This window comes from Eleutherodactylus coqui, chromosome 11 (genome assembly GCF_035609145.1).
Source record: "Eleutherodactylus coqui strain aEleCoq1 chromosome 11, aEleCoq1.hap1, whole genome shotgun sequence".
Classification (NCBI taxonomy): domain Eukaryota; kingdom Metazoa; phylum Chordata; class Amphibia; order Anura; family Eleutherodactylidae; genus Eleutherodactylus; species Eleutherodactylus coqui.
Genome location: NC_089847.1, coordinates 112,087,819 through 112,327,571, shown reverse-complemented (window position 1 = coordinate 112,327,571; position 239,753 = coordinate 112,087,819). Strand labels below are relative to the sequence as shown.

General features: G+C 45.3%; 3 protein-coding genes across 4 annotated transcripts; 1 reads left to right on the top strand and 2 right to left on the bottom strand.

Moving 5' to 3' along the window:
• Nucleotides 1-48,104: 48,104 nt before the first annotated feature.
• CSTF3 (cleavage stimulation factor subunit 3) lies at nt 48,105-119,894 on the top strand. Of its 2 annotated transcripts, XM_066583257.1 has the most exons (21): nt 48,105-48,237; nt 66,363-66,464; nt 66,586-66,681; nt 103,387-103,419; nt 104,160-104,257; nt 107,364-107,430; nt 107,510-107,544; nt 108,310-108,436; nt 108,532-108,609; nt 110,085-110,247; nt 110,538-110,647; nt 111,613-111,729; nt 112,290-112,364; nt 112,537-112,680; nt 113,291-113,393; nt 114,219-114,288; nt 115,057-115,252; nt 115,866-116,019; nt 117,230-117,324; nt 118,285-118,345; nt 118,901-119,894. In XM_066583257.1, the coding sequence occupies exons 1-21, from the start codon at nt 48,205-48,207 to the stop codon at nt 119,101-119,103; spliced, it is 2,160 nt and encodes a 719-aa protein (XP_066439354.1). In that variant the 5' UTR covers nt 48,105-48,204; the 3' UTR covers nt 119,104-119,894. The 2 variants fall into 2 exon arrangements, with proteins under 2 accessions (XP_066439354.1, XP_066439355.1); XM_066583258.1 differs by lacking the exons at nt 48,105-48,237; nt 66,363-66,464 and having other exon boundaries at nt 66,466-66,681; nt 104,160-104,261; nt 107,368-107,430.
• Nucleotides 119,895-125,775: 5,881 nt separating this feature from the next.
• TCP11L1 (t-complex 11 like 1) lies at nt 125,776-169,416 on the bottom strand. The gene is made up of 10 exons (XM_066583256.1): nt 169,215-169,416; nt 159,369-159,535; nt 158,564-158,696; nt 155,200-155,320; nt 152,816-153,036; nt 138,928-139,064; nt 136,418-136,581; nt 135,922-136,103; nt 133,101-133,273; nt 125,776-131,782 (listed from the first exon to the last, which is right to left on the bottom strand). Exons 2-10 carry the CDS (start codon nt 159,529-159,531, stop codon nt 131,568-131,570), a joined length of 1,509 nt encoding a protein of 502 aa, XP_066439353.1. The 5' UTR covers nt 159,532-159,535; nt 169,215-169,416; the 3' UTR covers nt 125,776-131,567.
• Nucleotides 169,417-180,338: 10,922 nt separating this feature from the next.
• DEPDC7 (DEP domain containing 7) lies at nt 180,339-202,681 on the bottom strand. The gene is made up of 9 exons (XM_066583255.1): nt 202,606-202,681; nt 195,131-195,542; nt 191,799-191,926; nt 189,517-189,703; nt 189,079-189,296; nt 184,613-184,755; nt 183,593-183,718; nt 181,761-181,839; nt 180,339-180,796 (listed from the first exon to the last, which is right to left on the bottom strand). The coding sequence occupies exons 1-9, from the start codon at nt 202,676-202,678 to the stop codon at nt 180,582-180,584; spliced, it is 1,581 nt and encodes a 526-aa protein (XP_066439352.1). The 5' UTR covers nt 202,679-202,681; the 3' UTR covers nt 180,339-180,581.
• Between the last annotated feature and the right edge of the window lie 37,072 nt (nt 202,682-239,753).

Here is a 239,753-nt window from a genome sequence, read left to right as displayed (position 1 = left end):
AAGAAAACAACAATGTATTCTTCTAGAATTCTTTTTCAGACCGGCTCACACACTTCTATTGTCACAGCGTATTATGCACGGTTTAGTGCGCTTAATACTCTGTACCAATCTGCTATAGGCTGCCATTTTGCCGCTTACGTGAATTACACGAAATACGCATGCAATAAAGATCACAGCATGTTCTATCTTGGCGCATCCTACGGGCATACACGCCAAGATAGGGCATGCCGATTTAAGAAATGACACAATAATCACAGTGACCCTCAGGTCGGCCCGGTGGAGACAACAGAACTTGCTGCGGTCCTTCTGACCAGCCCACCGATGTCTTGACATGAGAGCCACCGGACCTAAAGATCCAGAGGAAGATGAACACCCACCCCCACCCACTTACCCACGGAGAGTTCTACCTCAGGGGGGCAAAAATTCCTGATGTGGCGATCGGCCGTCACCCTGGATCCAATCTGTCCTGCTGCATATTGCTGTATGGGTGGAATCATAGGCTCAGGAGAGACGATGATGTAAAGAAATATACAACCTGTTCCGAAGAGCTTACAATCTAATATACAATACATGTTCTACTACTAAGGCAGGGCTCACACAAGCGTGTCGGTATTGCGTATTCTACACAAGTGTTTTGCTTGCAATCTCCCATAGGCGGCCATGTTACCGCTCACACGCAATGCGCAAAATGCGCAAGACAGTACATGGCAATGGGGGGCATGCAGCTGTGCACGTATATCTTGCAGCCGTTACGCTGCGAGATATGCTTATGTGAGCCCAGTCTTAGGTTGCCCGTATAATTTTGCTTATTATTTTTATTGCTTTTAACCCCTTAGTGACCAAGCCTGTTTGCACCTTAAAGGGGTTGTCCCGCGGCAGCAAGTGGGGTTATACACTTCTGTATGGCCATATTAATGCACTTTGTAATATACATCGTGCATTAAATATGAGCCATAAAGAAGTTATTCACTTACCTGTTCCGTTGCTAGCGTCCTCGTCTCCATGGTGCTGTCTAATCTTCAGCGTCTAATCGCCCGATTAGACGCGCTTGCGCAGTCCGGTCTTCTCCCTTCTGAATGGGGCCGCTCGTGCCGGAGAGCGGCTCCTCGTAGCTCCGCCCCGTCACGTGTGCCGATTCCAGCCAATGAGGAGGCTGGAATCGGCAATGGACCGCACAGAAGACCTGCGGTCCACCGAGGGTGAAGATCCCGGCGGCCATCTTTACAAGGTAAGTCAGAAGTCGCCGGAGCGCGGGGATTCGGGTAAGTACTGGACGGTTTGTTTTTTTTATGCCTGCATCGGGTTTGTCTCGCGCCGAACGGGGGGGCTATTGAAAAAAAAAAAAACCGGTTCGGCGCGGGACAACCCCTTTAATGACCAGGCAAAATTTTAGAAATCTGACACATGCCACTGTAACATAGAATAACTCCGTAAAGGTTTTGCATATCCAATTGATTCTGACATTGTTTTTTCCCCACAGATTGTACTTCATTCAAGTAGTAAAAAATAGACTGATAGAATTTGTGTATATTTATTAAAAGCGCCAAAAATTGGGAACATTTTGAAAAAAATTATCATTTTTTCAACTGCAATATTTCAAATATGTGCGAACATGCTGTACAAATTTTTGATGAGATATATATTTTCATCTGTTTACTTTATTCTGGAAGCACATTGGAAAAAAATGGGTTTTTTTAACCATTTAGGAGACGTACAAATTTAACATTGATTTTTTGAGGAACATTTTCTTTTCTTACACCAAGCTAAGATTGCAAAGACTCATAGGTGTCAGAATGATAGATACCCCCACAAATGACCCCATTTGAAAAAAATACACATCTGTATGTATTCACTGATAGGTGTCAGAAGTATTTTGACCCCACAGTTTCTTTTCAGGAATTAATGCAGAAAAAAAAATAGTTTTGTAAATATGTAATTTTAAAGACAGGATTTTTCTCTATAGTGCGCATGAAAATGAGAATTTACACCCCAAAATGGATACCCCTGTTTGTCCTGTGTTCAGAAACATACCCATTGTGGCCCTAATCTTCTGTCTGTATGCACAACAGGGCCCAAACTGAAAGGAGCAGCCGGTGGCTTTCAGAACAGACATTTTGCTTGAAGGTGATTTAGGCCCCATTGCCCAATTGTAGAGCCCTTGAGCTGCCAAAACTATATAGAACCCCGACAAATGACCCCATTTTAAAAACGAGACCTTTCACCCCAAAATCGATACCCCTGTTTGTCCTGTGTTCAGAGACATACCTATTGTGGCCCTAATCTTATGTCCGTACGCACAGCGGGGCCCAAAACGAAAGAAGCATTACACTTCATCACAGTTGCTCCAGTTAAGCTTACAGTGTTCCCAGTGGTTTCCCATTTAGTGTGTAATGATGACATGTATTTCCTCTGACCGTGTGCAGAACCTTACATTTATCAGGGTTACATCTCATTTGCCAGTTTTCTGCCCAACTTATCCAGATCCTCCTGCAACCACATTCTGTCCTCTCTTGTGTTCATTTCTTTACATAGCTTTGTGTTATCTAATAATAATAATCTTTCTTTGTATAGCGCCAACATATTCCGCAGCGCTTACATGGACGGGGGAATACAGAAAGACAAAAGTACAAACATTACAGAACCACGGTTACATAGTAATCAGTTGATGGAAACAATAGGGGTGAGGGTCCTGCTCCAACGAGCTTACATACTACAAGTAATGGGATGATACAGAAGGTAAAGGGCTGGAGATGTGCAGGTATGGCGAGGTGGAGAGTGAGGGGTGATATACACATAGACAATGGTCAGACATTTGGCCGTGTGATGGCAGAATCGGTATGACTGCAGGGGCAGTTGATGGTGGCTGGCAAGGATTGCAGTCAGTAGGTCGGGGAGCATGTTATCAGGCGGTGTACAGAGGGGTTTGTTTAGGGAATGCGGTATGCCTCCCTGAAGAGGTGCATTTTTAGAGCATGCTCTGTGAGTCCTGGATTGCCCGGGTAGCCTTTGGTAGTCTGTTCCAGAGGACCGGTGCTGCTCTGGAGAAGTCTTGGAGGCGGGAATGAGAAGTTCGAATTAGAGGGGCGCGCAGTCTGGTTTCGTTAGTAGAGTGAAGAGCCCGGGCTGGTTGATGGATTGAGATGAGGGAGGCGATGTAGGGGGGCGCTGCACTGTGGAGGGCTTTGTGGATGAAGTTAGTGAGTTTAAATTGAATTCTAAATTTGACGGGCAGCCAGTGCAGTGAGTGGCACAGGGCAGAGGCGTCCGAGTAGCGGCTGGACAGGAAGATGAGCCTGGCTGCTGCATTCAGGATGGATTGGAGAGGGTAGAGTCTGGTGCAGGGGAGGCCGATCAGCAACCAGTTGCAATAATCAAGGCGGAAGTGGATGAGGGGAACAGTAAGCATTTTTAGCGTGTCTGCAGTGAGAAAAGAGCAGATTCTTGTCATGTTCTTGAGGTGCAGCTGACATGTTTGGGCCAGAGATTGGATGTAGGGGATAAAGGAGAGATCAGAGACAAATATGACCCCAAGGCAGCGGGCATGTTGTCTAGGAGTTATGGTGGCGCCACACACTGAGATGGAGATGTCAGGAGGAGGTCGGTTAGTAGAGGGCGGAAATACCAGCAGGTCAGTTTTAGAGAGGTTTAGTTTTAGGTAGAGAGAGGACATGGTGTTAGAGACAGCGGACAGACAGTCGGTGATCTTATGGAGGAAAGGTGCAGAGATGTCATGGGAAGAGGTGTATAGCTGGGTGTTGTCAGTAGAGAGGTGGTATTGGAGGCCAAAACTCCTGATGGTCTGTCCAATAGGGGTTGTGTAGATGGAGTAAAGTAGTGGGCCAAGGGCCGAGCCCTGGGGGACTCCAACAGCGAGGGGAAGAGGAGGGGAGGTGGAACCAGCAAAGGAGGCGCTGAATGAGCGGTCAGATAGGTAGGAGGAAAACCAGGAGAGAGTTGTGTCCTTTAGGCCGATGGAGCGAAGCATACTGAGGAGGAGTTTGTGGTCAACAGTGTTGGATGCTGCGGAGAGGTCGAGGACGATGAGTAGGGAGTAATCGCCCCTCGAATTGGCTGTCAGGAGGTCGTTTGATACACTTGTAAGGGCAGTTTCTGTCGAGTGTTGGGGTCGGAAGCCAGACTGTAGGGGGTCTAGGAGAGAGTGCTCTGATAGATAGCTTACAACATGGGAGTAAACTAGTAGTTTGGAGATGAAGAAGAGATTTGAGATGGGTCTGTAGTTGGCAGCATCAGTCGCATCAAGAGTCGGCAGTCGGGATATGATGGCTTGTTTGAAAGAAGAGGGAAAGATGACAGAGGGAGGTTGAATATAGTGGTAAGATGGGAGATGACCACTGGGGAGAGGGATCGGATGAGGTGTGAGGGGAGAGGGTCGCTAGCGCAGGTGGTGGGGCGAGCAGAGGAAAGCAATTTGGAGACTTCTTCCTCTGTCATTGGTCTGAGTACAGACAGTCAGCAGGAGCTAGATGCCATGCTGACAAGACTAGGGTCAGGGCTAGTCTGGGACTTGGAAGTTATTTCCTGACGGATGTCATCAATTTTCTTTTTGAAGTAGGCAGCCAACTCAACAGCACCGAGATCCATCACCGAGGGCTGCGGTTTAGGGCTGAGAAGGGAGTGAAAAGTATCGAAGAGCCGTTTAGGGTTGTGTGATAGTGAGGAGACAAGAGAGGTGAAGTAGACTTGTTTGGCATGGTGGAGGGCGAGGTTGTAGGTTCTGAGCATGAATTTGTAGTGGAGAAAGTCAGTGGACATTTGCGACTTCCTCCACAGCCGTTCAGCACTTCTAGAGCACCGCCGGATGAAATGTGTTTGAGGCATGAGCCAGGGTTGCCGCATTTTACATCGGGTAGCTTGGGTCATGGGGGACGCCGCTTCATCCAGGGCATGTTTGAGAGCAGTGTTGTAGTGAGTGGCAGCCAGGTCGGGGCAGGAGAGGAGAGAGATAGGGGACAGAGAGGACTGTAGGGACTCAGCAAAGTCCTGGGTGTGAATTGCCTTAAGGTTCCTGTAGGTACTGTAGGTAGGTGGGTCTGGAGAGATGTTAGGGAGCGTGACAGAGAAAGAGAGGAGGTTATGATCTGAGAGTGGAATAGGGGAGTTAATGAAGTTGGAAGCAGAGCAGAGACGGAGGAAGACCAGATCCAGAGTGTTTCCATCCCTGTGAGTGGGAGAGGCTGTGAGTTGAGAGAGACCAAGGGAGGAGGTGAGCGAAAGAAGCTGAGAGGCAGATGGGGAGTTGGGGTCATTAGTGGGGATGTTAAAATCACCTAAGATGAGGGTTGGAATTTCGCAGGATAGGAAGTGGGGGAGCCAGGCAGCAAAGTGGTCCAAAAACAGGCGAGGAGCACCTGGGGGGCGGTAGATAACTGCTACTCGCATGGACAGCAGACGGAAAAGCCGTAGCGTATGTACCTCAAATGATGGAAAAGTGAGTGAGGGTAGAGGGGGGATGACCTGGTAGGTACATTTCGCAAATTGTACTGTACAATCCTTCTACCAGGTCATGAATAAATATATTAAAAAGAATAGTGCTCATTACTGCCCCCTGTGGTACTCCACTAGTAACGGTGATGCATTCAGAGTATGTACCATTTATAACCACCCTCTGACCAGTTAGTTACCTACTTACACACATTCTCGCCCAAACCAAACATTCAGATTTTATATACCAACCTTTTATGCGGCACAGAACCAAACGCTTTGGTAAAGTCCAGATACACAAGATTCAGTGACTGTCTCCGCTCCAGTCTAGAACTTACCTCCTCATAGTTATCAGTATTCTTAATTATTATTATTTCATTATTATTGCTGTACAAAATTGATAAATATGATACAGATAGATGTAGAAGGATGATAGATAGATAAATAGATATGAGAAAGATAGATAGATAGATATGAGGGTGATAGAAATTATATAGAGGATAGATAGATGTGAGAGAGATAGATATGAGATCGATAGATAGATAGATAGATAGATAGATAGATAGATAGATAGATAGATAGATAGATAGATAGATATGAGATAGGTAGATAAATAGATATGAGAAAGATAGATATGAGGGTGATAGATATGAGATAGATAGATAGCTAGATATGAGATAGATAGATAGATAGATAGATAGATAGATAGATAGATAGATATGAGATAGATAGATAGATATGAGGGTGATAGAAATGATATAGATAGATGATAGATAGGTAGATGTGAGAGAGATAGATATGAGATAGATAGATAGATAGATAGATAGATATGAGATAGATAGATAAATAGATATGAGATAGATAGATAAATAGATATGAGAAAGATAGATGATAGATAGATAGATAGATAGATAGATAGATAGATAGATAGATAGATAGATAGATAGATAGATAGATATGAGAAAGATAGATGATAGATAGATAGATAGATAGATAGATAGATAGATAGATAGATAGATAGATAGATAGATAGATAGATAGATATGAGGGTGATAGATAGAATCTGCATAAAAACGTGAATATCCTTTTAAATACTTTGCATTACCTATTCTGTGCTGATCATGAGATGCAGCCTGTACTATAACCCAGAGCTGTATTCACAATTCATCCATAATTAATTATGAACAAAGAGCTTCTGATCATTTTGCATCATAAACTCTATTTTTAACTGTTGCTCAGACTTCTGCATGCGTTCTGTAGTCCCAGCTCTGAGAATGGGGCTGCAGGAATGGATGTGAAGTTCTTACGGAAACCTCACCTGCCTTCTGTCTTGTCCGGAATATATGACATTACTCTGCCTGTCACATTTTAATGTTTACATCCAGTTCTACATATCGGCAGTCATTCCAGTGGTCGGATGAAGACGAGGTCCTCAGATCTAAAAGAAACAAAACTTTCCTGCAATAAGAATCTGCACTTCAAGAGCTCATGCCCACGGCCATGACGGAGTCTGCCACGGTGCCCCCCCACCCCCATACTTACCACTCCAGATCCCCCGTACGCGTCCCACGTGGTGGGCCGGCTCGCATGTGCAGTAGCAGTACATGTGGGCAGTGTCAGATGATGCGGCCGGCGTTGGGCGGGGCCACGTATTCACGCAATACTCCTACTGTGCTACAATGACTACAATGGACTACTTCTACTTGACAGCAATGACTAGAATGACTACTTCTACTTGAAGAACATGCCGCGGTTTTAGAACATGCCACAGTTTATTTCCCACTGCGGAATTCTGCGGTGGAATTCCGCAGCGTGAACATTGAGCTATTAGGTTCAATAGAACCTAATAGGTGCGGGGCAACGCCGCAGATTTCCGCCACGTATAACGTGGCAGAAATCCGGCCGTGGGCATTAGCCCTCAGGCCTCTTTCACAGGACCATATGTGTTTTTACACTCGGCTGACCGTGGTTAAAAATCACATAAATGAAAAATAGCCAATCTTTATGAGCGTTTTTTCGTTCATTCACACGGATGGCGTAATGGTGAAAAAATACGCTTCGGCGCAAAAATGCCTCAGGTGGCAGAAATCCTCGGAATAACTTCAACTGGTTAAATAGTGCCAGCTGTCTTCTTTTCCCAGTGTTGGACGCAGCTAAACTCCCTCTCCCTCCCTTTTTTTCAGCTCCCATAAAAGCCTATGGGAGCCTTCAGCGTATCTTGGCAAAAGATAGGGCAAGATCTTTTGACTCTGAATATAAAATTGGTTGCCGTTTTCGGTTGCCAATGTACTTTTTCTTCCAAATGTGATTTTTTTTTTTTTTTTTTTTACGCGACCAAAAATCAATACATTGGAATCCAATGCTTCAGACGGTCGCAGTTTTTTTACACGGCTAAATAGCTATGTATATACGATCGTGTGAATAAGGCCTAAAGCTGGCGTTACGTGAGTAGAAGCGTACTTGCACGCTGCTAAGCGCTGCGTTTTTCTGGAATGAACTATACTTTTTTACGCACACATCGGCGTATTTTATTGTACTTTTTCAGCTTGCAAGACTTTCATTTGCGCGCGGCAAACAGATGCAGCTATTGAAATGGCTAATTATTCTTAATGAGTTTCAGAAGTATTCTTTTTCCAGCGGAATTACGTAGTGTTTCTCGCATCTCTTGACGTATTGCTCGTGGGTGTGCGCTCCCCCCATTGACTTCTATGGGGGCCTTTGGTGCACCAATACGCAGAAAAATAGAACGCGTTCTTTTTTATTTTATTTAACCGAAATATGCACACAAAATGCAGAGATGTGAACAAACAAACATTTTTTGTGAGCAAATACACCCGTGTGAAGCCGGCGTAAGCAGGGGCATAACTAAAGGCTCAGGGGCTCTGATGCAAAATGTGATCCGGGGCCCCCCTTCTATCTGTATCTGTACCTGTACTCATACCTAAACCATGCTGCACAGAGACATAACTTGAAGCTTCCGGGCCCCAATGCAAAACCTGTAACAGGGCCCCCAACTATAATGCTTTATTCATAGTACTGGGCTCCCTATATGGGGAAGAGAGGCCTTATGGGCCCCCTAAGGCTCCGGGGCCCGGGTGCAACCGCATCCAGTGCATCCTGTATAGTTACGCCCCTGCCCAGTACTATGAATAAAGCATTATAGTTGGGGGCCCATTCCAGGTTTTGCATCGGGCCCAGAAGCTTCAAGTTACGCCTCTGGGCGTAAGGGTTAAGTTAGTGCAGAACGGGCACAGAGCTGCGGATCAGTACTGAAATTCCTAAGCTGCGGTCTAATAAAATTCCTTTATATCAGAACACAATGATGCTAAATTCTTGCTAATTAGTCATGCAACAAAAATGAGTTCGATGTTGGTTTAATAGGAATTCCTTCAGCTCAGGCATTGTTAAGGTCTCGACCCAGAAGTAGGTGGCCAAGTTCCATTTATTTTAATGTATTCCTTACTTTTAGGACAAGCAGGATCCAGGGGTGAATGTATAGAGGGGGACAGACGTTACAGTCTGGTGCCTGAAGTGGAATACAATTTGCATCTAAACTTCCCACAAACTTTAGATACTTGTTGGTCAAACAGATTTCGGCAATATTTCAAGAGATTGCTGTGATTGGCTCAGGATCGCGGCCTCAGCCAATCACAGCTGGCACTTGATGAGCCAATCGCAGCCATTCAATGAATGACATCATTGAATGGCTGTGATTGGCTCATCAAGTGCCGGCTGTGATTGGCTGAGGCCGCGGCCCTGAGACAATCACAGCAATCTCTTGCTGAAGGCGGGGTATTCAACCCACGTTACCAGGAAGAGAATGCACTGCTAGCGCTGAGGACTACACGGAAGATTGCTGAAGCACCTGGAGAGCAGTGAGAGGGACAGGAACAGCACCCGCAAGGTATTTTTTTATGTAGTGTAGCTAGGGCTTATTTTCAGGAAGGGCTTATATTTTAAGCACCACCCCCATGGTCCCGAAAATCAGGCCAACGCTTATTAAGTTCTTGTCTTGCTTGCCTCTGCAGTAGGAAATGATTGCCTGCTGGGAGTGAGCAAGATGCTGGTGATATTTGAGATTTACTAATATTGGATCGCTATCAGAGCGGTGGACCAGTTTGTTCCCTGGTGCAATGTGCATTATATTCTTGAAAAGGGTGCACGCCTTGTTGAACAATGTCAAATAGGCTTAAAGTGGTTCCTAACTTCTAGCTGTTTTCAGACAGCTCCGTACATTACGCAGTGGCCCAGGTTGGTACTGCAGGCTGAATCCTATTGAAGTGAATGGGAGTCAGCCTGCAGTACCAACCCAAGCCACTACGCAATGTGGCCACCCCACACAATAACGACAAACACCTTCTTTGGATAAAGTGGCCACAGCAGCCAATTTTATTAACAAACAAAATATAATACATTACTAAATAGTCCACAAACAAAAGGAGGGGGAGTCCTTGGAGCCACAAAAATCTGGTGCTAAACCTATCAACCAACCACGAACAATACCCCCCCGCTGGACCGACAGGCTTTGGGGCACCACCAACCGCCCTTGGGGTGGCTACCACTACTGTGACTTACGGCCGGAAGTGGTTTACTGCCCTCCCCCCTCCACTAGCTGAGTCACCGCACCAGACACCAGACAAATTAACACAAAGAAGGGAGTCTTAGCAGGTGAGACCCTGCCCACCCAAATCCCCCCCATACAATTTCCAACAACTGCAATGACCCCCCACAGCTGCCACGACCATAAAAACCTCTCACCTAACTCAACCACATTGGGCGGGACTCTTCGTCTTCTTCTCCACGATGGCGCTCACCCACCACCCCCTCCTTAAAATCCCCCCCACCTCTTTCCTTTTTCATCACTCACTACTCTGCACCTCCCTCCTTCTAGCATTTTCCAAACTTTTCTTTCCCCATTAACCCCTTGCTTACTCTCCCCCCGGCTGTCTAGCCCCTTCCGCTTAAAGGGGCCCTGCAGCCTCTTTGCTCCAGCCCTATCCTTGCTTTTAAATATTTTTGCACCAAAAAACTGTCATAAGTACACGTAAACTTGCATTCCATCAATGCTTAAAGGGGTTGTCCCGCGAAAGCAAGTGGGGTTAAGCACTTCTGTATGGCCATATTAATGCACTTTGTAATATACATCGTGCATTAAATATGAGCCATACAGAAGTTATTCACTTACCTGTTCCGTTGCTGGCGTCCCCGTCTCCATGGCTCCGTCTAATTTCAGCGTCTAATCGCCCGATTAGACGCTTGCGCAGTCCGGTCTTCTCCCTGGTGAATGGGGCCGCTCGTGCCGGAGAGCTGGTCCTCGTAGCTCCGCCCCGTCACGTGTGCCGATTCCAGCCAATCAGGAGGCTGGAATCGGTAATGGACCGCACAGAGCCCACGGTGCACCATGGGAGATGACCCGCGGTGCATCGTGGGTGAAGATCCCGGCGGCCATCTTGCTAAGGTAAGGAAGAAGTCGCCGCAGCGCGGGGATTCGGGTAAGTACTAAACGTTTTTTTTTAACCCATCCCTTGTGTTTGTCTCGCGCCGAACGGGGGGCCTATTGAAAAAAAAAAAAAACCCGTTTCGGCGCGGGACAACCCCTTTAACACATCCCCATATAACCCGTGTTTATATAGTAACCAAAAAAATATTATTGGGGCCCAACGAAAAGTCCGCTGTTGTTTGGATAGCCACTTTTCAGATGGCAGGCCTTAGGACAAACATGATTAGTGTCATGCTCTATGTGTATAATTACATAACACAATGACTAGGGCATGCATTGTTTCCAACAGACTTCAGTGGATGAGGATGGCCCTCCAGAGCTGAGAGAATGATGATAGTAGACCCTCCATTTACCCCTACATTACTTCAAGTTTAATTTGAACATATGTAATATCCACCCTACAACATATTGCCTGGAAAACAACCCTCGTCGGCTTACTGCATTTACAATGAGTTGACACTTAATTAGGGACACCCAGCGCGACGGACCTCCTCACAATTCAGAACTGCAGCAGTTCGTCATGGTGTCCATCCGCAGGTATTGGAAGAGCCGGGGTATGCGAAAAAAAAGGTAATCGCTCAGTTAAAAAGCAACTAGAATCGTGAAGTCTAAGCTGGTTGCCCGCTGGGCAAGCAAGAGTCGTTAGATTCTCGTTCTGTCTAAAAGAGCCATAAGGAACGATGAGTTGTGCATCTGGATACATTAGTTGGAACACCGCTGTTGTGTTTGGCTACGATTTGCTTCACTGTGCAACTCCTTTTCTTTAGGCCTCTTTCTCACGGGCTTTGCGATTTTTGGTCTCCCACATCACGGGCGAAAATCACGTGAGCAAGAGAAAGCCGCAACCAAGTCGGTGGCTAAATCTCCCACTTTCTCGCCCATTCAGATTACAGCCCGGGATTCTGTTGGCCAGGGGTAAAGACTTTCCCCCTCACTCCCCCTTTGCCGACTGATCATGGCAATAGAAGCTCCCATAGATGCCTATAGGAGCTGCCAGCAAAGGGAGAGGGAGAGACTTTAGCAGCGCTTGCCATGCTAATTTCCTTCCCCTCTTTCTCCAACCTATGGGAGCTGCCGGGAGGGGGAAGGACTTTAGCAATGCGAGTCGCTGGTAAAGTCCCTCCTGCCTCACCCACCCCTTTTCTGATGGAGGTTTTCATGGCCGGCCAATATTCGCTTCCATCTGGGGCGTAGTAGCTCGTGAACGGGCGCACAAATCTAGCGTTTGTGCGCGCATTCACATGCCAAGGGGTCCGATGCATATGCACCGAGCTCACCATGCCGTCGCCCATTTCCCCTCCCTCCCCATCGCAGGCTCAGCTCTCGTCTCCTCCCTGCTCGTTCTTTGCAATGGGAGGGGGTGGGGTGGAGCTAAGCGGCAGCCCACCCCGCCTCCTCTCATTGATGGCTATGGACAAGGGGCGGAGAGAGGGCAGTGGCTTAGCTCCACCCCTTGTCCATAACCATCAATGGGAGGAGGTGGAACAGGCTGCCGCTTAGCTCCGCCTTTTAAATCAGGGCAGGGTTGTTTTGCGTGCGTAGGTCGATTTACTCTGCATGCGCAAAAAGTACAATCCTATGCGCTAATATGCATGTAAATCAAAGTCACTCACTGTGCAAATACTTTGCGTTGAAGCGTGCGCAATATAGTTGTCTAAAACCGCCATAATTCGCTCGTGCAGACAGGCAGTTACATCGTTGACTCGTTGAAGAGAGAAGTCGTTCAGTCATTCATATTTGCTGTATAAGTAAATGCGAATGACCAAACGAGCGCTATTTCAACTGAACGATAAGTGAACGAGTCAACGATGATTTTTATGTCGGCATAAAATGAACAACGGACGAAAAATGAACAATTACCGTCGGTCGGTGGCTGCGTTTAGACTGAACAATTATCGTTCACTTTCGCTCGTTTGACCAATTTTTTTAAACAATAATCGTTCCGTCTAAAAGAGCCTTAAGGGCAAAAACACGTGGGCATATGCGCAACTACGCTTGCCGCTATGGAGTGTAGTTGCACATGAACCAGTTTTTTGGGAGAGCCATTCAAACCCTGCGCCATGGCACAGGAGTTTAAAAAAACCTGCGGGAGGATAAGTCCTGCCAAATCTTTCCAACACGTAGTATTAGCTTTGTGTTTGAAAGATAGGGCAAGTCCTATGTCCTCTCGCCCGTGGTAATAACGGGCAAGAATGCTGCTAATCAAAACAAAACCATTGAAATTAATGGTTTTGTGCCGTCCCATCCTGCGGCCGTGATTATCAATTTTTCACAGACGAGTGCGATATCGCGCACGCCAACATGCGATTTCCCCACAGATGTGAGGCGTTTTTAACTCAAAACCGCCTCGCCTCACTTCGGGGAAGTAGCGATCCTCCGCCGCAGCTGACAGCCACGGCGGAGGATCGTGGAGTTTCTCCCATTGTTACCAATAAAGAAACCTCGCAACGCACCGCGTACGCCTAGGAAGTGGTGCGATGCTGCCCCCAGCCCCGTTGAAAACAATGGGTGATGCGAGGGCACACTGAAAGACAGGATGTGTCGCAATCTGTTTCCCGTGATGTCAGAAAAAATATTGCTCATGTGCAGGACTCCATTCAAAACAATGGGGTTCATATTTGTGTGTCTCGCAATGCACAAATCTCGCGCAATTTTCTCAGCCGCGTGAATACTGCCAAAGGGCTCTTTCCCACGAGCGTATATCAGCCCACCGTTTTCACGGCCAGCCAATATACACTATGATCTGATGCATTGGATTCCAATGCATCAGAACACATGGCTGTATTCCCGCGATGTAAAAATGCCCGGTCAGGCCAATATAGAGCGGGCGTTTTTACGTTGGGCTCAAAAGATAGTCCTGGAACTACCTTTCGGGACGGAATATGGGAGCCAATGACAGCAGCCGGAGAAGGGAGGTGGGGGGAAGTTTAGCAGCATGACTGCTACTCCCCCCCCCCCCCCCCTTCTCTCCTCCTCTCTGGCTGATTGCAATGGGGGGGAAGGCGGCGGAGCCGAGCGCCGCCCCGTCCTGCCTCCTCCCATTGCTGGCTGCGGACAAGGGGGAGAGCTTAGTGCAAACAGCCAGAGGGGAGGAGAGAGAAGGGAGGGAAGGGGAAGGGGCAAAGGTGGCCTCGGCGTATATACACCGAGGCCCATGCCATCTGAACGGGCGCACAAACGTTAGATTTGTGCGCCCGTTCACGCGTTTTTACTGCTCAGATCGTAGCATATATCAGCCGGCCGTGAAAACGGCGGCCAATATACGCTCCTGTGAAAGAGCCCTAAGTGTGAAATAATACAGATACACAACACAGCCATGCATTTCGTTCCATATTGGGGTAGCGACTTGTGGAATAAAAAAACCTTGACTTATATGAGTCCCCAAGTCCTGACGGGTCGGAGACGTGCGCTGCCTCGGCATTCCTGGAACTGGTCAGAGATTAGGAAAAAATAAATAGATGACCTCTTGTGCAAATCAGATATCTCAGACTAAGCCTTGACCCGCGCTATCCAAAAGCAGAACCCAAGGAATGAAGATTACATAATGGAATTCCCGTCTTCGAGCAGGTGCGATCTCTTCTTGTTAAGAGCGGTCGTGGGCGGCATTCTTCCTTAATTCCGTAAACATTTCTTAATGCCAAATTGTAGGCAAAATACTGCAGGTGATAATTAGTAAAGCAACACAGAGGCGGCGAACGAATTCTATGTAAAATGTCAAGATAATTTTCTTCTGTTATATTTAGTCGCATCTTGTTGGTACTTCCAGAACACAACATCATTAACACTTTTAGCAACAGCAATAACATAAAATTAGGTACAAAAGTTCAAAAAATATTCCTCGTAAATAGAGCCTTTCTAAAAGATTAGTAGTATTTAGTGACTTGTAAGATATTGTTGTGTTAGTCTTTTCCCCAGTGCCGTATGTGCCATATGTGTGCCGAGCTCCGCGCTACTCCGAGCCCCGCGCACATTTCAAGACACAGTTGAATATATAAGAAAAAGTGGTTCAGGGACTTCATAAATATCTCATTTCGCCTGAAGGCTATATTTTCAATGGATTTACACCAGAAAACTGCTCTCAGCAAGTTTGTGATGGTGGGTGGAGGGAGTCTGCCTGTGGATACAGAGATACTGGGAAGCAAGTGGAGGTAGGAGCCTCCCTGCAAACTGTATGAGGCTACATGTAGACCCAAGTCTAAGCAGTCCAAGTAGAGAGGTCTTATAGGTTATAGCAAGAATATACTCCTGCATCAGAGACAAGATGGACAGTTAATCAGAAAGGAGAGTTACCACTGTCACCTATGAGTCGTGACTGCATAGAACCCATATAGGAGCGCCCCTACCACGAGGCAATCTGAGCCTGCTGCCTCAGGCGGCAGTCTGCGGGACTTCAGAAGGGCGTCGCTAGGGTTGCCACTCAACTGGTTGGTCACCGGGCTGGCTGTTAATTAAAATCAGTATATATTTGTTATTACCCATATTGATGGCCTGTAAAAAATGCACGCTGGTAGGGTTTGCAACCCGACAAGCATTTAACTCACTCCATCTGCAGCTCCCGGTCTCTGTAATCAGTCTATGACCGCTCTCCTCCACCCCTCACCCCGATGTCTGCCTTCCCGTAAATAGATACCATCTTGTACACAGTCAGTGGTCACAGACTAATTACAGCAGCGGTGGCAGCTGGACCAAAGCTACAGACAAAGTGAGTAATATGCTTGATGGTGTCAAGCTGCTGCCCGGCTGGAGTTCAAATACTGGGGACACTATTATTACTGGGGCCACTAAGGGGGGCACTATTACTACTGGGGCCACTATGGGGGTCACTAATACTATTGGGACCACTATGCAGGTCACTATTACTACTGATGGCCCTAATGAGTTCACTATTACTACTGGAGCCATTAAGAGGGTCACTAAACTACCGGGGCCTCTAAAAGGAACACTTACTATTGAGACCCCTACTAGAGGTGCTATTATTCTGTAACTTCAGACAAGGCTCAATGGTTCAAATATGTGTTGGGTGCTTTCAATGCCTGTAAACACTACACTGTTATACTACAGTATTTCAGTAAAGTTTATTGTCTTCGGTTGCCTGTGGGCCGCGTCTGTGACATTTATTTGTGACTCATCTACATGTGCGTTATGCTTGGCTTACATGTGAATAAAGGTTAAAGTCTTATACAAGCAATTCCTGCTGCTCCCTGACCTGTACTCCGTCAGCCCGTAGACTTTGAATGGAGTGGCAGTGCTCATGCATGACCACCGCTCCATTCAAACTCATGCAAAATGGAGGCTCAAGACCTTCCCTCTAGTTATCATTTAAGTTCCCAGCAGTAGAGCCCCCAGCGATCATGCATTTATCATCTATCCTGTGGATAGGTGCTAAATGTTAGTGGAATAATTGTCACAGGTTGAGGTATGGTGATGCCAGGTTTTGGATACAATGCAGCAGATGGAGTAACCAAAATGCAAGGTATTTACTGTATTAGAAAACACAGAAATAAAGGCAAGCAGTTGGAAAGGAACGAGTAAGCAATTGAATTGTACCTGCAATTATCTATGCTGCTAACTCGAATGTGGGAATACCTTCTGAGCAATATCAACAACACGACATTAACATGAAAATAGTAAAAAAAAATACATGAAAAATCCACACCAAGGGGAGCTGGTAACTTGTGAAGAATATCTCGCCTTTATTGATCACCTCTGTTTATCAAGATTCTGCATGGAATCGAAACGCATACTTCTTAGTTTTATCCTGTTTTGCATGGCACGTTATTAATGAAGGCAAGATATTCGTCATGAGTTACCAGCTCCCCTTGGTGTGGATTTTTCATGTTTGAAGTACCGCTGTGACTGGGCGGTGCGGCTGGAAGGAGAGGAGTATTGCCGATACAGAAGGAGTTCTAAAGCTGAAAAGTAAGGTGAGCCAAATTCTTTTTTCTCTCATAAAAAAATTCAGACTACCGAACTCACAGTTCCTTTTGTGTCCAAGGCTCATGTACCTAAATCTATTTTCCCCCTTGCAAAATATTTCAGTCCGTAAGCGGGGCTCAAGCAACAGAACACTGTCTCCCACAGTCCAATCTTCCAGACACAATCGATGACTGTTGTAGCGGGCATGCTAATTGTTCGCTAACTTTTCTCTTTTTGTGTGCATACATATTGTCCCTATCAGAGGCCAGCCTCACTTACGGTTTGTTGTGCAGGAGTTGCAGCTTCTAACAACCTGACCTCTTCTGCAGCATTATCTGGGATCAGAAGTGCTACTCTCTGCGCCTCTCTCCGTCTCCTTGCTATTGCTGATTGGCCCTCTCCAGCTAAGGGTTGTTGCAATCCTCCTCTCTCCGGGTCCCACACACCACAGGCAGCTTCTCAGTCTTCAGCCCTGTGTCATTCTGCGCAGCTAAATTGTCTCTTTTATATCAAAGCATTAATCAACCAATCAGTGTCCAATGAGCATGCTCAGTTCTGTTGCGCCAAATTTTGCCACACGTGGCAATTTTGATGCAATTTTTGGCGCATCTCTCCAGCTCATTTCTATGACAACATTAAACCCTTGGGGTGAGTCCCTTACATAATGACCCTTTTTAACTTCCATAGATGCTCTAATAGGGCTCTATAAAACTTAAAGTGCGTGTCCGGTTGTAAACTATTGATGGCCTAACCTCAGTACAAGTCATCAGTAGTGTATTGGCAGGAGTCCTTTGCCTGGAATCCCCTGCTGATCAGCTGTTTAGCAGGTCAGTGTGCTTATGTACTGAGCTGATTTCTGCAGGAAGCAGACAGCTCCGTTCTTCCGATACTAGTCAGACATGGTATTGCAGGTAAAGTTCCTATTGTTTTCATGGGAATTTGGCCTGCAATACCAAGCTTGGCTGCTACAGTAAGAACGGAGCTGTCTACTTCCTGCAGAATTCTGTTCAGTTCATGACTGCACGAGCCCAGAGAACAGCTGATCGACAGGGGACCATTGCAATGAACTCCCGCCAATCTCCTATTGATGACCTATATGGAGGATTGGCCATCAAAAGTTTACAACCGCAAACACCCTTTAATATGTCCTGTGCATGAACCATAAATCACATTACAAACATTCATATACCTCATTATACCCCTTACCTTCATCATTTTTATGGGGGAAAGCTAGGTGATTGTTAAGACCAAGCAGATTATACACAGTATTGCAATATGTAGTAGGCGGGTGGTGGATAGGGTATACATTGAGGAGATCAAAATATGTATCCTTGGTTTGTGCTCTTTGCTGGTGACCATCACATTCATCATTTATGCTATTCAAGCCTCCAGGGTTTATGCAGTTGTCTTCAGGTTGACAATTTTGACACTTTATGAAGACAGCCAGACAGATGCAGATACATGAACAGCAGGGCTGGATGGAGATATATGAATATATTCTAGTATTCACATATCAGGATGTTAGATTTCCATCTACAACACCATACAATACAGTATAGGAGCTCCTACGGAGCTTGTTGAGTTGAGACTATGAGGTGGCCTTCTCTAGTTGCCATGGATATAGCAAAAGGACTGAGATTGGCATAGTGTTCCGATTATATCTATATATTCACGTAACTTATATAGTCAACCCACACACTGCGTCCTGTGCCAATTTTGCCTCTTTTATTGGAAAGCCAATGGTAATATCCCTGCTGTTAAGATGGCAACTGATACTGCCATAAGAAAAATGTGATAGAAGAAGACATTCTGTCAGATTCGTTTATTAAAAATAATTCTATTATTTGTACATTTTGAAACTTCAGTCTCCTTCAAAAAAAACTTTTTATTTGAAGCAACAAGTTTGTCCAAAAGTTTTTCCCACTGCTCAAAGCATTTTCTTAAATCGTCATTATTGATGTCTTTTAGTACTTGTGCCTTTTTTTTAGTTTCATCTCTTAAATTCCAGCAAAACATTTTACTTTGAGGAATCTTTTAACTTGAGGAAATGTTTTAAAAAGTCACATGGGGCGAGATCGGGTGAATACGGAGGGTCAGACAAGGGTGTCATGTCATATTTCATCAATAATGGCCTAATTAGTGTACCATAGATCATTGAGAGTGCGCACAGAGCCTCCGGCTTTTAGCCTTTTACCAAACTGAAGCGCATGCATGCAGACCATAAAAGAGACAGCCAGAGCAAGAAACACGGAACAAAGCTCTGCACAGCATCCATCCTAACACCAAGGTAAGTTAAGAGACCCAGGTAAATTGGGAGATCCAGGTAAGTTAGGGGACCCAGGTAAATTAAGAGACCCAGAAAAGTTAGGAGACCCAGGTAAATTGGGAGACCCAGTTAGGTTGGGAGACCCAGGTAAATTGGGAGACCCAGTTAGGTTGGGAAACCCAGGCAAGTTGGGAGACCCAGGTAAGTAAGTTAGGAGATGTAATGGTATAAATGATCTAGCAAGAGGGGCTCGTATTTATATATGCAGACCGGTGGTAATTGGCTAGCTGGAGAACTCCACACCATCAGCCAGCCAAATCAACCCCACCTGCAGCAATATGCTCCAGGAAACCCACAGTACTACAGGTCCTAGGAGTACAATGTAACCGTATGCCACAGAGAGTATCCAATGTCATTAGGGCCAAAGGAGCCCCACTAAGTATTAACATATGGTTAAAAAATACTACTTTTGATTCTTGTTCAGGTGTCCAATAACTTTTTGTAGCATAGTGTAATTCTTGGAATCAGTAGGTATCATATCTGGTATATCATGAATGGGAGTCACTTGCGGTCAGTGTGCCGGCTGAACAGGCATGAGCTCCGCACCGTGACACAGACATTGCACACTCTACATTGACTGCTGCTTTGCTTGCACATATGTCTAATCCTCTTTTAGGCTTATTACTCGAATTAGTTCCTACAACCTCCATTCATGCTCAGATTGTGTGCTTGTTAATTCACTGTGAAGACGGTAGGGATTTACTTTTATATCCTTGACTTGTTAGATATGGAATTCAACGACAGCCTTATATCCAGGCCATATTCTCCACGCTGAGCTCTAGAGATAGGTTCTTCATGTCCTACAGGCCACTGTTCTATAGGTTTAGGATAAACGATTTTTACAATGTATACCTACCTGTATTTGCCAAGTTAATGAGTGTCGCAGCAAATTAAAGTTGTTTTCCAGGCCCAAATGTTATTTCTCCATTGGCCTTGCCCTCAGAATCTGTGACATATAATAGTAACATAGTAACTGTTGGCTTACAGCAGTGAGGTCCTGTGTTCAAATCCGGCCAAGGACAACATCTGTATGGAGCTTGTGTCTTTCTTATGTTTGCGCAGGTTTTCTCTCACACTCCAAAAACATACTGATAGGGAATACTATAAGGAAATTTATGGCAGCTTTAGACACGACGATTCTCACTCAAAAGTCGCTCAAAAGACATCTTTTAAGCGATAATCGTTGTGTGCATTTACAGGGCAAGGCAATCAGTAGTTTGATTGACAGTTTTGAGCAATCACCTTGCGCTCTGAGCGGGAATACAGAAGACAGCTGGGGCGCTGTCTTCTGTATACTCCTGCTGTATTCATGGAGCACACTGCTGTTATACAGCTGAGCGCTCCGAGCAGGGTATGCAGAAAACAAGCGGGGCCGCTTTGTCTTCTGCATCCAGCTGTTCTCTTCTCGGAGCACTCAACTGGTATGCTGTTAGCTGAGTGCTCCGAGCGCGGAATGCAGAAGACAACTGGAGCACTGTCTGCTGTATACTCCTGCTGTATTCACGGAGCACACAGCTGTTATACAGCTGAGCGCTCCGAGCAGGGTATGCAGAAAACAAGCGGGGGCCGCTTTGTCTTCTGCATCCAGCTCTTCTCTTCTCGGAGCGCTCAGCTGGTATACAACTGAGCGCTCCGAGAGGGGTATGCAGAAGACAAGTTGGGCCGCTTGTCTTCTGCATCCAGCTCTTCTCTTCTCGGAGCGCTCAGCTGGTATACAACTGAGCGCTCCGAGAGGGGTATGCAGAAGACAAGTTGGGCCGCTTGTCTTCTGCATCCAGCTGTTCTCTTCTTGGAGCGCTCAGCTGTTAGCTGAGCTCTCCAAGCGGGGTATGCAGAAAACAGCTGGAGCGCTGTGCTCTTCATACCCCGGCTGTGTTCACGGAACGGCATACCAGCTGAAACAATAGTATCAGCAATATCCCGCTGTGAACTCCTGATAAGGCTGATTCAAAGAGAACGATCAGCGGCTCATTAACGAAAACTGAACAATGTCAGTGCTGTTAGACCCAACGATTATCGCTCAAAAGACGGCTTTGAGTGATTTTTAAGCGAGATTTGTTGTGTCTAAACCAGCCGTTAGATTGTGAGCCCCAACAACGACAGTGCCCAATTGTGATGGCAATCTCTGTGCAGGGCTGAGGAATATACAGTATATCTGCTATATAAAGTGAGCGAAAGAAATAAATTTAGGATACATCACACAGATGTATTACGGTATATTCACATGGTGTAAATTTGATATGAAATCTGTACCAGTAAAGTGTACTTTTCATTTCAATGGCAATTAATAATAATAATAATAATAATAAACTTTATTTGTATAGCGCCAACATATTCCACAGCGCTTACATAGACAGGGGATACAGAAAGACAAAAGTACAAACATTACAGAACCACGGTTACAAAGTAATCAATTGATGGAAACAATAGGGGTGCGGGTCCTGCTCCAACGAGCTTACATACTACAAGTAATGGGGTGATACAGAAGGTAAAGGGGCTGGAGATGTGCACGGTATGGCGAAGTGGAGAGTGAGGGGTGATATACACATAGACAATAGTCAGACATTTAGCCGTGTGACAGCAGAAACAGTATGACTGCAGGAGCGGTTTATGATGGCTAGCAGGGATTGCAGTCAGTAGGTCAGGGAGCATGTTATCAGGCGGAGTACAGAGGGGTTTGTTTAGGGAATGCGGTATGCCTCCCTGAAGAGCTGCGTTTTTAGAGCATGCCTGAAGTTCTGCGAGTCCTGAATTGCTCGGGTAGCCTTTGGTAGTGCGTTCCAGAGGACCGGTGCTGCTCTGGAGAAGTCTTGGAGGCGGGAATGAGAAGTTCGAATTAAAGGGGCGCTCAATCTGGTTTCGTTAGCAGAGCGGAGAGCCCGGGCTGGTTGATGGATTGAGATGAGGGAGGCGATATAGGGGGACGCTGCACTGTGGAGGGCTTTGTGGATGAAGGTGGCGAGTTTAAATTGAATTCTGTATTTAGTGGGCAGCCAGTGCAGTGACCAGCACAGGGCAGAGGCGTCAAAGTAGCGGCTGGACAGGAAGATGAGCCTGGCTGACGCATTCAGGATGGATTGGAGAGGGTAGAGTCTGGTGCAGGGGAGGCCGATCAGCAACGAGTTGCAATAATCGATCCGGGAGTGGATGAGGGCAACAGTAAGCGTTTTTAGCGTGTCCACAGTGAGAAAAGAGCGGATTCTTGTGATGTTCTTGAGGTGCAGCTGACATGTTTGGGCCAGAGATTGGATGTAGGGGGTAAAAGAGAGATCACAATCAAATATGAATTCAGGCTATAGTCTATATGGTACGGATTTCAAATCCACACAAGGAAATAAAGAGGTGCCATTCTGCACCTGGATTTGCCCAATATGTGGCTAATATATTTAGAAGTGGAATCTACTCAGAAAATTCTGTCATTATTATCGTTTACTGTTTAATAGTATGTTGCTTTGCTTGAATGCTTCTGTCTCTTTAAGAGGGGGCGGGAATAAGAGAGGGTTCAACGCTGCCGTGAAGCTAATGCAGCTTACATGACACAGCGACAAGCCACGATTTCAGCTCATCCACCAGCTGAAGTTTGTAAAACACATGCAGCTCGTGCGAAAGCTACGAGCGAACATGTCTCCTCAGTGAGCAGCTAAGGTTCGTAAATCACATGCAGCTCATATGGGAAAGCAATGTAGCAGAGCTGTGTGTGTGACGTGCATGTAGAAGAGCTGTGTGGCATATTGTGCCACCAGAAACACTGGTACTATAATTTCCTAATAATAACTAGTAGTTCCCCTATTGAGATGCTTGCATCTGGCTGAAGTGCTTAAGAACCTGAAATGATAGACCCATAGCCAGGTATCAAAACCCCGTGGTGTATGGACTGATTGGCTGACAGGGCGGTGTTTCCCCTAGCCAACCAATCAGCCAAAATGAAAGTATATTTATTCTGGACCCACCTCTACCTGGGCGCTGGTTATTCTCCTTCCTGAGGCGTTTGATCAGGCAACAGACTCCTGTCAGCTAAATACTTGTGGCTATTTATTCTGTGTGTGACTTATTCATGTCTACCTTGTACAGTTATATACACTGCTCTTTTCATCTGCATTATACATCTTCCCTATCTTCCATCTAGGAACAGAGTAGGTCACCCCTGTCGGGGAGATCACCCTACTTCTACGCAGGATCTGCAAACCAAAGTTGGCTAGGGATAGTGTTCCCATTCCTGTATTTCTGTTACTGTCATTTGTCCTATTTTGTATTCCCCACGATCTGGTGATAGAATACATGTCTGTATTAGTCCATTGCGGATATTTAATACGTCTTGGTCTGTAGGTGACATTTAGCCCCCTCAAGCACCAAAGCCCTTGGGTCACTGCCACCCCTGTACTGCCTATAGCTACAACCATGCCTATAAATCCTCATCACCTTCTTATCTTTGGCTCATCCACTCTGTTAGGGGCAGGGTGCTTGCTACACATATCAGGAACTTCTTGGCCCATGTTAGGTGCCTTCTGCATGTGACACAGGTCAATGATATCATATACCGCTTGTGTATGGCATGAGAAATAAGATATAAATATACATCACCATCATCATGACATGACTAAGAGTTGTATTCAATACACTTATATATCTATTCTCTTTATTATTTTATGCTAAAATTGTGGAGGGAACCCCTGAATGTTGACTTAGGGGCAGAAAGTAGGCTTGAACCGGCAGTATGGCAATTGTGGCATTTGCAAAAAAAGGGTTGGTGTGCCTGAGGGCATTTACCAAGTGAGGATCTAGTCTTTCTAGAAGAAGTAAGAACTATTATGATGATTCCAGTTCTACGGGGGTTACAATATATTCAATCAGCTTATTGCAGACTGGCAGGACCGGGTGAACTTTAAGTCCTACAACAGCTGGGAAGCAATAGGTTAACTGAGCCTAAAGATTGCCATTTCACTAGTCCTGAACAAAGTCAGCAAAATGGTCTAGAACAATGCAGTTTTTGTTTTAGTAAGCTGTACAGCTGAGATTCTTCTGACATGTTATATATGTGATCATATTATGGACAGACGTCTACGGGCTCCTACTGTAAGTCCATGTGACTGCCGAATTTATACAGAGATAGAGATATTTGTCCTATGAATTCTCTAGGAGTCTGGAAGAATAAGAAAATGTGAAATCTTTCAAAGCACATCATAGAGTCACTACACAACAGTATACGAACTGTATAATATAGAACTGTAGGGACTCAACATGGCAACATACAGGGTCCATATATATGGCATTGCCTTATAAATGTTCTTTTATGGACTAAAGTAAAAGAGTTCTCATCACCATCGAATTTAATATAATAGCTACCACAGCGATCAACTTATTGCCACATGTCCAGCTCCTGAGGGTGGTATTACGCCTGAGTCGGATATCAAAACACCTTATCCAGATCAGATGCAAGAGTTGTCCAAAAGAATGGATATACACTCTTGTAATAACTCAGAGAACGAAAGAACCGATTAAGCAACTAAACTACTGGGAAAAATCTCACCCTAGTGTACTAATACAAGAAAACATGCCTAAAGTGGGCAATTGCCCTGATAAGGGCAGCCCCACGTCCGGAACCTGGGGGTTGCCTAAACTGTCCCTAGATGGATAAGGGTAAGACTATGACAGGTGTTAGTAGCAATAGTCCAACTAGCTTAGGAAACAGATGCAACATAGGAATCATAAAAAGGAGAATCAGGGACTTTTCATAATGAAAGACACCAACGAGAAGAGGACTGGACCAGAATTCAACCAACAGAGGAATAACCAGCGCTTTCTGAGAGGAGGGGCCAGAAAATATATGCTACAATAAAGGCTGATTGGCTGGCTGGGAAAACAACCTCTCTCGACCAATCAAACCCCACAACAGTAGAGCAATGCTAACACATCGGTGCAAAGCACCGAAAAACAGAGCACATGCGCCAACGCCTTGGTCACATGGAACGAGCTGATGTTGTAACATCAGCCCAGAATTGATTCCATGTCATGGCCATTATGCTGTGACAGTGTTGCAGTTGATGCGCCGTGACAGGTTGCTTTACAAAAGACAACTATGAATAGTTGCCCAAGATATTCGCTACAGCAAAATTTTAGTGTGTTTTTGAACGGAATGATTGTTGTTCAGTTTTGGTCGCTGAGAAAGAGAGAGAGAGACAGAGAAAGAAAAAATAAAGAGACAGAAAGTGAGAAAGTTAGAAAGGAGAGAAAGAAAGAAAGAAAGAGAAAGAGAGAAAGAGAGAAAGAAAGAAAGAAAGAAAGAAAGAGAAAGAGAGAAAGAGAGAAAGAAAGAAAGAAAGAGAGAAAGAAAGAAAGAAAGAGAGAAAGAAAGAAAGAAAGAAATGAAAAAGAAAAGAAAGAAAGAGAAAGATAGGAAAGAAAGAACGAAAGAGAAAGATAGGAAAGAAAGTAAGGAAAGAAAAAAAGAAATAGAAAGAAAGAAAGGAAAGAAAGTAAGGAAAGAAAGAAAGAAAAGAAAGTAAGGAAAGAAAGAAAGAAAGAAAGAAAGTAAGGAAAGAAAGAAGGAAAGAAAGAAAGAAAGTAAGGAAAGGAAGGAAGGAAAGAAAGAAAGAAAGAAAGAAAGAAAGGAAAGGAAGGAAGGAAAGAAAGAAAGAAAGGAAGGAAAGAAAGAAAGAAAGAAAAAGAAAGGAGAGATGTAAAGGAGAGAAAACAGGAAATAAAGAAAAAGAAAAGAAAGATATAAAAAAGAGAAAACAAGAAAGAAAGAAAGGAGAGATATAAAGAAGAGAAAACAAGAAAGAGAGGAGAGATATAAAGGAGAGAAAGAAAGAAAAAGAAAGGAGAGATATAAAGGAGAGAAACAAAGAAAAAAAGAGATATAAGGGAAAGAAAGAGAAAGAAAGGAAGGAGAGAGAGAAAGAAAGAAAAGGAGCAAAAAAAGAAAGAGAGCGATAGAAAGAAAAAAGAAAAGAAAGAACCTCCAGCCAAGTTGTTTGCTAGCTGTTGAAGGACAGATGATTGTTTATACCAGGCAAATATTAATCAACCAGTGATCAGTGAGCTAAAACGAACTGACTGGTAAACAAATTCTTGCTCGTCACCCTGTTGGGGTCCATGTTTACAGAAACTATTTCTTACATTCGCTAATTGGAGTGACTATTCAGATATAGTAGTCCCGTGTAAAACCACCCAAGGCTGTAAGCTGCACATTTCTCCAGGATCATCCATTCTAAGAGAGATGTGGTGTTACATGTAAAATATGGACAGATAGAGAGACAATGCTTGTTATTTGCTCTCGGGTCTGGCCCACAGAGGGTCTAAGCTTTTCTTTACCTGGAACAAAGATTGCCCCTTATCTACATACCCTGGCCAGGAGTAGAGACTTGTTGGTACTCTCTTGGAATCAAGTACTGATTGTACATGCCTTGCCAAGCTGCCTCCTCCCTTAGATATGCCCCTGAAGACTATGTGCCCCTTTGGTTCACCATGCACATAAGATATATGCCAGTCTTAAAATTATCTTAAAATTAGACTATTTTCTGCAAAACAAAGTGATCTGCCATGTTGGAATTTGACAGTTGTTGGCTGAAACTAGACGTGAAAGGCCCGAAAGGTCAATCATAATCTTAGGTGTATAGCCAGCTCAACCCCTTTAATACAGAATAAATGCATTGGAGTAGAAGTACAGGAATCTTATCCCTTAGTAAATGTTCGACGTATTCTGGCTCTGAAGGTCTTTGACTCCTAAAGGACTCATCCAGAGACAATTTATTTTTCAAAACCTGCTCAGCCAACATGAAAGGAGCCATACTCCCTTCCCCAACGGACACAGCTCCTCTGTTGCTCGACCACCTACCCCTACTGGTCTCCACTTCTGCAGAGTAATGACATCCCAACACCAGAACATGTGACCACTATACCTAGTCACCGACTGAAGTGAGATGTTGATTGGCTGTGGTGGTCACATGGCCCTTGTGTTGGTTATGTCATTGCTGGTTCCCTGTGGCGGTGGGGGAGGTTAGTATGACTTTTCTTATGCTGCTAAAGCAAGCTGAGCAGGTTTTAAAAAAAAAAAAGATAATGTTATATCCAAGCTAGACGCTATCCAGATTGGATATAAGTTATCGTACTAAAAAGACGGATATATACACAATATGTTAATAATGAAACTTAAAAGTAGGGAAATAGGAAATCTGACCCTAACCTACTGATGCGAGAAGACCCCACCTATACTAGGGGCACCTGCCCTGATGAGGGCGACCCCATGTCAGGAACCTTAGACAACCCCGACTCTCCCTAATTGGAAACAAGGATAATGGTAGCTGCAATAAATGATGTACGGAGTTCATGATACATAAGCAAGCAATGATTCAGATGTAAAAGCAATGCAAAAGAATAGCAGTAGTCAGTAGATACATGTTACAATACCCCAGATAGCATGAACACCAAGATTTATCAATAGACTTATCTGAACTCTGAAACAAGATGGGAGCCACTAACTTGACCAGAATCACCATCAAACAAGAAGTATAACCAGTGTCCTCATCGAAGAGGAGCTGGAATAAATGTCTACAGACAAGCACTGACTGGCCAACTAGGACACATACCTTCCATCTGACCAATAACAATAATCTTTATTTGCATAGCGCCAACATATTCTGCAGCGCTTACAAAGACAGGGGGAACACAGAAAGACAAAAGTACAAAAATTACAGAACCACGGTTACATAGTAATCAGTTGATGAAAACAATAGGGGTGAGGGTCCTGCTCCAACGAGCTTACATACTACAAGTAATGGGGTGATACAGAAGGTAAAAGGCTGGAGATGTGCACGGTATGGTGAGGTGGAGAGTGAGGGATGCTATACACATACAATGGTCAGACATTTAGCTGTGTGATGGCAGAATTGGTATGACTGCAAGGGGCAGTTGATGGTGGCTGGCAAGGATTGCAGTCAGTAGGTCAGGGAGCATGTTATCAGGCGGAGTACAGTGGGGTTTGTTTAGGGAATGCGTTATGCCTCCCTGAAGAGGTGCGTTTTAAGATCACGCCTGAAGTTCTGTGAGTCCTGGATTGCCCGGGTAGCCTTTGGTAGTGCGTTCCAGAGGACCGGTGCTGCTCTGGAGAAGTCTTGGAGGCGGGAATGAGAAGTTCGAATTAGAGGGGCACGCAGTCTAGTTTCGTTAGCAGAGCAGAGAGGCCGGGGCTGGGTGGTGGAATGAGATAAGGGAGGCGATATAGGGTGGCGCTGCACTGTGAAGGGCTTTGTGGATAAAGGTAGTGAATTTAAATTGAATTCTGTATTTAACGGGCAGCCAGTGCAGTGACTGGCACAGGGCAGAGGCGTCCGAGTAGCGGCTGGACAGGAAGAAGAGCCTGGCTGCCACATTCAGGATGGATTGGAGAGGGTAGAGTCTGGTGCAGGGGAGGCCGATCAGCAACGAGTTGTAATAACCAAGCCGAGAGTGGATGAGGGCAACAGTAAGCGTTTTTAGTGTGTCTACAGTGAGAAAAGAGCAGATTCTTGGGATGTTCTTGAGGTGCAGCTGACATGTTCGGGCCAGAGATTGGATGTAGGGGGTAAAGGTGAGATCGGAGTAAAATATGGCCCCAAGGCAGCGGGCGTGCTGTCTGAGTTATGGTGGCACCACACACTGAGATGGAGATGTCAGGAGGAGGTCGGTTAGTGGAGGGTGGAAATACCAGGAGGTCAGTTTTAGAGAGGTTTAGTTTTAGGTAGAGAGAGGACATAGTGTTAGAGGCAGCGGACAGACAGTCAGTGATGCTTTGGAGGAAAGGTGCAGAGATGTCACCAATCCATCCACATATCAGCAGAGACGTCCAGCATCAGAATGACACTGACCATATACCGGCGTGTGAATCACGTAGGTCAGGGCTGACACCGTTGAAACAGCTAGTGCTAATGTTATGGTGCGGCAGTGAACTGGTTTCACTCCATATGAGGTATTACGTAATTTAATCGGAAGTCACATATAACATTTATGTTCGTACTTATTTTGTCCTTGAAGCGACAGTCCTAACTTTAACCCATCTAGTAGAAGCTGGGTCCTTTCACCAGGAACATCCAACATCGTAGGTGTTTCTTTCACTAATGTCTGCACTGCTTTGGCACCTTCTCTCAAACCTTCATCTTACTTTAGGTGGTCTGCTGCGACATTATACCATACCTATACATATCAGGGAAACCCTCGGTGAACCAAGGCACTTTGAACTTTCTCGTAACTAAACATCTTCATAGTAGTGCCCCACACTCATAACTGTACTCCATACTATATCCTCAAAGGTTTGCGGCATGGCAACATCATGGCCTCATGCACCGTAGGTGTCAGAGTACATCACCAATTTAGGAGCTCCACATCACTGCGGTCTGTCAATGCAAAACAACATCTTCAGTACACTTTTGCCTCAAATACTCTTATATGCATATAATGCGGCTACTCATGCCTTGTTCTCCCATTACAGTATAACATATATCTTAACATGTCATCGCTTTGCATATAGTGCCTTGCATAACATTTCCTATTCTACTACTAAACATCACACTGCATAGTCACAATTTCCAACAGTTGCATTTGTTGTTGACCTATCTTACAACTTAGTTGCATCTAGTTCCAGGGCACGGTCATCAAATCTAAGTCTATGGCGCTGTCTGCTTCAGCAGGGACCGAGTCCCCTGCAGAAAGGAAAACGCCCTCTTCTTCCACATGGCATGATGTCATTTTAGGCCTCCAGCTCATCAAGATCCTATCAGTGGACTTTTTTGGCCCCGTAGTTATCAGGACCCTTTCGATGGACTTCTTTGGCCCACTAGTCATCAGGGCCCTTTTCTCCTGCACTGCTCCCCCAGCATGAGGACAATGCCCATGCTGCTCCCGAGTTTAGTGGTAGCTTCCATATCACTTGTATGGCCTCTCTGCAGAACTTTCCACTGCTCTGCACTACTATAACTGCATCTACTGCTCCCACACACACTCTACAGGTTGCCATACACTGCTGCTCCCTATATCCTCTTGTGATGCAGCTGTAATAATGTATACGGCCAAGATAACTGCCATTATATCACCTATGAGCGGAAGTTGGTCCACAGAGGCAGTGCTAGTGAGTCAAAAGACCATTCTACGGATGGAGCCAAAAATTATTTTCTCTCCACAGCAACAAAATCACAGTAAATAATCATGTGACCTCTATCCCTGATCATGCAGAAGTCTACCCATGTATCGATAGGCACATCCAAAGGGGTTTAGCCCCTCATGTTCCCACTTGACGTTGTGATGTCACCCCGTTCCCCATCTGACATGGCCATGCAAGAAGAGTCTCAAATTGGAGAAAACCCATTTATTGGCGCAATTAATGGCAATTATTATTTTATTCCGGAACCTAATAATCCCCATATTATTAAGGAACTACTTCTTTCCTGAATACTTCAATAACCTTTGTAGCTAAATAAAGTACAAGCTTTACCAATCCTTCTAAACTGTTCCTCCAGCAACAATTTGCACCATGGGGTAACCAATTGTACGTAGAGATTTTATATTTTTCGTCAACAGCCTTCACCCAGGACTCCAAATTATTTGTGCATTGCCTACATAAAGCAAACATAGAAAGAGATTAGAAAAATAGATTAAGTGTTTCTTAAGACACAGTCTGCCTGGGATGGTCATCTAAAGACTTAAAGTAACATAATCCCAGCAGCAACTGCCAGGCCCAGCTGGAAGAGTCAAACAAGGCTTGAATTCAGCATAAAACCTAACAGGTGCAAACCAGGGGTACGTTGTATTTGCAGATACCATATTACAGGACAGACAAGTCCACACGACCTGTCATATTTCACTGCTGTCACTGGAAAGAAAATAAAACTGAGTCTTCAAAACTCCCCTATCAATACCACTTATATGACGTTATATGGATCTACATATAGATATTAGCCCTCGTTTACACTTGCGCTGTTATTTCCATTGCATGGATAAGTCATAGGAGCTGAGCAACAAGAATAACGGAAATGCAGGACTCGGCACTTCACTGACACAAAAACGGACCCCATTGACTGAAATCATTGCGATTCTCCACTCGCGGCGGGCAATTCGGGGCATGCTGCGAATTGCCCTGATTCTCCGCGGTCAACCTATCTATTAGATAGGGCTGACCGGCGGAGATTCATCAGCGGCTCCTGCTCCCGGGTGGCGTCTCCCGTGGCGGAGCTTCGGCGCAGGATACCGCATCGCCCGTGGACAGTCGGCCTAAATGGGAGGCTATAGGCGTACCGCTAGAGGTCGTTGAGGTTGCAATGGCGACCAGGCCCCTGCGCTGAGAGGGCCCAGAAGCGAGCAATTACTAGGGGCTCCAAGCCTCTGATGGTGAACCTATGGCATGCATGCTAGAGGGGGCACTCAGAGCCCTCGCTGTTGGCACGCGCACCGATGGCTGCTCACCACGATAGTGATTCCCGCCCAGGGTGATGCAGCTCCCCGGACGGTAATCACTCAGCAGCAATGTTAGCGGTGCTGATCCTGGACACACACTCTAACGTCAGTGTGTGCACCCAGGATCCTCCTCTCCTGACCTCTTCTCCTTAGTTCCGCAGCAAAGGAGAAGGTAGGAAGCGTTCCGAGCGCACACACTGATGTCAGTGTGCACCTGGGATCAGCGCTGAGAAGAGGAGAAGCAGCACTGACTACAAGTTGAAGGTAAGTATATGGGTTGGGGGGCTATTACTACTGGGGCTACTGAGGAGGTTAATATTACTACTGGGGCTACTGAGGGGGTTTATATTGCTACTGGAGCTACTGTGGGGTTAATATTACTACTGGGGCTACTGAGAGGGTTAGTATTACTACAAGGGGTACTAGGAGGTTAAAATTACTACTGTGGCTACTGTTGGGTTAATATTGCTACTGTGGGGGTTAATATTACTACTGGGGCTACTAAGGGGGTTAATATTACTACTGAGGCTACTAAGGGGGTTAATATTACTACTGGGGCTACTGAGTTGGTTATTATTACTACTGGGGCTACTGAGGGGGTTAATATTACTACTGCGGCTACTGTTGGGTTTTTATTGCTACTGAGGGGGTTAATATTACTACTGCGGCTACTGAGGGGGTTAATATTATTACTGAGGAGATTATTATTACTACTGGGGCTACTGAGGTGGGTTAATGATTCATGTAAATTTGCTTTGCAGTTGTGGGCAGCACGGTTTAGGTATGGGTACCGGTACAGGGGGTGGGGGTGGGATGACCTTTTGCACTCTGGCCCCTGAGCCTTTAGTTATGCCCCTGAATGTAACCATGTTACTACTACTGAGGATGCTGGAGTTGCCATAATAATGAGGAGTCAGGTAGAACAGCAATTATGTGGCTAAGAAGGGGGCAGATGTGGCTGGATGGCAGGAGGTGCCATGCTACCTTATCCAAGCTACTTAGATACAGACATAGGTCAACTAACTGAATTTTGTCCCAAGTGAAGGCAAGTCTAGCTACGACTTGGACACCTGAGATTATGTATGTAATAGATATAAAAGAGAAGTCATGTGTGGAAAAGCTAGTGAATGGTGATGGCAAGTTCACCTTAAAGGGGTTGGCCCATGAACAATATTTTTCACCTATTCCCAGGATAAAGAACACTACAAAATAGATGATAAATGAATGATCGCTGGGGATCTGACCACTGGAGCCCCAAACAATCACTAGAACGGGAGTACTGCGTCTCCTGTGTAAATGAAGAAGTAGTACACAACTTACCAGGGACCCCCATTCTCATGCTAGGGTCTGGACCGTAAAGGGGTGTTCCGGGCAACTACTATTAATTACCTAAAAAGGGGTGCAGGGCTGGGGAGGGCACAAAATAACAAACTAAAGAACAGTGGCGTAAGTAAAGGCTCATGGGCCCGGGTGCAAAAGTTTATCTTGGGCCCCCCCCAACTTCTCTTAACCCCTTAAACGCAGAGGCGTAACTTGAAGCTCCTGGGCCCCAAAGCAAAACCTGTAACAGGGCCCCCAACTATAATGCTTTATTCATAGTACTGAGCTCCCTATATGAAGAAGAGAGTCCATATGGCTCGCTAAGGCTCTTGGGCCCAAGTGCAACCGCATCCCCTGCATCCCCTATAGTTAGACCAGTGCTAAAGAATACTTACCAGTCAGATATTCCCGGGGTCCATCATAGCTGCTCTGGTGCCCACCAGTCTGGAACCATGAAGTTGTTGCAGCGGTCATGTACACATGACCATTCAGCCAAACACAAGCTTCCGTTGTGATACTGACATGAGCGTCATATGACCAGCGGTGCCACAAATATCGCGCTTGTAAAATTGCGGTACTTAAAGTAAGTGAATTTTTCTGTCTAAAATTTTCATTTTTCTGTTCCATCATGGAACAGAGAAAATGATAATGACAGCGTCCTGGATCTGTCAAATGATGGGCACCAGCAGTATCCAACAGAATCCAATGGCTTTAACAGGTTCTATCAGGCTTACATTATTCTACTGGAAAACAAATTGTGCAGCATGCTGCACTGTATTTTTCTCGCATTCAGGCTAAAGCCCCATTTACACGCAACCATTATTGCTCAAAATTTGCTCAAAAGCCATTGTTTGAGCAATAATCGGTGTGTAAATCCTCCCATCTTTCACTCTTTGGCTGAACAATGATTTTTAGGTGAGCATAAAATCCATTACTCAGCCGGAAAGCTGATAGCAGAGACTGCTCCTAGGGGAGCAGTGATTACATTGTATTCAGTTTGCAGCCCCACGGCAGAACAAAGGAACTATATGCAGAGAACAGACCACCTGCTGTTCTCACCATACAGCTTCGGAGGCCAATTTACATGCAAATTAAGGTAATAACTTACTAATATTAAGGCCTATTAGCAGCTTATGAAAAATGGTTACTTAAACTGTCATTCTCCCGATCTTTTGAACAAATTTTGAGCGATCATCTTTGCGTGTAAATGTAACAAACTCTCAGAAAGATCACATGACTAAAAACGTTATCCAACTTCTTTGACCTTTATGTCATTCAACCATAGTTGCTGTATAGCCTCAGGCTTTTGATGGACAGAGATCTGAATAGAGCCTAAACCTGGGGTATGACTACTGCCTTAGAGCCATAGCTGCTTCTATGAGGCCTGTGTCTCAGAAAGTTCCAGGCTACCAGACCCCCTTGAGAATGTGCTTAATAAGTGGGGGAATGTTATAAAATAATACGCTCGCCTCTTCTACTCCATCCGTTGCTCCTCTTCAGTTCTTCCTCACTTCTGGATAGTGTGATCAAATACTAAACAGCACACGACTGCTGGAACCAATCATTGGTCTCAGTATCTGAGGCCAGGAATTGGCCGCAACGATTATGTGACTTGGCATGTGACCGCACTACCCAGACTTGAAGAAGGATGGCACCGAAGTGAAGTAACATTGGGAGTGAAAGAGTATATTGCTGTTTTTTATTTTACAGCATAAGGTGGATCATTGTTACTGATGGGGCATAAAGGGAGCATTATTACTGATGGGGGCATAAAGGGAAGTATCATTTTGTGATGGGGGAATAAAAGGGAGCATTAAAGGAGATGTCCCGAGGCAGCAAGTGGGTCTATACACTTCTGTATGGCCATAATAATGCACTTTGTAATGTACATTGTGCATTAATTATGAGCCATACAGAAGTTATAAAAAGTTTTATACTTACCTGCTCCGTTGCTAGCGTCCTCGTCTCCATGGAGCCGACTAATTTTTGGCCTCCGATGGCCAAATTAGCCGCGCTTGCGCAGTCCGGGTCTTCTGCAGTCTTCTATGGGGCTCCGTGTAGCTCCGTGTAGCTCCGCCCCGTCACGTGCCGATTCCAGCCAATCAGGAGGCTGGAATCGGCAGTGGACCGCACAGAAGAGCTGCGGTCCACGGAGGAAGAGGCCATCTTCAGCGGTGAGTAGAGAAGTCACCGGAGCGCGGGGATTAAGGTAAGCGCTCCGGTGAGCTTTCTTTACCTCCCTGCATCGGGGTTGTCTCGCGCCGAACGGGGGGGGGGTTGAAAAAAAAAAAAACCCGTTTCGGCGCGGGACAACCCCTTTAATACTGATGGGGGATAAGGAAGAGCATTATTACTGATGGAGGCATAAAAAAGGAGTATTATGACTGAGTGGGGGGGAAAAGGAGGCACTTTTACTGTATAGTGGACTCTAGAAGCAGCACTTCCTCTATAGGGCCTAGTTATATCTGTGGCAGAATGGATGCAGAGATTGTGTAGATGTGTAAAAGGCACAGGGTGGATGCTGGAAAAGCAAGAAGCCAAAGATGATTGTGTGTCAACTTCTGCAGAGACAAACTGTAGCTGGCAGAAGTCATCAAGGCTGTCTGGGTCTGATGAAGAAGAAAAGGGAAAGTTAACTCCCGTCATAGGGAATGTCACCTATGAATATAATGGCAGTGTAATCACTTATGCAGTCTCCATAGTGCTTGTGTAGAGCTGGTATCTACCGCTATACGTTTTTTTACATTAACAGTATGTGGTATTATTCCATCGATATGTGGTGGTAAATTGTGATCATGGTGATGTGTTTCCAAGGAGGGGCTAGAGGAATCCCAACTGAACTTAAAACCCCATTCACATATCATGGCCGCAGATCTAATAGTGAAAGCACCACATCACCTATATTGCATGTGTCAATCGTATGTCCCAATCTTAGCATGAATGGGCCCTTAAAACAACACATGACCGCAGAATCTAGCTACACATAGGAGCGGTATGCGTAAAACAGTAGGATCTCTATTATCAAGACTATCTGCAAAATTGCTTCTGTTGAATTCTCCATTGAAGTTCATAGGACTTATGAAGTGCCAGGCCCAACATCCGTCATCTACAATGGAGAGAACCACATGCATCATCTCCTCTCAGTGCTGATTGGGTGGGGCGGGGGGAGTGACCCCCATTCTCCCAATAGGTGGGAGTCCTGGAAGTGGAACTTACTTTGAGTTATCATGGCATATACTTAGGATATACCTGATGGGAATATCCTTGCGGCCCTTGGTAGTGGTTCAGCATGGCAATGTGGCCCCTGATGTAGAGGGTGATTTTGCTGTAATTGTATGCCTATCAGCTACGGTTTAGATTTTCTTCCTGTTCAGACAGCTCGCCACCATCACTTGGCACATTCTTCCCGGTCAGATTCTCATACCTCAGGCTAAATATAACTGGCGCTCGCATGCACACCTAAAGCCAAAACTCTTCTCAAGGTCAAGGGTATTGCTCCGACCAATGGCCAAATCTCAGTTCCTGTATAATCCACTTTATCGTTGCACTTCAGCATTTTATAGACTTCATACAGCACCGACCACAACGATGCCAAGACCTCAAATCATTCTAAGAGGGGGATCCGGCCAAAATATTCTCTGATGCGTCAGTAAATGGGATCAGCGGAGGCCTGTGAGCCTGGAACCTGACCACTGCTCCGATGAGGGGGCTGGGGCATTTTATGAAGCGTCTGAACCCCCTGAGAAGCTGCTGTGATTTCTGTCAATGACAATATTGTCTAAAGGTCTTTATAGAAGGACCAATTAGTATTTTTAAAAAAGCGAAATAAGTCTAAACGAACATAAGTCATCGTTCACTTATCATTCAGTTTAAATAGCGCAGAGAATAGAACACATTGATGTGAATGGGTTGATACACCCATTTTCTGATTTTGGATGTACACCAAAACATATGAACTGGATCTATTTTCCTGCACATTTGCGCACTTGTGGTCCCCATAGAAGTCTATGGGAGAAGCACAAATATTCTCTCCATAGGATAGGAGATAACTTGCTGATCGGTGGGAGTCACACAGATGAGAGAGGGTAACTAATAATTCTGGTACAACCCCTCTTAACACATAGGGCGCCAGCCTCTCCCCGCCTGCAGAGAGTGGCAGTTCTCTTCCTAGACAACATGGTGGCACTGCCCACATGACTCGGAGCTCCGCTTGTACAGCATCTTCGAAGTATGTTTATTCTGAAACACTGCAGCATTTCAGAACAAGGCCTCATTCACACGAGCGTTTTTGCGCGGCTATTAAGTCGCGATAAAATGTCGGCCGAAAATCCCGACCGTGTGAAGCATTGGATTCCAACGCATTCAATCACATGGGCGATTTTCGAGCGTGTGAAAAAAATCGCACCGTCAAAGCGTGAAATCAGGGACCTTTTTCAGTCGCCGATTTTTCACACAGATTTTGACCTGTCTTTTGCTGAAAAACATTGGAAGCTCCTATAGACTTCTATTGGAGCTACAAAAAAGGGGAAGGGGAAGGAGTTTACCTGCAGCCGGCGCTCAATGACAGCTAGTTCTACTTCAGCATTAGAAGTCATTTCTGCTGACTAACGGAATTTCGCATGCAGCGTATTTTTCACGCAATACCGCCGTGTGAACGAACGAGAAAGTGCTATTTAATCTCAGGACTCAATCACTGCTATCCTTCCCCATGGGATTTTCGCCCACAATGCGGCTTGCATAAATGAGGCCTAAAACGGACAGAAGCGCACTGTACATACCCCTCCTGGGTTCAGGCTACCAGTAGTTCGGGCAGCGTGAATCTGATGTCAGGGTCCTTTTAAAGGACTAAACAACTGACAACCTGTCCTCAGGATAAGTCATCAATAGTTGATCCGTGGGGGTCCGCCGCTCAATATTCCCACTGATTAGCTGATGGAAGATGCTGGATTCCAATGCATTCATTCACATGGGCGATTTTCGAGCGCGTGAAAAAAAATCGCACCGTCAAAGCCGATTTTTCACACAGATTTTGACCTGTCTTTTGCCGAAAAACACTGGAAGCTCCCATAGACTTCTATTGGAGCTAAAAAAAAGGGGGGGAAGGGGAAGGAGTTTACCTGCAGCCGGCGCTCAAAGACAGCTAGTTCTACTTCAGCATTAGGAGTCATTCCGAGGATTTCTGCCGACTAACGGCAACCTGTCCTCAAGATAAATCATCAATAGTTGCATGCGCAAAAAAGTTCGCACCGTTGCTCCCAGCCATTAAAATGGCCAAATTCTTTAATGAGTGCCAGATATGTTATTTCCCTGCGCAAATGTGCAGGAAAATAAAGCATGCTGTTTGGTTTTTTTGCGCAATACAATTGGGCACGCAAAAAACATGCTAGTGAGCGAACCCATTGAAATCAATGGATTTTGTTTCCTGCATATCGCGCACGCAAATATACTTGTGTGAAGGGGCCCTTAGGGCAGCTTCACACGGGTGTATGTGACTTTGCGTATTGCGCATGCATTTTCACCCCACCATAGACTTCTATGGGGACCTTTGGTACACAAATGCGCCAGAAAATACAGCACATTCTATATTTTCTGTGCATGCACAAAAATCAGGATATGTGTACGAACCTATTGGCATCAATTGGTTCTATTTTCTGCATAATACGCCTGTGTGAAGCCGTCCTACAGTGCAGTAAACGCACCAGGAGATTTTATAGGTATACCCCTATATGTGCTAAGAACATTTGCATCAAGAGCACCACCTAGTGGCAACTGTTACAAATAGCACATTTTAGAACCCACAGCTGAGTGCTTATAATACTATATTGTGATTGGTTAGCAAATGTCAGATCAACCAATAAGAATTTGTTCAATCCGCGAATCAGATAAATTGCCATTGTGTGTGTGGCCTAACCACAAAGGTGAGCGGACGCGGATAACAAGAGCTCTGTGGTAGAACTCTAATCTCTGCACTACCCTGCGCTCCATGCACACTGGATACCTTTTCCCCTCTTTGTTTTGCTCCCCCCTGTCATTGGGGAGCAGCTGGAGCGGTTTTTCAGGTCACTGCCCCACCACGTTCTCTCGCGTGTGAAGCTGGATTCCTGGGGCAGGAACACATCGTGACCGGTAGCACCACTGGTAGTCACCATGCCCACCTCCTGCCTGGGGCACTGCCCCCACCCCACCAGCGCCCTCCGGAATGGCACCAGAGGACTAGATCACCAACACTGATATCGCAGGGAAGAGCTATGGATCTCTGTGGGGCCTGGCCGGAGGGAGTTCTCTGCCCGCTGTGCCTACGATGGAACCCGGCTCTCCTGCAGGCTCCCACATTCCTCCTGTAATTAACTCTTCTGTTGCGGCCATTGTCTGCATACTTTATCATTGAACTATATCTCCAGGAGTTAATACAGCTGTAGTGCTATACTTGAAGAATTGCTATGCCATCTCCTGATCATTGTAGCCTTTGGTGAATATCGCCCTACTGCTCGCTAACAAGTGGGCCCAGTTACAATTGCTATGGGGTCCAGTCTCTGATGGGGGCGATAACATTGTGTCCTCATGTATACACAACAGACTACAAGGAAGAGACTAAAGACTGGACAAGAAGAGCAACTGAGTACAGGTGACACAACAGGGGGTCTAATATAAAGTATGGGAAACTATCTAAAAAGGTGTTGTTCACAGGGTGCAACACGTAGCCATTGTGGCTCCCGATCCATAGACCATTATAGTCTCCAGAATGGCCCCCCCGAGACTAAAAAGTGGTTCATAAAGCATTGTTGTGTATTGTGGTACGCAGCCCTCCCCGCAGTTCATTACACATTTTCCCCCGCGGCTATCTCTGGTTTGGTAAGATAATCACGGCTGTATAAAGGCCCATTTACACACAAAGATAATCTTTCAAACGACTGAAAGATTAAAAGATGGCCGTTTACACTTTATCGTCTTCATTTGCATGTAAATGAGCCTCCAGGAGCTTTTTGTAGAGTCTAGCCTGTGATTAATTACACACCTAGCTGCGCACACAGCTGCATTGTTCTCTTCGCAGCTGCTGGCAAATTACAATGTTATCTGCCAGCTTCCGTGGAGATAACAGCCGCCATCTTCGAGACCCTTTTTTCAAACTTCTGCGCTCTGGCATGGAGTCTGAACTGCCGGCGAGAAGAAATCCCAGTCGTTCAGGTGCAAGTGTGCTCAATACTGCCGAGCATAGTTGCGCCTATGTTTTCATCCTTAAGGACGGCATCGATGTGTGCAGAATAGGATTTACATGCTTCTATATCCCACACTGAAGAATTATGTGGTTATGGGATAACAGGACAGCAGACAGAAGCGGGACGAGAGGCACGGTCATTGCAACAAGTTAAAAGACGCTTTCCAGCAGTCCCAGGGCTTACACATATTCAGTGTAAATGCCCTGACTGAATGGCGTGCAAGAATGGCGTACAAGAATTCACTCGCTTCTCGTTGGCTAAGTTTCTCCATGCAGAAAACTGAACGACGGATCGGCGTGTGAAACGGCGGTCGGTCACTGTATTTTTCATACCCGCTTCCTGCCTCCCACAGCTGAAGTCCACATGGAAGACGAAAAGCTGACTCTTTTTAGAGTCCTGAGGGCGTTCTCTCAGATAGAAGATCACAGAGCGCGGACTTCAACAGCGCGCAAATCTCGCACGATTTTCTTGGCCGTGTGAAAGCGGCTTCAGGCAGGTGGCAGGTTCCCTTTAAAGGTGAATTCTGAAAAATAAAAAGGGCAAGTGTACAGCACGGTGCAAAAGCTTTAGGTAGGTGTGAAAAAAATACTGTAAAGTAAAGGCCCATTTACACAAAGACAATCTTTCAAATGATTGAAAGATTGATTGTTTTAGAGATCATTTTGCATAAAGTGTTAATGGACACTAATTTCCATTAACACTTTATCACCTTCATATAAAAGGGCCTCCGGAAACTGTTTGCAGAGCACAACATGTGGGCTGGACTCTGCACACAGCTCCATTGTTCTCGCACCAGCTGTTGGCAGAATACAATGTAATCTCTGACTCTCGTGGAGAACACAGCGTGCCATCCCTGTTCCCTCTCTCTGACTAAATGATGGATTTTAAGCTCACCTTAAAATCATTGTTCAGCAGAAAAGTGAACGATGGCTGCGTTTACATGCAACGATGATCGCTCATTTGCAGTCGTTTGACCGACTTTTGAGCGATAATGATTGTGTGTAAATGGGCCTTTAGAGTGCTTTCAATAATAGAAGGGTTAATAGTTTATTTGCCAAATAACAAAATGCAAAGTGACTGAACTAAAGAGAAATGTAAATCACATCAATATTTGGTGCGACCGCCCTTTACCTTCACAACAGCATCAGTTCTTCTAGGTACACTTGCACGCAGTTTTGGAAGGAACTCGGCTCATCAGTTGGAGGACCCCCTGCAAACAGAAGAACGGGGATTTCATGTTGGCCCCAAAGGAATCGAGCAGCAGTCAAGCATGTGCGCTGCCAGTTCATTCATGTGGGACAAACAGAGTACAGGTCTTGGGGGAAAAAAACACAGCAAAGCAAAAGTATCCAAGTTCCATTATGTGAGAGCGCCCCCTGCTGGCTATTCACAGACACACATCAGAACCCAGTTGGTCTCATCTATCACTATGAGCGTGAGTTCACATGTAGCAGATTTGGTGCAGAAATCTCTGTGGCTGAAGATCTGCGCCATTCATCTAAGTGGAAAGCAGACTGATTTCTGCAAGCTTCATATAGTCACAGAGATGTCTGCCACAAATCTGCGGCCTGTGAATATACCCGGAGGTTACTGACAGTTTACATAGGACTGCAGGAGAAAACCCTGATGTGAACCCGGCCTAAGTCTGTACAAACCCTTTATAGGGGTTTTCCATGAAAATACTATTGATGACCTATCCTCAGAATAGGTCATCAATAGTATATCGGCTGGGGTCCGCCGCTCAAGATCTTGGTTGATCAGCTGATTGAGGGCCTGCTGAAAGTGCCCGTGTAAACTGGGGTCAGAGCGGAAGCTGCTGCTCCAACCACTGTAGTGACCAGAGCTTGTCATTGCAGGCTGGGGTCCCATTGATTTCAATGAGCGCTGCAGTTACAGGCATCGGCCACTACACAGGGGTCGGAGCAGTGGCTTCCACTCCAACCCCAGTGTATACCAGCACTGTTAGTGGGCACCCGATCAGCCGGGGTCCTGAGCAGTGAACCCTAGCCGATCAACTAATGATGACCTGTCCTGAGAATACATTATCAATAGTATTTTTTGTATAAAAACCCCTTTAATAATCTGCAATATATTATTTGTATATGAGGCCAGCAAGGACGCTCTGCTGTGTGCATGTAGAATTGCAGTCGATGTCTGTAAGAAAGCTGGGTGACTATCACAGTGAGAACTGCAATGGCAGCCATATTGCCACCAAGCTTTCTAATGTACCGAATGGCACCTGTATTGTGTTGTGTGGCAAAATTACCGAAACTTCACAAAGCATTTTTGCCCACAAGACTTGTATAAGTAAAACACATGGTTGCTTGCCTGTAAAAGCCATGTGCCAAGATAACCGCTGCACGCTAGTGGATCAAAGTGGCATGTGAGAACGCATCCTTATATTTTCCTTTAGAGAAGTGCTCATTAAAGAGTCACTGCACTTTTTAAAACTTTTGACCTGTCAGCGCGACATGGCAAAAGTTTTGATCATTGAAGGTCCTGGTGCTGAGACCTTCGGTGATTGCTAAAATGCAGGGGTTGCAGCGCTCACCCAAGCCCTATGCCTCTTCGGCTGTCTTCGTTGCTTGGCAGCTCTTCTCGAAAGCTGAAGTGGGATGTGCAGCGTCCCATAGGGAGACCCCAGACACCTGACATACGTGGGGAGCTGGGAGGGTAGAGTGCTGGCCTGTCACGGTGGCACTTACCATGTTCCATCCCGGAGGGACACACGCGGCCAAGGCCAGAGTGGCGCTGGCCCCTTCCCCGGGCACCCCTGGGAGAGGGATGGCCAATAGTAGGGCACACAGGGAATGAAGTTGTCACGGGTGACGCCATCGTTCCTGCACACACACTGGTATGAACCTCAGCCGAGAAGAAATGCAGCCACAAACAGTTCTTAAGTACCACGGGGGTACTTAAGTCTCTGGGAATGGTCAAAGCCCGGAATAAACTTTACTTAAAATTAATGCAAAAATAATACAAGGCAGTTCAATTGTAAATTTCACAGTGCAGGTATACAGAAGAAAACTTCAGCGATTAGTACCTCCACACAGCTCTCATAGACTGAAAGACGCATGTACGTGTAAACAGAGATTATTGGAATGGTAGTACCTCCACCCAGACTTGAAAACTCTTGGGCGTGTAAAGATAAGAGTACCTCTGCACTGGCCTTGCATAAACAAAGAATGACCCTCACTGAGACTGGAGGGACTCTCTACATCCCTCACTAAAGCTCCCTTACCAATAATTTGACCACACACCATTTGCTGGCTTTTAAAACGTGGGTAGGTCACAGCTTTATTAAAACGTTGTATAACAATTTGTCCACCATATCTAAATATTTCAACCACCAACTGTCTTTTCCATGCTTCTCAAATAACAAAATTGACTTCTTAAAACTTGACACTGTAGAACAAAAAACGAGGCGTGAGAAAGCCCCATGAATGGGCTTGAAAAGCCAACTTCCACTCCATTGCTAGCATGGTAAGTCCCAAAAATTACCCGCCAAAATCCAGCTGTGACAACTTCCTTTTCCACACAATAGCTCCAGTCCCTAGAAGCTTTGTGAGTTACTTTGCTGCTTTCTATGCTCTCTCTTTTTCTCATTGGGCTCACTCCATTAGCAGTCATCCAGACTGGGAAAACCTCTCCTTCTCCTCCATGCTTCAACATATAAGGCCTAAAGGCGTCCCCATGTGCCCGGACCTCCTGAGCAGAACCTCCTGAAGACATGGACTCCTCTTCCCGCTCTCACACACTCCCTTTTATAAAGTCTCTCATACCACATGACAAGCCAACTTCCACTCTATTGCTAGCATGGAAAGTCCCAAAAAATTACCCGCCAAAATCCAGCTGTGACAACTTCCTTTTTCACACAATGGCTCCAGTCCCCCCCACCCTCTAGAAGCTTCATGAGTGACAAGGTCTTTCTCTACTCCGCTGTCTCCTCGGCTGTGGGCCTGCTCCTCGGACGCTCCACATTCCACATATAAACATACTGTAAGTCAGCTTGAGGTATGCTGCCACGTGCCGAGTAGCCTCATAGTAATAGTGTCCTCTATATCAGCCTCAGTAGTAATAGTGACCCCCACAGTGGCTTCAGTAGTAATCGTGTCCCCTATATTGGCCTCTGTAGTAATAGTGACCCCCACAGAGGCCTCAGTAGTAATGGTGACCCCCACAGTAGCCTCAGTACTAATAGTGACCCCACAATAGCCTCAGTACTAATAGTGACCCCCTAGTGGCCTCAGTAGTAATAGTGACCCCCACAGAAGCCTCAGTAATAATAGTGATCCCCACAGTGGCCTTAGTAATAATAGTGACCCCCACAGTGGCCTCAGTAGTAATCGTGATGCCCACAGTGGCCTCAGTAGTAATAGTGATGCCCACAGTGGCCTCAGTAGTAATCGTGATGCCCACAGTGGCCTCAGTAGTAATAGTGTCTACTGCCTTACAAGGGTTGTCCTATCTAGACCTCCCCTTCTTTAAATGAGGACTCGCTGGGGGCTGAAGAGAAAGTTGCCATCCGGACAGTAATTACCTCCCAAGACTGGTGCCAATAATTGTTCTTTAACAGCAATATTAGCTGCTGGTAGACAATAATTAACCACCAGTCAGGCATTGGGACAAAAAGCCCCGTCACACCACTAACTCGTTGAGACTCAGTCCTGAATGTCCAGCCAGGGTATAACATTTTTACAAGCAAGCTCTTCTTTGGCTGACACTGTGAGAAGTTTCGGATAACCTGACCAGCCCCACAGTGTGAGTTTGATAAGGGGCTGCTTGTTAAAATGTTGTTACTCAGTAAAAGGGTGGGGGGGGGAGCTATTACTAAACGGGACTGCATTGGGGGCACTATTAATTACTGGGACTAGAGGGGACACACTTACTAAATGGAGCACAGAGGGGGCACTTATTTAGTGGAGGCATGATTACTACGGGGAGATACTGAAAAGAGAGAGTTACGGCAGGATGTGAAGAGTCTGCAGAAATGAGTTGTGGTTGGAAGACCTCTTCATAGTGGTCCAGACCTGGATAGACATGAAAAACGAATATGGATATCACCAATCAGACAAGATTTTACCTGTGATCACTGGAGATAACTGCACTGTAATCACTATCACTGTGTAGCACTGGTATCTGACTATGGCCGAATGCACACGGCAGCTCCGGATTCCGCTTGTAGGATCCCACACGGAATCTGGCCCTGACCACAGTGAGTGACCCTGCAAACCTGTCATCTTCTTCGCTGGGGTCCGCGTGAGCCTCTCTACTTCCGGCTTTTCTGTACTGCGAATGGTCCACACAACTCGCCGTAGGACATGCGCACTGCAGATTTGTTTTTCAAACTCCTGCTCTTTCTGCGGAATCTGTGGCCTGTCTGCAATCTCGCAGGTCGGACGGTTTCCATAGACTTCATTTTAGGAACCGTGTCCGTGATGGAACCGCAGGAAAATGGAGCATGGTGCGATTTTTCATCCGCGAGAGGAAACCGCAGTTGGTTTCTGCTCATGAGCATAAAGAATCAGTTTTCCATATCATGCTATGCAGGGTTATTGCTGCGGAATCCGGAGGCGGATGCCCGCTCTACATTCCGCTGCAAAAATCCACCCGTGTGCGTGAGGTCTAATACCGTATATAGTGACCGCATTATACCGTATAAAGGTATACTAGAGCTGAGGCACTGTATTTAAGCTACTATGTTATACATTTTTCCATACATATAACATATATATTTTTTTACATGGAGAGTGTTTTTGGCTGGCGCCTCACTATGGGGCCATCACCAGCTGGCACACAATACAGGAGCCATTGACGTGGCCCCAGTAGTAATAGTGACCCTCATTGTAGCCTCAGTAGTGATAATGACCCTCATAGTGACTCCAGTAATATGTTTCACCTATATTGGTGGTCCCAGTAGTAATAGTGCCCCCCCATAGTGACTCCAATAGTATTAGTGTCCTCTATATTGGCCCCAGTAATAATAAGTGGCCCCCACAGTAGTCCCAGTAGATATAGCAACCTCCCTATTGGCCTCTGGCCGGGCTACATCAGTACAGGCATTCTACTCACCCAGCCTGCATCCCCAATCCGACAGTATCCGTGACCGCTGACCTCTCTCATTGGTATCTACGATGCGAATAGCATGCCGCTAGAGATGAGCGAGCATACTCGCTAATGCAAACTACTCGAGCGAGTAGTGCCTTATGCGAGTACCTGCCCGCTTGTCTCTAAAGATTCGGGTGCCGGCGAGGAAGAGGGGTGAGTTGCGAGAGTGAGCATGGGGGAGCGGGGGGAGAGAGTGAGAGAGAGATCTCCCCCCCCCCCCCGTTCCTTTCCGCCCCCCGCTGGCACCAGAGTCTTTAGAGACGAGGGGGCAGGTACTCGCATAAGGCACTACTCGCTCGAGTAGTTTGCATTAGCGAGTATGCTCGCTCATCTCTACATGCCGCATACAGCCGCCGGGGGTAGAGATCAGCGGTCACAGACTGTGCACTGCCTCCGAGGCCAGACCGCCGCTGCAGGCTGGGTCAGTGGAATGCCTGTTAGGTTGCTGCACGGCCGGCGAGCCACATAAAATGAGGTGGTGTGCCAGATTTGGGCTGTGGGCCTTGTGCTTCACACGCGTGCGTTACAATATACCGCCATACTATTAGAACGATAATTGCCAGTCGTTAGTGAAGAGTGAAATCTGCTGCGGATCTGTGTCAAAATCCGCATGAAAATCCACACTACACTGCGCAGATTTTGGGGCGGATCCACGCCAAATTCCGCCACGTGTGAATGCCTTGTTCACAAGGCAGAATTCCGCCAAGGATTAGGGTGCGGTTCCACACTTAGTGGGAAAACTCAGTTTTGCCGCGGATTAAACGGTCAGATCTATGTTCGAAAAATCAGACATGAACTTGACCGCTCCATGACCGCGCAGCGTGGCTTCATATGGCGTTTTTGTGGGCGTCTTTTTTCCACGCATTTTTCAATCCTCCAATCAGATTTTGACTTAAAGCCAAAAGGAAAATCTAAAACGTACTATGCGCAAAACTCCGTCCAAATACGTTCGTGTCAATCCGGCCTTAGGCCGACTTCACATGGACGTAAACGTGTGCATTTTTGCTGAGTATTTGCGTGATGGACGTTACGTTTTTGCGTATCTGTGCGTATTTCACTGCATTTATTGTGTGCACAGGCCCTGCATAATTGCAATGTGTTTTTTTTTTTGCGCAATTACGACTTCTTTCTCGCATTTCTTAGTGTATTCTCGCACATTGACTTCTAAGGAGGCATTTGGTGCGCAGATGCGCAGGAAAACAGAGCAGCCTGCGTTTTTTTTGTGTGCCCGAAATGTGCCGTAAAAAAAAATTTAAATAGGTTCTACTCTCTAGGTATCACGTGCGCAAATACGCCTGCGTAAAGGTTTTTTTTTTTAAACAATACATAAAACGACATAAACGTGCTACTTCCATAATAGTACTGACGGGCAAAATTAAAGATAACGTGTCGCTTTTACTGCGCCGTGAATACCGCAAAAACAAAAACCCACCCAAAAATGGTGCAATCACATTTTTTTTCCCCATTTTGCCCCAAATTTTTTTAAAGTTTTCCAATACGCTAAATGGTACCATTGAAAAATACAACTCGTCACGCAAATTTAAAAACAAGCCTCGTGTATGTTATGCTACCAGAAAAACTAAAGAAATAGGATATTTTTTTTTTAAGTAAAAAAAAAAACAATGAAAACAAAAACAAAAATAAGGCTGCAGCGGAGGGAGTTAAGAGCTGCACCGTGACGAGACCGGATATACAGAAATACACGCGCAACCGCTTATAGCGCCTCCAGTCCTCCTAAGCTGCACTATCTCCTATTTCCGCGAGGTGGCGCTGTGACAAAACGACTGCACCCAAGCGCTGAGCGCAGCGCTGCACAGCAGTTTCTTTTTTTTATTTTCTCCAGTCGCCATTTTGTCCGCCGTCCTGTGAGCTGCGCGGGCTGTGAGGGCAGGACGGAGCGGGCTGCGGGTAGAGATAACAGGACGGGCCCGGGTACGGCTGCCGGCGGAGACATGATGGCAAGCGGGGAAGGCCCTTCAGACCAGGTGAGTCCCGGGGAGGCCGTGTGGCGCAGGGCGGACTAGGCCTCAGTGAGGGGGTGGGATGGGTCTCCTCACGTGTGGGGGGCAGAATGGCGGCTGCAGCAGCTGGAGCGCAGTGACTTAGGCCTCATGTTTGGTTTTAGGGGCTTCAACTAACATGAAAGGGGTTTTACCTCAGAAAACAGACTGTGCCCCGCCAGGCCCAACAATGGCGGCTGAACGCGTCCGTGACTGAGGTGTCCCGCTGCGCCATTTATATCAATGGTAGCGCTCGTATGTACGGGGGCTTCACATCAAGCAGCACGTTTTATCATGGCGCGTTTTATGCCTGAGTCCATGGCGGGTTTGGTTCCACAGGCGGGGGTCCGCAGCAAAATCGGACCCTGCTCGCGGCCGAGGGCCCTGCATGCCTGTGCGGTTAGGCGTCCGCACGGACCTCTGTACTTCCGGGTTTTCCGTACTGTGGATGGCCCGCACTGCTCGCCGTTGGACATGCGCAGTTCAGATTTTTTTTTTCATCCGCCTTCCCACGGAATCCGCGGCCCGTCCTCAACTGAATTGCAGACTGGTTGCAGATCGGATGGCGTCCGTTGACTTCAATGGAGGCCGTCCTTGCGGGATCCGCAGTCAAATGGGGCATGCTGCAATTTATTTTCTTTCCGCGCATATTTCATTAGCGGTCGCCCATATTTCCCCGCGGGTGGCTGGATACGCGGATCTCCAGCACGGGTGCAACAAATCATATCCGCCCGTGGGCGTTGGGCCTAAGGAAGGGCATGTTTACACGTAAGCGGAAAATAACGCAGTACCGCAAAAGACTAGTCAAAATCAGCACCGCCGGCCGCATCCCCCGACCAGCGGCGCCATAGAAACCGCCGGGCGAGGGGGAGCGCCGAGACTTTGGAGGCGAGGGGGGAGCGCCGAGACTTTGGAGGCGAGGGGGGAGCGCCGAGACTTTGGAGGCGAGGGGGGAGCGCCGAGACTTTGGAGGCGAGGGGGGAGCGCCGAGACTTTGGAGGCGAGGGGGGAGCGCCGAGACTTTGGAGGCGAGGGGGGAGCGCCGAGACTTTGGAGGCGAGGGGGGAGCGCCGAGACTTTGGAGGCGAGGGGGGAGCGCCGAGACTTTGGAGGCGAGGGGGGAGCGCCGAGACTTTGGAGGCGAGGGGGGAGCGCCGAGACTTTGGAGGCGAGGGGGGAGCGCCGAGACTTTGGAGGCGAGGGGGGAGCGCCGAGACTTTGGAGGCGAGGGGGGAGCGCCGAGACTTTGGAGGCGAGGGGGGAGCGCCGAGACTTTGGAGGCGAGGGGGGAGCGCCGAGACTTTGGAGGCGAGGGGGGAGCGCCGAGACTTTGGAGGCGAGGGGGGAGCGCCGAGACTTTGGAGGCGAGGGGGGAGCGCCGAGACTTTGGAGGCGAGGGGGGAGCGCCGAGACTTTGGAGGCGAGGGGGGAGCGCCGAGACTTTGGAGGCGAGGGGGGAGCGCCGAGACTTTGGAGGCGAGGGGGGAGCGCCGAGACTTTGGAGGCGAGGGGGGAGCGCCGAGACTTTGGAGGCGAGGGGGGAGCGCCGAGACTTTGGAGGCGAGGGGGGAGCGCCGAGACTTTGGAGGCGAGGGGGGAGCGCCGAGACTTTGGAGGCGAGGGGGGAGCGCCGAGACTTTGGAGGCGAGGGGGGAGCGCCGAGACTTTGGAGGCGAGGGGGGAGCGCCGAGACTTTGGAGGCGAGGGGGGAGCGCCGAGACTTTGGAGGCGAGGGGGGAGCGCCGAGACTTTGGAGGCGAGGGGGGAGCGCCGAGACTTTGGAGGCGAGGGGGGAGCGCCGAGACTTTGGAGGCGAGGGGGGAGCGCCGAGACTTTGGAGGCGAGGGGGGAGCGCCGAGACTTTGGAGGCGAGGGGGGAGCGCCGAGACTTTGGAGGCGAGGGGGGAGCGCCGAGACTTTGGAGGCGAGGGGGGAGCGCCGAGACTTTGGAGGCGAGGGGGGAGCGCCGAGACTGTGGAGGCGAGGGGGGAGCGCCGAGACTGTGGAGGCGAGGGGGGAGCGCCGAGACTGTGGAGGCGAGGGGGGAGCGCCGAGACTGTGGAGGCGAGGGGGGAGCGCCGAGACTGTGGAGGCGAGGGGGGAGCGCCGAGACTGTGGAGGCGAGGGGGGAGCGCCGAGACTGTGGAGGCGAGGGGGGAGCGCCGAGACTGTGGAGGCGAGGGGGGAGCGCCGAGACTGTGGAGGCGAGGGGGGAGCGCCGAGACTGTGGAGGCGAGGGGGGAGCGCCGAGACTGTGGAGGCGAGGGGGGAGCGCCGAGACTGTGGAGGCGAGGGGGGAGCGCCGAGACTGTGGAGGCGAGGGGGGAGCGCCGAGACTGTGGAGGCGAGGGGGGAGCGCCGAGACTGTGGAGGCGAGGGGGGAGCGCCGAGACTGTGGAGGCGAGGGGGGAGCGCCGAGACTGTGGAGGCGAGGGGGGAGCGCCGAGACTGTGGAGGCGAGGGGGGAGCGCCGAGACTGTGGAGGCGAGGGGGGAGCGCCGAGACTGTGGAGGCGAGGGGGGAGCGCCGAGACTGTGGGGGCGAGGGGGGAGCGCCGAGACTGTGGGGGCGAGGGGGGAGCGCCGAGACTGTGGGGGCGAGGGGGGAGCGCCGAGACTGTGGGGGCGAGGGGGGAGCGCCGAGACTGTGGGGGCGAGGGGGGAGCGCCGAGACTGTGGAGGCGAGGGGGGAGCGCCGAGACTTTTACATCTGTTAGGGCTCGGTTTAGGATTTCCGTCTGCTCTGTTTTTGGAGGAGAAACTGAATTTTTTTTTTCCCCCGCATTGATTTCAATGGGGTTTTAAAAAAATACAGAAAAGCTTCCAGTCCGTTAGGTCTCCTTTTTTTTTTTTTTTTTTTTAAGGAAAAACAATTGAATATTTCGGTCAGCACCATTGAAATCAATGGAGCGGTAGCCACAGTGACAACGGACCGCCGCTCCTTGGATCGGGGGTGAGACTCCCACTAATCAGAAGCTTGTGGGATGTCCCCTTTAAAAGGCATCGCCAGGACTTTACTGTTGACCCATCCTGCAGAGAGGTCATCCATACTTGTGGGGTCCATCACTCAGGATCCCTTCCGATCAGCCGTACCCCAGGCCCTTGCACAGTGCTAGAAGCAGATGGCGCTGGCAAGGTTGCAGCAGCGCGTTCACTGGGAGCATACTGAGCAGCTGCAATATGGACAGAAGAGCCTGAGTGGTGGACCCAACCAGTCAGCTGGATCATCAATAGTAAATATTCCAGACCATCCCTTTAAAAAGGAACCCGTCATTACCCGTAATAGTTTAGGTGATGTGGAATCCAGGGAGCCCCTCTTCATAATCGCCCAGTGCTCCGTTCCTGCGGTGCCCCCTGGCGCTTCCCATAGAGATGAATGGGAGAGAAGGCACATGCTTCTGAAAGGAGTCAAGCTTGCTGTGCTTTCGCTGACCTTGCCTCGGGGACGCTACAGGAAGGGGGTACTGTGAGTATGAAGAGGGGCTCCCTGGACTCTGCCTAAACTGTAAGCACCAGCGTTTTAGTTTATAGTGCTTATACACTGTCAAAAAAATGTAAGCAGCTAAAAAGTTGGGGATTTGCTGCAAAACTCGTCATGCGGTTACATCTGAGGCAGATATACGTAAATGGAGTTGTGGCGTGAATAGTTGAACGGTTGTGCACCTGAGGTCCTAAAAGTGCTCCACCACCCTCAATGACCTACAAACCTCTGTGCCGGTCGCTAGCTTTATCGCCAACATAACATGTATGATGGCAGCTTCCACAGCCTACGAGTTAGAACAATCCAGAGGCTGTTACAGCAAACGGGGAGCGATATGCTGCGGGATACCATACGGAAACTGTATGCCTCCATGCCCGCCCGTATCACATCTTGTATCCAAGCTACAGGCAGGCCAACAGGGTACTAGAGCCTCTATGCCAACTCGTATCACATCTTGTATCCAAGCTAGAGGCGGTACAACAGGGTACTAGAGCCTCCATGCCCGCCCGTATCACATCTTGTATCCAAGCTAGAGGCGGTACAACAGGGTACTAGAGCCTCCATGCCCACCTGTATCACATCTTGTATCCAAGCTAGAGGCGGTACAAAAGGGTACTAGAGCCTCCATGCCCGCCTGTAACACATCTTGTATCCAAGCTAGAGGCGGTACAACAGGGTACTAGAGCCTCCATTCAAGGGGTCAGTTTTCGGCAAAAAATTGTCCTTTTTGCATTGATCTTAGAATCACTTCTATCAATGTTACAATCACAGAGAAAGTTTGATTTGTTGACAATGTTATTGATGACGGGTTCACTTTAAAGAGTTTTTGTACTTTGTAGCGCTTGTGCTCCGTCAGCTATACCTATGTAAGCTCTGTAAGGGGCAGTGTTCAGCTGCCAGGGGGAGGCGAAAATGTCTGGCGGTGCATGAGCGCTATATACTGGAAGAGCAGGTCCTCTGTAAGGGCTTTCTACGCGGCCCATAAGCATTCATAAGACCTTTGGTCTAGCATTATCACTGTGTACGGCTCCCCAGGTCTTCGTTCTTCCATCTGTTATGAGACAGGAGAATGAAAGTGTGTGAATGCTGTTAAAATAACGGGAACTGGTGGCATCTAAAGGAATTCTTCGTCCGGTTTTGACTATTTTACTGGAAGCACGCTGTGCTGTTTTGTGGCATTTTAGGCCCTGTGTTGGGAACCATTTAGTAGAAATCTGAAGAACCTAAACAGGGCAGCGATCAGTTGGCAGACGGGCAAATATTTGCCGACTGATTTGCATCTTTTATACGAAACTGAAAATCCTCATTGTTGGCGTTACAGGTCTCTGTAAGCCGGGGCTGTGCGAACTGTACGGGCCCAAACCATTGTAGTTATAGAGGTAGTCCTATCAGGCATGTATGGCATAACCCGTCGCCACAACGGGCATCATTGTGACCACCCGTGATGGGGATTACGGAAATGGCAAAACTAGCTGTTCTACACGGTTTCTGTAAGGCCTGGCTCACATGATCGAATTTTTGTATTGCGAATTCGCGATCGCCGTCTGCACGGATGATCCGCGGTAAAACGTATGCATCTTTCGTTTGTTTGTTTTCACACTGACATATACAAATTGCGTATTCTGCGAGTGGAGGAGAAATCGCACCATACTCTATTTTGTTTCAGAGACTGCGCTGACTGCCTCCATTGTTATCCATGGGGGTGTCCGGCTCGCAGCCCCTTAGCATTGCGTATGGGCTACAGGTACAGTGTTGGCGTGGGAAATGACTAACAACCAAAAAAACCTGGACTGCGCTAGTTGGGTGTTTCTGTAACCTCGGCCACTGGAGGCTGCAGCTTACAGGCTGTACCCAGCTCACCCGTGTTTGACTGGGATGGGAATACCCATGTGGGTGCGTTCACACACAGCGGATTTGGTGTGAATTTTCCACATATATGCTAATAAGGAAGATGGAATAAGACCTGCAGTGCCCCCTATTGGATGGTGATGCAGAGGTTTTGTTCAATCTTCCTTATTTGCATAAATTACCCAGAGGAATGTGCATGGCCTTATAAGACTCAATCACCTCTCAGGTATTTTCTCACAACCCTTCTGGGTACCCTCCTTGGGGAGAGGCAATGGCATCCCTCAACCCACTCACCCCCTAGGTGTCTCCACACACTTTTTGGGTGCTCTCCTTAAGGAGAGACGACACCCCTCTTGACCCTTTTCCACATATATACGCCGACCATCCGTAATATAATTCTACGTTTTGGGGTCTTTTTACATGGGATGACCTATTGGGCACAGATCGTCCCAGCGCTCCTACACAAAAAGGATCATCACTAGTGAATGGAGGCGGAGCGGCCACGGATCATTCTGTCTCGCCTGCCTCTATTTACAGCAAACAAGCCTTCATTCAGTTTTGTGCATGCACAAACTGAATGGCGAATGAATTCTTATGTCATTCATTTGGGGCATGCATTTACACTGGACGATAATCGTATAGATGCTCACTGGCTGCGTGGGTCTGAGCGGTTTATAATCCTGTCCTTTAAAGTGTAAGCAGCGCATATGAGACGTCAAGAGATCTCATCCACCGGCGGAGAAAAGCCTCAGTGTAAACTGACATATGATGTCAACTTATAATATTTCAATTAAGGGCTAATTCCCACGGACGGATATCTGCCACGTTCCCCGCAGCGGAATAACGCAGCCAATAGGTTCTTTTGAACCTAATGGCTCAGTCCTCGCATGGGAATGCTGCTGCGGGTTTATACAGCGGGGGGAAAAACGCGGCATGTTCTATTTTATGCGTTTTTCCGCGGCGGGAGGTCTCCAGTAATATAGTATTAATGGAGACCACGGAAAAACACACATTTTTCCATGATCACCAGCAGCGACTTTTGTTTACCCCGCTGGATTCCCTGCTCCGTCCGTGGGCAGGAGGCCTATGCAGCTTGTATCGTCACGTAAAAGGCCCTATAAATTAGTGCTGACTGGTATATCATGGATTGGCACCTGATTGGATATAACCGTGCTAAGCGCCCCCTTACTTGGGCAGATTATTAAAGACAATTTAAGAGTAGTTTCTTGTGACAGTTCTAAGAACAATGGTAAAACCCGCTGTGCTGTTCCCGTCGGAGTGCGGTGGTGGGTATTGCCCGCTCCCAGCAGTTCACGGATGTGGCTTGATGTTTGCTTGTCCTGTAGGCAAGTTATTACAGATATTGCTGTGTGTACAGCGGACGGCTCACGGCAACGAATGGGTATAATGATGGTACTTTTGTATTGATGTAGTATAGGTGGTAGCCTACGTGGATGCTTGAATGTTGTAGTATGCGCCATCATAAGATCTCACTGCGGGGTCATTTGGCAGCTTTTTGACTGTTTCTATTTTTCGGCAAAAATGTGATGGTAAATCTGGCCATGAACATCAGATAAGGTGGCCGAACTAATAGTTTACAGAGACCAAGCTGCAGCGGCCTCAGAGTATAATAGTCAACATACAGCGATCTTTTTGGGACATTGTAGCTTGTAACCAGACTTAAACCACTCTCACACATGCGCTTGGACCGCGGTTACCACGCCATTTTGAATGCCGCGGTACAATGCAGACCTGCACTGGAACGCTGCGATTTTCGAGTGCTACCTGTTCGGTTTTTTCGGACCTCATCACCCATCATAATGCGTTAAAATCCGCTGTTGAACACAGTGTTCGAAAATGGCAGTAAAATCGCAGCGTTTTGCCGCCGCTGTGTGCGAGAGTGGCCTAACATACAGTGTTAGTCTGGATATGCGGCATGTGTGCCTTGCTGGAAATTCCAACCATTCAGGAGGGGCATTTCGTGGGTTAAACCGGTCTTACTGAAGTACAGGCACTGATTGGATGTTTAGTAGCAACTGTTTACTATACACACAGTACTCTGTGCCAGGAGGAGCAGGTGAGGGCGGCTCCGTGTTATGTTTCTGGTACACTGTGTACCGTACGGCCCTGAAGAAGCTCCTGTCCTTTGTTCCAGCAGCTCTCTGACTTTTATATGTGAAGACTTGCTTTATTTGTAGTAGTGATCTGTCTGACGTATTTTAAAGGGATTGTCCAATCCCAGCGAGTTATTCCCCCCCCCCCCCCCCCCCCCCGTTCACCGTATAGGGTATAACGTCCTGATTTGTGGTGGTCCAACTGCTGGGTCCTCCAACGACCCCCAGCAACCACTGGCGAGGTATTGAAGTTTTAACAATGATGGCTGCACATACTTGTCACTACGCCATTCACTTCCATTCAGTGGGACCAACAGCAGCCCTTGACGTCTGGTATACGGGTTGCTACAGCCTGTGACGCTGGACACAACCAGAGGAGGTATTAACTGGTTTATCTTTTACCATTGGGGACCTGGCTTTAACCAAAAATGACTTGAACAATGTGGTTTGATAATTTTGTTTGAAAAATATTACACAGTAATGAGGCTCTGCTCGCACTGTCAGAACCCTCTGTCACCAGTACGGTCAGAATAGCGCTGTTGAGCTGTTTTTCCCATCCCTTTAAGCACATTAGCATCACAGGTCTGTTACACATGTGGTATCGGTCACGGTTTCCATTATGAACTGAAACCACGATGCAGGTGTGAACGTGGCCTTAATTAGACTTTCAGTTCAGTTATTAACAACCTAAACTGATTTGAAAGCATTGTCTCATTTTCTATCATACAGGTGTCTAGTTAAGTCATTCGGAAATGTTCTCTTATGATCAGTTCCACATAATATATAGCAAGTGAGCCCACTGATTTGAAGGCGTTGCCGGTTACTGGACGGTTCCTTTTCAATAGGAACCTGTGTTAAAATTATAAGCTTAAGCATACTTGCCCCCTTTGCAGCTGCCGGGATCCAGCACTGGAGCCCACTGCAGTCCCGGTGATTGCCGTTACAGATGATGTAACGTGAAATCGGGTGACAGCTACTACGGCACCAGCACTCATTCTCCTGGCTTTGGTGCTCACATCCTGAGCTCCATGATGCCAGTAGTTAAGGAACGTGACGCTGCAGCTTCTCATTGGCTACAGTGGTCCTCTGATTTCCTGTGACATCTATCACGGCAATCACTGGGACTGCAGCGCTGGATCAGGGAGGCCGCAAAAGATTAAGTATATATCGGTTTATAACTTTAATACTCAGGGTCCTATTGAAAAGGGGTTGTACAGTAACCGGACGATACCTTTACAGCTGTCAGTGAATGGAATCAGCTAGGTTCTCTGATCTTTTGGAGGAAAAAGAGAATTATAAAGTGCTTGACACAAAGATTGGTTGACATTTGGCAGATGAAGGTATCCGTAAATGGGAAACTAGCAGAATTGTTCCTGCGTGTAAAGATGTGAACAGTAGTCGGCTGCAGCCCTTGTCGGATCAGTTCTGGTACGGTCTATATAAGAATACATCTTGGATACACTCATTTATTCCCCGTAAGCCTGTGCTAACCATAGGTGAGGAGCAGGACGAAAAGTGAGATATCTGGTTTCCAAATTGCGGTGCTGCCGAGCTCTGCAAATGTGGTTTTCTCCATATGCAACTGGGGTGCAAGGCCTCTCCCACACACAGATGTGGCAGAGCGCCGTGATACTCCTTTTGTTTTCGTCCGCAGCTCCCTGTTGCCGACAGCGTGTTAGCGCACCCCATCATTGTGATGGGTGATGAGGTGCGCTAAACGGCCAAAGATAGAGCAAACAGCACTTGAAAATTGCGGCGCTGGAAAGCAACGTCCAGCTTCATGATCGGATGCATGTCTTCGAGGCCCCATTGATTTCAATGGGACTGTTATACCGCGGGGTTCAAAATGCTTTTAATCGTGGTCAAAAGCGCCTATGTAAGAAGTACCTTTTTACGCGGTATGACTGTTGGACGCACAAGTGCCTGACAGCCGTCCCAACGAATATCACGCTGGTCCTTTCACATCAGCAATAGTCGTTCCGTGAATGGCGGTGAAGCGCACTGGGAATGTTTCCGGCCGCCGCCTCCATTTACAGTTCACAGATTGAACGCCGTCTGTGTGCGCTCAGCGACGCGTCGCCTTTATAGGGACTAATTAGTGATTCCATGCTCAGCGCCCGTCACTGCATGCGTGTATTTGGGACAACTATTGCTGTTTCCAGTAATTATTTGGATAATAACCCCATATAAAGGTACCAAATATCGCTGACTCTGGGCCTGGTTTTCTTTTCTTTCGTTTGGTCCAAACCCCCCACCGCCGAGTGACTGTCGTTGCCAGCTTCCTCTGGGGGGAGATGTTGTGCATTCCAAGGAAGTTGGAGATGTCAGTCATTAGATGGGAGACGGATCAGTCACAGCATGGGAACCTTCCATACGGCTAGAACGGGGATTTTGAGACCCAGGTAGCGATGTGATTAGAATAATAAGGTCTTGTTACACTTGTCTCCCCGTCTCTCATCTATGGCTAACATAGGTTTATGAAGGAATGTGAGCGCGATGTCCGTTAGCGGTTCTAGTATTGCTCTCCGGTATCATTATGGTGTTGTGAATGTCCGTTGGCCGTCAGGGCTTGTTCACGCCTTCATTAGGGCTCAGCAAGGGATTTTTCTCTTCTGTTTTTGGAGAAGAGAAACTGAATTAAAACTGAAATAAACGTTTCAATGTCTTTCCTCTTTGATTTCAACGTTTTTCTTTTTACTCCTTTCTCTTAGGTTTCCTTTATTTTTTTTTGTTTAAACAGAGCAAATGATAGTCTGCAGAGCTAGTTGTTCTTTTTAGAAGAAAATTGCAAGCTTTAGTTTTTTTTTTTTAACCCCATGAAAAGTAATGAAGGGGGAAAAGCCCATTTCAGTTTCAATTCTATTTTTCTGCTCCAAAAATAAGACAGCCCCAGCGCAGATGTGAACAAGCCCGGACCACAAGATATACTTCTCCCCGGCTAACAGGGTTTTCAGGGTGAGGAAAAATATAGTTCCTTCTGTCTGCCCATGTTGTTTAGGACACTGGATGTGTTGCTTGTCAAAAGCGCTTTCACTTAAGGCCCTTTTACATGGGTCGCTACGAACAACTGTGAATAGAGGTAGGTGGGCTGGAACGATCCCCGACACCACTTCACCTCCATTCATTCAGTGATGCTCATTCCGGTATAACGGCAGAGTAACGATTATTGCTGGGACGAACTGTTGGGCAGCTTTTGCCCCAACAGTCCTGTGTAAAAGCACCTTTATCCTGGGTTCCCATGGGACGGTTTCACCGTGGAAATCGTGTGGTTTTGCCGCAGTGAAAAAACGCAAGGTTTTACGTGGGATAAGCTTTGTTGTATGCTTTTCTGTTGCGGCCGGCTCTCCCATAGTGAAGGGGGAAAAAAAGAATTGACATGCTGCGTCCGAGGAATCTGCACAGCAGCGCCGGCTTTGCTGCAACGTATTGTCCGCACCATGTGGACAAGCTTTTTGACACATCTCGTCCACATGGCTGGCCAACCCCGGGATTAGCAGCCGTAGGGGGATATGCCACAGCGAAATTCCGCGGCAAATCCAGCCTGTGTGAACCCAGCCTTACTGTCTGTTGTGCAGTGAGCTGAAATGTAGTGACTAATGAGCGACTTCTTGCTTAGTGTAAACAGGCAGACAGTGATCTATGAACTGCCTGTTCACGGTGAATGGAGGCTGACGGCTGGAAGAGAGATCCGGTCCATTCACTAAATGATTGCTGCTCTTGTTAAAGCACCAGTGTAATAGTCATCTCGTTCAAATTACCCTTAGGCTATGTCCACACGGGAAGGATTTGCCTCAGATTTTCCGTGTGGGCTCTTATGGAAAATCCACAGCATTTACAGTAGCAGCAAAGTGGAGAAAAATCCCTGCAAAAATTGACTCGCAGAGCAGATTTTGCAGCACGTCAATTATAGGACTACATTTTCAGTGCAGTACCCACCCTTTCAAGTGAAGGGGGAGCATTCCACACACACATCTGCACTAAATGCTGCATTTTATTATGTAGATTTCCCACAGCAAACCCGTCCTGTGTGGACATAGCCTTACAGATGTATTAGGCACAAACAGAACGTCTCTAGACCCTGAACTGCAAGATTGACTGGTTTTGAGTTGATTGCATGTGTTGTCCCCGGCCGAGTATCCAAGAGCCTCTGGCGGTGAAGTTTGTTTGCTATTTGAAACTTTTCTGAGGAACCGGTGACGTTTCCATGAGGCCTATCCTCACAGTTGGCATGAAGGCGTCCTCGTAGCCGGGCAAACAGCATCCAGTGATTTGTTTGGGGGAATTTGTGTGTTTTTTCTAAGAAAAATTACATCATGTCCTATTTTGGTTTGTGTCACTGAAATGACCCATTAAACTCTATGGCGGTGCACAAAAACACAGCAAATGCACAGCTGCATTCATATTTACTGTTTTTACACAACTGGTGGGGCTGCAGGTCCACGATTATCTGGCAGAAAGGACGACAATGGAAAGAACACTTAAAGGGGTTGTCCCGCGCCGAAACGGGTTTTTTTTTTTTTCAACCCCCCCCCCGTTCGGCGCGAGACAACCCCGATGCAGGGAGGTAAAGAAAGCTCACCGGAGCGCTTACCTGAATCCCCGCGCTCCGGTGACTTCTCTACTCACCGCTGAAGATGGCCTCTTCCTCCGTGGACCGCAGCTCTTCTGTGCGGTCCACTGCCGATTCCAGCCTCCTGATTGGCTGGAATCGGCACGTGACGGGGCGGAGCTACACGGAGCTACACGGAGCCCCATAGAAGACTGCAGAAGACCTGGACTGCGCAAGCGCGGCTAATTTGGCCATCGGAGGGCGAAAATTAGTCGGCACCATGGAGACGAGGACGCCAGCAACGGAACAGGTAAGTATAAAACTTTTTATAACTTCTGCATGGCTCATAATTAATGCACAATGTACATTACAAAGTGCATTATTATGGCCATGCAGAAGTGTACAGACCCACTTGCTGCCTCGGGACAACCCCTTTAAATGCCTGGAAATACCTTTTAGGTGGCGTCATAAATGCAAGAATAAGATAAAAGGAATGGATGAGGCTGCTTTCACGCCTGTGTTGGGTCAGTTCATGGTTTCCGTCTGTTCCGTTTTTTGGAGAAGAGAAACTGAAATAAAACTGGTCTGGCCAACCCTCCTCCCTTCATTTCAATGGGGGTTTTATAGAAAAATGCCACTGCATGCTGCGCTAAAAAAGAAACCTAACTAAAAAGCCGACAACAAGCAAGCCTTTTCATCTGCTTTTTTTTTTTTAAACCCTGTTTAAATCGATGGGAGAAGACTGATTTGTTTTTCCATTTTATTTCCGTTCCGTTTCTCTTCTCCCACAAACGGAGCAGAGAGATGTAAGCCCTGAACTGACCCGAATGCCGCTGTGAAAGCAGACTAAATGCCCATTCACAGGGGATGATCGGTCATTCCTGCGCTCTTGCGGGAATTTGAAGGATAATTGTCCTGTGTAAATGTGTGCCTCAATTAACGAGAATTGTTCAGTCCACGTTGTTGCATGTAGTAGACTGAATGACACGCCGTTCAAAAGTGAGTGACTACTGTTTACACTGACTGTCTGCTTACTGTGAATGGAGGGGTGTGTGGGGAGAACGCTTTCTGATTTGCTTCCATGCCGCCTGCACTGTGAGTGATGCCAGCAATGCTCGCTCCTCTGTAACAGCGTCACTGGGATGAGCTGTCGGGCATCGCTTGCCTGACCACTCGTCCCGTGTAAAAGGGCATTACACTTGTCATTTCAAGTGCTGTAGGAGCCTAAACATCGGTCATGGTAAGCTTTGTTTGCGTAGGTCTCCATAGTTACATGGGACTGCTACATACAGGGGCTGAATTGGCATTGTGCGTACAGTAGACAGGGATGGGTTCTTGTGCTGATTGGCTGATTTCACACATGTAAGCGACTAGGAAGCAGAGATTTGTTTACCATAGACCCTGTTGGAGAAGTTGAGTATACAGGCTTACTAAATGCTGGACACACCCTGAGTGTACCTGTATGGGGATATGTACAGTAAACCTTTGGATCTGATGGCCGCCAGCTCTCCCGCAAGTTTGAGATACGGCTCCGTATTGGTGGTTAGAGATACTTGTCATGCATGATACAATTTGATTGGGTTTTGTTCCTTTTTGTTTTAGGTTTTTGGTGAATGGGTGACACTATTGTTTGTTTGTGTATGTATACTAAATGGGGTCATTTGTATGCTTGAAAAAGGCTTAAGTCCATTTAGACGGGATAACTATGCCAGACACTCATCCCTGTGGGTCCTTGCTCCCGTGCTTTTGCTAGTATCACTGGCTTGCTCACAGAGCAGCCAGCAGGGAGGCCGGGCAGCTGCAGGTGACTTCTCTTCTCACTCTCCCTTGCCCCTCTCCATTGACCTAACATAGCGGCCGTTCAGTACTGAACAACCGCTATCTACACTGAGCGATCTGTTTATCATCCATTGTTTATGCAGCATAAATGATGAACAATGAGAGTAGAGTGTAAATAGCGGCCATGAACGACTGCTATGTTAAGTCAACAGAGAGGGGCGGGGGAGCGAGAGGAGAGAAATCTCCTGCAGCCGCCCTGCCTCCCTGCTGGCCGCTCTGTAAGCGAGCCAGCGATACTCCTGTGCAAAAGCATGGGAGCGAGGACACAGATGGACGAGTGTCGGGCATCGTTTGCTCGATATTTGTCCCGTTTAAATGGGCCTTTATTTGAGCTGAAAAGTTGCACTTTATACGGTGTTATGGGACTATTAGGGAATCCTAGAGATGCTGATGTGTGTCCTCTTGTGGATTACTACTTTATAATACTGGAATGCAGCAGATCGTCCAGTAGTAATCAAGAAGTGGGCCCATTGGTGCCATTTCCAGCTTTACTAGTGTTTTCTGTTCATATTTTTTACTGACTAGTATGGATGCCATAACACTAATGATTTGCATTGAGGTATTCAGACTTGTTTTTAAGCCTGTAAAAAAAAAAAAGTGCATTGTTCTATTTTGATCTGTGTTGCGGACTGAAATCTGCCATTAAAGTCTATGGGATCACGTAAAAATGCAGCAAATATGCAGTTGCATGCGTATTCCTTGCACTTTTACACATGTTGCTGGATGACTGTTTAAAAAGTAGTGACCTGTATTGGGCCTTTCATTATTTTGTGCCGGTGAGTGTGAATGCAACACCCGTGTAACAAAATACGCAGACGCTCTGTGAAAACGGTGCTATTTTCCAGCTCCCCGTTCAATGTAAACAGCAGTTGTTCAGTTCTGACTGTCTGCTTCCAGTGAATGGAGGGGGAGCGCTCTCCAGCCGGCCGCACTGTGAGCGATCAGCAATACTCGCTCCTGTGTAACAGCCCAGGAGTGAGTATACGCAGGAAGGAAGGAGTGTCGGCCATTGTTTAGCCAACACTTGTTCCATCTATATGGTTCTTAAAGCTTCGCTCACATCAGTGTCAGAAACTCCATTGCAGATTTCTGCTAAAATTCAGGATGCAATAGTTCTACATGTACTGAAAAATGCTGGAGTCCATGACTGCAACTGGCCAGAATCCATTGGTGTTTGGTCCTGCATGTCCAGACTCCAGCACTTCTGGTTTTACCATTACTCGGCTCCTAGAATGGAGCCGACTGTCGGAATGCCTGTGTGAACAAACCCTCCGCTAAACATTCTCTTGTCTTGTTCCTATAGTGCCTGTGCATCTCCATGGTAACAGCAGGCTTTTCTGCCTGTAGTAGACGAAGTGTGCTAGACACTGGAGAGATCTGTTGCTGCTTTGTATGGCTGGCACCGTTTGATGCTTTTATATGGAGATGCCAGTAGCACATTTGTGTAGATACTGCTGAGTTCATGTAATTAGGATAAAAATGGAGGTAACAAGTTCTTCTTAGGTTTACATGTAGCGGAAATGTTACAGAATTTCCACAACAAAAAATTCTGTGGCAGATTCCGCAGCATTTCTGCATCCAAAACGGAGTCAAAATTGGTACCATTGCAGCGCTTCCTTCACCCGGTGTCCGGTAGCCTCTAGTGAGCGCAGTGCCGCTGGTCAGGGGATGCAGAAGAGGCTGTTGGGTGCCCAGTGCAGGAAGCACCGAAAGTGCAAAGACTTGGGGGAGGTGTGAGTGAGCGTGGTGTCTTCTGAAATTGGCACCGATGGCGCGGATTTTGATGCAGTCTCTTTTGCGGAAATGCTGCAGATTTTGATGCAGGATTTTTTTGCTATGGAAAATCTGCATTTCCGCTATGTACAAACCGCTCCTTAAATGCAACCTGTCGTGTGATTGTGCATGCCGTGTAATCTGCGAGCAGCATGCTTAGGCTGGGTTCACACTGGGTGGATTTGCCGCGGAGATTCCATCCTGAATTTCGCCGCAGCAAATCCGCTTGCAGCCGCTAATCCCTGGATTAGCCAGCCATGTAGACGAGACTTGTCAGAAATCTCGTCCACACGGGACGGCGAATTCGCCGCAGCAAAGTCGATAGAAGCTGGTGCTGTGGCGTGGATTCGCCAGCCGCAGCATGTTCATTTTTTTTTTTCTTCCGCTGCGGCTGCGCTCTCCTCTATGGGAGCGCCGACCACAGCGGAAAAGCGTGCGGCCCGGCCGCTTCAAAACACGCTACTCAGTGCCGCAGGTTTTGAAGCAGCAGATTCCCGGCGGAAATCTCAGTTTTTCGCTGCGGCCAAACTGCGAGATCTCCACCCGGAATCGCCCCAGCGTGAACCTAGTCTTATAGAGCAGGAGGAGCTGAGAAGATTGATAAATAGTTTGTGCAAAACGATTTAGTATACTTTGTAATTTATAGAATTAACAGGATTGTCCAAGACATTAGACATTTTCTTTGGGGACCTATCCTCGGGATACCTCCTCAAGATTGGTGCTGCTTAGACGATCAGATGATTTCCTGCACCGCTGTCAATATGGACCATGCAGGAAACAGATTGTGCTGCAGTGGCCCAGGTCGGTGTAGTGCAGGCACAGCTTCTATTGAATTCAATGGGAGCCACACTTATAGTACAGATGGTACAATCTGCTTCCCACTCTGTCTATACTGGCAGCCATACATATCAGGAGTGACTAGTTGGCCTCTGTTCAGATTTCTGGTCTGTTCCATTATGGAACAGAAGAACTAAGATAAATTGGTGTTCCAGAAGGGTTAAAATTAAAGGAAACCTGAGGCATCTGAAAGAACGCTATGACTATTATGCTTTCCGTTATTTTAGATGGTGCCCATGGCAGAAACTGTAGAATTTGGAAACCTGAATGGAGCTTAATTCTGTATTTTTGGTTTTTTAATGGTCAGTGTATAATATCTGTTTATATCCCCCCTTTTAATTTCATACAGTTCTTCGTAAGAGGCTTATTCTTTACAAAAGCTTGCTGGATAGTTGGTTGTACTTTTCCAGACCCTGAGGTTTAGAGTTTTTCTTGGACCCTTTTCTTTTTAAAGGGCTAAAAATTATTTTAAAAAATTGAATGCCCTCCTATTCCAGCGGCTCCACTTCCAGCACTGAAGCCCCAGTGCCCACTGCGCGGAACACGGAAAAAGCGGTGGGCGGTTGCATGCCGTTGTGCACATGACCGCTCAGCCACTCACAGGCTTCAACGGCCATAGATGAATCACTGCTAAAGCTGGCGCCAGTGCCTGAGCCGTCATGTGCACAATAAATGGCTCGTGCTGTGCCCCTTTCCCCCATTTCTTCCCCATTTTGTGTGGCAGGCACCAAGACTGTAATTCTGAATGTGGAGCCACTAGGATAGGCGAGTATTTAATTTATATTTTAAACCCTTATAACTTCACCCCCCCAAGTCCTAGAAAAGCCCTAAAATAGTTTTAGACAAACTCAATCCGCAGAAGTAAATACACAAAACTTAATACTAGTGTCCTTATCAATACATTTAAGGCCCTTTTAAATGGCCCGATTTATCAGGCATACATATATCTATATTACACTCAAGTTCGGCACTAACAACCAATCAGGTTCAGTCAGGGAACCCAAACAACCAATGAGGTTGAATCAGAAAACCCAAACCAATCAGCTTGCTGAAATTGTGAATCAGAACCAATGAGGTTGCTGGAATTGCTCCATAGTGCCAAACTTGAGTGTAATATAGATACATGCGGCATGCATGAATGTTCGTTGTCCTGATCATTGGGCCTTGTAAAAGGGAAAGTGATTAGCTGACTAATGAGCTGATGATTTTCAGGAATCCTAAATCGCTTGCTGGTCAGCTGTATATCTTCCTGTGTGAATGGGGAGATGTACAGCTGGTATATGGGAACAAATGATTGTACTAATGATCTTACCATAGCAACTAATTTAGGCCTGTTTAATAAAATCTAGTTTACTCAGCGCTCATCACATTGGGCTAATGGTCAGCCTGTGTAAAAGAACCTTTAGGCTGGGGCTACTTGGAGGGTAACTTCTCAATTTGCTTTTTAGTGTTAGTGTGATGTATGCCTATACAGTGACATATAGACTTCTATTGGAGTATATACCTCCAATAGCCGTCTCAAATGTAATGTGATCCGAGCCTTAAACTTGATTGTTTTGACACAATATACGATTCTGTTTAATATACAGCAAATTAAAGTTTATGTAAAGCTCTAAAGTGTGTAATTTTCTTTTCTCTTTTGTTTCTTGTTTGTTGATTGTTTTATAAAGGCTGCTGAATATGTACCTGAAAAGGTGAAGAAAGCGGAAAAGAAGTTGGAAGACAACCAGTATGACCTCGACGCCTGGAGCATTCTCATTCGCGAGGCACAGGTTTAGTGATATAGGATTACATTACGTTCTCTCTCAGCCCCAATAAGTGGCTATATGCATTTAATTTTTTTTTCCCTCTATACATCCGTAATGTTGTAAACGCTATCTATTCAAATTCTAGAATCAGCCTATAGACAAAGCACGGAAGACATATGAACGGCTTGTGGCCCAGTTCCCAAGTTCTGGCAGATTCTGGAAACTTTACATTGAAGCAGAGGTTAATATTTTAACATTTTTCTCCTTTTTTTTTATGGGTATTTCTAAGCTTTATTTATGGCCAGTAGGACTAATGGTGGGGGCAGTATAGGGAGGACCATTAACTCAGGTTTATATAGATCTCTTTAGCCATGTAAACTAGGGGTAAAGTGATAACTGCTGAGATTGCACAAGTGTTACTGCACTGATGATTGTTGCACAGCGATACTGCAACAACATTAAAACATTTTAATGGTATGGAGTGCTTTAGACTTTTATTTATTTGTCGTGTCAATTTATTGCCTCCTGTGTCATTTATTTAGATCTTATCACGTTTTTTCCAGTGACAATGGCAAACTATATTGAATGGTATCTGCAAATCCATAGCCTATTCTTTTATAATAAAATGTATCTGTAATGTTTCCTGTGGGTGATTTAGCATATATTATAATGTAATGAACATATATAATGCATGAAAGTGTTTAATGTGTTGTGAATAACCCAATATTCAACTTACAGGATTCAGTTGTATGAATGTTAATCTCACTTGAGTTATTTCTTGCATATCCAAACATATTTGCCTATTAACATGTTGGGTACCGTAGAGTTGATAACCAAACTTTCCTGATGCAAAAACCGATTCATAAGTGAGTGTTATATCCTTGATTTCAACCATTAAAGCGTACTTACATTTGGTCGTTACTGTAGTGCCTCGTATTACGTTTTTCATTACAGGTTGCATTAATAATCTTGAGTCAATTCCGCACAAACTTAAGTTTTAAGTCTGTTTTTAAAATTTCGTGTCTGGATCAGATTGCTTAACACTTAATATATTTTTATTTTATAGATCACAGGCTTCATACTACCTTCTGTAAATGTAATTACACTACTCATGAGTTTTTTATTTCAATGGTCAAATGTATTGCATTTTAACATAAAAGACGACAGGATTAATGATTTATTCTGCTGTTGGCCAAAATGGTGTTCTTGTAAATCCCAGATATTCTGCAGTTCATTCTGAACATTCTGTATGAGCTCCTGGCTATTCAGCTATCAAGACCTGAATGGAGAAATGTCCTATCCATTAGCTTAATTTATTTAGAATGTTGGTAATAGCAGTACTATATTGGTGTGATGCAAATATTATAAAAATCATAATTTTGTAAAGTAATTTATTGGAACTAGATCATTAGTCATTTAGTGGTCTGCTTTATATAACCGTTGCTTATGCACATGGGTCTATTGTAGGAATATGTCGTACTAGAGAATCAATGCAAAGTGCATGTGTCATTGATGCTTTACACGAACAGTCCATTTGTTCAGCATTCATTTCCTTTGGTGTGAACAGCGGAGTCAAGTATAGGAGGAATTTTAAAGGGTCCCTTATTTCTTTGGGGGGTCAAGTCGGGGCAGAATTTTCATATGGACCTTCTGCACTTCAATTTTGTTGCATTTATAGTAGCAGCGAAGTGGATGAGATTTTGAAGATCTCAACCAAATGCTGCGAAAATAATCTGCACAAAACCCATGATGAAATTGCCATGCCTTGTGTATTTTCCGCTGCAAAATTCACCTCTTCTCAATGAGGGGTTGAATTCCGCACAGGAATACGCAATAAAACCTGCTTCAAGATTCGAACCAGGTGGTGCGGGGTTTGAGGCCGGCTTTCTTTTCGCTGCAAATCGGCTCCTGTGTGGACCCAGCCTAAGGAAATGAGGAATAATGCACATACACATTAGATGAACTTAACTGGCTGATAGCAGGACTAATAAACTATATGTGAGACTCCTTTCACTGTAGTGTTATGGGTTCTGTGTTCCTGCTCTGCTATGGGAGCAGGAAAGCAAAATCCACTGGCTGAATGGATTCATCTTCTGATGGAACAGAGTGGATCTTGTTGACTATAATGGGGGGCCTTTCAGTTCCAATCTGGCAATTACCCGGACAAAATAGTGCAGCATGCTGAACTAGCGTTCCACCAACAGCTATCTAAGATGTGTGTGGCCACCGGAACTGACAGGTTTATTGCCTACTGTCTTGATGATTACTAGTACCATGCAGCTGCTTATCTCTGTTCAGATAGATAACCTGCACATATATTAGCAGTGGCATTATAGAGCAAACAAACCATTTTCAATGTCATCTTACTAATGGACATATTTTTGTTAGTTTTGTTCGAATAACCTTCACAGCTTTAGGCCGCCTGCACACGGGCAGATTTGCATTGTGGAATCTGCAGCGGGGGTCCGTCTCCGGGTTTCACAGCAAATACCGCCCATAGCACAGTATGGAAAAGTGATTCTTCCCTCACACGTGGTTTCCGCTCGCGGAGAAAAAAAACCACAGCATGCTCCATTTTTGCGCAGATGACTTTCATTGAAGTCAATGGAAGCTGTCCGATCCGTGGTCCTTCCACAATTGTCATCGCAGAAAGGTCACAAAATCGCAGGAGTTTAAAAAAACAAAACTGTACTGCGCATGTCTGACAACAACCCATGCGGACCATCTGCAGTACAGCTAAAGAAAAAAAAGACAGCAGGTATGCGCGGACGCAGCTGCTACCAGGGCCGGAATCTGTATGCAGAATCTGACTCGCCCCTGCGTATAGGCGGCCTAACAGTGTTCTCCCAACTCTAGCTATTAATGACTTATCCTTAGGGCAGGTCATAAATAGCAGATTGGTAGGGGAGGTACCTTGCTTGGGACCCTCGGTGATCAGTTGTGGTGTCTGCTTCCAGCAGAAAAACAGCTATGCACATTGCATTCAGGCCCTGGCTGGTATTGCAAGCTGTGAGCTATTGAAATTAATGTGATCGGGTATGCATTACCAGATGGGACCACAGTGCAATGTACAGAGCTGTCTGTTTCCTGCAGGAAAACTAGTCCATACACTGGCCTGGGGAACAGACCTCCAATCTGCTATTAATGACCCATCCTGAAGGTAAGTTGTCAGTAGCTAGAAGTGGGAGAACTCCTTTAAGGCAGTTTTCTGTGGCTTTCAAGAAGTTGATACGGGCAAGGGATGAACCTTTTAAAACGGGGAAAAAAGTCCTCCTGACTATACTTCAGTACCATGTCTGTAAAAGGGTTACTTTTATGTAAATAAACAGTATTCACCTGTTAAACGTCCCGCTCAGCAAGTATAGCCACCCTTGTTCTCTCACTTCTGTCCTGGAAACTCCTGTAGCAATCAGATGAATGTTAAACGGCATGTGACTGCGGTGGGGAAACATTGATGCTGTGCTGGACTGGTGGGACTAATATATATATATATATATATATATATATATATATTATAATTTTTTTTTTATTTTTTTTTTTTTTAATCTGCTGCTCTGAACCCTCTTTTTCGTTCCATGCAGCCACCAATCTGCCGCTGTTCACATGCATCACTTCCACTGTAAACACAACAGTCTTGCCTTCTTGACTACAATTTTCAGCATGCATATAGCTTGTTCAATAGCCAGAAGTGTAGCTCCGCTCACAGGTCCCACAACTTATTAGCATCAACCGTCCTCTCACTCAGAGTGCCAGAGAGAGACTGCTGATCCAAACAGTCAGACCCTTCCTGCACTCTGAACACCGTGCTTGCACTCCTGTCCTCCCATCATGCACTGCTTACAGGATGTTGGAGGCTACGGCCAGGGGAGAAATTGGCAAATGCGGACAAGATGTCAGAGGAGGTGGAGATATTTTTCAGGCAGAGGGTTACAATGACATAGATGGAAAATGAAGAAAGTATCTAGACCGGGTACAGAGAGCCTATTACAAAATGGTTTGTGGTGATGTACATTAGATTTTAAAATGTTAGTCATTGTCCAGATTACCCCTTTAAGCAGGTGAATATTGCTTAGCTCTCCTGGCCCATTCCTTGGGTGCTGGCTTTCCCCATTAAAAGGGGGGTTTATAGCACATTTTGACTGGCTCACAGTACCAATGTTTGGACTTTTGGCGTTTGCTTCCATAACGCTTCCAAAACTGGGCAAACAAAAAGCCTAAGGACCAATTTTCCAAAGCTGTAATTGCAGTCAGTGTGCTGTGTATATTCCACAGCTTACCACCCCATTATAGTCTGTGGCTAGACACTGATTAGATTGTCTGTGTGAAAGCGCTGCATGTCCTATTCTCCATAGATTCCCGGACGAGGATAGGACATGCAGTGTGTCGTATTATGCAGATCGGACAGCTGTCGGATACAGGTTGTGCAATTTTCAATACGGCCATTTAAATCCCTTATACAGGTTAGATCTTCTTGTATTGATCATTTTGCAGCTCAGGAACAACACGGACTTAGAATTGTAAGGCCGCCTTAACACACGGTAAATGCTGTGGAAATTTCGCAGCTGATTTTGCTGTGGAAATTCGGCATCATTTGCAGTACACTCCATGTGGAGGAGATTTAAAGAGAAAAAAGCAACTCAGTATGCAATGGAGAAATTCCATGACAATCTCATTCTCTGCATGCCTATTCAGTGGGCTTCAACCCTTGAAATACAGGGGTTATAATCTGCAGACTAATCACACAATGGGCGCCTGCACACGAGCGGAAATTCCGCGGCGGGATTTCCCGCGGAATTTCCGCCCCTGGAAGCTGCCATAGGATTGCGTTAACAAACGTAATCCAATGCAGACAGCCGCGCGAAATCTCGCGCGGCAAAGAAGTCGCGACATGCTCTATTTCTGTGTGTGGCACAGAAACGTCACTCACAAGCCGCCGCCCCCACTCTGTGCCGGCAGCCGGCACATGAAAGAGCCGGGGCCGCGGGAGAGGTGAGTGCCCGCGCTGCTCTCTGCAGACGGTCGGGTCCCGCTGCGAGAATTCTCGCAACCGGATCCGACACGGCCGTCTGCAGGCGGCCTATGTTTGTGTTTATTTTGGCCATTGTGGATTTGCAGAAATCCCCAGTAGATACTGTGTGAAGGTAGCCTAGCTTCTTACCCATAATCCACTCTGCAGAACATTTGCTATGTTTTCATACAGGGAAATATTCAAAGTGGCACTGACTATAGATATACATGAATTAATGGCTGACTACGGAGATGCTAATCTAGTTCAGTTTATGGACTACAAAACGTGCTGGAAAATATTTCTGTAGTTAATGCAGACAACTGAGTGAATTACTATGCAGAGCGTACATGGTATGTGGGGGGGGGGGGGTTGTGTTTTTACTTCTACTTCAGCATTTTGGAAGGTAATATAGCAATAAAATGTCCGTATGCCTCCTCATCTTTGTATGTAGGTGATGTCTTCTATCTGTACTGGAATAAACTTTTCTGTCTTGATTTATATCTGCTATTTACCCTTCTGACACAATTGATACATTTCTATCGTTATTGCACTCTGATATCTATGTATAACTTTTAATGAATAGGTAATTAAACACATCCGGCTCCCTTCATTCTGTTCAGTAAACTGTTTCTACGGATGTCTTTCCACTTAGTAGCTGTCTGTCTTTGTGATACAAGCTGATTTCACATCTCTTCCATTCAAGTGTTATGATATGCTCTGTGGCCAAAAGTATGTGGACCCTCTAATTTGTTGTTTTGGCCATTTCAAAAGCCGCAATCTACTTATAGGTGTACAAGATGTACATCCAGTCAGCCTCCACAGATAAGCATGAGTAGTGGAATGAGTTGCACTTGGAGGGATTAGTGACTTTCACCATGGCCCAGTCTGCTGTATGATAAATAAAAACCTAAAAACTTATATTTAGTAATGCTGCCTCTATAAAAGTCCGATCTATCAAAGCAGGACATTGGTCCCCCACAGTCAAGGTCATCAGAGAAAAAAAAATACTATTTTTTTATTTTTTTTTTGGTCACCCTGACTTCAAGAAAAAAAAAGGGATCAAAAAGTCATGTGTACTCTAAAATGGTACCAATAAAAACTGCAAGGCGTCCTGCAAAAAAGGGCCCTCGCACAACTGTCAACAAAAATAGTCATGACTTTCAGAAGCTGGCGGCATAAAATTTTTCTTTTTAAAAAGTACATAAAACTATATGAATTTAGTTTCGTAATAAGCATACTGACCCACAGAATAGTTGACAGTCTTGCTGCATTGTCTACGCTGTAGAAGCAAAACGCTCACCCCCCACCCTCCCAAAAAAAAAAAACACAAAAAAACTAAAGATGACAGAATTGTCTCCCCCTCCCCCCTCCCATTTCACTCCACTTAGAATTTTTTTAAATGTGTTTCAGTACATTATATGGTATATTACATTTGAAAAATACAACTTGTCCCGCAAAAGAACAAGTCCTCTGACGGCTGCTGATGGATAATTGAGAGTTGACTAAGAATGACTAAAAATTAAGAAGAAAAAAATAAGTCCTGTCCTTAAGGGGTGAAAAGCCCATAAACCATCTTTTGGATGACGTCAAACACTGTAGGCCAGGGCTTAGTGGGAAGCCCCTGTGCCCAAACGCTCCTGCTCTGTAACGCAAGCTGCCATGCAAAATTCTGTAAAGCAGAGACAGCACCATAGTGGGGACACCTTAATGTAACTCCCATGATTCTGCTGTGACACGATCACACGAACATATGAATGTGATGATTGGGGGTCCACACACTTTTGGCCATGTAGTTCGGTTGTGTGTGTATATTCATATAATTGTATAGGTGTTTTTTTATTTCACATTCTATCTTGTGTAAAATGTCCTTTGTTCGGGTGCAGAAGTGTCTCATTAACACAAAGGGAGAGTAGTGCATTTTCTTTAAGCTTAATTTCTGGATCCTTCTGGAAGGCATGTAATCGGTATGAGGTAACTAATGAAAATTGAGCAGTTTTTTTTGCCTTTTGGGTTAAGGTTTTCTTTATGGTCAACATGCAGTGTGGTAAGACTCATTAGGCATTGTATAGTTCTGCAGTTGAACCAGTCTAGAAACCTGCAATATAATCCACATTACATGCTAATTTCACACGAATCAACTGAAAATACCCAGTTTCTCTATAATCCGCTAGTCTTTCCACCCACTCAAAATCTTGGTATACACTAACTGTAGTGTGACATGTCCTCTATGGGAAGAGGGGAATCGGTGGCTGTCGGATGTCTCTGGCAGTAACTTATCGCGGCAGGAACAAAGTATCGGACACCTTGTACTACAATACACCCGGTTCTTGTGCCGTTGGGACACTCCTATGCACATTAGATAGAAATTCCATTCCACTGAAATTGTTGGGTTTGAACGACTCCTCTAATGTTTATGGGCTTCTCCCGTGATTGGGATTTGTTGAAACCCCATTTGCCCACATTGTTTTATACCGCAGAATTTTGTTGCAAATTGCACAACAAATGTGAACCCAGACTGGAATCAGATGCTGTGTGTTTTTTGTTTTTTTTTTGTAATCTTGTAACCAAATCTGGGAGTGAAATCGTAGGTATCCACTCTTGCAGGTGTGAATACAGCCTAAAGGCCCTTTTACATGCAAAGATAATCGCTAGAGATGAGCGAGCATGCTCGGATAAAGCAGTTACTTAAGCGAGCATCACTTTTCTCGAGTAACTGCTTTATGCGAGTGTGCTTGCTTATCTCTAATAATTGCTCAAACTGCCAAAAGATTGAATGAAACTCAAGCGAGCTGCCAACATTTTTGAATAACAAATTGCTGTAACCATTTGTGTTGTCCTCCAAGTTGTTTGCTCAGCTGGGCATGTGTTTCGGCGATTGTTGCATAAACACTTCACCCAGCTGAGCAAACATCAGGCTGGCACATTGCTCTTCTCACTGCTGAGTAAACATTGCATTCATTGAATATACAAAGCAAAACCAAGCCATTGCTTAGCCCCTGGAATCGCCAAACAAACTGCTTTCAGACTAAAAGAATTTCCAGCGACCAAACGATGGCTTTTATGCCAGCCTAAATAACTTGGCTAACGATAACTGAATGAATAGTGTACCACTGCCCGTGTTTTCATGTAACTAATATCGCTCATTTTCGGCTGTTTGAACGAATTTTGAGCAATAATCGTTGCATGTAAAAGGGCCTTTAGCCTAGGCTCACATGTATAGGAGCCTCCAACATAGATCTGGTCAAGCTAGAGACAATGACAGAAATCCAATGGATCCCATTGGAGTTTGTCAGTTGCCATTGGTGAGTCATATGATGACTCTGCCAGTGCTTCTGTTATAATTCTGTTCCTATAATGGAACAGACCAGCATAGATAACAGATGCAGGTGTGAAAATGGCCTTATTCAGGCATATGCATCTATATTGGAACATGTATGAAATAGACTTGTGTAGCGTTCTACACTGTCCTATCTTTTTACTTGCTTCCATGACCTACTCTTCTAGAAGTGATTCCACTTGGGGGTCCCTATTCTCTTGCTTAACTGAAGACTGAACTACGACTTCTTATTAGCATGGATCTGCTTTACCTATACATACAACTTAAGAACATGCAGTAACAGTAATTTTGTGCCCAAGCTACGGAAATACCCAGTACCTTGTCCAAACCGGGCTGTAGTTGACTGTTACCCAGTATCTTCAGACACGGTATCTGCCTGTTTGACAAGTGATATGTTGTACTGGAGGGGTGGGGGAGAAACACTCTCAATACTGCAAAAGATGGCTGGGGGTGGCAGTTATAAGTGGCGTAGTAAGATATTTATTACATGGCTGTATAGAAAGTCAAATGAAGAATTTCATCCTCTGGACAAATAACGTTTATCAATAGTTATACCTCTGAAGGGCAGCTGTAAAGGCAATGTGTCAGCACAAAATCACCTGTTCTATAAATCAAGTTTTTACGCTTAACATTTAAAATTTAGCAATCAGAGATGGAAAATTTCTTTGAGGCCTCATGTCCACAGGCGGGGCGGAATCCAACCCTGGCCGAGGACCCTGCTTACCCGTCCAGGTCTTCTTTTTTTCTCCACTGTAGATGTGTGCGGAAGCGCCGGCCAGCGCGTTGCCGCGCATGCTCAGTGGAGTTTTGGGGTTTTTTAAACTCCTGCTTTCCCGCTCAATCCGCAGCCTGGACTGTTTCCATTGATTTCAATGGAAGCCGTCCGTGTGGGATCCACACTGAAATGGATCATGCTGCGATTTCTTTTCAGCACCAAACAGTCTGCAAATTAAGTCTGCATGCTCTATTTAATTTGCGGACGCCCAGGTTTCCCTATGGACGGCTTGATTTGCGGATCTTCCGCAAATCAAACCTGCCTGTGGACATTGAGCCTAAGGGATTGTCCAGTTTACTATTGATGGACCATCCTCAGGATAGATCATCAATAGTAGATTGACGGGGGTTTGTCCTTCAGCAATTCTGCTAATTAGGTATTTTCTGGGCCAGCAAGCTTGTGTACTCAGCTGATTTCTGCAGGTAGCAAGACAGCTCTGTTCCCGCTGCAGTGGCCAGGCCTAGTATTACAGGCAGAGTTTCCTTTGAAAAGAATGGGATCTTGACTTGCAATACTGAACCTAGCCACTTCAGTAAGAACGGAAATGTAAGCAAGCTTCCTGCAAAATTCAGCACACAAGCGTGCGGGCCTGGCAAACAGCTGATTGTCTGGGTTCCAGAGTAATGGACTACCACCAATTCTTTATAGGCCATCACTAGCTAAATCTTCAATCCTGAATATTTGAGCTATGGAGTTTAACAAATGGCTTGATTAGGCACAGGGGAAGCTTCTTATTACTTCAGAAAAACAGATAGGAACCCCTATATGTAAAAGGGGGCACATTTCGTCTGAGTAAGGGACCTTCTACACGAATGAGTATTAAAAAAAAATTGACCCCCTCAGTGTAAACAGGGCAATGATTAAACGAACAGCAATTTGTTCGCTTCTCATTTGTCCGTGTAAGGAGTCTAACCAGTATTAAAGGGAATATCTTAGGGTTTCTTCCCAGCATTTTCATAAGGTATGGGGAAATGCTGGGAAGATCCTGCTTTTTGTGTTCAGTTAAGCTTTAATTCTTTTGATATATTGTAATTCAGATATTTGGATAAATCTTGTATGTAGTTGTATATTACATGAAACCTCTTCACCCCTCACCGGTCATCCTGACAAATATAGAAGGATCTTCTCTCCCCCAAGAAGGCGAACGCACCATATTCTTCACCTAGGAAAGCTTACAAACTGGAGAACTTGGAAGGCCAGCTTCACAAAGACTGGTGAGGATCATCTGCACTAAATCCATTGAAAGCGAATGCCTACTGTATAAAGGTTTTTATTGAGGCTTGGATACTATAGTACAGGTCGAGGAGGATACTGGTCATATTGACTCTTTACCTTTCCATGGGAAGATCAGCAACGCTTTAACAGTTATACTGACAATTTCCAAAAGTGTAAATGCAACAACCCGGTGTCTATAGTCCCCTTTCTGAAAACACAAGGGAATGTATGGGACACGTCTGTAAGGACTCGATTCAAGATGCCGCTGGAAAAGTGAGGCCCATTTGGAATTCTGAAGACAGTGTATCGCATCTTGAAATTAAGCATACTTAAGGAGGGACACTTAAGACACTAATGTAAAGAGTCCAAGGAAAAACTGATTTGTTATAAATGCTACCTTAGCAAGAAGGCTTGTAAGAAGTCACGTTTTATGGTGTTGTCACAGCTAAATACAGCCAAAACATTCCTTTTATGACTGTACCCAAAAACTAGAGGAATGCCTGAAAAGTGAGTATGCAATGACTATTCCCGATCAAAACTTCCATCAACCTCTCAAACGGAATTAAAGCGCACTCTCAGTATGGTCTGTAATTATGTACAGAATTGTTATGGAACTTCAAGAGTGGAGAGACAGTTTTTGCTGTGTTGTAATCTTGCCTTTTTTTTTTTTTTTCTTTAATGTAAGCAAAACTCTTATGTCTTATCTTAGGAATACCGGCAACGAGGTAAGTTTTTACATCCCGGAAGTAGTGTTTGTACACTTTTTTTATGCATTGGGCTTAGCAGCAGCTAGTCTACTTACAGTTCAGTATGTGGTTTTGAAAAATTTTAATTTTAAAGCATCTGAAAAGTTCATTTAACCCCTTCAGTGGCAGGCCCTGAAATTTTCCGGGGCTAGCACCACTGCCTATAGTGATATAGCCTGGAAGATTTCCGGGCCATGTTTCACTATGGAAGATGTGGCATTGTGTTCTATGCACACACACCACCTCCACAGTCCCACAGAGAATCAGACTTTAAAAAAAAAAAAAAAAAAGGAGCAGGAAACCCACCTGCTGGCAACTTCCTGCTTCTTTTTTTGAACTCCTGCATTGTTTATGCGTTGTCACGGAGACAATCGGCTTGTCAGAAGCCGGACGATGGTCCCTGTGGCAGGGAGAGACGGTGATCGTCTGTCAGATGATAGCTGGGCACCAGCTGTTACAACGGAGAAAATGTCCAATCTCCACTGTTTAACCCTTTACATGCCACGGTCTGTGCAACCGCAGCATGTAATGGGCTGTCTCCATCGGACCCCCCGCAATGTGATCATGGGGAACTGATGGGTCTTTGTGGCACCTGGAGGCTTGAATATAGACTCTGGGTCTGCCAGCTAAATTAGGCTATGACGCTGCTACGTCTCAACATAGCAGAGTATTAGAAGAATTTTTAAAAAGTATTATGCAAGTGCCCTAGAAAGAAAAAATGTAAAAAAAATAATAAACACCAAAACCCTGCCTATCTTCTCCTTTTAGTTTGCAAAAAAATTAAAATCAAAATTACACGTGGAATCTCTGCGTTCGTAATGACCCAGAAAAGGAAGTACATTATTTAATCTGCAGGGTGCACAGCACGGGGAAAAAAAGTTAAACGTTGTAATAGCTAATTTAGCCTATCTCACCATACAAAAAACGGAATAAAGTGATCAAAATGTTGCACGGATCAACAAATGGTACTAATAAAGTACAACTTACTGCAAAATAAAAACCCTTACGCAGCTCCGTTGATTGAAAGCAGCGATAAAAATTATTTTTTTTAAAGACCCCCTAGCATTTAAAAGAATTTTTTGTGTGAAAAAGTAGCGAAAAAGAAAAAACTATTACAATTTGGTATTGGCAGAATTGTACTGGTTTGTAGAATGACTTTAATATATTATACTGCTCAGAGAATGCAGCGAAAAATAAAAAGCATGCCAGAATTCAAGATTTCTTAATCTTGCCCCTAGAAAAAAATGGAATAAAAGTAATGAAAATTTTACAAATTCCCAAAAATTAGATAAATGAAAACTGGAGTTCATCCCACAAGAAACACGGCCTTCTAGAGCTCTGGCAATGGAAAAATAAAATGAATACGGCTCTTGGAATGTGGCGACACAAAAGAAAACCTTTTAAGAAAAATAATGTTTTAAATGTACAAAAATAGCAAAACATAAAAAAATTGTATAAACTTTATCGCCGGAATCGTATTGACTCAGAGAATGTTATCACATTATTTATTCTGAACGCTGTAAAAATGAAATCTAAAAAAACAAATGGCAGAATTTCTTTTTCCCCCCCAATCTCCCTACAAATTTTTTACAAAGTTATGCAATACATTATATGTACCCAAAAAATGATGCCATCAAAAAGTATAACTTGTCCCGCAAAAAAGAAGCCCTCATATGGGTGTGTCAATGCAAAAATTGAAAAGTTATGGCTCTTGGAACGCGACTGGAAAATTAGTTGACATTAAATGATTGGCCCATTTAAAAAACCTGCCCTAGTAGGTTTACATACATATTTGAAACCAAACGTAGGGGAGTTGGAGAGCAGACACCGCTAAAATAAAGCAAATATGCATTGACTATATGTATGGATAGTCTTGCATGTGGCGTCAAACATCGTCTAGTGATATATCAGAAAGCGAATCACAAAACTGGCAAAGGCACCTACAAAACATTTGCCCGATTCAGCTGATGCACCCAGCCTAGCTCAGAAGATGCGAGGGAGCGTAGGCCGCCCCCTCCCTCCCATGTCCAGCCCTCCTCTTCTCTCATCAGCACAACCGGGTGATGGGTCATCGCCCCCTGGCTGAATAAACTAGTGTTAACAAAAAAACAATCCTTTCTTCAGCTGCCTGGGGCTCAGCCGCGTCCTCTTTGCACTGTCACCGACTCTGCATTAAAGTTCATTTCAGCAGGTGGGGATTTTAATTCTCCGCCTGCTGAAAGAGCTGCTTCTAAATGGCTGAGGCGCTCAGCCAATCACAGGCAGCCCTCGCTGAATGAATGACAGGCAAGAGCTGTCTGTGATTGGCTGAGTGTCTCAGCCAATCAGAAGCAGCTCTTTAAGCAGGCGGGGATTTTAATTCCCCGGCTGATGAAAGAACTTCATTGCAGATTCGAGGACAGTGCAGACAGGACGCGGCTGAGTCCCAGCAGCTGAAGAAAGGTGAGTTTTTGTTTTTTTTTTCTTTTTTTACACTATTTTGCCTTGTTTTTCAAGGAAGGGCTTATGTTTAAAGCCCTTCCCTGAATAACAATTAAGGGGAGCTGGCAGCTGAATCCTCTAGCGCAGCTGTCATCCGTGACGGCTGCGGTAGGGAATTCTTTATTCCCCGCGCAGATAAAGAAAACATCTGCTGCATGTGGCAGATGTATTCTTCATCCCCACAGGGGCCACGCAGCAGTGGACAGGATGTAATATATGTTATATTTATTTATTTTTACACTAAAATGGTGGTTTTTCAGGGAAGAGCTTATATTTAAAGCTCTTCCCTGAAAAACAAGTGGTATCGGCTGCAGCTCCATTGAAGGCAATGCGCGCACCTGCATACACTTGTGCGTACAGCGGTGCGCACATATGTACGCCCAAACACGCTCGTGTGAAGCAACCCTAACACTCTACTCAGATTATGTATTTCAAGATCATTTACATAGAAATGTAGGCCCTGATGGAGTGCAATGTTTTTTTTTTCTTTAATTACCTCTGGCTGAAACACTGGTAACAAATACCATGTGACGAGCACTCTTGGCATCCATTACCATGTTTATAGTTGTTAAACACATGAACCCACAGTTTCATCTCTATTAAATTGTGGTAAATACAATGGTCACATGGGCAGGTCATCCAAGAAGCTTTAAAGTTCATTTGAGTTTTAAATATATTTCTTTGCAATTATAACTCTTTGGAATTACCTGGATTTCAGCGTTAATTACTACTTTGAGCTGATCTTTAAATTACAATTGTAGGCAAATGCAATCTAACGAAACACACGGTTGTACTGATCATGCTTCTTTATTGAACACTGAGATAATATCCACAATGGAGGGGGAAAAAGGTAAACAATGTCCTAAATTTAATGACCTGTACCCCACTCCCCCCAACCTCCCCCTTTAGCTGTAACCTCCATCATATGTTTTCCGGCTGCAAATAAGATTTGCATAAGGTTGAGGAATTTGGAGTGTTCTTCCCTATCAATGGCTCAATTAATCACTATTTCTAGGATGCCTTCCATGCACAATTCTTTTGTAGGTCATACCACAGTATTTTGATGTGATTGAAGGGATTTTTCACCTCTTAAAAATTGATTTGGCCAACAATTGCTGATTAGTGGGGGCCCCTGCTTTGGACCCTGGGCGATCAGCTATTGGCTTCATGGGGTTCATAGATGGTACAGCAAGCTGCTCTGTACAGGGTGACAGTGGGCCCGGTGAACTGCTGCTATCCTGTGGATAGGTAATTGATAGAGATGAGCGAACGTACTCGGATAAGCACTACTCGTCCGAGTAATGTGCCTTATCCGAGTACCGCTGTACTCGTGCTGAAAGATTCGGGGCGCTCCGCTGCTGACAGGTGAGTCGGAGCGGGGAGCAGGGCAGAGCGGGCGGGAGAGGAGAGAAAGATCTCCCCTCCGTTCCTCCCCGCTCTCCCCTGCAGCTCCCCGCTCCGCAGCGCGTCCCGAATCTTTCAGCACGAGTACAGCGGTACTCGGATAAGGCACATTACTCGGACGAGTAGTGCTTATCCGAGTACGTTCGCTCATCTCTAGTAATTGATTAAGAGCTTAAAAACCCCTTCAAGGTTGGGGCACTGGCTGTTCCAAAACACACGCTTCTTTGTTTCAAACCTTTTTAGTTGATTGTAATCCTTGGCGTTCAGCCCTGAGATTGCAAAGTAGCCCCAAACCATGATGCTTCCTCCACCAAGCTTCACAGTTGGGATGAGGTGTTGTTCTTTTTCCACCAAACATTGTGCATTTATGCTAAAAAGTTTATTTTTTTTGTCTCTATCCATCTTTGTGTCTAAACTGATGTTGTTTCCTCAGGCAAACGATAATTGTTCTGTGCAAAAGCACCGTTAGATAACAGATATTTATTAATGCAGAAATTCAGGTAATTCCAAAGCGATTTACTTATCTTGTAACTGTACCTAAATTAAGGCCCATTTACACGCAACGATTATCATTCAAAATTCATCCAAACGATGGCATATGAGCGATAATTGTTGTGTGGAAACGCTGCCATCGTTCACCCTTTGGCTGAGCAATGATTTTAAAGGCTAATTTACACGGGACCAACGCCAGGCAAACTCGTCCCCACACATACTCGCTCCCGTGCGGCTGTACAGGAGTGAGTATCGCTGGCTCGCTCACGGGATGGCTGTAGGAGATTACGCTCCTCTCTCTCTCCCCTGCCCCTCTTCATTTACTAAACACAGCGGCCGTTCAGTAATGAACGGCTATTTACACTGAAGATCATCGTTCAGGTTCATCACTGATCATTTATGCAGCTTTAAATCCTGAACGATCAGTGTAAACAGCAGCTGTTTAATACCGAACGGCTGCTGTGTTAAGTGAATGGAGAAGGGTGGGGGAGAGCAAGGAGTGAAATCTCCAGCTGCCCCGCCCCCTGCTGGCCACTTTGTGAGCAAGCCAGCGATACTCCTGTGCAACAGCATGGGAACAAGTACACACAGACGAGTGTCGGGCATCATTTTCCTGACATTCCTCCCATGTAAATGGTCCCCTAGGTGAGCTTAAAATCCATTTAGCTGGAGAGGGAGCCAACAGGGACCAAAGGCTGTGTCCTGCACAAGAGTCTGAGATTGCATTGTATTCTGCCGGCAGCCCATGCGAGAACAATGCAGCTATGTGCAGAGCCTAGCCCACATGCTGTGCTCTGCAAACGGCTCCCAGAGGCCTTTTTACACACAAATGAAGTTGATAAAGTGTTAATGGACATTATTGTCCATTAAACTTTTATGCAAAATGATTGCTAAAACTCAATCTTTCAATCGTTTGAAAGATCCTTTTCGTGTAAATGGGCCTCTAGTTTTTGATCAGTCTGGTTAACTGTGATAACTTCCAATATAAAGATAAGGCTCCTTTAACTTTCACATAAGTGTAGCTTTCCAATACCTTGTTTTTCAGCCCCATGCTCCTTTAAGATTGTGCTGACTGCATGTTTTCATCCACTGACAGCAAAACTCTTGCAAAAGGCAAGTTATTATACAAAGCCTAGTAAGAAAAGATGAGCACCCCTTCTGTCAATGAGGAACTAACTGCTTGTTGTGGGAGCTGAAGCACATGGCTGCTGCAGGAAAAATAGGACTATGGCATGAAACATAGAAAACTAACAGCAGAAGCACACAGTCCATTAGTCTGCCTTCTGATTTTTTTTTTTACCTTTTTATAGGATAGGTATGTCCCCGACCGGTTTACATTCATTTACCGTTATTTTCGTACCCCGTTTGTTCCAGGCATTGCTGATTTTTCACCCAACTAATTTGAGAGACGATCGCCGTGTTCTTGTGTTTAGTTTCTTAACATCCTTTCCTTCTGAACAGTATATACCGTTCAGGGCTTCATTCACGCCGGCGAGCGCGATGCTGGGCCGAGAATATATTTCAGAGTCTGGTTTTAATTTAGTAAAAAAATAACAAAAATCTATTCATTAACCCCTCAAGCACCAGGCTGTTATGTACCTTAAGGGCTTATTCACACGAGCGTATATTAGCCGGCGGTTTCACGGCCGGCCGATATACGCTACCATCTGATGCATTGGATTCCAATGCTGCCGTATTTCACCGTAAATACACTTTGAAGTTTGGCTCTGAACGGAGCTCCGAATTATGGAGTTAGGCAGAGCCAACCCCACTCCGCCCACCGCATGAAGACTGACAGTTCAATTCCTATGCACAAAAGGGGAGAGGCCGCATGGCCCGCCTCCGTGACTCGGGCTCAGGTCCAAGTCAAACTTCAAAGAGTATTGTGTTTCAGTATAAAACGCCCATGGGGGGGGAGCTCATCGTGGAATCCCTATGAAATGCCAATCTGCCATTTTTGTGTATGTTTCTTAAGATATTATATCATGCCCGATGATGAGACCTACTGTCGGTAGTCTCAAAAGCTTGCGCTATTAACAGTTCTTTTTGGTAGCCATTAAAAGTTATCACATTTACAAGATTATGGCAGATCTTGCTATATGAATTATTTCTATTAGCTGAGCCTGCAGTGTTTCTTGTGCCTGATTCACAAAGCTGTATTCTGGTCAGTATTTGTGAGCCAAAATCAGGAGTGAAACCTACAAACTATCACTATAATGAAACACTTTTGCATCTTTAGTTTTTTGGACCCTCTTAGACTTCTTTCACTGCTGCGGAAATCCTGCAGCATCTACAGGGTAGATCATCAAGAGTTGATCTGCAAGGTCCGCCGCTCGGGATCTCCGCTGATCAGCTGATAGAGGTATGGACTGAAGTGGCCACCGTGCTCAACCAATCATCGCTGTCACTTCAGCCAGCTGATCATCCGGGATCTTGAGCAGTGGACCCTCGATGAACGCTAATTGACCTATCCTGAGAAGAGGTCTGTAATAGTTTTAGTCCTGGAAAACACCTTTTAAATTGTCATACTGTGTTGCCATATAGCAGAGGCAGTGGCAATTCATTGGAATGTCCATTTTTTATTTTTCGTTTATTAACCCTTTTTCAGTCCACTGTCTGACCTCTAAGGACATTATGATCTAAGGCTGCACAGCTCAGATATTTGAAGACGTCCGTCTGGGTTCTCTTAATGTATATTGCCAGCCTCTCTGCTGTCGGAGCCTATCCAACGTGTCTCCTCATGCAGTACTGGCTTTAGCCAGCAGATAGCGCCGTTGTAGAACAGTAGAAAAAGAGTAAGCCCCCTATGAAAACCAGGATACAAATTGGATTGGAAAGGGTTAAAAGTTGGGACTCCATCTGTCAGTAATGAAGCTAACCCATTAGGTAACTATGCTTTCATTGTATTAATACATATGGAGTCGGTACAGGGAGAATGGACATTAGACACCATTAGTTTACAAATTGTAAAACCAGCTTTAGTTTATCTAGCCTCACGCTGTAACCTACACCAGTGTTTCTCCTCTCTATTAAGATGTCCAATAAGAGAATACATGTAATAAATGATGCCCTGTTTTAGATCATTTATGCAATCTTAAAGAATTTCTCAGTAGGCCTGCTAAGGATACCGAAGTTGAGAAACGTGACAGAAAATTTAACAGTTCATATTTTGACTTAATTTTTTTAAATTAATGTCTTTATAGCCAATAAAGCTATTCCTGCGCTCTAAATCCCTACATATACTTAGAAGGTTTCGCCAAGGGTGGAACCACCTAATGCGGCGGAGTCAGAACTCACAGCCCTGTTCCAACACTGATTCACATGGCATGGCAGTTCTTTTGCTCGTGACGTCATCTCAGGGGCTGGCTGTTTGGCCAGACCCATTTGCTGTCACATTATGGGGGCGGGCTTAGTTATTGAAATGAGCTGCACAGCCAGCCCCTGTGCGCTGACATCACGGGTGGAGGAGGATGCATACCACATGACCCTGTGTTGGAACCAAGCTTCATGTGGAGGTCCAGACTTGTTTTTCAGAACTTTTAATATGGTCTAAGGACCGGGAATGGGATCAAATAGGAAGCTATGCAGTACTCGACAATTAGATGTCCAGCACAGCCACTCTGGTCTCCACTAGTCCCGGAAGTTCCTGCAACAGTCATTCTGTTCACTATTCATGTAGACAGTGGTGATGCATTGTGCAACACCTGACCGCTGAAGCCAGTAATTGTATACGGTCATCACTTGAATGATGAAGGGCGTGTGAACGTTGCAGGAGGTTTGGGGTCCAGAGTGGCGGGACAGTTAAGTACTGCAAAGTTTGTTTCATCCAGTTCCCTACCATTGAAGGGTTTTTCTGGGAACATACTATCGATGACCTTTCCTCAAGATAGGTCATTAGTAGTGATCAACAGAGGAATCTGAAGCACAATAGAAGGCATCACTCCAAGGCTGATGGCCAGCTCCGCTGTACTTGACAGTGGGCCAGAGGATCAGATGGTCGTCAGAGATCCGAAGCGGAGGACCCCCGCTGATGAACTACTGATGACTTAGCCTGAGGATCTAGAAATAGGAAAACCCTTTGTGATAAAATTCTAGTTTCTTGCAGCCACCAGCAGGGGGAGCTTAAATACCTACTGCATACTGGTATTTTCTTTTTGTTCCTGGAAGTTGAGAATATTATCATTTAACTCTGTATTCAGTGCCTTTGCACCTCTAACAGAAAAACAGCTCCAACCAATATAAAGAATCGGTACCGAATGTTCAACCTATAAACCTAATGGACATTCATATTTATATGTATTTCTGGTGATTTTAAAACCATGCAATGATTTGTAGCTAATCTGCACTATAGGTACAGAACATGGGTGCTATTTAGACGGGTTGGCACAAGTTATGCCTGAGAAACCTGGGCGCAACTCGCATTGGACAGCAGACGAACACCTAACCATGTGCTGTCCAATGTGCATGGACGGTGCACATTGCAAGTCCTTTTCTCCAGATATGAATGAGAATAAGACATTCATTGATTTCTTTTTTTTTTTTTTTCTTCCCACATTTGTGTCTGTAGCCTAATAGACTAATGGGGTCCGTCTGCTGTTTGTGAAATACACGGGCAGGGGGAAAAAAATTATATATAATTAATTACACTGTCCTGCATACTGTATAAACCTATGCAGAACAGCATCTGACATCGAAGCACTGTTCTGCATAGTGTAACACATATGTTGTACACATTGTATGCAATTATAGGATGCCCCTGTATGGCACTGTATTACAGAGATGGATATCTATCAGAGAAATTAAAAATTGATAGTCTTACATGTATATAGTATGTAATATCTACGTACATATATTTACAGGATTATGATAAATGATCTTCCTGCTATGAAACACTCATAACTCGTTTAATTTTCAAAAAATTGCTAATAAAATCATCTTGACGGGTCATTATTGTGTGTTTCTATTGAATAATTCCTAGGAACAATGAGCTTTCCTACCCAAAATAATAAGAGCCGGGGAGTGTGCGGGTGGCAAGAAGATTGAAAAGTGTTAAAGCGACCCTTTGGTTTTGGGATAGACTTCTAGCCCGGGGCCAGAGAGGGTGGGTAGTATATTACCTGAACCTGCAACTTGGACGGACAGCAGAGAACAGCAGTTGCAGGTAATACGCCCCTGCCACAGAGACAGAATTTTGCCCTGAAACTAGAGGGTTGCTTTTAAAGGGTTTTCCAGGCAAATTATTTTAACCCCTTAAATGGCAGGTTTAGTAAATGAGTCAACCATGCAATTAAAATCCCGGTAGATTTCAGATGACTGCTCAGTGCTCTGCACGTTTCAGCACTAGAGCTGTCCACGGAAATCTTCCGTGGTTTAACTGCATGGTCAGTGCAGCAAGCCCCAGAGATTTTCTAGGCGTGCCACTGAAGGGGGTTAATGACCTATCCTCGAGATATGCGATCAACAGTTGAACGCCAGGGACCTGCTACTCGGGATTCCCGGCGATCAGCTGATCTGGCTCCCTGTGTCAGCCAGTGCAGTGGGCTGCTTGTCATAGGAAACGGAGGCAGGAGCATCATAAAGGACTTCACTGCTGTTGAAATCAATGAAAGTTGAAGCCTCCTACTATACTTCTGGCTACGATTGCATTGACATCGGGACGGGTGATCAGCTGATCACTACGGATACTGAGTGGGAGGTCCCCATCGACTAACGTCTGATGAACTATTTGTCCAGGAAGCTCCTTTTAAAGGTTATGTGAATGTAAAATGTAGTTACAGCAAATAATTGTTAAAAACATGAGGTTTTGCTTGAGAAAAAAACAAAACGTAATTTCAGAATATCACTTTAGTTATGTCTTGGGAGATCATAGATGCCGCTTTCTTCTGTGCTAGTTGTGGCCTCCTGAGTAATGTGCTCTGTATGTCCCACCAACAGGGGCTGCCAGGTCTTCAGTACCTTCAACTGTTTAACCTATAGAGTAGGTGAAGTATTTTTATTCTACGGTAAATACTTCAAAAACCCCTCAAAATAATGTCTGAATGGCAGCAACTTCTGTCTGTCTGGAGTTGTTACAGGGATTGTTACATTTATCTGTTGGCTCAACCAAAACAGAACTTTTCAATTGGAATCCTTTGAATTCTGGGTCTAAATTCTCGGTAACCAGTAGACCCCGGACAAGTCCTAAACACGTCACAATGCCTTAGGTCGGCCGTGCCCTAGAGATTTTGTGAAAAGATCATAGATTAAAACGATAAATTGATGCTTTGGGCTTATTCCTTGATTTGTCATCTGAGCTTCATTTGATGTGGTGCAAATACCCATTTGGTACATGCAACTTTACGAATGTTACCAACTGCATCTGACAGCGATACAAGAAGTTATGGGCTGCTCACCAAGAGGTCCGGGGGTATAGTCAGTGGTGTGTAGCTTATAACCCAAGAGAACTGAAAATAGTAATACGCAGGAGCGTAACTATAGGGGATGCGGTTGCACCCGGGCCCAGGAGCCTTAGGGGCCCATAAGGCCTCTCTTCTCCATATAGGGAGCCCAGTACTATGAGTAAAGCATTATAGTTGGGGGCCCTGTTACAGGTTTTGCATTGGGGCCCAGGAGCTTCCAGTTACGCCTCTGGTAATACGTTACCAGTTCTGGAGAGCAGAAACGTGGAATCACAAGGATAACAAAGTCACTTTAATAACCACAGATGGTAGTGATATGAAGAGCAGATGTAATTGGATTTAGACAATCAGCGTAACACCAGGGGAGTTTCTAAACAGTTTGACAGTTGTTTTTGGTGCATAAAAGTCATATTTTGATGTATGCTGTATTTGTGGATGAAGTATGACTTTTAACCTTCTCCCTCCACTGTTGAAGTGTTGGAGCTGTATGAGATTTGGGGGTGGGATGGCGCCACCATCGGTCCAACAAATTTGTTATTTATGTCAGAGGTTGGGGTAAATTATAGTGCAAATCTAGATCTGCTTATAGCCGGTGTCTATTTGAGTTTTACGGTGCCCCACTGAGCCCCACGACCGGCTGTAGCGGTCCATGATGTTCTGTATACAGACTTACTGCGGAATGGAGCAAACTAGCTAGTATGACCGTATAACTGGTGCAAAGAAGATACGTTGTTCCTCCGAACGAATGAGCGACATTTCAACTTGGTAGTCTTTATCAAGCAGGAGGAATAAAGTATCTTTTTTTTGCACCATTTACGCTGTCGCACTATTTCTTTAGTTTCTTGCATTTGGTGGAGCTTTGATTTTCGGCTCCAGCCTGTTACTGCATTTTTTTATCTGCCTCGTTGGGAACAGCATCCAGGCTGTGCTGCCGGCGTATGGTTTTCTTGTACTGCAGAATGGGAGATGTGATGTTAGAGCTGTGGGGTCCGGGACGGGTGATTATAGGCTTAGAAACCCCTTTAATCACGGTTGGGGTTTATTAAAGCCAGCATATGAAGGAGAATGCACCCAGATGTCTTCACTTGGCTCATTTGTGCACAAAAAGAAAGATCTTGGTCAGCTACGAGCAGGAATAGATTTCTGATATATTAATTATGCCAGTTTAGGTGTAAATTTACAGGATGGTAGACGGATCCTTCAACCAAAGGACCAGATCTACCAGTTTGTCTCCAGTGTGTTCCGTTTTAGATCTGTGTTTAGCGGATCATTCTCTAATGCTCAAGTTTATTTAAAACCGATCTGATAAATGGACAGCAAACCTTTCAGTTCAGCGCCACCACCTAATGACTATAAAGTAACAGGGGGTCGGTGGGTAGAGGTTCTTTCTAGTCATTTTTATTCTTTTACTGGAAAGAAAGCTGCCCAGTCTGTGGGGTTTTTTTTCACACAAACTGTAATCAAATGGATCAGAGTGTAACTGAATTTTTTGAAATTCCACTGAAATCAGTTTTGCTTCTCTGATGGTAAAGCAGGTCGAGGGGAAAAAAAAATGCTAACTCCAATGAGCCCTTTTTATGTCTTCCAGAAGTAGAAAGCCTGATTAGTTATAATGTCCCACCTTATAAATGCCTACTTCTATAATGTGTAGGTTAGGAAGAAGCAAGAACAGATAAAAGGATCAACACTAGAGATGAGCGAGCGTACTCGCTAAGGGCAAATACTTGAGCGAGTATTGTCTTTTTCGAGTACCTGCCCGCTCGTCTCAAAAGATTCTGGTGCTAGCGGGGGTGAGCGGTGAGTTGTGGGAGTGAGCGCGGGGGGGGGGGGGGGGGGGGGGAGGAGAGATCCCGCTCGTTCCTCCCCGCTCCCTGTCCTTTGAGACGAGCGTGCAGGTACTCGCAAAAGGCAATACTCGCTCGAGTATTTGCCCATAGCGAGTATGCTCGCTCATCTCTAATCAACACATAACAGTATATGTGCAAAATTTGTGCATCTCACATCACACACATCTCGCACAATTTTCTCGGCTGTGTGAAAGCAGCTTAAAGTTGGTTTTAGGCAGAACAATAATTATTTAAACAAGCAAAAGTAACGGATGTTCCATTTTACACAAGCATAAAAATCATCGTTTGCTCGTTCACTTATCGCTTTAAACGGCGCTCGTTCGGTTTTTCACATTGAAGTGAATGAGGGGCACTGATCGATTGCTGTTTAAACTGAATGATACGATAACGAGTCAGTGATGGTTTTTATGCCTGCATAAAAAGAATGAATGAAAAGCGAACAGTGTTCATTCATCACTGGCTCACATTCAGACTGTTTATGACTGTCGTTCACTTTCGCTCATTTGAATGATTTTTTTTGAACAATCGTTTATCCTAAAGCGCCTAAAGATCCGATGAGCTATTTATCGCCGATCAGCTATTTATCGCTGATCAGTCTTTCCCTGCATGTGTTCATACTGCACATTTATCGTACAGACTACTCAGTCTAATGAGCCATTTGCAGGATCGTGCCACGTAAAAGGGACTTTTTTATATTATGAGCATGTATATTTTTGCAGTGAGTTTGTGCCATGAATCTCCTTACATTAATTCGTACATTTTTAACTTGATGAACAGATCTAAGTGTCAACGTGTTGTGTGTATATTACAGATGAGCGAGCACCCAAATGCTCGGGTCCTCATTATTCGAGTCGAGCTTTTCGTAAAATTCGAGGGCTCTATTCGAGTAACGAACCCCATTGGCTACAAATGGCATAAACAGAACCACTAGCGGCACTCACCAGAGTTCCAACAAGGCAGGACTTGAAAATATGCGCACCACGGGCCATGATCCGGATCAAGACCCCAAAATAGACAGTTCAAATAAGTAGAGTCCATGGCAGCATGGATGGATGCAGGTAAAAAATAACTTTTATTCCCCCATTGTATAAAAGCTGCAACGTTTTGATCTTAGAAAAGACATGCTTGACTAAGATCTTTTTCTAAGATCAAAACGTTGCAGCTTTTATACAATGGGGGAATAGAAGTTATTTTTTACTTGCATCCATCCATGCTGCCATAGACTCTACTTATTTGACCCCCATTGGCTTCAATGGGAGACTCAGGCATTTTTGTATGGGAGCAGCCGGTTGCCGGGCTTTTTTCTTTTTTCCTGGTTCGTTTTCTCCCTCTCTCTGCCCCCTCTGCCAAGCCAGCCACAAACTACCATTGACGTATGCAGTGGCGGAGAGGGGCCAAAACTGGGGCGGGGTCAAACACTGCGTGATGCCTGCTCAAGTAGCGAGCACCATCGAGTATGCTAATACTTGAACGAGCATCAAGCTCGGAAGAGTTATGTTCGCTCAACTCTAGTGTGTGTGTGTATGTATGTATGTATGTGTGTGTGTGTGTGTGTGTGTGTGTGTGTGTGTGTGTGTGTGTGTGTGTGTGTATATGTATATATATGTGTATATATATATATATATAATCATTTAGTGTTCTTTATTTTATGTATTTTTACATAAGAATTTACTTGTGATTGCTATTAGAAATACCTTTTCACACTGCAGTTTCTTTGAGAAGCTTGTGCTGATTTCTTTAGCTAAACATTTAATTAAACTAACTTTTACAATAAATTCTGCTGTTTTCTTTATCATATTTCATTGCGTACAAATTCGTTCAATATACTTTGCTGTAGATAATTCCTTAAAAATCTGACAGTGGCTCCCCCTTTGGTAGACTCCATGCATTGCACCCCCTCCCCTGCAGCAACTGGAAACCTGTTTCTCATCTGCATTTCTACTTGGTGGATGGTGGGGTCTCAGCAGCTGATTAGTAGGGTAGTATACTTTTTGAGAAGGAAGTTGTACAATTGACACAACTCCGCCCACCTCGTGTAAATTAACTGTGTAATGGCAAGGTCCCTGATTAATGCTCATGGCCCCTTTTTGATGGCATCAACTAGATGTACTATGACAAGTCGCTGTAATCAGTGGCAGCAAAAGTTTGCAAGTCAATTTCAGACCTTTTAAACAAACAAGCCTTGCAACAATGACTGGGAATTGTAAGCCAAATCCGGAATAACCATACACAGAAAGCCGTTTCGAGTTTTTTTTTGTCCCTAATCAGTGTGCAGTAGGATCCTGGCTTGGCTAGTGAGATGCCTATAGACGTGGGTCACAATGGGTGTCGTTTCTCCTTAAGGTGAGCTCCTAGATAGTGTGTGCAGAGGCCTATAAGGCCATCCATGCTCCTCTGGGAAATATGCAAATAGGTTACAATTCCCAGTCATTGTTATGTGACTTGTTTAAAAAGCCTGACATTGACTTGCTGGACTGCTGCCTTCCAATAGGTGGCGCTGCAGAGGTACTGTTCAATCTTTCCATTTGCATATTTCCCAGAGGAGCATGGATGGCCTTGCAAGTCTCCTCACACACCTTCCAGGCGATCTCCTTAAGGAGAAGTAATACCCTTCCTGACACAATTGGGAGGCATGTAGAGGTACGGAAATGGCTCCATGCACTTCTTAGCGTTCCCATCTATGGCTCCATACTAAATACAGCTGTAATATGAGTCCTTAAGTAGGGTGTGAGACCTTAATGGTGAAGCCACATGGTCCAGTGCTACACATGGCTGAAACCCTGCCCACTGCCAGTAGCCAATGGCTGCACCTTTTTTACTGCAAAATCACATGACCATTGGCTCGTCAGGGTGGGCATGATTTGATTGGGTGAGGCTAACCATACCATGTGACTTCACCCTAATCCTTTTATTCTGGGAAGGTGGGAGACCTAATATTGCTACGTTTTAGAGAGGTTTCTGATTATTATTTACGACCCATGGTAAGGATAGGTCATCAATCTAAAATCTGTAGATGACTGACTACTAACAACCCCATTAATTGACCCGTTTAAAGATGCTACAGTGCTTGGGAGAGCATGGTCTTCCTTGGCCTATGATATCACATTCATTGGTCACATGGCCTTTGTACTGCTTTGTGCCTCTCAAAAGTGAATGCGATTGAACTGCAGTACCAGATACAGCCACTATCAAATGAACAGTACTGTCCCTAGCCTTTTCAAACAGCTGATTGGCAATTGTGCCAGGAGTCAAACCCCCAGCGATCTGATATTGATGGCCTGTCCTAAGGATAAGGTCATCCATTCATACATCCCATTTTTACGGAATAACTGCTTTTTAGTGACTGATGGTATTCAATATTTACAGCAAACAGCTGTGGGCAGCGTGTAGTTCTACATTTGTAAAGTGTTGCGAGCCAAAACTTTCCCTAGTAACATTGTTACAGGTACACCAGAGAGTAACTGCTCGCCTGGGTGACAACATTGTAGACGAGGGGTTTTTTTTTCTTTTTTTGGTTTTTTAAGATCCCTTTTGTGTCAGTATTTTTTACAATTTTTATAAATGTAGTTATTTATAAATGCATATAACTTACGGGCCCTATTGATAAGGGTCACACCATAGCAGAACTTATGTCTTGATAGACTTGTAAGCTTTGACATAGTAACAGACCATTAACTATCATAAGGCCCATTTAGACACGATTATCGCTCAGATGTCTTTTGAGTGATAATCGTTGTGTGTAGCTGCACTGACATCCTGCAGTTTTCGTTAAGCCGTCGCTCATCGCTGTCTTTCAGTGTACTGAAAGATGACGATGAGCCTTATCAGGGACTCGCAGCGGGATACTAGTGTTTCAGCTGTATCCCGCTCCCTGATAGGCTGGGCTGGATAGGCGGTCCAGCTCTGTTCTCCATACCCCGCTCTGCTGTATAACAGCCAGGGGCTCCATGCAGAGAACAACTAGATGCAGAAGACAAGCGGGGCCACCCTCCTCAGAGCGCTTGGCTGTATGACAGCTCGGAGCGGGGAACAGTTGGATGCAGAAGACAAGTGCCTCCCCCCCCCCCCCCCCCCCTCTTCTGCATTCTCCGGAGCGCAAGGTGATCGCCCAACGTTTGAGTGATCATCTTGCACTGTAAATGACACCGATGATCGCTCAAAATACATCTTTCGAGTGATAATCGTTGTCTAAATGGGCCTTTACAGAACCTCACCTCCACAAGAGTAATACACTGCAGTACTACCATATGCTATTCCTTCAGCACACGGAGAAAGCCAGCATAAAAAGGATGTGATTTTTGGCTATCAGTCACTGCCTCTTAGCCTATAGTGGATAAAAGAGACCTACAAGAAGACATTTCCAAAAGACTATTGAAAATTAAACATGTCGTCTCAGATGCAAAATAATTGTTTAAAGTTACAGGCCTGAAACCTGAGGCTGCACTACTGAGAAATCCTAAAGGGTCCCATTATAAGTGCCCTGATTCATGTAGTAGCAAGTGTGTGTGTGTGTGTGTGTGTGTGTGTGTGTGTGTGTGTGTGTGTGGACATCGATGGAGGTGGGGAAGGAGTAGCTGCCTACTTTTAAAAGATACGTGTGGGAAGATAGACATCATAAAAGGAAAAGGCACATTTTTAGGGTTCTTTTACACAGAGCGTCTTATCGTTCGCTCGTGCAGCCTGTTTATACAGGCAGCTAAATCATTCAGTCATTCACATTCCCCGTTTTGGTGAATGACTAAACCAGGGGTGTCCAACTCCTTTTTATGTCAGCCCTATGGTGGCCTTCAAAGGGCTGATTGAAATGGTAAAACTGCACAGTAATGATGACCCTCATAGTGGCCACAGTAGTAATGGGGTCCCCCATAGTAGTAATCACCTCTTCACCCTCCCACTGGCTAGCCAGCATCCCTACAGGCATTCCACTCACCCAGCCTGAACGATGAGAGTGAACATTCGCAGGATCCAACTATTTTTTTTTAAAACAATAATCGTTCCGTGTAAAAGGGCCTCCAGTTTGTTGATGTGAAAACCGGTGGTGTTACCTCTTCTAATGACTTATTCAAACACTCATTGGCGTTGTCCAAGCTCCTTCATGCTCTGATGCACGCAGTTAACAGGCTTTGAGTCCAAAACTGCATGGAAGGTAAGTAAGATGTTTGACGTTTTACTTTATTTGAAGATGTAGTGTGTAGAATCAAAAAGAATAGTAAGAGTTCTCCTCAGCGCTCATAAACATGGTATCACATACACATACCATAACGTTGTCACTACTTCCTGTCTTTATCCCCTAAAGGCCTTGTCTGACATTTATTTTCCTCTGCCATATAGTCATATACTTGCCTCTCCGAGGTCCCCGCAAAGCATCTCCTTTCTCCGGTCTGTGTTTATAAGCTGCAGCAGCCTGTGTATGGGACCACACAGGCTGCTGCAGCCAGTCACAAACTTCAGCGCTGCTACAGGCTGTAAACATAACGTTACAGATGAGAAGCGAGGTGCAGGGACCTGGGAGAGGTGAGCAGATGACTGTTGACGATTTTATGGCAGGGAGAACATGTTTATAAGAAAATTATTAGTCTTGACAACCGCTTTAAGAACACATTCATTTTTTTCCTCCATAACTTTTATTTTTCCCCATTGATGAGGCTGGTTTCCCTGTTTTGTTTTTTTTTGAGCTGCTTTTTTCCCCCATGCATTTTGGGGTGTATATATGACTTTTTAGTAAATATTTTCTTTGAGGTGACTAAAAGTTCTGATTTATTGTGTATTTTTTTCCTGATGACATTCATTGTGGATCAATAAGTTGTTTTAATAGTTAAGTCTTTTAAAATGCTGTGATACGAGATTTTATTTTTTTTTGTTCATTTTGATTTTTTTTAACAAAGATTTTTCTTATCAGAAAAAAAAAAGGGGGAAAAAATTAGTTCTTTTCCCCTTTCGTCCAGGTGTAAACGCTGCCATCGACTGAACGATAATTTGGTCACTTATCGTTCATTGTTGAGTTGCTGCACACCTAAAAGCTGAATGACAGTGGGTCCATGTAAACAGGCAAGTCGTTCATTTCTTAATGACTGCCAATTCGCTGCGATGGAACGATCTCCGGCGCTCCACCTCCATTCACTGAGCGATCGGCTCTCCTGTGTAAAAGCTCAGCGATTAGTGCTGGGATGACTGTCAGGTATTGAACTTGTGATTGCTTGTACAGTACACTGCAATACTGTCACAGGCAGGGCTTAATAGGGGGCATCATTGGCAGGCTGTGGGCCTTCAGAGGGCTCAGACGATTGTGGCAGTGACATGGCATCACTAGGGCGAATCCTTCAGAGTACAGATAGAGCGCTCTCACTCGGTCATGCAATTTTAACCCCTTAGTGACAGCCCTATCGTAAAACTACGTCCTGCTGTTGCAGGACGTGTATGGAGGGAGGTAGCGGCGCTATCTCCCTCCATACAGCGCGGGCATTAGCTGTTTATTACAGCTGACACCTGCGGGCAATAGCTGCGTTCGGCCGATCGTGGCTATTAACCCTTTAAATGCCGCTGTCAATTCTGACAGCGGCATTTAAATCCCCCGAAGGCTGTTCGGGGGTCCTGCACGGACCCCCGCGGTGAGATCGGGGGAGCCGTGCAGGTGTCATGGCAGCCAAGGGCCTAATGAATGGCCCCAGGGCTGCCTTAGCAGACTGCCTATCAAGCCATCCACACAGGGTGGCTTGAAAGACTGCCTGTAAAAAAGCAGTATGACGTAATGCTATAGCATTACGTCATACTGCAGGAGCGATCAAAGCATCGCATGTTAAAGTCCCCCAGGGGGACTTCAAAGTAATGTAAAAAAAATAATCAATAAAGTTTTTTTAATTGTTTAAAAAAAAAATTCTAAAAGTTTAAATCACCCCCCTTTTGCCATATCCATTATTAAAAAATCTAAATCATAAAATAAAAATATGTATTTGATATCGCCGTGTCCGTAAAAGTCCGAACTATCAAAGTAGTGCATTATTTTTCCTGCACGGTGAACGTCGTCGGAAAAAAAAAAAAAAACGCCAGAAATACACTTTTTTAGTTACCCTGTCTCCCAGAAAAAACGCAATAAAAAGCGATCAAAAAGTCGTATGTATTCCAAATTGATACTATCGGAAACTACAGGACGTCCCGCAAAAAATGAGCCCTTACTCAACTAAGTCGACGAAAAAATAAAAAAGGTATTGCGCGCAAAAATGACTGCAGAAAATAATTGAAAAAAATTAAATATCTTTAAAAAAAAAAAAAGTACTACAGCAAAAAAAAATACTATACAAGTTTGGTATCGTAGTAATCGTACCGACCCATAGAATAAAAATATCAGGTCATTTTTGTTGCAATTTGTGTGCTGTAGAAACAGGACGCACCGAAAGATGGTGGAATGTGGTTTTTTTTTCCATTTCTCTCCGCCTAGACTTTTTAAAAAGTTTTTCAGTAAATTATATGGTACAATAAATAGTGCCATTGAAAAATACAACTCGTCCCGCAAAAAACAACAAGCCCTCATACAGCGACGTCGATGGATAAATTAAGGCGCTACGATTTTTTAAAAGGGAGTAGGAAAAAACAAAAATGGAAAAAAGCAAAAAAGCTCCGTCACTAAGGGGTTAAATGTCGGCATCTGACCACGACATCTAATGGGTTAAGGGCCCGCACCCGCTAAAAAGCTCCGTCACTAAGGGGTTAAATGTCGGCATCTGACCACGACATCTAATGGGTTAAGGGCCCGCACCCGCTGTGGAGGGAGGGGGCTTGTTTTTTCGTATTTCACTTCATAAGTCTGCAGCCAAAGAAGGGATATGATGGCCGATAAATTTTGCTCACTTGCCATGGTTGACCTTTTTTATAACTATTACAGTACATGGCTAGAAAGCTGTCAATCAGGGTGGGTGGGAACTTGTGTATAGAGATGTAAATCACCATCGGAGGGTCAGGGCATGCATATGCACCATGGGTGCTTTTGTGGTCCCAGCAAAATTGGTGGGTTTGGTCAACTTTTACCTAATGCGTGTGGATAGTTTTAGTGCTTGAGTTGTCTGCAACACTTCACAGGGAATAAAGGCCCCTTTACACACAACAATTATTGCTCCAAATTCGTTCAAACTGCCGAAAGTGAGCAATAATCACGTGTAAACGCGAGCAGTCATGCACTATTCGTTCACATGTCGTTGGCCACTGGTTTTAGCCCGCATAAAAACCATTGTGAAGCTGCTCAAAATTGGTTCGATTTGAATGGAATTCGTTCAGTCTTTTGAGCGACTTGCTGACCTGAATGTACTCATTGTGTTTGCCATACATATATAATGAGTACATTGTTTACTCATGGCAGGAGAAGAGTATGGAATCTGCTGCCCAGATAATCCCTCACTTAAACACGTACCTGAGCAAACAACTTCTACTTTACTTTTAGCTAGTGAGGAAATGGAGATGATTCAAAGCCGTTATCTGTACGCGGAATTTTTTTGTAAAATGACGACAGTTCGCTCAGCCGCGTGGCCGTTTTAGCGATAATCGCTGCTTGTAAAATGGCCTTCATGAAGTGTTATGCAATGCCCATTGCGATCATTGAATTGTCTGTTATACAGGGCAGGTCAAGCAGATTGGGACACACTTTTTGTGGCTGCTCTCCCCTCTGGCCTAGGGATGAGGATCTGGAATAGCGGGGCTCATCGTTATGGAAGAAAACTTTAATTAGAGGGGAAAAAAATGTTACGTAGTTGTATAGCTGTATGTTATATAAAATAGGGTGGTTTCACATCTGCATCCGAGGTCCGTCACAGATCTGGTTTCAAATACTGGGCAGCTCGGTGGAAAGCAGGCGGACACCATTATAGTCAGTGGGGTCTGCCCGGCGCTGTTTGGCTCTATGTAGAGACGTCCCAGTCGGCCGCGGGGATTCCCCTTTACTGCTATCCAAATGGGGCAGAATTCCCAGCGCAGTATGAAAACAGCCTTAGTTGGCTCTTTAGAGGGCAGATGCCTCACAACCCCATTCGGTAGGCTCTGTGGCATATGAATCGGAGCGGAGAGCTGTGACCTATCAGTGGATCCCACCCATCTAGCTTTTACTTGGATGGTCAACAGAATTCTGCCCATTACTTCTTACATCCAGATTAAACAACAAAACCTAGAAGAAAGTTTTACATTGGATCAGTATAAAGCCTTGTTTAAACTGAATGATTATCGTTCAGAAAATCGTTAAAACTTAAACTCAACTGTAATCATTAGACGCGAGCCAACGACGAACTAGAATCGGGCGGTTCTCAATCGCCGGGAGTTTCAGCCGGCATAAAAACCAGTGCCGGCTCGTCCGCTTGTCAGACCGTGTAATCACTGGTCCACGTTCCTATGAGAAACGGTGAACGAAAACTGCACGACTCTCAAAGAGTCGTGCGGTGTAAACACCCTGCCCAAGAGCGAATGAGAGATGCTGACGTCCCCGGCTCGTTCGCTTGGGTAAATGAGAACGGTGAGATTCTCGTTCTGTCTAAAAGGGCCATATCTCAGTGGTCATCAGAAATAAACCCCTAACCTTGTATGAAGAAACTTGCCTCCAAAAGTCAAATGTACAGAAAAACGTGTTCATTCCAAGCTTACATGTTTTGGGGCTATAAACATAGGGGGGCGGTAAATATCCCCGAAATGCTTGGAATAAACCTCTGTCGATTTGCTTTTTGGAGAGGAGTTCCTTCATGCGGGGTTATCTAATAGATCTTCTGCCCCCACTTGTGTTAGTCAGTATATATTTTATTTTCGATGTCCGCCGGTTTTTACTTCTACTGCTTGAGCGTTATTTTTTTCCTACTTTTTATTCTTTACTCTGGATCTGCTACGGACATTTGGGATCTGTATTTAGAGATTGCTGCACATCGGTTACTGGATCGGCCGGTCTTCGGGTCGTGCCCTTCCCAGTGCGATTCCTTGTAGGTTTTAAGGTGTTAGTGGGTCATATTGCAGGTATTCTTCCATATATAAGTTACATTAGTAACCGCCATCTTCCTGAGACACGAGCTGGGGGTGTTTTTTTTACTACTTTGCATACTTCCCATGGGTACGGGCCGTGTAACACTACTATATTCCTCCTGCAGCAGACCCCATGCAAATAGTGGAGTCTAGGATAAAACTGGCAGTGACACAAAATACTGATGATTACTTTGGGGTCAGACCAGAAGGAGAACTGCGCTCCCCCGGTGTTACTACTTGTCCTCCTGCCCTTTTGCAAATGTCAGCTAATAAGCGAACTGTTAATAGAAGCTTTCAGCCTGGAATCAAGGCCCAATATACAAGCTGTAGCTTCAGCAGCAGCACACAACTACTTGTAAATCTTGGAAGCCATAAAGATGGCACAACGTGGCATCGGCAGGGTGCCATTGGTATGGCGCTGGTCTTCCTTAGCTGCAACACTTCTGCGGTAGGAAAGCTCTAGAGGTGCAGCATGCCATGGCTTTCACTTTAGAGTCATAAGGAATTCGACAGAAAGAGCCTCCATATGTTATTGGAGGTACAAGCACCAGCCAGGGGGCGCCCTTTTATTGCTCTGTGCAAAATGGAGCCATAATATAATGCACAGGCATCTGCTGACCATTACAGGCAATCCATGAAAAGATGGAGTCCAATCCAGGGTCACTCCTTTACCGAGGGCTGGGTAAATGTGCACCATTTGCGAGCAAGTTAAGGAGCTATAACCCGTGGCTCAGTCAGGCTGGTTTCACAACGGCGTTGGAACCTCCGTCGCAGATTCTGCTAAAAATACCTGAAGAAAAAGTACGGCATGCAGCGCTTTTTCTTCCTTCCCAAAGCCGGGCAGCTGAGCGAAAACTGAACGGACCCCATTATAGTTAATGGGTGCCATTCGGTTCCATCCTGAATGGAGCCGTAAAGTGGGACCCTGAGCGCAGGTGTGAAACTATCCTCAGGTACTCCTCTACAAGGTGGTGAGGGAGGGTACGCCGCCTCTGGGTTTGGCCTGGGAGGGTGGTGATGGCGCCAACCACTACCTCTGCTCCAGACACAATATGTTGTCATTTGGCTTTTCAAGAAACTGATATAACTCATACACCGTTGACTAGTAAAGACGAAAAAAAAACTGAACGCTTAATGCAAACCCTCTGGTTTTGGGTCAAAATTCCAAGGTGGTGGTAGTTGATTTTTCAGCTATCTTTTGGTTTCGCCGGTTTGGGGCCCTGTTTTCAGTTGGCTAAAATGCCCGCTTCCATTTTTAGACTACATAGTCGTCCTGAATGCATTGGTAGCGCTATACCTGCTCTGTGATTGGCCAGCACTGCTCATTTGATCGACATTAGCCAATCACAAACCAGTATAGTTAGAAAATGGCGGCCATCTTGGCCACCTAAAAACTGCACCCGGAAGCAACCAATAGATGATCGACACGATTAACTACAGATAATAAACCCCCGGGACAGAATTTTAACCTGAAACTAGAGGGTTGCTTTACCACAAGAGTAAAGGTGGGAAGTTGTGTAATCATATATACTGCTCCCCAACTGTAAATGATAAGAATATTAGCAGCCACTGAGAGTTTATGTGCCTATAAAAGTTTGAGAAAGTTCAGACCACTTAGATGACTTACAATATTCTATATCATTTATAGTGGGGGATGAATTGCTCGTCATAGTGTACACCTCAGCTGCTGCAGACCCTCTTTTTGGAGAGAGAACCTGCCCTATTCACGATTAATTGATTTTTGACTCAATCATCTTCATTGTTCAGCAGCTGAGATATAAAACTGTATAATACGCACTGCAGCTGCTTAAGCGCCTCTTCTTAAGGAAAGAGGGAGTCCTAGATGTCCGTTAATGCGAGGTTGGCGCAGGCAAAGTAACTTTGAACAAAGGCGATCTGTGACGGACTGCTGGGGAGGAGGAAACTGCTTTACATTGACTTGTCTCACATGTCTATTGCCTATGTTTATGTTGTTATGAAGTGAATGCTTTCCGGGTAAATCCTAATATATCACGCTTGACATGGCAATCCTTGTGATATGACACACCTAGGCAGCTTGACACGGGCAACTATTAAAAGTCTTTGCACTCTGTGTTGTTTTTATGATCTCTTCCTAGATAAAGGCTATCGGTTTAAGCTCCTTCTTTTTCACATTACTGCTGGACTCTTCCACCCTGCTGCCTATATTGGAATGGGCTGTAGCGTAATAACACAAAGCAGTGATCTAACATATCACATAATTGCTTAAAAGGATTGTCCAGTTGTAAACCATCGGTGGCCTTTTGTTCAGACATATTATCTATAGTAGATCGAAGGAGGGCGCACAGAGCTGATTACTGTAGGAAGCAGACAGCTCCGCTCCCACTGCAGTGTCCAGGCTTCGTATTACAGGCCAAGTTTCCATTGAAATGAATGGGACCTTGGCCTGCAATACCAGGCTAGGCCACTGAGGTTGGCATGGAGATGTCTGCTTCCTGCAGAAATCAGCTCAGTGCATGAGTGCACTGGCCCTGCAAAGAGTTGGTAAGCAGAGGTCCCAATCTACCATTAATGGCCTATCTTTAAGGTGCTTTTATATGGAACGACTCCCGAAGGTCCAGCGGGAGTCTGAATAAGCATCGTCCATTGTAAATGCATGCAGCAACTGAACGACAAGTCGTTTGCTTCTCGTTCATCGGTCAGTTTTTGCATGCAGAAATCTGAACGATGTATCGTTGTATGTAAGCAGGCAGTCCATTTATGAATGATTGCCTGCTTACTGTGAATGTGGGTGGGCTGGAATGATCCCCGCTCTGCTTCTATCCAGTGAACGATGATCACCCCCTTGTAAAACCACGTCCATCGCTGGGTCACCCTGTTGGGCAGCTGTTGCCCGACAGATCGTCCCATGTAAAAGCACCCTAACTCTGGGCCATCAATAGTTAACAACTGAACAATCCCTTTAAGTGTTTATCTGGGAACCAAGCAAGGACAAACAAATCTTCAGAATGAATTCTGTGAATACAATGTACTATGAAGCCTAGACCTTAGAACAATAGTAGAGGGAGAGAGGAGCCAGGCCAACAATCAGCGAGTGCAGTAACACCGGTCCGGGGAGTAATCACTGGTGATTATGGAGAAGCTACAAATTGTAGCCTGTGACATTTGGGCCTTCAATGACTGGGTTATATTTTAGGAGATTAATCACAGGTCCTCGTTAGATGCAGGATAGAAGAACATGCCGTTCTATCTGTTTAACATATTTCTTATGTGCCTACAGGTCAAAGCTAAAAATTATGACAAGGTAGAGAAGGTGAGTGCCGTCTGCTGTTCCTTGGCTTGGCAATCCAGTTCTATCCATTAGCCTTATAAATATACGACTGCCTGTGTTATAGTCATACATGTACAGTATATACACGTTAGGAGGATGCAATAGATTCATCAACTGACTACCACCTGAACATCCCCAAGAAAATGACTTGGAAATCATCAGTCTTCAGTAAGCTTTAGGGTTCACCCTTGTGTTAAGGCGGCCTTAACGCCTTCAGCAACTGTCGGACAAATGACCCTTCACCCGGCAACTGTCCCCCCACAATACGCATAAACATTCAGCTCGGCCAAACGTTGGTGTGTTTAGGGTGTTAAGCCACAGCTAGACAGCTCTCACACTGACTTATCTCCCTGAGAACAAAAGTATCAAGTGATGAAATGCACCGTCCCCTTATTCCATATGTATCGCTGACATCTTGTAGGCCTGCGAGCCCAAGACAGTTTGTGAAATACTGAAGCAATACATTGTATCCATTTGCCTCAGTAAACTATGAGATTTGCAAAAGGAAACTTGCCACCCCGCATCCTTCTTTCCTGGGACGTCATCTGTCGAGGGAAGCTTGAGCCACCCCCAGACACATTACATCTGGCCCTACCGTTACCGGCGGCTTTCAGACAACTAATCTCTGACGTATATATTGGAAGTCTTTATGGTATTTTAATGGAAGTGTGAAACTGGTCTGTATAACTTGTGTTCATTTCTCCAAACTTCTTTATCTGCAGTTATTTCAGAGATGTCTGATGAAAGTCTTACATATAGATCTGTGGAAATGTTACGTGTCCTACGTGCGGGAGACAAAAGGGAAACTTCCAAGCTACAAGTAGGTATCCAAGGCATCATTACGGTCCTTGTACGTTTGCTATATAGGACCTTGGGTCGTCTAAGGATGTATGACCCTGTCGGAGCATTACAAACATTTCATGAGACCATAGCTATAAGTTGGAGGTCTTGGGCCTGATGCAAAGTCTATAACCATTCCCTAACTATCACATACCATTGAGTTTATGTTGCATTGGGCCTGCTTGGACTCACCCTTGCACTTCCCATAGTTATGCCACTGCTCCACTTGTAGGTCCAGTATCTCTAGTTTCACTGACCACTAAGCAACAATTAAAGTTGCTTTTCTGAAACCACAGGGCTGGAGATGGAAGCTCACAATGATCTATATTTACCCTCATCCTGACACCCAGCCCTCATGATTGGTGAAATTAAAGACCTTGCTGTTGGTGCTGCAGGCTATACGGCCTACAGCTATAATCACATTGCAGCATACGGTTTTACTAGCTATATATATATATATATATACACACAGTTGACAGGGTTTGGTTTAGGTCAGCTTTTAATTACACAGAACATCCAGTGATTATCTTGACGATTATCATCCATAGGGTTCTCTACATTATAATGATATGAATGATTGTACAGGATATGATACAAAGGATCAGTCCCACTCATACCCAGGGTCTCTGCGGCTATTCAAGTGAATGTGGCTGAGCTGCAAAACTACACACAGACCACGGACAAGAGTGGGGAAAAAAGGGTCAAGTTTAATCATCCTGGACGTAATCTACATCATGGGGTATTTTAGAAGGAGTTTTAAAAAAAAATGTCTGCATTTGAAGACACCTACAGATTAATTTCCTGCTAACATCCACTTTCTCAAAGTGCAGTGGATGCAGAAAGGCATAAATTATACCCAAAATCTATGTCAATTCCTAGCTTTGGAAAGGCCGGTCTTAGTAACTTACCCCCTTAGTGCTTCTGTGAAATTCCAATTGGTATTAGGGCTTATGCACACAGTTATATTGTATGGAGTCGTAATACGGCGCCCATACAGCTATATGGGGGCTTACTACATATAAAATCAGTCATTGTCTGTTGGATTCTGTATGAACATGAAAAAAAAAATCGTCACTTTCTCCAATGGACTCTGTGTGTATGGAGAATACCTGTTTACGTGCGGCACCACAGACTGTATGGCAGCACCACACTTAGGGCTTTTACCCACTAGCGGTTTTTTTTTTTCTTACGCTGCGAGAGCGAGTGAAAGTACTCTCCTCGCAGCGCAAGAAAAACGCTGCTATATCGCAAAATGCTTTCAATGCGGCCGGCAGTAGCGCCAGCTCCATTGAAAGCACAGGGAGTATATTGCGGACTTCTGCCTCAGCTGTGGACCGCGGGGATGAAGGAATCCTCTGCCACAGCTGTGGCAGAAGTCCAGGATGCTATCCCATTGCTTTCAATGGGGACCGTGCTGCTGCCGCCGGCCCCGTTGAAAGCAGTGGGTTGTAGGCAACCCCCACAGCATGATTTTCGGGGAAGGGCTTGAAATATAAGCCCTTCCCTGAACATCATACCTAGCTGATGGAAAAAATAAATAAATTATGTACTCGCCTCTCAGGCGCCTCCTCCGGCTGGCATCCCTGCACTGCTGTCAAGCTGTTTTCAGCAGGTGGGGATTTGAAAATCCCCACCTCCTGAAAGGGCTGTGCTGATTGGCTGAGTGCTCAGCCAATTACAGGCAGCGCTTAGCCTTTCATCAATGAATGATGAGATGCTTTCCTATCGCTGCCATCTGGAATACAACATAAAAATGTAAAAGAAGGGGAAGATTTACTAAGCTAAATATGCCAAAAGTCTGTGCCCAAAACCTTGTTCTCCATGCCTCGCACCAGATGTATTATCTGTTACACACATTTGCACATCACTAGTTAGTGTCTAGAAAAGGGAGGAGCGTCTTACAGGAGTCTTAAAATGTTGGCACAGAATACTGGCCTAAAGTAGGCTAATCAAAGGTGGTATAAGGAAAAGTGTCTAACTTGTCTAGCAAAATGCACCAAAGATGCCACCCAGCGTGCATCACTGTGATGAAGGTGGCGCATCCTCTGCCTAGGGTAGTTTTAAGATGTCTAAATGTACAGCAGTAATAAAATCTGCCCCAAAATATATTTAACCACCTGTATGTAATGTTGGAAGTAGATCCTATATACAGGGGCAACTGGATTGCTAGAGAAGACTAGTTAAAGGAGTTACCATTTGCAAACTATGGAAGACCTAGCCTAAGGCTACATGCACATGGCACATCCGGATTCCGGCCCTGACCGCATCTGGCGACCCTGCCTACCTGTCATTCTCCTGCTGCTCTGTACTGTGGATGGTTCGGACAGCTCGCCGTCGGACATGTGCAATAAAGATTTTTTTTTTAAACTCCTACTTGACCCGTAGAATCCGCAGCCCAACCGCAATGTGGATTGCGGGCGGGCCGCAAGTTGGACGGCTTCCATTGACCTCAATGGAAACCGTTTGTGCGAGAACCGCAGGAAAATGGAGCATGCTGCGACTGGAGCATGGAGACTGCAATTGATTTCCACTCGTGTGCATGAAAAATCATTTTTCCATAGCATGCTTTGGAGGGTATGTCCTGCGTAACACAGAGGCGCCCCAGATTCCGGAGCAAAAATCCACCTGTGTGCATGGGATCTAGGATAGGCCATCAATAGATGATCAGTGGGGATCTGTTGCTTAGGGTCCCTGCCAATCAGTTGCTCTCTGAGCCGATGTGATTGTGCTCTAAGTGGATTTCTGCAGGAAGCGGACGGCTTCATTCCCATTACAGGAGCCAGGCTTAGTATTGCAGGCCAAGTTCTGATCCATTTCAATATATTCAGCTGAGTGGCCCATAGCACAACTGATTAGTAGGAGTCCCAGGAAATGGATCCCCAACTATCTACTATTGATGGCCTATCCTGTGGATAGCCATCAGCAGTTTAGAACTGAGCAAGCCCTTTAAATATGTTGGCTCCTTCTCTGTGTGAAGGCATTCAGTGCTTTTGCAGGGCATAAACCGACTCGTGATGCATTAAACCTTATTGCTAAATTGCTGCAGCAAAAAAAAAAAAAATTTTCTTACTTTTCTTGTCTTTCAGAGAGAAAATGGCCCAGGCGTATGACTTTGCTCTTGATAAAATTGGCATGGAAATAATGTCCTACCAGGTAATTACTCTTCATAATCCAAAGACACTAATTGTGTGGAGCCTAATGACGGTCGGACTGACTCTGTCTTTATTTGCAGATCTGGGTTGACTACATCAATTTCCTGAAAGGAGTGTAAGTCTATGTTCAAGTCATTTCTAATATTCTAACTGAGAAGGCTTTATAGATATTGTATCTCGTCAGCCGTTCCAAAATAGGGTTCCCACTTAGATTACAGCACCCTACACATCAGGACTTGTGCAGCCCTTCATCATGTCTCCATATTAGCAGTTTTTAGTATTACAGGCCATAAAGGTCTAACCCGGCCAAAGATGTTTATTTTAATGCAGTGATGTTCAATGTAGATTATAACTACGTATAGATAACACGTAATCCACCATTCACAATATGTGATGGTCACAGCTCGCCTCCTCCCCTTCCTGCACAATGACCTCCGCACAAGTCACAGCGCTGTCCCACAACACCCTGCCATAGCAGTGAATGAGTCTACTTCTGTCTATTGTGTCTGCAGCAAAGCATCTCTCAAGTCATGATAACTGCTACTCAGGCAAGATGGCTACATCCATAGTCATGTACGGGGAAAAGAATACAAAAAATGTATAATCAGAAAATAAAAAATAATTTATATATATATATATATCCATATCCTTTGAAATGAACCTCCACTATGTCTTCCTGGTGCCAATATTTGCAATACCAGATCAGTGGAGGAATCAGGCAGGATTCAGGATTGAGCAGCAGTTCTCCATTCTGTCATCTTTCGTACTGATTTGGGCCCACATGCAGTGAAGGATTAGCAGCTCCATAGGATCGAGTCTCGGGTCACACTACATTATACGTCTGAATGCACCATGATGTCTGTGATTTCTTGACAATTAGGGAAGCCGTGGGATCCTACGCAGAAAATCAGAGGATCACCGCCGTCCGCAGGGTTTACCAGAGGGGTTGTGTCAATCCCATGATTAACATCGAGCAGCTGTGGAGAGATTACAACAAGTATGAAGAGGTAAAGTCTGCAGCAGGGATTGTGCATCATTACAAGTGGCGTCCAAGAGGTTTTGGCTCCCGACAAGTTTAACTCGCTGTTGTCTTTATCTGCAGGGTATTAATGTTCACCTAGCTAAGAAAATGATAGAAGATCGGAGTAGAGATTATATGAATGCCAGGAGGGTGGCAAAGGTAAGAGCCAGTCTCTAAACTACTGGCAGTGGGTGTTTGTCTAAACTTGGCCTTTTGCTTGAAACAGTTGAATTAGGCTAGTTTCACAGATCCAAGCGTGATATCAGGCCGTGATACTTGGCTGGATATCGCTCTGGGAACGTGCGATATCCCTGTGGATACACTTCAGTACAGTTTTCAATGGGAAACCCTACTTCGCATGTTGTGCTTTGTGTTTTCCTGCACCATTGAAAACAATAGGCGAGGGGTTCCGAGGTAATGCCCAAAGATAGGACATGCTGCAAATCCCCCCCCCCCCCTTCTTGCGCTAATCTCTTGCAACGCACCAATCTCACACAATTTTCTTGCCCAAGTGAAAGCGACCTATGGCATCATGTTCACTGGCGGATGTGATTTACGGAATCAGAAGATCCGCAAATCAAGCTGCCCATAGGCATACATGGGCGTCCACAAGAGCATTAAAGCATCCGGATTTGTTTTGCGGACTTTTCAGTCCGGAAAACAAATTGCAGCTGTGAAGTCAATGGAAGCTGTCCGACCCGCGGCCCGTCATACTGCACGTGGCGTATCGGCTGGCGCTTCCGCACACATCCGCAGTGAAAAAGAAAGATCCCTACAGGACGCTAGAGACCCACGCAAGTCTCGCACCGGTAAATGTGTGTCCTCGGCCACGGACAGGGTGGGATTCTGCTGCGGGCTCCCACATGCAAAATTCGACCTGCCCATGGACATGAGGCCTTGGGCTTGCTTTAAACAGGGTGACTGTCAGAGTGATGGCTGTTCAGTGAATGTAGGTGAAGCACGCTTGGAATCTCTTCCAGCTGCCCACCTCCATTCATTGGGAACAGGCAGTCGTTCAAAGATGTCCGACTGCCTTTTAATACTGAGCGTGAACTCAATTGTTAGTTGCTTCATTTCAGAGAGCTGAAATGAAGCGATTAGCGACTACTCAGTGATTTCTCGCTCCGTACCCTGTCAGGTGCCGTGCTTACATGGACGACTATTGCTGAAAGTCCTTCATTTGGGCACTTTTTCGGCCAATAGTTGTCCTGTGTAAAACAGCCCTTAAAGGAATTGTCCGGGATTAGAAGAAAAAGTATTTTTTTTCCCAGAACAGCGCCATTCTTGTCTGGGATGTGTCTGCCATTGTAGTTCATAACCACTTCAGTGAATAAGCATATACTGCAATACTAGACACAGCCTATGGTTAAGAGTGGTGCTATGTCTAGAGAAAGCAGATATTTTTTTCTAATTCTGAACACGCCTTTAACGTGTACCTGTAGTTTCTGAAAACGATAGCGTATGCGTCCGTACAGCACTCTGCTTGCATCTCGTAGCAGAGCCAATGTCCTCAGCCCCTTCATCTCAGTGAAACTTAGGATGTCACTAGAAGATTTCTGTAACAAACACACATTTTAACCCGAAGTGCAGCTTGTATTTTTTACATTTCCTCTGTTCTTGCTGTCTGTTCTCAGGAATATGAAACGGTAATGAAAGGATTGGATCGCAATGCTCCCTCCGTGCCGCCCCAGAACACCCCGCAGGAGGCGCAACAGGTGGAGATGTGGAAGAAGTATATTCAGTGGGAGAAAAGTAATCCGCTTCGAACTGAAGACCAGACCCTGATAACAAAAAGAGGTGCAGTCTTATGAGCAACCAGCTTTCAGATATTATTGTCATCCGGCCTTACAGAAAAATACTCCTATTGGATTAATTGCCAAAGATTTTAAATACTTATGTTTTTTGCATTCCTTTTGATCAATATTGGGGGTAATAGGCTGAACTGGATGGACATATGTCTTTTTTAGGCCTTACATACTATGTTGGTAGATGCAATTGAAATGCAAGCAAAGCACTTTACACATTTGTACATTCATACTGTATTATAACATCTCACCCCTGCTAACAATCAAAGTATTCTCCTTCAGTCATGTTTGCCTATGAACAGTGCCTGCTGGTTCTGGGACATCATCCGGACATCTGGTACGAGGCTGCCCAGTACCTGGAACAATCCAGCAAGTTACTTGCTGAGAAAGGGGTAAGTCTAGTTAATAAATGCAAATGCTGCAATTAGTAAATTTTAGGTTTTTATGTAACCTATATAAATAATCTTCACTTTGCTCCCCCTAGTGGTAGAGCGTAGCTGCAGAAACTTACATTTTGAATGCAATAAATCAAAACTCCACATCTTTCAATGTATTAATGTCAGAAAGCTGACATTATTAGATTGATAAATCTTGCCCGACCTTTCCTTGTTGGAGAGTTACTCGAAGCCTCTGTGCATCTGAGCCGTTCATCGGAGGTACATATCACGCAGATTTCTCAACTTACATCTCAAACGGAAGGCTCCGATTTACACTGCTTTTGGAAAGTCTTCAGACCCTTTTACTTCTTTTTTTACATTTGGTTATGTTGTGACCATGTACAAATTAAAAAAAAAGCTAACTTTTCCACATCATTCTGCAGTCAGTACTAGAGATGAGATCTCTCTCTCTTCCCTGCAACCCACCACTTACCCCCGCCGCCCCCCGAATCTTTTCGGGCGAGTAGGCAGTTACTTGAAAAGACCGATGCTCGCTCGCATAATTTCCTTAACAGAGCATTCTCGCTCATCTCTATTCAGTACCCCATAATGTAAAAAACGTGAAAGAGTCTGAATGCATTGAATGTCACTGTTTCGGCATATAGTGGCATGTTGCCCATTTATTCCAGTTGTGAAAAACTTGTATTCCATGGCATATGTTTTATTGTGGCTGCCCACTGTATAGGAAAGTGCAGTGATAGAGATCAAAAGGGCACTTTGGCAACTGCCAAGTCATTGAAACCTTAAGGATACCTTTAACTTAGATGCTGGGAGCTTTGCCTGGTATACGGGTCACAAGTAGGGCCCATCTGCTCTTTAGGTATACTAGTCACTTGCATTGATGTAACTTATATGACTCGCTGGTTTTTATTAGCCTCACATTGATTAGCATGATATTTATATGCTCCTTCTCATTACAGGATATGAATAATGCAAAGTTATTCAGTGATGAAGCTGCCAATATTTATGAACGTGCAATTAGTACTCTGCTGAAGAAGAACATGCTGCTGTATTTTGCCTACGCCGACTATGAAGAGGTTGGTGACAGCACACAATTGCAGTCAATATGCTTATTAGAAGCTTTATCACCCATCTGATTCTCACCCACAAAATTCACAAACTATTGGCCCTTTTACACGGGACAATTATCACTCAGATCCCCACGCTCCTGCAGGAAATCTGAACGATAGTCGTCCCGTGTAAACGTATGCAGCGACCGAACGAGAACTGTTCAGTTTCTGCATGCCTAAAACTGATTTTGCTGTTAGGCAGTCGTTCACATTTGAACGACTGTCTGTTTACCGTAAATGGAGGCGGGCGGGGAAAGAATGCTCCCCCGTTCGCTCCGCCTCCATTCCGTTAGCGCTGTGAGCAATGCCAACGATACACGCTTCTATGTAACAGCACAGCAGTGAGCATCACTGGGACGAGCTGACCGGCATCGTTTGCACAACAGCTCGTCCCGTGTAGAAGGACCATTACACATTAACCCATAGAGGTTGTTTAATCAAGACACATGTTAGGAACACAACTAGTTAAGGTTTCAAACAGAAGAAAGTTTAGTAATGCAAAACTAATGTGAATGTTCTCATTGCAGAGTCGCATGAAATATGAAAAGACACACAGTATATATAACCGACTCCTTGCCATAGAGGATATTGACCCTACACTGGTAAGCTTCAGTCTCACATATTTCATTATGATCGATGAAGATTATTGACTCCTAATGCATTACTATTTTTTTTCATTAATTGTCCAGATTGTACCAGTAACTTATGATTTTCTTAATTTATGTTTATTAGGAATAATAATTCGGTCTGGTTGTGTCTTATTCATTCCCCCAGGTTTATATCCAGTACATGAAATTTGCTAGAAGAGCCGAAGGCATTAAAGCTGGAAGAATGATTTTCAAAAAAGCCAGAGAAGATATTCGGACCCGTCACCATGTATATGTCACAGCTGCCTTAATGGAGTATTACTGTAGCAAGGTAAGGAGTCAACAGGTCTTATACGTATATGAGTAGGGCTAAGTTCAGAGCTCAGTATCGGCACTCATTGGGAGTGGGCGCTAAGAAAGCTTCTAGCGTATGTGCTAAAGATGTCCATTGGTACATGTCTTTGCCCCCAGAGTATTCTATAGGTGTCCTTTTGGCACACGCTGGTCTGTTATGTTTCAGTTTTTTTTCACTGAAGTTTGCGTTCCAATGCAGAGGAGCATAATAAAAAAAAAAATAAAGTATACTATATGGTATACTTTTTTTTTTTTTTTTTTTTCAATGGCTGACTTATACTTCCAATGTAACCGAAACACAAGAAGTCAACAGGGCCTAACGGATTATATACATAAAGCCCTCCACCAAAACACTCCAATGCGGGTAAATAAATGCTGCAATTTCCCTGCGTATAACATTCTCAGGACCTCCCATCAGTAAATCCCCTGTGATTAGCTTTGGAAACCAGGAATTTGAGTTGGTGGCCCAAAGGGGAAATCCACTCAGATATCGTTATGTAGTTTTCTCATTTCCACAGGTTAACACATTTATGTAACCCCATATATTCTCATTTTGTTTTTAACAGTATTTTCTGTTTTTCTTCTAGGACACATCAGTGGCCTTCAAGATATTTGAGTTAGGTTTGAAGAAGTATGGAGACATTCCAGAATACGTTCTTGCTTATATTGATTATTTATCTCACCTAAACGGTAAGTTTTAGACGTGCAGAACCTGCAATACATTTATGTCGTCTCAGTGAGAAGAACAAACAATAGAACAGATCACACAGTTGGGCCCAATGTCCACGGGCGGATTTGATTTGCAAAATCTGCGCGGGACACCCATGCAGAAGATCCACAGAGAAGCATGGGCATCTGAATGTGAATTTACACATGCAGATTTCTTTTCTGGATTCTGCATGCAGAAAACAAATAGCAGCATGCTCGATTTTAGTGCGGGTTCGACACGGACTGTTTCCATTGAAGTTAATGGAAGTCGCCCGAATCGTGGCCCGTCTGCAATGTTGAACTCCGTGGGAAAGCAGGAGCTTAAAAAGAAAAAACACCGTACTGTGCATGTGTGCCAGCCGGCGCTTCTGCACACATCCGCAGTACAGATAATACAAGACCCAGACAGGTGCGCAAGGTCGTCGGGCATGGGCAGATTCCGCTGCGGGCTCCCGCATGCGTAATACGACCCGCCCATGGATATGAGGCCTTAATTGTAAAAGAAATTTATTTAGGAAATCTCCCTACAACAGCGACGAGGGATAAACCTCCTATCTCTGTCCATTTTTATCACCTGATGGGCTAAAGTGCTGGGCAAACATTGCAAGCAGTCACCCCCAAAAATTACTGTTGTTCACTGCATAGCAACAATGCAGCTTTCACAAATGGCATTCACTACTGTGCAAAGAAAACCACAGTGGGAAAATGCATCAAACATCTCTGTGGATATGGCCTAGTCTGTATTACAGCATTACTTTGTTATTAATTTGCATGTAATTTTCTTTTTCACTTTATTTGCATCTACAGAGGACAACAACACTAGAGTATTATTTGAACGGGTTTTAACCTCAGGGAGCCTGCCGCCAGAGAAATCAGGGTACGTCTACTAATTACTGATTCAGCTGGACTATAATAATACGAGGACTGATGATCGGGATCGCACACAAGATGTAGAAAAACATTCGATTTATTCTGCTGGCTTAATGAAACTTGATTGAACTGATCATTGTGAACACGCAGTGGAAGCATTCTTGTTGATTTGGCTGTACATACAGTAATGACTAAATTAGTCCAGATTTAGCTATTTGAGAGTTGGTTCCAGCTGACACGTCTGTTGCAAACATCGTATGATGACCACACACAGAAGCCAGTCCTCTAAATACATCAGCATTGTGAGCAGCAGTAATCCAATCAGCACTCCTATAATCGTAGCCATTAAAGGAGTTCTTCAGTACTGCATGTATGTCTCCAGTAAATGCTCAGGTCCTTCTGGCATATGTCTGCTGCCTAGGAAATAGCACAGTGATTCCAAGTGTCACTTTGGGCCTGATTTATCATGACAGGCCTTTTATACTGCCCCCTTCCTACTAAGCCACACCCACATTTAAAAAAAAGAGGCAAGTGTGTCGTAAAAATGTAACGAGTTGCCATTTTTATGTGGGCAGAAAAGCATGTTGCAACATTAGTGACTTTTGATCGCCAGAAAACTAGCGTAAGTGCCTTGATAAATCAGGGTCTGTATGTTCCCGATGTGAGTGTACGGGCACACCTGCCTGGAACACACCCCATAAAGGCCCTGCAGAGCCCGCTACTAAAGAACGTCTTGAAGTGTTTCTCTGTACATTCTTGCTTGTTCTCCTTTTAGTGAAATCTGGGCCAGATTCCTAGCGTTTGAAAGTAATATTGGTGATTTAGCAAGTATTCTGAAAGTAGAAAAGCGAAGATACACTGCCTTCAAAGAAGAGTATGAGGGGAAAGAGACCGCCCTGCTGGTGGATCGCTACAAGTTCATGGACCTCTACCCCTGCTCTTCAAGTGAACTTAAAGCTTTAGGATATAAAGTAAGTCTCACAGGCTCCTTAGACTCTGATCTGTCCCCTTTTAGGAATCTGTCCCTTCTTTTTTCTTAGTTTGTACTTTCTTCCTTCTTCATCCCCTCTCTTAGTTTTACAGATATTCAATGTCCTCTTCTCAGTGTCCGCCTATATTTAACCTTTTTCTTTTTTTTCCCCACCTGTATTTTTCTTGCACAACCTTGCCTTAAATAGTAACTACACTTTTAAGAAACTTATGACCTGTCATAGAGACGTGTCAAAAGTTTTGATCGGGGGGGATCCGAGTGCCGAGACCCCAACTGATTGCTGAAATGAAGTGGCAAAAGCGCTCGCCCAAGCGCTTTGATCTATACTGGTCGGCTCTTCTTGACAACTGAAGACAGACACAGAGAAGTGTATGGGAACGATTTCAGCTGCTGAGAAGAGCTGACAAGTGACGGATCACAACCGAAGGTGCACAGCGCCCTTGTGTGTGATTCCACCCCTTCATTTCAGCGATCAACGGGGGTCTCATCAACTAGACCACCACTGATACAAACTTTTCACACATTGCTATGACATATCTGAAGTTTCTTACAAGTACAACTACACTTTAACCTCTTAAATGTAAATTTTACAGGATGTCTCACGTGCTAAATTAGCTGCATTGATGCCAGACCCCGTGGTAGCTCCTTCTATAGCTCCATCTCTTAAGGATGAAATTGACAGAAAGCCTGAGTACCCCAAACCCGACACCAGCCAAATGATCCCTTTCCAACCTAGACACCTTGCCCGTAAGTTCTCTTTAATGTTCTCTCCCAGGAATGCAATACAGACAAAATCTCATTGACTATTAGCACCAGACCTTTCATATTATTACCGTGTTTCCCTGAAAATAAGACAGTCTTATATTATTTTTTTGTCCCAAAAGAGGCACAATGTCTTATTTTCAGGGAGTGGGGCTTATACTCACCTGGTCCGCGGCGTCCCGATGCCTCACGATGGTCTCCGGCCAGCTGCAGTGTCCTCCGCTCTGACATCTCAGCTTCTTTCTGGTGGCGGGGATTTGAATACCCCGCCTCCAGCAAAGTGAGTGCTGTGATTGGATCGAGCACCAGCCAATCACAGCGATTCAGTGATATTATTCACTGAGTGGCTGTGAATGATCGAGCATCGGCTGTGATTGGCTGGCACTCGATCCAATCACAGCGCTCGCTTTGTTGGAGGCGGGGTATTTAAAGCCCCGTCACCAGAAAGAAGCTAAGATGTCAGAGCGGAGGGCACTGCAGCTTGCCGCAGCGCCGTCAGACACCGTCGCGAGGCATCGGGACGCCGTGGACCAAGTGAGTATTGATTTTATTTATTTATTTTTTTATGCAGGTTAACCAGGGCTTATTTTCAGGGATGGGGGGGTCTTATTTTTCAAGCCTTTCCGAAAACCGGTGTAGATCTCATTATCGTAGAAACACGGTCGTGATTTTGGTGATCCTACATTTAATAATCCATAATCTCAGTTAAGGTCCTATATTCACTGATAAATATGATGCTCGCTTTGTGGGGTAACACAACAAAATCTGGAGAGTAACAGATACTAGAAGGTAAAAAGAGAAATACGGGATGGATTTGTATGAAGAGATAAAACCAATGCCCAAGTAGAGAGCACCTCCAGTCATCTGCCACAATCTTCATAACTGGGAGTCTTTACTTTCGATGTTATTAGTTAGTGCACATTTACTACGTTTTTGGGAAATAACCGTACATACATGCCCGTTTTTAAGATGCTGAATTAGCGGAGCAAGACCTAATCAAGCTCCCCACAAAAGATCACTTCTGCTGATAGTGCAGAAGCATTGTGCATCCGAGGACTGTGGGGCAATGGCAGTAAATCTAGACTGTCCTGCCGAATCCAGCAGACTTGGGAAGCATGACGTCTGTATAGACTGACATAACTCTTCCGGTAAAGGTGCAGTTTCCAATGACAGATGTGTGTTGTGTTTTCTTCAGCTCCTGGACTTCATCCAGTACCTGGAGGAGTGTTCCCAGTGCCTCCCGCCGCTGTGCTTTTAATGAAGCTGCTCCCTCCGCCATTGTGCTACCAGGTATGTGAAGGTCGGCTTTATGTCTCCTCTGTTGTATTAGAACTAATGTGGAATGCCCACCCAATCATCATTTACTTTCTGACAGCGACAAGTTAAGTCTACTAGCCATAACCTAATATCACAAGTAGAGAGAACCTCTCAGCAGTGTCATTAACAGAAAAGGGGGTTGGACCAGGATCATAAGTGGGGGTCTCAGCACTCTGAGAACAGGGGTCCTGTGCCCCCTCCTCCTCACTGTAGTCTTTACTGCACCCCAGCTTTGAGAAGGAGACTGAATGGAGCGCTGGTCATGTGAGCGCACTAATGCTCCATTTACTTTCAGTGGGCGCTCAGGTATTTCCATTGAAATAAATAGAGCGCCGACTATGGGAGGGAAAGCGACCCCACAGTTATATGCAGAGGGGGACACGGGACCTCCGTTCTCAAGATCGGTGGGGGTCTCAGCGGTGAGACTTCCACCAATTGGCAAGTTTTCCTGTGGATAGGGGATAACTTCTAATTCTGGTACCGCTGTGTTTAGGCCTCATGTCCATGGGGAAAATCAGGCCCGCATAGATTTCTCTAATTGTCTTTTTTTTTCATGCGGGAGATCAATTGAGATATGAGCTCCCGCACGCATGATCCGCACTAAAATGGAGCATGTCGCATTTATTTTCACACGCGTGAAATCCGTAAATCACCTAAAATACCATCCGCAGCTATTTAACTGCAGATGGTCAATGCTTTCCTGTGGGATGCGATTTGCCAAATATAGTTTCCCCGTGGACATGAGGCCTTCAGCTTTTTGTAGTTAGTTATCAACAACTTGATGACATCACATATGGTCATTAGAGCGTCCACCGAGGTAGTCCCCTAGATGGCAGGTCGCTTAGGTGCACACACGTACATTTATGACCACAAAGCCACAGATGGATTTATTTCCTCCTGGTACAATACTAAGCACAGCTTTCATCCTGACAGGGTCCCTTTGTGCAGGTCGATGAACTCATGGAAATCTTTCGCCGCTGTAAGATCCCAGACAGTAAGTATATATGTATATATTTGTCCTTCTGAAAGTTATAATTCATGTAAAGACAGACAAGGCTTATTTCAATTCAGACTGGGCTGACTTCTGAAACTTCTGGAAACAGCTGAAATCCCTGGGGGGAGTTACAGCTGGTCATACACTTCCCCTGTAGCAGCCCTGATGGGGCATGTGGAAAGGGGGTTTTGATGTGATTGCCTGAGGATGGTCTGGTATAAGTGGGAGAGCTGCAGTTTATTTCCACTGCCATAGAAATTCAGCATTAAATCGCATTCATTGAAATCTGTAAAGAAACCCTTTACAGTTTACTGCACCACCATGAGGCTGGATTCAGACGACCGTATATCGGCTCGGTTTTCACGCCGAGCCGATATACGTCGTCCTCATCTGCGGGGGGGGGGAGAGAGGGGCAGAGAGAGACGACGTATATCGGCTCGGCGTGAAAACCCAGCCAATATACGTTCGTCTGAATCCAGCCTAAGGACCATGTAACCTTCATTGCAGAATCTTTGTCCCGCACCAACTCTGATCCCACTTTGTCTCCCTATGTAGCTGTGGAAGAGGCTGTGCGAGTGATCACCGGAGGTCAGGCTGAACTCTTAATGGAAGGCAATGGCACAGTTGAAGCCAACACCCTAATAAATAAATCCGTTAAAAGACCCAACGAAGATTCCGACGATGATGAAGAGAAGGGAGCGGTTGTGCCCCCGGTCCATGACATCTACAGGGCTCGGCAGCAGAAGAGGATTCGGTGAAGCGGTAGCCACCAATACGAGATAGACATTTTATCAACCAATGTGTTCTTTCTGCCTCAAACCTTCTGCTTTAAAGACAACTTTATTTTGTTACGAGCGTCTTGAAAGTGAGATTGCATCAGCGGCCGTATGAGAAAAAAAAACTAGAAAACCAGTAAACGGTATGTTCCTCTGGAAGGACACAGTCGAGAAATGTACATACTCCTTGGTTTAACTCATCTGTGTTTTATGTACAATTGGGGGCGGCACTGGAAAGCTTCTGATTGTGACCCTTTTTTCTTTTTTTAACGTCTTCTTAACTATTGAGACCATTGTCGTTGGTTTTCTCTGCTATCCCTTGGCTCATTCATTTTACTAGCGACACAATACCAAGTACTAGGATTTTTAATTTAATTTGCAGCCGAGTGGATTCCCACTCTTGTACACCAGAGGGCGCTGCTGCCTTTTGCCTTGTCGTGTTTTTTTCTTTTTTTTTTAAATGAATCCGCTGCTATTTTAAAAGAACACTGTAAGCTGGAAAGCAAAGTACCGCCATGATAAAACACTTTATTCTACAGTCGTACCCTCTGTGAACGGCACAGTTTAATCTGTCCAGTGCTAGTATTGTCTGTGTTGCACTTCAAAAGACTTGAAGGAAAAAAAAACCTCTAGAACAGAAAAAAAAGCTTAAAAGTGCAAAATCCACTTTTTTTCCTTTTTTCTAATTCTTTATTAGCCGCCATCTACTGCTGACAGGTCGTCTGTTTTGTACACGGTCCTCCTTTTTTCATACAATAAATATTTAATACATACTCCATGTGAGACTTGTTTTCTTCCGCAGGGGGTCGTGTCTGGTTAATTACAGTTTTTTGGGATGTGATCATTTTATTTTAAATTTTTTTTCCATTCAGAATTGTTTTGCAAAAATAAAATAAAATTAACCCAACTTTTTCCGTTGTTTTGGTTTTAAACTAGTGCAGTACGTTTGCTGATCCCTGTAGGAGCATCTGGTATGGATTCATCAAGGGCAACAGGTGAAAGGGCCTCCAAAAACCCTTTTAGGCAAGATCCACGAGGCAGGTGCAGCAAAGCAAAGTGAAAGCGGCGGAGAGCCCCAGCACCTTCTTTAATGACACGCATCATGTGTAGAGATGAGCGAGTATACTCACTAAGGCACATTCCTCGAGCGAGTAGTGCCTTAGCCGAGTATCTCCCCACTCGTCTCTAAAGATTGGGGGCGCCGGCGCGGGTGACAGGTGAGTTGCGGGGTGGAGAGAGGGAGAGAGAGATCTCCCCTCCGTTCCTCCCCACTGGCCCCCGAATCTTTAGAGACGAGCGCGGAGATACTCGGCTAAGGCACTACTCGCTCGAGTAATGTGCCTTAGCGAGTATACTCGCTCATCTCTAATCATGTGGCGACCATATATCTGGCACTACCGCTCAGCCCAGTTTTATTGAATGGCCAGAACTGCAGAACCAGGCACAGCCATTCATTAGTGGGCTTCTCTTGGTTTAGTAGTGCAGTAAAGTGGTCACTGCTCTCTAGGGAGCGCCGCTGCACCTTCTGCTAATCACAAAAACCCTGTATTAGGTGAAATCACGTTTGAATGTAGTCATACATAGGAAGGATTTTTTTTCCCTCACAGGTAAAACAGAATTGCTGCATGTTCTATTTTTTTGCGTCCCTACAAACACATCGCCCATTGTTTTCAATGGGACAGTCAAACACATTGCACGCCGTGTGAGGTTTCCCATTGAAATCAATGTGAAACACTTGCCGATCCTCCGACACTCATGAAACAAGCACCGGGGGATCGGAATTTCAGAGCAGTAAGGTGAGGCGTTTTTGCATGAAAAATGCCTCACATCTATGGGTAAAACGCACGCAGACAAGCGACCCGATATTGCGCTCGCCTATGTGACGGTAGCCACTGGCGTAACTATAGGGGATACGGTTGCACTTGGACCCAGGAGCCTTAGGGGGTGCATAAGGTCTCTCCTCTGCATATAGAAGGCCCAGTAACCAGCATTCTATTTGGGAACCCTGTTACAGGATTTGCATTGGGGCCCGGGAGCTTCAAGTTACGCCTCTGTGTTTAAGGGGTGAAGAGAAGTTGGGGGGCCCCAAGATAAACTTTTGCATCCAGGCCCATGAGCCTTTAACTACGCCCCTGACAGTAGCCTTAGCTTGGTCTCACTATAGGAACTCGCCAATCTATCATAGACCTCACATATAACTACCAGACCCTCCCTTCATGGTTCTATGGAACTAAACTTGATGACCTTTTAAGAAAAAGCTGAAAACCTTCTTTATTTTTCCCAGACAAAAAGTCTCCAACGGAACCTAAAGTTCTACCTACCTAGTCCATGTCATGCTATGGTAGGTACTGCCGCACATCTGCTGGTGCAGTTCCATAGCGGTAGCTATCCATGAGCTGCTGGGGAACATTTATACACTGAATGATCACTGCATTAGGAACAACAGGTGCGTTACATCTTGTAATGAGTAATGCGGTAACATATGATGGCCACATCACGATCGGCGCTCGGATAATGTGCTGGTCACTCCTCTGCGTGGCAGAAGGCAACGTTTGGTAGTTATGGGTAAATGTGACTTTGACGTATAGGCCGATTGTTGGTGCAGTATTAATGAAAGTTGTACTTGATGATGTTGAGGTTGTTCCCGAACCACAGTATCGAGTATCATGGACTGACATCCGACAGAATATCACACAGTGGCATGCCACATGTGCTTGACCCTGGAGGCAAGCATCGGGGTGGCACATCTGGTGTATGAGTAACAACCTACCACAGTCGACCAACTGACCCAGCAGTACAGTGATGGGGATGTTGGACAGACTTCCACAATAACTATGAGGCCAGAGTACCCGGTGTTGACTGGGGTTCAATAGCTGAAGACCAACAAGGGTGCCTTTGAAGACGCCAAGTTATCGCCAAAAACATCTCACATGGGCCCAAGAAAGACATCCGTTTGACCTTCAACACATGGCATAAGGTTGTCTAGAGTGACTACTCCAATTTCCTGCTGAGCCATATGGATGGTCAGGTCTGCAACAGGCGTAAACGGCATGAAGCCACATCTTATGGGTGCAACGTTGAGGTTTAACTCTTTCCAATCCAATTTGTATCCTGGTTTTCCTAGGGGGCTTGCTCTTTTTCTGCAGTTATACAACGGCGCTATATGCTGGCTAAAGCCAGTACTGCATGAGGTGACACGTTGGATAGGCTCCGACAGCAGAGAGGCTGGCAATATACAGTAAGAGAACTACGACGGGCATCTTCAAACAACGGAGCTGTACAGCCTTAAATCATAATGTCTATAGACGTCAGTGGATTGAAAAGGGTTAATAGGCCGCTGGTGGTGGTATCAAGGTATGGGAAGTATTTTCCCGGCATGGCTTAGGACTGATGGTCATCGTACAACAATCCTTGAAGGATGAATGCTACAGAGACCTGAAAGCTGACCATCTGCACCCATATCTTCAGGAAGTCTTCCCCAAACACACCATCTTTTAACAAGGCAACACTCTGTGTCATCAAGCTAGGATGACTAGGGAGTGGTTGGAGGAACACGACAATGAATTCTCCGCATGGTCTGGGCCCTCAAACTCACTGGACTGTAACCCCATTGTACATATTTGGGATATGCTGAAAAGGGCTGGGGGGATCCATTCCCACTTATATGCATCACCTGCTGCAGCAGACATGGGTTGCGTTGAGTTGAGTATAGAAGGTTATTACCACCTGGTGGAATCTGTTCCCTGATGTCTAAAAGCCACAATTGCTCAAAAAGGTGAATCAACCCGTTATTGAGTAGGCATTCCTCATGCAGTGATTGTTCAGTGTATGCAAAGCCTTGCCGGTCCCTGATGTGCAAACATTTTTGAAGGATTACCTATCTGGACTGCAACCCTTTGGGCAAGGTAGCAGTTAAAGTGGCACCATGTTGCACCCACAACACCTGTCATGTCACGTCTTCGTTACTCTGACCTATAGTGACACTGCCCAGTGTTTCGCTGTGTAGTAACTATGTATTACTAGTAGTTTGGGGGGAAATGAAGCCTATGATTGATTTTCTGCTATTTCCAGTGATAGCAGTGTTAATTGTTTACTTTGCATTTTTCCAAATTTCTGCCATAATATAGATAACGGGTCTAGAAAAAATTAAGAGCCGCTTCATTGGCCGGTACATAATCCATGCAATAGTTGCAGCATTTGATTGCTTCCACTAAGGCTAACATGGTAAGTGTCCACCTAGCACACATTCCTGACACGGGTTCTACAATGGTAGGCAGTAATAACAGCATGTAGTTACTGAGATGTTGATGACCTTTATCAGTTAAAGGGGTTGTCCGAGTTTCCCATGCAGTAAAACAAGTAAGAGGCATATAATTCCCCCCCGGCTATGTCCCACGCTGCTGTTGCAGATCTCTGACATCATGTTTACAGGCTGCTGCAGCCTGTTTACCGGACGTCACAGCTGCTGCAGCCAATAACAGCAAAGCGTTCGATCGCTGATCTCCGTTACTGCTGAAGCGCCTGAGATGTCCTGTAAAATAAAAGTGCAGCCTATAAACAAACGCGGGCTCGGAAGCTGGGAGAGGTGACTATATGCCTGTTAGTTACTTTACTGCACGGGAAAGGTATTCTAGGGAAAAGCTAGAACTCAGCCAACCCCTTTAAGAAAGAATGCCTAACAGTAATGGACATTTACAAGATTACACAGGGAGAAAATAGGGCTCTTGAGCAAAAGTGGTGCCCGCAAGCTTCCAGGATCACTCCGACACAGGCCGCTCTCATACTAGTGTTTGCCAGTACTTACTGTGTGCCGTATCTCTCACTCCGGGAACATGCAGCAGTGCACTGTGTGCCAACAAAGCCGCATACACTATCCTGGCATGTAATACGAGACAAGATGGAGCATGTCATTTCTGTGTGTGTAACGTTAGTTATCGCATATTACCCACGCATATTCTCCCAGCTTCTTTTTCCTCAAATCGTCATGTGATCTAATTTCTGACCAGCTCAGAGTTACTTGGGGTTATGGATTCATTTTCTAGTCAAGTTCTCAGTGTCTGCGATGCTGTTACATACTGAACCTGTGACAGGAGATTCTGTATCCCTCTCAACACTGCTGCTGTCACACAGTTGTAATAGAGGAGATCTCCAGCGTGTGATAGGCAATCAGCTGAGGGGGGGCAGGCAAGAAAAAAGTGTTTTGGACAGAGTGACCCTTTAACCCATTCCTGGGCAAGAGTGGTGCTGGTTTAGGAAGTTTTGTAATAATGTGATTGGGGTGCTGCAGCTCCATCCTGATCCTGTAGGGGGGGGGGTTAATATTTACACCAGGCACCCAACAGTTATGCTGTATTCACATCTGTGCTGAGAGCCCCATTCAACGCAGGTCCAGTATGAAGTTTCAGAAGGAATGGCGCACTATTATGGCATCTAACATTTCTGCTGGGAGTCTTCTGCTGGGAGTCTGGGAGATGCTGGTGGTGTGACCCCGGCGTAATGTGATGTCAGAGAACATAAGGCTTCTTACTCCGCACCTTTTACCACAGCGTTGTGAACACCGCATTAGTCGCAGTATAACGCTCTCATTGAAATCAATGGGGCCTTGGTGTTAGAGCGCGGTGCTGGACGACGCTTTCCAGCGCTACGATTTTCGAGCGGAGTCTGTTCTATACTTCTCTGTTTTTGGACAGTGCTACTTTTTTCCCCAGTATGTTGAGCCGGATCAGTGATACAACCGCTGACCTGAGGATCCACCGTCGATGTGAAATGAGCGAGATTTGTGTGTTGCGATACACAAATCTTGTACAAATATGAAACCCGTTTTTTTGGAACGGGTTCATTTACATTTGCAATGTTTTCCTGTGTAGTGCCGCGTTGCGATGCTATGCAAAACACAAATCGCAGCATGTTCTTTCTTTTAGCAATATCGCCCATTGAAATCAATGGGAGAAGTTTGCAAAACAGACTGCAGGGCTGAAAGAATCCCCCATAGAGAGGAGCAGAGCTACAGGGGATCTCCTAGAGATCTCCCCATATTTGGGGAGAGAGACGGCAAAGCTAGAGGGCTTCCCCGAAAGTGGGGGTGTGTCTAGAGGGGGTTCTCATAGTGATTCAGCTCTAGCCCTGCTCTCAGGGGAGCCCTCTAGCCCCGCTCCTGCTCTCAGGGGAGCCCTCTAGCCCCGCTCCTGCTCTCAGGGGAGCCCTCTAGCCCCTCACCTCTTTTTCCAAATATGGGGAGATCGCTAAGAGATTTCCTGTAGCTCCGCCTCCCTCATCACTATGGGGAATCCCTTCAGCCCCGCAGGGATGTGAAGCTGTTTCCATGTAAAAACACCTCGCATCCAGGGGTTTTCAGAAGGATTGCGAGGGTGATATTGGGCCATGAATCACAGCGCGATAAGGCTCCTGCACATCAGCGAGAGCGATAAGACGTACGCATTCCTTCTGAAAATTTGTGTCAGAAAAACCTTCCTGTTATTTCCAGTAACAACCTGCAGAATTGTGAGTGCAGCTCTGGACTACAATCCTGGCCGTCCTTGGAGATCAGCACAAAGAGAAGTGATGGAGCGTATGTATAAAAATGATCAAATAGTGATATAGATCATTTATAACCACCGGTGTAAATACAGCATGGATGAAAGACGACCATCACACTGCGAGACACAACATATGATATCTTTATACTCAAAAGGAAGGCAAACGTTACACAAATGACCAAACTGAAGCTTTAGCCGATTTTGGACATATTCGAAGACCCGACTCGCTGGAAAAGACTGATAAACATTTAGGGAGGGGAGAGACGAGACAATTAATGATGGAGGTCAACAACCAAAATCATAAGCCGCTGTGAAGCCCCAAACCAAAGCAGAACATTCTGGAAAACAACATTCATTTGGTCAACAAGTTTGGCAATTCTTCCAGGATTCTTGAACATCAGAAAAGAGGAAAAAAATCTTGAGTTTCCCCAGATGATTACGGAGAGTCGCTAATACAGAGCCCAGATACACTCGGCCTGGCGGGGAGCAGCAGCGGCACTGCTGTATGCAGGCGACAGCACCGAGATCAGGGAGGTCACTCGCTATATATTACAATGAGCACCCTGTGAGAAGAGTGCGAAGCACGTAGGACATCCCTCTGGTTTGCTTTTCCCTAGTGCACCCACTGACTTGACTTACAGTCCATAGGGGGGAAAAAAAAGACATGTTTGTATAGTCCCATGGACTGTAATGGGTCCCTGCAGGGTCTGTTGGGGCCATTTAGACCATTTTTGAGTGTGTAAACTTAGTTTTTCCATAAGGCCTCTCATGGCGACAGGCGGGTCGGATTACGCATGTAGGAGCCCCCAGTGCAACCCGACCCTGCCTGTGGCCGAGGACCCTTGTCTGGGTCTTCTTTTTTCTGTACTGCGGCAGTGCCGCCCGTGGACATTGGGCCTGAAGCATGCGTTTCATTGGACCATAAAACACGATTGTAAACAAAATTGCAAGACGCACAAAACTCGCCCTAGACTCCATTGTTTGCGATGGTCCATTTCCATGGGTGATTCTTCTATCACAGCAATGCTGAGATGTGCAAGTCTTACATGAGCATAGAACATGCAGCTGTGTAGTCTCCCGCCCATCGGACAGAACACGGATGTAGTGTCCGTGTTCAGTGCGATGCAAGTCGCATCCAACAATCTCGGACATGACTCGCTACTGGCTGCATAAATACGGCCCTTGTGTGGAAGTAATTGATCCCCTTTGTCTCTTCTACACGGGCCGACAGTTTTTCAAATGACTGCATGAGCGCTGACATCACTGCTAAGGTCGTCGGCGCTCGCGCAGAGCGTTTACACAGAAAGACTTGCCCCAGGAGCGCTGGCTTCTCGCTCAGCCCTTCACCTCCTATGTGAAGCACGGAACGGGGAGTGTTTACACGGTACAAGAAGCCAGTGAGCAAACAAGGGTTTTTATAAAGCAAACCGCAAACGACAAGTGAGCGATTTATTTCATATTCACACTGAACAATTAACGCTCAAATTCGTTAGTTTGAACGATTTTTGGGCAATCATAACGTGGAAATGGGCCATAACTTCAGATAACTTGTTTTTGTACAGGTGATAACATCGTGCGAGATTTGCGAGACGCACAAATATGAACCCCTGAATGGGGTGATACACATGAGTGATGTTTTCCCGCATGGCACTGCGATGCTATGCGTAAAATACATCGCAGCATGTTCTATCTTCCAGGGATATGGTCCTTTTTTTTTTTTTTTTTAAACATGGGTCAAGGCAGCAGCGGCGGCCCTATTGCCAGCAATGGGAGAACTCCACAATAATCTGTAACAGCAGCGGCAGGGGATTCCTTTATCCGTGTGGGGAATCCCTTCAGAGGATTGCGGATTTCTCCCATTGCTTTCAATTAGACCAGCGCTGCAGCCGCCCCATTGAAAGTAATGGGATAAGGAGATTCCCCGCAGTGATGCAAGGCCGTTTTCACATGAAACCGCCTCACATCCAAAAGGCTTTCGCATTGTGGAAAGTGCGATATCGGACCCCGATTCACCCTCACCCATGATATTGCCCTCGCCCATGTGAAACAATCCTAAATATTCTCTTCTTCAAACCTAATCTTGATGCTCTAACTTCCTGCTGAACTCGTGCATACAACACACAGCTACCAATCTGAACAATCAAAACTGCAGTGTAAGGGTCCATTTAGACGAGACGAATGTCGGACAAACTATGCCCGACACATGTCCCTGTGCGTCCTCGCTCCCGTGCTCCTACACAGGAGCTAGTACTGCTGGCTCGCTCACAGAGCAGCCAGGCTTCAGATTTCTCTCCTCACGCTTTCCCGCCCCTCTCCATTGACATAACATGGTGGCCGTTCAGTACTGAATGGCCGCTATTTACACTGAGCGATCAGCAGCATAAACGATAGACAATAAGCTGATCGCTCAGTGTAAATAGCAGCTGTTCAGTACTGAACAGCTGCTATGTTATGTCAATGGAGAGGGGCGGGGGAGCACGAGGAGAGAAATCTCCTGCAGCCTCCCCGCTGACAGCCAACGATACTAGCTCCTGTGCAGGTGCTAGTATGTGCGGGGACGAGTGTCGGGCATAGTTTGCCCAACATTCGTCCCGTCTAAAAGGGCCTTAAAGCATGAGGGCTAGAACAAGCACTCTGAGCCTCTAATAACAACCTTCTCATTAGACAATACAGCCAAGCTGCAGTCACTGATTACTTTAACAGACTAGGGCTTAGAGGAAAACAAAACAAAACACCGAGGAAAATGCATATGTATTATCCATATATGTGTACTGTTTAAAGGGGTTACCTACGGTAAGAAAAACATGGCTGCTTTCTTCCAAACAGTGCCACCCTTGTCCGTGAGTTGTGTCTGGTATTGCAGCTCAGCAGCCATTTACTTCAATGAAGATGAGCTGTAATACCACACCCAACCCTATTGCCAAGGGTGGCGCTATGTTTGGAAGAAAGCAGCCATGGTTTTCTAACCCTGGAAACCTCTTTAAGCCCTAGTTAAAAAGCGTCTATAGGTAAAGGCTTACACAGTATCCTCACTCCAGATGGCCAATGTGTGACACTAAGGTTGCGGTCACATGAATGTAGTGTAAACAACAATGACATTAGTAGTAAAGTAACAAAAAGTAAGTCCCAAGATAACTCCTCCAGGCTCCCAGCAGCAAGATTACTAACCTCCAGCCCGCAGCGATCTAAAAATGAACACAACGCAAAACGTAATGTTCCTTATAAAAGTCATTGGCTGCGATTATAAAACAGTCCGTCACGCTGCAGCAATGAATGTCTTGTCTTTGGAATTGTACGCAAGAGTCTCAAAAGACACCAATAAAATGACTGTAATGGATGTCAAACAGGCCGATATTTCCAACTTTTTGCAAGTTCAGCTATTTGTCTATATAAAGAATATCCATTGTTACAAAAATCCCCGCTCTCCCCTAAGCCAGTAGATGCAGCGCAGCCGGAATGGCCGTGCAGAACCTGCAGGTTTTGGGTCTTATTCCTCCTCTGTGCCTGCTGAGGAGGTAGACCAACTATCTCAGACCACACCGGGAACAATCAACTGTATCCCATCTACATGCAGGGTGAGAAACTGCAACGGCATTCCCCTCCCACCCCCATTTTCTATTCAATAACCCCGCTGATCGGCTATCGATGACTTATCCTAGGGATAGATAGGTCGTCAATAGTATTTGCCTAGAAACCCCCTTTAACTGTTTTACACTAGATAGAACTGGGGAGGATGTTAAAAATGTAACTAAACGAATTCTACATGCAGATTTGCCATGAATCTTCCCCGATGGAATTCTTTATAAATGGACCTTCTGCAGATTTGGCACCGCAGGTCAATTATGGCTGCAGCTATTTTTTCCCCACATACATCTGAATTTAGGAAAATCTCCTCCACTACGCTGCTAATGTGAATGGTGCAGATGTTTTGCAGTGTTTTTGCCCCCTGTGAACGCACCCAGATGGAGAAACTGGCAGCAGGAGAACTTTGTGATATCGTTTTATAGATTCACCTTCATTTCAATTAAAACCTGCTAAAGAATGGATAAGTTGGGTGAAGTTTAGGGCATTGTAAGTGGAAGATGCAAGTCACTTCATAAAACTAATTAAATCTTGTAGATTACATGGGGAAAAATCTAAAATATTCAAGAAAACCTTCCCAATCTTTGGAGGATCCTCCATACAAGTTGGGTTGGCTTTACACGACACTTTCCTCTTCGTTGAGGCTTTTGGTCCCGAAGTTCTGGTTAAATAGCTGACAATTGTATTCAAATGGAACCATTCTCTTCCGTGGGGCAAACAGAGTCCAAAAGTGCAAACTTTGATCTGTCTGACCAGGTTTCTTTCTTTTTTGGAAGACCGGATCGTCTATTCAACTATTCTGTTTTATTCCGAACTCCAAAAATGATGGTCACCAGGTCAAACGGAGACTAATATTTGCACCTTTGGCCTCAGTTTGCCTCATTAAAGTGAATGGCTTCGTTCTGGGATCTGTTGGATTACTCTTTACAGCGCTTTACAAGTCGGAGGAAATATACACAAAATAAGTCATAAGATACAGTAATAAAGCGGCGAGCGTCTCAAACAATACGGGTGAGGGTTCTGCTCACAAGAGCTTACAGACTAAGGAGCTATACCTGTAGGGTACTGTACATATATGCATAAAGCTGTGTGGATTCCATCACCAGCCAAGTTTGTGTATAAACAGATAAGAGGTGTGTGGGAAGAAGGGGCACACGTTTCGAAGGGGGAGAGTAAAAGCAGGGTAGATGGAGAAGAGTTAGATTAGGGAATATGGTAGGCCTCCCTAAAAAGATGTGATTGTAGGGCTCACTTATGGCTGTGGGCGTTAGGAATTAACCAGATATTCTGGGGGTAGCGCGTTCCAGAGAACTGGTGCAGCTCGGGTAATATTGGAGATGGAATGGGAGGACCAGATTAGAGAGGAATTTAGTCTAAGGTCATTAGCAGACTAGAGCAGAAGGCATGGGTAGGGTGGTAGATGAGGTGATGAGGGAGGAGATATAGGGCGGTGCAGCATCGTGGAGAGACTTCTGGATGAGATTGAGGAGTTTAAATTGAATTCTATATTCGACGGGCAACCAATGTAGTGACTGGCACAGAGTGAAGGCATCAGTGTAGTGGCTTGACAAGTTAGCAAGCCAAGCTGCTGCATTCAAGATGGATTGGTGAGAGAATGGATATGGATTGGGGGAAGACCAAGCCGTAGCAAGTTGCAGTAATCAAGCTGAAAGTGGATAAAGGCAACAATATGAGTTTTTAAGGTCTCCGCAGTCAGGAAACGGTGGATTCGGGGGATGTTTTTAAGGTGCAGATGACATGAGTGATCAAGTGACTGAATACCTAAAAAATGATACTCCCCATATTCACACAAAACCCAGAGACAGCAAGACTCACATTGGATTAAGACTGTATGGAGCCAACCTTATACTTGCAGTGATTCCCAAATCTTCTGCGACTCTGAGGAGAAGCCGTAATAACTATAAAATGTACCTATATATTTGTACCTAATATCCAGTCTAAAGTGAATAATACCGCCTCTTATGGGGTTACTACTGCATAGCAAACAGTGGCTGGAAGCTTCGAGGAGCATGCAAAAATACCAAAACCATAGGAAACAAAAAGCCCCAGCAACCTGCCAATGTACACCCCAGTCCCCGGTTTGGTGCAGTTGTCGCCCCCCAGTGTTCTAGACACGGCTGCCAGTGATATATTATGTACGCGGGGAGGATGACAGATGAGCTTTTGCCTTCTGGGAACCTCTTGGGGGAGAGATGAATAAGTCACCGAGAGCCGACCGCATCCTGTCCATTGAAAGCATTTTAATGGAGAGCAGGGATGACGGCGCTTTGATGGTTCTTCCCAATCGATACATGGATTCCTGCACCTTCAAGGCTGCGCCTCTTGTTTCTTTAGTATCGTGCTCAGGATTGAGTCATAGTACGGACTAAACACCATCTTGTTGTAGTTGACCAGACGCGCAAACTTCACCCCAATCTCCTCCAGCTCCTTCTGGATTTGGCTCAGCCCTCCGGGTAGTGCGGGGACGGATCGCTGGTTAGCTGCAGACAGGTAGCTCAAAAGAAACGTTTGGATCCGGGAGTCTGTGGAAGGGTTGAGATCGTTAATGAAGATGCAATTGTGTCGCGTGTTAACAATGTCCCAAGATGCTCATCTTACAGACGGTGTCCGAGTTTACTGAAATGTAACAGGTGTACCAAAATGTCTGATAACTACAAGCGCTCTGTAACCAGACTCCCCAGGGAATATACATATTTTATGAAGGACGTCACCAACACAGAAGGCTAGTGGGAACATCCGTACTTTTTAAAAGGTTAGGTAAACTTTTACAAAAACATTTCTTTACCGCTTCAATGCAACTAGAATTTAAAAAAAAAATAAATAAATAAATAAATAAATAAATAAATAAAAAAAGATCGCAAATCGCCTTGACCAAAAACCACACTATCCTACCAAAAGTCATTGGACACCTGAATCAAGAATCAAAAGTAGCATTTATTTACACGTCATTAGTGGTTCTTTGGTCCGAATGACATTAGATATTCTCTGTGGCATACTTTCTACTAACATCTGATACACTTCAGCTGGTATTTCCCTCAATTCATCCTGCAAATGTCTGGCAAAAAAAAAAAAGACCCACTAAGTATTTACATATGGAAATAAATACCATTTTTAATTCTTGCTGAAAGGTTCAATTCCTTTTGGTAGGATAGTGTATTCTACAGTTGTGTCTGCGGCTCGTATGACATAAGTACAGACTATGGACAAACCATGTGTGTAGGCTCATGCTGCAGTCTTGTGTTACTCCCATCTAACCTCTCCTCTAACTATCCTGCAGACATTAGAAGAAGGGACTGCATAGAATTATCTGACTGCAGGATCAGACTACACGTGGTTTGTATGTAGTCTGTAACCATGGAGAGACACAAGTCATCACATGAGCTTTGCACAGTTTTCGCAAAATGACTTCCTATTTTTATATTTCAGATGCGTTGGATCTGTGTCATCTCCGATTACGGCTGTTGTCGGCGGGTGTCAGCTGTCAAAGTCCACTCCACCCACAGACACCCGACGTATGCCATAGCAGTACGGCGCATGTCGGGAAGATGTTCAATGATGACCTGCAATCCCAGACATAGCCCAAAGGCCAGAGTGGAAATGCTTCCAGCGGAAAAAAAGAAGCAGACCCCTTTTTTGTTATTTCATGAGGCTTCTTGAAGAAAAGGGTCCCGGAAGATCCCACCTAGCGCATCTCTTTGTATACACTAAATATATTGAATTACTATCCCCACCGACTTGTCCTCATTGCTTACAGGTAGTGTCAGGCCCTGAAGCACATTAACATGATAAATTAGGTTTCTCCTTCACGGAGATCAATGATAAAAGTAAACATACAGTTACCTATCAATCGGTAAATCTGGTTGGATGGAGTCGCCGCCGTCCGGATCTGCCCTTTAAGAGATTCCTCCCGCTCTGTGGAGAAGGGGGTGGCGCCGTGCTGACTGAGGTAACTGCTCAATTCTACACATATCTTCTCGCCGACTGTAGCCAGGGCCTCCTCCGTACTGACAGAGCTAAAGGACAGAAGAAGGGATACAAGTGCAAATGGCGAGCGCAATCGTTACCGAATGGTTAGGATGGATTTCCATATACAGTAAATATATGAGAGGTTCTTCTCGTACAAGCTAATAACTATGTATAAGGCCCCCTGCACACGGGTGGAAATTCCTCTAACATGGCTGAAAGCCGCGCTGGAGGACTGCTACTTCACAGAAGTGATGGGAGGAGTTTTTGCCAGAAAAACGCATCGCATCAACCTGAAGACGCACACTGGCGAGCGCAACATCGGCCGGAGATCGCACCCGCACATGTGTAGGTACCTAAAGCAGAGTCAATGAACCAATCTTGAGTGAGGAGTAACAGCGATGGAATATGTTTGTGGATCGCCGTTAGCCCGTACAGTAAGTAATTTAGTCATAAGCAGGTTTATGAAAGGTCTCCTTGCCAACAAATGTAGAGGTCCAAGTCTCTTAAAGTGACCCTCTTGTTTCAGGACAAAACTCCGTCCCGGTACCAGAGGGTGGCGGCGTATCTTACTTATTCTTGAGGTTCACTTCCTGGCTTCTCTGTTCCACTGTTTGGTGCTTCACTTTCGGAAAGCCAGAAGGGCTGTCTACATGCATTTTCTAACTATCTAACACATGCTGTGAACTGTTCTGTGATTGGCCATCGCTGATCATGTGAGCAGCACAGGTCAATCAGAGCAGCTACAATGCACTGGTAGTCCTAATGCCAACAATGCACTATGGATGCTCTGGTAGTCTATAAATGGCCTTGGCCATACTGAAGACTGAACCAGCAGAATGAAGAGCCAGAGAGAGAGAAGATAAACAATTGGCAACATAACCCTCCAGTCCTGGGTCAGAATTTTGTCCCCAAACCAGAGGCTCACATTAAATTGGTATACCGAGTATTTACTATCCTTAGGATAGGTGATCAATAGTTGATCAGCAGGGATCTGCAGCTTACGATCCCCAATGATCAGTTGATCCCGCTGTCAGTGTAATATAAAGGCATCACTCCCATTGCTTCAAATAAGCTTCACAGAAATCATAGTCTGAACCGTCAGTCCACTATCAGGGCTGACGGGCACTCCATTTATTATTTTCTTTTCCATTGAGGATCGTCTCTGGCTCTATTTTGGGCTTTTATATTAGGAATTTTTTGTTCTGTTACTTATATTAGGAACCTTTATTTTTTGCTACTTGTACCTAGGGGGCTTGATGCTTTGACCTTACTTGGTCTAACATCTTTAGCTAGTGTTCCCTTGCCTACAAGTCTGCACTCTTTTTAGGCTGCAGTACAAGGTTGTAGACATGCTGGGGACTTTTGTGATCCCGTGGTCACTTTTCTTATTTTTCATGATTGGGGTACTATGGGTGCATTCTATCTGAATATACATTCAGTTCTGTTGGGCTCCTGAAGTATTAGGAGTAGCCTATGGAAATGCGTCAAGCCGTTAACATTTCTTCGATGGTATATGAACCATATGAACTTTTTTTTGCGACTCTCCTAATCTACTAGGTTGCAATTATCATACTTACAGTCTTCCTGATGTAGTGCACTGTGCGTCTTTAATTACAATCCTAACGACTTTATTAAGGCCTAGTGCTTGCTGTATTATCGGCTTTTACTAAGGTCATGCACTGAACCCTAGTTAAGTCTTTTACTTTGCTGTAGACGCCTGCTCTCAGCTGGCTGTCTCCAATATTTGGGTATCACCTTCCATGCAGGTGCAATTACCCTCTCGGAGAAGCCTGTTCTGACTGGGTGCCTCATCTTCTATTTTTTGGGTTTGCACTCTCATGACCTAGAAGCACCCCTATACTATTGTGCAGTTGCAATTTGTCTCTTGCTCTGCATTTGGGGTCACCCCCTAGTCTGGTGGGGATATCTACTTATCCTTGTAATATTATCTAGCTGGGACTTCCCTATACCTGAGTTTTGTGATCAATCTGACCGGGGTGCTCAGCTCTAGATTTGTGTTGGTGTTATTAAGTTTTAGTGAGTTGTCCCATTTCTGTGAAGGGCTTTATATTTTTGCTCTTGGACCCCTCTGCCTCAGGGACTGCTGTATTTGTCGTTGATTTAAATGAGAGCTAAGCCTTCTATTACACCTCCTCCTCTGACCAGAAAACCCCTGTAAACCCTGTTATTGTGTTACAAGTGGAAGGCAAAGTGTCTTAAGTGGTCATCAATGGTGTCCCCCCAATGGTCAAATACCCAAACTAGGAGCAGACTCAAGGCCCGTTTACACTTAACAATTATCGCTCAAAATTTGTCCACACGACCGAATTTGAGCGATAATCGTTACATGTAAACGCAGGGATCGTGCACTTTTCTTTTGAACGATGATTTTAAGGTCAACTTAAAATCCATGGTTCAGCTACTGGAGATAAAGCAGTTTACTTTATCTGTAAATAGACCGCAGGTTGTTCTCTTCACGGGAGCCGACAGTTAACATTGTATTCGCCGGTACTCTCGAGAACAAGGCAGCTGTGCATCAGTCACACGCTGGGCTCTGCAAACAGCTCCTGTAGGCCGTTTTACATGCAAAGGAAGATAATAAAGTGTTAATGGCCATGAGTGCAAATTGGCCTTTATACCATAAATGATCTGCTCTTAGCCTCTTTATAGTTGCCTAGACAATGGGTTTACTTACGGAGATCCCACCCCCTCTAGCAGAAGTCGAATGATACTCTTCATTCTGTCCATAAAAGCAGTATTACTGGTGACGCTGGGAGAAGTCGAATTCTGTATGATCAGGAGCAAAGTCCCTAATAATGTGATCTGCGTCACCTCCAGCTTCATCTCCTGAAAGCGGATCTGGTCCATCACCACAGTCTGGAGGAAGCAAACAAAGGAGAAAAGGAGACAACTATCAATAACGAACACTAAAGTGTGGGAGATCTTATTATTCTCACCAGAATCACTGTTGGCATCAGTGGGGTTCAATCACAGGTACCCCCAACAATGCCAAGAATGAAAGGGCTGTGTTAATGTCAATATGGAGGAGATATCATCCAGCTAGGACATAAACCTCGGAACCCTTGTAAGATCTACTGGTAGGATATGATCGGGGGGAGGCGGACTACTACATCTCGCACTGCTGCCAAGAGAGCGTCCTCACAAAGGACTAAAGGATTAACAACTCATACCTCTGGGAAAGCTTTGCTTTCATGGTCCCATGTAAGAAGTCTGATGTAGGCATGATTTAATACAGAGATGGGGCACAGAGAGCCGGAAGAAGCCGCTGCAGAGTCCTTAGCCGTAAGATCAGCCGCCGATTCCTGAAGCCAACTGGTGACCGACTCTAAAGAGTCTTAACGAGATGGACAGAAGAACAGAAGACACGTATGAAAACCATCATGGAGAATAGTCTGGATATAAGAACACTGCATAGGATATGCTGGATGCAAACCACCTGTACTAAAGTAATCTCATCCCTTCGTCACACTCCGGACTCTGCTGCAACAAACTTTTTTGCGTGGGTGCGTAATATTCCACTGTCAGAGGGGTTGTCCGAAAATGGTATAAAATAGCCGCGGTCAGTGCAGCCGGTGGAAACCAGTCCTTGATGGGAGAAATATACAAACCAAAGGGGAAGAGGCTTAATGGTACACTGACAGGAGCGTCAAGAGGGTGGGGCCTAAGGCTATACTATTCGGAACAGCGTAGCATTAAGGCCCATTCACATGTATTTATTACTGGCTGACTATGGAAAGCACATAGAATACCCCAATTTTATTCAAAGACTTTTTTTTTTTTAACAAGCAGACCCCCCAAAAAAACTGCTCCGTATGCACATACCAAAATTAACCATTAACCCTTTCCAATCCACTGCCTGACGTCTGAAGACATTATGATTTAGGGCTGGACAGCTCCAATGTTGGAAGACGTCCGTTGGGGTTCTCTTACTGTCTATTGCCAGCCTCTCTGCTGTCGGAGCCTATTAAACCTGTCACCTCATGCAGTACTGGCTTTAGCCAGCAGATAGCGCCGTTGTACAATGGCAGAAAGAGAGTAAGCCCCCTAGGAAAACCAGGATACAAATTGGATTGGAAAGGGTTAAAAGTCTATGGGTACGTAAAAAAACTGCAGCAAACACACTAGCATCTGCGTTCATTGAAAATTGGTCCATTTTTCACAGACCAACACTGCACATGCCCGTGTGAACGAGCCCTTCAGCTGCCCCGTTGCCCACCAGGCAGCACATGAATTCTCCCATCCCTAGGAAGAGTTTCCACTGGCAGCAGGCGCTTCATGCCCTTCCTGGACAACCTCTTTATAGAGAACTAGTCATTTCTCCCGACAGTCAGCTCTAGCAAATACTTGTGTTCTTCATAAAATAGCAATTTTGGAGCATCTTTCTTCACAACCCTGCATTCTGCCGTTCCCTGTTATTCCTCCTGGAAATCTATGAATAAACTGATAACTGAGTGTTACCATTCCCCTTGCCAAAGGGTGTGTCCCTATACAGTATAATACTGTCAGGATTGATTGGACAGTGCAAGAGCATGTATTGACACACCTCCAACTGGTACACACTCAGTTGTCAATTTATTCATACATTTCCAGGAGGAATAACAGAGGAATTGCACATCAAAAAGATGCTCCAGCATTGGTATTTATTTACTTTATCAGACATGATAAGGGAGGTCATGGCCTTCTTTAAAAGGAGCTGTCACATGGAACCTCCTTCGCAAATGAAGCTGATTGCGAGGGGCCGCGCATTAAAGACCCCCCCCCCCCAGTGCCATCGCTGGAGGAAGCTTCGGGCAGACATGTAGTAGTATGTGGAGAGCATGCAAATTATTTAGTATTACATAGTCCGGCTGGGCCCACCATAGCAGAGATCTTCTAACAAGGGACACCCCTCAGTGATATCCAAGTTGGCCAATAGGGTAGTTCAGCTGTAAAAGGAATCTAGTGCTTTATACCGAATAATATGCAACTCATCATGCGAGTTACAACTGGGGACCTTAAACCAATTTCAGATCTACCTAACCATCCACTTTGAGAGGCTGTACAAGATTTGGAGAAACATGGCTGATTCCTTCTAAACGCAGCGCCACACCTGTCCACAGGTTGTGGATGATATTGCAGTTCAGTCTTAATCACGTCAAAGGAGCAGAATTGCAATAAAAGACAACCCATGTACAGGTTCGGGACAGTTTTCTACTCCTAGGCAAAAATACATCAGAAAGCTTTGTTTTCGGGAAATTTAAGACCCAAGTTATCCACAGACATGAATGCAGGGAGTTGACAAAAACATGGAACCACTATACGAAATACATGGGATTTTAATCAATAGCACTGAGCTGCCCTTTTGACCTCTGCTTAACTGAGAGCTTTCCTGCCAAATTTGTGTTTACTTCACCTCTTGCCCTGCTCCAGGTGGTTTTGGGAGCCAGCTGGTAACAGCAGATGAGTGTCTTAAACCCCTGACCCATGGAGCCTTGTTGCTCATCACATGTTCACTTCCGCCCGGCAGCATCTGTCATATTACCTCCACTTATAATCGGTCTCTACGTATCTTATTGAAATATGATTTATAATCCCAATTTAAGGCCTGCATTTCATACAGTGTTTTCATATTTTTGTCCACCCCCTGTCAAAGTACGAGTGATTTGCTAGCAGATAGAACATCACACGAGGATCGCCGTACTTGGTTGCTTGTCAAAGAAGTCCTGGAATTTCTTCCTCTCGTACTCCACAGACTGCTGCATTAAATGTGGCCGGATGCTGCTGATGGCGAAGTTGGCCATATCCAATTTCATCAGATCCAGGACAGCAAAGATAGCCCTGTGGAAGAAGAATGACGACAGCGGATGAATGGGACGGAATGAGAAACGGCAGAGAGCAGAGCCATGAGGAAGGGCACATCCCGTCCTGGTAGACTCGGCACAACCATGGCAATTACGACACGGACGGACATTTAAATAGGCAACACCTAATAGTAATGTCTAGCTGGTACAAGCCCTTTTCGCTGCCCATGCTCATAATATAGCCCATGCTGGGCTGGTTGTGCATGCTATTTCAATGCCTCCTATCATCCAAGAAATTAATAGATTAGACATGTTCAAATGCATTCTGTCTGACCTTAGCTTCGCTCTGATAGAACGTTGCCGACAGCTGGACGGTCTCCATACATAGAGGGTTGGAGGATCTGGTTGGGGTCATCAGGATCCACCAACAAAAAGGTTATATAGCAACGTCTAATGGCCATCAGTAAATAGAGATGAGCTAGGAGGGGTATTTGCAAAGCATTTAATATCTACCATATGGTAGTGAGTGCTATGCCTTCACTGAAGCCGAGGGAGCTTCCTTGCTACCATGTAGACTTGTACATAGGACCATCCACGAAAGTGAAATGGTAACACCCTTCCCTCAAATCATTTATCTGCCCAACCTTAGTTCCCCATCGCTCTTGTGCTTTACCAGAAGAGCTATAGTCGTACTGTTGATGGAAGTGGAGCGGGCTGGAGGTCTCTTCCGGCCACTCGCCTCTATTCACAGAAGACAGATTGAGGGACTCCTGTTTACACGGGCTGACAGTCGCTTAGTTTTTGGACAAGCAGCTCCAACAAATGAGCGACTTGTGCCCAGTCGTCGGCTGTGTGTACATGGGGCGATTATTGCCCAAATTAGCCCTTTCTAGCGATAACTTGGGGCAATAATTGTCCCGTGTAAAGGCAGCTTAACAGTGAAGTCCTCAAGTTGCCCGTCAGCCCTGACCATTTACACAGGACGAGCCATCGGGTAAACGATGCCCTGCAGCTCGGAAGAGTGATGCTCGCTCCTGCACCATTACACAGGAGCGAGTATCCCTGGCATCGCTCACAGCGCTACCAGAATGGAGGCATTGCGGGAAGCGTTCTCCCCCCACCCGCCTCCATTCACAGTAAGCGGACAGCCATTAAGTTACACAGAACGGCTTGTCGTTCAGTTTTCTGCAAGGTGCCAAGCTCATGTGCCATCTCTGTGTGGGGGAAGGGAGCAATTTTCCTAGGAGTGTCCAGGGATATTGTAAATTCTTATGTAACACTGGGAAGTTAATCCATCCAGCTCTTTTGGCAGCATATATGAGCATTAGGACAACCGAAGAAAGAAATCTTTTATTTGCCGTACCTATACAAATCGCCTCCAAATCACGTTCTGCTTCCAAACTAAAAAGTTTTTCAAAAGTTTTTTTTAATTTGCGGCGGTCACTGCGTACTCCTTGTGTCCTCCTCTGATCCTGACTGTGAAGATTGTTCTCCGGCCCTGGCCGCTGCTCTCTATTTCAATGCCAAAGATTTGACATTAAACAGAAAAAAAAATCCTTTAATCTAGGGTGATTTATGAGCGTTTTGTCCTGCGAGTAAAGCCTGCCTGAATGTATACAGACGAGTCTCCATTATACCGGCTCTACAGTAAATCTAGGCTCAGTCGCACTCAGCGGTGACTGCCAGAGTGAAGGCAGGGCACCAACTTCTGTATACAGCGCTGCGAACACCTGACATGGCTGTCAAAACAACGCGAGTCGCTGACACGTAAAAGCAGCACCTATCACTGAGCACTTAGATGGGGCACCAGGTCTACCACGCTGGTCGAGGGGAAGAAAATAAATAATATACTAAATGGGCCTTTTAGGATCTTGAATGATCAGTTCCTTAAAGGGGTCATCTGATCCGGGCATCACTTTTCCATTTGCCCTGCTCGGTTCCAACTTCTATGTCAGGGCAGAGAGGCGCTCACTTGAATGGTTGCTTGTAATACCATATTTCCCCTCTAGTGGCTGCTGCAGGGTAACCAAAGGTGCTTTTACACAGAACGATGTCATTCGTGATGTCACCGTTTGCTCGTTCGCAGTTTAAACACAAAGATAGGAGGTTGCTCCATGGAAGCTCATGCAAAAAGACAACCTCCTTAATGTAATTAAAGGGGTTTTCCAAGTTATTTTACATAGTTTTGGACTCCCTATGCTCAAAACTCTAGAAAATCAGTCTAGTTATCCCAGCGTTGGACGGACGTTTCAGCGGTCTGATGCCGCGGCATCAGCCTGGTGACATCCCGTAAACCTGTCACGTGGGTTTCTAATATAGAATCCCCAGGAAGGTTTACGAAATGTCATCAGTGACGTCCCCATTAGGCCTTCCATTGGCTGTGGTGATCATGTGGGTGAACAACCATTGTGACGCTGCACCGCTTGTCAGCAGGAGACTGGAGGACTGGGAAAGCGTGTGTAGGGAGCATTAGGAGGAGAAGGCGAGTACTGAGCTTTTTTTTTTATGTACTCCGCATTTCCCCACTGCCACAAATTTATTCAGAAAACTCAATTCTATTGAAAATGTAAAAATATTGGTGTTACTGCAGTTTAACGCTGCAGAGTAAGAATACTATAAAAAATAGAATAAGTGTAAGAGTTTATTTCTATCAGTTAACAAAATGTAAAGTAAATGAACAAAAGCAAAAGCTAAACCAAATCAATATTTGGTGCGACCACTATTTGTCCTCGAAAGACAAGGAATACCTACACAAAGTCAGAAATTTTGTAGGATTATAGTCCGGTGTATGAACTAATTATACCAAACAGGTGATAATGATCATTTTCAGATGTGCAAGAGGCTCAAAACTGGGCGAGTAACAGCCAACTCTGCTAAAAAGGTGAGGTTGTGGAAGACAGTTTCATGTCACAGGCCATACACCATGGCAAGACTAAGCACAGCAACAAGACACGAGGTAGTGTCTCCAGGCAAAGATTTCGAAGCAGACTGGCTGTTCAAGATGTGATGTTCAAACGTTTTTAAAGAGGTGCAAAGAAATGGCCAGCGTTAACTGTAGATGCAAAGGTCGGCCGAGAAAACTTAGTTCAGCCATCAGCTCAGAACTGGCAGAAACCAGTGGGACCTAGGTACACCCATCTACTGTTCCGAGACATCAGGCCAGAAGTGGTCTTCAAGGAAGAATTGGGCTAAAAAGCCATTCCTTCAATGTAGAAACAAGGCCAAGCAACTCAACCATGCACGAGACATAGGAACTGGGGTGCAGAATAAAAAAAAAAAAAAAAAAAAAAAAAAAAAAAAAAAAAAAAAATCACAAACAGAGGCTCTACATTGACGAGTCAAAATTTGAAATATTTGGCTGTAACAGGAGGCAGTTTGTTCGCTGAAGGCCTGGAGAGCGATACAATAATAAGTGTTTGCAGGCAGCAGTGAAACATGGTGGAGAGCTGTACAATAATGAGTGTCTGTAGGCAGCAGTGAAGCATGGAGGAGAGCGGCACAATAATGAGTGTCTGTAAGTAACAGTGAAGAATGGTGGAGAGCGGTACAATAATGTGTCTGTTGGCAGCAGTGAAGAATGGTGGAGAGCGGTACAACAATAAGTGTCTGTAAGTAACAGTGAAGAATGGTGGAGAGCGGTACAATAATGTGTCTGTAGGCAGCAGTGAAGCATAATGGAGATTGGTACACTAATGAGTGTCTGCAGGCAGCAGTGAAGCAGGGTGGAGAGCGGTACAACAATGAGTGTCTGTAAGTAACAGTGAAGAATGGTGGAGAGCGGTACAATAATGTGTCTGTAGGCAGCAGTGAAGCATAATGGAGATTGGTACACTAATGAGTGTCTGCAGGCAGCAGTGAAGCAGGGTGGAGAGCGGTACAACAATGAGTGTCTGTAAGTAACAGTCAAGCATGGTGGAAAGCGGTACAATAATAAGTGTCTGCAGACAGCAGTGAAGCATGGTGGAGAGCGGTGCAATAATGAGTGTCTGCAGGCAGCAGTGAAGCATGGTGGAAAGCGGTACAATAATAAGTGTCTGCAGACAGCAGTGAAGCATGGTGGAGAGCGGTGCAATAATGAGTGTCTGCAGGCAGCAGTGAAGTATGGTGAAGGTTTCTTGCAAGTCTGAGCCTGCATTTCAGCAAATGAAGGTGGGGATGTAGTCAGGATTAAGGTTGTCCTCAACGCAGAGAAATATAGGACAATGTCCCCCAACATCCAGCCAACGCCATTAACAACTATCTTCAGTGTAAAGAAGAACAAGGAGTCCTGGAAGTGATGATATGGCCCCACAGAGCTCTGAGCTCAACAGCATCGAGTCTGTCTGGGATTACATGAAGAGATAGAAGGATTTGAATAAGCCGACATCTAGAAGATCCGTGCTCAGTTCTCCAAGATGTCTGGAACAATCTTCCTGCTGAGTTTAACACCCTTTAACCCTTTAACACCATGTACAGTTACATTCTGCAGCTTTGGAGTTTGTATGGAGGGAGATCACGGGGCGATCTCGCTCCATGCATCGTAGGTGTCGGCTGCTTCTTACAGCCGGCAACAGCTCTGATAAGCCGCACTGCTCATCGGAGCTGCTAACCCTTCAAATGCAGTCTTCAATTCTGACAGCGGCATTTAATTGCCTAGACCAATGTTCGGCAACCTGCACTGCCCCCCGCGATAAGATCGCGGCTTGCTGTGCGATTGCCATGGCAGACAGGGGCCTTCTGAAAGGCCCCAGGGCTGTCAAAGCAGAATACCTATCAAAGGGCGTTTAATGGGGACAGATTCCTCTTAACATTTGGACCCCTTTAGCAGGTAACCAGTTTTTGTCTCACACTACTTAATAGGTAAAACGATGGGCAATAACTGAAGAGTGGCATCACTGTGCGGGTATCGCAAGGTCCTACTGTGGTGACAGTCCATTACGATTTGGAGAATTTCATTGGCAATATCATTGCTGCCACTAGCTCTGGGCACCAAGGCCGTGATCAAGTAGGGTTAGTTTCAGGGTAAGGGTAATAAGGAGTAGGATCCGCATCTGAAAGTTAGGAGCCTTAATCATGGAAGCTTAGATTCTTCAGAGGTGGCTCCCAACTTAAGGCACATTTAGACAACAATCATCGCTCAAAATTCGCTCTAAAGCCGTCTGTGTCTAAATGTGCCCATCTTTCAGTTTTCTGCCAAACGATGGAATTCAGTTCTGCCTGAAATCCATTGTTCAGCAGAAGAGCTGATAAGCAGGACCACACGCTGTGTTCTGCCCGGGGACCGCTGACAACAGCTGATTGCATTGCCTCAGCTGTCAGCCCCGCCGGCAGAACAAAGCGAAAGTATTCAGCGAACAGCGGATGGTCTGTTCCCTGAATACATCTCCCAGCAGCTCACACGCTGCTAATTGGTACTAAAAAGGCATTAGTACCAATTAGTAGTTTATGCAAAATGATCGCTTAAAAGCCCTCTTTTGAGCGATCAGCTTTGTGCCCAAATGGACCTTTAGACGTGGCGGCGGTCTATTTATGCAAACCAAAAGAACAAAATAAAGCCTGGAAGATTGTCTGCATTCATACAGTGAAGTAATCCGGCCCGCGAGTCCAAGAAAGTACCAAGGTCGGTAACAGAGGAGTGTTGATTCTGAATACAAGGACGCCAAGTAATGAAGCCTCTGATGTACGTCCAGAAGCGGGATGGTAGTTCATCATTCAGCGCAATGTTATTACCCGTTTCCAGCATCCTAAAAGTTTATTTTTGTGGAAAATGACTTCTTAGCAACGGAGAAGACGCCGAGACTACAAAGTAGGAATCATCAGTCCTGATCATTGATCACCGGGAGGATCTAGAACGGACATGTTTGGGAGAGGTTTTCTGGTTCATCTTAGGACAATCAGTTACTGGAAGTAAATGAAAAAACTAACTTAGTTGCACCCCTTTAAATATCAGTCGCCTAAGGCCGGGCGCACACGAGCGTATGGTCACAGCGTATTCCGTGAGCATAATGGGCTGTACCAATCCTCCATAGACTGCCAAGTTGCCACTCACACGAACTGCGTGAAAAATACGCACAAGAAAAATGGCTGCATGTTATATCTCGACACATATTACAAGCGCATACACGGCAAGATAGTGTGTGGTGATTGGCGGCACGCAGCAAGTATGCAATGTCATTGCGCACTTGTTGCTTGCATGTTTCTCGCAGGTATAACACAGCAAAATAAGCTCGTGTGAATGGGGGCCATTTCTGCCCAATTTTGCGATCCAAAAAGTGACCCCTCAAAAATATCCGTGTCCATGTACACTTGGGCTCCTTTTACATGGGATGGTTGTTGGGGACTTAAGTGCCTGACCATCTTCCCAGCATTAATCACCCTTGTACTGTCACACAGGATCCATCATTGCTCAGTGAATGGAGCGGACTGGAGATAGCTTCTGGCCACCCGCCTCCATTCGCAGTAAACAGGCAGTCGCTCATAGATGAAGGACTGCCTGTTTACATGAGCCGGTCACAGTTTGACTTTTATGCCTGCACAAACTGAATGACGACCGATAAGCAAACGAATTATCGTCCCTCGTTCATTCATTAGCATTTACACTGAATGATTACCGTCAGATGCCCACGAACCAGCAAGGATGTAAACGATAATCGCTCAGTGTAAAAGGACCCTTCTTGTTTAGCTGTAATTATAATGTAAAACAAACTCCTCACTATCTGTTCGCATGATTTAGTAGAATGTTTGTGCCTATAGGAACCTTTGTTTTATACAACAGGCAGGAGAAGGACTTGGGTACACGGATTACAAAGGAGTCAAGCAGCAGCACTCAATGCCAAGCAGCAGCTACAAAAGCAAATAAGATTTTAGGTAGAATAAAAAAAAAAGGGGGGGGGCATTAAAAACTACTAATAAATCTGGTAAACAATGATGCATCACGGATCAAAAAAGGTTGAACTTGATGGCCCCGTGTCTTGTTTCTAAACCTATAATGTATCTTATTAAAAAGGTAAAACAGCATCGTTCCTTTTCTCTACATGTTCAGGACCCAAAAATATAGGTCTTCTTTTCCAAGTGTTGGATGCAGCTAAAATCCCTCTCCCTCCCTTTTTCCACGCTTCCATGGATGTCTATGGGAGCTTCCAACGTATCTCGGCAAAAGATAGGACAAAGCCTATCTTTTGACGCAGCGTATGAAAATCAGCGACTGTTTTCTATTTCTGTGTTATTTTTCCTGCTGCGGCCCATACAAGTGTATAGGACTCACTCTGCGTACATATGCAGAGAAATAGAGCATACTGCGATTTATTTCTATTGTGTATTGATACGCAGTGTCCACCGCGATCAGTGAAAGTCTGAGCGCGTGATAAGCGGTAAAAACACAGTTGTGTGCACGAGCCCTCACCTTGGTATCTACTGTATATTATATATGTACAGCTTCTATATTTTATACATCTCCTGTATATCGTGATATGGAGCATGCTGGTATAACCTGGGTATCTCCTGTATATAGTGATATATGCACAGCTGGTATACCAGGTTATACCAGCATGGTCAATATCACCACATATGGGAAATGTATAGCTTATACCAGTTGTACATATATAATTCTATACAGGTGATACCAAGGTTATACCAGCATGCTCCATAGCAGTAAATACAGGATGTATATCGCCTGTATATAGTGATCTATCAGTGCACCGCCATCCGGACCAGTCACGCAGCTGGCAGAGCACTGATAGACTGCAGTTGTGACCAATCACAGCAACTGCAGTCTCTCAGTGGGAGGAGTGTGCCCCTGGCAAATCTGCAGCCTGTAATTCGCTACCAGCTCCCGGGGTAACAGCCCCCCCCTCTCCGAGTGCCAACCGTTGGGCCTCGTCAGCATAACGGCATATGGCGGGGCCCATGGGCCCCGTTCGTTAAGGTGCCGGGTCGCAATTGCGACCCCCAACGGTACACCGGTGCTCAACACAGGTCATCAATCATTAATCTGCAGAGACTACTGTCTAAGATTCCTGCTGATCAGCTGTTTGCTGGGCTGCTGTCAATCTGGAAGCAGACAGCGCTGTCAGTATTGCAGCTGTCTCATTTGTTACTGCAAGTACGGCTTCCATTGAATTCAAAGGCAGCCATGCCTGCAATACCAAACCGGGCAGCTGCAATGTTGACAGCGCTATCTGCTTCCAGCACTGTCCACATTGATAGCAGGCCTGGGGATCAGCGCGGACACCCTTTTTTAAAAAGACATTCCTAGTGCCAGCGGTGATAGAAGAGGCATTTATTGGTCTTCGGAGGTCACAATTTTTACCGCGTACCACATTGTACAAATACAGGGTTATAGAATCGGGGGCAAACAAGACAATTAACAAAAACAAACTGTAAAAGAGGCGTGGCCTATAACATCGCACCGTACAGAAAAATCTAAGATTGATTATTAAATGTTACGTAAAACAGAACAAGAATGGCCAATTCTTTATGTGCGGGGATGCTGGCAGTGATGGAAGCAGGTTCTACTTTTTTTTTTTCCTTCCGTGACATATAGGACTATTTTTTATATCTTTCTTCTGACTTTTTTCTGTTTTTTAGTTTATTTGGGGTAAAAAGCTAAAAAAAATAAAAAATAAAAAATTTTTTTTTTTTAATTTGTATATTTTACCCTGCATAGTGAACGCCACAGAAGAATAAAGATAGATTATTTATACCGCCGGGGAGCGCTGGGAAAACAAATCCCAAATAACATTGGGAAGGATGGAAAAACTGAAATTCCTCCAAAAGAATATAACAGCAAAGGCTCCTGAAATGGAATGAAAAAGTTTAAAAACGTGTTGGTTATTAAGACCTAAATCAGTTTGGTCATTAAATGGTTAAAACATGGAGCCCATCCAGGTATTCCCGCACCCCTCTACGCTGGATATACCCCAGTTATAATGGGATCATTTAGAGCAGACCCCAGTGATAATGTAACCAGTAAGAGCAGGAGATACACAATCATTGACAAGTCATTGGACAAAACTGCCCCCATCCGGATTATTTCCTTCCTTCATCTTCCAAACTGCCCTGATTTCATGCAATATTACTTATTATAAACTTCTAGGAGCTTGAACGGAAATATGGGCATCACTGCCAACCCAGATATACCAGGCATACCATCTTAGCCTCAATCTCCCATTTATTTTTAACATTACCCCATTGGGGAACCCAACCATGAATTTATGTGCCCATCTACACCCCAGATGCCCCTCATGATGCCCACAGTACAATGTATATGGCAGCAGAGTAGGTACATGCAGGACCTGCAGGTCCCGCATGGCATGTGCCAGGCAGCCTTTATGATGTCACCAGCCAACTGCCACTCACTTTTCAACCGTCGACTGCCGTGTGTGGAAGATTGTTGGATTGCTCTGCGGGATTTCTACGGGATTACATCCAGTGGAAAGAACGAAGAGAATAAAAAGAGAGAAAAAGATGGAGGAGAAGGGAGAAGTGAAGAGGAAGAGAGGAGACAGCCTGGATAAAGACCCCAGGAAGAAGAGGAGGAGGGCAGATGAGGAGCCAAGAGCAGGTAGGGAGCGTCCTTCATGGGGACATTTACTGCCTATAAAGTGGTTGTAGATGTGTTTATGGTAAATGCCCCCATATAACCAGTGTGTACGTCCACTTTATACATTGTAGGGGGGGGGGGGGGGGTGATGGGGGGGTCCTAGTGTGATAGTTGGCTAGATGGTCGTTATGTACATTACAGCGCAGTCAGTCAGTTAATCACAGTGCGGTATTGATTTTACAAGAGCAGAATACAAATTGTAAGCTGCGCTGTGATTGGTTGTTGGGGGCAGCAACAACCATTTTTCTTTTAGACCGTTTCCTAAATCTCCCCAATATTATGCGGGTCGTTATGTTTTGGGTGATGCCATATTTTGGGGAATCACTCAGCAGGCCGCAGACAACAAATAGCGCCATTCTGAAATTTTCTAGAGACTCATCTCATGTTCTCCGCTTGTCTTCTTACATTTCTTCCACACGGTATTCCTTATTCTCTCCCTTCAGGACCCAGCACCCCCGCCGTTACACCCAGGTCCAGCGCCCGACTCACCATCAGAGGGTTCAGGTTCCATCAGGTACTGGGCAGGGGCAGCTTCGGCAAGGTAAGTTTTACACTTCTCTATTTCTTCTTAAATCAGATGTAAAATCCCATCCGTAGAGTTATAGTGCGGATACTCCGTACGTTCCCCACCATTAGCCATTTTGGTGCGGGAGAGGGCCAACAGTAATGTTCTGTAGATCATTATCAAGGAGTTTGAAGAATCGAAATGCTTATTTTGCATTTTTTCCTTAGGTCGTCCTGGCATCAGTCTGTCGCCGAAGCATCTTCAAGGCCATCAAGATGATCAACAAGGAGGAGGACAACAAAGAAGAGCTTCAGCGAGAGAGAAGACTACTTCTGGCAGCCAGAGATTGCCCGTTCCTGTGTCATCTCAGTGCCACGCTACAGTCTGAGGATCACGTCTACTTCGTCATGGAGTACCTGTCCGGCGGCAGCCTGCAGACCCTGATTACCGTATCGGGTAAACTGAACCGTCCCACTACACAGTGAGTAACCAGTTCTGGGGTTCGGCGGGCGGATCGGTGATGTTAGAGGTAAGATGACATTGTGCAGCAGTTATCCAGAATGATCACCATTGATACTAAACACTTTCCTCTCTTCATCAGGTTCATCACAGCGGAGCTGATCTGCGGCCTCCAGTTTCTCCACCGGCGTGGCATCGTGCATCGGCAAGAGGAACAGGATTGATATTCTCATTGTTTTCCATGAGCTGTCAGGTTCTGCAGCTTAGCTTTATGTACTTGAATGAGGCTGAGCAGCAGTACCAGATACAGCCATGGACAGGAGAGGCGCTGTTTCTAAAAAGGATTTTCTTTTCATTGCAGAGACATCAAGCCAGACAACATCATGCTGGACAGAGATGGGCACATCCGAATTATCGACCTGGGTCTGGCGCAAGACGGTCTGACAGCGTCCAGCAAGATCCGCGGAGTGGAAGGAACAACCCGCTACATGGCCCCAGAGATGATCCTGAAGCAAGCCTACAACGTAGCAGTGGACTGGTGGAGTATGGGCATCGTTGTGTCCAGAATGGCAACCGGACATTCACCATTTTTTGATGGCCAACAGCTACACATCGTCCGGCAGTCGATCACCACCGACAAGCCAATCTTTCCACCGTGGCTGGATGCCGACCTGAGAGATCTCATCAAGAAGCTGCTACAGAAGGATCCGGAGAGGCGCCTGGGACTGACCGGAGACATCAGAAGCCACCCGTTTTTCGGAGACGTGCGCTGGGAGGAACTGGAGCAGAGGAGAATAGTGCCACCATTTAAACCTTTCCCCGTAAGTGAAGACTTACTGGATATTATATTTCCATGCCAAGTGTCTAGAAGAGGAGAAAATATTATATACTTCTATTATATCTCTGTTTCTTTCTTCCTCTTGCAGCACGCTGTAGGTACCGGCCACCTGGATTTGCCAGAAGATGCGCCAGCTCAGCACCCTGTGTCCAACTTCTCATTTCTGGCAACAAGTTGGGCACAGTAGGATGGACCAGCGCCTCCCACATTCAACTATCAAGACAGAACTCACCGGCGGCGCCCGCGACATCGGATGGAGATGAGGCGAGTATCTGCATCGGCATTTGATCCAGGGACTAATTTCCGATTCCATATTTGGAGTCAGGAAGGAATGTTTTTCCCCTTATATCAGAACCAATTGGCAGATGTGTTAAAGGGGTTTTTTCTTTCCTTCCTCTGGATCAATACAACTGCCCCCCCACCAATTCGGTCACTTCCTAAACATTTGGTCACTCTCTGACCTTGATTCGGGGACGGTTCTGGCTGCCGTGTGCGGAGTCGGGAAGGAGTTTTTCCTCATCTGAAGCTGAATTAGCAGACGCTCAATGAGGTTTTTTCGCCTTCCCCTGGATTCATTTATTACAATACGTGATCCAGGGAACTTGTCTGACTGCCCTCAGTGGAGTCGGGAGGGAATTTTTCCCCATTTTAGGGGTTTTTCGCCTTCCCCTGAATCAATGGATCTAACATATCCTTGGCTTTTAGTTAAAATATTCATCAAATCATCATTATTAATAAAATTGTAAATCAATAAAATTCTTTATTTTCACCCGAATATCACTGTGTGTCTGCTTTTATTTCCATCGTATCCTTCTACTACTGCTTGTATTATTTGGGTTTTCTGGTCTCGTTGCATGTACTCAGCAATGTAATACTGAGAATGTGATTGGACTAGAAGTACATGTAATACGGAGCAGCAGACTCGGGGGTGGGGGTGGGGGTTCAGTGAGGGAGTGTGGGGGGGGGGGGGTGGAAAGACACAGAGGAGTATATAAGACTCAGCGCCCCTCTCCTCTCCTACAAACTGCCTATGGCAGCTTTCCTGCTCCACCGCCTGGCTCTTCTGTGATGCAGGCGGCACAATTATGTCACTGCGCCGCCTGGGTTGTTCCACGGGTACCGAACCAGGAGTGGTGACGGCAGTGGATCTGAGATGCCGTGGGGGAGCAAGGGAGGAGGGCGGAGTATTTTAACATGAGACACAGTATGTCCTATTAATTATGTCATAGGCGTCAGTTATAGGTTGGCATAGATGCTTTTCCTGCCACTTGTCCAACATCCGGTTCTATCTGGAGGCCCCCAACTCTAGACGGAACAGGATAGGCCATACCCCTTTTACATTAAGGCCTCCTGCACACAAACGGATTTGCCTTGCGAAATCCGGAGCGGGACTCACGGGGGAGAAATCGCAGCATGCTGTGATTTTCCGCAGACTATACACATACGGCTTCCATTGAAGGTCAATGAAAGCCGTCCGTCCCGCAGCGCTGTCGGCGCCTACTGTGCATGAGCAACAGAGTGTCAGCCAGCACATCGGCAGGGCAGAAAGACGCTGCCGGACAGGTACGCAGGGGTCATCGACCAAGTCGAACTCTGCTGCGGGAATCCCAATTGCAGGGTCTGACTCGCCCATGTACAGGCGGCCTACCCGCGGGGAGGATAGGGCAGGTCCTATCTTTTCTTAGCCCTACAAATCACAGGCGGGAAAAGAGCTGGTGAAAACGTAACGACTGAAATACCATAGAGATCCGTGGTTTGGTTTTGTACCGTTATACGGCTGTGACTATCATGGCCGCATAAGGGGACTAAACCATGCTCGTCTGAATCTGCCCATGCCCACAGCAAACTAGAGAAGTGTATATTGCCTACCCCATAAACACAACTGCAGATTAGTTAAATAGAAGACCGGGAGAGGCAGAGATTGTGCGCACACTGAGGGCAGTTTCAGACGGCTGTAGGCGCAACTACGCTCGCTCCTATGGAGAGTAGTTGCACATGAAGGAGGGAAATTTCTTCCCCTTTGCCAGATTTTCAAACTCTGCACCATTTTCTGGCTATACTACATCCAAACCACATTTACAGGAGTGATTGTCATTTTTTTGTGATCGGTACACTTGCAAATAAATCTGCCCAAAAGATGGGTGTCCCACGTATCCAACCCGCACCTACATCCAGTAGGCCAACTCCCGTTCAGCCTAGTGAGATGGCCTCTGAATCCAGGAGAACGAATGGACAGATGGCCATGCATGTCCGCAGCTGTCTCCATTCTCTTCAATGGGAGTCATGGAAGCACACTTGGATCCACATCAGACCCAGTGGAAATACCCCTAAAATGAAGACTCAATGCACATCCGCCCCATATGGCACTTTCTTAATTGCATGTACAAATATCGGTATTAAATTTACCTGAACAGGGGTACTGGCTCCTTAATATCACGCAGCTTCCTGACTTCTTCATCTCGAGCCGGTGCACACAGCGTCCCCATCATCCCTATAGTGAAGTTAGCCAGTTTGGGGATGTCCAGGACTCTATTCTCTGCCTCCTGCTTGATGAGCTCCAAGTCCAGGACCTCATTGATCTGATTCCTCAGTCGTGTATGACCAGGTAGCAGGAAAGAGAAGAGGGCCTTTAAAAACATAAAAAGAAATTGTGTTACATTCGTGATGGCAGAAGTGCCTGGGGTAATCTCCTGGACAGTAAAAGAAGCTGATCACATCCCCTGGTATGAGCTGTGAATGCAGGGATCCAGAGGGCAACCAAAAAGGTTGCCAATTTGGCGAAGTTTTTGCAAATGCCGACCAGACTTAAGGCTTGTCGCCATTTGCAACCAACATCCCCCACACAGCTGCTGGTTATATTAAGGAGTGCCTCCTCTGCATCTAGCAGTGATGCCTAGCGTGTAGCATGCTAGACATGTCTGCTAGAAGACCCGCCTCCTGACAACCAACAGCCCTGAAAGTCAGAGAGAGGTATCTGCATGCGGGCTGATCCTCCTGCTGTTCCTTTTAACACTTCCTGCGGCTATGTTAGAATTCTGAGCCAAGCTGCCAATAGCTCCTATCACAGTAGTGATAGGGGAGGGGTGTCCAGATGCTATTGCTGTGGGGACCGGGAATGGTCAACAGACTGCAAGCGGGCACAGCTCTTATTTGTAGGAGGGGGGCTTTGAATGTGTCTGTACTGCCAAGGGGCTACTGTGGGTGTCCGGGTGTCATTAATATACTGCGAGCAGGTGGCTCCTGCAGTCATTTGGGGAGAGCACTGCTCCAGTAGTCATTATATGACGAGTAGGCCGGCATTCTGGATGTGTAGGTGTCATTTAAAATATAGCACACCAAGTATTTCATTTTAACATTATATAGGTATTTAAATTTGGCAACTAAATTTTTCATACTGCTCCTAGGTAATTATTTGTAGTCTGGAGCCCCAAGTGAATGATAGAAGGAGTAAGGGCTCATGCCCACTGGGAAATAATATTCAGGAAATCCGCACATGAAAAAAAAACAAAAAAACCCAAATCTGCATCCCATAGGAAAGCATTGACCATCTGCAGTTAACTAAATAGCTGCGTATGGTTTAAGTGATTGGCGGATTTCACGCGGGTGAAAAAAAACGCAACATGCTCCATTTTAGTGCGGATCATGCGTGCGGGAGCTCATAGAGCTCATATCTCAACTGATCTCTCCTAAGGCCTCATGTGCATGGAAAAAAAAAAAAAAAAATCAGGCCTGCGCGGACTTCTGCTGCGGATGCACTATAATTGTCTTTTTTTGCATGCGGGAGATCTTTCGATATGAGCTCTATGAGCTCCCGCACGTGTGATCTGTACTAAAATGGAGCATCTTGAGTTTTTTTTCCACGCGTGCGAAATCCGCAAATCACTTAAAATACCATCCGCGGCTATTTCATTAACTGCAGATGGTCAATGCTTTCCTATGGGTTGCGGATTTACATTTTTTTTTTTTTTTTACGCGAGGATTTCCTAAATATAATTTGCCAGTGGACATGAGGCCCAAGACTTTCTAATGCCCCTTTTTAGACAAGCCGATTCTCGTTTGAACGAGCAAATGACAACACCGCTCTTTTGCGCAGCCTGTTTCGACCTCATGTCCATGGGCGGGTTGGATACTGCATGCGGGAGCCTGTAGCGGAATCCGACCCTGCCCATGGCCATGGCCAAGGTGCCCTGTTTACCTGCCCGAGTTTTTTCTGTACTGCAGATACGCGCGGAAGTGCGGGCCGGCGTACATGCACAGTTCTTTTTTTTCCCCCCAAACCCCTGCTTTGCCGCAGAATCTGCAGCCCATTCACAGGGTCAGCTGCGGACTGATCGTAAGACGTCCATGGGTTCCCTATGGCCCGTGGACATTGGGCTTTAGACAGGCAAATCACTGTTGAGAATCGTTCATTTCTCGTTCAGCATTTCACATTGCTATGAGCAGGAAGCGTTTGAAAGCAGCGAGAAGTGAACGAGCCGATGATGTTTTTTATGCCGGCTGAATCTAAACGGCGAACGAAACTTATTCGGCGGCGTCTCGGGTCTAAACCAACCGATTATCGTTCACTTTCGCTTGTTGAAACGCAGTATAAATCAGACACCGGATTTGGGGAGATTCCAGTTCTCATCCAATCAGTCTGGTGTTTTTGGCAGCCTGTAATGTGTGAATGGGGCAAAGACACAGACTGTCATAAAAGAACCTACCACGTTCAGGAGGACCAGTGGAGACTTCTTCAGGGTTTACCAGATAGAACATTCCAGATTACGATAGTCTGGTCACATTACTATTACCTCTTTAATCTCTCCAAGTAATATAATGGCATGATCATAAACGGGCGGGTCTTCACTAAACTGAGTTTCCAGGCAATCCCAGAATGCTTTATGTACAATGTCCCGAACGGTTCTTTCGAGGCTACAAGAAAAAGAAAAAAATATATAGAATATCAAAAAACATGAAGACAACCCTTTCCATATGTCAGTTGGTCATCCGATAATAAAAGATAGAGGACTAAATTAAAGGGTTGTCTGGGACTTTTACTATCGATGATCTCCCGACGATCAATTGATCAATAGGCCTACTGATCACACAAACAGATTCTAATTGCGGAATCCACGATCGCGGTCCGCACGGCAAAATGCAAACATTGAAAGGCATGTAGTTTAGATTTTTTTTCTTCATACTTGCGGAATACGAATTGCTTTTTCTGTGAGAGGACGGGGAAAAAAAAACAAAAAAAAAAAAACTGGACAGCCTCCACTGAAGTCAATAGAGGCTTCCGACCCGCAGGCCATATGCAATTAACCCCGAACAAGAGTACGCTTCCCTGCAAAGTTGCTGGCTAGTAGTTGAAAGACCATGAATACCACCAGATGATGATTAATTAATCAGTCAGCGACTATTTTTTGCAACAAAACGACTAGCAACTAGTGATCGAATTCTCGCGCTCCACCTAGCTGGTGCCGCGTCTACATGAAACACTTGTCCCTTGCACTCTCTATTCGACCGATCGCGGTCCCGTGTAAAGCCGCCCTGAAAAATGAAAGCAGTAGTCTAAATTTTCCTAAAATAATAATGATATACAAATTATTAGATAGTCATCTATCAAAAGGTCAGTTACATAATCCGTATTTTCCCCTATAGACGCACATTTCCGTGCTGGGATGAGAACAAGGACATCTTCATTACGGACAGACAATAGCATTTACTATGCAGTAGTGTGCCCTCCTGCCTGGCACTAGGATGGCACCAGGAAGTCTGCTATTTTAGTCAAATACTTGGAATACAGATAAGTTTTCCTTATTCCCCGTGTGAATCCGGTCTTCAGCTCACTGACACGTAAGGTTGATGTTCCAGGGTTATGGAAGGAAACACGTACTGTATGATAAAGGTGACAAAGACCACATTCAATGTTCTGCTTCATCAAGCTCATGCCATGGTACTGAGACGAAAGCGGTTGACATGTAGTTAGGATTTACAGTAGCAAGGGAACAAGGAAATCTGCCAATTTTCCATGTAGTAAGCGCTTCCTCCTATATTAGAAAACAATGCCAGGTCTTTTACGTCATTAGAAAATTCTCTCGTAAAAATGGATAACAACCTTAATAAAAGTTTACAACCAACTTTTTCAGGCTTCTGAATGGCAAATACACTGCAATTCTCTTATTGCAGTGTATTACTAGACCAAACCTCCAGCTAGAAGTCAGATAAAGCTGGGTGACAACCCATAAGTTAGCTGCAACCAAGTTGACAGCTAAAGGTACCTTTACACGGGGCAACTATGCTTCAGATAGTAAAGTTGTTGAAGTGTATGAATGACAGTCGTTCATTTGGAACGAGGATTGCTCGTTAGCCGTTTGCCGAATTTTTGTTGCTAGAGGGGGATCTCCGGGCAAATTCATTCACAGGTCATTCAGATGCAAACGACTGACTTTACACCATACAACTTTTGATCAACCAGCAACTCTAATCAAAACGACTAGCGACTTATCTCTCGTTTCCCAGTCGGTGGGCGGGGTTACACTGAACAACTATTGCTCGATTTCTCTCTTTTGAGAAACTAATCGGCCAATAGTCATGCCGTGTAAAGGTGCCTTTAGTCTCGGATTGAACAACAGCTTTTGGTTGAGGTAAACCTGTGCATTACCATAGCCATAGTGAAAAAGGTTGCACAAGCAAGTCACACAATGGTCACAAGTCACCTGCTACTTTTTCCTGCAACGAGGCCACATAGTCACGATTTGACCACAACCAGAAGTCAGTGTGAACCCCTATTATAAGGATTAGAGAACTTTATTTTTTTATTTTAACCCCTTCGTGATAGAAAACCCCTTTTAATGGTGCAAAATAGGCCCGAGTTAAGGAAACCCGTCACCAGGTTCCTACGTGCATTAAAATAACAAATCGGCAGTTACTCACCTCTCTCCACTCATCCTCCACCGCCAGCTCCGGTTTCCGCTCTTTGCTTTCAGCCTGCTGTAACGTCCCATAAACCTGCTGTAGGAGCCAATGACAGAACTCACCCATGATCGCTGAGAGCTGTCATTGGCTGCCAGCAGGCGAGTGGAGAGAGGCGAGTAACCGATGATTTAGTATTTTAACACATAGAGGAACGGGTGACGAGGGGTTTCCTTAATTCGGACAAACCCTTTAATGATCAAGCTAGTTTCATAGTTTTTTTTCAACGTCCTTTTGAGAATGCCAGAACTCTTTTTTTCCGCCCACAGAACTATGTTTTGGGGGGGGAGGAGTTGTAGTTTTTATTGATTTTTGGAATACATGTGACTTTTTAATAATTCATTGGATTTTTTGCAAGGTACACAAACAGAAAAAAAACACAAGAGAATTTTCAATTCTTTCACAGCTTGGGACAAATAAAGATTGTTCAAGTCATTATGAGCGTGGTGGTAACGGTTATGTGTACTTTGAAAGTCTTCTCTGGTGGAAAAATGGTTTCTTTTAAAAATTTTACATTTTTTGAATAAATTTATTGGACTTATTTTCACAATGTTTTTTAGGCCCTCAGGGGGACTTGAAGATGCGATCGCTCAATCATTAGCTCAATCAATGTGCACTCACTGCATTACTTCTGTATGGAAGAATGCGATGACCATGCTGTCAGCCTATTACACTCTGCTGGAGGCTGAGCCACTTGGCAGACATGCAGGCCCTTGTCAGGCCTCCTGCCCCCATGGAAACCCATTGGCATCTACTGATCGCATCATAGAGTGCTGATGGGTGACAATGAAGTCCCCTCCCCGTCACTTGCTTATATGCTGCGATCGCTATTGATCGCAGCATGGAAGGAGTTCAATAGTCAGAACCAGAGTTTTCTCTGCTCCTGGTCATTACAGCAGGATCCCGGCTGAAACCCGCATTGCCATAAAAAGGCAATTGTGCGAGTTTAAGGCCTCTTAGTGACCACCATAAAAAGGTGTACTGTCACTAAGGGGTTGAGATGTATTATTCCTTAAAGGGGTTTTGCCATCAGATGCAACCACCTGAGGATCGCACCAGCCGCAGAAAACAGATGATCGGCTCATGTCCTGCTCCAGGAAAACAGCTCTGGTTTTGCCGGGGTAATGTAGTATTATAGAACCCAAGAGATTCATGTCGGGTCCTCAGATGGCACTATAGTCTGATGACATCACATCTTACCTTCCCTGAGGCAACTCCATGGGTTTGATCTGAAAACCTCCATTGACCACAATCTCATGAGCCAAAGCCATGTTGGTAACCCCTTTAGCTGCGTCCATGAGTTCTTCCACTGACACAAAGCGAGGGGGACTGGCTGCAACACACAGAGGAAAGACAAAATATTTACCTGGCCGAACATCCTACTGCTTGGCATATGGAACAATAGAGCGATTATAAGGGCTTTTTCAGTGACGTATATCAGGTGTAATTTTCTGATTACAGGGCTGGATGAATATATGTAATGTCATCTCCTGCACTCGTAAAATACATGTCATTAAAATAAAATTTCAATCCAGAAATTCCTGCGGTTTAGAAGCAGAGAAACAGCAGCGACACCTGCTGGCTAACTGGATGTAGTGCATCTTAGTAAGAAAATCATAACATTTTTATTCATAGCTTTCGAAGCAATTTTCTAAAATTTGTATAGAAAACATAAATATTCGTTTCTTTGTACAGTAGTAACTCTAGCTATGTCCTTGGGTAATCTAGAAAGGTATCCCTCCATCAGTGCATAATAGGCCTTTACACGGGCAGATGATCAGTCCTTATGAAAGCTCATTCGCTCGACAGGTTGTTTAAAGAGACCAACAATTAGCCAACGAAGTAGCAAACAGTCGTTGATCTACACATCTTGCCATGTAAGAGGGGAGATCTGCTCATTATGTGGAATACCAGTATTTACTAAAGGGGGGTTCAGGAGAGGAGACCACTGCTAGTTTACAGATTTTTAACAAATGGCTCTAGCTGAAAGGATAGAAACTCTCACCCTGTGGGGTGTTCCCTCTGTGTGGGCTTGGGGTATTTTGCCGGATTCTCTTTCGCACCGATTCCTCCGAGACATCTGCGCCGCTGCTGTTGCGGTTAGCGCCGCTGGGTTCATCTGATGGTTCTTTTTCCGGCGGTTGCGATTTATCAGGTTCAAAAGGCATGATCCTGTAATTCCAAGCAAAGGCAAGTGAGATTATCCATCTGTGCACATAGGACACTATTCACTGACAGCAAACACATATGGTGAGGAAAGTAGATTACAAATCTGATTAACTAATGAATCACATCTATTTACTACAATCAGAAACCCCAGTTTTTAACTAGAGGAGATCCGGGTACTCAAGTGCCCAGTGCTGCCCGCCTTCATATAGCCCGAGGGGATTTAAAAAACGCCAATGCAAGCCAACGCACATAGCCGAGTGCTGATGGCCCTGTGTTCTAGCGACTTGCAAGGGTCTGAGATAGATCAGGACTTAAAGGGGTGGTCTCGCGAAAGCAAGTGGGTCTATACACTTCTGTATGGCCATATTAATGCACTTTGTAATATACATCGTGCATTAAATATGAGCCATACAGAAGTTATTCACTTACCTGCTCCGTTGCTAGCGTCCCCGTTGCCATGGTTCCGTCTAACTTCGGTGTCTTCTTGCTTTTTTAGACGCGCTTGCGCAGATGCATCTTCTCCCTTCGGCTGGTCTTGGAAGCATCGGAGTTTTGGCTCCGCCCCCTTTTCCGCGTCATCGCGTAGCTCCGCCCCCGTCACGTGCCGATTCCAGCCAATCAGGAGGCTGGAACCGGCACACGTCATGGGGCGGAGCTACGCGATGATGCGTACAAGGGGGCGGAGCCAAAATGCCGATGCTGCCGAGCGGAGCCGAAGGGAGAAGAAGGGAGAAGACGGATCTGCGCAAGCGCGTCTAAAAAGGCAAGAAGACACCGAAGTTAGACGGAACCATGGCAACGGGGACGCTAGCAACGGAGCAGGTAAGTGAATAACTTCTGTATGGCTCATATTTAATGCACGATGTATATTACAAAGTGCATTAATATGGCCATACAGAAGTGTATAGACCCACTTGCTTTCGCGAGACCACCCCTTTAAAGGGACTGTCATCAAAGTTTTGTGAGTTAAGTTCCACTTACCACCATTATGACGCAGCCACACAGACTAGATAGTGCCAGCTCGGTTTTCTAAAAGGCCACTCAATTGCATCAGAATCAAAGTTTTTCTCAATCCAGCCTACTATTTCATTGAGTATTACATCATACTGCTGACCGATTGACAAGACAGTCAAGTGACGAAATCTTGAGTAAAATCCCACGCAAGCGTGCTGCAACTAGTGTTCAGCGCATGCACAGAAAATCTGTTCTCTAGTTCTTTCCTTTGAACCCGCAGATATACGGAAACTTTTGCGCATCATCAACGCTTTTACTTATTGTGCATAGATTATACATTACATACTGAAAGACATTTGCATACTTTAAATACTGCTTTTTGGTGCAGGACTGTCCATGTGGCGACTTATATCACAAACATCACCAAAAATGGTAAGCAGGAGACACCGTATAGCGGCAGACGTCTGACGTCAAGCATGGACTGCGCATGCTCATTGAAGAAGAGAAGCGGCCCCCTGTAAAGGAAGAGTCAAATGCGCATGTCCAATTTATACTGGTGGGAACGCATGCGCAGTATTTCATTGGGAGGCAGAGATATCCATCAGGATTTCATTGGTAGGCATAAAATAGTCAAATATCCACATTTCCGCATGCTGTGATCTTGCGCAATTCGTGTGAGTGGCAATATGGCCGCCTATAGGGGATTGGTACAGTGTAATAGGCTGTGACCATACACTCGTGTGATTAATAGGCAAGTCCTTGATGACAGTCCCTCTTGTATTTTAGGACTCATTTCTAAATATATGTCTATGTTGCTGGTTTGGTTTTCCACTGAAGACCCCCAAATCTCCTTGCAGGTAACTAAAAGTTTGGAAATCCACAGTCGCCCATACATTAATTTTTTGGAGTTTGCATTGTAGGACAACAAGGCAGATGCTAGGGGGTTAACCATACGCCATGTGATAATGAGAAGTACATTGTTTCACTCCAGCAACAGTTGAATCCAAATGCCAAACTCCATCCTGCCAACAAGATCCCCAAGGTCACACGTGCCGCGCCGCGCTTCCCCATAGCGGGTACTGTACAGTCTGTACATTGAACAACGGGTCTGACATGCGACGCCATTACAGAGAACATGTTGGAGGGGGATTCCAAAAACACAGATGCAGCTTTATTAAGAATAAGGAACATCCTAATAAGTAATTACCAGAAGTTATCAAAACTTTTTTTGAAACTTTTCACATAAACAATAGTTTTGGGTGAGAGATCATCCAATCACGGTCAAGCGACCGTCATATCTCCTTGGCGCCACAGCCAGTTTTAGCCTTCCTGACATATGGGGGCTTGTTTTTTTGCAGAACGAGATTTATTTATTTTAACCCCTTGGCAGCATCAGGCATACATTGTGGGGTTTGTATGGACTCAGGAGCAGAGCCCAGTCCATACACTGTGGGTGTCAGCCGTCTTTGACAGCGGACACCCAACCGCCATGATAATTCCCACTGGGGTTAATCATTTAGATGCCATTGTCAATTCTGACAGTAGCATTTAAATGTCCAGATGGTCACTTAAATGTCCGAAATGGCCCAATGAGATTGCAGGGTGCTGTTCAGGTGTCATGGCAACCTGGGGCTTCTTAAAGGCCACCCAGGGCTGCAATGTGTTCCTGTCTATTAAGCTGTGCTTGTGGCACATCTTTATAGAATATACTGCAATATTGAAGTATTGCTGTATATTGTATAAGCAATCGAACAATTGCAAGTTCAAGTCCCCTCAGGGGGCTAAAGAAAAAAAAAAGTAAATGAAGGCTTCCTGCAGATGGCTGTATCGGATCCCTGCTCCCGGCGTCTCCCTGCTCTGCTATGTGCCCAGTGGGCGCACGCGCAGAGTGGAGTTGGTGCTTTACTAGTGACGTTTCTCTGCGGGCCTCTGTGAGGCTCGCACAGAAATAGGACATGCCGCAATTTGTTTTCCACAGTCACATCCCGGCTGTCTGCCTAGTATTGCATTATCTAATGCATTTCAGTGTGGCATCGCCGGAATCACACTGACCCATATTTTTGCTGCCATGCCATAAAAACAAGACACCCCCCCCCCCCAAAAAAAAAATAAATAAAAATACGAGATTGTGTTTTTCTCCAATTTCACTGCACTAAGATTTTTTTTTTTAAGTTTTTCAGTACATTATATTGTAAATTAAATAGTAGCATTGAAAAACATAACTTGTCCCGCAAAAAAACATGTCGTCAGACAGAAAAATAAATATTATTTTATATACAAAATAAGAAAGAAGTGGAGATTTATCAAAACTGGTAAGGAAAAATTGGAGCAGAAGACCATAGCAACCAATCAGGTCGCTGCTCTCCTTTTCCAATGGGCCTCTCAAAAAAGAGAGTTGAATCCCTTTGGTTGCTATGGGCAACTGCTCCATTTTTGCCTCAGTTTTGATAACGGTCACCTGAATTTCAGGAAAGAACGTTCAAGACTTTGATAAACAGATTCCCTTTATAAAACATCCAGGAGACTAAATGAAGAAAAACAAAAAACATCCCAATAGTAACCAATCTCAGCTCAGGTTTCATTTTATACACAGCCCTGGAAAATTGAAAGCTGCCCTGTGATTGGTTGCTACGGGCAGCAAGTCCATTTTTGTGTCAGGCTCATTCAGATCGGTTCTGTTGCAGAATTAACTTAAAAAGCTGAAAAAAAATAGATTTTTTTTTTTTTGGCATGATGCAAACCCAACGGAGTTAAAGGGATCCGTCAGGTGCCATTCCGGTCATGTGACAGATCTAGCCCCGAGTTGCATTATGTTTTTGCCTTCCTATGATGGAACAGAAAAACACAGAACGCCTGGCGCTTTGGTAAACCGAGCCAATAGGGCCCGTCCGCATTGTCGTATTGTCATCCGTGAAACGTACACCTTTTTACTCAAGGAAAATGGCTAAAAACGTAGCGTTTAACGGAACCCTAGACTAGAGTGGGTTAAATATAGGCAACCAATGCATACCTTTGTCTACATTTAAGCAAGCACATATTCCCATACGCTGTTTTTTTAGTGGGGGGGGGGGGGGGGTTGTGGGGATGGAAGTCGAAAAGCGTAGCCTACTATGCGTTTCTGTTCCACAAAGACAATGGATAAAAAATAAACAAACCAAAAAAAATAAATAATTTTTTTTTTGCATTGCAGTCAATGGGAAACGCATGGGTTTGCGTTCGCATACGTTTTTCTGAGCCCCCAGCGCACACACTGGCCAACTTTTCCTGTATTGAATTCCAGTACTTCATTGCCGTTTCATAAGATTATGGCAAAAACGTATGCGTTTTTCATGTCAAATACAGATCAAAGCGTAGTAAAATGTACATCGCGCATACGATTTCTAAAACGTACGCCTAAGTTGCAAGCATCCCCCCCCCCCCCCCCCATGTACGTCGTTGGCATTACGTGACAATACTAGTGCGGACTAGACGGCTCCGAGGCCTAATGAATCTATAATTATTATTATTACCGCCCGCAGCGGACCGGATTGTGTCGGAGCTGTCAGTTCAGTCCAGGCCCCAGACAGTCTGATGGAGCCAGCGCCTCGTTCCAGAGCACTTACTATATTCTATCCCTATTATTACATCTTCCCATAACAGCACTCACTGCTAATCAAATATCCACATATACATGCTCAAATATATTACAGGAACTCTTTACTCGCACATCGAACCTCCACAAATGGAGAACGCAACTTGAAAATCCTTATTAATATAAAGTGCCTAATTCGTTGAGAACAAAACGAGGGATCAATGGCAACCAAATTCATCAACCAATTCTGACAGCGGCATTTCAATAGCCCCATCAGTGGTTGGAGGTCATAAATGGCTACCAGGCAATGAGATAGCCGGGTGCCATGGCAGCCTGGAACCTTCTGAGAGCACCATGTATATCTGCCTATTGAGACATGCCTGTGGCACATCTTAATAGGATGCCTGTAAAAATACAATATACTGCAATACTGAAGTATTTCAGTATGTTGTATAAGTGTAATTTCAAGACCCCTACAGGGACAAAAAAAAAAAAAATTTAAAGGATACTAAAATTTATATATATATATATATTATATATATAATTATTTATTATTATTATTTTTTTATTTATTTGAATTATTTTTTAAAGCTTCTTTTCATTCATATATATATATATATATATATATATATATATATATATATATATATATTTTCTTTTTTTTTTTTTTTAAATAAAAACATATTTAAGAGTTTGGCAGTAAGCTATTAAAATAGTGCATCACTTATTCTGTCATGAGGAGGAGAAAAATTAATAAAAAGCAATCAAAAAGTTGTATTTTACTTCAAAATGGTACCAATAACAGCCACACGCCATGCTGCAAAAAACAAAAAAACAACAGCATTCACACAGCTGCGCTGATGGAAAAATTAAGTTATGGCGGTCAGACTATGGTGGCAAAAATATATATATTTTTTAAAGTACTACCAAAGAAAAGAAAAAAAAACATAAATTTGGCATTGGTGTAATTGTACAGACCACAGTATCAAGTTACATAGTTTTTGCCACACTGTGTAGTGTAAAAACAAGACCCCCCCCCCCCAAACAAAAAATGGCACAATTGCTTTTTCCCCCCCATTTCAATCCATTTATAATATACTGAAAAACTTTTCAACATTCCTATGGTACATTATAAAGTGTAACTAAAGTCCGATTTGTTATAGGACTTTAGTTACACTTTATAATGTACCATAGGAATGTTGAAAAGTTTTTCAGTATATTAACTGAAAAATACAACACATCCTGCGGGGGAAAAAAAGAAGCCCTCAGACATCAACAGAAAAATCCAAAAGGTTATGATTTTTGTAAAAAAGAAAAGAAAATTGAAAGAAAAAAACAAACAAACAAACATATCTCAATGGGTTAAAGGGGTATTCCAATTCTATATTTGCAGGATAGGTGGACGCATATGTAGGCAGGTCACGTGACACATATTTGCCATGCGCATCTGACTCTGGACAGGTCAGTATTGCTGGCTACAGCAGGGATATCTGATGCACCCGTCAGGCCGTATTTACACAGGCGAGTGCGATATTGGTCCGAGAATCCCGCTTAGAACAGGAGATTTTACCCGCGGTGATGCATTTTGCAAGAAAAAAAAAAGCATTGCATGGCTGCACTCGCATTTTTTTTCTATATAGCTCCCATAGAAAATAATTTGGGATATCGTGCGCAACCCCCCCCCCCCCCCCCCCAGATAAAAAGTTGCGATTTTTCTATCTCGGACCAAAAGAAAAATCCCCCGTGTGTATAAACACCTAGAAATTAACATGATGGGTCATTTTCCTGCGCGATATTCGTCCATACTGCAATCAGACGGTACTCGCCCAGACATGTTATATGTACCGAGTACCACAGATTAGTAGCAGCTCGTCTGTTCAGCCCTCCAGCATAATCACCAACTCGTCCAATTAACCCCTTCCCGTCAGATGACGGATTATTCCCAGTATGTTCTCGATAACATCGGGAGACATCATGAACCCCGTGTCACGTTTGTTCTGGATGATGACGGGCGCTGCGTGGAATAGAATTGCTGTCTGTAATATGTATGATGCAACATGGCAGATGCCATGTTATGTGTGTCCTGAGGATGGGTCATCAGTAGTAAATGCCCAGAATTCCACTTTAGGCCTCATGTCCACGGGCGGGTCGGATTTTGCATGCGGGAGCCCACAGCGGAATCCAACCCTGGCGTCAGCGGTGCCCGCGCGTACTTGTCATTCCGTTTTATCATCTGTACTGTGGATGGTCCGCACAGCTCGCCTCAAGCTCCTGCTTTTCCCGCGGCCCATCCACAGTGTCAATTGCGGACGGACCACAGAGCAGACGGCTTCCACTGACTTCAATGGAAGCCAAACGTGCGGGAATCGCAGTACAATAGAGCATGCTACGATTTTTTATGCGCAATTGTTTTCTGCTCGTGTGCATGAAGAATCATTTCACCATAGCATGCTATGGGCGGTATTTGCTGCAGAGGCGTTCACCCGCTCCGGATTACGCAGCGAAAATCCGCCTGTGGACATGAGGCCTTAAGCCTTCTGCACACGGGCGGATTTGCATTGTGAAATCTGGAGCGCGCGACCGCCTCCGGATTCTGCAGCAAATCCAGCACATAGCACGCTATGAGAAAACGCGAATTCCTGCCCACGAGTGGAAATAGATTGTGATTTTCCGCTTGCGGGGGAGAAACCGCGGCATGCTGCGATTGTATGCAGGCTACGCGCGGCAGCCATTCTGCAATCATCAATTTACAAGTACAGGGTGGGGATGGAAAACTAGGCCGGCACCAGACTCTTATGAGAGCTGTCTACCAGAAAATCTGTCTTTGTTGCCCATAGCAACCAATCACAGCTCACCTTTCATTTCTTATAGGACTGAGGTAAAATGAAAGCTGCGCTGTGATTGGTTGCTATTTCTTATACCGCTGAGGTAAAATAAAAGCTGCGCTGTGATTGGTTGCTATTTCTTATACCGCTGAGGTAAAATAAAAGCTGCACTGTGATTGGTTGCTATGGGCACCACACATCTGAATGCTAAAAGAAAATCTTTGCTGCCCATGGCAACCAATCACAGCCCAGCTTTCATTTTACCTCAGCCCTAAAAGAAATGAAAGCTGAGCTGCGATTGGTTGCTAAGGGCAACAAAGAGATTTTCTATTGGACAGCTTTCATTAGAGCGTGGTGCTGGGATACTTCTCTGTTGCGCATCCTCCATTAACTAAAACAGGCATGCCCCAAGAGTGGAGGTCCTCTTTAAAAGGGGGGTTCGACATTTATGGTACGTCTCTAATTGGAGGTGGTCTAACCACTGAGACCCCCATCAATCCTCAGAGAGGGGATACGCAGACCCTGTCAGAGAAGTGGTAACACATCGGCAGTCGCTTCCCTTTACGGCGTTTTTGTGGCACTTTTTTAAAATAAAACAGCACAGAATACATTAAAATAATCGCAGTAGTAATAAACACCTTCATCATAACACGAGGGGCGTGTGACTGGATTTTGGCGCAGATCCACAGCAGATTTCACCCCTTCAACTGAATTGTATTGAACTGAAGGGGTTAAATCTGCTGCCCCTCCCCGTCACACCAAATGGCGCAGATTTTGGTGTCGAAGTTCTGCAGCAAATGAGTCACGAAAAAACATCCTCCTAGACCCCTTCACACGGGCGTATGAGCGTGCATCATTGTCTGACACGTGCAAATGAACTTGTCTCACGTACGGTAAACTACGCCGATACGCACAAAAAAAAACCATCGTTCATTCAGCAAATACACGGCGCTCAGGTGTGCGCAAATAGGCATACGCTCGTGTGAAGGGGACCTTAGGGCGCTATCCCACGGTCCGAAATTAGTCGGTGTGGGCACTTCTGCAGCACTATGTTATCCAATTGGACTCGAAATCTATGATGGGGGGCACAAATGTGAACGCAATAGGCGGCGCAATTCCACCGAGGGGGGGGGGGGGGAACACGTCTGGAACGCATTAGACTCAATAGCCATTTAAAACGGGACGGGTTTGTCTGTCAGGCGCAAATGAACATGCCCTGTGGACGCAATAAGTACTGTAAAATAAGCCAAATACGTCGGAATGGCGTAATCCACGCTTGGAAATTAGAACACAGCAGGTTCTATTTTACTGCGGATATCCGTGATATAGAGCCCATTGTTCTCCATTGTTGCAAATATACCCGCAGCCCATACGGAATTACGTCATCGCTAAGCAACGGCGCGGGAAATATAAACAAATAAAAAAAGGTGTACTGCGCACGACCGCCTGCGTGAGTACGCGGTCATACACAGTACATTAGGTGGGTCGTATGCAAGGTCACGGCCGGGCTCGCTGCAGATTCCGCATACGGCCGTGTGAGCCCGGCCTTAAAGGGGTTGAACCAGAATCCGCACAAGAAGGAATAACTTGCTAATCAATGGTCTCTCACAGCTGGAGGTCCCACTTCCTCCATCCCCCATACTGCAGACCCTTCTCCGCGGTGAGGAGGAGACCGAATGGAGTGGCGGTGGCGCAAACATGGTGGCACTCCATTCATTTTCAATGCCACTGCAAGAGAAAGCCGAGCGCTATGCGTTTGAGTATCTCCGTCAGCCCCATTGAAAAATTAATAAAGGGTCAGCCGCTCATCCAGGGCTCCATTCATTCTGATGTCACTGTGGTCGAAGTAGTCAGAGGGGTACACAGGACCCCCATTCTCAGGATCAGTGTGGTCTCAGCACTGAGACCCCCACCAATCAGAAAGCTATCCTATGGATAGGGCATAACTTGCAATTCTGGTCCGATCCCTTTAAGGTAGGCCATCAACATTTAAAGGGATCGTCCAGGACATTTGAAATTATAACATCCAGCAGGGACTAAAATAGCAAAATCAGGAATACTCACCTGAAAAACCAACAGTCCCTCCGACACTGGCAGTCCCACTGGTCTTGGTTGCTGTCATGCGGTTGTGACTACCCCCATGTGACCGCTGCAGCCAATCACTGTCCACTAAATAACCTGATTGTCACCCAGCTTTCCCAGACTGGCCGCAGCAGGCAAGGGCAGGGAGGGATCTGGGCTAGAATGCCACCCAGTACCCTGTGAAAGTGTGTGCCAACCATGTGGGTAATGCCATGGTGGTGCAGAACAGGGAAGAACAAGAATGACTTACCCGCAGTGAGAACAGACGGGGCAGCTGCTGCGAGGAGTCCCAGGCCGGACCACGCGTCACCCTCAGCCCTGTACCCGGAGCGTCATACCCGGGGGCACGGCCTGCCCTGTCCCGGCGATGCTGCAAGTCACAGCCGTTAGGGTGCAGCCCATTCAGGTTGCTGCAAATTCTATTTACGGAAGCAGCTCCCGGGGGCTGCTGGGAAATGTAGTTTCAGGGGACAAATGTTTTGCAAGTGCAGATGACGAAGGCGTTTTGGCAGCAGGGCCGGCGCGTGGGGGCGTGGCTGGGAGTGATACTAGGCGGGGATTGGCAGGAGCGGGGCCAGAGCTGGAGGCTCGGCAGGGGGGTGTGTCCTCCAGGTGTCTGAATGGTGGTTACCTGCATGGCTGTGTGTGTGAGTCAGGTCTCCTTCATGCCTGGGTGTAGCAGTGAGCTTCATACAAAACTACAACTCCCAGCATGCTCTGTAGGACAGAGACCCTTTTTATATAAAGGGCAAATACCCATAACTTTTTAATTCATTTTTCCACCAATGGAGCTATATGAGGGCTAGTTTTATGCATGATGAGAAATAGTTTTTAATAGTACCATTTTGGGGTACATATAACTTTTTTGATCTCTTCCAGACACTCAAAGATGAATAGAAAAAAAAGTGAATTCAGCTCACTGACGCCGCACACTATACTGGAATCTAAGTAGCATGGTGAAGGGAAGGAAGCCCCCTCGGCTACAGATAGATCCAAATCCGAAACCCAAGATTTCTTCAATCACTTATATGAAGTTAAAGACAAAACTTTTACTATAGCATCCTTAAAAAGATCCTCATAGAAGCAGACGCAAAAACGTGAATGAGTCTTACATGTTTCAAGCTCAGTTTGTGAGGCTTGAAACATGTATAAACCGTCCCCCTTTTTCCATCTGCTTCTATGAGGATGTTTTTAAGGATGCTATAGTAAAAGTTTTGTCTTTAACTTCATATAAGTGATGGAAGAAATCTTGGGTTTTGCTCAAAGATGAATGACTGCCTGTTTACACCGAGGGGGAACTTGATCACTAGTCGGCATCATTGTAGTGAACTGAAGCAAAGTGACTAATGAATGATTTCTCACTTGGTACCGTGTTTATACAGGACAACTGGCAGTCAAGAGTGCTCGATTGAGTGATTTTTCAGCCAATGGTTGGCCCATGTAAAAGTATCCTAAGTTTGGACAGCCGGTTGGCTCTTCTGTGTATTGGAGCGGCCAACTCTCTCATGACAGGTAATGTTGGGGAAGGAAGAGGTACTTTGGATCTTATCATGTCTGATCCCATGTTCTCATGTGAGATAAGCTGCCATCAGGGGTATCTGACAGCAACTACTCCCCTCTTCCCATTAAGAACCACATACATGCTCTACCAAACGCAGCGTGCATGTGTATAGGGGAGTCAGGAGGAATAGTTGTCATTCAACCAACAGCTATTGAAGGTGTCCGGCCCCCTTAAGGCCAGTGACACGGTGGTCTCATTTATCTATTGAAATAATGGACAGAAATGGACGCCAAAACTGAAAATGTTAGTATCTCAAAGTACAAAAAGTTTAAAAGGATCTGCCAACCATACACACGGGCATGGAGGCTCTAGTACCCTATTGGGCCACCTCTAGCTTGGATACAAGATGTTACAAGGGCAGACAGGAAGGCTCTAGTGCCCTGTTTGGCCGCCTCTAGCTTGGATACAAGATGTGATACGGGTGAGCATGGAGGCTCTAGTACCCTGCTGTACCACATCTAGCTTGGATGCAAGATGTGATACAGGAGGGCATGGAGACTCTAGTACCCTGTTGTACCACCTCTAGCTTGGATACATGATGTGATACGGACAGCCATGGAAGCTCTAGTACCCTGTTGTACTGCCTCTAGCTTGGATACATGATGTGATACGGGCGGGCATGGAGGCTCTAGTACCCTGTTGTACCGCCTCTAGCTTGGATACATGATGTGATACAGGCAGGCATGGAGGCTCTAGTACCCTGTTGTACCTCCTTTACCTTGCATACAAGATGTGATACAGGTGGACATGGAGGCTCTAGTACCCTGTTGTACCACATCTAGCTTGGATACAAGATGTGATACAGGCAGGCATGGAGGCTCTAGTACCCTGTTGTACCACCTCTAGCTTGGATACATGATGTGATACGGACAGCCATGGAGGCTCTAGTACCCTGTTGTACTGCCTCTAGCTTGGATACATGATGTGATACGGGCGGGCATGGAGGCTCTAGTACCCTGTTGTACCGCCTCTAGCTTGGATACATGATGTGATAAAGGCAGGCATGGAGACTCTAGTACCCTGTTGTACCTCCTCTACCTTGCATACAAGATGTGATACAGGTGGACATGGAGGCTCTAGTACCCTGTTGTACCACGTCTAGCTTGGATACAAGATGTGATACAGACAGCCATGGAGGCTCTAGTACCGTGTTGTACCACCTCTAGCTTGAATACAAGATGTGATACAGGGGGGCATGGGGGCTCTAGTAACCTGTTGTACCGCCTCTAGCTTGGATACAAGATGTGATACAGGCAGGCATGGAGGCTCTGGTACCCTGTTGTACCGCCTCTAGCTTGGATACAAGATGTGATACAGGGGGGCATGGAGGCTCTAGTACCCTGTTGTACCGCCTCTAGCTTGAATACAAGATGTGATACGGGCGGGCATGGAGGCTCTAGTACTCTGTTGTACCACCTCTAGCTTGGATACAAGATGTAATACGGGCGGGCATGGAGGCTCTAGTACCCTGTTGTACTGCCTCTAGCTTGGATACAAGAGGTGATACAGGTGGGCATGGAGGCTCTAGTACTCTGTTGTACCACCTCTAGCTTGGATACAAGATGTGATACGGGTGTCATCATCCATGGCACCTCTGCAAATGGAGGCGACCATAGGTGTCATAGGCCGTACATGTAATGGGCGCCATGAGATCAAATGTCCGTCAGCCTGTAAATGGTTCCGACAGACACAGGGGTGCAACGATGGCACCACCTGTCTCTGGTGAACACATCCGGTTCTTGCAACCCCTTCCTATAGGAGGGGAGGGAGGGTGTAAATGATGGTGTTCCCACAGATCTAACTTTTATCACGGCCCCCTTAAGTGTATCCTTATTTTTCTTGTAGAGCCCTTATATAATAACACTTTTTAGTGTACATTCCATCAAATATTGTAATCCTCTTGGCTTAATAGAAATTGTGAAATTATCAAGCCGCCCCGTACAGCATCTCCAATAAATAGTCAGAAAGTTTACAAAAAACCCTAACAATTGATAAAAGCAGCAGGGCAGAACGACCTATCACATCAGTCACTGGAAGGACATGCTTCTTCCTAAGAGCCAACACTAGGGGGCAGAGCAGACAAATCATCATTAGATCTCACATTGAGGTTTTTATTTTATTTTTTTTAAAATCAGAGTATTAATCCCATTTTCTGCAGTCCTCGTTAGATTGCTGTAATTGCGAATTCTGTTTATAAACTGGTAATGATCACATATGCTCCAGCTATACTGACATGCATGCAACACGCCTACTGATGACCCCCATTTAAAGGGGCATGGTTGGTTAAGGCATACACCCATCTGCACCAATGCTACTTTCACACATCAGAAAAGGGTATGCCAGATGGTCTGATGGTACCCCCACCAATGTTCCCTGAATGAAGAGGTCCCCGGCCATAGTGGAAGACTATAGTAATGGTGTCCAGGTTGGATGTCACTTTGTACGGCTTCCACCCACTCACAGACACCTTTTCAAGGGCCTATTCACACGAGTGATATTCTCGTGCGAGTTTTATGTGTTGCGCACGAAAATTGCGTGAATATGAAATTCATTCTTTTGAATGGATTCATTCACACAAGCGATCTTTTTCCTTGCAGCATGTTCTATCCGTCGGAACGCCTCGACCATTGTTTTCAATGGGACCTTTAAAAGCCATCACATGGCACTCGCATACCATGTGATGCGCATCCAAGTGCGATGCAACATTTCCCATTGAAGTCAACGGGAAACACTTGAGGATCGCAGTTTCACAGAAGTAATGCGATTTTGAATCAAAAACCTCTTTGCATCGCTGTGAAGAACACACCCGTGCGAATAAGCCCCAACACTTCTCTTACATAGACAGTGACTATGCACCAGCTATACTTTCTCCCAAAGTTGGGTGTCTTCCACAATAATCGTCCCCATATACACGCAGGGCATTGCTCAGACAGGTTTGTTTAGGAATGTCACCTGGCTGTTGGACTACATTCCAGCCTCAGAATGTAGTCATTGTGTGCGAGCCGATGCCATGCAAAGGAGCTGCAGACGGTAACATTTCCAAAAGGTGGAACACATATAACAAAGCCCTCCAACCACTCCTAAGGGGGCAGTAATACCATATGTCTGTGATATGCAACTGACCGCTACAATGCCTTACATCTCACATGCATGAATGCTGCATACAGTAATACAACACAGTCAAGGGTAAGGCAGTGCTTCAAAAATGGGGGCATACAATGTATGAAATCGGATGCACAGTAGCGCTTCATGCACCTCTATTAGGCGCCCTAGCATGACGGAGCCGTAATGTCTGTGTGCATGCTAACCATGCAGGGCCTTTTTAAAACAGAGCAAACTGTACACTTGCACAGGGCCCCCTGCAGCCAGCGCTCGGAGGGAGGCACCCCAACACTAGTGTTGGGCAATTATTGAAATAATCAGGTCAGGAGTGACTGACTCGATTTATAAAAAAAATTGTGAATCAAGACTCTTGATTCCAAATATAGGAGTATAAATTGGGTTCTCTATTTTGGCCACCTTGAACAACAGTGGGGGTGGTGACGGCAGCCAAGGGCGTAACTATAGAGGATGCGGTTGCACCCAGGCCCAGGAGCCTCGGGGGCCCATAAGGCCTCTCTTCTCCATATAGGGAGCCCAGTACTATAAATAAAGCATTATAGTTGGGGGCCCCGTTCCAGGTTTTGCATTGGGGCCCAGGAGCTTCAAGATACGCCTCTGATGGCAGCTTAGCGATTGTGGTTGGATTCCTGGTTCAAATCCCCATCAAAGTCAGATTCAAACCTAGAACTCCAGCACTGCATGGTACAGCGCTGAGCAACATACCGGTTCTTTTTGCTCAAAGCTGAGAGCTAAAAATCGGACCAGGGTGATTTAACAAAAATTTCCTGATTTTATCACCAAGCCGATCACAATGAGCAACCCTACCCAACACAGACTCTCACCGGTTCTGTTAAACAAGTGAGAAGCAGCGAGGCCCTTTTTCTGGTTGCTGGTGGGAAAAGCAAAAAACTACACCTGTTGAGCTCTCCAAAGCACTCCGGACTGCGGCTTCTTCCGAGTACTGCAGTGTACATGCTGAATAAGTGGTCAGCGGTGGCCAATACTTGCCATTAGACTCTGCAGTACACGGCTGCTTGAGGACAGCTTTTAGGTGCTTTTTTAAACCAGCACAAGTTATAGGAACAGAAAAGCGCATAATTACTTATGAGGCCAGTAAAGATTATGTGGGGCAGAAGACAGGGTACTTTCACTGTGCGAATAGCGCTAAATGTAGCGCTTACTGGGGCACTATGGATTGTGTGGAGGGTGAGGAAAAGCAATAAGCCAAAGATTTTTGCATGTCAAATTCTGCTGAGACATGTTTTTGCCAGGGTTAGTCATCATGGAGGTCTGGGCCCAGATGCAAAATAATAATCTTTATTTGTATAGCGCAAACATATTCCGCAGCGCTTACAAAGACAGGGGAAATACAGAAAGACAAAAGGACAAAAATTACAGAACCACGGTTACATAGTAATCAGTTGATGGAAACAATAGGGGTGAGGGTCCTGCTCCAACGAGCTTACATACTACAAGTAATGGGGTGATACAGAAGGTAAAGGGGCTGGAGATGTGCACGGTATGGCGAGGTGGAGAGTGAGCGATGTTATACACATAAACAATGGTCAGACATTTAGCCGTGTGATGGCAGAAACGGTATGACTGCAGGAGCGGTTTATGATGGCTAGCAGGGATTGCAGTCAGTAGGTCAGTGAGCATGTTATCATGCGGCATACAGAGGGGTTTGGTTTAGGAGATATGGTATGCCTCCCTAAAGAGGTACGTTTTTAGAGCATGCCTGAAGTTTTGTGAGTCCTAGATTGCCCGGATAGCCTTTGGTAGTGCATTCCAGAGGACTGGTGCTGCTCTGGAGAAGTCTTGGAGGCGGGAATGAGAATTTAAAATTAAAGGGGCACTCAGTCTGATTTCGTTAATAGAGCGGAGGGCACGGGCTGGGTGATGGATTGAGATGAGGGAAGCAATGTAGGGTGGTGCGGTGCTGTGAAGAGCTTTATGGATGAAGATAGTGAGTTTAAATTGAATTCTGTATTTAACGGGCAGCCAGTGCAGTGACTGGCACAGGGCAGAGGTTTCCGAGGAGTGGCTGGACAGGAAGATGAGCCTGGCTGACGCATTCAGGATGGATTGGAGGGGGTAGAGGCTGGTGTGGGGGAGGCTGATCAGTAGCGAGTTGCAATAATTGAGCAGAGAATGGATGAGGGCAACAATGAGCGTTTTTAGAGAGCCCACAGTGAGAAAAGGGCGGATTCTTGCGATGTTCTTGAGGTGCAACTGACATGTTCGGGCCAGAGATTGGATGCAGGGAGTAAAGGAGACACCAGGTGGTCAGTTTTTGAGAGGTTCAGTTTTAGGTAGAGAGAGAACATAGTGTTAGAGACAGCGGACAGTCAGTGATGTTTTGGAGGAAAGGTGCAGAGATGTCACGAGAAGAGGTGTATAACTGGGTGTAGTCAGCGTAGAGGTGGTATTGGAGACCAAATCTCCTGGTGGTTTGTCCAATAGGGGCTGTGTAGATGGAGAAGCAGAGGGGGCCAAGGACCGAGCCCTGGGGGACCACAACAGCAAGGGGAAGAGGAGGGGAGGTAGAGCCAGCAAAGGAGATACTGAAGGAGTGGTCAGATAGGTAGGAGGAGAACCAGGAGAGAGCAGTGTCCTTTAGACTGATGGCGTGAAGCATACTGAGAAGGAGTTTGTGGTCAACAGTGTCAAATGCTGTGGAGAGGTCAAGTAGGGAGTAAATCGCCCCTTGATTTGTCTGTCAGGTCATTTGAGATCCTTGTAAGGGCACTTTGTCACGTGTAGGGGGTTGAAAAGAGTTTTCTGATAGATAGCTTACAAGATGGGAGTAAACCAGGCGTTCCAATAGTTTGGAGATGAAGGGGAGATTTGAGATGAGTTGGTAGTTGGCAGCATCAGTCGCGTCTAGAGTCGGTTTCTTTAGCAGGGGGGATATGATGGCGTGTTTGAAAGAAGCGAGAAAGATGCCAGAGAGGTTGAATATAGTGGTGAGATGGGAGATAACCACTAGGGAGAGGGACTGGAGGAGGTGTGAGGGGAGAGGATCTCTAGCGCAGGTGGCGGGGCAAGCAGAGGAGAGCAATTTGGAGACTTCTTCCTCTGCCGTTGGTCTGAGTACAGGCAGTGAGCAGGAGCTAGATGCAGTGCTGACAAGACTAGGGTCAGGGCTAGGCTGGGATTGGGAAGTCATTTCCTGATGGATGTCAATTTTCTTTTTGAAGTAAGGGGCCAGCTCTTCAGCACTGAGATCCGTCACCGGGGGCTGCAGTTTAGGGCTGAGAAGGGAGTGAAAAGTATCAGAGACGTTTAGGGTTGCGCGATAGTGAGGAGACCAGAGAGGTGAAGCAGACTTGTTTGGCATGGTGGAGGGCGAGGTTGGAGGTTCTAAGCATGAATTTGTGGTAGTGAAAGTCTGCGGACGTTTGTGACTTTCTCCGCAGCCGTTCAGCATGTCGAGCATCCCTGGATAAAACGCCTTGGAGGCGTGAGCCATGGATTCCATAACTGCTACTCCCATGGACAGAAAAGCCATAGCATATGTACCTCAAACAATGGGAAATTGAGTTTGGGGGGGGGGGGGGTGAAGAGAAGAGAGATTACCTGGTAGGTGCATTTTGGGGAGAGGAGAAATGACCTGGTAGGTGCATTTGTTTTCCGGTCCTGAGGTATGAGAGGACTGTAGGCTATTATAGGAAAGATAATTACCCCAATTAGAGATGGCATCTGTGAGTAACTGCACTGTAAATCACTACTAACGTGCTGAGCTGGTATCCGATTATTTAAAAGTATACTATTATGAAGGGATCACTGAAGGGGCACTATTGTGAGAGCACACAAAGGGCATGGCCTAAAAATGTTACATGCCTGTCCTAGGCTTTTCTCCTCTTACAAAAGTTGGGCGGCGTGGTCTTGCTACAGCTTTCCTTTGCCTAAGGGCTCCCATAGGAGTCTATGGCAGTGGCTGCAGTCCGGCCAGAAAGAGAGTTCCAGGAACATCTTACCTGCCCGTCTGGGAGCTTTTATGCCGCGGGAATATGCCTGTGTGATCTGACGCATTGGTATCCAGTGCATCATATGGTAGCGTACATCTGCCGGCTGTGAAACGGCAGCTGATATACGCTTGTATGAATAAGCCCTAAAGCTGTAGCTTTTAGAAGCAAAATTCATGCATGTGGGGGAGGGGGGGGGGGGGAAGGGGAGTATTGCTTCCACATGTACACATTCCTTAACCCTTTCCAATCCAATTTGTATCTTGGTTTTCTTAGGGGGCTTATTCTTTTTTTGCCATTACACAACAGCACAGTCTGCTGGCTCAAGCCAGTACTGCATGAGGGGATACGTTGGATAGGCTCCGACAGCAGAGAGGCTGGCAATACACAGTAAGAGAACCACGGCGGACATCTTTCAACATTGGAGCTGTACAGCCTTAAGTCATGTCTTCAGGAGGTCAGTGGGTTGGAAAGTGTTAAGAATGTAGATTTTGCTGTGGACTTCACCCTTACATTGCACCAAATCCACCACAAACACATTTGACATCATGCAGCTTTAAAGAGACTAGTCCTGAAGAAATAAAGATGTCTGATACAGAAGCGTACATTGCCGCTTCTGGGCCCCAATGCAAAAATCTGTAATGAGGCGCCCCAAATAATGCTTTATTCATGGTACTGGGCTTGCTACATGGAGAGAAGTCATATGGGCCCCCTAAGGCTTGTGAGCCTGGGTGCAACCGCATCCTCTGCATCCACTGTAGTTCCTCCCCTGGCTGAACCACTTCCATCTACCTGTGACACTGTGCATGGTATGCATCATTAGTATAAGATACCAAGTACCTGCTTTGAGCAGTGCACATCAGATAAGCCGGTCACCATGTTGGTCTCTTCAGGACTACAGGGTAGCTTTAAAGTCTGCAGAGCATGTCCATTGCACATTGAAACCTGAAGTGAAGCATTCCTCCACTTGAAGACTAAGGACTTGCTATGCATCTTCTTGAAGCAACTCGAGCTCCAGAGAGGGAACCAGTTTGTACTGTTTAAGACAAGCCTGAGGGATTAGCAAGTTTTCAACTCCCTTCACTAATAACTCCTGGGATTTGCATCAAGTCTGGAAGCAACAAACGACTGGGAGGGTTTAACCCAAGAGTTGAATAAACTTCAAACAGTGAACAGGATTCTACAATTTCTTCTATGTTTGGACACGTCTGGAGGATCCAGCAGGTGGTCACGTCTTCTGGTGTACAGAATAGATTGCTCATGCCAATAGGTCTACAGTCAGCACATTTCGAAAGCCAACATCTTTCCCAGTAAATGTTTGCTTACTCAGCAGGACAAACAAAAAATGTTGCATCCTGGAAGCCATTAAGCTGCTATAATCAGTCAAGAAGTCTTTAGTACATCGTGATTTAGGCTTTGTTCACTTCTGTGTTATGTTCTGTCAGGTACACAAATATAAGATCTATGGCAAGAATAGCACATGCCAACACAATTCTTGCTGTCTAATACAGAAGCCCTGATGGACCCCCAAAAAGTCATTGGATCCACTTGAAAAGTAATCCCCGATGGCTCTAGAATAGCAGTCATGTCTCCATTGTGACCGCAAGCCATGATGCTAATGCGAATTGACCCTAAACCGTGTTATGCTTTGAATGAACTGGAGGCTGCATTCAGACGAACATATATCGACTCGGTTTTCACGCCGAGCCGATATACGTTGTCCTCATCTGCGGGGGGGGGGGGGGGGGGGGAATGGAAGAGCCAGGAGCAGGAACTGAGCTCCCGCCCCCTCTCCACTATTTGCAATGAAAGGAGGTGGGACAGGGGTGGGGCGTATTAGCCCCACCCCGTCCCACCTCTCCTTGAAAATATTGCAGAGGGGTGGAGAGGAGGCAGGAGCTCAGATCCTGCTCCTGGCTCTTCCATCCTCCCCCCCCTGCAGATGAGGACAACGTACTGTATATCGGCTCGGCGTGAAAACTGAGCCGATATACGTTCGTGTGAATGCAGCCGTAGGTCTAAAAAGTTCATTAGTACCTTAAAAAAAAAAAAAAAAAAAAAAGTGTACCCTTTCAGCCAAACATGAGCCATGTTGTTTCCGTAAGGCCACTTTCACACAACAGAAAATCCCACGAGACTTGCGTTGTGAGATGTGCAAATATGAATTTTGAATGGGGTCATACGCCAGGAAAAAAAAAAAGTGGCGGTATGTCCTAGCTTTGGACATTCTCTTGGAAGGCATCACTTCATTCATTGCTCTCAATGGGACTGGCAAAGCATACGCAAGAGCGATACAAGCTTTCCGATTGCAAACAATGGGAAATGCTTCACAATCCTCCGCTGTGTTGGAGGATCGCTCCTTCCCTGAAGTGATGCAAGGACCTTTTAAGACAGAACCCCCTAATTTCCACGGGGACATCGCACGATCAGGCCAACTTTCACAGCCCGATATCTTACTTGCCGTGTGAAAGTTGCTGAACTCCAACAGAAGCTCCACAATTTGTCATTCCCAAATTATAGAAACCGCATAGCTTGCTTTGCTCCACTATTGTCACTCCAGTTGACTTCTAAGGGAGTTCGAGAAACAGAATAGCCAAGCCTACTGACTTAACATAAGCTTCTCTATAGAACTTGGAAATAAAACCAAACGCAGGTTTTTAAAAAAAAAAAAAAAAAAAAAAAAAAAAAAAAAGGACATTCTTCAAAACTTTAACTACTGCGACCAAATCACCCGGCACACATGAAAAGTAGAACTCTTTATTAACATGCAAAATAGACTTACAAACATTTACAATATTAACACTTCCATTTACATCTTATTAGCCATTTACAGCCATTACGTATATACAGAGCTCATTTACAGCTATTACGTATATACAGAGCTCATTTACAGCCATTACGTATATACAGAGCTCACTTACAGCCATTACGTATATACAGAGCTCACTTACAGCCATTACGTATATACAGAGCTCATTTACAGCCATTACGTATATACAGAGCTCACTTTGTCACCAAAGAACTGGATGAAGATATCTGGGTGACTTTTATAGAACTGACCCAACAGTCGCTTCTTCTCTTTGGGAGAAAGTTTAGAGTTCTCATAGATAGTTTGAAGTAAAGTCCAGAGTTCGGTCCGCGTTGTTTTCTGTGCCATTCGAGCAAACTCACTTTTGTCGATTCTCTGGCAGAAAGCGTAACCTGAGAGTAAGAGGAGAAGAATTACACTGAAAGTCTACAGAACTGCAGGGATCCTTACTGTTACGATACAGGATAGATATTCCTCTCCCCACGATCCAGCAGAGTCTCCCTCTGAAGATAACGCAGCGCTGGAAAAATCTGACAGTCTTGTCACATTTTCCAGTGCTGCACGATCTTAAAAGGGCAAGAATTAAAAAAAAAAAGAAAAAAAAAAGTCTTCGTGCCCTTAAGGTGGTCAATTCTCAAACTCCTTTATAGGAACAATGCGTAACAGGAAGATCCTCAGTAAAGGATCCTTAGTCGTAGATTTAGTCTTTCTAGACACTCAGTTTGTGTGATGCATGCGTGTTCAAACTAGAAAGTGTAATGCACCATTTCTCCTGTTGGGGTGCTGTACACTTCACTGCCAGGCTTCTGTGCAGATGGCTGGGGTTCTAGCATCAATACACCCTGTCATCAGCTTTGTCTTAAGGTGCATTCAAGGAAGTGCCATCATAACACACTATGATGCCACATGTGATTCTAATAAGACCCTATAGGGAGGGTTAAAAGTCCAATTTGTGATAATCGCCACATTTAACACCGTGGTGGGCTTTATACGACCATGTGTAACTGCATTGTCATGAGCATGCGATATAATGCATCTTCTAAAGGCCCTTTTACACTGAACGATTGTTCAAACAAGCGAAAATGGATGATCCTTCAGTGTAAACGCAGCCAACGATCAAACGAATGATAGTTCGCTCATCATTTTATGCATGCATAAAGATCATTGGCTCGTTCACCAATCATTCAGTCCCTCATTCACTTTTACAGAAAATGTGACGACTGACAGACTTTAGTTTGACGGAGCCCACGATGTAACTGCCTGTATAAACAGGCTACAGAGCGAACTAGGACATGGATCGCCCATTAGTCAGGTCTAAATGGACCCATGGGAACACATTGTGCCAATATGGTTTACCTGTGTCTTTGTCAGGGTCTCTTCCTTGTTGAATGGCTACCAGTTTATCACTGACCATCTTGTGCAAGGACCCAGGAATCTATAGAAAGAGGAACACAAGAATGGTTACACTTACAATGCTGCATAGTGGAAAGGATGGACATTTAAAAACTTCCATTTCAAGCATGGCAGAAGAGCAGTAGAACGAGGGCCATATTGACGGGCCTAGCTATAGTTCACAGCACAGTACTATATGCATGGGAATTCGAGGCTTTATAGGGTTTGCATAGAACGCACCCACCATGTATTCGGGTCTGTAATGCTGATAGAGATGAATATAGTGTCCCCCCAGATGACCAGTATCAATCAGCTGATGTTCAGGACATTAGGAAAGGGGAGTGACATCCTTCCCCCTTGAATTTACCCTTTAGGTAGATGATACAGGTATTGTAATGTGGAGGCTGTAGTCTGTCAGTCATTTTGTATAGTTTGCAGAGAGAAGAGTTAGATGCCTTTCTGGGTATAGGAAAGCTGAGTGCTGTAGGAAGCTTTGAGCAGCAGGCTTCAAAAAGCCTGTCACATTCCCCCCCAGGGGGTCTCTGATGTCAACAGCCCCTCTGAAGCCAGAGCAGAAATTGTTTATATTAGTTGATAAGGACTGGGAACTTCTCCGCCCCCATTTCCTGAAGGCCAAAAGCCGGACCTGATAACCTTGGAGGCAAAGTTAAAAGGACGTTCCCTCAAGACAATGAAAAAAAAAAAAAAAGTATATTTAGAGATTATGAAAGATCTGTAGGTCGCAGTCCGCTGACAAGGATATTTTGTGAAATGTCGCATCACCGCGAATAAGATTCGCAGGGACTCCCATATTTGCATGATGTTCAGGAACTGAGAATTGCGTATCTCGGACCAGATACGTCCGAAACTACTAGTGTGGGCTCAAAATGCACGTAAAATTATAAGGAAACGTAGTCATATTTTCATGGTGGGTCACACCCACGTGGAGTTATGAAGAAAATATGTATTCCAGGGATTAGGTGTTCCATGGTAAGCCAGCCCCAAGGGACTGAATGGACTTACGCCAGTGAGTTTAAAAATCTCACACGGACGTGTGCTCGGGGTCAGCCCCTTGGAGGTCACATATGTGAGGTCTGGTCCGATGTTCTGGTGGGACTCAACGCCAAAGAATGGCAACACTCTTATTTTAATCCCTGTTATTTTACAGTCTAATATCATATGCAAGTCTCTTGCAGGTTACCTTGTATCATTTTTGTATCTTTCTGTAAGTAAGCACTGCTCTTTTCTTTGGGAATTAAACTTTAAATCAATTAGTGAACCTCGTCCGTGTTAACATGAAACCATATTTTCCGAATATTGTATTCATAAGTCATAAATCGGGTTCTAATTTACTGTAATGAAATTGGTGGTGGCAGCTGTATGCATATTGTAGAGCTCTGGAGTGCATTAGCCAATCAGGAGGCTGGAATCGGCACATGTGACGGGGCGGAGCTACGCGATGACGCGTAGAAGGGCGCGGAGCCAGAATGCCGCTCGTGCCGGACCGAACAGATGGGAGAAGACCCTTCTGCGCAAGCGCGTCTAATCGGGAGATTAGACACTGAAATTAGACGGAGCCATGGAGACGGGGGACGCCAGCGCAGGGAAGGTAAGTGAATAACTTCTGTATGGCTCATATTTAATGCACGATGTATATTACAAAGTGCATTAATATGGCCATACAGAAGTACTTAACCCCACTTGCTTTCGTGAGACAACCCCTTTAAGCGTAAGGCATAGCAATATCCATCTAGCTTTAGTTCACCCAAACCCGCAAGACATGAGTCTCTAGATACCTTGAACACATCCTTATGGTGGTCCAATAGGAATAAAACAAGAAGATCACACTTCCCCTTGGGCAGGTTTCTGTTATTTACGATGGCTTTAGAGAATTTCCTTTTCACAGTCATCCGGTTATCGCTCTAGAAATCCAATAAAAACAGCCGTTATGAACAGAAGCCACATCCCCCTCCACGCCTGGCATCACACACACTTTTTTTTTACATATTTCACAATGATCAAGCGAATCTGTTATGTAAAGCGTTACATGACCCATCACTGCAATTTATGACTAGGTTTCATAAATACAGTTTAGCTTCAAGAACCATTTATTAGTCACCACAAACTATTTACAGGTGATGCAAGACGACAAGTGCTTCCAAGAACTTGGCCATTCTTGAATGGGACATTTAGTTCTGCTTTGTTCCAAATTCGATCCCGATTCTGGAGTTTATCCCACCAAAAACCATCTTTATCATGCATTGACAGGATAAGTGATAAAAGCATAATTTGCTGGGGTTCTGACTGTTGAGACCCCCAGGACTCACAAGGATAGGATAGCTCAAGTCCCCCTAGTGACTAGAGGGGCATTGCACATGCAAGACCACTGCTCTATTTACTGTCTATGGAGCTAGTCAAGCACAGCGCTCTCCCACTGTTCTGTAGAAGCAAATGGAGCGGTGGTCACACATGCGCCCACCACATCTTTCAGGGTCCTACGGGTGGAATATTTCCGCTAGGAAGCAGTGAAAGTTACCGCTGCGGAATTCCGCATCAAAACGTTTAGTTAGCCCTGTGGATTCTGGTGCGAAATTTACTGCAGCTTACAGTGCGGAAAATTCCGCCTGTGTGAAAGGGCTCACTAGGAAAGGTTTGGGTTTGCTGTACTCGAAATTGCAGCAGTCAGACCCCCAGCAAGCACAAATTTAATCCTCGGCAGATAGATTTTTGCTGGGCTACCTGCTACAAGTAGGGACACAGTAGAGGTCATCTCAACCAAATCTTAACAGCTGCATTTCTGATATTCCCGATCTTACCTCTTCCTGGAGTCTAAACTCTGAAGGTTCGGCGGCAACAGCCATGAAATAAAGAAGCCGGCGGAATTCTTCACGATTTTGGGAATCCAAGAGCTTCAAGCACAACTGTGTGGCTTCCAATGCTGGTTCAGTCTTGCCATTCACTGCAAACAATGCAGAATTACTACATTGGTTGGGTCATGCACCATATACACAAGAGAAGAAGTCCATTCTTAGCAATAACTAGGAGACACCATTTTGATTACTGAAAATACAGGAACGCCCAACAGGCCTGATCATATAGTGCATCTGCCCTGACGGACAAAGTGTTGGTAGACCACCTACAAGTGTCAAGTCCATAATCACACACCAATACTTATTTCATGCAATGTGGGAGTCCAGTTTAGGTTTAGAATTATAGTCCAAGTAGTTGTAGCTGTTGATCTGCAACCTGAAGTCAGATAAAGGGCAGCATGGCAGCTCTGGTTAGACGGAGGGGTACTAGAATTGAAGCCAGCCAATGGCAAGATCTGCAAGGAGTTTGTATATTTTCCCCGGTACACTAAGGATATTGTGATGTTCCTGTCCTTTGACATTTCTTAAACTGTACATGTTACAGAGACGGGGAATGTAAACGGAGTCCAACTGGAAACTGAGATTCTGCAGTTCTGGAGAAATGTACGAGTTTACAAGGTGCGGCGAGGACTCTGCCAGAAATCAGAGGTACAACTGGTGTGGGACGTTTAAGACCTGAAAGCTCTTCACATCACGTCCAGCTCTTGATCATTTTTTGTCTCAACCTACTTTTAAGAACTAATCTCAGATTTGTTAGTTAGCGGGAAACTACAGACACTACTATAGAATGATGCTTAGGAGGTCATAAATTGCTAATCCCGTATTCTACTTTGCAACAAGTGTAGAAGTTACCTTTAAGGCATGCAAATGGTTAATCGTATGGCCAGTGGGTCACTAGCCAAGAACTAGGATCCCTGCGGCTGTGCCTTATCTGCCACAGCTTACTCAAACAACTCCTAATGCACTGAACAACATTTCTGCAACATGGAAAACACTTGTTCGCAAGTCGATTGTCTGTGATTCACCAGAAGTCAAGAACTACGTAAAGTCTAAGCTGCATGAGTCATTGTAAGAGGCTCAGCTAGATAAAATATTTGAAGGGCATTTCACTAAACTGACAGGGATTGAACATTGGTGGTGGGAGCTATTTTTCGCCAAAGTATTCTTTCCAGGTCATTAATTTTGCATCATATCAGACAATATATTCAATACTGCAGCATGCACAGACTTTACAGAGACACCCACCCCCCCCCCCCCACTTACCCGAGATCTAAGACCACCAGGATGATCACTGGTAATGGATCATGTGAACCAACTTGGACCTCTTGGCACCCAAGAGTGTAGCTAGACAGGGTACAGAGGCAATATTTACACCTAGACCCTGGTGTCCCAGAGAAGGCCCAAAGGCCCCTTTGATAGATAAGACATGGTTGATGGATGGTCCTACTATAGATTTTGCACCAGGGTCCACCAATTTTTTAATACCTCTGGTACATCATATTACTCGTGCAGGAGGCTACAATGAGTAATTCAGCAAGCAGCACAGATGTATGTTGAAATGCACCACAGTTTCACAGCAAGCCAATAGGTTTGTCCACTAGCACAAGTTACATACAGTAAGTGACAAGAACTCCCAAAGCCAGTTTCATATCTGCATTGGAACCTCTGGTTGGCGGTTCCGTTGCAGATGGTCTCAAAATGCTAGAAAATGTTTTCTTCCGTCTAAAAGCCAGACAGAAACCGAACAGACCATTATAGTCAATGGGGTCCATCTGGCACTGTTCGGCCATGGAGATGCTCCTTTACTGTCCCTGAACAGAGACCTTTGTGATGGCTCCTTATCAAGTTTTGATTCAACTGTAAAAAGGAAGTGACCAATCATACCCACGAACCAATTACAGCTCACCCCTAGTTGTGGCAAAACTGTAGATGCCAACTGCATAGAAAAAAAAAAGTAGGTAATATAACCTGTTAAAAACAGACTTTATAATAGAGCCCCTAGCGTGCAAAATAAGAACACACCAGGGAATAACGGGGTTTCAAAGAGAAAACACAGAGGAGAAAATCGCCCTGTACGCAGATGACATGCTGCTGTTCCTGGGGGATGGTGGAGGGTCTCTAGAAACAACTATGCAAACAATAAAAGAATTTGGGACTTTCTCGGGACTATCCATCAACTGGAATAAATCGGAAATACTCCCAATAGATAACCCCGAGATGCAGATCACTAACAGAGAAATAACCCTGAAATGCACACCAACAATTAAATACCTGGGAGTTAAAATCACCAGAAAAGTTAGCGAATACGCAAAAATAAATTTAGACCCACTCATGGAAAAGTGGAAACAAAAGTTACACATATGGCGCAAATTACCCATGACAATTATTGGAAGAGCGAATCTCATAAAAATGATATGGATGCCACAACTGCTATATCTAACACATAATGCCCCCCACTGGATAACACAAAAGTTTTTTTATAAAGTCAGGGGACTATTCAGGGAACTCATATGGGGGGGGAAGACGCCTAGGATTAAACTGGAATTGCTATATAATTCCAAAGAAAAGGGCGGGCTGGCCCTACCCAATCCGTTTGCGTATTTCATGGCCTCTCAGCTACAACACCTTAGGGGGTGGGAGACGGAAGAGGTACAGGAAGCCAGTTTCAGGATCCTTAAGGACTTCTTTGATGGGTCACATTTGTTTGAAACCCTGGAATGTGGAAAATTTAAAAGAGATGGCCAGAACACCCCCACACTATTACTTATACACAAAGTATGGTGGAAGGCCAGAGATATGCTTGGTATAACAGGCTGTACACAACACACCCCCATATGGAACAATCCAAATCTACCAGAGATTAACAAGCTACAAGGCTTCCAGGGATGGAAAAACAGGGGAATTAGAAGGATGGGACAGATACTGGAGGGGGGAGAGCTGAAAACACTTGAACAGCTAAGACAGAACTACGACATCCCTAATAGGGATTTTTACAAATATTTACAGCTTAGGCATGCGGTACAAGTAGAAAAGAGCATGGCAGAAATAACAGTGTCAACAAACGCAGTGGCGGACATAATAGGGAAGGCTACCACCACAGCCGGGAAAATATCTATATTATATTCCTATATACAGGACACGGTCAATGCACACAACCCGATACTAACAAAAGCAAAATGGGAAGCAGACATAGGTCCCATTGAGGAGTCGCACTGGGAGGAGATCCTACAAATGACACCCAAACTATCTCTAAGCGAAGCACACAGAATATCACAAATATTCCTAATACATAGAGTTTACCGTACTCCGGCCTTTCTGCATAACATAGGTTTGAGAACCTCCCCAATATGTGTAAGGTGTAAGGCCCACACGGCGGACCTAATCCACATGCTATGGAGATGCCCGAAACTGCACAGATACTGGGCGGAAGTACGGGATGCAATAAACGCAGCATTCGGCATAGACATGGATTTCACACCATACGTGTGTATCCTAGGATATACGCATGACCTCGTGTTAGATGATAATGAAAAACTGGCGGTATCCAGACTATTATATATTGCTAGAAAGACAATAGCTCAACACTGGCTAGATGAAGAGCCGCCTACACTAGGGGAATTCAAAAATAAGGTTAACCAAATCCTACCATGGGAAAAAAGTATATATACTAAACGCAAGACCAGCCAAAAATACTATGATATATGGCTGAGATGGATACACGCCCAGAGCCAGACGAGGAATGATGGAACCAATATATGAGAGGTGGGGGGGTGAGCCGTGTGGGTCGGCACCAAGGGGTTGGGGATCTGACCCGGGAGAGGAGAAGAGGTAAATAAGATACAGTAAAATAGACATATGCCATATATAACGTTTATTGAACAAAATAGAGCTGCTCACAAGACTGGTATACTGGAAAAACAAACTAGAAAGAATTGAGAGGACAGGGTAAGATAATATAAAGGGGAGAAGGAGAGACCAGACAACGGGCAATGATATACTGCTACCCCTTGTAAGTAGCAAAAACAATCACTGAACCAATAAGATGACAAGAAAAAGAAGACAAAAGACGACAAGCGGCACGAAGAAGGAAGAACAAAGGACGACACTAGAAACTGTTAATACCACCTAAAATAGACTGAGGAGATACAGAGACCTGTCATTTAAAGGACTAAATGTTGAGAGAGAGAGACTTTAGGGGGGGTGGGGGGGGGTGGGGGGTGAGACTGGGGATGGGGGGAATAGGGGAAACAGTTATAAGTACAAAAATGCTATAAAGACATGTAAAAGATGAAAAGTTGAATAAAAATATTTTCAATCAAAAAAAAAAAACAGACTTTATGCACAATCTACATACTATCTAGGGAACCAGAACAATTTACATAATGTTGTAATAGTAAAGACAAAAACCTCACCTAAGAGTTCAGCGATACCCGTGTGAATGTCAAAGAATGGATTAGTAACCAAAGGAACCCGCTTCTGGCTGTAGTACTTGCTCAAAGTCTCAAACAGAAGTAGTCGCCATGATTCATCCTTGTCTTGATGCTCGGGAAGATTCCTGCTCAATTCCACCACTATGTGGTCAGGGAGAAACTCCAAGCAATCCACTGCAGCAGAAACCCATTCATCTGCCCTATAAAGAGAGTACAGAGGTAAAAGGTATTGGTCTTTCCCAGCAGTGGTGCCAAGGGTGTCTGGTATTGCAACTCTGCCTCAGTGGAGTGACTGGCACTCACATCCAACAGGCAGGGGTGGACCAGTTTCTAATAAGTAAATAAAAAAAAAAAATGGAGTAGACCCTTCTAATTTCGTACAAGTCATTTAAAATACAAGGTAGACATTATTTCACTTACTGAGCATCACTAAATGCCTTCAGAATCTCCCTGTCGATATACTGGCTGGTTATGATCAGCTCATCACTCTTCGATGACTGTGGCTTCTGTGTGGAAGGGGCACTTTCCAATAGAGAATCCAACACTGGCAGTTCTACCAGCTGAAGAAGTCGACGAATCGTCTGTTCCTGCCAGATTTCAGTGACAACTAAAACGGAATTAGAAAAATGGGTCATCAAAACCTGAAGTGCAATCAGACCTCTAGGGTACAATTTAAACATGGGACTTTAGATGGTGGTCTTACTCAGTCTACATGTGATGTCCAAGAGGTGTAAGGGCCAACATAAGAACATACATCAAGTGGGAGACTTGACCAGCCAGGTTAGGCTCATGAGTCCCAGAGATCTGAATTCATGATGTTTTATGGTCAAGAAGGTTCCAACCAACATGTCAGATCTTGGCTTCTGGAGCTACCAACTGCCTTTCTGGAGCCAAACCCAACAGTCTAGAATTTCCAAGTTGCCCCCAGGCATAGAGCTCCAATGAATACTCAAAACTCATGGCAACTGTACAACTCAAAGTGGAAAATGACAGGAATATTTATAGATCTATATATTTTTTGGGAGAACAGATAAATGAGGATCCAGTGTCCAACTGCAGTCAGTGTACAGACGACAATTAACACCATTGTTACAAAGATTTCCTTCAACTGCAAAGCCAAAAGCTGCCCGTCAGTAAGTGAAATAAGATGAGAGGACATAAAAACCCCATTCATCGGCCACTGAGGTTGTCATTATACTTTATAATGAACATGACAACGAGAAGTGAACAATGCTTTAAACTGTGTGTCTTTCAATAGAAGTGTTTGTTACCAGTTTGGAAACAGATTTGCCTTAGGGGCAAAATATTTAAGGATCTTTAAATTCTTCTAAATCAAATGGGTACAATATTAACCCTTGAGGGATGTTCTGATCAACAAGTCTATAAATACTGGTATTATAAAGTGCACATTGGGTGGATGGCAATTTTGGTTATATTTACCCCACTGGCCAGCCTGGTTATCTGGAATATTTGCAGGTAGAACCTGGCAAGTGCTCAGTTTGCTGATTAACGGAAAAGCACTCTGCCATAGTACAAGATGTCAATACATAATGTTAAAGTCAGTGGAAGTCAGCCAATAGGACCTTTTGGTCACCCATCCTTCCCTACCAGTACGTCCAAGGGGGATCTTGAGTTGCATAAGTTGGTTGCCAAGTATACTCGCTGTCATGCCAGTATTCTGGAGCTACAGCTCAGTTCCAAGAGGCTGCCAACAATTACTTGCATTGCAGAGATATCCCCAAATTTCATAAAAGGCCCTGAAGAGGTTATTCAATTGATGAAACTACTTTTCAAAAGATACGAGTTAAGGGGGAAGTTTCTATTCATGATCTTATCTTTTAGCAAGAACAGCTATGAAGCAGGTCTGTGCAAGACTGTATGACTATCTTATGGAGGCAGTCCACAAATATCAATGAGAAATTGTGTATTGTAGCATTTCCCTTGCCATGGCGCCACATGGAAAGTGGATACTTGCCATTGGGGCCCTCCAAGGATGTCACAGATTGAGAAGGTTTCTCAAAAATGAGCTACCACTCAAACAAGAACACCCCACACAATCTTAAGAAATCCATTATGTAACCCCTAGGCTGCAGGTAGCAGTGTATAATGACACAAATTTCGGTGGTTTCGCATTTTAATCGCTTTAGTAAGATCTTGCTTTTTGAAACTTTGCAGGGCTGGAGTAGAGAGGAGTCCAATGAAGACCATGCATATTCGTTTATACACTACTCCCACTCTCCTCTTAACTTCAGATACCACTGAACTGTCCCTCCTTATGCACAGGACCTGCTATATATTTATACGTATGAGCTTCATTGGACTCCTCTAGTCCAGTTCTGCAAAAAAGAGAAGATTTGCAAAAACATAAGCCAGTCAATGACTGTCATTACACCCGGTTGCTTGCTGTCCAGGCAGCTTGGGGTAACTTACAGGTTCCCTTTAAGAACAAATGCACTGGGTGATTGATCTGGTGAGGCAACAGTCATCTGAAGAGCCCTTTAACATATGACCTGTGCATGAGACTCTTGGAGCCATACGATTGCCTTGGCTTCTGTGTACCACCTATGTTCTCCATGCCCACATAGGATCAACCATAAAACCAAGTGATGATTTCTCTTTAACCTTCACAGACGTACCATTTTACAGACATGCAGAATTGTGAGACATGCTGCAGAACTATAGCATGTAACAGTCCAACTCACCTTTGGTAGGTAGGTCTATGGGGAGATTCATTTGTGCTGGGTCAGCAGGAGTCAAGCTGAGGTTATCCCAAAGATCTTCTAGGTTGTGTGACTGGAGAGAAGAGGACTGGAACCCAGGCGGTTCATGCCTGCCAGCGATATACAACAGGTTATTATACAAACAATGCAGCAAGGTCACATTATGCCTAAAAGTATAGTCTACTGTAGAGAATAAGACATTTATACAACTGACGGAAATCCAGAAAAAGGGCCGAGTCTCAGGGTTACCAAAGACTGAAGCCCAGTATTTATATATGGTGGTGTATATAGCAGAGGGGTCCAAAAACATCAGAAATGGCTGCCATTGGGGTACTAGGTTTTGCCACCCAGGACAGAAAGTCTGATGTTTACCCCCTTTCCATGATTTTTGGCCCAATTCCTCACCAGGTTTGCCAACAATGAGATCCTCTGGAGAGGAATCTTGCACAACTCCCGGCCACTTGGTAGCAATGGGAATGAAACCAACCAGGGCTATGTCCTACCTCTCTCCAAGAGCCCCGTACAAGGTTTGAATCTAAGATGTATGCCCATGCAATACTCCCTTCAGAATTCCAATTTGCCCTAGGAGGCAATTCTATTGCTTAAAGGGAAATTCCTGGATGGGATCTTCATGTACAAAAAGCCATCTGGTAGCAGTAAAATGCACTTCTCAATAAGCCTCCGGAGGGTGAATTTTCCAAATCATGCTACATTGCTTTACATTTAAGTAAAAGTTTGCACCTCGACAGTCTGAGCACCAACACCACATGACTTAATTACTAGAAGTTGCTCGTCTTCCTAGACTTTATGCTGCTGTTGACAGTTCGGGAAGATGTTGCGTGTAGCAACTCCCCAGAATTATCTAGTTTGCAGCTGAACAAACCTTAAGGCTGCAGAAAAGACCAGCAAGACTGCCTGAACCGGAGAACACCATGCCGAACAGATGGAGCAACACCGCTGCAGCTTCCAACTAGGTTCAGAGGTCATTCCAACAAATCAAAAGTTCTTAAGGGTGCGGAAACACTGCCGTTTTTCCCTACTAGTGGATTTTCTGTGGTAGCTGTATTGTAACCTACGGTTTTGCTGCGTTTCTGCAATGTGTGAACGCACCCTAAAAGGGGTTTTCCAGTCCAATACTATTGATGACCTATCCCCAATTTTATACTTATCTACCCCACTTGGATGGCAACACCTTTGTTTTATGGTCAGCATTTTAGATGGATGCAGCAGGTCCATGATGACCTCAAAAACCATCAGTTTGCTCTAGAGTCTCAAAAGACAAACTTCTCATCTCTTGATGAGATAGCTACTTCATAGGAGTACTATAAGTAGGGCAATATTCCATTTGGTGCAGTTTTAAGCATCTCCTTGTACCTCTAAACATATTACCCAGCAGTCCTTATACTACCAGTAGTTGGAAAACTATGGAAAACTGCATAAAAATAAAAAAATAAATAAAAGACCCCAACTGGTGGCCAAATCCCTGAACTAGTCATCTGCCGGCTTTAGACCACAACGTACATTTCCACACTGGAAACCTGCATAACATTTAGGTACAAGAACTGCATTTCTTAGAATCCATTTAGATGAGCTGATTTCTCATCTGATGGAGCGAACGGTGTCGGAGTGTGCACGGGCAGCCCGTTAAACTTGGAAGGTAACTGGGATTGAGGTTAGATCATTTGGTTTGGCTGTTAACCCCATATCCAGCCTGTTGTGCCCGCTACTGGCATAGGGCCATAATGGAAACTTCAACACAATAAGCATCCAGATGCCAAGTCTCGATTCAGATCTAATCTGGAGACGTTTTTAGGCAATGGTTACCGCAGAGCTCCGCACTTTCTGCAGTTGGCATTTTGCTAAAGATCTTAAGGCCATATTTACAGTCGAGTTTCACAAGCGATTTTTTTTTCTTATTCGTTTTGTTCCAAAAACCAACCACAGGTTACGTGTAATATTCCAATTCTGCCTCATACACTTCATTGGAGCCAAGCTGCAAGACCATAACCCAACTATGGACGGGTATGACACCATTTCTGAAGAAAAAGACTAATTCTGTCCTACTCAACATGGACAGAAAGAAAATACAAAAATTACCAATATACAGGGTGATTCAAAAGTCAGTGCCACCTGGAATGCATCTTTTTGTACAAAAGACAAGTAGAAAGCTTTATAGAAAACGTAGACTGGCTGCAGAAAAACATTTTGGCGCTATGGTGGTGACTGTCAGCCATTTTGAACTTAGCCCAAGAAACTTCAATGGAAAGGAAGGGGAGGGGGGGGGGGGGGGTCACTGAATATGTGATTCAAGGATAAAATTATGAGAAGTTGGTAGGTGCAAATCACTCTTTGACACCTCCAACCATTTGAGAGAGGATATGTTCAGTATTAATGAAATAACACTGTGGTATGGAAAACCCCAATTGCAAATCTTCAGATCCCAGAAGAGGCCATTAACAATCCAAGGCAGAGTTGAGATTATCCTGATGGTTGTTAAGAGAAGTTCATGCGAGGTGGCCGTAGCCGTCAATGAAGAACACAGAGCAAGAGCCAGTGAGAGCAAGAACTGCCAAGATACTGAGTCAGAAGTTCAAGGAAACTGGTCGCGTCCAGGACAAACTGAGAACAGTGTTTCCAATACAGCCGTGCTAGCTGCCTTCACAAAGTCCACAGAGTATACCAGTAGACGGGCATCGGACTATGGGACGAGTCAACCAACTGTCGGAAGGATCCTCAAGACACACAAGTGGTATCCGTACAAACTGCAGCTACTACAGAAGTTGAGTGAAGAGGACCAAGACCAATGTAGTGGGCATTACAAGAATGTGAACAACTTCTGAGTTATTACATCACGAGGAAGAGGTCTATTCTATCCTGGTTCGTTAACAGCATCTTACGGTACCTGAAAATACATGCAATTAGCGATTTCCATATCATATTATGGAATGAGGAGCGGTGTTTCATATTCACCGGATTCCCCTTTCCACCATAATGTGACTCTTTTCAGACTGCTCCCTTAGACATAAATGAGAAGTGCGCACACAGCCTTCTGAGAAGTCACAATGTGTATACACGCCAACTTCTCAGGTCACAGTGCTGAAAAAGGGGACCTGGCAAGTATGATACCACTCCCTGGACCCTATAACAGTTTATGGGGCTCAAACTTGCCGACCGGTTCCCTTTAAGTATTGTAGCAAATGAAAGCTAAAAACTGCCAATTTAGGATGGTAAAGGACGCTCCCTTTTGAATATTTAGCATCCTTGCTACTTAGAGCAGATTTCCTTCGGCACCGGTAGACTAGAACATGCCTCACCTTCCTGCGAACCTTTGCGGGGTACAGTGCCCATTGCCCTTCTCAGTCCTTCCTGCAGGATGGCTGGGCACATTGAGAAACCTGTATAGGCTGCAGCTGCTGTCCTCAAAGACCAAACGCTTCTTCTCCTTCCCGAACATACAAGCGGTCAGCACAGACTCAAACACTTTGCAGTCCATGAGAGCCTGGCACACACGCACCACCTTGGAGCGGGAGATATCTGCATCCCCAAAATACTTATGTTGCACTAGATGGGCAAATATAACGTCCACCGCATCTGAGCCGATGAAGCAGTCCGGGTGAGACTTCAGGTGGTGCCGCCTCTTCTTCACCTCTACCTGTGTGTGAAGAGCGTGGATGATGCTACTCCAGATGTAGGTGGCTCTGAAAGGCTTGTTATTCAAGTTTGGGCCTGGGGGATAGGAAGGAAAAAAAGACAAACATGAAGGCACAGACTAATACACTGAATAGTCAGAAGGCAGATTGGTTTACCGGAATCAGATGCCAAGTAGAAAATGTTCCCAGTAATCGGACGTCCATTGTGAAATTTAATTATTGCCCTGTAAATAACTTAAAGGGAAACTGTCACCTCCCTACTAAGTCATGGTGCCGTTAGGGTAGGTGACCAGGAGCTGGGTGAGGTATATTTTATACTCACCTGCTCTTGCCGTGCCCACCGCTGAAGTCTGTGCACCACACTGAACAGCCAACTCCATTCATGGTGCCATGAGCATGCTCTGCCATAGACTTGTGTAAAGCAGCAGTAGTTATGAATGACTGCCTGTTTATGGAGATAGGAGGCAGGCAGCCGGAAAGGATCTCTGGCGTGCTCTGCCTCCATTGACTAAGTGACCATTGCTCCTGTGTGTAAAAGGACCCTTATAAGTGCTGCTGACAGGGCAGGGAAACTTACCCGGTTGGCAGTCAAGTTCAAACATTTGATTAGTGTGTGGATACAGGCCCAGACTCCCCCTCTGCCCACAGGCCCAGACTCCCCCTCTGCCCACAGGCCCAGACTCCCCCTCTGCCCACAGGCCCAGACTCCCCCTCTGCCCACAGGCCCAGACTTCCCCTCTGCCCACAGGCCCAGACTCCCCCTCTGCCAGAAACCAAAACAATTTAGCCCAAGTGCTCTCCACTCCTGATGAGACCTATGGGAGCCGAATACGATTCCTATGCGCATTTAGCAATGCTGTGCAAAGTCTACAGTTCTTCACATAGAACAATGGCCACAATAGGTGATAAGGATTCACCTTTGTACGGTTCACACGCACCATTTACCGACATGCCTGGAATACCTGCATGTTGTAAACTTACCTGAGTGGCAGAAATGGCCATATAGGATAGGACTTCTCTGTAGTGTCTTCTAATACCCTTATATTGTGCCTATGGAGAACCTATAGTAAGTGGCCTCCCTGGTGCAGCAATAACCACCTCCAGAGCTGCACTTCTCCCACACAGATTAGCAGATCTATATTTTACCAGTTGACATTTTTACTAGTAGAGATCACGTTAAAGTTCCGTTCTGTAGAGAACAGAAGTGAATTCACAGACAGCAGTAAATCTCAGCGATTACACGGGAATTACTAGTATCAAGTAACTGGAGAGATTATATTATATTATATTACACTGGAACCTCCATGAGAATCATCGCAGAAGGGAAAAACAAACAAAAAATAAAAAAATTTAAAAAGGGACTGTATAGATTTACAAAAATATTGCGTCTTCTTCCACAAGCAGTGCCACCCATGTCTTTAGGCTGTGTCTGGTATTGCAGCTCTACCCCATTCCCCATTTCTAAAGAACTCCAATCCTTGTACTTCATTTTAGCGTGTATGCTGCAATTTTTTTTACCCGCAGGCGAGTGATCCTGTACAAATCAAGGGGCTATAGGCATCGCGTGTTGTGAGCTGGAAGATCTGGCGCACGACATACAATGACACTATACCTGCGTGTGATCAGCCTAAAACACGTATTGGACAATGTCAGGTCTAAACAGCTTAATGTAAAACACAGGCGTAATATGCAGCCCCCACGCGCCCGTGTAAGCTTTTGGTACTCCACTTTGGTGAAGCATGGGTTAAGGGCAATATAAAAGCTGACAAATTCAGCTCTATGTTGAGGTATATAGAAGTGATGGAAGCTGTAAACACTTGGCGTCCCCGGGGACCCAACTAGTTCATTACCGAAACACAAGAATCCCCAGTAGCAGATATTACATGATTAGTGGAGAATACACCAGGGGCAGATAACTGCTATATCAGCTTGCTGTAAGGCTGCTGCCCACCAAAATGTACCCGCGTCACACGGCTGTAGTCCAGCCACATCTCCGTCTGTATTAGCATGTAGTTACACGGGCGATATTTTCACGCGAGTTCCGTCCGATTGTGATATGGATGGACCATCACCACAATGGCTTCTTGCACAAGAGCGATTTTTCACTTTTGAAGTAGAAAAATCACAGCACATCCCATTTTTGGGTGCCGACAGCCTGTGCCCACTCAGCGGATCAGCCTTGTTCCTAAGCGGCAGACTCCGACTGGTCAACTATTCATGACCTATCCCAAAGATGGGTCATCAATAATGCCCCTGGAAAGCCCCTTCAACTATAGGACACACATGCAATTATGTTTCCCATGTGTAAAAACTCATCCATGCAAATTCTGCATTTACCACCAAAACGCGCCACACACTTGTGGGTGGGTGGGGGGAATAAAATAAATCATGCTGGTAGATTGATCTAGGTCAGTCATTGAAAAATCAAACCTACCTCGCACTCCCCTATGTAGATGCCATGGTTTATTTACATGGCTGATACTTCTACACGACTTCCATCCACTTGTGATAAGGGTAATTGTTAGCTAATTAAAGGCACATTTATTGGACCCTGTTCCCACAGTTCTTTACATTATGGGCTCATTAATGGCTATTGTGTGTATTGTATTCAATGGTTGCACATCTTATCTGAAGTAAGTAGCAGAACCGCCTCACAGACCGTGCTAGAACATTCAAATCCGCCAGGAACCTCCAGCACCGCGCATTTCATGGAAAAATGGAACAGACAAGACCATCCTGTCAGAGCCTTGGTTGGAGACCGTCCTGGCAGCTCTCATATACAGTCCCAGATCCTCCCCCCCCCCCCCCCCCCCCAAAAACCCACAACTATATCTGTGGCATCAACTGACAAAAGCCGAAAGTCAATGACCTGCAAACATGTGAAGGTAACGATGCAGAACAAACTCCACCAGTTTCTGCAAAAACAAACCCTAACATCACTGTGAAGCCTTGTAGCCGGTCTGGGTTATACTGTAGAAGAAAGTCATGTCTTTCAAAGACATCTCAATACTGGTGTCCTATACTGAACTAGCACACTTAATAAGAGGACATGGATGCTACATTGGGCCCAAACATGGATTTTCATTCCCCCGTAAGAGCAAAACCCAATTACAAAGTTGAAGAGTAGCATGAGCGAGGCAGAAATCTGCTTTCCATGAGTCTCGAGTCCTGTGGGACCGCGGCTATGACTGAAGTAAGGAGAGTGTACTCCTACTATGATGGGGGCAGATCATCCAAGAAGTCATCCACCAGAGTCTTTGATATTTAGGAACCGATCTGCGTAGAGTCCTTGGAATGGACAACGACTGCGCCATGCATGTATTGCAGCTGGAGGGAGCCACTTCCAGTAGGCTTTCCTTACTTCAGTTCTAGCAGCGGTCCCACAGGACTTAGAAGCTGAAATCCACTTTCCTTGTCTCTTAACATGCTACTCTTCAACTTTACAGTTGGGTTTTACTCTTACAAGGGCCACAACAAAGTTGAAATCTATGTTCCTGGGTCCTCAGGGGTTCATGCGCCATATCATATAGTGCATCCATGCCTTCCTATTAAATAGTTATATTAATACTGTTATCCTATATTGAGTCTTTTTGACTCCACCTTGTATAAGGAGAAGGTTTCTGCACCAGATACCTCCCCATGGAAGGGGGGGGGGGGGGGGGGGGGGGGAGGAGGAGAATGGACATGCTGCAGACGGGATCTCCAAACCGCAGCGACGTCTTCTGCCGCAACGGATTCGCGTCCCGTGTGGCCACGGCGAAATTCCAGACTGAAAATCCGCCCTGTGTGAACCCAGCCTAAGGGGTCCCCTCTGCTCCATACCTTCATGATTTCTCCAATTCCTGCCTCTGCAGAGTTTGTGGACAAGACATTTTTGGCTCATCTGAAAATAGTGCTACACGCTGTGCCCCCAGAAATGACCACAACACTGACCCCTGGAATAGTTTATCTTTTCCTCTCAATCTGGCCCAGACTGCCACAAAGACTTCTTCCAAGCAGGACTGCCTATCCTGCCACTACGGAGCCTCTGTAGCTCCCACACAGTAATTTGACTTTTTTTTGAGGGGCTGCAACGTTAAAACAAGTATATTGATAAACCAGGGCCGATGTGTGGAAGACCAGACTTCATATCGGCGCTATACAGCCAGGTCATGGGAGAACTGGAAGCGTGAGCACAGAACAGTCAACAGGGGGTAAATCATAAAGGTGACGACTCGGGAACATTGGACTTCTCCACGGAGAAGGTCACGTTCACATCATGCAATAAATACCTAGATTTGCCCATATCCTCTTATCTCCTGCATGTTCAGCCAGCAGTTAAACTATTGGGACATTCCTCAGATTACTGCAATAATAATGTCAGATCTCTGATCCGGACAAGAATCCTGTTCTCCGCTCAAACCAGAGGCCAGCGACATTTCTGTATCATTTCTTGATAAAGTAGATTTACAGATCCAGGAACTATTCTGCTTCAGATTGAAGGAAATTTTGCAAATTAGTCATTTGTTTTTGTCTGAATGGACCTTAAAGGCCATTTAGACAATGATTATCACTCAAAATTCGCTCAAAAGCCATCTTTCGAGTGATACAGTGGCGTATAAACGCGCAGCCATCGTGCACTGTTCGTTCATTGCTCATTTCTAGCAAGCTAGAAATCAGCGATGAGCCTCATCAGCACCACATGGTGATATTCTTTCAGCTGTACTCCCGCTGGCAGTTCTCAGCGGGACACCAGCTGAAAGCGCTCAGAACAATGCAGCTGTTTGCATATACAGAACAGCTGCATTGTTCCCGGAGCCATCGTGGCAGTATCCAGCTCCGCCTGCATAACTCTAAGTAGCCAATTAGCTACTTAGAGTAATGCAAAGATGATTGCTCAAAACGGTCACTCAAACTGTCGTTTCAGCGGTTTTTGATCGCTCCGTGTAAATGGGCCTTAAGGCCGTATTTACACAGGCAGTTTTATCATGCAAGTTTTGTGCGCTGCAAAGCGCACATTATGTGCAATGTGTCCATTTACATGTTTTTTGGTTTGTTTTTTTTAACTTGCAGCAATGCTGTGGGATAGAAAATTTGCACCGTGTCCTAAAATTACCCATTATTTCCTATGAGAGTTATAAACATATTGTATTGCATTCAGACGCAGTTTTCACGTGAGAGCGATGACATTTTTATTCATCTTATAGAAACATGCAATTTTCACGTGCAAAAAAATTTTTTAAAAAATCGTGATATCCGTCCTAGTTCCCCAAGCCATTATCACGCTTCCCAGTGTAAATGCAGACTTAGGAACACAGCAGCCGGGTATTATTTCTCATACGTGCCAGATCACATATTCTGGATTAGACGAGCTTCCGAGAAAAGCGCATCAAATTGATGCGTGAAGCAGAGAAAGTCCAGGAAGACATAAAATAAGCTTTGTTTTAATAGAAGATTCCAGCGCCAGACTTGGATGAAACGTTAAATTTCAGAACGGTAAAACATCACATACAGACGTCCGTCAGGTTTACGCGTTTCGACAAAAGCAGAGATGAGTAATGTCCCATTTACAAAGGACGACTGTGGGCTAAACAATCTGCGCGAGTGCGGATGTCACCGCTAGTTGTTAGCGCTCGTGCAGATCACCCTTGGCTTCTCGCTCTGAGCTTCATGTTCCGTACACTCAGCGAGAAGCCAGCGAGGATTTCAGGACCGTTTACATGGGAAGATAACTGCGCCAAAGATTTGTTTAAACGAATTTGCACAATAATAGTGTCCAAATGCACTACTCGTTTGCAGTTCACCGGTCGCTCACTTTCAACTTGCGCTAAAGAAAAAAAATTAAATAAATCGCTAGCTTCTCACTGAGTGAGACGTTAAGAACACCGCGAAGATCTGCCCGTCTAAACGCTCTGCACAAGTGCTAACAATCCAGCGGAGATGTCAGCGCTTGTGCAGTCGTTCAGCCGGCTGTCATCCCATCAGAACGCTTGGTTGGACTAATTTTGCGCGGTAATCGTCCCGTGTAAACGGCCCTTAAAGCTATGTGTCGAAACGCGTAAACCTGACTGGCTAGAGCGTTACAAACACAGAATAATGTTCTTCATCTGATTGATGACGAGGTCTAACCTGCCGGTAACAGACCAGCTATCTGTGCCACATATCGATCCTGCTGTCTGATGGCTTCCGCAGAAGCTGCCAGTTTACGGTTTAAGGGTCCGCTCAAGTGTCACGAATTTGCGGTGGATTTCGTCGCAGATCTGCAGCAGTGAAGTGTGCTACAGATCCGCAACATGTGAACGCACCCCAAGCAGCCTCCTCCAGGGAAGGCACCCGCAGCACAGAGGAAGGCAGCACACTACAGGAAAGCTGTCACATTCCTGCAGCGGACGCCTCACATACCTGCGGCAGGTAGTAATGGCCGGGTCACCGCCATAGGGGACTGATTATTACATAGGCAGCATAGGCTACGGAAGTGCTGACTAAGGCGGTAACGATGTACAAGTGACAGTACTCCGGAGGAGCACAAGACCTGTGTATTACAGTCAGGTCGGGGTTTCCCCCTTTCTACTCCATTCGGGGGAAATCTATGGAATAATGTGCGTATTTTATCATGTACGTTTTTCTGATCTTAGCACGCGCCATAAATCACAGATAGCCCAGAATTCCCAGCACTGCATACCAACACAGCCACATTTAACATTACAGAAAAAAAAAAATAAAAAAAAATTATAATATATATATAAAATAAATTTAAAAAAACACTTTGATCTGTTTTTTGACATGAAAAAGGTGCAAGACTGAGGCCGGGCTGACACGGACATAGCGCAATCACCTGCATACTTGCTGCATGCCACCCATACACTACCTTGCCATGCATGTGTACATAATATATGGGTCAGGATAAAAGGGTCAAATGCAGTAAAAAAAAAAAAATATATATAAATAAAATTATTTTTGCAAACAGGTTCATTACAATGTATATATTATAAAGTATGCATGGCAATAAGGTAAAAAAAAAAAGTTATATATATATATAATCATGCCAAAGTATGAGATAGATCTGCATTATTACATGGACATATATATATATATACCCAGCATGCTTTGGCAGGCACTGTTCGTACATCTCACCCTACAAGCCGGTATGCATTATGTACCTGGCGGTCTCTGCAGCGGGCTGTACGCCGTACTGAGGCTCAGCGCGAGCGCCTTCTCCTTCACTGAGGCCATCCCGTCCACTAACTGAGGAGGAGGCGGAGCGTCAGCGGCTCTTCTACTACAGGAGGGGCGGGGCTAGTGACGTCGGCAGGTAAACAGAGTGCACACCGTGCCGGGACCACGTGCTCTGTGCGGGCGGCCAATGACTGATAGCGCCACCTATGGGACTAGTCACACAGTGCGGTTCATGTGTATACACTAGGCAAGCGCCGCTGCAGATGACCCGTAGATCCCAGCATCTGTGTGTGGGAAAACTGTAATTAGTGCCCAGAACCCATAACAGTCCAGCAGGAGCCAATCACCGCATCCGTCCCTCAGGGCTGCGGCGCACTTGCGTTTTTCTTGCGTGTTTTTTTCACGCAATTGTCAATTTCGAATGTTAAAAACGCATCACAAGTTTGTGCTTTGTGATTTTTGTGCGATGCGTTTTAACATTAGAGAGCCCCATTGACAATCGCGTGAAAAAAACGATATTGCGATATCACGTGAAAAAAATGCGCAAGAAAAACGCAAGTGGGTATTCACCCTTACTGGATCATAATCATCAAGTTGGGTATTCCTAACTGAATACAATGGTGGCTCTACCCGTCTGTGGGCACAACCTGCCTGCTTGTGTCGGAAATCCCGTACGTGGATTTTGCCCACTGGCGGCACTATGCGGCTTAGACCGCATTCACATCGATGGCGGATGTTTTATGCGCAAATTTGGCAGAAACTTCTGGACAAAATAGCCCAACGCGGCGGTCGGAATCCTGGAAGTCGGACCCCTGTTATAGGCCGCTATCACACGTGTTATCGAAACGCTATGTTCGAAACCGCTGCATTTACCGCGATTTCGTGTTTCGTTTTCAAACACATTCCACTGCATTTGACAGCATTTTTTAATGCGCCCCAGGATTGTGAGGGTATCAAAAAAACGCTAAAACGCACAAAAATAGAGCAGACAGCGCTCAAAAATCGCAGCGTTAGGAACGGCGCATTCCAGCGCTAGTCTGCACGGCGTTTGAAATACTGCGCTAATCTAGGTAAAAAGCTGTGTGAAGGCAGCTTTAGGGCTTATTTACGCCAACAATATTCTCGCGCGAGTTTTTTGCGCACAAAACTTGTACGAATATGAAATCATTCACGCAAGCGATTTTTTTCTGCGGAGCATCGCAGCACGTTTTATCTCTTGGCGTTTCCCTCGGAAACGTTGTTTTCAATGGGACATGGCGTTGACGTCGATGCGAAACACCTGCGGTCCTATCACGCGCAATTCACAGAAGCGATGCCATTTTTAATCAAAAACCTTTCGCATCACTGTGAAAATCACGCATTGGCGAGCGCGATGATGGGACGAGATTTGTGGTCTGATATCGCACTCGCCAGTGTGAATGTAGCCGGAGTCGTACATTTTAGCGGTTTTTGGGCGTGGCCACACATGGCGGATTTAAGTACAGATCTACAGCAAGAACATTTATCTAATCACGCCACAACTGTAATCATTTGCATATCCGCCCGAGATGTAACTGCATGCCGGGGTTTGCAGCAAAGCGACAACTTCTTCTAGGGGCGGGATTAAAAAAACTAAGAGTTTATATAGTTGTCATATAACATTGCTGCTGCCATACCGGAAGCAAATATTACCACCATCCAATAAGTACATTATCCACATGCTATCACTGCACTAAGTGTTACCGCTATACAAGGTTCAAGTAATTCCACTCCACCATGACCACTACTACTCCATAGGGACTGACTGATATTACCCTACTGCTATTGAATCGAAGCCACCATAGAAAATCTAATATTACCACCATCCAATAACCATATAGCGGTAGATACTGGTTCTACACAGGGGCTCTGCAGACAATACAGGCGATTACAGCGCCATTATATCCAGTGATCATAGGAGACATCCATTCTGACTGGAGTCGCTCATTTTCCTGTCTTGTCTATGGAGTGCAGAGCACCATGATGACTTCCCCCAGCCATGACTTGTTTCTGCAGCAATGACAGTGCTAGCGCATTGGTTTCAATGAAAACTGTGCTTAAGGGGGTTCTGTCATTAGAAAAAAAAAATCTGTACTTACCTATTCCTCCCCCGTCAGTCTTCTTACCCCATCTTCTCCTCACCGGTGTTCTCCTGGCTACTGCAGTCCCCACCGGTCACCTCACCGTAAGCCGGCCGATTCTTCTTCCTGTGTCCATTGCCGTCATTCTCCTTCCTGCAGGTCACTAGTGAAGTTGCGTTCACTGCCTAGCATGGAATGCTGAGCCATCGCCGAGACTGGGCATGCGCACTGCCTCGCCGCAAGTGTTTCACACAGGCTACAAAATCATGCTTCCCTATGGGTTCCTTCATATTAGTGATGTTTTGTAGGCTGCATCATTGTGAGCAAAACAATTGCGGCATGCTGAATATTGTCGCGATTTGCGATGTTTCCCTATGGAGCCCTTCCTTTATATCACATCGCACAAAATCACGTTTTTTATACAGGGTGATGCAACTTTTACCCTGGGTTCTCACGGGACGCTTTCACCGCAGAAATCTTGTGGTTTTGCAGCAACGAAAAAATTGCAAGATTTCCGCTAGGATAAGCGCAGCTTCAAAACCCGCGGCACTTAGCTGCGGGTTTTGGAGCGGCTTCGCCACATGCTTTTCTGTTGCGGCCAGAGCTCCCATAGAGAGGAGCGAGGCCACAACGGGAAAAAAAAGAAATGACACGCTGCGTCCCAGGAATCCGCGCTGCAGCGCCGGCTAATGCTGGCTTTGCCGCGATGGATTGTCTGCCCCGTGTGGACGAGATTTTTGACAAATCTTGTCCACATGGCTGGCTAATCCCAGGATTAGCGTCCGCAGGCGGATGCGTTGCAGCAAAATTCTGCAGGGAAATTCCGCGGCAAATCCGCCCTGTGTGAACCCAGCCTTACAGTAGGAAGTCCTATTGTCTGTCTCTAAAATAAGTCCTAGCTGTATTACAATAGACCAAATTGCCTAACATGTGCTGTCCGCTTTGCAGCACTTCTTGCAGCACTTGTTTGTAGTCTTCAGCCACTGTTTCCTGGTCATTGGGGTTCAAAAATCCCACCTCCAAGAAGCGCTGGCTCTGATTGGTTCTCAACCGCTGTGGCTCAGCCAATTACTGTAGCGCTTGATAAACCAATCACAACCAATCAAGTGCTGCGGCACTGCTGGAGAAGAAGTGCGGACAACGCCTGTTAGGTGATGTATTGCTTTTTAAATGTAGCTAGGGATTATTTTTAGGGTAGGGCTTATATTTAAAGCCCTCCCGAAAATCCCATTGAAAGAGCGCCAGAAAATTGCGATATAGCCGTGAGAAAATGCAGCGATATCGCACAGAACACAGCTGCGATTTTCTTGCAGCGATATCACTGTCGCCCGTGTGAAAGAGGCCTTAGGCTCCATTTCTCAAATGGGGGGCGCTGTAGAGAAATTGAAAACTTCACAAGCTGAATCCAATTGGTATCACTGCAAAATTTTTAAAACTTCCAGCAGTCAAAAAATATCTAAAACTTAGCTTTTATTCCGTGACAATAAAAAAGAACAATACAGGAACAAGACTTAAAAAAAAAAAAGCGAGAACATTTCATATATGTTTCAAGCCTGAACAACTTGCCTCTGACTCAGAGTTGTTCATGCTCTAAACTTTGAAGGGCTCTCTTTTAACCCTTTGCAATCCAATTTTGGATTCAGGGTTTCCTAGGGGGGGTTTTCTCTTTCTGCCATTATACATTGGCGCCATCTGCTGGCTAGAGCCAGTACTGCAGTATGGGACATGCCGGAGAGGCCTCGGACAACAGAGTGGCCAGCAATATACAGTAAGAATACCCTGCTGGACGTCTTCTGACATCGGAGCTCCACAGGCGTCAATCAGAGTGCCTTCAGACGTCAGACAGTGGATTGGAAAGGGTTAATATCTCTTGCACCTTTTACTATCATGGAATAAAAGCTTAGTTTTTGAGTGCGGTACGTTTTCCAAATTTTGCAGAGAAATTGAACACTTGCAGCTAAGTTTTCTACATAATTTATTGCACATTACATTAAAGAAGTTCACTGGGGTTCGATTTGCAGGACAACCTGTGGTCAACTTATCCTTAAAGCTCCATACATTGCGCAGTAGCCCTGGATGGTATTGGAAGCTGAGTCCCAATCAATGAAATAAGACTCAGCCTGCAGTACCAACCCGAGCCACTGCAGAATGTACAGAGCTGTCCACTTCCTGCAGCAACAGAGGTAGAAGTGGGATAACCTCTCTAAGAGAGCCTTCTAACAAAGTCCAAAGTAGAAAACCCTTTAAAGGGGTTTTCCTGTTGAAACATAATTGATGACTAGAGATGAGCAATGCTCGCTCGAGTAACTGCCTTATCCGAGCGTGCTCGCTCATCTCTATTGATGACCTATCCTCAGGATAAGGCTTTATTCCCATGAGCGCATATCGGCCGCTGTTTTCACGGCTGGCCGATATACACCACGTTGGGAGAGGAAAATCTGGTGAGCAGGCGCATAAATCAAATGTTTGTGCGCCCGTTCATATGGCCTGGTGAGGTCGGCGCAAATGCGCCGAGCTCACCAGGCCATCGCCCATTCCCCCCCTCCCTTACCTCTCGTTCCTCCCCGCTCTTTCTCAGCAATGGGAGGGAGCGGGACGGAGCAGAGCTAAGCGCCGGTCCGCCCCGCCTCCTCTCATTGATGGCTATGGACAAGGGGCGGGGAGAGGGTGAGTGCTTAGCTCCGTCCCCATCCCGCCCTCTTCCATTGCACAGAACGAGCAGGGAGGAACAAGAGGTGAGCCTGCACAGGGGGGGGGGGAACTCTGCTAAACTCCCTCCCACCTATAGCCGCTGCCATGAGCTCCCATAGGAGCCCATGCAGCGTCCGACGTATTCTGGCCCAAAACATAGTTCAAGGACTATCTTTTGGGCCCGATGTAAAAACGCCCGCTGCTATATTGGCTTGGCTGGGCGTTTTTATGTCTCACAAATACGCCCATGTGATCTGATGCATTGGAATGAAATGCATCAGATCACAGCGCGTATCAGCCGGCTGTGAAAATAGGCGGACGATATGCCCTTGTGGGAAAGAGCCCCGAGTCATGAATTGCTGGTGATCCACTGCTCGGGATCCCTGGCAATCAGCTGATCGCCCGGCCCGCTGTCAGTGCGACATTGGGAACGGAAGTGCCGTAACCTGTTTTACTCCCATTTAACTAAACAGGAGCTGAAGCATCCTATTACAATTTTGTATTCGACCCGGTGTCGGAGGTGGAAGTGCCGGAAGTGTAATAGCCACCTATGACATTTCCAATGATGACATTAAACCCCACTGATTGCCCGAGATCCCGAGAGGTAGGTCCCCGGCGATTTACGAATGATGATCAATTCGGAGGATAAGTCATCAGTAGTTTTCACCCCTTTAAGGTTCCTTTTATAACGAACATCGATCAACGCTTGTTTAACTTCCTTTCGCACAGGCCGATCCAGGCAGCATGGAGGATGAGCGATCCCATAAAGGCATCCCATCTGCAGCAGCTCCGCTGCGGGGACTCCACGTGCTGCAGCTCTGACGTCTGACGATTTAATAAAAAAGATTTTCAAAAAACAGGAGTCTTAAAGAATAGAAGTAAAAGAATCAATTGAGTCAAGGACACTTCTGCAATGTGTTTGTGCTGTGTGAGCGCTGGCCCAATGACAGCTGGGCTTAATTGTGTTTAATCACTTCTGTCCCGATTAAGTAATAATGCAAACATTGTACTGCTAGAGTTTACCTTCAAGGACTTTAACTCTTGACAAGAACGTACTGTGACAGGATACGGATGGGGAGGACAATTAGTAAATACTTCACATTGTCTTGTGTTGACGTCTTATTATTGTATTATTAACACCTTGGGTACTGTTCCTGTTTTTGACACATGAGGGGAACGTGCACTAGAATGCAGCTGTGTGTATGCACCCTCAGGGCCTATGCATGCTGTACCACAGTGCTGTGCATCAATGCCGGTTGTGTGCGCTATGGCTCCACAAATCATGGAAGTTTCTGTAACTTGCTATGAGGCCATATTTCTGTAGAGCCAATGGAGACTGATAAAATGGGCACATATTTTTGATCCCTAAACTGGATGTGCCTTAGTGAGAAAACCGGCTTGAAAACTGGTCTTCATAGGGTACCAATATGAAACTCATATCCTTAAAGGGTCATTATGAAGTGATGGCATATTGCTACTGCAGGTCCTCTGGGACCACCATCGATCCCAAAAATGAAGGGCCTGAAATACTGATTTAGTGCAGTGTCCCCTTTTTAGTTGTACCTACACAGTGGTGTAGTGACCCGAAGTCTATATATCTGGCCCCTCCATAACTGTCATACATGTCATGTCTTTAGTGCGGATGCACTGTGCAAATTGTCCTGTCTCTAGTTATGTGCATTGCACAGCTGCAGCATGTAAGAGGTTAATGTCTAAGAATGTCTGGGATATGTCTGGAAATGTAACAAGTTTGTCGTTGGATGTGATATATATGTTCTTGCAAGGTGTGCAAGAGAGGTTTGTCTGTTCTTCTGGGTTTCTTGAGTGAGAGTGCTAGCTACATGGGGGTACCTTCAACCCTCATGTAGTGAAGAATGGAGGCTGAGGAGAGGTATCCTGATGTCCCTATCCCATTCCTATTCCTATGTAGAAAGTGAGTGAAGAAAGGAATCCGCCGTGCTGTGTTTAAGCTACAAACTACAAGTGAGTGTCAGTGGAGTGTTCCTTTCCCCCATCCTCCCCTGGATTGTTCCCTTTCCAGGAGCGGAGCACTACAGATAACTTAGCCTGTAGGCCCGGTGTTATTCTGTGTTCTACTCCCTGACCTTTTCTGAACTGTTCTTCCTGCAGTGGTGTGTGAAATTTGCTTTAAACAAGTTAAGTTCCAATCACTGCCCAGTAATTGAGGTATTCAATTATAACTGTGTGTAGATTCTATTAATTTTCCCGCAGGACAACGAACGGTGTGAAGGAACGGTGGCGTCACGAGTGACAACTTCTCAAGTCCACTACATCACTATACAGGTAACCGCTGTCCCAGCGTTGCCTGGAAGGGGCCTGTCAGTGCCTTGGCTGAGGTTGCGCGCGTCCCTCTAAGGAGGAGTTTGGTAGAGCCACCATGACAAGTGCCATCTCTACCCCGCTATCGTCTCAGCGTGTGCCTTGTGTCGTAGAGGTATGACTGTATTTGGTTCTCATACAGTTTCTCCACTTGGCAACATCCATACAAAGATTCCACTATAGATTTTAGAATGGCTCTTTTCAACTTTGTATATTGTTTTATTGTATTGTTAGGATAACAAGTTCTGCACAAATGAAAGTTTATGCTGTTGTGCTGCAGACAATGAGACACATAGTCAACGTAAGCGGCTCCCACCCTTCCTGCTGTACTTTCAGCTCCGAGCTCTTTGTAATGTGTTATTGCGAACCCCTGTGCTTCCATTGTATTGTAAGACCTTTATCTGGTCTCTTCCATTGTTCAATATATTGGATGTACACAGTGACTTGTGATGATAGCTATGAGCAAAGAAACTTTCTGTCCTGATCAGGTTCCCTTCTACTCTGCTGGTTGACTCCGGCAACCAGAACTCATGTGGTATAATAGGACACCCTTATATCATTCCCTCTCTTCTTGCTCAACCGGACTCTTGGCCTCTCTCTGTTGCTCCAGCCAAGCGGTTATCTGTCTCAAGACGCAATCGCACAAGAAGCCCAGCCTCAGACTGCTGCACTACACTGCATTAGTCCCTCTCCAGCTGGGCATAACTATAGGGGATGTGGTTGCACCCGGTCCCAGGAGTCTTAGGGGTCTATAGGGCCTCTCTTTTTCATATAGGGAGCCCAGTACTATGAATAAAGCACTATAATTGGGCACCCTGTTACAGATTTTGCATTGGGGCCCAGGAGCTTCACGTTACGCCTCTGCTCTCCAGTACATATATGGATTCTAATCATGGCTTGCTTGACTTAGCATCTGCTCGCTGTACTGTGCCTTGTAGTCCTTTTGGTTTCGACACCGTTCCATACCCGAATCTGATTCCACTTTATCCTTCGGCTCTGACATACTTCTCTATTTTTATGCCTTTGACTTCTGGCTTGTCTTCTGGCTATTCTCTGGTCTGCACTCTTCCTTTCCATGTAGTGGTTGGTAGTCGCCCTATGGACATAACCAGGAGGCTCCTTGCAGCTAAATTCAACCTCCCCTTCCCCAGTGAGGGGGCAAGGGAAAAGACTAAAAGCCCCAAAGACTACTTAGCAGGGCAACTTCTCTGACCACTGCAGTGTTTTTTGGTGGCCAAGCAGGACCTTATTCCTTACAATGAGGCATTCTACTACCTTAATGAATCAAAATGAACCATATTTCTATGCATGCCACCTGCTTTGGCATCACAGATCCCTAGTATGGTTGTGTGCATGAGCCACCTGGATAAATTAGAAGGTAATTTCTAAATTAGTTATAGAAATAATTATAAGGAAGGGTATAATTTCTCCTTAGGGAGAACACAAGGAAGGCGTGAGGAGACTTATAAAGCTACCTATGCTCCTCTGGGAAATATGCAAATAGGAAGATGGAGCAGGTTCTGTCTGCACATGGTTGTCTCCTTATGGAGAAGATTCTGGTTTTGGCTCACAATTCCCAGTCATTGTTACAAGGCTTGTTTAAAAAGTCTTATATTGACTTGAAAGAATGCTGCCTTCCTACAGGTGGCGCTGTAGAGGAATTGTTCCATTTTCCCTATTTGTTTAATTAATTATAAATCGCTCCCCCTCCTATAGTGCCATAGGCAACTGCATACTGTGTCTATTCCTTGTTCTAGTAGACAAAGGGAATAATACAGAAATAGCTTCATTCTCTCACATGTGGGACAATTTGTTCTCCTCGCCGACTCTTCATTAAAAATGGGAAAGGATCCCAAGAGAGGAGAAAGGGAAAAATTCCCCAAAGTAAAGTGCATTTTATTTTTAATCGCTTCTATAGTAGAAAACACTGAACTTCCAGTCCCCCTTAATACTATAACGGTATGTTCACACCTATTGGAAAGGCTGTAAAATCCAAGTCTTGTGGATGAGATTTTAAGAAATCCCATCCAGATGTAAAGAAGGTTTGCATCATAAATAGACCTGTTTTGTGGATTTAAATCTGCATGTCAATTTACACTGTGAGGGCTTATTCCGACGTGCGTATACCGGTTGGGTCTTCACGCCCGGCCGATATATGCTGTCCCTCTCTGCAGGGGGAGGAGGCAGGCCGGGAGCAGTGCACTGAGCTCCCGCCCCCTATCCACCCTCTCTCCGCCCCTCGCCACTATTTGCAATGGGAGGGGGCGGCACGGGGTGGAACTTAGTTCCGCCCACCCCGCCCCTCCCATTGCAAACAGTGGCATGGATCGGAGAGGGGGCGGGAGCTCGGTGCACTGCTCCTGGCCCGGCACGACTTTTTGATCGCTTTTTATTACATTTTTTTCCTGGACAAGGGGTGACCAAAAAAAGCGCAATTCTGGCACTGTTTATTTATTTTTTTGACGACGTTCACCGTACAGAATAAATAATGCATTACTTTGATAGATTGGACTTTTACGGATGCAGCGATACCAAATATGTTTTATTGTTTCATTATTTAGATTCTTTTATTATAAATAGGGTAAAAGGTTGGGTTTTTTTTTTTTACTTTTATTACCCTTTATGTATTTTAATAAATAGTAAGACTTTTTATAACTTATTTTTACTTTTTTTTTTTGTCCCAAAAGGGACAAGAACTTGCGATGCTTTGATTGCTCCTATAGTATGATGTAATGCCATAGCATTACATCATACCGTGATATGATAGGCATTGTATCAAGCCATGCTACAGACATGGCTTGATAGGCACACTACAATGGCAACCTTGGAGCCTTTTCAGAAAGCCACTGGCTGCCCTGGCAACCACATGGTAACAGCAACGCATTTAAATGCCGCTGTCCGAATTGACATGGGCATTTAAAGGGTTAACAGCTCCGATGAGCGGCGTGGCTTATCAGAGCTGTTGTGTGCAGGTGCTAGCTGTTTCCTACAACCGGCACCCACATTGTATGGAGCGGGATCGACCTGCGATTTCCCCCCATACACACCCCAAACCTGCAGGACGTAACTGTACGCCCTGTAGGGTTAATAGGTTAAAGGAAACCTATCATCAACTATAAGCACCATAAGCGAAGTTTAGGTGATGTGGATTCCAGGGAGCCTCTTTTCATATGCACCCAGTCCCTTGTTTCTGATAGGGGACGCCGCAGGAACAGGGGAGTGGGTAAGTATGAGACGCAACTCCCTGGATTCCCTGTTATGTAAACTGTAAGTACTATAACTTAGTTTAGAGTTCTAGAGTGAGAAGAAGAAGAGAAAATAAAAAGACTCTCGGTGTTAATGACTTACATAATACTTCTCTCGATTAACCCTTTCTTTGTTTGCCTTCTACAAGGAGACCGGGAATCACTTGTCCTGCAGTGAAAGTTTCCAACCTTTTTGTTATTTTTGGCACATAACTCACATTCTCGTATCACATTATAGTCAAATTATTGCAAACCAATGATGAATACATAGAGGCATGCTTGAAAAACATCACAATGATATATTGTGGACACCTGCACACACAATGTGAATGCACGCTTTGACCACGCCATTCCTCCAGGATCGTTACTGCAGATCTGCTGTTGTCCCCCCCCCCCCCCCCAATTATAACAAGGACGTGGTGACACTTGTCTCTGAGCTGCATGCAAACATGTAAAGTGTCCTATGGGGTAACGGACGATGGTTGGGAATGAACATTCTTCTAAACAGCCTATGATTAGTGGATACCTTGTAATCATGGCCACATCCCCTTTAATGCACTTACATTCTGCCTTATTTAGGAGAGAGCTGCTCCAGTCCGGTTCCTCATTGTCTCATGTGACCTCCATTGTGACTTGCTGAATCTTACAGTATCTGCTATGAGGACTGGACGCAGTTTTCTCTAATTAATCCTATAACAGCTGCAATGCCAGTCTCAAAGCAATGAATGAACAAAGTAACTTCATTGCTGTAGGACTCATTCAAACTAGAGGGGGTCACATGGGATGATGGGGGACCAGAGCGGATCGACTCTTTCATCATCACGCACTGGCATCAGCGAAGGAACGGGATCGGGGTGATGCCATGGCGTCAGTCACAATCCATGTCATCCTGTTTCCAGCATACGCGCCGGGTCATTCGATGCTGATGAGTGCCTTATTCCTGTCAGAAGGTCCATAGAATTATAGAAAAGTGTTAGAAAAGGCCTCCAGGGTCATTGGGTCCAACCCCCTGCTCAATGCAAGAGTCACTAAATCGTCCCAGACAGATGTCTGTCCAGCTTCTACTTGAACACTTCCATTGAAGGAGAACTCACCACCTCCCGTGGTAACCTGTTCCACTCATTGATCACCATCACTGTCAGAAAGTTTTCTCTTAATATCTAATCCATCTTCTCCCTTTCAGTTTTATCCCATTGCTTCTAGTCTTTCCTTGTGCAAATGAGAATAGGGCTGATCCCTCTGCACTGTGGCAGCCCTTTAGATATTTGTAGACAGCCATTAAGTCTCCTCTCAGCCTTCTTTTTTGCAAGCTAAGCATTCCCAGATCTTTTAACCGTTCCTCATAGGACATGATTTGCAGACCGTTCACCATCTTGGTAACTCTTCTCTGAACTTGCTCCAGTTTGTTGATGTATTCTTTTAAAATCTGGGTGCCCAGAACTGGACACAGTATTCCAGATGAGGTCTGACCAAAGAAGAGTAGAGGGGGATAATGACCTCACGTGATCTAGACTCCATGCTTCTCTTAATACTTACCGGAATTGTGGTTGTCTTTTTTTGCTACTGCATCACACTTTTTACTCATGTTCAGTCTGTGATCTATTAGTATACCCAAGTCTTTTTCACATGTGCTGCTGCTTAGCCTAATTCCTCCCATTCTGTATGTGCTTTTTTTCATTTTTCTTGCCCAGATGTAGGACTTTGCATTTCTCCTTGTTAAATACTATTCTGTTAGTCGCCGCCCACTGTTCAAGCTTGTCTAGATCTTTTGGAATCCTCTCTCTTCTCTAGTGTGTTGTTGGCAAATTTGATCATTTTCCCCTCAATTACCTAATCTAGATATTTCATAAAAATGTTGAACACCACTGGGCCCAGGACAGAGCCTTGTGGTACCCCACTTGATACATTCCTCCACTTGGATGTGCAGCCATTTATGATCACTCTTTAAGTATGATCACTCAGCCAGTTCTGAATCCATCTAACAGTTGCTTTGTCAATCCCATATTTGGTCACTTTTTCACTACGGATGGTATGAGATACTTTGTCAATTGGTTTAGGCTGCTGTCACATAGGCGTAAGCTCATTTCAGTGCACATTTACGCTGCGTATTTGCACACGCATGTACGTGTTTTACTGTACTCTTTGCACCCCCACATTTGTTTGCATTTGCGTGGATAAAAAACACACAAGCATGCTCCAATTCATTGGAATGGGCAATTAAGTTACTTAGTTCAATATGTGCTATTTTCATGTGCAAATGCGCAGGAAAGTAGAACATGCTGCGTATTTTTTTGTGAGAATGAAAGGTGCATGCAAAATATGTTTATGGGAACAAACCCTTCAAATCAATTGGTTCCATTCATTGCGTATTGCGCACGCAAAACGCTGTGCGAATACATTTGTGTGACATAGGCCTTACAGTCAAGATATCCTACATCTACCACATTTCCCTGATCAACCAAGTCAGTGATTTTGTCATAGAAGGAAATTAGATTCGTCTGGCATGACTTGTTTGTTATAAACCCATGCTGGCTCTGCTTAATTTCTCCATTCTCATCCATGTACTTGTATACAGGATGGATGAGAAGACCGCCTGTGCTCCCAGTTCCTTCACCTTCTTTCAGAGGTCTTCAAAGACTCTGCAGATAGTTGTAAGGTCCTTTTCTGCAGTGTCATTTGTCCCTACATGTATTAGTAGGAATGGGTGGTGTTCTGTAGGACTGAAGAGTCTTGACAGCCTATCAAACACATCTTTGATTTGTATACCTGGAAGACAGCACACCTTACGTGAGATGTCAGGTCTGCAGACAGCGGCCTCTGTTCCTCTTAATAGGGAATCCCCACAACCAGCGCTCTCCTTTTCTTCTTTTTCTCCATCCAAGAGGTCTTACTACACAGTTCTTTGTGGGCAATCCTTTCTTGCTGTACTTCTTCATTGTCCCCCTGTGTGAGAACCTGGTACTGGTTCCTGAGCAGTATGGGTGCTGGCTGACTCCTGATCTTCCTGCTTCTTTGGGTCACATGCTTCCATTCCTCGGCTTCTGCAGGTACACTGGATATTTATTTTACTTCAACATTCTGAAGAGTTACTTCTGCTCTATCAAGGAAATCCTCATCTTCCTTAATGAGTTTCAATGTAGCTATTCTCTCCTGAAGAGAGAATAACCAAAACTGTTTCCTCCAACAGAGACACAAGCTTGCATTTCTGGCAGGTGAAGTTTGTCTTTTCCTGTGGTAGATCTGTAAACATATAGCATACATATTGCAGTTCACCATACGGCTACTCACCCCTTCCATGTTGCACATAGTCAGTTGACGTCCCTTAGGTGTCATCAGTCGGAAATCTCTTGGTGAGCTCAGTATATAATGTGCCCCTCTTTACAACCGTTACCACATCTATGGTGTATGGGCTGATTGGCTGCTGGGGAGGTGTTTAACCTAGCTAGCCAATCAGCCATAATGCAAGAGTATTTATTCCTGCCCCGCCTCTACATGGGCGTCGGTTATTGTCCTTTCTAAACTGTTTGGTGAGGTAGCAGTCTCATGTCAGCTAAGTATCTGTGACTACTTATTATTCACTTCTACCAAGAATCAAACTACTAATGACCCCTTGTCAGTTAGTATGTGAGTGCTTCTCATGCTCTGCCGCTGGTGAGGTAATTGAAAATCCTGCAACATATGTAAAACACAGAGCCGACAGAAGAAGAATACAGTTAATGTTCTTGAAAAGGGGAGGACAAAATAACAAAATGAGAATACAATTGAGCCTTTATTATCCCAAACACAACTCAGCGGACCTGACAGAAGACACCGACCTACCATCACCTCAGAGATCTGGTGGGCTGAAGGACCTGCGGTGACGTCACTGCTGTGGGAGCAGCCATTGTGCAGTTTGGTAGAAAGCATATGTTTATGGGAACAAACCCTTTGAAATCAATTGGTTCTATTCATTGCGTATTGCGCACGCAAAACGCTGTGCGAATACATTTGTGTGACATAGGCCTTACAGTCAAGATATGCTATATCTACCACATTTCCCTGATCAACCAAGTCAGTGATTTTGTCATAGAAGGAAATTAGATTCGTCTGGCATGACTTGTTTGTTATGAACCCATGCTGGCTCTGCTTAATTTCTCCATTCTCATCCATGTACTTGTATACAGGATGGATGAGAAGACCAACTGTGCTCCCAGTTCCTTCACCTTCTTTCAGAGGTCTTCAAAGACTCTGCAGATAGTTGTAAGTTCCTTTTCTGCAGTGTCATTTGTCCCTACATGTATTAGTAGGAATGGGTGGTGTTCTGTAGGACTGAAGAGTCTTGACAGCCTATCAAACACATCTTTGATTTGTATACCTGGAAGACAGCACACCTTACGTGAGATGTCAGGTCTGCAGACAGCGGCCTCTGTTCCTCTTAATAGGGAATCCCCACAACCAGCGCTCTCCTTTTCTTCTTTTTCTCCATCCAAGAGGTCTTACTACACAGTTCTTTGTGGACAATCATTTCTTGCTGTACTTCTTCATTGTCCCCCTGTGTGAGAACCTGGTACCGGTTCCCGAGCAGTATGGGTGCTGGCCGACTCCTGATCTTCCTGCTTCTTTGGGTCACATGCTTCCATTCCTCGGCTTCTGCAGGTACACTGAATATTTATTTTCCTTCAACATTCTGAAGAGTTACTTCTGCTCTATCAAGGAAATCCTCATCTTCCTTAATGAGTTTCAATGTAGCTATTCTCCCCTGAAGAGAGAATAACCAAAACTGTTTCCTCCAACAGAGACACAAGCTTGCATTTCTGGCAGGTGAAGTTTGTCTTTTCCTGTGGTAGATCTGTAAACATATAGCATACATATTGCAGTTCACCATACGGCTACTCAGCCCTTCCATGTTGCACATAGTCAGTTGACGTCCCTTAGATGTCATCAGTCAGAAATCCCTTGGTGAACTCAGTATATAATGTGCCCCTCTTTACAACCGTTACCACATCTATAGTGTATGGGCTGATTGGCTGATGGGGAGGTGTTTAACCTAGCTAGCCAATCAGCCATAATGCAAGAGTATTTATTCCTGCCCCGCCTCTACATGGGCGCCGGTTATTGTCCTTTCTAAACTGTTTGGTGAGGTAGCAGTCTCATGTCAGCTAAGTATCTGTGACTACTTATTATTCACTTCTACCAAGAATCAAACTACTAATGACCCCTTGTCAGTTAGTATGTGAGTGCTTCTCATGCTCCGCCGCTGGTGAGGTAATTGAAAATCCTGCAACATATATAAAACACAGAGCCGACAGAAGAAGAATACAGTTAATGTTCTTGAAAAGGGGAGGACAAAATAACAAAATGAGAATACAACTGAGCCTTTATTATCCCAAACACAACTCAGCGGACCTGACAGAAGACACCGACCTACCATCACCTCAGAGATCTGGTGGGCTGAAGGACCTGCGGTGACGTCACTGCTGTGGGAGCAGCCATTGTGCAGTTTGGTAGAAAGCATTGTATACTGGATAAATCAACAGCAGCCATTAGGACCTGTGATGATGTCGCCTTCATGTGATCACCTGTGTGGGTGGAGTCAGAAATCGCATGACCAGGAGGGATTACTGTATGCAGGAGTCTGGTGATGTGTGGAATAGCAGAGCTATATGTGAATCAGGATGTAGTACAGCTGTTGTGTCATGCGTGGGGTTTGGATGGATGTAAATGGATCTACAATGTAGCAGAGCTGTGTGTGTAATGTGCTGTGTGTGTGATGTGTTGGGTCAGCATGTATGTAGTGGATCTATGTGTAATGTGTGGGAATCAAGATGGATGTAATTGAGCTGTGTGTGTGATGTGTGGGAATCATAATGAATGTACAATGTAGGAGAGCTGTGTGCCTAATGTGTATGAATCAAGATGGATGTACTAGAGCTGTGTGTGCAATGCGTTGTGTATGTAATATGTGTGGTCAGGATGGATGGATGGAGTAGAGCTGTGTGTGTGATGTGTGGGAATCATAATACATGCACCATGTAGCACAGCTGTGTGGCGCATTGCGCCACCAGAAACACCGGTACTATAATTTCCTAATAATTATTAGTACTGTGTTATATATCGTACATTGCTCCTCTGTTCTTTCCTATCCTCCATCTAGGGACAAACTAGGCTCCCTAGGTTCCTGACGTGGAGCTGCGTCTATCAAGGCGATCTGTGCTTCTAGGCAACGCCTGCCACTCCAAAGCTGGTTAGGAATAATGTTTTCATCCCAATATGTCCATTACCGGTTTTTGCCCTATCTTGTGTTCCCTGTTTTATGGTGATATAATATATGTCTATATTGGTCCATTGTGGACATTTATTATGCCTTGGTCTGACGTGTTGGTGGCATCTGTAGAGAGCATTCTACCTGCACCCTGCACAAATGTAACAACATTACTTACATAACTAACGATGCACTTTGTCTCAATTGCAGACAGAGTAAATAATAAGAATGTTATTGGAGTGCTCCTTTATGGAAGAGAGAAGTTAAATGAGAATGGAGGAGCCCATTACTATTTCTTTACAGCCATTAACAATAATTTTATATCATCTGCATTCCCCCTTATCCGTACTGCAGAGTCTCATTTCCATTTTCTTACCACTCCTGAAGACATGTTGAGATGATAGAAGGTGGTCTTCTTGTACGGTGATCTGACCTGGGGGGTGTTTGTACATTGCTGGATGATGACGGTCGGCCCTGCTCTTCCTCCTCCTGCTCAGCACTGTGTTTAGTGTCTATTATATTCATGGACAGTCCACAGCTCTGGATGTGTAATATGTAGATATCATGCGGTAACTTTCTAAATATCACAGTACTTTATGCCGATTCTCTGCCCCTGATGGTCGTTATAATTTTGTATTTGTGTTTCACATTTACTAAGTAGAAAGCCTGAAAATAATAAAAATGTTGGTGATAATCTATCCCTGCCTATAGCAGTCATACACTGGATTCACATAGTTCCAAACATTTATTAAGAGCCGCGCGTCTTTTAATAAATTTGGGGCAAATCACTCCGACTATCTTTTACTTAGACTAGTGGAGAACATTGGCGTACTTTAAGGGGTCGCAATTGTGACCTGGCCCCTGCGATGAGGGGGTCCATGGATACAAGATGTGATATGGACGGACATTGAGGCTCTAGTACCCTGTTGTACCGCCTCTAGCTTGGATACAAGATGTGATATGGAGGGGGGGGGGTATGGAGGCTCTAGTACCCTGTTGTACCACCTCTAGCTTGGATACAAGATGTGATATGGAGGGGGGGGGGGTATGGAGGCTCTAGTACCCTGTTGTACCACCTCTAGCTTGGATACAAGATGTGATACGGGCAGACATTGAGGCTCTAGTACCCTGTTGTAGCAGCTCTAGCTTGGATACAAGATGTGGTACATTCGGGCATGGGGGCTCTAGTACCCTGTTGTACCGTCTCTAGCTTGGATACAAGATGTGATACGGGGGGGGGCATGGGGGCTCTAGTACCCTGTTGTACTGTCTCTAGCTTGGATACAAGATGTGATACGGGCGGACATTGAGGCTTTAGCACCCTGTTGTAGCACCTCTAGCTTGGATACAAGATGTGGTACAGTTGGGCATGGAGGTATACAGGTTCCATATCGTATCCTGCCGCATATCACTCCACATTTGCTGTTACTGAGCCTCTAGAGTGTCCAAACTCATTGGCTATCAAAGTTGGCATCCCAGATGGTCCCATATATTAATCTGATGACCGGGCAGCCACAAAAGTGTGACAATGTTGTGGAGGCTCCTGTAACACCCTTGTGTGTGCGGCCGAGCATTATCCTGCTGGGAAATATACAGGAGATGTATAACTTATACCAGCTATACATATCTAATTATATACAGGAGATATGAGGGGGAAGTGGCGGGGGGGCCCAAACTGAACTTTTGCACCTGGGCCCCTGAGCCTTTAGTTATGCCTGGTATAGGATATATCCTTAGGGCTCTTTTACACTGAGCTGGATCACAGGAATCTGAACGATCATTCAGTGTAAATGCTGCACCATCTGAACGGCGCACAATAATTTGTTTGGATCGTGCAGGCATACCGTAAAACAATTAAACGACGATCAACCGCTATAAACAGGCAGTTGTTCATCTATTATTTTTTTTGCTGTTTTTAAAGCAGCTAGGGCTTATTTTAGGGCTCAAACTGTAGGACTTCCTACTGTAAAAGTTGCATCGCACCACATGAAAAGGCAACACAAAGGAAGGATCCATAGTGAAACATGGGCTACAAAACATAGCAAATCGCTACTTTTGGTGGCATACCGAGGCATAGGTTTACCCTTGCTTAGTGTCCTAAAGGGGTATTTCCGGAATATTACGTTATCTCCTATCTGCAGGATAGGATACCAGCTGATTGGTGGGTGTCCAACCGCTGATCACTAGAATGGGGGCCCAGTGTCTCCTGAAAGTGGCAAAATGAATGGAGTGGCAGCGCACATGTTCAGTCACCCCTCCCTCAATTTTAGTGAGGGCGCTGGAGACTGCCGAGCATTTGAAATCGACTATTTTTGGTACTCCCCTGGACATGAATGGAGCGGTGGTTGAGTGTGCATGCTGTCGCTCTATTCCTTTTGCCAGTCTGAGGACACCGATTCACGGGATCGGTGGGGATCCCAACAGTTGGACCCCCACCAATCAGCTAGTCATCCCTTATCTTACAGGTAGGGAATAAGCTAATGTTACTGGAATGCCCCATTAAGTAGCTTTAAATGAATGTATACTACTGTCAAGCAAACATCTTTATACAGGGAGTGTATTGGCTTTTCTGACTTTGGTGCCCCACAGAAAAATGAGACCCTTGAATCAGGACCGCGATGTGTGTTCTGGGACAGAGACCCTCACCACTTATTGTGCCTATATCAAAAATCACATCAATATACGCTAAGGAACACTCTGCCCTTTGTTTACCTACATCATGATGAACTTGCACCCAGGACCGATGGATTTCAGCTGCCCACACTAAAAGTTATGTGACTTATATGAATATTTATGAACACTACTCCTTCCGTAACAAAGGAACCCATTGGAATAAAATGTTACACAAAAGCTTACCATAAATGTCCGCATTCAGCTCACAGGAAAACAATCCGTGTATTGATGGCAGCACAAAAGTAGAAAAATATATTCTATCAATGTATGTGTTGTCACGTAGCACCAGCTTTCCAGGCAGAAGAGTAGTTGGAAACTTGAGCTCCAGCGCTACAGTTTGATCCGAGACCCTACTTATAGGTGAAGACGTGACGTATCGATACATGTAATTACATTGTGTGACGCAGGATCTATATATAATATACATTGGCATGCCAAAAGTCATGGGATAGCAATAGGTAAATTGATTCTGAAGTGGCGTTTCAGCAGGTGATGGCTTGGGAACGTCTTCACCTGTATAAGTGCTCATGGCAAGGTGAAGTGAGTTATCGGAGTTTGAACAAGTCGTAATAGTGGGCGCCAAATGGATAGGATAAGTTGTTTGGGCATTTAACATACCTCGATCTACAGTGTCACGTGTGTACCAGGAATATGTCATAGAAGGCATTACCACCCATGGTGGACAGTGCAGTGGCCGCGTATGAGTGCTTAATGATTGCATGAGTTGGGTCCATTGATCCACCTAAACACGTCTTTGACTGATGCCTGCTACATTTCACTGCTTGGTTACCATTTACAGCCCTTCATGGTTTTCATTTACTCCCACAATGGTGGGATCTTCGTGCAGGACAACGAACCGTGTCATCGGTCCCAAGTTGTACAAAATAGGTTCAAGGAGCATTCTGGAGTGTTCCTGCAAATGGTGTGGCCTGCACATCCGCCCAACATAAACCCAATTGAGAATTTCTGGGATGTGGTGGGGAGGTCTATTCAGACCTGAGATCCAGGACCTACAAATACCACGAAGCTGGGGGTGGCAATCCAGATGACATGGCTAGACATCCCCCCAGACGTCTTTCGTCCACTTGTGGAATTGATCCCACCTTGAGTTGTTGCACTTCGATAAGTTAGAGGGAGTCCCACACTATATTAGTTCCTGTCCCGTGACATTTGGCTTGTCAGTGTAAACAATCTAGTATTTGTTCAGATAGCATTGTAAGTCGACAGAAAGTGCCAGTATTTTCATATTTAGTATCAGACCATAGAGCCCCTAGGAGTAGGGTCCAAGTTCAGAATCCAAAATTTGCACCCAGGGCATTGTGACATCATCGAGGTGGAAGCACTGCTTGAAATCCTCATCTACTAGGAAGAGATACAGACAAGAAAAACCCGACTCCTGCGCTCAGGGTACCCAGAGAACACCAAAAAACACCAAATATTTAGTGATGTAAAGGGAATTACATCTAAGAGCAACTTCTTCTGTGGTCAAAAAAAGATAGTAATAGGACGGTGTTAACTCCTTAGTATTTAAATAGAGTGAATATTTATTGACAAACGCGTTTCGGAGTCAAAGGCCTCATTTGTCAAGTACAAATCCTGGGCTGGCTGTGTTTCAATGTCATACTAAGTCCAGCCGGAAAATCTTTACAGGCCTGAGCTGTTCGCTGAACCTACGCTTCTCTTCACACCGGTCTCACTGCTCCGCTACACGGTTTTTCTAAACCTGGCCATTGCTGGTATTTTTTTCTTAAGTTTTTTAGAAGTAAATTCATCCCATAGTCATGAAGATTTTTATGCATTTATAAAAAAAAGCGTTTGTATCCCAGGACTAATACTACAATAGCGCCACCTGCTGTTTCTACAAAAGAACCTTTCTGCGTCCAGTCCATGTCAGTGAGTGTTCCAAGGTGGTCACACATGCTCAGTTTTGGATGAGCTGATAAAGGGATCTTCCTCCATATGTTAAATACTATTGGCGACCTGTCCTCAGGATAGCTGACCAATAGTGACTGACGATCAGCTGAATATTGGGCCCAGAGTCAATACAGCAGGACAGATGTCAGGGTTGCAGGCGGAAGCACCATAGAGGGTTCCATGCCCATTAAAAATCAATGTGAGCTTTGCCTCCTATTACACTTTCAGGCTTTATTCACATGAGCGGTTTTACGCGACTATTTAGCCGCATTTTTTCACCGGTCGAAAATCGCGACCATCTAAGGCATTGGATTTTAATGCTTTCGTTCACATGGGCGATTTTGAGCCACGAACAAGCACGTGACGGGGAAGGGGGGGGGGGGAATTGCACATATGCTGCCGATTCCGGTGGGCCCTTTTTACGCGAGGCCGGAAAAGAAAGTTCTGGTTCTATCTTGCGTCCAGAATATACCAGCGGCTCCCATAGACTCCTATGGGAGCTGGAAAAATAGGGAGGGGGAGGCACTTTAGCTGTGTCCATCACAAGGAAAAGCTTATAGGTGCCTCTATTTAGCCATCTGAAATCATTCTGAGGATTTATACCGAGCGAGGGCTTTCCCGGGCTGCAGCGTATTTGTTCGCTAATACTTAGTCCTGTGAATGCACAAGAAAACGCTAATTAAGCTCGGGACTTGATTTCGTCAGTTCTTCATTGAAGCAATTTAACGGCACGTGCAGGTGACCGCATGCACTCCTGTGAAGGAGCCCTCACATCCAATTTCTGAGCTAGAAGTGAAATAGGAGGCTTCAGCTCCCATTCAGTTCAATGCAGTGAAGCTCTTTATGACGCTTCCACCTCTGAACCTCGATGACATCATCTGACAGCGGGCAGGGTGATCAGCTGATCGCTGGGGATCAAAAGCATTGGGGCCCTGGTAATGAACTACTAATGACCTATCCTGCAGATAAGTCAGCATTAACATTCGTCTTGAAACCCCCTTTAATGCCTTAGTAGGCATTGACATCTAAGGCTGGGGTCACACGGGACGGAATTCTTGCACCGAAAAAATGCAAGAATTCTGCTGGAAAAGCGCAGCTTCAAAACCCACAGTCTTTAGCTGCGGGTTCTGGAGCGGTTTTGCCTTCGGCATTCCGCTGCGGCTTACCCTTCCCATAGAGAGGAAAGGCACCGCTGTGGAAATGAGAAAAGAATCAACATGCTGCAGATTCGAATTTCACGCCGCATGTCCATTTCCGCTCCGCTTGGCCGCAACAGTTTGGCCACAGTGTGTGGACGAGATTTTTGCTAAATCTTGTCCACTTTGCTGGCTAATCCTGGGATTAGGAGCCGCGGGCGGAATAGCCGTGCAGACATTTCGCATGGAAATTTCACACCAATTCCGTCCCGTGTGAGTCCAGCCTAAAGGATTAAATGGCCGGAATCAAAGTTCTCTTTGATCCTGACTGTTCTTGTGGGATGTCGGCTGTCATAATAATACGATGGCTGGAGCTACGTAGATGCGAGCCGCAATGTACAATCATGGAGCAGGAGGGGAAGAGGTTATAAGAATTGTACATTGCGGTTTTATTCCATAAGCATTATATCTGTAATCTCCAATGGAACGGAGCCACAATACCAGAGGTAACTCATGGACAGATATGGTACTGTTTCTAGAAGACAGCAGCCATGTTTTTCTAATTTTGTACAATCCCTTTAAATTGACTCGCGCTTCTGATTAGCAGAAATATATTGGTCGTGACACTATTTGGTTGTAGAAGAATGTTTCAAGTACGGGAAACTAAACTCAGGTAGTTTCTACTTATCGACTTGTGATCCTCCAAGACAACATCATTTTATGAGGGTTTATGCTGTCAAACCAGTATGACAGTCAGATAAATAGCTTCATCTTTGTACTCTGAACTTTGCAAGTGAATCAGCAAACTTCACCTAATCCAAAACATGTCTTCCTCCAGCGAAGATAGCGCGATTAATATACGATGAATATACAGTGATGTGTTCTGCAAAGTGACACTATTTGATGGAAGTAGGACCCTTCAGGACTGGGTGGATACATCAGTTTTTAAAGGAAGTCTGTCTTCTCATTTCAGCATTAAAATGGGTTTTCTAGGACCAAGATATTGATAGTCCTCAGAATAGGTCATCAATATAAGATCATGGGGGCCACAGTGCAAGACCCGTCGCTTAGCTGACTGAAGAGGCTACGGACACTTGAGCGAGTGCCATAGCCTCCTCTCAGGCTTGTGATGTCCTATTCATCGGTCACATGGCCTGAGAGCAGGGGCGTAGCTAAAGGCTCATGGGCTCAGCTGCAAAAGTTTATCTTGGGCCCCCTCCCCCTCCCCCCCCCAACTTCTCTTAGCTCAGAGGCGTAACTTGAAGCTCCTGGGCCCTAATGCAAAACCTGTAACAGGGCCCCCAACTGTAATGCTTTATTCATAGTACTGGGCTCCCTATATGGAGAAGAGCAGCCTTACGGGCCCCCTAAGGCTCCAGCTGCAACCGCATCCCCTAGAGTTACACCAGTGCCTGATAGCGACCTAGTCCTTTTCTAGTGAATGGGATGGAGCTGCAATACCAGGAACAGCCCCTATGCACTGTATGGTGCTGTGCCCGATATGCAGTGAAGCGACAGCGGAGCTTGCCCAAGTGCTGCAGCCACTTCAGAAAGCTGATCGGTGGTGCTCCCGAGTGGTGATCCCTCATCAATCTGATATTGATGAACCAACCCTGAGGACAGGTCATCAATATCTTAGCATTACTTTGTAGAGAGGTTTTCTGGGACTATCAGAAGATGTGGGATTCAGAGGTTAAACTACATGGACCCTCTTTCCTGCCACGGAGGCCATTCTCCACAAATCTGCTTTTCGATACAGAATGCCAATTTCTTCCCCCAACCAATGGACAGTTCTTCACCCAAACTCATCCAGCCGACCCCCTCCTTCTTTAGTAAACCGTGCCTCTTCTGCTGGGGAGCATGTGCCCACTGCTAAAGATATTTGGCGTCCAACATAGACCATGCACATCATCTCCATGACGGCACAGTAATGTTGTACACATGGTGTCTTGACCGCAGGACTTGTCAACTTACTTGGCTTTATGTTCCTCTCAAAAAGTCAGTTTTCCAGTTAGCATAATTCCTATGTGACGGACCTCACCCCACAAACTCCTATCACAGTCCTATTTACTGCTGTTGATTAGAGGCTCCTGCTACACAGTTATAACGCAAGAGATGATAGTTCATACTGACTGTGTACTTGCCTGTTTTTTTTTTTATATAATTGAACATACAGAGTACTGAATCACACTGTCCTCCCAGCAGGCAGAGATGGAACAGGCTCTAGTTGCCTATGTGATGCTGTGCTGATGCATCATGGTATTCATAGCACGGAATAGCGAAAGACAGCAGGGAGAATCTAAGGATCAAGATGGTGCCTGATTAGTATCAGACAGGAGTCCGCACTGCAGGATAGTGACTGTAATATGCATAGATGTGCAAAGCATGACAGGCAATCAGGTGATGGGTGACAGGGATAGAGAATTAAAATTTGTTTTCACCATAGTGGCCCATTAAAATCTCCCAATTTTGATGCACTGCATAATCTGACATCAGGCATGGAGGGATGCTGCTGCATGCTAGGCGGTACAACAGCACTAGGTCCTATTAATTATGACAGCTGTACAGTATTCTCGGTATTGTATGGTTATCATGAGAACTGTAGCATCCAGTGTGCAGTCACATCCTTTCACACCCAAGGTCAGGTTGGATAGGAGATTGGAATTGGGAGAACACTTTAATGTGTTAATCCCATCCCCTAGGCAATGCATTGCTAATGAAGACAGATGACAATGGGAAGAGTCCATTCAGAGCTTGTTCGACAGGACTGTTCATTGCCCTAACAACTCGTTAGGGCTTGAGTACTAATTTCCAGTATCACAGAGAACCATTGACAGGGCCTTTTCTAAGAGTAATCAATAGAATCTATACTAAAGGGTGCATTCAGACGATCGTATATCGGCTGGGTTTCCACGCCCAGCCGATATACGGCGTCCCTCTCTTCAGGGGGAGTAAGCTGGAAGAGTCGGGAGCAGTGCACTGAGCTCCCGCCTCCTCTCCGCCCCTCGCCACTATTTGCAATGGGAGGGGCGGAACGGGAACGGAGCTAAGTTCCCGAATGTAGCTCTGCCCCTGTTCTACCCCCTCCCATTGCAAATAGTGGCAAGGGGCGGAGAGGGGGTGGAGAGGAGGCGGGAGCTCAGAGCACCGCTCCCGGCTCTTCCAGCTTCCTCCCCCTGCAGAGAGAGACGCCGTATATTGGCTGGGCATGAAAACCCAGCCGATAAACGATCGTCTGAATGCACCCAAAGGGACAGGTTCCCTTAACATGCGCTCTCTATTAGAACTGAACAATAATTATTGGTAATGAGGACTCTCGCTGGTAGTTAGATTGGATTTTTCTGGCTCCGTAGAATTAATTGGTTAAAAGGTGTTAAATCCCCCTCACTAATGATCATGAATTCCTGTTATACTTTAAAAGTATACTAAACTTTTTGAAAACTTCTGAAATGACACAGTGACATGTAAGAAGTTTTGATCTGTGGTAGTCCGGGTACTGAGACTCCCACTGATTGCTAAGACAAACAGGCAGAAGTGCTGATCTGAGCACTATGCCGTTCGGCTGTCATTGCAAGCGGTGTATGGACTCTGTAGACCAACTCCAGTCCTCAGGGACCACCAACAGGTCATGTTTTCAGGATCTCCTCTAGTAAGAACACCTGTGGCAATGTCTGAGGCACCGACAATAATTACATCACCTGTGCAACACTGAGGAAATCCAGAAAACATGACCTGTTGGGGTGCCTTGAGGACCAGAGTTGGGAAACACTGCTGTAGACTGTCTATGGAGCTTTACACTGCTCAGTGCCTGAAACAGCTGAATGGGCATAGCACTCAGATGACTACTTTAGTCCATCGGTTTCGATTGGTGGGGGTCTCAGCATCCAGAGCTCCATAGATCAATACTTGTCACTATCACATGAGCATTTTAAAAAAGTTGGAGAATATTAATGGAAAACTATTTTCTCACATTACAACATACAGACGGAACGGGGAAAGGTAAAGTCTTTAAGCATCTTGGCTTCATGGGTTCTGTGGATTAGGTGCGATGAGTCTTTCAGCGGGTCTCCTATAAACTGCAGCACCGGACTCATCCCATTGTTTTCCACACCCCAATACTAATATTGGTAGGTATATAATCTCTGCATTGACCCCTACAGTAATTTTAGACATCCAGCTCCTGATTATGCTATTCCATCCCAATCAATCACTTCTAGAACAATCAGCTTGGCCATTTCTGTACTGTAGGCTACCGGTGGCTATGGCAGACAAACTGGTATTAGCATCTGCCATGACTGGCTGATAATTGAAGACCCCTTTGAAGGGGTTGTCCAGTCGTTATCTACTGATTGCCTATCCTTAGGACAGGCCATCCAGAAGTAGATTGGTGAGGGTCTGTTGCCGGAGACCCACACCAATGAGCTCTTCCCTGGCCGGTGTGCTTGTGCATCAAGCTGATTTCTGCAGAAAGCAGACAACTCTGTTCTAATTGCATTGGCCAGGCTTGGTATTACAAGCCACTCAGGAATGTAAAGCTAAAGGGGTTTTCGTATAACTTAAAATTGCTTCACAATCACTTGACCCTGCCTGGCTTCTGCTGACCGGGACATGTGACCGCTGCAGCTAGTCACTGGGTATAGAAGGTCACTATTGTGGCCAGTGATTGGCTGCAGCTGTCACATGTCCTGATCAGTAGCAATCAGGAAGGACAGAGCAGTTGTGAAGCAATTTTAGGATACAGGAAAACCCTGTAAACTTTAAATTCCTGGGTTCATACGAAAGTATACACTTTAGATTAGATTCGTATGGAATTGCTGCTTGGGAGCATCTGGACAAAATGTATACAAAACAGAAAAAATAAAAAGTTCAACGGTAATCCAAATTTTTGCAAAAACTTTCAATAACAGTGATTTGTCTTTAATGTATTCAGTAACAGCAAATAATACAAAAAGGTATTTACATTTGCATACAGTTGAAATGAATAATGCTAACTAATGCAGATCTACCTCTACATAGGACAGCTGCAACCTCTGATACACCACGGAAGAATGCACACAGACGCGGGTGAGAAAGAATCAATTAGGTTCCCTTACTTCACGCCTGAGGGAGGAGCTTAGAACTAAATACATTGCGAAACACTGAAAACTATACATTTTTTCTAGTAAACTGCTGATCCGTGTGTCTTAAAGGGGAGTGTGGCATTAAAGATCATCATGATTGGTGGTATTGCAGCCCTTATCCATTAAAGTGAATGAGACTGATCGGCGCATTGGGCAAGGGTGGAGCTATTTTTGGAAAAAAGTAGCCATGTTTTTGTTTTTTTTTTAAATCTCATGCAATCCCTTTAAAAAGGGCCTATCCACAGGATGGGCCACCAAGATTAGTTCAGCAAGTGTCCGTTGCTCGGGAACCCTTCCCATCTGTTGTTCACTGGGCCAGTCCACTCTTACAGTCAACTCCGCTCCCAATACGGGGGCCAGATTTGGTATTACAGGCCAATCATTTTTGTTCAAAAAGCCTTTATGGAGACAGAGGAATCAAGACAATGATGACATTGGTACATGCTTATGCAACAAAAAAGGTTATGAACCAAAAAACAGGCAGTTCATTTTAATGGAAACTTTGCTTGTAATACAGAGCTTGGCCACTACAATGGGAACTGAGCTGTTTGTTTCCTGTGGAAATCAGTTCAGTGCATGATCATACCAACCTAGAAAACAGCTGATCAGAGGGGTTCCGAGGCAGGAGACACTGCCAACCTGCTATTATAAAATATCCTATCCTATGGATAGGTCAATTTACAACTGGACAACCCCAGCATTATCTACTGAATTGATAAAAAAAGCTGGGATGAATATGTGCAATATAGCATTGTACATGTTGACTATGGCCTGTAGGTTACAGAACACGAGGCAGAAAGAGACAAAGCAGAAGTTTTCCATGGCAACTATTTTTCACAAATTTTGGAAAAAGGAGACCTAGAATCGGATTGCTACGAAATATTGCTCAACCCTCTGGAGCAGAGCCGAAACCTTCTCATTGTCTAGTCAGTGGCTTCATTTCCATTTCAAAACGAAAGTAAAACTTCTTGCCTGGTTTTCCGGCGCGTTCTGGAATATTCCCATCAGAAGTTTTTTCTCCTTTTTCCTTAGAAGCTATGGCATTTGTTAAAGAGACCGGTATCCACCAGGGCCAGTGGAAGGAGCCATATTGTATTTCTTCATGTAAATCTTTGGCCTAGTCTTAGCTGATCCCTGTTTTTTATGCAATATTTGAAAGTATTCTATGATCAGTACTAGTTCATACTTGGGAAAGACTAAGTTTTTATTAAGCAAGTTCACTGAACCACAAAAAAGTATCTTTTTGCCAGATTGGAAGATCTCCTTATTGCGCTGCGGAATATGTTGGCGCTATACAAATAAAGATTATCTCCAAATCATTGCATTCTTTTCTCTTTACATTTATTTACATTGGGTTGTAAAAGAGGACAAAAATTCTTACGTGGCAAGTGTGTGGGTACTTCCTTAGGATAGGCCATCAATAATACATTGCTGGGGGTCTGCCACTTGGGACCCCCACTGATCACCTGTAAGCCAGGCTTTCGGGCTCATGTACTGAGCAGATTTCCTCAGGAAACAGACCGCTACATTCCTATTGCAATGGACAAGCTTGGTATTTCAGGCAATGCAGTGAATAGCAACTTGGCCTGCAATACCAAGCTTGGCCACGGCACTAAGAACAGAGCTTTCTGCTTCCTGCAGAAATCAGCTCAGTGCATGAACATAAAAGGCCCAGATTTTTTCCGCTGATCAGCAGGGGTCCCTTGTGCTGAATCCTCTTCCATTTACTATTGTTGCGATCTACTATCAATCCTACTGATAGGCCATTAATAGTTTACAACTGGACACCCTCTCTAGGCCAATTTCACACGGGCAAGCTCGATATCAGACCATGAAATTAAGCCGGATATCGCAGTCGGGAATGTGCGATGTCCCGCGTTTGTGTGTCAAAAACACGTCCCATAACTTCAGGGAAGTAGCAATCCTCCGATGCGGCTTTGAGATCGCCAAGTGTTTCGAATTGATTTAATGGGGAACCGCAGCGCATTCATTTGCATCTCGCATGCTGTACAATATTGTTTCCGGCCTCAATGAAAACAATGGGCGAAAACGTTCCAAGTGAACGCCCGAACGATAGAAAAAAAAAAGTTGCTCATGTACTGTATATTCAAAAGAATGGGTTCATATTCGTGCCTCTCGCAACAGGCAAATCTTGCGCAATTTTCTCACCCACTTGAAAGCAGCCTTAAGCGGTGGGGGTCTATCAGGTAGAGTTTTCTGCAGGAATTGCACAGACCAAATACAGTTTCCAGTAGATACAATGGCTTTTCGAGCTTTAATCCGAGCCCCAAAATCCATTAAAAGGGAGTCTTATCAACTCCTTTGAGCCCCATAAGCTAAACTTATGGGCTCACATGACCTACCACGGGAAGCCTGGGGATATATTATTTGCCTTGCATCAAAGCTGCAGCTAAATGCATCACACGGACTACAGAGCAAGCACATGGAATGAGAAGATGTGTATGCACAAGTAGCCAGATGCCTTCATGGGAAGCTATGACAGCACATGAGAGAACAGCGGGGAAGGCAAGTAGTAATCCTTACCTCTTCGGACTCGGCGTGTTAGTTCCTAAACACCCATAAGTTTTGCTTGTGGGGCTAAAAGGAGCTGACAAATCCCCTTTAAACCAGCCTCCAATACGAACAGGTCCTTCCTAACCCAGACAGAAGGGGATTTGCAGGGTGTCCAAGTATCATTTCCATGATTTCAGTCTGCAGTTTTATTCCTTCAGTCTAGTCTGTCCTCTTGTGTGCAATAAAGCCGGCCCTAGATGTATATGTAGACTTAACGAAAACGCAATAAAAGCCAAACACCCAAGCTCAGGTAGGGCCGTCGCTAGCGGTCATGTGTTATTGACCTGTTCCCGATGACAAGGAAGTCTTTGTTTCTCCATATTTTTATGTTACCAAATAAATGAAAATGTCCGACTCCGTACTGAAGGAAAGATTTATGCAGGTAATTACGACATCTGCATGGCAGTAGCTTTGGCACGGCTTTGTTGTTGTAGTAAATCTAAGACTAAATGAGCCAAAAGCGGAATTCTTACAGTGAGGTATTGTAGTCCTTCGTAGTAATGAAGGAATTGTGGCATCGAAAAGACCAGAAAAGGAAAGACCGGGGAATAAGATGCGATCCAGGCGAACCCTCTACAATACAAAGGCGGCATTGACCAGACTCAAGGATATTTCCCCTCTCAGGTGCACAACTATGGATATTGTGAAATGAGTTGGCATGGAGGTCCACGTGTGGGATCAGGGATGGTAAACAGGAGAGGGGGGGTTAGATGTTGACATAGTCTAGAAGGTTGTCTGTCGGAAACCGGTACTACATATGGGCATTGGAATTAAATTAGTTTTGTGGATGTTATATGCCCACTGAAATCTATGAAGAGCAATACGGAAGCATAAGGCCTCATGTCCATGGGGAAAATCAGGCCTGCCGTGGAGTCTTCATGCAGAATCCCGCGGCGGGTCCCTCCTTTGCCGCGGACATGAGGTCAAAAAAGAAGAATTACTTATCTGTCCGGACGCTGCAGTTCTTCCCTCCGTTGCAGACGGATCTCTTTCTCTTCGGTCCGGCGGATGTGCTCGGCCCGCTGGCAGCGGGCCGCGCGCATGCGCCATGCATCCTATTTTTAATTTTGAACTCCTGTTCTGCCACACCGGAGAGCAGAAATTTAGCTGCGGGTGTGCTGCGGATCCGGACAGAAGCCTGCGGGAGCATTCGCACTAAAATGGAGCATGCTGCGGGTATTTTCCCCGACACACAATCCGCGCCTCAGGGAAAATGACATGTGCAGGTATTTAATTGGATCACGCAGTGGATTTTGAATGTTATTTTCCCCGTGGACATGAGGCCTAAGTATTTCATCCATATTTGGTAAGATTTGCCATTGGGCTTATGGTTCTTTTTTACAAATAAGTCTGAAAGAGGCCTTAGGCCTCATGTCCACGGGGACAGATCCGCAGTGGGTCACCCGCACGCCTGATCTGCGCCCCATAGGGATGCATTGGACACTCACAGGTAGTTAAATACCTGCGGATGTCATTTTCCCCTGAGGCGCGGATTGCGTGTGCACCCGCAGCATGCTCCATTTTAGGGCGGGTCTCCCGCAATCTTCTATTGAAGCCTATGGAAGCCGTCCGGATCTGTGGCACACCCGCAGCTGAATGCCTGCTCTCCCGCGCGGGAGTGCAGGAGTTCAAAAAAAAAAGTGCACAGCGCATGCACGCTGAGCACATCCGCTGGGCCGAAGAAAGAAGATCCGGCCGTGACGGAGGGCAGATCCACAGCGTGCAGACAGGTAAGTAATTCTTTTTAGGCCTTATTTCCACAGGAAAGGAGGGACCCGCTGCAGGATTCTGCATGAAGAATCCGCGGCGGGCCTGCTTTTCCCCGTGGACTTGAGGCCTTAGGGGGTCTTTACACGGGACAACGAACACCCAAATAGTTGTGTGATAGAGCGAATGTGACAGTGTTGTGTTAACATGACCCCCCACCAGGTGACGAGCAAGAATTCCTCCAATAGTCGCTTTGTTTCCGCTCACCTAAAAATAGCCGCTGGTTGATATCGTAGTCTTAACCCTTTCCAATCCAATTTGTATCCTGGTTTTCCTAGGGGGCTTACTCCTTTTCTGCATTGATACAACGGCGCCATCTGCTGGCTAAAGCCAGTACTGCATGAGGCGGCACGTTGGATAGGCTGCAACAGAGAGGCTGGCAATATTCAGTAAGAGAACCCCAACGGATGTCTTCCAACAACGGAGCTGTACAGCCTTAAATCATAACGTCTTTAGACGTCAGGCAGTGGATTGGAAGGGTTAAGTGTTTTCTTTCAACACATAAGCCAACAACTTTGCAGGAAGGTATGTTTTTGTTTGGTGCGCGCCTTCTACTAACTTTTACTTGGCTCCCGCTATATTTTTTGGACATTTTGCCTTCTCACTTAAATGTTCATGGCTTCCGACAAACACATGGCCACACAGAGGACTACAGAAAGTAGTCTTCGATATTCGATATAATCACCCCTCCACTCTCCAGCCACTGATTGACTGCTGTCCATCATAGTGCATAGAGAGACAGCGGGTGGGGTGGGCGTAGCTAGCTGCAGCTCATGTACATGGAGGACTACTTCCAGTAGTCCTATGTCTGGCTGCTACTAATAAAAAGCAAGTTTCACCCAAACTACTGCAGAGACCCAAAGCAGACAGGTCATTGTAACCAGAATACAATAGGTTGCAATCAGAGAGGAGTGCAAAAAGATGGCGTCCGACTCCTGCCGTAGATTTGGAGGCGGAATCTGCACAACAATATTAGAAAGAGATTCAGCCACGCGAGCAGAGCAAGAGAACAGCTAGGCATCTTTATAGTTTTTTTTTTATTTAAAAACATTTGCAAGCCCCTCTGTTACTGCTGGGCACCATATAGAGGACTTAACCCTTTCCAATCCACTGTCTGACGTCTTCAGACATTCTGATTTGAAGGCTGTATAGCTCCGAAGTCGGAAGACGTCCGGCAGGGTATTCTTGCTGTATATTACTGGCCACTCTGTTGTCCGGGGCCTCTCCAGCATGTCCCATACCACAGTACTGGCTCTACCAGCAGATGGCGCCATTGTATAATGGCAGAAAGAGAAAGAAAAAAAAAAACTAGAAAAGCTGGAATCCAAAATTGGATTACAAAGGGTTAACCCTTTCCAATCCACTGTCTGGCGTCTGAAGACATTATGATTTGAGGCTGTAGAGCTCAGATGTTGGAAAACATCAGTCGGGGTTCTCTTACTGTATATTGCCAGCCTCTCTGCTGTCGGAGTCTATCCAATGTGTCACGTCATGCAGTACTGGCTTTAGCCAGCATATAGCGCCGTTGTATAACGCCAGAAAAAGAGTAAGCCCCCTAGGAAAACCAGGATACAAATTGGATTGGAAAGGGTTAAAGCAACAATAAAATATTATGAAAAATAATCTGTATGTGTAGCAGGTAGATCGGTTTTAATTCATGCAGTTCCTGAGAATCCTACGAAAATTACAATTAAAAAAAAAAAGGTCAATGAAATACAAAAAAAACAAAAAACAAAACAGTACAAGCCACGACCACAAGAAACAGAAAATACAGCAAATTCTACTTTCTAGCACATTTATACATTTTGAATATATTTCAGCACTTTTTATGCTAGTGGCGTATACACGTTGTTCCGTGTAATTGTTGGATAAAAAAAACTAAATAAAAATTGGCGCGGCATTAGTCGGAGGACAAAGAACAGGAATGCAGGTGAAAATGTACGGCTGAAGAGACCAACAATTAAATGATGACTCTCTGAAGATAAAATATGACACGTTAGAACGACCGCTGATGGGCACAATCAAAACATACTAATAGTCATGGTCAAGGCAGAAATCATACATAGAACAATACAAAAACATAAAACACACAAATGACATTAACAGCCCTCCGACAACACTTCTGTCCTCCTCCGTAAATAAACACTTTGATACATGACTCTCTTAAAGACTTATAGTTGGCTTTAATGGAGAGATCGATCATATAAAAATAAAAAATTTAAAAAAAGGAAAACAAAGAAAAAAACTTTTGCTACAAAATAGACAATATTCAGAATGTCTGAAAAGTTATCTTTTCCTATCTAGGCACAGTATATCTCTTATGTACAAAGTCAGAGATAAGCTGTACTGCTCGCAGCATTTAATCATGTGATGTTTATTCAGGTCCCAATAACCGATGCTCTAGACAATCCCGTATCAGGAAGGAGTAACTCAAACGGATGAATGAATAAAACCAAAAAACTAAATGGGGTCAAATCTGGACATCCTGCTCCTACGCGTTTCATGCCATGAGCAAGAACCTCTTATGGGTTGAAATGTATAGCAAATAAGAGGTCTCGCTTTTTACCCTATTTTTAATGTACATGGAATAAAGCTTTTTGGTCGAGACCTCTTATTTGCTACACATTTCAAACCAAAACAGGTTCTTGCTCTTGGCATGAAACGCGTAGGAGCAGGATGTCCTGATTTTATCTTATTTTTAAGATACATGGAATAAAGCTTTTTGGTCTTATTTATGCAATTCGAGTGCTGGACTTTTTCTGTTTCTAAATCTACATCATGTCTACTGATATGATGGGAACACAATATGGCCGATGTGTGGAACAGCAATAGGACTCGCTCGCCAGAAAGTGAGATACCATATATACCGGAGTATAAACAGAGTTTTTCAGCACAAAAAAAAAATGCTGAAAAAGCCCCCTCGGCCTATACTTGAGTGAGGTAAAAAGTTGAAAAAAAAAAAAAACATCACAAAAGAAAACGCAATACTCACCTCTCAGCCAGCATCAGTGTCCATGGCACCATGCTCTCCCTGGCGGTGCAGCAAGTTGTTTCAGACTTCTCCCCGCTGTCATCTCCCCGGCTCGTTTTGAATTCCCCCGCCGTCCGCGCTGTGATTGGATCGAGCGCCAGCCAATCACAGCTGGCTGAGGGGGGAATATTGCGGGTTTTTTTAACTTAGTATAGACTCTAGTCAATAAGTTTTACCAGTTTTTTTGCAGTAAAACGTATTGACTCAGCCTATACTCGGGTCGGCTAATACTAAAGTATATACGGTAACTTGGCGATGCCCATAGTAAGCAGGTTTGCTGCCTTGCTTGCTGCAGAAACATCTCATTGCTACAGGCAACATCTAGTTTTCTTTTGTACTTGTTGCCATAAATGAACTGTAATGCTTACTGTGGCGCACTCAGATTTAAGTATGCGAATGTCAAACGTAGCACTAAATGAAAGGTTCCACCCAGAGAAAAGATTTTAATATATATGAACCATTCAATATTGGAAAAATGATCAGGCAACTCTAGACGGCAGGGGTTAATCATTGCCTAAAGAGGGAAATTATTACAATTTGCTGGAATTACATAAGTAGAGATCCAAAGTGTAGGCATCTACGACCCAGCAAAGTAAAAGTTTAGTGAATGGGTCTTATGGAGATGGAGTTCAAGTGTTCAGTTCATTTCAATGGGACCGTCAATGATAGCCGATCAATGGTGCGCATGCTCGACCTGTGCTCCATTCATGTAAGGAAGTTTGGAACCGCCGTTCTTACGATTGTCGGAGTCTCAAGAATTGGACCCCTATGGATCTGAAAGTTACTTGCCATCTTGTGGGTGAGGGGAAAAAAACAAACTTAAAAATCGTGGCACAACCACTTTAAAGGGATTGTCCACTTGTAGCTGTTTTACTTCAAGAAGCAGACCGCTCTGTACATCGTACGGTAGCCCGGGTTGGCGCTGCGGACTCAGTCCTATTGAAGTGAATGGGACTCAGCCTGCAGTACCAACCCGGACCACTGTGCAACGTACAGAGCTGGCTCCTTCTGGCAGCAAAAAGATAGAAGTTGGAAAACCCCTTCAAGACTACATCTAGGCACAGCATACGTTTTTGACAATTCCACTGTGAATCTTTGGCAAAATCTGAATGGGCTACCCGCTTATTTTGTCACAGATTTTACCCTGTGCATTGCAAAGGGTGAAATCTACCATGAAAATCTGAATGGGAATGTTGCAGATTTGTAATGATTTCCACACACTGTGGATGTGTTGTTTTAAATATCCCATCCACATATATTGTACTATAAGTTACAGATCTTCAGTGCGGAATCCACTCCCAAAATCTGTAACAATTCCACTACGTCCAAACATGGCCTTATGGCTCACAGTACAGGTGATGAACATGCCGCATTATCATGGCTACCTGCGGTGTACATAGGCCATCAGCAGTAATCCCCAACATATACGTACTCAAGGGGGAAAAAAAAAGTAAAAAAAGAGGAGACTTTTGGCAACTGACAATAGCAGCATATCCTCAGTATATGCCATAAAGGTCTGTGGTTGGACTACCCCTTTAATACAACAAGACATAGCCAGGACAGATCCTTTTAAGCACGGGCATCTATTGGTGCAAGGACTGCAACGAGTCAGACATAGTGCTTCTTGGCAGAGACTCTAATATTTACTGCTACTTGAAGGGGTTGTCCCGCGCCGAAACGGGTTGTTTTTTTTTTTCCAATAGCCCCCCCGTTCGGCGCGAGACAAACCTGATGCAGGGATAAAAAAAAACAACCGGATAGTACTTACCCGAATCCCCGCGCTCCGGTGACTTCTTACTTACCTTGTGAAGATGGCCGCCGGGATCTTCACCCTCGGTGGAGCGCAGGTCTTCTGTGCGGTCCATTGCCGATTCCAGCCTCCTGATTGGCTGGAATCGGCACACGTGACGGGGCGGAGCTACGAGGAGCCACTCTCTGGCACGAGCGGCCCCATTCAGAAGACAGGACTGCGCAAGCGCGTCTAATCGGGTGATTAGACGCTGAAATTAGACGGCACCATGGAGACGGGGACGCTAGCAACGGAACAGGTAAGTGAATAACTTCTGTATGGCTCATATTTAATGCACGATGTACATTACAAAGTGCATTAATATGGCCATACAGAAGTGTATACCCCCACTTGCTTTCGCGGGACAACCCCTTTAAAGGGGTCTGACCTAGTGACAAATTGGTTATATACATAGTGCTTAAATGAGGTCTACTATCAAACAGTTATCCCATATCCACAGGTTAGGGAATAACTCTCCGATTGGTGGGGGTCTGACCACTGAGACCCACCGA

Bases quoted from the DNA above. Each gene is read 5' to 3' on its own strand.
- CSTF3 (XM_066583257.1), top strand. From the start codon at position 48,205: ATGATGGCAAGCGGGGAAGGCCCTTCAGACCAG. The intron at 107,545-108,309 runs GTAAGTCTATGT...CTTGACAATTAG, and splicing joins ATCAATTTCCTGAAAGGAGT to GGAAGCCGTGGGATCCTACG. The intron at 117,325-118,284 runs GTATGTGAAGGT...TCATCCTGACAG, and splicing joins CTCCGCCATTGTGCTACCAG to GGTCCCTTTGTGCAGGTCGA.
- TCP11L1 (XM_066583256.1), bottom strand. From the start codon at position 159,531: ATGCCTTTTGAACCTGATAAATCGCAACCGCCGGAAAAAGAACCATCA. The intron at 136,104-136,417 runs GTATGAGTTGTT...TGCTTCCTCCAG, and splicing joins AAAGCAAAGCTTTCCCAGAG to ACTGTGGTGATGGACCAGAT. The intron at 131,783-133,100 runs GTAACTGTATGT...ACCCTTCCACAG, and splicing joins CCAGATTTACCGATTGATAG to ACTCCCGGATCCAAACGTTT.
- DEPDC7 (XM_066583255.1), bottom strand. From the start codon at position 202,678: ATGGCCTCAGTGAAGGAGAAGGCGCTCGCGCTGAGCCTCAGTACGGCG. The intron at 181,840-183,592 runs GTATCTAGAGAC...CTCTTTCTATAG, and splicing joins ACCATAAGGATGTGTTCAAG to ATTCCTGGGTCCTTGCACAA. The intron at 180,797-181,760 runs GTAAACCATATT...TCTTACTCTCAG, and splicing joins AGACCCTGACAAAGACACAG to GTTACGCTTTCTGCCAGAGA.